We start from the raw sequence: 265,981 nt of genomic DNA, 5'->3' as shown, positions 1-265,981 counted from the left end.
CAGGGTGCAGGGTCAGTGCACCCAAGATCAGACCAACATGCTTAACCCACTCAGAGAAGAAGGCCAACGTCTGGGGTTTGCAAACCTTCCAAGCAACACTCTAGGGCCTGTTGCTGGCAACCTGAGACTTGCTGCTAGACTAAAACTAAAGAGTCAGGGCCAGGATCCTTTCTGCTATCTTACAAAGGGGCCCTGGCCCTGGGCATGTTTGGCAACCTACACAATTAGTGCTACAAATCCCACAACCAAAACTGGAGCCCAGGGGGTTGGGGGTGTGGCTCAGTGGATATTGGTTGCTTGTCTGAAATCCCAGCACTCAGGGAGTGGAGGTGGGAGGATCAGATGTTTAAAGGCACATCCTGGACTATATGAGACCCTCTCTAATAAGTGAGTTAAGTAAAAATCGTAAACAGGCCTTGAAGAACTGGGTGTGTAGCTCAGTGGATAGAATGTTTGCTTTACATACATGAGTCACTAAGTTTGATCTCCAACACCACACACACACACACACACACATCTGGAGCCTTGGATACCTGGTCCAGGACTCACCTCTGAAAAAGCTCACACCATCCTGTCCCTAGAGACCCTGGCTTCTCCAAATGAGCAAATGCACAGGTCATGCATTTTCCATGGATGGGGATGAAGGGCGCTACAATGTGAACAGCTGGGTAGCCCTGGTTCTCTGACGCCAGACCCCTTGGCTGCAGTTGTCCCTCCCTGGGTTGAGGAGGACACCCAAAGGGAGGGAACACCAGCTCCCCTGAGGCCAAAGTCAGTCCCAACCGTGTACCCAGCCCAACAGAGGTACTGGAGCCACCGCACGTACCTGGCACTGAAGTTTTCAGGGCTTGGTTCTGCTGCGTTTGGAGCTGAAGTTAATGAGCTGTGTCCCTCAAGGGAGGCGCTTTGTGAAATCCGCCCTGGGCAGCTCCTGCTGGTGCAGACGGAAAGCAGAGCCATACACTAGGGAGGAGGCATACCCAGTGCCCACAGACCTGGAGATGGGAGCTGACTTGGGGGCCAGGTGTCGGGAAAACCCTCAGGTGGCTGATGAAGGAAACACTTGTTCGATTCCTGTGTCTGTCAGCCTGGTCTCAGTCCTTCATACTTGACTGAAACTACCATCCATGTGGCATTTTTCAAGGCCTCTCTTTTCTTTTGCTTTCTTTTTGGTGGGGAGAGAGAGACAGAGGCAGAGACAGAGAGCGAGCACATAGGAGCAAGTGATCAAGCTAGGAAGACTTCTAGTACCCTCTAGTGGTGGGAATGGCATCACTGTGCCCTCTGTGTATCTAGTTATATATAAGTGCTTATTTAGGTATGTGTACATATGAGGCTGTTAAGTGTTTACATGCATGTTCCAGCACATGCATGTGTATGCACATGGGAGTATATGAACATGTGGTGTGGGTGTGCATGCATATGTGTGTTCTAGTATGTGTGTGTGGCTGTAGACACTCATGTTCATTCATGTTAAGTGCTAGGGGTCAGATCTGGGGATTGAGGGGTCACATGTGAGCACAGTTCCACCATGAATGCCTGGATATCCTCCTAACTGTCTTCCAGAGACCTCAACACTCCATGCTGTGGTAGCCAGCTGTCTCCTGAGCTGAGTGTCCCCCTCAGACCACTGATCTGCCTTCCAGTCAGAAAGCTGGAAGTCAGGAAATGGGGACACAAGGAGAACCTTGATTCCCTTACCCAGAGCTCTACGATCCTAGATGCCCTAATCCACAGACACATGGCGTCATCTGGTCACCCCATAGTTTGCTTGAGTAGAGCAAACAATGTAAGCAGTAGGTCAGCCCCTCTACTCCCCACCCTTTGCCACCCTACCCTACCCCAAAGCCATTCCTCAAAATCCTACTGTAGTAGTTTGGATGGAAATGGCGGCCATAGGCTAATAGGGAGTGACACTATTTGAAAGGATTAGGGTGTGTGACTTTGTTGGAGGAAGTGTGTCACTGGGGATGGGCTTTGAGGTTTCAGAACTTCAAGCCAAGCCCAGTGTCTCTGTCTTCCTGCTACCTGTGGGTCTAGATGTGGAACTCTCAGCTCCTTCTCCAACACCATGTCTGCCTGCATTCTACCGTGCTTCCTGCCATGATGATAATGGACTAGACCACTGAACTGTAAGCCATCCCCAATTACGTGTTTGCCTTTAGAAGAGTAGCTGTGGTCGTGGTCAGTAGAAACCCTAAGTAAGACAAGGGTGGTCTGTGTGGAGGGAAGAGCACTGATAGACCCTGAGCGGTCTCTCAAGATGGACTCTAGAGTCCCTGGCTGCTCCTGATTGATTATACCATGTACATAGTTCCAGTGGGCCTCTGGGTTTCCAGCTGTAAAATGGGCTCAACATTATGAAACTGGATCATAGCACTGCACATTTTACTGTAGTGTGCACATTACAGCAAGTGTGTATCTTCATTAAATGGGGGAAAAATAGCCAACCAAATGTGACTTTCTCCGTCAGCAAGGAAAGAGAAAGTACAGAGGCATGACACATGGGGAGGGGCACCCCCATAACATTTGTCACAATCTATTTTGTTACAAAACTCAAGGGAAAGGGCTGGGGATCTAGCCCATAGGTAAGGACTTGCCACGCAAGCATGAGGACCAGAGTTTTGATCCACATAGCCCACATGAAAGCGAGGCAGGCATGACATAATCCAGCTTTTGGGAGGTGGAGACAGGAAAAGCACCTGAGCAAGGTGGCTAGCAACTATTCAATCAGCAAGCTCTGGGTTTGATTGAGAGTCCCTGCTTCTGTAGATAAAGGAATGTTGGTCACAGAGATGCTCTCAATGTCAGCCTTAGGCCTCTACATGCACACACACACACATGTCCATGTGCACCCACACACATGCAAACACACACACTTACCATTCATATGTGCAGATATATGTGCCGAAGAAGAATCTGCATAGAAAGTATTAGAATTCTATAGAGCTGGAAGCCAGGAACAACACAGGTTTATTCTACACCTCTGCAGGTTTTTGTGTGTTTGAACGGATTCATGCAGAGATGGTCCAGCCAGGTAGGGTGGTGCACACCTATTATCCAAGTATTTTGTGGGCGAGGCAAGGGAACCAGGAGTTCCTGGGCTTAGAGAGCAAGACCATGCTTAAAAATAATAGATAGGTAGATAGATAGGTAGATAGATAGATAGATAGATAGATAGATAGATAGATAGATAGACATAGATACAGACAGAAAGACAGACAGAAAGACAGACAGATAGACAGACATAATAAATAAATGGATAGATAGATAGACAGACAATTGATAGATAGATAGATAGATAGATAGATAGATAGATAGACCTAGATACAGACAGAAAGACAGACAGATAGACAGACATACATAATAAATAAATGGATAGATACATACAGACAGACAGACAGACAGACAGATAGACAGACAGGCATAATAGATAAATAGATACATAGATAGGTACATATATACAGAGAGTAGATAAATAGATAGACAGACAGACAGATGTGACATTAACCTACAGAGGAGACTCAGACTCCTTCTAGGCTGCCTGGAGAGTAGATGTTCTTCTGTCCCTACCCCTGCTGTGATGCCCCCTGTCCATCCTGACCCACTCTCTCCATCAAGCCTTTCCCAATATTCAATGGTTAATTCACTTGAGGGGCTCTGCTCAGACCAGAGATGTGTGCCCTATAACCACAGTCTAGGACCTCAATGGCATCACAGACAGAGTCCAAGGAGCTCCTGATATGCAATGAGGGAGGTGGTTTAGGAGGTAAGGTAGTATATATCCTATAGATGACATGTGTGTGATATATACTATGAGACTACGAAATATATTGATGATCTTGATTTTCTGTTATCATCTATCATTGGCAAGCAATGCAGGTTTCCCATAAGTTCATAAATTATGGTGATGCATACCCCCCTCTCGCTCCCCATTCCCCTCCTTTCTCTCTGAAAAACACAGGTTCTCTGTATGTAATCCAGGCATCCTGGGTCTTCCTGCTTCCACCTCCTGAGTGCCAGGATTTCGGGTGCAGGCTACCACAGTTGACTTATGACGTTTCCTCTTATGATCCAGTTACTGGAATCACCGATGAAAGTGAGGGGACAACGGGCAGATAGTTCCTTCCATGAGTACTGGATGCCCAAGCATGGGGACCTGAGCTCCTTACAATCCATGGGAAAAGTCAAGGAAGATGGCTCACAGCCACCTGGAACTCCAATGCCAGAAACTCTGACACCCTCTTCTGGCATCTGTGAGCACTGCACACAAGTAGTACACAGACTTTGCTGCAGGCGAAACATCTCTACATATAAAAAAAAATAAAAAATAAGTAAACCTTTTGGGAGAAGATGGCTTGGCGGATCAAGGTGCCCTTGCCGCGCACAAGCCTGCTGATCTGAGTTCAAGCCTCAGATCCCATGTAAAGGAGAATGGAGTAAACTGATTTCACCAAGTGAAATGTGCATCCTGTGCTTTATGTGCCCAGACATGTATAGGCTCACACAAAATAAATAAATCTAAAGCTGTATACATGCATGCATACGTACATACATATGTACATGACAGCTCTTGAGGAGTAGCACTAAAAGTTGGGCTCTGGTCTCCACCCACAAACATGTAGAAGTACACGCATGCTATGTACCAAAAAGAGTGATTATACTTTAAGAGGAAGTGTGATAGGGGATGGCAGATGCTGCTGAAGGAAGCGATCTTCCCCAGTCAGGAAACATACATGTGCTGCCCCTGGGACACACTCCAATGCTAACTGGGACACCTGGAATATGGGACATTTTTTTTTCCTATACACCAAGGGACCAGATGTATACTAAATGTGCAGGTAGAACTGGAAGATAGAGAGATGTGGATAACAGGACCTCCAGAATCCTCCAGTGAGAGGCAGTAGTGTGGCTCAGTGGTGGAGCCCCTGCCTAGAATCCCCCAGGGAGGGGCTGGGGTGTGGCTCAGTGGTGGAGCCCCTGCCTAGAATCCCCCAGGTAGGGGCTGGGGTGTGGCTCAGTGGTAGAGCCCCTGCCTAGAATCCCCCAATGAGGGGCTGGGGTGCGGCTCAGTGGTAGAGCCCCTGCCTAGAATCCCCCAGTGAGGGGCTCGGGGCTTGGCTCAGTGGTGGAGCCCCTGCCTAGAATCCCTCAGGATCCTCGTATTTTCTGAAGATGTTTTCAGCACAGTCTGGGACGGTTTGTTCAGTTTTCTCTTCCACGAGCAAGCCCTATGTCTAAGCCATGGTTCCATCTGACCGATCCCAACAGTTCTCACCTGGAGCCTATGGATTTACTCCTTGTTCATCAGCCATGGCCTAGCCCGGTGGTTTTCATCCTTCCTAATGCTGTGGCCCTTTAATACAGCTCCTCAGGCTGTGGTGACCCCCTAACCTTAACATTATTTCTGTTGCTGCTTCCTAACTATGATGTTGCTGCTGTTATGAGTCCTAATGTGAACACCTGTGTTTTCCAGTGGTCTATGGTGACCCCTGTGAAAGAGACCGCCAAAGGAGTTGCAGCCCACAGTTTGAGAACCACCGGCCTGGCCAGATCAACTGACAGGTGAAGGCAGGTGCTGCCCACACACAGCACTCTGGGTAGAATGAGCCCAGATGCCCCAGAGACATAGCTGCACTTAGAGCTAGGAACTCCAGTCATAGGAAGCAGGTGGTCATGGGAAGGGACTCCGGCCCTAGGCTTCAAACCTCTTCTCTTAGAAGCTGAAGCCACTTGTGGAGGGTAGCTCTGGATGGGCCTGTAGGGGTTCCCATAGGTCTACCAGCAGGGGACAGCAAAACACAAGTCCTAGTCATGGCTCCCATGCAGTCCACTTCCTGTCCCATCACCCAACAAGCCCCACCACCACCACCCCACCCCACCACCCCACCACCCCACCACCCCACCACCCCGCTCCCAGGATGCCTGTGCACCTCTCAGCTTCCTCACTGGGCTCTAGAGAAACCATGTCTCCTGGGTGTGGTGGTGCACACCTTTAATCTCAGCCCTAGAGAGGCAGAGGAGAATATATCTCTGAGTTCAAGGCCAGCCTGGTCTACAGAGTGAGTTCTAAGCCAACCAGGGGCTACATAGTGAAGCCCCTGTCCAGAAGAAGAAAAGAAAAGAAACCCTATGTTCCCTTGGTAGTGAAATGGGTTCTGTGGGCACTGCAGAGTGAGGCCCACATGGAATGGAAAACCCCCACAAAGAACTGGACTCTGTCTTTTTGCCTCCCTGGAATCAGGGCTTAGAAACCCACTTGACCTTAGAGGTCCTAAGGTATGCATGCATGTTCTCTAGCACATCAGAGAGGAAGCTGAGGCCCAGAGATCACATGTGACTCCCCCAGCCAAAAACTGCAGCTGGGATTCAGAACTGAATGAATCGCTGGGACCCAGGGAGGCTGACACCACATGGTCTATACAGCCCCTGCCAAGAGGAGGTGGAGCTGTGCAGATGCCCATGGGAAACAGTGCCCAACACATAGCATGCCCTGGGAAAGCCTATGCTAAATAGCCCAGGGAGCAGCAAGGGTTTGGTGTGCTGTGATGTGGTTGGGTTTGGGTATAACATGTCCCACTACATAGCTTAGGCTGGCCTAGAACTGGCTATGTAGCCCAGGCAAGTCCTGAACCAGCTGAAACCCTTGTCTCAATTGAATACTGGGATTACAGACATACACTACTACACCTGGCCACACGGGGGCTCCCATGTGCCATCTTTAGAGACACATGGGAAAGGTGAAGGAGTCAGGGGACTCCCCTGAACCCCAAGAACCATTTTTTATTGCGCCTGAACCTAGAAAACAGTTTCTACAAAGACAAAGATGGGGGGGTCCCTTCATCTGAGCTTCTAGAGTTCTCCAGCAGGGGGAGACAGGAATGAGCTGATTGATGGTGGATGCACCTACCCAGAGCCCACGGCTGGTGGGACATTGAAATTTGGGGATAAAGCTGGGCATGGTAATGTACACCTGCCATCCCAGCACATAGGCAGCAGGGGCATAAGAATTGCAAAGTCGAGGACAACCTGTGCTACATAGCAAATACTAGACCACATCCAAGGCTATGTACTTAGACCATATCAAACCTACCAAAGAGAGGATGGGGAGTTGGCTCAGCCAGTGGGATACTTGTAATAAAGCATAAGGAAGGACCTGAGTTTGTATCCCCATCACCTACATGGGAAGTTGAGTGTGGCAGTACATGCCTGTTATCCTAGCGACAGGGAGGTAGAGATCCCCAGGAACTCCATGCTCAGCCCCCCTAGCCAAAACTGAACTCCTGGTGAGAGTCTGTCCAAAAAAATATAATGTGTAGATGGCCTGGAGAGATGGCTTAGTGAATAAAGTGCTTGCCACCCAAGCATAAAGACCTGAGTTCGAATCACAAGAGCTCAGATTAAAAACTGCACATTAGTGTACTCATCTACAATCCAGGGCTCCTGTGATGAGACTGGAAGTGGAGATAGAATGCTCAGGAGCTCAGAGGCAGCTAGCTTGGCATCCACAGTAGCAAGATTCTTCTCAAACAGGTGATAAGGCATGGCCAACACTCCAGGATGTCCCTTGACCTCTGCACACTCACTGTGGTATATACATACCACACACACACTCACATACACGCACACGCACGCACGCACGCACGCGCATACACAATATACATACACACAAAGAAACTTAAAATAATCAGAAAAAGATCAATTAAGGAAGACATGCAGCATTGATCTCTGGCTTCCACATACATGTGCATATGCGTGAACACACACCAACACATACAGCATGTACGTACACACACACACACACACACACACACACACACACACACACGCAAAAGAATTTAAGGGCGCTGGTGCCCCCAGGATGACCACTCCTCTCTCCTATAGGACTTGACTACAAGCTCTCTTGTCAGAAGAGCACCCCTCCAGGGGGGAAGCCCACCTTTCCGAGGGCCGGCTCTGGCCCCCCACTGTGGGCTAGGATATAAATTAAAATTCAATTTCATTAGAGCCAGTAAGCAATCAATCCCTGGCTGGGCTAACAATGCGGGGCAGGGGGCCTCGCCGCCTCCCAAAGCTGTAATTCACTCGGCCTCTCCCGCTCTTGTTCCCAAACTGCTAGAGCTGCACTTTCCAGCCAAATTTATGGTCCTGGCAGCGTCTGGGGCCTGAGTTACAGCTGCAGGTTTGATCGGGGACTGCATTATTCTGCATCTAATCCTTCCTCCTGACAGCCAGGGAAAGGCCTAGTGTTGTCCCAAGCTAGGCATTGTCCTCTGGCCAGCCTGGCTCAGGCGGAGGCCGAGGGGTCACATACCTGGGCCCCAAGCCATACACAGTCACACAGGACTGCTGTGTTCCCAGAGCTCAGCCCATGCCTGTGCCTAGCAGGGTTGGCTGCGCTGAGTTCTACAAGGGGAAAGAGGAATAGAATCCCATGTCACAGAACCATAAACTGAGGCATGGATGGAGAAGTCGCTTTAAGGTCCAGCAAGTGGTCTCCGAGCCTGGGCATTACAGAAATACTTACCAAGAGTACAAGAGACCGAGTCCTCCGACTCCATCACAGCACTGCCAACAAGAGCCCCAAACAAAACAACTACCCATGGATCACAGAATGAGGGGATACAGGAATCTCTGGTTTTCTGGCCTCTGTCTCCCTCCCTCCCCCGCCCCTCTGTGTGTGTGTGTGTGTGTGTGTGTGTGTATACACAGATGTACATACTAGCTAAAAGAGAACATTGGTACAGTGCTGATAACACTCTGCCTTTATTCCCTTGAGAAAGAGTCGCCCTCTGTAACTCACAGTAGCCTAGAATTCATGTCACTCCTGCTTCCTCAGGCTTACCAATGCTGAGATGACAGAGGGGAACCATCACAGTTAGAAAAGAAAAGCTTGCTTTTTTATTTTTTTTATTATTTTCTAACTTTGTTTATTCATTTACTTCTTCTTATGTATACTGGTGTTTTGCCTGCATGGTGAGGGCGTCAGAGCCCCTGGAGCTAGAATTACAGACAGTTGTAAGCCACCATGTGGATGCTTGGAATTGAACTCTGGTCCTCTGAAGAGCAGCCAGTGTTCTTAACTACTGAGCCATCTCTCCAGCTTCTTGTTTTTATTTTTTGTGGCTAAGATCCTGATTGAACCCAAGGCCTGGCACATGCTAAGGAAATATTCTACCACTGAGCCACAGCCCAGCCCCTCACTGGGGGATTCTAGGCAGGGGCTCTATCACTGAGCCACACCCCAGCCCCTCACTGGGGGATTCTAGGCAGGTGCTCTACTTCTGAGCCACACCCCCATATTTTACCATTAACCCAAAGATTTGCTTTAAGATGCAATGTTCTCCCTGCAGGACATCTGGCTACATCTAAATATTTCTACTTACCCATCAAGGGGATCAGAGGTTGATTACTGGTCCAGAGAATAGGCAGTCTATGATCCTGCATCCATTCACAGAGACTGACCTGCGGGGACCCCGAGCACCTTTCATTAGAACTGGGCCCTGGGCCAGATTTCTTGACCTCTAACCTCTTTGGCTGGCCTTGGGGCTAAGCAGCACATAGAGATTAGACATAAGAAATAGAAAAGCTGATTTAAAGCCTCGGGTAGCATCATGCCACCACCACCCCAAGCCTCTTACAGAGGTTTGTGTAAGATCAGAAGGGGCCACCTAAGTCAGTTTCAGGTCTCGCTGTCTGGGGTGGACCCCCAGATCAACCCAGAGCATCCATGAACTGAGGGTGAGTGTGTGTCATCATGAGAGAGTTCCTTGGATCCCAGCAGAGGATCTGACCCCACCCCCGCCAGTGTTGGGAGTCAGCAAAGGCAGCTTCCTCCTCACTTCCTCCTCTCACAAGGAGAGCAAGGGTTCTCCTTGGGGAAACAGAGTGCAGCTAAGCCTCATTTGTGAACCTGAGAATTACCTGCAGCACCAAAGGCATCCCTGCCTCCCAGGGAGGCTTAAGACTCCATAGAAAAGCTTGTCATAGAGACCATTGTACAGGACTCCCACTGCCATCTTTAGAAGTGCAGCTGGGCCTGCTTGCAAAAGGCCTCCATAGCTGGGCTTGTTGGATATTGATGCTCCCTCACAGGAGAGAGGAGAGCAGGTCCAGCCACCTTTCCAAGCCATTGCATGAAATTCTTCCCTAACTGTGCTTGGCGTTGGGGGTCTCTGGGAATGGCTAGAGGATATGGGTGGAAAAGGATAAGGGGAGGGGACTCCATCTACACAGCCATGTAATGTCATCCTCTGAGCTGTCTAAAGACCTCCCAGTGTGGCTGCTTTAAGATGACCCATGTTTCCTCACAATTGCTCTGTAAGTCTAATTAACTGATTTCAGGGTAAATGTTGGTGCTATTGGACCTTGGCATGTCACTGGGGCCTTAGGAGAAGACGTGATGTTTATGCCTCTCCTGGGAAAGGAATTTCAGGAGCAGAGTGCAAGCATAGCAAAGTGAGACGGGCCAACCTGGGCTGCTGTCCAACTGAGTCTGTCACCTCTTCATCATAGCAGTCATTCTCCAGTCCAGGCCACTGTCACCTCCCATGGGGCACAGCAAAGGTCTCCTCCTGTCTGCAAGGACTCTCTGCAGTCTGCCACCTTCCCTGTAACAAGAATATCAGTGAGTGTGTGTGTGTGTGTGTGTGTGTGTGTGTGTGTGTGTGTGTGTGGTGTGTGTGTAGAGGTCACCACCATGTGAGTCCTGGGAATCAAACTCATATCATCAGGCTTGACAGCAAGTATCTTCTTTACCCATTCACTGAACCATCTAGCCAGTCCCCACCCGCTACCCCTCTACCTATCCCTCTGTCCCCAACTCCCCCATCCCCTGATGGCTTCTTAACTTCCATTTGGAAACAGATTCCTTTGTGCTGTGCTGAGCCTGTGCTGTCCCTGAATGTCTATCCTCCTGCCTCAGCCTCAAAATAGCTGAGATGGCAAACCCCTGCCACGGGGCTCAATTAACATTATTGATTGGATACTGAAAACCAAGCTGGGTTTGTAAGAATGCTGGAGTGGTCAGCTAAGAGGAGAAAGTGAAGAGGCATTCCAGGACAGAGACGCCCATAAACAACAACACTGAGGTAGAAAGGAGCCTGAGAGAGACAAGGAGCCAGCAGAAAGCCCTGGCTGGCTGGGAAGCAGAAAGAGAAAAACCTGGGAGATTCAAAGCAATCCCCTCCATGGTGCAATATAGAGCCATAACTGAGCATCACCCATAGTCCCTTCCCTGCGCCATAATAATCCCAGACACCAGTTCCCAGCCTTCAAATTCATCCTGACAGGACACAAGCAAGACCTGACTCAGCTCCAATGGGAAGCAAGCAGGCAGCCTCTGGCTCCCCAGCCAGGGCATGCCTGACGGTCACCCTTCTGGGCCACGCATGCCTTCTGATGGGAAGAGTAAGGGACCCCATTCATCCTCTGCATACTCACCCCGCCTCTTTCTAAGTTGAAATGTATTTTTTTTCCTTTTCCTAATTAACTCCCTGCCACCCTGCTTGCAGTAAAGGCTGATTTATTTTCGCCTTTTTGCATTCAGGCAACGGGCTATTTAATCTCCACTGTGTGGACTCCAACACCGTCTCAATGAAATGCAGATCCCTCAGCCATGATTGTCTCGCTGGTGCTCCTCCATCTTCCTGCTATCAACAGCTCTGCTGTCCAGACTGTGGCTGTAAATCACGAAGTCTCTCCTTTATCACAACGCCCTTCGACCTTTGGCCACACCTGTCAGCATCCTCGGGACTCTGTTTGCTGAGCCAACATCAGTGGCTCACTCATGCAGGCAAACCCAGCCTTGGATAGATCACGGCCATTTAGTCAACAGGGGAACTGGAATTTGAAACTGTCTACCTCCAGAGTCCTGTGTAGTGGATGTTCTGCCAGTACCCCTCAGCCAAACCCATGCGCAGGTAATCCTCACGTGTTCCTGGGGAATGTCTGCTGGCAGGGAGCACTCTTACCTATCGTCCAGGCAGCCCAGGTACCAAGGAAAGCTAGAGCCTCTAGAGATGATAAATGGGGGGGGGGGGGGGGGAGATACTACGGTTTAGAAAAGGAATCCCAAACTTCCATGTATTGTAGGCCAGGCCACCAGTCCACACTGCTATTGAAAAAATATTGAACTTTTTGAAGGTGAGGCCTATCAAAGAATGTTATATCATTGAGCAAATGTCCTCAGAGGGATCCTAGCAGCCTGGTCTTTCCTGTTCTCTCTCTGCTTGTGGCCACTGTTAGATGAGTAACTTCTTCTGCCAAGCATTCCCACCACAATGTGCTATACTATTACAGACCCATCATAACAGGACCTCAGTGATCGTAAACCAAAGCATACAAGATCCAAACCTTTTTTTCCCTTTTTTAGCTTGATTGGCTCAGGTGTTTTGTGAGTGCCAGAAAACTCACACATACAAAGACAAGGGAATTAAAAAGCCTAATTTATAATATTCACCAATTTTTCTCTAGTATAAGTAGTCCCACCATAGCAATTTTTTGAATGCAAAGCTTGGAAGAGACACCATACAAAGATCTTGACAGCTAATCCAAGATGACTCCAGTACAGCATCACACCAGTAGGATGGATCAAAGCCCCTCCTGGGACAAAAACTAACAAGTTAAGTCCTCAACTGCCAATAGCTGTAACCCCTTGTGTTGTCAGTTACACTGTCTTTGAAAGAGAGAAATCTGAGTCCTATTCACTAGTATCTGTGATCATGTTACAGGAAAAAGGACAGGTGAACTTGCATAACTTTGCAAAAACAAAACCAGCTCTAAAACAAAGTTCATTTGTATTTGTACCAGACACTTGAAGATGGAATGAGAAAGTTAGTGAGTGTAAATGAGAAGAAAGGGACATTTGGCCTAAGTATCAAAGGGTGAACAGGAGCTGTTTGAGCTGGGTATCAAAGGATGAATAGGAGCCACTTGGGCTGGGTATCAAAGGGTAAATAGAAGCATCATAGGCAAAAGAAGAAGGAAACAGAAGGGCATGATCAAGGAGAGCAGGAACAAGACATAAACATGGATAATTTAGGAACCAATTTTAGAAGTTTGGTTTGAGCGTGAGGTATCCGTTCTCCTCAGATTCATTTGTTTGAACTCCGTGAAGCTAATTGGAGATGTTGTGGAACCTTTAGAAAGTAGAACAAAGCAAGAAGTATATCTCATGTTGGAAGGCCTGAGGGTTATATTCTGGGCCCCAGTTCCAACCCAGGTTCTCCTGGTCCACTAAAATCTGAGGAATCCCAGCCAATGCTCCTACTACCATCAACTTCACCACACTTCCCATATCACAATAGACTAAACTCACTCAAACCATGAGCCAAACTTACCCTAAGCTGCTTTGTTAGGCATTTGACACAGTAGTGAGAAAAATAACTACCAGGTATATTTTAGAGAATTCATGCAGGTAAGACCATGTTAATTATAGTACATTGTTACCATGGCACCCAGCACTGCCTCTCAATGGCTAGAACAGCCTCCTCTGGCCACAACAGATGGCTGTATTTCTTTTCCAGAAGAATGAGCCCTAATTCATGATGATGGTTGCCTGGGTGGTTTTGACATACCCTAAATTAAGTCTTCAGATTCCTTCTGTACTAAAAAGCTTTGCCACATGCTTTGCAGCCTAAAGGCCTACTGAGCTATGTCTCTGTATTATTAAGGGCTCTTTATTAATATAATTATTTTTACTTTATTTATATGCATGTGTCTGTGTTTATGTGAGTATGTGCCATGTGGTTACAGGTGTCCTAGGAGGGTAGACGATTGTGTCAGTTCCCCTGAAGTCGGGGGTTACAGATAGTAATAAGTCACCCAAAGTGGGTGCCAAGTACTGAACGTAGGTTCTCTGGAGAACAGAAAAAAACTCTTAACAGCTGGTGCCAGGGTTCCCTGGAAGACCAGAACCAAGAGAATGAATATATATTACAGAGGGAATTTTTTTTTTGGTTTTGTGATTTTTTTTATTAGATATTTTCTTTATTTACATTCCAAATGCTATCCCCTTTCCTAGTTTCCTCTCTGAAAATCCCCTATCCCCCTCCACCCTCCTGCTCCACAACCCACCCACTCCGACTTCCTGGTCCTGGCATTCCCCTATACTGGGGCACAGACTCTTCAAAAGACCAAGGGCTTCTCCACCCATTGATGGCCGACTAGGCCATCCTCTGCTACATATGCAGCTAGAGACACGAGTCTCACCATGTGTTTTCTTTGATTGGTGGTTTAGTCCCAGGCAGCTCCGGGGGAACTGGTTGGTTCATATTATTGTTCCTCCTATGGGGCTGCAGACCCCTTCAGCTCCTTGGGTACTTCAGAGAGAATTTATCAAACTGGCTTTCATGATAGGAGCTGGGTAATCCAACAGTGGTGGTCTGTATGCTGGAGAGTTTGGGAACCTGGTAGCTCCTCAGTGTATGCAACCAGGTGTTTCAGCATTCCCAACCTGATGTTCCGGCCTGCCAGAATACTAAGCTGTGTGTCTTCGGCTCGTGTGGGAAGGCTGAAGAAGCTAGATTCTAGGGTTAGTAAAGGATAGCTGTAGCAACAGCAGAAGCAGCCACAGAGTAGATAGACTCAAAATCAAGGAGGAAAGGCAGATAGGCAAAGCACTGCTTTCTGGGGAAGGTCTTCTCCTATCTGTTAGTCCACTATGGTAACGGCCTAGCCAGTGGCAAGTCTCTTAGTTGGTTCCCTCAACTTAACAATCAAGATTAACCATGGCAGACCCCACTCTTCTATTCTGCTGTGACACTGAGAACAGACCTTGGCTGGAGTCTGACACGTGGGGAATGAGGAGGTCACACATGGCTGATGGATGGTGCTGCTCAGGCTTCCCTGGGAATGAGGACAGAGGGCTAGCCTGGAACCTGCATAGCCTCAGACTCTCCCTCCAGTCTTCTAAATGTGAAGGTGCTGGTGATCCTGGGACTCTGCATTTCTTGGAAATATGGATGTGGGTGGGGTGTGGGGGGGCATGTCATGCAGGTGTGTGGAGATCAAAGACAACATAGGGTATCATTTCTTAGGCACTTCCCACCTTGTTTTATGGAGACAGGGTCTCTCACTGTTCCTGAAACTTGACAATTGAGCTAAACTGGCTGCTCTATCTCTACCTCCCCAATGCCAGGATTAGAAGTGTTCCCCATGATGCCCTGCTTTTTATATGAGGTCTAGAAATCAAACTTAGGTCCTCATGCCTGTGAGGCAATTGCTTTATTGACTGAGCTATCATCTCCCCAGCCCCAGAATCAAGGTCTCTAATAGGCATCTGGGAGGTGCTGCCTATCAATGGAGCTCTGACTACAAGCCTGTCCTGGAACATGAAGCCAGCCAGCCCAAGCAGAAGGGTCAGAGGACCAAAAAAGGCTTGGACAGCACTCTCAAAGCAGTCTTTGGGCCTAGGCCTGCCTGGCTGAGCCAGGCTTTAAACATAAACAATACAGGGCTGGAGAGATGACTCAGAAGTTAAGAACATTGCCTGCTCTTCCAGGGGTCCTGAGTCAGTTCCCAACAACCACATGGTGCATGGTGGCTCACAACCATCTGTAATGGGATCTGATGCTCTCTTCTGGCATGCAGGTGTACACGTAGATAGAGCACTCAGACATGAAAAACATAAATTACAACACACACACACATAGACACACAAGCAGTACAGTCAAGGGAGAGGCCTAATAGTCACAAGAGTACCCAGTTCTCAACCTGGTAACAATAGATACAGTTATGGTGGGCAGTGACCTCTCTCCTCAGGCTCCCAAGCTTCGGTTTTTCCAGCTGCACAGTGAAATGGTTTAGTGAAATTAGCTAGGGGTCTCTAAATTCTGCCAGCTTCACAAGCCATTACAGAGCTTACACAAATGTCCCTCCAGGCCTTCCCAGGCCTCAGAGTCCCACCTATCAGTTCATGGTGGACAGAGACTTGCAAGGGCCAAAGTCACAATCAGTTAGTGGCGTAAAATAAGGATAAGAAGTTAGGTTGTGTCCCTGCCTGGCCTACACTGGGCACAGGCAGGTATGACCCTGTGATGTGCAGGAAAACAGGAGCGTCAGGACATCCCCAGAGAATAGGTGTTGCCTTTATAGCCAAAGAGAGGGCTGGGACATGGACAAAAGGGTTAGTTATAACCACAAATAAAACATTGGTAGACAGATAACTCTGCTTCATTAGGGCAGGGTGTGAGAAAAAGAGGGAGTTCTGGACTTTCCCTGGCTATTGGAATATATTCTTTTTTTAAAATTTTATTTATGTATTTGATATATATGGTGAGTACAATGTAGCTATCTTCAGACACACCAGAAGAGGGCATCAGATCCCATTACAGATGGTTGTGAGCCACCATGTGGTTGCTAGGAATTGAACTCAGGACCTCTGGAAGAACAGTCAGTGCTCTTAACCTCTGAGCCATCTCTCCAACCCTGTTAGAATATATTCTAGAATTAAGTTATATCGGCTCGAGGCTGGATAGGACAACCTAGCCTGAGGAATACCTGGAGGGGGCTCCTGAGACTTGAAGCCTGAATTGTAAGCTAAGCCCTAGCACAAGTAGCTGGATTAGGCCCCTGGAGAGATGGGGGTGGGAGGAGTTTGCTCCCCCAGAGCCAGCTGAGGGCTCCTGTCCAATCTGGGAGGTTTGCTGATGTTGATGAATGGCCCTATGCAGCTGGTCTTTCAGGAGGCCTAGGCCGAATCTGATGGGTGGTGGCTGGATGATGCCAGAGAGTCTCAGCCTCAATGTTCCCCACTTATATATATAGAGAGAGGTGGGGGTAGACTCTGTAGCTTTCTCATCTACAGCTGTCTAGCCCAGTGCTTAAGATGCTGGTCACACCTGTCAGGTTCTAGGGGAGCAAACCTAGGTAGGTGCTAATGAGAACAAACAGCAGGCTGCAAGCAGAACTCAGAAAAGATTTCTCCCAGTGCCCAGGACACAACAGAGCTTTGCAGTTTCTGTATGTGGCGTGAGCGACCTCTGGTGGTCATAAATAGAATTTCAACCAGCGACTCCCCAACTCCTCCTCCAAGGTTCTCTAGGGGAAGGTTGGGCCACCAGTGAGGGGAGCAGGAATTTCGCTGGTGCCTGAGGACCTGGCAAGGATGCATAGGTATGAGACCACATCCTCTACCAGTCAGAAGGCTATTCATTCATTCATTCCAATCGTATCTCCAGCATGAGGGATAGCTGGAAGAACATGCAGAACGTGGACCTAAGAGAGAGTGGGAAATGAGTGTGTGCATAGTAGGTACTTTTTCAGGATGGCAAGATGATCAGTAAGTACAGACTCCTCCTGCCAAGCCTGAAGACCTGAAATTAATCCCTAAGACATACATGGTCAAAGAACAGAACAAACTCCCAAAAGTTGTCCTTTGACAACCACATGAGCTCTGGAGCACGTGTACGCAAATCTACACATGCAGACAGTGTTTTATTGTAAGAAAGATGATATTCTCAAGCCTGGCATGGTGGCAGAACCGTGTAACCTCAGCACTCTGGGGACTGAGGCAGGAGGATCATGAATCAACTAAACCAAAAATGTCCAGGCCTCAGGAAAGGGACAGGAAGCCTGGATTGGAAAGGACGAGGAGACAAGGCTAAAAGACAAGTGAGACACCATCTGAGAAAGGAAAACCATTTGCTATGTGTCCCACAGAGGTCAAAGTGGAAAACACATGGCATATTCATCCCTGGGCCCTGAAACATCTCAGTGCCCGGCCAGCATTGCCAGGAACAGGCCTCCCCCTCTGCCCAGGTCACTTGCAGCCGCAGCATGGGTAGGATCTGCTGGCCTCCATCCCCAGCTCTGCCCAGAGGCCTGGTTCTCAGAATACTCCACTGGTTCATGGAAATAACCCAGTATCAGCTCTGCTGAACAAGAGGACCTGGATTTTCACCGTCTCCCAGTGTACAGCGATGCTTCCGGGCACTGCCTCAAGTGGGTGTCACGTTCTCGACGTCACCAGTTGTCACCATCTCACGGGACTAGGAAAGAGCTCAGAGTACAACCTGTTCCTATGACTAGTTGGTGGCAGAGATCAGGGAGACCAGGGAACCCTTGATTCCCTGTGATGTCACCATGTGTGTGATGTGGCCTTAACCTCAAGGCAGAGATTCATAGTAGACAGATATTCTGCACAGCAGCAAGTTTACTGTGGACTGAAAAAAGAAAAAGTAAAATACAACTTTGCTGTTAGAAAGCCGCACAGAAGCTAAACCTGGAAGTGCAGGCTTAATTACTATTCCAGCTACATCTAAGGTAGGAGGATTACAAACATCTTCCTGGGCTGCAGTGAGTTCAAAGCCAGCCCAGACCACTACATGAGACCCTAACTCAAAGCTTTAAAGCGAAGGTTGGCATGATGCCTTAGTGTGTAAAGGCACGTGCCACCAAGCTGGTGATCTAAATTAGATCCTAGAAGCTACATGGGAGATGGAGAAGACCAACTCCTGAAGGCTGTCTGCTGATGTCCACATGCATGCTGTGAGTGCTCTCCCCACCCCTAAGTAAATATTGAAAACTAAAATGAAGAGTTAGTGAGATGAAAGATGCTTGCTGCTAAGTCTAACAAATTGGATTTGACTCTTGGATCCCAAATGGCAACAGAAAGGATCAACTCTCACAAGCTGTACTCTCACTTTCATAGACATGCCCTCCCTACACACACACACACACACCATTAATTAATTAATAAAGCTAAAAAGTTTAAAGAAAACTGGAAATGTAGCTCAATGATAGAGCCCCTGCCTAGAATCCCCCAGTGAGGGGCTGGGGGCGTGGCTCAGTGGTAGAGCCCCTGCCTAGAATCCCCCAGGGAGGGGCTGGGGGCGTGGCTCAGTGGTAGAGCCCCTGCCTAGAATCCCCCAGGGAGGGGCTGGGGGCGTGGCTCAGTGGTAGAGCCCCTGCCTAGAATCCCCCAGGGAGGGGCTGGGGGCGTGGCTCAGTGGTAGAGCCCCTGCCTAGAATCCCCCAGGGAGGGGCTGGGGGCGTGGCTCAGTGGTAGAGCCCCTGCCTAGAATCCCCCAGGGAGGGGCTGGGGGCGTGGCTCAGTGGTAGAGCCCCTGCCTAGAATCCCCCAGTGAGGGGCTGGGGGCGTGGCTCAGTGGTAGAGCCCCTGCCTAGAATCCCCCAGTGAGGGGCTGGGGGCGTGGCTCAGTGGTAGAGCCCCTGCCTAGAATCCCCCAGTGAGGGGCTTGGGTGTGGCTCAGTGGTAGAGCCCCTGCCTAGAATCCCCCAGGGAGGAGCTGGGGGTGTGGCTCAGTGGTAGAGCCCCTGCCTAGAATCCCCCAGGGAGGGGCTGGGGGCGTGGCTCAGTGGTAGAGCCCCTGCCTAGAATCCCCCAGTGAGGGGCTTGGGTGTGGCTCAGTGGTAGAGCCCCTGCCTAGAATCCCCCAGTGAGGGGCTGGGGGTGTGGCTCAGTGGTAGAGCCCCTGCCTAGAATCCCCCAGTGATGGGCTGGGGTGTGGCTCAGTAGTAAAGTCCTTAGTTAGAAAGTACACAATCCAGCATCACAAAAAGAGACAGACAGACAGAACAAAAGTTTTGGAGTTTTGTTGTGTTTTTTAATTTTTTATTTTTTGTTTGTTTGTTTGTTTGTTTTCTGAACTGTAACTTAATTGGTCCTTGCTGGTGCAAGGTCCTGGAGGCAATGTCCAAGGGTCTGGGTTTGAGGGCCTGGCTGTCTGCATTGGAATTCTGGCTCTACCAACTGCTAGCTGTGGGCTCTCTAGCACATGACCAAACCTTGCTGTTTTCCTGTTTCTCATCTCAAAAGTGGGAACAGTATGACCATAATACAGGAACAACAGTGAGAACAATAAACATGACATACGGAGCTGGAGCGATGGCTCAGTGGGAAAAAGACCTTGCTACACAAGAAAGATGACCTGAATTTGATCCCTAGAACCCACAATAGAAGAAAATTCCACACAGTTGTCCACTGACCACCATGTGCTTGCACACACACACACACACACACACACCTTAAAGCACTAACATATTTTCTTCCTACTACATAAAAACAAAACCAACATTCAACAATGTAGCTTCTCACTCAAAACAAAACACTGTCCATAGAGCAAGAGGATAGTAACCATCCTCTGACCCTAAAACCTCTTGGGATTCCTTCCCAGCACAGCATTCCTCTACACCACAATTTCATCATCCTTTCTGCCTCCACATGAGCCCACCTTCTCCAGTCTTTCAGTCCAGCTCACAACTGGGCCAGTGGTTGCTTTTACCGCTGGCCCTTAACTACTGTTGCTTCCTAGGCCAGAAAACAGCCTGTGATACTTAGTCTTAATTGTCAACGCACCTAGAATGAGGGACTGTCTACAATGGGGTATGTCTGTAGGGAGTTAGCTTAATTGTCTTAATTGATATGGGAAGACCCACCCACTATGGGCAGCACCATTCCCTAGGCCCTGCCCTGTATAAGAATGGAGAAACCAAGCTAGCACAAACCACAAACAAGCAAGCAAGCAAGCACGCCTGCATTCATTTCTCTCTGCTCTCTGGGTGACATCCCTGCCTTGACTTACCCACAATTATGGACTGTGGACTAAGATTGTAAGCTGAAATAAACCCTTTTCTCCACTAAGGTGTTTTTGTCAAGGTATTTTATCATAGAAACATAAATAAAATTAAGACACCACCTCCCTCCAATTCTTTCCTTTCAAACTCAGCCTCTCCAGGGAAGCATTACTTGAGTCCATACCAGCAAACTGGGCCCAACTACCATCATCTTCCATCCAGTTTGTGAGCGAGAGAGAGCAGATGGATAGATAGGTGGATGGGTGGATTGGTGAACTTCCAGGATTCTCATTTTTGGCTCCTTTCCTTTCTTTCTTTTTTTTTTTTTATATTTTTTATTAGGTATTTTCTTCATTTACATTTCAAATGCTATCCCAAAAGTCCCCTATACCCCCCTCCTTTTTCTTTTTAAAGAGACAGATGTCTTTTTTTCCCCCAAAGGTTTTGTTTATTTTATGTATGAGCACACTGCAGCTGTCTTCAGACACACCAAAAAAGGGCATGGGCTCTCATTACAGATGGTTGTGAGCCACCGTGTGGTTGCTGGGAATTGAACTCAAGACCCTTGGGGGAAAAGTCAGTGCTCCTAACCACTGAGCCATCTCTCCAGCCCTCATTCTTGGCTCTTAACAAACTTGAGAGTATACGTATAAACATATTTTGTCTGTCTCTCTGAGTTCATCCGCGCGAGAGAGACTACATCCATCAAGGTGAGGCTGGTGTCCCTGAATTCCAGCACTGCATGGAAGATGGGTGAAGGACAGAGGCTAGAGGAATGAGTGGGTGGACAGAAGAATTAGTGGGTGGGTGGGTGGGTGGGTACAATACGAGGGAGAGTGGAGGGATGGATGTGTTGGAAGAGGGAGGGAGGGAAAGATGGATGGATGGACAGATAGTGGAGGGAATAGTGGATGGATAGTGTTGTGTGACTTTTCCTGGGGACACATGAACTAACGTTCCTTCATCCCAGATAAGAGACTGATGATAAGCCAAAGAAACTGGTCCACCCAAGCCTATCTTGGTAAACCAATGTGTATATTTCGGGCTACTTACAGGAATAGGTAAGGGATTTCTTTATTTACAGAAGTGTGGGTGACTCAGGCAGCTGCATCACTTAAAAGACCATCTCAGCACAGATGAAGTCTCACAAGAGCTACATGCCTAGAGTTCCCTACATGATTTGAAGGCATCCAGACATGTTGCAGTCTCCTCTCCAGGAGTAACTACCATTTGTATAATATTGGGGAGGGGTGTTAGGAATCCTTTAAGTTTCAGGAGTTTCCTGAGAGTGTCCTGCTTCCCTCCAAAGGGAATGTTTCAACTGGGAGGAAATAGCCACACATTGGTTGTTGGTAGGTAGATGGGTGGGTGGGTAGGTAGGTAGGTGAATGAGTGACTGACAACTGAGTGGCTGGATGGATAGATGGATAGGTGGGTCAGTAGATGGGTGGGTGGGCATATGGATATGGATGGATGGATGGATGGATAGGTGAGTGGATGGATAGGTGAATTGATGGATGGATAATTGAGTTGGTAGATGGATAGGTAGATGGGTGGATCAGTAGTGGGGCTGAGTATGTAAAATGATGAGTTGGTAAATGGATGAGTGAATAGGTAGATGGATGGATGGATGGATGGATGGATGGATGGATGGGCAGCAAGTTGAGGCCTTGATAGTACTGATAGAGACCCTCCCTCTGGAATGGGTCTGTATTTTTAGAACTGGACATGAGGACGCTATGGAGCACTGCCAGCACATTTTGGTGAGACAATCACTGCCTTGTTTGTTCTAAAGTCAGCACATTTTTTAAGGAGGCACTGGTCATGAAACCCGGGCCCCATACTCAGAAGCACTTTGCTGTCTGTTTCTGTTCCATTGCTTGGGTGCTGTGGCTTCCTCCACACGAAGCATATGCTCTGGTATGGCCTCCACCCTCAGCCACGCTTCCCTATTTGAATCTAGATTCGAATCACTTGTCCCCCAACTCCAGGAAGAGAATATTTGTAGAAATGAGAGGCAGTTTTGTGGAGCAATTCAGCAGATTTGGACAACTATATGACTTCATCCCAGGCTCTGAGCAAGGCTCAAACATCATAGGCTGCTCTAAGTTACTGTCTTACTGAGGGCAAGTTACTGTGGGTAGAAACTTCCATAGAACATTTAACAGTAGGCTCCATATGGAATTTCTGGTGTCCTTTGGGAATGCTGAAGAAATCTTGTGTCAAGTCTCTGTCTGTCTCTCCCTCTCTGTCTCTGTGTGTGTGTGTGTGTGTGTGTGTGTGTGTGTGTGTGTGTGTGTGTGTGTGTGTGGATGCACATGCACAAACACACTCATTTGTATTAATGTGGACTGCATCCATGCATGGCATGTGTGCAGAGGTCAGAAGACAACTTGCTGATCAACAAGCCGCAAGGACCCATCAGCCTGTCTGCCTCCCCCATCTTGCCAAAAGTGAGAATCTGAGGCACATTGCCACCATAACCAGCCTCTCACGTGGGTTCTGAAGAGTGACTGTCAGCTCTTCACGGTTGGGAGGCAAGTACTCCGCTGACTGAGCCATCTCCCCAACCCAACAAGTCTTCTAACACAGACTCATAGGTCCCATTATATGTGTTGGTTTAGCTGGGTCATGGCACCCCGCTGACGTCACTCTGCATCCAGCCATCTAACCCTGATGCTTCTGTGAGGCTGTGCCTGGGTGAGATGTGCATTTAAATCAGTGGACTTAGAGAAATCAGTGGACTTAGAGAAAGGCACAGTGCCCATCCTGCGGCTGGTTCACATCTGGCCAGCTGAAAGCTTGAACAGAGCAGACTGACTTCCCTGAGAAAGGACAGTTTCTCCAGCAGATGCTTTTGGTCTTGACCTACAACATCTGTTCTTCTGGATCTCCACCCTGCCGGCCCACACTGCAGATGTTGGACCTCACAGCCTCCACAATTCTATAAACCAATGCCTTAAAAAAAATTCCTTTGTGCATGTATACACTCTTCCTCTCTCATACATTCCCTTAGAGAACTCTAAGGCAGGAGTTTATTCCAGACCCCAGAGATTTCTAACTGACCCTGACATCGGATTGTGTGTTAGTTATTTTTGTGTCTCTGTGATCAAAAGACCTGAGAGAACAACTTAAGAGAAGAAAGGTTTATTTGGGCTCATGGATTCAGTAGGTTTGTTGCATTTTTACTAAGCCCGAACCAGCTTGGTTGTTTTTGAACTTTTTGCTTCATGTCCAACAGAAAAAAAAAAGGTATACACAGGAAGCTGATGAGTGGATGGTTATGTGTGGGTTTTTAGTGGGTGGGTGAATGGATAGATGGGTAGGTAGTGGAGTAAAAGGATGGATGGATGGATGGATGGATGGATGGATGGATGGATGGATGGATGGATGGACAGGTGGGTAGGAGGATAGATGGGTGGATGGATGGGTGGGTGGGTGGATGGATGGATGGATGGATGGACAGGTGGATAGTAGGGTGGATGAATGGTTAGGTGAATGATTGGGTCGATGAATAGGTAAATGTCGTGGTAGATGGATGAATGGGTGGGCAGGTAGGTGATAGATGAGTAGATAGAAGGTATATGGTGGGACAATGTTGCAGTAAATCTCCAACCCCAACAAGCCTGTGTAAGGAGCACACAACTTGAGGAAGTGGAATTAACATCAACATACAAACAGCACCAGGGCAATCTACAACGGGATAATTGAAAGGATGGACAGGGAATTGAATGGATAGATGAATATAACAGATGGATGGATGGTTAGATGGGTGATTGGAGGCATTGGGTAGATGGGTGGAGGGATGGAGGAGAAGAAACAGAGAGACAGAGAGAGAAGTGATTGGGTGGGTGGATGGATGGATGGACGGCTGTGTGAATAGATGAGCAGATAGGTCTATATCATTATTGGATGGATGAGCAAGTGGGTAGGTGGGTGGATGTTTAAAGAAGCAAATAGGTAGATGGATGCACAAATGGATGGATGGATGGATGGATGGATGGATGGATGGATGGATGCAAGTGCTCAATGCTCAGAAGAGGGCATTGGATCTCTTGGAGATGGAATTACCCATGGTTTGTTAGCCACCTAATAGGGACACTGAAAAACAAACTCGGCTTCTCCAGAAAAGCAACATGTACTCCTAACAGACGAATCCTCTCTCTAGCCCCACTGTTGTGCTGATATTTGCTATTCTTTAAAAGTTTAATACAGTTAGACAATATGTGTTAACCATGTTCACCCATCCTAGGCAAGTACACCTTAGATGCAGGAAAGTCAGGGGGAGCTTAGACCCTGGTGTTCCCCGCAAAGTTTGTGGTACCATTTCATGCCTGTAAAATAGCGTTGCAGGGTAGGACTACGGATGCGTGATTTGGCTGTGAAGTCTCTGCCTCCATAGATGGGACCAATACCATTTCAAAGAGTGGGTGCTGCTCCCCTTTGCCCTCCCCATCCTTCTACCACGTGAGGACACAGGGGCACTGGGTGTGGAAGCACCTGCCTGTGGTCGCAGCACTGGGGAAGGTGAAACAGGCTACATAGAGAAACCCCATCTCAATAATGAAAAAGAAAGAAAGAGGAAGGGAGGGAAGAACACACTCTTGCAAGGATGGTGTGGTGGTTCGGATGAGATGCCCACCATAGTCTTGGGAATTTTAATGCTTGGTCCCCAGTTGGTAGCACTGTTGGGGCAGTTTAAAGTAGGGAGTATGTTACTGGGGCTGGCTTTGAGGGTTTAACCCTTTATGCCATTGCTAGTTTGCCTTCTCTGTGGTTTGAGGTGTGAGCCCTCAGGAAGCTTCCAGCTCCAGTCGCTATGTCTGCTGCCTGCTATCGCGTGCTGTCCCTGTGGTTACAAGGCCCTAACCCACGGGGACCATAAGCACCCCCACCCCTCAAACAACAACAACAACAACAACAAAACCACCTTCCTTCTATAAACTGCTATGGCCATGATGACTGATCACAACAACAGAAAAGTAACAAAGATAGAAGACATAAGGCTTGGTTCCCTGTTGGTGGGACTGTAAGATGGGGTAGCCACTATTAAAATCAGTATGGCGGCTCCTCAAAAGTTAGGACTACCATGAGCTCAGTTGTACCACATCTAAAGATGGACTCAAAGTACCACAGGGCTATTTGTATATCCATGTTTGCTGCTGCATGGTTCACAGTTTAGGAAAGATACGGAGCCAGTCTAGATGTCTGCTGACAGATGAGTGAAGAAGGACTATGTGGCGCGTGTGCACAGTGAAATTTTACGCACCTGCAAATGAGAATAAAGGCATGATATTTGCAGGAGAATGGATGGAACTGGAGATCATTGTGTTAAGCAAAATAAGCCAGATTCAGAAAAACAAAGGTTGTATTCTCTTATATGTGGAGTCTAGATTTTAAATGGTGAGAGAGAGAGATAGAGACAGAGAGACAGAGAGAGAGAGAGAGAGAGAGAGAGAGAGAGAGAGAGAGAGAGAGAGAGAGAGAGAGAGAGAACCGGAAAAAAGGACTGTAAAAGCAATTAATGAGATCTATCTTAAGGGAGATTGGCAATACAGTAATAGAATACTACAGGAATACAAGGGGTGCAATCTGGGTAGGAGGGAAATGGGGGCGGGGGCACAAGGAGGGAAATTGGGGAAAGAATATAATTAGAACAAAATACAATTACAACATGAGGATGTCACTATAAAACCCATACTTTGTGTGTTATCCTACACACGTGTGTGTGCTTGTGTTTCTGTGTGCCTGTGTCTATGTATGTCTGTGTCTGTGAGTCTATATTGTCAGTGTGTCTTTGTGTATCTGTGTGTCAGTGTGCCTGTGTGTGTGTCTGTCTCTGTGTGTGTTAGTGTGTTTGTGTGTGTTTCTGTGTCTGTGTATTTGTGTCTGTATGTCTGTCAGTGTGTCTGTGTGTCTGTGCCTGTGTGTCAGTGTGTCTATGTATTTCTGTGTATTTGTGTGTCTTTGTATCAGTGTATCTGTCTATGTCTCTGTGTCTGTGTATGTCTGTCTGTAAGTCTGTGTCTATATGTCTCTGTGTGTGTGTCTGTGTGTCTATGTGTGTGTGTCTGACTGTATGTCTGTGTGTGTGTGAATCAGTGTCTGTATATGTGTGCCTGTGTGTTTTTTGTCTGTGTCTGTGTATGTGTGTGTGCCTGTGTTTGTATCTGTGTCTGTGTATGTGTGTCTACCTCTGTCTGTGTGTGCCTGTGTGTTTTTGTCTGTGTATGTGTGTGTACCTCTGCCTGTGTGTGTGTGTGTGTGTGTGTGTGTGTGTGTGTGTGTGTGTGTGAGGGGTAGTAGAAGGGAGTTGTTTAAAAGGAAGAGGATCAGCAGGAGAGGAGAAGAACAGTCTGGGTTCTGTGGGGTGGATGAGAGCAAAGGGCATGAAACCGTGTGCAAATGTCATAGGGATCCTCCTTGATTTCTATGGCAAACCTAAGTTGTTGTTTTTTTTTTTTTAAGATTTATTTATTTATTAGACTGTAGCTGTCCTCAGACACTCCAGAAGAGGGCGCCAGATCTCGTTACGAATGGTTGTGAGCCACCATGTGGTTGCTGGGATTTGAACTCTGGACTTTCGGAAGAGCAGTCGGGTGCTCTTACCCACTGAGCCATCTCACCAGCCCAAGTTGTTTATTTTTGAGACAGGGTCTCACTATGTAGCTCAGAAAGAACAGAGAACTCACTATGTAGATCAAATTATCCTCAAACGCATAGAGTTCTGCCTGCCTCTATCTCTCTAGTGCTAAGGTTCCATGTGCGTGCCAACACACTCAGCCTGAACATAAACTAATTTAAAAAAAAAAAATCTAAAAGAACAGTCTTTCCAACAACAGGAGCAGGGGTATGTCCCTAAGTGGTTCCAGCAGCACCAAGCCTGTTCTGCCCTTGCCAACACCCACATCCTTGTTTCTTGTCTGCTGCTGTGATGAAATATCATGGCAAAAGGCAACTTAAGGGAGAGAGGGCTCAGTTCCAGTGCCAGACAGAGACCATTGTGATCAGGGTCACATGTCATCCAGAGCAGGAAGCTGGCTGATCATACTGCATCCACACTCAGGAAGCAGAGAAGTGGACCCAGGCCATAAAACCTCAGTGCAGGTCTCCAACGAGGGTCCCATACCTCCAAATGGACCCCCAGCTGGGGACCAAATGCTCACACACATGAGCTTATTGGGGGCACTTTGTATTCAAAACCCAGCAGCCTGTGCCTTCCAAGGATGCCAGGGGAGACTCCAGGGGTTTGGATCTCACAGATAAGGACAGTCTCTTTTCTACGTGGGGCTCTGAGAAAACTGACAGGGCACAGAACTCACTTTTTAGGTTTCTTTTTGCTCCTTGGTTTTAGATCTGGCTCTGCAATGAGCCACACAGGCAGCTGCCAAGGTGGTGGAAGCCAAAGCAGCTGCCATACTGATGTAGCAACTGATCTTGGTAAATGGTGGTGTGAGTAAAATGGCCCATAGGCTCCTAGCGGGTGCCACTATTAAGAGGTGTGCCTTTGTTGGGAAAAGAACATCACTACAGGGTGGACTTTGAAGCCTCAGAAGCTCAAACTGTATCTCGTGGCACAGTTTTCTTTTTGCTGCCTATGGATCCAGATGTAGAGCTTTCAGCTCCTTCTCCAACACCATGTCTGCCTGCACACTGCCATACTTCCCGCCATGATGACAATGGACTAAACCTCTGAACTGTAAGCCAGCCTCAGCTAAATGCTTCTGTTTATGAGAGTTGCCTCGGCTTCTGTAGCATGAGCTTTTAGCTACTCTGCTTTATGCTCCTGGCAGGTTGTGCTTCCAGCCACTCACCCATGGAATCTTTGGATCTGGGAATGAAAGACACACACACACACACACACACACACACACACCAACTTATTTTAATGTGCCACCTAGCTCAATAGCTGAGCACTTCTAATCCTCTGCCTGCTACCCGAGGCCCAATTGGGGAAGTGGCCAGTGGCCACTTATCCAAAATCTCACATGGCTCGTTGACTCTCTCTCCTGCAGCTCTAAATCTGATCCATCTCGTACCACATCATGGCAATCCTCTGTCTCACCTTTTTCCCAGTTCCTAACCCACTCAAATTCAAGGATCCCACCCTGTCTCCCATTGCCCAACCATTGGCCACTGGCATCTTTATTGATTGACCAAAACCCAACTGGGAGCAAGGACCTTCAGAATTTAGACATGCAGGTTCCCTATTAAAGCAAACGTTAGAACCAATCCCCAACAGGTTACACAGTGAGTCCTTGTCCCAAACTAGTGTGACCAACAACACAGAGCATCTGTCTCTTTCCTCAGGACTTAATGTGCTGACAAATGGTTGCACCACCACACAATCTTGCTAGTTCATTCTTTTGAGGGTTATATAGTCCTGGCCTCGTGCAGTGGTCTACCAGATGTCCCTGGGCTTCCTTTGTCTTTCAGCTGAGCACAGGAAGGCAGACCTATGAGGCTTCGGCAGGTGTCTGAGGACAGCTGAACAGTTTCCAACTCCGCAGGTTAACTCTCACACTCTCATTTCTCTTTCATTTGGGCCTTTGAGGCTTACTTTGATCAGTGACAATTCAGATTTCTTTGTGCAGCATTTTTAATTTTTGTGGTACCACAATTCACTAATTCTACCTTCATCACCAACATCCTCCTTGTCACCACCACTGTCACCACCACCATCACTGTCATCACTATTGTCACCATCACCATTGTCACCATCATCACTGTCACCATTGTCACCATCACCATCTCCACTGTCACCATCATCACTGTCACCCTCACCACTGTCACTCTCATCACTGTCACCATCACTATCCTCACTGTCACCACCACCATTACCACCACCATCACTGTCATCACTATTGTCACCATCACCACTGTCACCATCATAACTGTCACCATCACTGTCACCACCACCATCATCACTATCACCACTGTTTCCATCAATCACCATCACCACAGGCACCATCATTGCCATCACTGTCACCATCACCATCTTCACAAAAGCCATCACCATTACCACCATCCGCCCTCCACCTTGGACGTGCTAAGATTACAGGTTTGTGCTGCCACTTCTGGCTTTTTGACATGACATGGGCAATAAAATCCACATCCAGGTCCTTGTGCTTGTACTGCAAGCACTTTACTCACTGGACCACCCCAACTCCCAGCTAAACCTTTCTCTCTGCAAACTTGTTTAAAATTTATCAAGGTCCATTTCTTAGATGATTGCTACTTAGTACATGAGTATATGTCTCTCTGTGTGTATATGTGTGTATGTATGTATATATATATATGTATATATATATATGTGTGTGTATATGTGTGTACATGTGTGTATGTGTATACATGTGTATGTATACATGTGTGTACATTTGTGTATGTGTGTATATATATGTATATATGTGTACATGTGTGTATGTGTATGTGTGTACGTGTGTATGTGTATACATGTGTATGTATACATGTGTGTACATATGTGTATATATGTGTGTGTACTCTGTATGTGTATACATGTATATGTATACATGTATGTACGTATGTGTATGTATATATATGTATGTGTACGTGTGTATGTGTATACATGTGTATGTATACATGTGTGTACATATGTGTATGTATATATATGTATGTGTACGTGTGTATGTGTATACATGTGTATGTATACATGTGTGTACATATGTGTATATGTATGTATGTGTGTGCATGTGTGTATGTGTATATGTGTGTGTGTGCGTGTGTGTGTGTGTGTGTGTATACTCACAGACAGGCAGCTGTGAATTTCAGCAATGTGAATGCTAGAAACTGAATTCAGAGTCTCTGCAACAGTAGTACATATTTTTTTTTAATACTTTAGTTTTACATGTACAGGTGTTTTGCCTACATGTATGCCTGTGAGCCATGTACATGCCTGGTGCCTTCTGAGGCATCAGATCCCATAAAACTGGAGTTACAGATAGTTAGAGGCTGCTGTATGGATGCTGAGAATGGAGCCTGGGTCCAGAGAGAAAAACAGCCAGTTTTCTTAATGACTGAGCCATCTCTCCAACCCCAAGGCTCCATTTTTGTCCTCATTGATTTACAGATAAGAAAAGCACATTTGAGAGATGTTAAATGACTCGTTCCAAGTCACACATCCCTAAATGGTAAAGCAAAACCTCCAAACTCTCATGCAGGCCCTGAACCCACAGACTATATGAAGCAGGCAGTAGGTCAGGCTGCCTGTGCAGGTTCTGCTATTAACAAACCATACTTATTTACACCTAAGAATCACTGGTAGTGCTTGGAACTCAGCATTCTTTGGGGGGTGGGTATGGTATGTTTGAGTGTGTGTGTGAATATGTACTTGTAGTGTGTATACGCACACACACATGCAAATGTAGGTATGTGGATGTCTGAGATCAACTTTAAATATCTTTCTTCAATCATTTCCCTTTCTTTCCTTTTGATACAGTTATGGTTAGCTTCAGTTGTCATTTGACAGATTTGGGGGGAAAAGAAATCAGACTGGCCTGTGGGCATCTTCTGTAGACCAATGTAATGTAGGTGGGCCCAGCCCACTGTGGGCAGTGCCAGCCCTGGACAGGTGGCCCTGGGTTTTATAAGAAAGCTAGCTGAGCAGGAGCCAGGCAAACAAGGCAGTGGGCAGTAGTATTCCACAGTCTCTGCTTCAGCCTCTTGCCTTGAGTTGCTGCCGTGGCTTCCAGTGGTAGTAACCTGTAACCTGTAAGCTAAAATAAACCCTTTCCTCTCCACGTTGCTTTTGGTCATGGTCTGTCATCACGACAACAGAATAGCAAATTAGACACAGGAGAACTTGAAACTCATTGATTCAGCTGGCCTGGCTGGCCAGTAAGCTTCCGGAATGATATATTCTCTCTCTCTCTCTCTCTCTCTCTCTCTCTCTCTCTCTCTCTCTCTCTCTCTCTCTCTCTCTCTCTCTTCCTTCCCCTGACCTCCACTAGGGATTGGAGCCACATACTAGCACCCAGGGCATTTTCCATAGGTTCTGGGGATCTGAAGTCAGGGCTCCCCGCTTGCCCTGGCAGGCACTTTACTGAGCCAGCCATCTCTCCAGCCCTCCGATTGTTTTATTAGAGCTACCCTGTAACTTGCCTCTCTCCCAGCGGTGTGGAGAGAACAGATGACATCAGATAATGTATGTAAAGCACTTTAGAAATTACAGAATGCCATATAAATGCCAGGGGTAATTAAGAGACTATTATGGAGTGCATGGATACACGTGTTTATTTCAAGCACTTTAGCCTTTTAGCAAATGTGAAGGATATGGCCAGAACCCTTGTCAAAGTCCCAAATTAGATACTATCAACAGTATATAATTTCTCCCATAAAACACCACAATGTGTCACTAAAAAAAAAAGCTAAATGGTCCTTTAAAATAGTTAATGATTCTATAAACACCAGCATCAAGCTATTTATACAGTTATTTGTAAATGTCTGGAGCATTTGCCGAAAACTGTGAATTAATTTAGGTTTTTAAAACTGAATAAGGTATGAACTCTAGTCCATGGGTTCAGATTCCCCCATTTTCTGTCTTAGAAACATATTCTTAGGTGTCATGGCATGCATTTAGGAAGCAAAGGCGGAAAGATCAGGAGTTTAAAGTCATCCTTGGCTGTAATTTGCCCAGCCTGAGATAAATGAGACCTCTCTTAAAAAACAATAAACCGTGGGCTGGGGTGATACTTCAGTGGGTACAGCATTGGCTTCAAAGGAGTGGGGACCTGTGTTCAGATTCGCTAGAATCCACACACAGCCAGACGCAGTAGCAGGCATCTGTACTCCAAGCAAGATGGGAAGTAGAGATGGGCTGTCTTCAGTTTCTGAGCCAGCTACCCCAGTATATACGATGGCAAACAATAAGAAACCCTGCCTCACACAAGGTGGAAGGCAAGGGCCAACACCAAAGGTTGTCTTCTGTATGTAATAGAAAGTGGGATATGGAACAGGTACACATATTGAAAAAAATATATTTTGAGACAGAGTCAGGCTTTAGTCCAGGCTGGCCTCAAATTCCATATTTTCCTGTCTCGGGCTCTCTCAATACTGGGATTTTATCACACAAGCTTGACCTCCTCTTACAACATCATCTCTAGCCAAGATGGTGAGAGAGTTACTATGTAGCCCTGACTGGCTTCAAACTCATCTCAGTTCTCTTGCTTCTGTAGTGGTTCTCCATGCAGCACCAACACCCTTCAGACACCACACTTATACCACACCAAACTGCCTGAGTGATTATGACAAACACAGATGTGTGTGTGTGTGTGTGTGTGTGTGCCAGTCCACATACATACAAAGGCCAAGAAGTCGCTCAACTGCCTCCCCTCTGTAACGTTTCAAACTGCTTCTCTCACTGAGCCTTAAGCTTATCACTGGGGCTAGGATAGCTGCCCAACAAGTTACTGGGATTCTCCAAAGGTGCGGTTACAGGCACAACTGGAAATTTGAACTCATGTCCTCACGCTTTCACGGTTCTTTCCCACTGAACCATCTCCCCTTAATCACATTTTAAGAAAGTGCCTAGGGAGACCCATACAATAATTTTGTTTGTTTGTTTGTTTGTTTGTTTTCTCCTTATTTGGGGCCCATGTAACACTCAAAGCAGCTTTTGTTTGAAAATGATGACCCACCCTGCTTCAATGTTTTTGGAAGGAAAACGACTGAGCTTTCTCCCTAAACTTAAGAGCAGGAGGACCTCATTTCCCAACTTTGCAGCCACGTCTTGGGCTCACAGCCGGACCAACCTGGGAATCAAGGCAGAGAGTCACTCTGTACACCTGGCACTTTTGGCCACGCCCCATTTTCCACAACTTCCAATCCCAAGCGTAGTTATTGTGACTGACAAACGATCAGAGCACTTCTAATTGGTCGCGAAGGGCTGCAGCTCCTCCTCCTCAATGGCCCCACCTCCCTTTCATTCTGAAAGAAAGAAGTTTGCTCAGCAGTCCAATAAGAAGCTCCCTCACCGAAAAGATCCCGCCTTTTTCGGCACCGGCTCCGCCCCAAGGACCACAGGAGTGCCCGCCTCCTCCAAGGCACGCTTGTCCAATAAAAAAGCGCGCTGCCCAAGATAGAAGACTTCTCAACCAATAAAAGAGTTTCTGCGCGGCGCCGCCCCGCCCTCCGCGCCTTCCCCTCCGCCCCTCAGCCGGCCCGGCGAGTGAGGGCCTCGGGGCGGCGGCGGCGGACGCAGCCTGAGGGAGCGGCGGGCGGGGCGGCGCCTGGCCCGGCAGGGCCGCGCCGGCTGAGGGGCGTCCATGGCGCGCGGGCCCCAGCGGGGCGCGGCCGCGGCCTGAGGGCGGCCATGTCCGGGGTGGTGCGGACCCTCAGCCGCTGCTTGCTGCCGGCCGAGGCCGGAGCCCGCGAGCGCAGGGCGGGCGCGGCGCGCGACGCGGAGCGCGAGGCCCGACGGCGCAGCCGCGACATCGACGCGCTGCTGGCCCGCGAGCGGCGCGCGGTGCGGCGGCTGGTCAAGATCCTGCTGCTGGGCGCCGGCGAGAGCGGCAAGTCCACCTTCCTCAAGCAGATGCGCATCATCCACGGCCGGGAGTTCGACCAGAAGGCGCTGCTGGAGTTCCGCGACACCATCTTCGACAACATCCTTAAGGTGACGCGCGGCCCCGCCCACACACACCTGGTCCAGGTGGCGCGCGGGCCCCGCCCCCTTTGTCCTCCACGGACCCGCGACCCTGCCACCCGGCGCCCCTCCCTTCCAATAGGGACCTCAAGCCATGCCAGTTGGGGTTACTCCCGTGACCTCCCAGGGGCGCGATAGGTTTGCAGAGCCCTGGACGCTTGGGGACCGTGGGAATGCAAGCTGGACCACTCTTAGGGACTTGGGTTACAAATAGAGTGTTAGGGCTGGACACGTGGATTGAGGGTCGCCAACTCTCCCTGGCCCTCCAGCATGCAAAGTTTATAGTGTAGGTTGGAGGACATCAGTCTTCGTTTTTTATTTGTAAATGAGAATTGACCTCCCCCCCCCCCACACACACACACACATTATATCATATAGCCCAGGCTGGCCTTGAACTCACTCTGTAGCTAAGAATGACCTTGAACTCCTGATCCTTTCTCTCCTCAACTTCTCAAATCCTGGAATTACAGAGGAGGAGGGCGCTGTGTCACCATACTTTGTTCGTGTAGTGCTGGGATTGAATCCAGAACTTCACGCGTGCTAGGGAGGACATTACTAACTAGACTAAGTTGCCAGTGTTTGTATTTTTGAGCTAGGGAGTCATGAAGCCCAGGCTGGCCTTGCCATGTAGCCAAGGCTGACCTTAAACTCCTTATCCTTCTGACCCGTCTCCCCAGTGGTAGGATTACAGGTGTGTGCCACCCATACTTTGTTCTTTAAACCTTTTAGTATGATGATTTAACATGTCACACCAAGTTAGGAGAGATGTTAGAAGGAGCTTCGAGACACCCACTACCCAGCTTTGAAACAAGGGCCAATTCTGTGCCAATCTTGTTCGTCCCTAACCACCTCCCTACCTGTACCCCCAGCCTCACCCCGACCCCAGTCTCCAAGTTAATTCAAGATATATAGTTGTATTAGAAAACATCTTGGTATGTGACACTAAACCTGCTTTAAAAGCATATGCACCATTATAGAACTAAAAAAAGGAAGAGAAAAAAAAAAAATCAGACTAGGAACGTGGTTCAGTGGGAAAGCACCAGTCTAGCAAGTACAAGCCCATGGCGTCCAACCTCCACACTGCAAAACACAAAAACAAAGAACCTTCCAGAAGCCTTCTCATGTCATTCAGGGTCCACGTGTCCATTGTTGCATAGTTGTTTTGTCTGTTTGAACCAGATGCAATAATCCTCATGTGCTAATGAACTCAAGGTCCTGTCCCTTGTGCCTTTTATATTCTGTGCCGTATATGTGAAAGAAACAGTCATGTTGACAGAGTCTAGGATCAGTGTCAATACCGTGAGTCTTTGCAGAAGGGTCAAAAAGAAAGTTGTGGAGAACTGGGCCTGTAGCTCTGTTAGTCTCTTCCAAAGTGCATAAGGCCCTGGGTTGAGTGCCGGATAAACTGGTCAAGGTAGCATTCTCCTGCATTTTGAGCACTGTGGAGGTAGAGGCAGGAGGATTTAAGTTCAAGGCTTAGCTGCTTGGAAGGTTTGAGGCTAGCCAAGACTATGTGAGAGCCTGTCTCAACGTTGGAATAAGATGTAGCAAAAGTCTAGACACAGAGTCTATTCTGCACCTAGATTAGCTTCCTCTTCAAGTTTCTCATCTCTCTTTTTCTTCTTGATTCTTTCCAAGCCCCTGGTTTTTTTGCGGGGTGGGGGGACAGGTCTGAGGAACACGGTTTCAAGCAGGTAGAAAGGTTTGTCTTATCAGAAAAGCTACCCTCAAAACTAGATTTTTACAGGGCCTTGGTTTTTTAAGTTAGCAAGGGGACGCAGAAGCCCATCTGGGACACGTCTTTCAGTTCGGCCTTGAGAAACCTTGGTGTAGGGCGGTTGGGCTGGGATCCTGGGAGCCAGACTTCCGGGCCAACACTCCCACACTCAACATGTTTGTTACTAAATGTTTCATTTTAATACAAGTAGCTCCTCTGGGTTCAAGATGGGGAGAAAATCTTATGAAGGAAAAATCACACACTTTTCACCTTTCAGAGAGAGCCTCAGGGAAGCAAGGGGTTCTGTCCAAGTGCTTCATAAACATTAAGGCAAACCTTGAAGGGATGGGTATAGTGTTCAGAATTCCCGGCATCTTCAAGGATTTTGTAAAACTTGACTGTCACTCAAGGCCTGTTTTCCAGCATCTCCTTTAAGGAGCCTGGTTTTATTTTTGCTGCTTTTCTGAACCCCAGAACCAGGTAGGCTTGGAGGGCTCAGTTTCTTTCAGCTTCAGAGGCAGAAAAACTATTTGGGAACATAGATCTCAAGTCTGCTTTGCTCTGTTAAGTGCGTTTTAGAGAAGTCAGTCTCCTTCCTGTGCTCATCAGCATCCCCTTTTACTGTTCCTCTATGATTTTGTTGAAAATATCTTCTAGGTCTTGTAGCTGGAAATCTTCTCCTTCCGTTCTTATTATTCTTAAATTTGGTCTTTTCATCCTGTCCCAGATTTCTTGGGTGTTTTGTGTCATGAACTTTTTAGATTTAGCTTGCTTTTTTTGACACAAAACCTCTTCCTGAGTCCTTCCATCTCCAGGACTCCCTCAGTTTGTGTTGTCTTTATTGCTTCTAGTTCCATTCTCAAGTCTTGGACAGTTTTATTCGTTTCCTTCACCGGTTTGATTGTATTCTCCTTAAGGGATTTATTTATCTCCTCTCTATAGGCCTCTATCATCTTTGTAAGATTGGATTTAAGGTCATCTTGTACTTTGGCTATGTTAGGATATCCAGGGCTTGCTGTAGCAGGGTAACTGGTCTCTGGTGATGCCATGTTGCCTGGCTCTTGTTGATTGTGTTCTTACACTGTCCCTTAGCTATCTGGCTGTCCCTCCTGTTGTCTGGATGTTCTCAATGCCCGCAGGACTCCTGGGGAGGCAGGCAGAGCCTGAGAGTGGATCGGTGGAGCACAGGAAACAGGACACTGCTCGCCTCTGCTGGCTGTGCCCCAGTGGGCCTGGAGGCTGGGGTTAGTGGGGAGGGTCATAAGCTGGATGTTCCTGCCCCTTACTCCCCCCGCAGACCTTGGGGTAGGGAGCAGAACAGCAGGGAAAACCATGGGCCAAACAATCTTTTACTGGCTTCCTTAGCAACAGAAGCAGGACTTGTTAATAAGGAGTCTGCTTGTTTGGTTTGATACAATACCTTTTTTTAAACTGGATTCTTTTTTTTTTTTAGTAATAATTTAAAATTTTTAGTCCTTTACAATTTCAAACATGTATAAGATGTCTTTTGGTTATTTTTAGACCCTATCACTCTCTTCCATTCCCCTCCTAGTCCCACTGAGCCCCTTCTAACAAATCCCCCTTCTACTTCCACACCATCTTTTCTTCCCGACTATTTTACTCATTATTGAACATGTTTTATCTGCTGTAACTAATTAGAATTTAATTTTTCAACTTTAAACCCCTCCCACTCCTCTCTCCATCCTGGCATTATCACTCAGTTCGCCCAATTTTCTCATTTTGTCAGCTCAGGAATATTGGTTCAGTGGGTAAGGGCACTTGTTTTGCAAGCAGGGGTCCTGAATTCAAATCCCAAACCCCATGTAAAAAGCTGGGCAGGGCCTGTAAACCCCAGCATTGAGGCACCAGAAACAAATGTGGCTTGCTTGACAGCCAGACTGGCAGGAATGAGCTTCCAGTATACTGGAGACTCTTTCTTATGGCAATCAGGCAGAAAGTGATAGAGGAAGACACCTGATGTCCTGTTCTGGCCTCTGTGTGCACACCCACACACTCGTGTGTGCACTACACACCACACATAATATTCTATAAATGGAATTTGTGCAGTGTAAGCTTTTGGAGTTGACTTTTATCAGAACATTTCTGTGGCAATCCCTGTGTAAGCAACTGCACATGGCAGTAATTCCAGCCTTATTGCTGAGTAATGGTCCACCTTTCCGTTCACCTGGTGAGAGGTGTCTGGGCTCTTCCCACCTTCTGATTAGTACAAATAGGCCTTCTGAAAGCATTCATGTGCATTCTTTTAGTTTGGTTGGTCGATTGGTTAGTCATGACACAGTCTCTTGTAGCCTAGGCTAGCCTCAAATTTAGCATGTTGCTGAGGCTGGCATTGAACTGACCTTCCTGATTCTCCCTTCCAAGTGCTGGGATGACAAGCGTGGCCTGCCATGTTCCATGTACATTTTTTTGTCCATGTCTATGTTTTCATGTGTCTGGGATGAATATTCAGTAGTGTAGTAACCAGGTCATACTGTAGTGGTGTATTCGTTCTGATAAGAAGCTGCCTAGCTGTTTCCCAAAGGAGCTTGTGCATCCCTTGTCAGTCTCTCTGCATCCCTGATGGCATTAGGCCTTAATCACTGTCTTCCTTCAGCTGTTCTTAGAGGTATATGTTGTGTTTTCTTGCAATGTTAATTTCCATTTCCCTGCTGCTAATGATGCTGAAAATCTTATTTTTGCCTTTCACCCTCTTTGGGGAAAAGTTTGTTTATTTTTGTCCCTCTTCTAATTAGGTTCCTTGTGCTTTGTTGTTGAGTGTGAGGAACTCTTTATATATGCTAGATACTGGTTCTTTTTCCCACATAAGGATGACACATGTGGTCTCTCCTTCCATTTTCTACACTGGGTCTTTTGCGAAGTAAACATTTTAATTTCAGTAAAGTCCACTGTATTCATGTTTATGGATCATTCTTTTGCTTATCATGTCTTAAGAACTTTTTGCTTGGCCCTAGATCTAAAAAGTTTTCTCTAAGTTTTATATTTTTACATCTTACATTTAAGTAAGTAGTACAGATGGAAGTTCATTTTTCTCTGTCTGTGACTGTCCAGTTGCTCCAGAGCTATTTGTTATTTTCCCATTCAACCGTTTTATGTCTTTATAAGAAGGGTAATCAGTTGGTCTGTATATGTACATCTGAGTTTTCAAGTGTGTTCCAGTAGTCTGTATGTCTGTCCATATGCTAGCATCCATCACATGTGTTGGTTACTGTAACTCTGTGTGTGAGCTTCAGTATTTCTCCTGCATTATCTTTTGCCAGGTTTTAGCTATGCTGGGGCCTATGTCTTTTTTCCTTATCTTTGTAAAAACTCATGTGTATCCTCATGCCTGATCGTGGGTATCCTTGGAGCCAAAAGAGGAAGTTGGGCCTCCTGGAGCTGAAGTTAACTGCAGTTGTGAGCCATCCGATGTGGACCTGGGAGCCTAAGGTCCTCTGCAAGAGCAGTCCATGCTCTTATTCCCTGAACATCCTTTCAGTCCCCATGTAACTTTTTCAAATGATCTATGTCTATAAACACCTTGTTGAGAAGTTGATGCAATTGGCTTTAAACCAGAAGATCAACTTGGAAAGAACTGACCTCACGCCTGTGTTGAGTTTTCTAACCCCCGAACAAGAGTACCTTCATTTCAGTCGGATTTTTTTCCACCAGCCAGTTCCACTTCCTATGGAGCCTAAACATGTTTTATGAAGTTTATGCCTCCGAGCAGAGTTTTCCTTCAGGCCGTTATAAATGATGCTGTGCTTTTGCTTCAGGCCCACGTTTACTGCTAATGAGAACAATGTATTTGGTGACTGTGCTTGGGTCCTGTGCCAGTGACTTTGCTGAGCATAGTGGTTATAAAAGAGCTTTCTGGTAAACCACTCGACGTTTTCTACACAGACTGTTGTGTTATCTGCAAGTAGAGATTGTTTTAATTCCTCCTTCCTGTGAGCGTGCCTGTGCACATATGGCAGCACCAATAGACTCAGTATCTAAGAAGCGGGATGTGTGTGTGTGTGTGTGTGTGTGTGTGTCTGGTGAGCAAGAGAGCATGGAGAGGAGAGGAGAGAGTGGCTGTGTCCTATTGCACTGTATTCATGCAGAAACCACTCAAGGAATAGATTTAAATTTTTTTTAAATGGGAGTACTTCTTTTTTTTTTATTAGATATTTTCTTTATTTACATTTCAAATGTTATCCCCTTTCCTAGTTTCCCCTCCGAAAATCCCCTATCCCCTCCTCCCCTCCCCTCCCCAACCCACCCACTCCTGCTTCCTGGCCCTGGCATTCCCCTATACTGGGGTATAGAACCTTCACAGGACCAAGGGCCATCCTCTGCTGCATATGCAGCTAGAGCCATGAGTCCTGGGAGAAGAGAATGCCTTTCATTTCTTTTTCTTTGCCTATTGCAATGGCTACAACTTTCAATGCTGTGTTAAGTGAGGGTGCTGAGAATTCTGATGACCTTTGTATCTTTACTGTTGCTGACAGTGTCTTCTGTTGACTGATTTTGTTTGTCTTTGTGTATGTGTGACTGTGCCTTTGTTCTTGTGGAGGCCAGAGGTCAGCCTTGAGTGTCATCGCTTGCTTGAAGCTTACTGATTCAGCTAGAATGGCTAGCTAAGGAGCCCCAGGGACTGTCTCCTCCCTCCCACAGGTGGGTTTACAAGTAGACCACTACCCAGTCCAACTTTTTTATGCCAGTTCTGGGCATCAAACTCATGTCTCGATGTTTTCATGTACAACTGAACCATCTCCCCAAATGACTGATTTTTTTTTTTTTTAAACACCACACACACACTTTTTTTTCTTTAGTAGTTTATGAGGTGGAGCCCAGAGGTGCTACACATTCTGGACAAGCACTCTACTGCTATGCCTCACTCCCAGATCTCTATTTTTTTTTCCTACCCTTCCTATAGGGTTAGTAGTTTTATTCCTAATTTTTTTCCCTAAGCAAATTGATAAACTTTTTATCTCATTGATTTTCCTTCTTATGGTGTTCCAGTTTTTAAGTTTCATTTATTCCTGCTTATTTGCTTATTTTTGAGAAAAGGAGGGTGGTCCTCTTTGTGTAGCCCAGGCTGACCTTGAACTAACTTGTGGTAATTCTCGGCCTTAGTTTCCTGAGTACTGAGATAAATGTGAGCCAGCACTCCAGGGTTAATTCTGCTTTTTCACTATATTTTTCTTCTTCTGTTTATTGTGGATTCATTTTGTTCTCCCCTGCTCCTGGTTGAGAGAGAGAAAGTCTCCCAAGAGCTGCAATTAAAGGTGTAAGCCACCATGCTCGGCTCCTTCCCTTTTTGTTGCTTGCAGATAGCCTGGAACCAGACTGGTCTCAAACCAGAGAGGCTGGCCTGGAGCTTGTAGTCCTCCTGCCTCTACCTCCCAAGCGCTGGGGTTCTTTGCCTTCCTGCTGTCTCCAGCTCCATCTCACCCTTAGGAGAGCTGGGATTCTGGGTCCACAGGCACACCACCAAGTCTGCATCCGGCTTTGTAGATGGGTTCAGAGGCTTGAACTTGGCTTTCAGGTTGTCAGGCTTCTGAGTCAAGCACCTTAACACTGAGCCATCTCACTGTCCTAGCATCTCTTTCTCTGTCTCAAGTGCTTTAAACCACCCTCAGTGCTGCCTTCGGCTATAGCCACACATCTTGAAATCTCTTCTGTTTTTATTCTGTCTTGTGTTCACTTTATTATAATTTTTTGGCCATCTTTAATTGATAATTCATGTGTGTGATGCACTTTCTGACTGTTGTCTGTCTGTTGTTGAGTACTAAGTGTGTCAATTGTGATTGGAGAACACACTCTATGTGGTTCCCGTTTGTTTCTATTTCTTGAAGCTGTTCTTGCAGCCCAAATCACAGTCCTAGCTATGCTCTGTGGTCCTGTCTGAATATTCTGTAGGCACTTGAGGACATGCGTAGCCTGCTGTTTGCTGGGGTGTTCTGCACATCAGCTGATGTTGGCTGGCGGTGATGAGTGTAGTGTCCTTACTGAGCTGTCCCGTGCTTTCATCAGTTGCCAACAGTGGGTATTTACATCCCCAACAGTAATTGTGGGATCTGTCTTGCCTGTTGCTTTGTCCATGCATTTTGAGGTTCTGTTTTGTGGTGCATAAACATTGACAATTTGAAGCATGTTTCTACTGAATGTATGTGGCCTTTGCATGAAGTCAGGATATGTACGTCATGTCCCGGGCAGTGTGGGAACTGGCTAGTCTCCTTGCCCTGGTACCTTCTTTATTGGCCATTGTCCACCTCTTTCTAAAGCTGATTTCATGATGTCTACTCTCTACATCCTTTCACTTTTCATCTACTCATGCTATGTCTGGTGTGTGTGTGTGCGTGCATGTGCGTCATGGCACAGGGGTAGGTGAAGGTCAAAGAACAGTTTGTAGAAGAGTTTGTTCTCTTCTATATGAAATCCAGGAACTGAACTGAGGTCTTAAAAGGGCTTCCATATGTAGCGCAGACTAGTCTCTTAATTTGTGACCCCTCCTTCCTCTGCCTCCCAAGCACTGGGATTACAGACTTGTACTACCACACCCAGTTGATGTAGTTCTGAGGGTCGATCCCAGGGCTTCATTCATTCTAAGTACTCTACCAACGGAGCCCTATTGCCCTTCATTCCTAAAGGCTCTGCCCTCACTAGCTCTAGAATTCATATTTAACACTGACTTATATGCTTGAGACAGCATCTCCTATAGCCTGGTCTAGCCTTAAACTTGTTATGTAACAAAGGATAACCTTGAATTTGGATCTTCCTGCCTTCATTGCCCTGGTGTTGAGATTACAAGCATGCACTACCCCACCCAGTTTATGTCATTCTGCTGATGGAACCCAGAGAGGTTCTCTATGGAGTGGGACACTTAGTAGCCGTGCTGCCTTCTGCCTCCCATGCTTGGCGTTGGTCGTGTGGGCTGGTGTTCCTCTTCACGGCTTTGTTTTTCTCCAGCTGCTTTTGGGGCTTTTCCTTTGTCTTTAGTATCCAGAAATTTAATTGTGATTTAGATCAGCATAGATTTCTCTGTGTTTATCCTAATTGGGACTTGCTCATCTTCCTAAGTCTGGACATTTATGTCTTTTGCCAGACTTTCGAGGTGAGAGTTCAGGGGATGGGAATGGGGGAAGAAGATACAGCACTGTTGTGTCAAATACTTGTGAGACTCTGGTGACAGAGCTGCCCAGCTCTTTGTGTTGTTCGGTCTTGTTCCATGTTTTCCTGGACTTGGGGTTAAGCCGAACGCCACCCTCTAGCCAGGCAGTCCCCACAACACTTAGCTGTTGGTCCAGCTGCACTTTTGCTCTTGACCTCTGAGTCTTTTCCTTGTCAAATGAGGCTGTAACTTTAGCCCCTGGGTCTGGGTAACAGAGCAACACCAGCCCAGCCCCTCCTGCATCCTTGGTCCTCTATGAGAGCCCTGACTCTACCCAGTGGACAAATGGAAACATCCCTGCCAGGCAGAGGGTGGGAGATTAGATCCCTCCATGGCCCTGCCACATCTCTCTGCTAGGTCACTTGGAACATGCCTGTTTCCTGGTTCCTTGGGGCAGGAATATAGGAAAATTAGCTTCCCTCTCATTCTGCTGAACTAAATATTTGGGCCTACTTGTTGCTTTGATTTATCATAAATAATCCCAGTAAGACTGCCTGGTCCATTCTTTTATCTTGACGATGCTACTCTCTTGATTCCTAGCTGGGCTCCCTTGGAGCCCATGTATTTGGTATTTCGGAAGCCAAATAAGACCACCTTTGGTAATAGAATGGCCTTCACACTGAAGCCCAGCGTGGAGTCATCGGACAGTGTTTCCATCTTTCAAAAATGTTCAATGTTAAAACAATTGTTAATTATTGAACTTCACATACATTTAGAAGCCAATAATCTATTTGGAAGGTCTTTGTTATGTCATCTACATGATCGTATCCGTGTCTCATTTAACTGCTTCAGCTGAGATCCTTCTTACATGTATATGGATTGCTTTAGAAACTTCTGGGGAAATTGTATTATTGGGGGGGGGCATTTTGAAGTAAAATAATTAAATTCAGAATGTTCAGGGCTGAAGAGATGGCTCAGCAGTTTAAAATACTTCCCACTCCTCCGAGGGACAGGAATTAAATTCCCTGCACCCACATCTGGTGGCTCAAGGCCATCTACAACTCCAGCTAAAGTGATCCACTTCTTTTGGTCTCCTTGGGTAACTGCACACACGTAGCGTGCATTCCACACATAAATAAAATTAATTTTTAAAACAATTCGTTTAGGTTCAGAATGTGCAAAGCACTGTACTGGGTGCTTGTGGGGGAGGGGCACTTCATGAATACCAATTATTCCTAGCCTTGGGCATCTGTTGTGCTTGCAGAGATATTACACAAGTAAGTAGAGTATGATTGTATACCACACTAAACGCCACTGTGGAGGCGGAGAGGTGACTCAATGGGAGAAGGGAAAATTAACCCTGGCAGAGGCAGAGGCCATGTCCAGGAAGCCTTTGAAGACTCTGGAAGATTCCAGCAGGCAGAGAAGGAAGATACACAGCAGGAACCATTTGGGCAGATACAACAGGTAGGGCTATGAAGACAGGAGGCATAGGTTGGAGCTGGGCTCTATAATTTAAAGGAGTGCTTTAAATGTGGTGGTTTGCTATGCAGACTACAGTCATAATGGAAAGTCCATACACAAAGCATGTAGTTTCAAGGGTATCCATGAACTACAAATTAAAAACTTTTATTGCAAACTGAAAAGATACTGGGGGTTTTAAGAATAGAAGCATAACTCAATTTTAAAGTGATTGATTGCTTAGCTCCCATCTAAAAAACTGGGCACAGCAATGCGCCCCTATGACCATAGCACTGGTGGAGGTACTTGGGACTTGCTGGACAGCCAGTGTTGTCAGCACAGTGAGTTCCATGTTCAACAAGGAGACCCTGTCTCCAAAACTTAGGTGGAGAACAATAGAAGACAGCCAGTGTCTGCCCTTAGCCTCAACGTATGTACATGCAGGCACATGCACCAGCACACACATGCACACAGGCATGCACCCCCCAACCCAAAAGAATTACTTGGGTTTTGTTATTTAGAACCTGAGGCCAAGGAGTTTGAGACTCTGGAGATGTCCCCATTAGCTATTTTTGTTTTCAATCAGGTTGAAACTGGCCTCTGATAGTCAGTGATTTTTGAGCTCAGAAGCCTTGCTTGGGGTTCAGTGCCTCCCACAGTGGGTGGGCTGGCAGGGGTGCTGAGGAGGAAGTCAGCTTCCTGGGTCTGGAGCACAGTTGGGTTTTTACTGCCTTGTTGGCAAATTGCACTGAGTAAGCAGATTTTCTCTTACACTTGGACACATATGGTTGGTTCTTTTGAAACGCCCAAAAACAAAAGCATCTTTTCCATTAGTGGGGGGGTGGGGGGGTTGAGCCAGCAAGATCTTTGTGGCTAGCTCCAAATGAGAGGTCTTTCCCTCTCAGATTCCCATTTACTTGTGTGAGAGGAGCAGTACTTGACCTTCATCATGTCAGGTGCCATTTGGAACAGGCCTGCACTGGTGCTGGCACATGTTCAGGATCAACTCATAGAGCAATTTTTTTCTTAATGGCAAAGTCAAGAATGAGCCATGGAGCCCATCACTTGTAGATGAAGATACAAAATTTATTAAGAGTTGTAATTACAGGGTGATTGTCAAAGGAGCTAGTGTAATGGGCCTGGTGCTTCTCTCACTACCTGAAGGGTAGCATTATTCCTAACGATAGACGAATTGCATCTGCATCTAGACTAAAGGGTTGGAGCCTGTGAGGCTGAGGTGGTGCCTATCTGAGCTCACCTCTTGGGAGGCAGAAGCAGGAGAGTCACTGCAAGCTTGCAGCCACCTTGGTCTGTGCAGTAAGGACAACATAGGGAAACCTTCTCTAGGGAAACCAAGAGGCTTCACAGCCTGAATTGGATCTCCAGAACCTATGTAAAAGCTAAAAAAGAAAACCAACTTCATAGAGTTGTTCTCTGACTTCCACATGTGCACTGTAGCACTCATGCCTGCATACACATATCAAGTGTATGCACATGTTTATGCTCACACACACAATAAATAAAATCAAGGTTTGAAAACAAAAATCAAAAAAGCTGCAGTGGGCTGTCAACGCTGTCACTCAGTGTCACCTGACCCAATTGTCGAGTAAACAGGAATAATTATAGCTGGCCTGGGTGATGGTCTCTCTGTGTGCTTCATTTGCCAATTTAGTCTATCTTGGGCTGGAGAGATGGCTCAGGAGTAAGAGCACATGCTGCTGTTGCAGAGGACCTGTGTTCAGTTCCCAGCTCTCTGGAAACACTGGCATGTATGTGGTGTGCATACATACATTGAAGCACACATACACAGAAAATTAAATTAAGGCATCTGTTTTGGGGGAGAGGATGTGGTTCAGTAGAAAATATGGGCTTGGTGAGCATGAGGCTCTGTGCTTGATTTCCAGCACCATTCATAGGACAATGTCTGTGTCCGAATAAGTGTTTAACTCTGTCCTGGTGCACGGACACATTTTTTCACTCTGCGTTAGTATATCTTTTGCAGCAGCTGCTCCTGGATGGGTTCCTTGAGCTAATCTCAGACTTGAACTTTGGATACACACGATCCATATGGCAACGGAGCATAGTCCTTCCTCTTGGGAGGGCTTTTGAGGAGCAGTCAGGAGTTACAAATGTCCTGGGTGGATAATGTCCATGTGGCTGGCAGCTTTCCCTGGACTCTGGCACCAGTCTTAGCACCTCATCTGGACACTACTTGACCCTATAGTGTCAGACTACTGCAGCCAAAGCAGTGGTAATGGCCTTCAGTGGTGCTAGCCTGTGCTCTTGCAGGTGACAGAAGACACCTAGCAGCTACTGAAACCTAGTTGAGCAAAATTGTGGGTGGAGGAGTATGCAGGTACAGAGAGCAGATTAATGGGAATTGTGACGGCTGTGTCTGCTAGGGTGGACTTGTCATCAGGGTCTGTTTGGGGCAGTAGATCAGGTGTCTTCCAAGTCTGCAGGAAGACCTGCTCCATCCCTCAGAGCCAGTCCGAACCATGCTCTGAGTCTGGCCTTTGGCCTTATCTTTTAGGTGGCTTATCTCTGGGACTAGAAAGACAAAGGGAGGACAAAGCAGGAGGCAGGATATCAAGAGGCTAGGAGGATGCAAGCCAGGAGACCTTGCCTGACTTGAGGCCACACCTTTCTTCTAATGGGCTTCTGATGAGATTTGGTTGACTAATCCTGCACTGTGCTAGGGCCTATGGTTCAAACAGGTAGGAAATTTTCGTCAGGGCTAGGGTTAAGGTGGGCACACACCTCCACAGCCACCAAGCACCAAGAGACACAAAGATAACAAGAATTTTTAAGGTGAAATTCTGCTCATCTTTGTAGACAAGATGCACAGAGCTCTGAGAGAAAGGCAGGTTAACCCAGAAACAATGTTCCTCTCTCCCTTCCAGCTTCTTTCCCTTCTTTCACACCTATAATCCTAGCACTCAGGAGGCTGAGGCAGGAGATTCACAAATTCAAAGTCAATCTGGCCTACAGAGTGGGGGGGGGGGCACACAGGCACACAAAACAGGGCTGGAGAGATGACTTAGTCAGGAAAATTCTGGAAGACCATAGTTTGAACCCCAGAACCCATGTTAAAAATCCTTGTGTGACAGTGCACGTCTGTGATCCCAGCATGGGGACACAAAACCAACATTCCTAGGGCTCTCTGACTCTTCTGTTGAGCCTACTTGGTAAAACTCTATCGCAAAAAGACAGGAGGGAGCAGCACCTGGGGAGCGGTACCTGAGGATGTCCTCTGACCTCCACATGCACACACATGCCCTCCCTCAGTACTCAGGAACAGATTGCAAAAGATGAGCTTTTCTCTGCCGTAATACGATTTCCACTTTGCACTCAGATTTCTATCTGCAAATCTTGCCTCACACAGATAGCCAGTGACTATATATTTTTCATGGCCACATAGGTTGGTTTTTTGTTTTGTTTTGTTTTTTTGTTTTTTTGAAAAAAAAATCATGCTTTTCCTTGGGAGGAGGGGAGAACAGTGGAAAACTCTATTAATGTTAAGTCTGGGGTATTTAGCGCCAATTATAATTCTAACACTTGTGAAGTGGAAACAGGAGAAATTCAAGGTTATCTTCAGCTACATACCGAATTTGAGGCCAGCCTGGGCTGCTCCAGACACTTAATCCTAGCACTGGGAGGCAGAGGCTGACTCTGGGAGTTCAAGTCCAGGACCCACATAGTGAATATCTGCTCAAAACAAAACAAAAAACGGGGAGTGGCAAGGATCAGGGGGAAACTGTTAACAGTGGTGTGGAGCGTCTAGGCAGAGAACACCCTGGCTGCTTGGTCAGAATAGAGAAGTGGAGACCTGGCCATTTACCTCCTTATCAGTCCACATTCAGTGGGTTGGAAAGTATTGAGACGCATTTTAAGCAAACATACCAGGACTGTCAGCAACTAGTTCGAGCAAGTGTCTCATTAAAAGTAATCATCTGGGGAAGCTGAGTCAGCAAGTCCCTTAATGTCTAACCACGGACCAAACCCTGCCACTGCTCCAAATGGCCAAGGCAGACAGACAGACAGACAGGCAGGCAGACTTTTCGGGTGCCAAAGTCAAAAGCCTAAAAGAGGAAAATAGAAAAGGCAAAAGACTGAGTGGGGGGAAAGGCAAACTGGAACAACGGATTGCTCAGGGCGTTGTTTATTGTGTGAGAGCTCAAGCATACAGTCAAGATAGGATGAAACAATGGCCCAAGATAAAGGGGAGATTGCTGTGCTAATGGGAAGAGCTTGAACTGCAGATAACAGCTGGGAGAGCAACAGGAAGCAGCAAATAGTCACAACTGAGGAATAAATTAACAGTGTTCCCTATGGAACAGACCAGCATCCTTGCCCAGAGAAGCGTGTGACTTTCCTTCCCATTATACCCCAGAGGGAGTGGACCCTGGCATGTTCTAAGACCACCTCTTCCTCCTGCCATGCCTCTGCTGGCCTCTTCTCATGGCCCTCTGTCTTCTTGGTGTCATGGTGGACAGGCCATGGCAATGTGGGCATACCTATAAAAGAAGTGTCTATCTGAGCAGAGAGAATGCTGTTCCTTGGACCACCTGCTGAACTGAGATCTTCAAGAGCAAGATTATTTTGATTCTTTAATCTGCGTGTGTGTACATTCATATGCAAGTATGAGCATATGTGTACATGCATGTGGGGGTCATATGTTGGTCCCTAATTTCCATCTTTTTTTAGAACAGGGTCTTGTTTGCTGACAAGCAACCTGTTGTGTTTTATAAAAAGATAGAGAGGGCCCTTTAATCCCAGCACTTCGGAGAGAAAGGCAGGCGGATTTCTGAGTTCGAAGCCAGCCTGGTCTACAGAGTGAGTTCCAAGATGGTCAGGGCTACAAAGAGAAACCCTGTCAAAAAAAAAAAAAAAAAGAGAGAGAAAGAAGTGTTTGGAGATGCAGTATGGTGTGGGGGAAGGGAGTGTCTGCTGGCCCATGCTGAGGTATCCCTTCCCCCTGAGGGACCAACCACATGCTGATATAGTATAGAATAGAGGTTATTCAGGGCATGGGGAGGGGAGTTGAAAGGCGCAGAGAGAGAGGGAGAGGGCACAGAAGAGTAGAGGACTAGAGACTGGCCATGAGCACATGGAGGGGGGATGGGGACAGAGGGAGAAGAGGGTAAGGAAGGAGCAGGAGCAAGAGGAGAAGAGAAGGGAGCAAAAACTAGAGAGTGAGGAGGGGGCAAGCAGCCTCCTTTATAGTGAGTCAGGCACACCTGGCTATTGCCAGAAAACGGTGGTGTAGAGCCAAACAAAATGCCAACACAGCCCAGGCTTGCTGACCGAGGAGCTTCCTCGTAGCAGAGTTCTGGGATTCAGAGACATGCCCAGTATGTGAGTTCTGCAGATTTGAACTCAGGTCTTCACACTTGCACAGCAAGTACTTTTACCTACTGAGCCATCTCTTCAGCCCTAGGGATCATTTTATCAATTACTGGTTGGTTGGTTTGGTTTTTAATGTGTATTTTTGTGTGTGAGTGTATACTACATGCAGGTGGGTGCTTGCAGAGGCAAAAAAAAAAAAGGGGGGGGGTTGTTGGATCCCTGTAACTAAGTTACAAGTAGTCTTGAGTTATCTTTTGTGGGTGCTGGGAACCTGGAAGAGTAGCAGGCACTCAGGCACTCTGAACCACAGAGCCACCTGCACCAGTGTAGCAGGCCATGCTGGCCTTGGCACTATGAAGGTGTTTGGCTGTACAGTTCTCAACCCTCCTTTCACATAGGTCCCTTAAGAGGGGTAGCTGATTACTGGAGAGAGGCAAGGCAGTGCTTATATTTCATGTTTTGGATAGGAAAACAGAGTCACTAGCCCTTGGTGAAACATGACTGCCTGGTGGGGTGTTGAAAAGGTGGCTTCAATACCGTGAGCTTGTCTAGTAGAAGTGGAAGGCTGGTGTGAGAATTGCTAGCCATGAACATACCACCCCAAGCCTGGTGTGGGAGGGACAAGCTCACACCTCAGTCAAGCTCACCTTCTCACACTACTGCCTTTGCTCACACCCACCTTCTCACTGGCGGATCAGTTCACACTCACCTCACACTAGCACACACCATCTCTCTTAGTGCCCACGTGTAAGTTACACTAGCACTCACATGCTCATCTTGTCACACACATACAGCCCAACACTCAGATATAAGCACAATAGAATAAGGACTAGAATCCTGTTTTTGAAATGCATACATGTTATTTCTGCGATATAATTGTGGACATACTAGCTCTAAAATATATTTTCCACACTAAGTGTTATTTTAGGAACTCCCGTGTGAATCCCTAGGAAGACAGCCTTCTCCTAGCAACTGAAGCCTTTGCTCCTGTCAGCTCCTCTGCAGTTGCCCAGAAACTTTGATTTTCAAACTGTAGGTGTTTTAACTTAATTTCTGGTTAGAATCCTGGGTTAGAATTTTTGTCATCTTGACTATTTTCAGAATGTGTAAATATTTGCCAAGCAGACCACAGCATCTTCAGCATTTTCTTTTTAATTGGAAACTTGTTTTAATTCTTGGTGACTTGCCCGAGTTCCCATCCTCCCCCAGTTTCTCCCGTGACCCGTGTGTTTGTTATGCATGATGGGCCAGTACTGAGGTACCCTTAGGAAGCAAAGTCCACAGTTTACATTAGGGTCCGCTCTCTGTGTCATGTGGTTCTGTGAGTTTTGGCTAATGTATCACAAAATAAAGGTTCACTGGCAAGGTCCCCTCTGTCCTACTTCCTCCCTCCCCCAGCTGCTGGCCACCGGTCTCATTGTCTCCTCTTTCACCTTCTCTAGAATGGCTTACATATGAGTGACGGCCTCTGTAGATTTAGCTTGTCTCACTTGAGAGTGTGGAGCTGAGGTTCTCTGTGAATTTTTTATGTGTCTTGCTTGTTTAAAAAAAAAAAAAAAAAAAAAAAAAAAAACTTGATATTCCCCAAATCTGGCAGTTAAGACCCAAACTGCTACAAACACTTGAGTGAAGGTTTTTATAGTGCACACCAGAGTGGAGTCCATTTTGGTCTTGCGTGGTTTGCACTCCCAGCAGCAGGGACTGACGAGTGCCTGTTGGTCCTCGTTTGTGCTAACGTTTGGCATGGTCAGTGCTTTGCATTTAGGTGTGCTAATAGGTGTATAGTGCTAGCTCGTTTGCTGTGGGGTTCAGGGTTTTGTTTGTTTGGGGGTTGTTGTTGTCAGGGCTGGGATTATATGCATGAAGCAGCACAGTACTTCACTCTTCTCACGGCCGAATAATATCCCATTGTGTGTATCAGTCAGTTGACGGACATTTGGGGTTGTTCCCACCTTTTGATTGGTACAGACAAGGCTTCTCTGAACTTTAATGTGTGGACATATGCCCTGTGTAAACAGGTCTTTATTTACTGGGTGTATATGATGTTAGCTTTTCGTTGCTATAAAAATACCTTAAGTAAATAAACTTGCAAAAGATACAGTTAAATTTGGCCCAGAGCTTTGGAAGTCTCAGTTCATGGCTGGTTGGCCACATTGCCTGTAGGCCTCAGTGAGTCAACCTGTCAGGTAAGGAGTGGGAGGTAGGAGAGCCCACAGCTCACTTTGTGAGCCCACTGTCAGTGTGCTAAAGGTCCCACCAGCCCCTCTGTCTGGGTCTGAGTTTTGGGGGCTCATACCTAAGACTGAGATCATCTGAACAGGTGGTAACCCCGTGGCTGACATTCTGAGCTGCTAGGCTGCTTCCCAAAGCAGGCTAAAGTGGCTCCTCACTTCATGTGTGCTCCAGCCCTGAGAGGCCCCACTGTTCTCCAGTTGGCCAACACTCCAACCCTCGCTATTGCCTGTTTTCTTAGTGCAGCCATTGTGGGTTTGATTTGCATTTCCCTGTGTTATTGAGGTCTTTCCATTTGCTTATTTGCTGTGTTCTGCCTTTAAGAACTTTTTATTGCTTTGTTGGTTCTTTTTGTTGGGCATGGGGATTGAACCTAGAGCCTCCCATATGCTAGTCAGGGGCACTACCACTGAGCTAAATCCATGCCTAGACTCGGTTTTTTGACTTCTTATCATTTGCTTCTTTTTATTTCCTAAGACACTGGCTGGTGACTCATCCTATTTTCCTAATGACTCTCATATTCATATGGAAAGAGAGAGGGAGGGAGGGACCTATAGCAGTTTGGGACAGTCATATATCAAAGAATTAGAAGTATGCAGTGATTTAAAGTGTTATATTGTCATTATTTTGAAGAAAATGTTGGGAATGTACTATTGGAATCAGAATTCCCTAAAGGCGGATCATTTTGAGCTGTTTACATTACCTTCTCCACTCCCACCATTCTGAGGGTGTTTGTCCTCTGTGATTTCCTCCCTGGGTATCTTCTGCACACCTGTCCTCAGAAGTCTTCTCTGATGTTCTTCATAAAGCTGGTTCCAGCTGAAGACATTACAATGGGCCTTAGTCTTCCCCACCTGATTTACTTATTTTCTTTTTCTTTATTTCTTTTCTTTCTTTCGTTTATTTATTTATTTATTTATTTTGCGATAGCATCTCTTATTGTAGCTCAGTTTGGTTTGGAATTCATGCTTCTCCTTTGGCAGCCTCTGGAGTTTGGGATGGGGCGGGGGGGGGGGGGTTGCACACGTGTATAGTGACGAGAGATGCCACTAGGTGCTATCCACCACAAGTCTCTCACTACTCTTGCTGTTCACCTTGGTTACACTGGCTGGCCAGTGAGCCCCTGGGATCTCCTCCTCTGCATCCCCAGTGCTGGGATTTCAGGCACGCAGAGCACAGCTTTTCTTTATTTTTCACATGAGTTCTTGGGGGTCAGATGCAGGTCCTGTGTTTTCAGTGAAAACCCTTTTCTCAGTGAGCCAGCTTCCCAGCCCTGCACCAGTCACTTGTAAGGCAGAAATGGCCACAGAGGCCAACAGTACAAGACACTTCATTGCTAGGCCCCTCCTATGTATAGTCCTGTTGCTATGCCTTTTCCACTTGTAAGCATCATGAAATCAAGTGAAACTACTCGAGTAGTTCTTGTTGTGATACACTGCTGGCTGCATGCACAGCACCTGCTAACTGCCTCTCTCTTGTTCCCTTCACCTCTGCCAGTGCCCTGGACACTGCTGACCTGGTTGATGAGAGCTAGTTTTCCTACTCTGGCTGCTGGGTAGTAGTGGGGAATGCTGGCAAGGGATCAGAGGGAAAAGAAAGGGACTCCTTCTTCCAGTATTGTTTGTTGTGGTTCCCAGGCCTCCCCCTCCAAATTCACCAGCCTGTATATGTTCTTTGCTTTCTCGTGGGGACCAGAGGGAGAGTATAGACTGCTATAAGCTATCTTCTAAGGGCAGCATGGTGATCAGAGATGGTCATGAAGATTCATGTATCACCCAGGGCAGGTTCTAGGCCCAGTCATCTAGGCCTCTGTCCTCAGTCAGGCCTTTGCCAGAGGGGATGGAGCCTCCTTCCTTTCAAAGGCAGTGTTGCTTGAAGGATCTTGTGCTGCTGTGCTATAGTCTCCGGTCAATCTTGTTCACATACAGGTTGTAATTCAGTAAGCAAGAACAGGGTCTGGGAGTCTGAAGTTCTTCAAGCTCACAGCTGGTATTTATGCCACTTAATTCCCTTTGCACAAGGATACTCAGGACTTTAAAAACCTGCAACAAGCTAAATGACAAGATGAAATGACAACAAAATAGAAGCCACCTCCCTGTTCCCAGACTATTTAATCAGCAGGTATTTGCTGACCACTTCCTGTGTCTAGGTACTCAGGACACATCAGCGGGTGGGTGAGAACCAAGCCAGTCAGAGTGGCATGTACCTGTAACCCTGAACTCGGATGGCTGAGGCCAGAAGATTCCAAGTTCAGGCGGCCTGAGCTATATAGTCAGACCCTGTCTCAAAGAGTAGGTAGAGCTAGGGAAGTGCCCTGGGCAAAGGGGATAAAAGAGCCAAGCCAGGTAGTGTGAAGATGGAGATGCTGCTGCTGTGAGACATCTGAGCAGCTGAGGGCAGGGAACTTGCTGTCAATGCAGGCCTGGGACACCGTGGAAAGACATGTAAAGCAGTATGGTCAGCTTAGGGTTCGAACACAGATAGCTGTAATCTCTGTGGGCCTGGTGGGTCATTGGGAACCTGGTCTCAGGAGAGGAGTGCCACTTGAAGCTTGTTCTGACAGCTTACCCTGGAGAAAGGCTTTTGGTGGAGGTATGACAGTGGGAATGGGGATAGGTATCAGGGCCTGGAGTCTGGAAATATTTCCAAAGCATTAGGACTAAGGGCAGTGTTCTGAAATGTGGAAATGCCATTGTGCCAGTTAAACATACTGGGAAAAGAACAAACTGTATGTTGTGTGTGTGTGTCTGCGCGTGTGTGTGCGTGCATGTGTGTGCGTGTGGAAACTGAGTGGGTGTGTATTTGTTGGGGGTGGTATTTATGTGGGGTATTGTGGGTATGGTGGAGTGAGTTTATATGTGTTGTATATAGAAGATAGCAGGTGTCCTGCTTTATCTCTTCGCCTTACTCCTTTGAGGCAGGGTTTCTTACTGAACCTCAGACTAACATGGCTGGGGCCATGCTGGGGATTCGAACTCAGATCCTCATGTTTGTGCTGAGGCTCTTACCCTCTGAACCATCTCCTTAGCTTCATGAGCTCCATTTTTTAATTCTACATTTTGAATATAAATATGGTGGGGGCTGGAGAAATGACTTAATCGTTAAGAGTGCTTGTTGTTCTTGTATAGAACTGGGATTTGGTTCCCATCACCCAGATTGGGCAGCTCATAGCTGCCAAATAGAGACTCATATATACACATCAATAAAAAATGGAATAAATCTCTTTAAAATAATGGTTGATATGTTGGCATTCATCAAAATAATCAACTAATAAAAATGTATCTTTTATTTCTCTTTTCTAGAATATACACAAGCTTCAAACACAAATTAAACTGTTTTGCTCTTTGTATATGTGATTTTTACCCCATGTCTTTTATTCCATTTGGTCACTTATTTGCATTGTATTTTATAGATTTTTTTTTTTTTTTGAGACAAGGTTTCACTCTGTACCTCAAGCCCTGTGAAACTCTCTGTATAGTCAGGTTGGTCTGGAACCCACAATCCCTTGCTTCATACTCCCAAGTCCTGAGGTTACACGTGTGTGACCACACCTGGCACATTTAGTAGCTCAGAGTATATGGCTTTACTTTGTTATGTCTGCAACATGCCTTTTAAATTTCATTCTGTTAATTTTGTTTGTCCAGCCAACTAGAATACAGGATCCTTCCATGCCCAGGGTTGTGATGATTTCCTTGTCCGGGGGAGTGACAGAGCCTTCCTAAATGCTTGTTAAGTGAATTGCTTTAAGTCTATGCGTCATGCCTGCTTCAAGATAGCCTCGTTTTTCTACGTCTGCAGAAGTTTATTATTAGGATGGCTGTGAGCATAAGGGACAACCATCTGATTCTTTAGAAGGCCCACATTAAGCTCTATGCCTTTTACCTGCCCTAGGGACTCTTCCCCGATGCCATCCCAAAGTTCTGCATTTGGGGCTGGAGAGACGGCTCAGTAGTTAAGAGCTTGCTGGTCTTTCAGAGGATCCAAGTTCAGTTCCCAGCACTCATGTCTAGAATTCTAGCTCCAAGATCTCTGAGGGTATCCTCAGACGTGTGCACTCATGTGCATACACACACCTACATACACCTAATCAAAAGTAAGTATTACTGTAGAAGCTGGAACGCCAGAAGCCACTTTTGCCTCATATTGCTGCCCATTCCTCAGTCCAGTCATTAGCTTTTTTCTAGAAATAGTTTCCTCTTATCTCTGCAGTTAGGAAAGTGGTCTCTTGGGCTTGCGTGTGTATTATGTGACATGTAGAGGAATGTTCTGAGGGTCTGGCCACCTTTATGCTGCACCTGACGTGTGCAGAAGGCCCCATGATCAAAGGCTACAGGAAATGTCTCGGGTCCAACCTCTGTTACATACCCCTGAGAATGCTGGCCATCAGAACCACTGTCACCAAAGCCATGGGGGAGGCTGGTGTCTGCCGTGCTCCTAAAGAACTTTCTGTCTCTAATCTCAGGCCAGACTGAATTCCAGCTAATTCACGGTCACTGAGAGTGGCAGAGGATCTCGGTAACAGATCCATGGGGCATCTTTAGGTGGTGCTCTAGGAATTTTCACTGACTGTCTTAGACTTGAGACCTAAGAATGTTGGTTTTGTTTGTCTCTTTTGCAAGTCCCTCTCTTCATTTCTCATAGAGTATGAGATAAGGAAGGAGCGTGCTGCATCCCCTGGTTATTAGACAATCTGCAGATCCTAGTGCCAACAAATAAGTCTTTGAATTCTGAAGAGACTGCTCTTGTGTGCTGGTGCACACCTGTAATCCTAGCACTCAGGAGGTGGAACAAGAGGATAGTCAGAGCCACATGGTAACACCTTATCTCAGACACACAGACACATGTAGAAGGAGAAAGAAAGGGAGAGTGTGCAACTGACCGGAGCAAGCAAACCTAGGAGAAAAAAAAAAAAAAAAAACAGAAAAACCTACAAGGATGCATCTCAAAGAATTCCTTCTGGCAGAAGCTCCAGGATGGCCAGGTTTACTCTGAAGGTTTTGTTTTCTTTTTCCAACATGGGATCCAGGGCCATGTATATTCTAACTGAGCTGTATATCCCAGCCCAGCCAAAAGTTAGGAGATGGTGGTTGGAAATACTGATTCTCAGACTTTGGGGCTCACTTTATCAAGGAAGTCAGTGTCAGTGTTATTGCAGTTGTTTATGTACACATGATGTTGCAAATAGTTCCAGGTAGTAGATCCAGAATATCCTAGGCACCCTGCAGGGACCTGGTTTGATTCACCTGTCTCTCTAGGCCTGGCACACTGCTGACACACAGTAGGTACTGAAATGTTTGTTGAATATATAAATAAATACTTTTGGAGCAAGGAAAGTCTGGGAGAACTTGAAACCCAGATTTCAGTATTGCTGATCTTGTCAACAGACAAGATGTTTCCCAAGTTTCAGGAACAAGAAGATTGAGATCCTGGGAGCAAGAACTTAGTATGGCCGCGTGTTTCCTGACAGCTTGCCCTTGGCTGCCAGACCTAATGTGGAAGAGCAATAGCTCATGGGTTCTAGAGTATGACAGTCTTCTAAAGTGGAGGGGAAGTGAAGCAGAGAGCTCAGAATATAGAATTAGAGGTTTCCATTGTCCTTTGGGAGCCTGGCTCAGGGTGGATTGTTTTGCCTGGGACCACCCAGGGAGTTGGTGGGGATTTGCAAGGCTTCTTTCCTTATATAGAGTCACTGGTAGGATTCATCAGTCTTGTGAGCAGATGGTAAAAGCAGTTCTGTATTCATGCTCTGGAGCTGGTGATACAAGGATGTCACTCTTTGACATCCCCTGGGGACTGTAGTTAATACTGAAGGGAATGCAGGCTTCCTACAAAATACCAAGTTGAACAGCTCATAGCAGGAAGCAGTAGGTTCCCACTGTTGAGAAAAGGACTCCACTTCTCAGTGGCCTTCATAGAACTGGTGTAGTCCACGCTGCTTCAGGATTTCATAAATCTAGAATAGGAAAAAAAATCAAAATTCTTGATTGACCTCTTATGCTTAGTATCTTAACAGAGTGGGAATGGCTCCTATAGAGCATTGTCTGTGTAAATTAGAAGGTGGCATCTGTGTCATCTTTATGACGTGACAAGGCAGAGACCACAGTTTGCTTTCTGACCCACAGATTGTACTGTGCAGATTAACATAGGACCAGGAACCCTGCAGCTGACAGGCCTTGCTTCACCTCACCAGAAGGCTTTATTTTCCCTTTTGAAGTATTGAGAATTGAACCTAGGACCTTGCACATGTTAGGCAAATGCTTCTACCCCAAGTTTGTTACATCTCCAGACATTTTTTTTTCTTTTTCTCTGGCTATTATAGCTCTAGTTGGCCTCAGTCTTATAATTTTGATTTTTGCCTTAGCCTTTCTAGTAGTGGGATTACTAGCATGAACCACTATAACCAGCCAGGATTTGTTTTTCCACCTTAAACAATAGCCAGGTCTGGTGCTGCCTGTGCTCTGCAGAAGCACATCAGACTTAAGCTATAACTCTTAGTGTGATGTTTCCAAGTGGAAGGCTGTATCCGCGGATGGCTGAGTAGTACTCTGTCTGATAGACATGTTATTGAACCATTCTTTAGGCAGTGGACATGGGGTGTGGTGTTGGTATGTATGTATGTGGTATGTATGCATGTGTGTACAGGTTCACGTGCTTGTGCATACACACAGAGATCCAAGGAGGACATAGAGTGGCCTACACCAGCACTCTCCACCTTGTTCTTTGAGACAGGCTCTTGATGATCCTGGACTTTGCCACAAGCAAACCCCAGAGATTCTTTTACACACACACACACACACACACACACGTGCGCACGAGCAGGGGTGGGGGAGGAGGAGGAGGAGGAGAGAGAGAGAGAAAACACACAAACACAAGCAGCTCTGGGGTCACAGGCATGTACTACCAGAGAGAGAGAGAGAGAGAGAGAGAGAGAGAGAGAGAGAGAGAGAGAGAGAGAGAGAGAGAGAGAACACAAACACAAGCAGCTCTGGGGTCACAGGCATGTACTACCATACCCAGCTTTCTACATAGGCTCTAGAGGTATAAACTCAGGTCCTCATGTTCACATAACAGATGCTCTTACCTGCTGAACCATCTCCCCAATCCAATTTCCTTCTTTACAGCTGAGAAAACTCTATTGTGTGCAGGTACCACATTTTCTTTATGCTCTCATCAATTAGTGGGTACCTGGCAGGGTCTGTAACCTCTCACTGTTGGAAACAGTGCAGTCCTTGTGGTAGACCAGCAGGACTGGTGGCTGGATCTGGATTTTATTTCCATGGTGACGGTACCTGCTTACATTTCCACCAACAGTGTATGAGGGCCCCTCTTCACCAGCACTTGTTTTCATAGTAGCTGTTCTGGCTGGGGTGAGATGGAATCTCAATGTCATTTTAACCTTCCCTTGACAGCTGAGGGTGCCGAACATTTTCTCAAGTATATTTGCCATTTGTACTCCATGTCTCAGGGACTGTCTATCCATCTTACTTGCTCATTTGCTAACAGGTTTATTTGTTTGGGGGGACATTTGATTTGTTTTTTACTTGTTCTTTATATAATCTAGATATTAATCCTGTTATCTAGCTATCAAAGATGTTCTCCATACTGTAAAGTGTCTTCACTCAGCTCACTGTTTCCTTTACTGTGCACAAGACTTTGCTCTGTGTCTAATTAGTCCATTAAGGCAATTCCCCAGAAACTTCCAAACCCTATGTGCCTTTCAGCCATTCCATAGTCACTGCCCATTCAATAAACTAACTTTAATGTACTGTACTGAGTGTTAGTGCCATTTGAAATGTTAACAGTAATTTCATGGTATTCTAGTGCCTTTTAAACTAGTGATTAGTGTGTAGCGTCCTCACAGAGACATAAAAATAAAACTGAGAAGAAAGATTTGCAAGTGGGAGAGACCCAGGAAGGGAGGCAGAAAGGGACGAAACATTCCAAGAGTGCATCACTCACGGCTGACAGCGAAGACATCATCGTTCTTATTTTAGATGTGTCTTCCACTTACTCACTTGGAAATATCTTCCATGATGCTGCTTCACCTCCTGGAACTGAAAGCACACTGCTTGGACTGGAGTCCTCAGCAGCTCCATCTCTGTGTCCTGGGATAAGTGTCTCATTCATGCATGCATTCATTCATTCAACCCAGAAACTTCCAAGTGCCGAGGGCTAAACTCATCATTGGGAAGACAGCAGTAGTCAAATAGACACAGCCCTTGCAGCCATGAAATTTACATTCTTGGGGTTGGACAGCCTAGGAATAAGTAAATTAAGAAATACATGATCCAGGCATGGTAGCATGTACTTGTAGTTCCAGAATCCAGAAGTTTGAGGCAGGAGGATTGCAAGCTTTGGGATAGATTGATGCTACATACTGATATCACCTCTCAAAACAAACAAAACCATAAAGTGGGCTGGGAAGATGGTTCTGCAGTGAAGAGCACTGACTGCTCTTCCAGAGGAGCTCGATTCAATTCCCAGGACCTAGAAAGCAGCTCACAACTGTTTGTAACTCCAGTTCCAAAGGATCCAATGCCTGGCCTCTGTGGGCCCCAGACAAATGCCGATGCATGCATACACACATACATGCATACATACATACATGCATACATACATACATACATACATACATACATACATACATGCATACATGCATACATACATACATGCATACATACATGCATATGCAAAATACCCGTACACTAAGATGAGTAACTTTTTTTTTAAGGAGAAAGCGGTGTGATGCCAGTGATGAGAGATGAAGAAGAATAAAGCAGATTGAGGAAGAAACAGTTGCTGATTTGGGAGCTTCCTGGCTCAGGGATGCTTAGAAAAGACTGGCGAAAGAAACAAAGTAGCAGATGTCTGAGGGGACAGGGAATGATACTCAGAAAGCATCATACCTGGGGACTGTAGACAGGCAAGGAAATGAGAATAGGCAGAGCACAGCAGCCAGTAGACATGAGGACAGGGAGAAGGATATGATGGTAAACAGTCCATTTATCATGGTATACATAGCTGTAATTCCAGCATCCAGGAGACTGAGACAGGAGGACCCAGGAGTTTAAGACCAGCCTGGCCTGCATAGGTTCAGGCTAGCCTGGGATGTCTAGCAAGTCTCAAGAAAATTAAGAGCCCGAGATAATGGAAAGAACTAAGGAGATAGCCCAATCAGTAAAGTGCTTACTCGTGCAAACATGAGGACCTGAGTTCAGGTCCCAGTACCCATAAAAACAGGTGAGGTGCTGTCTGACTACAGTCACAGTACTGGGAGGCAGAGATAGGAAATCTCTAGGGCTCACTCATCAGCTAACCTAGCCTAGTCAGTGAGCCCTAGGGTCCATTGAGAGACCCTGTTTCAAAACTAAAGCAAACAACCAAAAACCAAGAGAGATGGCTTCTGAGTTTCAGAGTTTCAGCACCTGAGGTCAGCCCCTGGCCTCCACAGACACACACACACATGAAAGTAAGTGTGGTGGGACATCATTGTTGTGATTGGAAGAGACTTCAGGCTGAGTGTGACCTTGCCCCAAAACAGCAGGTGGGCAGAGGTGCAGGGAGGGTAAGAAGAATGGAGTGGCCACCTGGAGGAGGAAGGAGGTCCATTCAGGGGCCCAGTGTGTGTGCTGTCTTCACTGGAAGGCAGCTCGGATATGATTATTGCTTTCTCATGGTTGCTCTGGGGTAAAAAGGGTTCAGTGCACACCTAACTTGTCTTGACACAGTTAGATGCCATTTTGTTAGCTTCGTATAGGAAGTTATTCTTCCTATAGCTGCTGCCCTTGGCCCAGAGATACAGTCTTATACTTATATTACTGTGTGTGTGTGTGTGTGTGTGTGTGTGTGTGTGTGTGTGTGTTAAAAATGTAAAGAAATTTTGAACACACTGTTTGAAAAATAAAATTTTTCAATCTTCTGTTTGTGTCCCTGCCATGCTGGTATGTAGAGTTTTATCTGTTCCTTCTACCCAGTGTATGGCTTGCCACAGTGGTGATCTGTTTCCCTCCTGATGTGCAGTCAGGTTGTTTACCATTTCCCTTGTGCCCTACAGTGCCGCACTGGATGTCCTTGCCCCTGTCCCTAGTGTGTTGTGGCCAGAACTGCCCTGGAACGTACTTAGATGTGGGTCGAGGGGCGGTTGCAGGCCAGGCTGGCTCCACCAGATGCCGTCAACACTGCTTCTCAAGGGACTTATCCAAGGTCTGGAAAACCACACAGCTTATTTTAGATTAATGAACAATGCACAGTAAATATATCATTGGATCTTACTGAATATGTGTGCTGCAAAAAGAAGGAAAGGCTGATGGAGGGACACCAGGACCTGTCTCCTGCAGGGATGGGAGACATTCAGCTGGTGGCTTAGTGCTCACCGGTCTGGGAAGCAGGAGCTGACATACCATGTTGTGAACCACATTCATTGTGGTTTCTGTGAAAAGAAACAAGCAAAGTCAGATAAGAGATTTAGGATCAGACAATTCAAATCATGTCAGGTGCTACAGAATATTCCCTGCTTGTCTAGTACCTGGCCCTAGGTGACTAGAGCAGAGGAATAAAGAATCAAGAAGGGAAAAGCCAGGGGAACTTCAAAGAGGTGCCTCTGAGTGTGTGTTCTGTGTTGGCTGGTCAGACATGAAGTGTTATCACAGAGGATGTCTTGTCTTGGAAAGGGCCATGTCTCTCCCATCAGCAAGGCTTCAGGCGTCATAACATCAGAGATGCAGAAAATGGATTCACCTCTGAGTCTTGGGTGCCAAGAAATGTGAGATCCACCATCATCCTGTCCTAGTTAGAAGGGCAGCAGCCTGAGGAGCCACAGGACAGGCCCTCAGAAATGCTCAGCCTGGGCTCCAGCCCCCAAGACCTTGAATCAAGAGGTTTGGGATTCAAATTCCTCAGGTGATTCTGAGACTGAGAGAAAGGATTCACTTGCTCCTGGGGAACCACTGACATATGCAGTCACATAGTGAGCAGAAAGAACCAGTGCCCTGGGGTCAGCTGAAAAGGACATGGCAGCCAGAAAGCAATCTATTACCGTGTAATAGAAGCAAACGTCAGTCTGCTATTACGGATGAGATCCACCACACAGTGACAATAGTGAGTTATACCTTTTATGACAGTAGTTTACTAAGGAGGGACTTGAACTTCGGGGGGACATTTTATTTGCAATGCAAAGTCAGTTTCTGACCAGTGGTTTTGCCTACCTGTCTCCTAAGAGACAGCCATGTACAGAAGTATCTGTTTGTCCTGGTGTGAACTCAAGTCACCATAGCTCATTCCCTCCCTTCCGTACAACCCATAGTTCCTGACTGAGGACAGTGTGGAGAGAGACCTTAATTCTATCCTTTGGTTTTGACAGTCTGATGTTGGCCTGCTCCTAAGGCTTTGAGGTTTGGGCTTCCCTGTGGATGCAGACTGAATTACAGGCTTCTTAGCATTGCCCAGCCCTGGAGAAGGCAGTCTCTGATGACCTCAGAGTAAGCAGGCAAACACAGCTTCGTACAGTCCTGGCTTTCCTCTAGACCTGGTGCTGCGGTAAGGGTAAAGCAAGCAGTGCCCTCAGTTTCATTGGCATCTTGACCAGTGGTGACTAAATCTGAGAGTGGCTCTGTTGTCCACACATGGGTAAACCGTGTGACAGAAGTCCAAGCTCCCAAATGGGCAGTCTCCAGCTCTATTTTGGCAAACTGACAAAGAATTTTTCTTTTAGGTGCTAGAGATGCATCCCAGGGCTTCGTGCATGTAAAACAAATACTTTACCACTAAATTATACTGCAGTCCTCAAAGGGGTGTGTGTGTGTGTGTACAACCTTTGATGTTCCTCATGTGCTGGCCACCTTGTGTTTTGAGACAAGGCTGGCTGGCCAGTCAGACCAGTGAAATCCATTTCCAGCCCTGAGATTACAAATATCTTACTATTCCCAGGTTTTGTTTTTAGTGTAGACTCTGGGGATTGAACTCAGGCCCTTAAGCTTGTAGGCAAGCACTATCCTAGCCCTCCTTAAGCAAAAAAGTGGTGTGTGTGTGTGTGTGTGTGTGTGTGTGTATGGAGAGAGAGAGAGAAAGAGAGAGAGAGAGAATGCATTTATGTATGACGGTTGAGGACACACATTTGTGGATACATATGTGTCAGTGTGGAGACTTGAGTTGACAGTGGATGTCTTCCTCCACTTTATTGAGGCAAAGTCTCTCACTGAGCACAGAACTTGCCAAATGGTTAGTCTAGCTCCCAAGCAGGCAGTAGCCATGTCTTCCCAGTTCTGTCCTCATATTTGCATGACATACGATTTTTTCACTAAGCAAACTCTTCAGCCTCCTTAAATTTTTCTTAAATAAAACTACAGAGAGAATCTCTTGTGCACTGTGTAGAAGCTTCATCTGTCAGTTACATAAAACAACAACCTTGACATTAAATTTCTTCTGGTTGCAAATTATTTTACTCACTTTCAAACAGTAGCCAGGGAAAAATCTAAAAGGCCCATGGAAGTGTAGGCCACAGCTTCAGCCCAGTGCCCACCACCACTGTGATACCTGCTCTCCACATAGTCATGGCCTCTCCAATGTTTTGTTTAATTTTGTAAAAATGCAAAGCTTAGGGCCTATGCCCATGAGATTTCTTCAGCCAAGGAAGCTGCCACAGCTTCTTCCATGGCTGGCCTTTCAACTTAGGGTCAGCTTCAGTGCCACTCTCTTTGTGGCCTTCTGGCAGCTTGTTTTTGACAGTTCCTTCCCACAGACAGCTGCCTCCCATGGAGCAGAACACAATGTGGTGCTGCAGGCTACCCTGCCTTTCCGCTGACTTGTCCATGGTCTTCCTCTACAACTCAGCTTCTCAGGGACAGAACCAGGCACACAGCGACTCTAACTAGACTAGGTTCAACGGGCTGCCACAGGACAGAAATAATATCCTTGTCTCTAGAAGAAAAATGTGCATGTGTCCTAGGCCCATGCATAGTGCAGCCTAGCAGGGAGGCCATCCAGCCACTACAGACTCCTGTGGTACACCATACCAAAAGGGAAAGTGTGGGCAGGTAGGGGCTGCTTGTGGGTTTGCAGTGACTTGAGGTGACAGGCACAGGCTGATAAACTCTGCTCTGAAACTCTGTGTTGTGACAAGCAGCTAGGCAGAAAGCAGATCAAGGAGTTGTGGAAGGCCCCAGTGGCAGAACTTCATGGGTACAAGAGAAATCGCCCCAGAGTCTTAGTGTAATGTCTGTAATTGTTTTTGATCCACACTATTGGAGATATGTGTGCATGTGTGTGTGTGTGTGTGTGTGTGTGCGCACTCGTGAGCCTATTGCTGGGTTTACAAGTATGGTGCTAGTGAATCTAACTATTTAAAACACATGTGCTAGGAATTTTTAATAGGAACTGGGAATTCGGGACTTTGTGCTTGCCTATTGTGCTACCCCCACCCCTAATTACTACCACCCTCTCCCCATTTTGAGAGGTTACCACTCTGTAGCCCAGGCTGGCCTCAAGCTTGCAGGCTTATCTCAGCCTCCTGTGTGCTCTGGTTACAGGCATGCACTGCCATGCCAGCCTGACCCAGGTTACTGGAGTTCTACCGTCGTTGTTGCTTGTGCACAGAACAAGTGTAGCTGCAAACTGAAAGTGCTGCTGCTTGGAGTTCTGGGTGAAGGCACAGGCGCAGTGAGTTCAGCTCCTAGAGGCAGTGTTGCTAGTAGCCAGTCAGAGCCTCCTAATCTCTGCCTGGCCAGGGCTCTCCAGGGAAATGGCTGAGAGGATACATAGCTGTGTGAAAGATTTCATGTGAGGAATTGGCTCCACGATTATGGAGACTGAATAGTCAGTGATCTGCCACCTAAAGAGCTGGAACGCCAGGGTAAAATCCAGGCAGAGTCCTAACGCCAGAGAACATGGGAGCTGCCAGTGAGAGCCCCAGTCTGAGAGAACAGGAGACCAGTGAGATGTCCTGGCTCAAGCAGCAAGGCAGGGACAAGAAGGTACTCACCAGCACTGGGAACAGCTAGCTGTGCTCTACTGAGCCTCAGAGCCAAAGTCCTTGGAAATACCCAGGAACAGTGGCTTATCTAGTCACCCCAGGTACATATACTTAGCAGTCTCAGCCTTATACCTCACCAGGGACACTTGCCTCATCTCTGTCTTTCTTCTTCATAGACTCAGTTGTGTTAGTGTTGCCCTGGAATGCCTGTCTTTGTCTTCGGCATCAACCCCAAGTCTAGAGATAGCATCATTCAGTTCCCACATGTCCCTCTGATCCCAAGTCTACTCATGATTCCTTGGTGCCATTAACACTGTCAGCAAACATTGCTGACAGGAAGCCTCCATTTCCTTCCTCCACCAGTTGTACCTGATAGAGTTTGTACCACATGAATGCCCTGGACTTAGAAAATACAAACATTACCTTTGTCTTGTCAAAGCTTACAAATATTTGCAGTTTTGAAACTTGTTTTGTTCTTGAGCTATAAAACATGTACCGTACGTAATCTTAGTATTAGGGGTAAAGTGGGTATATTTCAATTGTAGGATGTTCTTGATGATTTTATATATTTATTTATCCTTAAGAAGTAACCATACTTCCTTTACTTTGAGTTACTAGTAGAGCATTCCACCTTCCCTCACACACTCATGTACTGTCTGTGTGTGGGAGGGTATATGCACAAGTGTGCAGGTGTGTGCACCCATGTGCAAGTGTATAGAGACAGAGGAGGATGTGTCCTGCCTCACTGACTTAAAACAGGTCTCAGTGAACCTGGACCCAGGCTGTTTCTCTACCTTATCTTTATCACAATTAAAAGCTGAGTTATGAGTCTAGGGAGATGGCACAGGGCAGGAAGGGTTTGCTGTGCAAGAATGAACAGCTGAATTCAAATACTCAATGCCCACATGAAAGTACAGTGTCATATATCTGTAGCCCCAGCTCTGGGGGAGACAAGTCTACCTGGGAGCTTGCTCGAAGCCAGTCTAACCAAAACTGTGAGCTCCAGATTCAGTGAGAAACCCTGTCTCAAAAATAAGGGGACTGGCTGGAGAGATGGTTAAGCAGTTAAAGAGTGCTAGATGATCTTGCAGAGGACTTGTTCAGTTTCCAGTGCCCACGTGGTAGTTTACAACCAGGGATCCATCACCCTCTTCATGCACCCATGTGGTGCATGTACACACATGCACACGCAAAACACATACACATAACATAAATCTTTAGAAATTAAGTTGTAGGCCCGGCACTTGAGAGGCAGAAGCACTCTGTACCAAGGCCAGCCTGGTCTTCATAGTGAGTCCCAGGCCAGCTAGAGCCATACAGTGAGACATGAGGACTTTAGGTGGTAGTAATCAGATCACAAGCACAAAATCATGAATGGATTCGGGGGTCTTATAAAAAGAAGGCCCAGAGAGCTTTCACTCCATCCCATGAGGAAACAGCTAGAAGGCCTCTTCTATGAGCCAGAAAGCATCTCTGACCACAGGGCAGCTCAGCTGATGTTTGATCTAAGATTCCCCACTCCCAGAACTGAGATGTCTACCCTTCCTAAGCCATGAGCCTTCTGTATTTTACTGTAGCCTAAACGGAGAAGGCATGCAGCAAACCCTGGAAAAGCATTATTGAGTTGATGCTTCATTAGAGATGCCTCCTCTCCCAGGAAGGCCTCTTGTAAAGCATCAGAATCTTTCTCAGTAGGCTGGCCCCAGGTTCATTAGTACCCATGAAGGAGTGTCAGTATCTGTTAGCAGAAGAGCAACTGTAGGTTTTGAAAGCAAGTGAAACAGAGTGGGAAAACCCTGCCTGCAAACACCACCAGTCCTTTGCAGCTCTGGACTTGTGTCAGTAACTAAGCTGCTCGCCCTTTGACTGAACTCTTCTGCTAGTGGGCACCTTTTTTTTCTTTGTCATATGAAAATTTTTTATGATTTATTTATATGAATACACTGTAGCTGTCTTCAGACACACCAGAAGAGAGCATCAGATCCTGTTACAGATGGTTGTGAGCCACCATGTGGTTGCTGGGAATTGAACTCGGGACCTCTATAAGAGCAGTCAGTGCTCTTAACCACTGAGCCATCCTCCAGCCCCCCAAAATGATATATTTATTTAAAACAATGATCCAGGCAGTGGTGGCGCATGCCTTTAATCCCAGCACTTGGGAGACAGAGGCAGGCAGATTTCTGAGTTCGAGGCCAGCCTGGTCTACAGAGTGAGTTCCAGGACAGCCAGGGCTATACAGAGAAACCCTGTCTTGAAAAAACAAAACAAAAAAGAATGTAAAGATAATTATACAGCTATTTTGCTTTTGGGGGTTTTTTTGTTTGTTTGTTTTTTCAAATACTGGATGAGCCAGTATGCATTTGTTAGCCCACTGATGAGTGCTTAAGTGGTCAATGATATTTTTGGGTGTTATGTGTGTGTATACTGTTGACCAATGTTGGTATATTGCACATCTATTCATATAAATAATGGGGAATAACTGTAGTGTGGTGGTGCACTCCTGTGATCCCAGAACCAGCCTAGGCTACATGATAACTGTCTCAAGAGTGACAGCTTTGGGCATTCCTCTCTGCTGTCTGAGACAAAAGGACGGTTGATATTGTTTCGCAAGTGATAACCCCAAGAACCTTTCATTCTTCCTCTCACAAGGGCATCTGCTGTGTGGTAGGCCAAGGGACATGGGAGGGGACATGGCAAACAATCCTGTCCTCCTGGGGCTGACATCCCAGTAGGTAATAGGGGAGAGATAGTAACTTAGTGAAGATAAATGAGTAAGCTAATGAATGTTAGCTAAAGAGAAAAACAAAGCAAAGGTGTGTGGAAGATGGATGAGGGGTCTTAGCCTAAGGCCGCAGGCAGAAAGAGCAGGCCACCAGGATAAGTAGAAGGAAGTGAGGTCAGAAGCTAGGCTCTGCTGAATCCAATGGGGAACCTGTAGGGATTTAAACAGATGAGTTCTTGCTTCAGTCAGATGCCTGGCTGCTGGCTTTGAGAGCAGAATCATGGGACAAATTAGCTACAAGGCCACCAGTCAGAAGACCTGCAGCCGTCCAGCTGTAGTTTGCTGACAGCTAGACCTGAGACATAACGGAATGTGTTACTCCACCTGAAGCCACTGCAGCCCTAAGTACATGCAGTCTCCTAACCTGAGTGTTAGGAACTCTGCAGCCATGGTTAGCCTGCAAGTGAGGCACAGGCTTTGGGGACTAGCCTTTTGGCAGCTGTTTTTGGCAATCTACAGAGTCTTGGAGTGATTTTCCAAACACATGCTGATGGCAGAGACCTAGATTTTCAGATGGAGCCCAGCCTGAGCCTTCCATGGACTGAGGTGTGTAGAAAATTGGAAATAACTGTAAAGATGGAAGGAGAGGCTGAGTGGAAAGAAAATACATCAGCAGATTCCTGAAACAGATGTTGGAACTGCAGGACCGACCCTGCCCTTCCATAAGTGCTAATTAGGTACAGCTTAAGACTTTCATTCTTAGCTATCTAGGCTGGTACCATCCAGTCCATGGAAGGCAGGTGCCTAGGTTACTACTAAAGTCCTAAACTGCAGGAAATAGCCATAAACATACCAGAGTAGATGAGAGAAAGTAGTATGAGACCGGGCCTTACTATAGCCCAAGCTGGCCTTGAACCCCAGGCTCTGGAGTGCTGAGGTAGAAGTTGGGTGCCAGCAGTCCTGTCCCATCTAATTATGTACAGTAGCTCTGCCATGGCCAAAGTGGTGTTACTCCCCCCCCCCCCCGCCAAGAATTTTCCAAGGAGCCAAGCAGCCACACTCTCCCAAGTCTGTTTATATCTGAAACCTGCCACTTAACTTGAAATGCTGTTCAATGTGACAGTTCAGCAAGAGGCCACTTAGTGCTGATCCTGAATTTACTGACATGCCCAAAGACATTTTTGCTGATGTTTATGTTAGCATTGAGTTTATTTTCTGTTAATCATTTTATCTTCTGTGAGTTTTTCTCTTGTCCATAGGGTCTTATCAGATGCGTTTTGAACTGGACAGTGCTTCACCCACCTTCCCCACTCTGTGCTGTATAGTTCTAGAGGCAAGGAACAAGGACCATGAGCAAGCTAATTTCCCCTTATACCTTATTTAAGTGTCAGGGTTTCACATAGACAGTCATTATTGATGGCTTTCCTGGACTCAGGCTGAATGTTTTTAATTTCACTTTATGCCTTGCCTTGATGGTTCTGTTGAAGTGCTGCCCGGGCCTCCCAGCAGTCGGCATTTTGATTACTAAGTAGAGGCCTTATTACTTTATGATTCACTTTATTACTTAGGAATGGCTACTTACTACCAATATTAAGACTGAATGTGAAAGTCTGTCTGATGGATAGAACCCAAATATCTGTTACTTTTCTGGCTTTTCTGCTTTGTACTGTCAGGATAGAGTTAGTGAGCCTGCTGCACTTTCAGTTCTGTTGGGGGATTTTTGGCCTGTGGTTTGAAGATGGCTTTATAGATATTGCTAAAGGACAATTTCAGTAAAACCGATTGATAAACAACAATTTAGATCCAGACATGGTAGCATATGCCTTTAACTCCAGCACTAGGGAGGCAGAGACCTGGGGACTCTGTGAGTTCCAGGCCAACCTGGTCTGTAAGAGTGAGTTCCAGGATAGGACTGTTATACAGAGAAACCTTGTCTCAAAAAAAAAAAAAAAAAAAAAAAAAATCCAATTTGGGAAAATTAGACAGTGGGAAAAGCTACAAAGTGTCAGTATATAAATTGCTATAATCTTTTTGGAGAATGCTTTAGAGCTACTTATCAAAAGTGTTAAGTAAATGTGTAGATGTTGAATTTTTTAATGTCTTTAAACATTTATTAACTGCCTGTGTGGAGGGGTGTGCACCTGCCGCAGTGCATGTGCAGAAGTCAGAGCCCAGTCAAACTCAGGTGGTCAGGCTTGGCAGGCCGTGCTCTAACTGGCTGAGCCAGCTCTCCATACTATGCACACAGTGTGTGTGTGCGTGTGCGTGTGCGTGTCGGCGCATGCACACACAGAAGAGTAAGATTTCCTGGAACTGGAGTTCCAGGTGGTTGAGCCCCACATATGCGTTTGGAGAACTGAACTGAACTGCAGTTCTCTGTGACATCAGTAAGCACTCTTAACAGCTGAGCCATTTTTCTAGCTTTGTATACATAAATTTCAACCCAGAAATGTCATAATTTAACTAGCTGTAATTTCTCACAAAGAAAGTCAGACAGGTGCCACTATCAAGGGGATTCCTGAACGATTTTTCTACTCGTCTAGTGGAAATGATCCAGGGTTGTTTGATTGATTGTAGCCTCAAATAAACTGTGCCAAGGATAACCCCGAACTACTTATCCTTCTGCATATACCTCCTCACAGCCTGTTATCATTCTCCTAGAACTTGCCCCTAAACCTACTGGGTTGACACTGCATACCAGCAAGGGCCTGCATCTATGGTGCTTACAGAAGAGCATATTATACAGCTCAGCCTGGAGAGAGAACACTTGTACATATTCTCTCAGGTTTGGTGGTCCTGGTTGTATATGGCTGTGTTACTTTGAACAAAAACCCTATGTAAGCAAAGGTGTTTGCCATGAACAGTTTATCCCAGTACTTCTACTATTGCATCGTATTTCCTTCCTTTAAAATACCATGGAGATTATTTCACAAGCTTGAGTCAGAAAGCACGGAATGAGCACTGGGCCTGGAGTGGTCTGGTGTTTGTTTACTCTTGCTTGTCAGTGCTAAGCGCATTAACAGGAAAGCCTCCTTTCCCCTCTGTGTTTGTCTTTATAACATTTGGCGAAATGTTTAGAAGATTCCAGGGTTTCTGGCCTGACACCTGGGAGAACAGGCAAGGAGGACTTGGCTGTGAGCTGCTGCAGGTGGTGGGTTTCGGAAGCCTCTAAAGGATGGGGCTTGAGCTCTCACCCAGCTCCTCACACACTGCTTTGGGAAAACTGAGGGAACCTGAGCGGGCAGCGAATTCCTCTCTTCCCCTTTCTTTAACTTTCAGAAACCCTTTTCTAGGCCATTGAAGATCATGCCCCGTTTCTCTGCGTGTCCTAAATCCTGAAGGTTTTATGTCAGTTTAGGGTTTTGTGCTGGGTTTGAGGCTCTCATGTTTTCAGGCTGGCAGCCACTTTGTTACGTAGCCTGATATTTCTACCTCCACCTCCCCAGTGTGAGGTTCACAGGCATGTGCCACCTCACCCAACAAAAGCCAATTTGGCTAAAAATAATTTTTAAAAAAATCCAGTTTGGCCTCTAGGTCTATCTATTTTCTGAAAACTTTGATTAGAATTTCCCACTGACCCACTAAAACCTCATCTCCCCTCTGCTCCCAGCTTGCTCTGAGTTCTCTTAGTGAGACCCCCCTCTCTTTTGTTTGGCTCCCAGTTGACCACCTTCTGTGTCTGCCCTGCCTTCTGTCCCTCCTTGGAAGGCCCCACCCTCCACAGATCTGGAGGCAGAGCTAGGCCTCATGTCCCTTTTCCAAAACCTTTTGTTTGTTCCCATTTCTTACCAAAGAGGTTCCAGATTTTTTAGCTGGCCCATCATCTGTCTTTAAGCCTCACCTCCCCCCATCAGTGAAATTTCTGGCTATCCCTCCATTGTTAGGAGCTTCCTTTGTAGCTTTATCTCTAGACTTCATCTGAGGGCCCTGCTCTGTCCTGCGCTGAGAATCTTTGAAAGCCCCTGGGAGCGGGAGCCACATTCTAGCCTTTTGGCTCTTTTCCCACTGCCTGGCACTTTTCTTTGCCTTGGGCTGCTGGTAGAACTCTGTGGGTGGCTTTCCTAGCAGAATAATATGCTTGTGTATCCCAGAGACAGGCAGTGGACAGAGCCACCAGGGGTCCCATCCACCTCTTGTTGGAAATGGGTGGCTGGGGTGTCCTGCCTGCCTTCACTTTGCTTTTTGTCACCCTAGCCTTCAAATGGGACCATCCCTGCTGCTGGTTCCAGAGAGAACTGAGAGGCGCTGCCTCTGCCTGCCGGATTCATCAACTTACAGAAACGCATCCTGTTTACATTTCTGGCAGCCTCTCGTTGATTTGGATGGTGGCCAGCAGCTAGCCACTCAGCCCTTGTGGGTTTCTAACCAACAGTTTTCCAAGTGCACATGCGCTGTGAGAGCACATGCAAACCCAGCATGGCCTTTGTGCACCACCATAGCCAGTTCTCCTTGCCAGCCTCCCATGTCCAGCGTAGCTTTAGTGTTTTCTGGAAAGACTTCAGTCAGGACTCGCTACACTAAAACGACTGGGTGACCAGGGGCTAAAAATCCACTGGAAATGAGACCATGATTTTCAAGTTTGTATCCTCATCTTAAAAAAAAAAAAAAAAAAAAAAGGAAAAATAAATCCACATGCCCAGCAGACAGGGGCTCTATTCTCAACCTAACATTTAAATGGCTAGATTTGTAAGTTGTCTTAAAGGTGCCCTTTGAACAGTTTAAAATGCTCCGTTGTTTTAGGGTGAAGTCATCAAACTGCTTACTTATTTATGTTTTCACAACTGACTGAAATGTACATCTGCCAACAGATTAAATCTGCAGTAAGAGTCACTTGGGGCTTTCCTCTGATTGATAGAGATTCTGTCTGTCAGCTTCTGGCTTCTTTCTTTCTTCCTTTCTTTCTTTCTTTCTTTCTTTCTTTCTTTCTTTCTTTCTTTCTTTCTATCTTTAGGTGTATTAGAGGTTTTAGGTTTCCTTTACTTTTCTTATTTAGGTACTTGGCCTCTTTTTTGTCATTTTGGTTTTGTTTTATTTTCTGAGACAGGGTTTCTCTGTGTAGCCCTGGCTGTCCTGCAACTCACTCTGTAGACCAGGCTGACCTCCAATTCAGATATCCGCCTGCCTCTGCTTCCTAAGTGCTGGAATCAAAGGTGTGCACTACCATTCATTGCCCAGCTGGAAATTGGTCTTTTATTTAAAAAGAAGATGGTAGCAGATACTCTCATAGTGTTATACTATGCAGTCCCTCACCTCCACATTGGGCTTTTGGAAGCAACAAAAGCTTGCTTTGGAGCCCAGGTAGGCCTTAACTCACAATCTTTCTGCCTCTGCCTCCCAAATTTTGGAATTACAAACTTGTACCACCACCCACCACACTCAGGCGAGTATCTTAACTTTTAAGACACTGGTACCTCTCCTTGGTTCTTTTTTTTTTTTTCCATCTCTAAGATGTTTTCTTTTGTCTTTTTTTTTTTTTAATTGTGTGTGTATGTTGGTATCCTATCTGAATTGTTTAAATATTTGTCCCATAACATTTACGTGGAGGTCACAGGACAACTTGCAGGAGTCACCTCTCTCCTTCCACCATGTGAATCCCAGGGATTGAACTGGGGTCACCAGGCTTGGTGGCCATCTCCCAGGCCCTGCAAGCACACTTGAAGCCCAGCCAGTATCCCTAGCAGTGCAGAGGAAAGGAAGGCTCCAGGACCTGTGAGTCAGTTCAGGCAAAGCTTTTGTTTCTGCTACAGAAAAAAGTGACTCTTTGTGAGGATCAACCTTCTCTTTTGTGTTTGTGCTTTTGTTTCTTGAGATAAAATTTAACCCTAAATTGCCCAGGCTGTCCTTGAACTTGATCTTCTTGCCTCAGCCTCCCAAGTGCCTAGATAAGAACTCTGACATTACAACCTGACCTGGGTTGTAGATTTTTGTTGAGTGACATCACACCCCTTACTAAGCTAAATTCTCTATTATATGACTATAACACCTGAAAAAATACCTTTGTAGCTGGCCTTGGGGAGTAGAGGCAAGAGGATCTCTGAGAGTTCAAGTCCAACTTGGGCTGTGTCACAAGACTCTGTCTCAGAAAACAAAACAGCAGGGCCAGATGCCACAAAGTAACATAGTAGGGCTGTGCATATCATCTGTTGGGTGGGTTGGCTTCTGTCCCAGCTATTTTGCCAGTCGCAGGCTGCCACTGCCTGGCAGAACAGGGGTCCTCCTCCTGGTTTCAACCAAGGGGCCTCTGTGCATGCTCAGGTTAGGTTTTGTTGTACGTAGTGTGCAAAGTAGGAGTCATCTCTGTTCCTCTGTCAGCCTTCAGGGTTTTGTCCTCTGGGGAAGGTAGAGACATGACAGTGTGATCTGAGAAAGCAGGAGGCAGGAAGGCCCCGGAGGCAGCAGTCAGCTGAGCAGTGAGGCAGAAAGTGGAGGGCTTGCTCAGACACAGTAGCCCCAAGCCACTTCCCCACCACCATACTCACCATCTGCTGAAGACCCAGCTCCCGTTATGGCTTAAGAACTTGAGGAGCCTCACCTTTTCTTGTTCTCTGCTCTCACTCTCTAGTTCCTGTCCCCAGGTCCATCATTGGAGCATAAATTGCTATGGTTGCTGGTGAGCTTTCTAAAGCGTTTTTATTTGAAATAATGATAGGTCTGCAGGAAGTTGCCAAGCTAGTCTGAGCAGTGTCAGCCAGCATTCTCCACTGTTGTGACACACATAATTATAGTACAATAGCAGAGCCAGGAAATGAACATGGGTGCAGTGGCTGCATAACCATCACAGTCAGGATCACAGAGGTCCTGTGCTGTCCTTGTCGTCAGCATCCTTTCCTCCCATCACCAGTCTCCACAGCCACCACACACTGTCTATCCTTACATCATCATTTCAGAGAACATTCTGTAGGGGGCTGGAGAGGGCGAAGAAAATACCATATGAAGTGTTGTGTAATGTGAATATTGTATCTGAGGTCCTTCCAAGTTACCATGGCCATCCATCAGTTCCAGAGTTAAACTCATCGCTTTTTTTTCCTTTAGTACCAAGGATGGAACACAGGGCCTCCTGCATGCTAAGTAAACACTGCACCCCTAAGCCACACCCCACCATTGACCAGTCCTATTTAATTGCTGAGTAATAGTCTATAGCAGGAATGTTCCACCATCCATACCATACGCACCTTCTTGTGAAGGTTTTTGTGAACAGGTTTTGGTTTCTCTGGGGTGGATGATTGAGAGAGAGTTCCCTGGGCTGTGTCCAAGTGTGTTTAGTTTTCTGAGATGCTTCTGAATCTCCCAGCACCTTCACCCTCACCCTCACCCTCACCCAATGCTTCGTCTTCTCTTAGGTAAATGGGTGTGTCTTTAGCCAAAGCCTTGCTCTGCTTTCCCAGGCTGACCATGGTGGGCATCTGCTGACTTGCTGGCTGGGCCTGCGCTTCTGACATCCCTTGATGTCCTTCACCCAGTTTTTTTTGTTGTTGTTGTTGTTTTTTGTTTGGTTGGTTTGGTTTGGTTTTAGTTTTTTGAGACAGGGTTTCTCTGTGTAGCCCTGGCTGACCTGGAACTCACTCTGCAGACCAGGCTGGCCTGGAACTCAGAAATCCACCTGCCTCTGCCTCCCAAGTGCTGGGATTAAAGGTGTGGCCAGGCAGATCCTGTGAGGTCTGTACTGAGTGCCTAAGGCTCACTCAGCTCTCTGAATAGTCAGTACTGTGTAGAGTAGTGGAGTCACCAAGAAGGCAGTGGTAGGAATGACTTTGCCTTGTCTGCCTGCCGGTCTACGAATCACCACCTCCATTTCTGCCCATGTGACATTTTATTGTTTTTTTATTGTTGCATGCGTGTGATGTATATGCACCTCCCAGCCTTCACCCAGTTTCTAACTAGGCTAGAAACTGTTGAGTTTCTGTTTACATTTATTACTGTGCCAGGGAGTGGGGTGTGATGTTTCCTTATGGAGCTTAAAGGACAGCTTGAAGGGGTCAATTCTTTCCTTCATGTGGGTCCAGAGGATTGAACTCAGATTGTCAGGTTTGGCAGTAAACATCTCTACCTCCTGAGCCTTCTCAACACTCCAGTGTTTATAAATTCTTAGCACAACTCCATTGTCAGCTGTGTGCTTGGCAGATATTTTCTCCTATTGCTGAGTGAATGATAATGTGAATATGGTCACCTGACTCCAAGGGGGCGACACCTCCACAAGGCATTCCTGTCAGTTAGGCGTGCAGCAAAGACTGAGGAATCACTACACTGCCTCAGTGGGTCAAGGCAAGTGCGGAAGCTAAAGCATCAGCCCGGGGCTGCAGTTGAGCTATGAAGACACATAGCTGATGAAGGCCTGCCTTGGGGTTAGGGTGAGGTATCTTAGGATAAAGGACAACTAAAACCATGGAGCCATGCACTTTCCGTGGGCAAATCAGGCAGCAGATGCATATAGCCCAATAAAACTGTTACTTAATTTTCTAAAGTGGTAAGTATGTGGAATGGGGTGGTGCATGCCTGTCACCCCAGCACTCAGTACGTAGAGGTAGGAGGTTACAGTTCAAGACAAATAAGTCAGTCAGTCAGTCAGTCAGTCCAGGTGGTTGGCTGGTGGGTAAGAGCTCTTGCTGTACATGTGTGAAGATCTGAGTTTGAATCACCTGCACCCACATGAAAACTGGACCTGTAACCACAGCCCTGTGGTGATGGAGACAAGAGGATTCTGGGGCTTACTGCTGCCAGCCTTCCACCAGGTTCATTGAGATAAAAGGAATAAGGTAGAGAACAGTAGAGCAGGATGCAGGCCCTCACCGGCCTCCACATGAGAGCACAGGCATGTGTGCCCACATGCATATACATCACACGCATGCAACAATAAAAAAACAATAAAATGTCACATGGGCAGAAATGGAGGTGGTGATTCGTAGACCGGCAGGCAGACAAGTACTGACTATTCAGAGAGCTAAGTGAGCCTTAGGCACTCAGTACAGACCTCACAGGATCTGCCTGACCAATCTTGAAGCAGTAGTCTGAGAGGGTGGATGACCAGAAGCCTCCACTGAGATGGAGTTCTTCCAGGCCAGGCGTCCCCTAGCATTGTTTGATTTGGGGACTTGACCCTGTCTGCAAGGGGAGGAAAGGGCAGGGAAGCACTAAGCGTATTTTTAACATGGAGGAAGCAAGTGCAAGGATGGACAGCAGTTTCTGCTGGCAGCACAGAGGGACAGTGTATGGGACATTTGGCGGAGTGGGCTCAGTGCACGGCAGCTCCATCTTTTCCTGTCTCAGGGTTGCTTACTGCTTGTGTGCATGACTTCCTGCCCTGCCTGTTTTGAGTTGGGACAAGCAGTTGTATCTTGTTAGGAATTGACAGCCCTAGGACAGTGTGGCTAAAGGTGCCAGCACTCCCATCCCATGTAGCTACTCCATCCCAGTGCCTTGGCAGGAAGGGAGGGAGACACTGCACAAGAACCTCTGCCTGTAGTTATAGGCTGTTCTAGTTCCTCTCCACTACTGTGATAAAATGCTCTGACCAAAAGCAGTCTGGGGAATAAAGGGTTTATTTCATCCTACACTTGAAGGTCACAGTACATCTTTGAGCAAGTCAGAGCAGGACCTTGAAGCAGAAACTATAAAGGAATATGACTTACTGGCTCACTCTTTGGCTCCTTCTAGTACAGCACAGGACCACCTTACCCAGGGTGGTGCTGCCCACAGTGGGCTGGGCTCTCTTACATTGATTAATAATCAAGACAATCCCCCACAGATTACTTTGAGCTCTGCAGTTCCCAATTGAGGCTTTCCTCTCAGGGGATTCTGGCTAGGGTCCTGGGAATCGAGACACTCATACCAGGACAGACAGGGAGATATGCACTGGCTGCAAACTTGATGGCAGCCAGTTCTAAGGGTCTCCACTGTGGGCTCAGAGCACAAGTAAACCTTCTGTTCTCACTTTCTTCCAGGGTTCGAGGGTGCTTGTGGACGCTCGAGACAAGCTCGGCATTCCCTGGCAGCACTCTGAGAACGAGAAGCACGGGATGTTTCTGATGGCCTTCGAGAACAAGGCAGGGCTGCCTGTGGAGCCTGCCACCTTCCAGCTCTACGTGCCAGCCCTGAGCGCCCTCTGGAGAGACTCGGGGATCAGGGAAGCCTTCAGCCGCAGAAGCGAGTTCCAGCTGGTGAGGGAACCTTTGACTTCCACATGGTGATCCTTTAAAACCCAGTCCTGTCATCCCCATACTCACTCAGGAGGCTGGGGCAATAGGATCCCATGCTCAAGGACAGCCTGGCATTTATAGGGGACCATCAGACAAAGGGAGAAAAATGTATTAACAGGGGTGAGCTATATTTTGCTACAAACCCTAATATTAAACACAACACAGAATGGAGACCTGGCTGTCTCATTGGTTCCAGGAAGAACACGCTTCTTTTGACACGAAGAGCAAAAGGTTCTTATCATAGTCCAGACCAGGGACTCCGGTTGTCTGGGCTACCTTGCCACCCTTAAAGCAGCTTTTCCCTGCAGGAAGGTTGCAGCCATGGGTCACAGTGTTCTCTGATCCTCTCTGCATGCATGCATCTAACCTCTGCAGGGTGGGTCTCTCCACTGAAGGGCCTTTAATCTCAGAAAGGCTAATCATTGTAGCTGTTTCAGATGCTAAGGAGGGCATAGTCTACAGCCAGAAAATGTCGGGTATTTTGCCTGCTTGCTTTGCACATCAGCACTGACAGTGTTCAAAGATGTGTTGATCTGTCCGGTAGCCAGGAGATGGCTAATGCTCATCGTGTGTCAGGGCCTCCATTATTCTTCTTGTGTCTTTGCCCCGGGCAAACAGGGTCCTGTTCCACCTCCTTCGTGCCCGGCCGCCTCCTGTGCTTCTGCTGTAATAGTTCTTATTTTAAACAGTATGGTTTAAAGCTTCCGATAGTTTCCAAGCTTTCTGTCGGTGGGTTCATAGGACATGTCTTCTGTAACTCGCTTGTTTTCATTCGGATCACCCTCCATGGTCTCTTTCCACGGCTTTCTACTGCTCCATTGTGCAAACACACTGTCTGTGGCTTCTCACTGCTGTCTTTCTGTATGTTTCTGTGTTTTGTTTCAGAAACTGCTGTGACCTTCTTATCTGTCTCCAGGTACACATGCTCAAGTCTGACTGCAGGATGCCTACCTCAGAATATAATCAGTGGTGTCCCTATCTCCAGATAGACACTGTGACATCACACTCTTTCCAGAGCGGCAGCTGTACTGATTGTGCTGCTTCTGGCAGTACAGGGGGATTCCACTGTCCACACACAGGTGCTGTCCACTGTTGACAAGCCCGAGGGTTAGCTGATCTCCTTCAGGGTCATTTGAGGTTGCCTCCATCCATCTGTGAGGTCCCTGTGTTTTCTCTTCTTCAAAAGGTCTGCTTCTTTCTTGTGTCATCTCTTTCTCAGTGAGTTGTGCTTTCTCGCTTATCTGAGAGATGCTGCTCACAGTCTACTCTGACTCCTTCCAGCTCAGTCCCCACAGTGACGTCTCCCACAGCCGTGCTACAGTGGTCAGAACCAACATCTTCCTGGGTTTAAAAAAGAGGCTGAGGTGGGTGGCTGGAGAGGTGGCCCTGCAGTTAAGAGTCTTTGCTAAGGAATTTCGAGAACTGGAGTTCAGATCCCAGCATCCTGCAACTGTAACTCCACCTCTGAGCTATCTGCTGCCCTCTTCTGGCCTCCATGCATGCATTGGCACACATACTAGCACACATATATGCATGTGTTCACAGATGCATTCACACACACATAGTAAATGCCATGAATCTTGTTAAAAGAAGAATGTGTTCTTTGGCAGGAAAACCACAGAAGTGGCCTTGTGCCCGGGCACCATGTCCAGGGGCCTGTGATACCAGGGTGCTTAGTTACTTGGTTTCAGCACTAACGGCCTTTTTCTTCTAGAGAGTTATCATTTTCTCTATGTTCTTTCCTCATATCTATCTCAGGAGACACTGAAACTGAACGCTCACACGCACTTGCAGAAGCTAGAACCTGATAAGTCCATCTTCCTAGATTGTTCTTCACCTTAGATATTGAGGCAGAGCCTCTTGCTTGAATCCAGAGCTCACTGGTTTGACTAATGTAGCAAGTCACCTTGTCCTGGGATCCTGTCTCTGACTTTCAGGGGACTGCCATTGGGTTACCACACCTGTGCAGCACTCGTGGGTTCTGGAAATCAGAGCTCCAGTCCTCACAGTTGCTTGGCAAGTACTTCATCCAGTGAGCTGTCTCCCAGCCCTGCCTTCAACCTTTACACACTATTTTAAAGTCCATCTGGAGAGTATACAGATGTCATCTTTCTCCCCCTTGAGGCAGAGACTCACTCTGTAGCTGAAGGCTGGCTGCAAACAAATCCTTGTGCCTCCGCCTCCAGGTCCCGGTGTATGGTAAAGATGATGCTTAACCATGCTTTCTGTCCGCACGTGCTTTCTCACAGAAGATGCCGCACATCGCCTTAAGGGAAAACCTTTTCCCTGGGTAGGAATGTGAGAAAGTGTGAGAAAGGCCTAGGAGTTGAGTAGAAGCCATTCCTCAGTGTCAAACTTACTGCCAGCCTTTACCAGAGAAGTCCTGAGCCTGGGAAAGGAGGCTCAGACCTGAAATTGAAGTGGAAATTAATCCAGTTGTGGAGGGTACACCAGGGAAGGAGGTGTGAACATCAGAGTTCTTATTTCCAGTGGCTGTTTTATAAGTTCCTCATCTGGGAAGTTAGAGGGCAGTTTTCTGATCAGATGTTCCCTGTCTTGTCCCACTGGGTACAGTGCCTTAGAGCTGGGATGGAACCCTGGCCTAGACAGGCAGCATGAAAATAAAGCCGAGAAAGGTGGCAGAGTTGCTAAGGACATTTCTTGTAGTCACTGAGAAACTGGGCTTCATTTTCCTGTCTGCTTACTCTTCCCTGTACACATTTAAACATTCAACATTGACTGTGTACCCATGATGATATGGGCACCCAAGTACAGGGCTAGGGATCAAACCAGGTACTAGGGACCCAGCAGGGAGACCAAAACTATGTCTGTCCATAGCCCTTCCTATGCAGATATAATGTGCTTACAGCCAGGGTAAGGCTGCCCCCTCATGAGGGACATCAGCCATCTCCCTTTCTATCATCTGCTTCAGCTGAAGCTTTAGGTCACCTTGGGATTTCAGTGACAAAGTTAACTACAGACCAGTGAGGCATGGTTAACTTCCTGTTTAGTAGATTGCAGGTACATGGGTGTCTCATCCCTAAACTTGGTACATTCCTTTAGTTTTCTTTTAGGAAAGTAGCTGACTAGTGGTGCTGAGCCACCCTTGTTATAACACAATGATGTGCATAGCGCTTGCAGAGCATAGTCCCAGGCCGTATTCCAGCCATCTGAGTTTGGGCTCTTTCCATCCCTGCTGCTCTGAGAACTCTGCCAAGTGGCAGCTTCCTTGTCCTTTGCCCTCTGAGATGTCTTGCCACTCTGAGGAAGAGAAAAGGCTGCGTCTGGTGACCATCCTGAGACAACTTTTCTCCTCTGAGGAGAGGGAGCTTATGGGATCTTCCCTCTCCACGCGTGTCAGCCTGGCTTTGTCCCATCCCTAGTGCCACAGGCGCACTGGTATCCACTGCTGGGAATGTGCCTGTGCCTCAGTGACAGAGGAAGAGGACCTTTCTAGGCTGCACCTCACATCTTAAAGCACAGGAAGGGGCCTGCAAGACGGCTCGGCCAGAGTTCTGTCCCTGCTCCCACAGGTTGACAGGAGAAAACCAACCTCTGAAAGAGCTTCTCTGACCACATCCAAGCCTGGCATTGTGGGGCAATCACATGTCTGTCATCCCAGGCAACAGAATCTAGTGTCCTGTCCCCATCTCCCCATATAGAATAGACTCAAAGGAGAAGGAAAGTTCCAGACCTTACTACTGCCTATCATAAAGCAGAAAATAACCCACTGGTGATAGAGCTACTGCTGGAGAGCCAGCAAGATGACTCACTTGGCACCCACATGGAAGAAAGAGAACCAGCTCTCATTAAGTTGTCCCCTGACCTCCACATGCATACCATGACATGTACATGCCCACACACATGCACAAAATAATGTTTTTAAACTGATTGTCAGTTAGATTGGTAGATTTTACTCACTTGTAACTCTTTATCACAGAGCTGGGGAAGGCACCCCAGGCTCTGCCCCTGACCACCATCCCCAGCCCTGTAGCGACCTTACGCAATACAACTGAGGGCTGACGGGGTTTGCAGGAAATGTCTACTGTCCTACACAAGTGATAGGCATAGAGAGAAGTGTCATTCTGCTGCTTAGAGTGAAACAGCATGGTCTACCCTGTGCCCATAACGCATCCAAAAGCATTTATCCTAAAGTGATAATTCTAAGGTTTCTGGCTTCCTGTTAAAGTGAGATGATTATCCAAAGACCTGAGAGTAATTTTAAATGCTAGACAGAAGATTGAAACTAATTTTATGAGGGCCACCATGATGGCTCAGTAGGTAAAGGTATTTTCACCAATCCTAGGACCCTGAGTTTGATCCCCTGGGAACCATGTGGTAGAACCACCTCCCAAAAGTTGTCCTCTGACCTCCAGACACACACTGTGGTACTTATACATTAAATAAGTCAGTAACTCATTTTATGAAAGGCTCTAGGTGTTAAGAAATTGGGAGATGAGTGCCTAGGAGGCGGTAGTCCCTGGCAGCTAGCTGTTCTTGAGACATTTAGAGTCTACATCGCCCCCGACAGGGAACAGAGCTAGGAATGGCGGGGCATGCTGCCTGGGACACCAAGGAAGGAAGTTACAAGTTCAAGACCAGGAGGAGCACATGTCTCATAAGAGTATGGAATGGCCAACACTAGAGAATCTCATCAGAGACTCCCCTGTAGTGAGCTGAGACCACCTCACTGAGAAAGGAAGTCCTGGATGCCTGTCCCGGGCATAGTGATTACAGGGAGGACTGATGGCAAATAGCTTCAGGGGACTAAGTGCTTTTTTGTTTGTAGGCAGGATCTCACTACATAGTCCTAACTGTCCTCAAACTCAAGAGATCTGCCTGCCTCTGCCTCCTAAGTGCTGGGACTAAAACAGAGCAATATTGAAAGTGATATTTAAAAAATGTTGGGCAGCTATAACTTGAGGTGGCAGGCTGACACTTGCCCAACGCTTCAGGAAATGATACCTCCGGGTGAGTCTGTGAGAGGAGACTTGCAGCCTGTTCAGTGAAAATGAAGGCAGACTAAAGGTTGTCTCAAACTACATCAGGAGACTGGCCAGTAGCAAACTTCAGGAAAGGCCCTCAGAAAGGATCTGTAGAGGAAAGAAAGAGATACCATATTGAGTCTGGGCCTCAGGAAGAGTAAAAATGGCTTACCTGCTATTTCTTTTGTCCTTCATCTTGGTGACCTTGCCAAATCCAAGGCTCTCTTCTTAGAGCTGGGTTACCCTGTGGTAGGACATTGTGTGTGTAGACTGTGAGTATCCACACAGAGTGTTTACAACCATCTGTGTCTTCCCATTGAAGGACCCTTGTTGAAAGATGCCACCAAAGTTTAGGCTTGTTTTGAGACACTCAGTTCTGGTCCACTGGCCTGTGCGCCCCTCTTTTGCAGGGCCACACTTGGGATCAAGGCTGTGTAGTGAGTTTGGGGTTTTGAAATGTGCATGTGAGTCTCCAGCTTTAGTGTCTTTCTCTCACTATGGCTTCCATTTACTTTCCTCTGAGGACAGTGATGTCAGGGGTTTTGTTGTTGCTGCTGTTCTTGTTTGCTTGTTTATTGTTTTGGAGGGGGTGTTGAAACAGGGTTCACCTGCCTCTGCTTCTTAAGTGCAGGGATTGTGGACATGAACACCACACCTAGCAAGTTATTCATTAAGAAGGCTACTTAATGAATGAGAGGCAGAATTGGGGTGCAGTGATAGTGTACCTCAGTAGTAGAGCCCCTGCCCAGCACCTGGACTCTATCCTTAACATCTGGACCTATTACAGGGATCAGCAAGCTACAGCCTAGAGGATAAATGTCATGTGGGTCATTTTAGAATGCTCCTCAGCCCCAGCTAAGAACAAGGATATACAGTAGAAAAAAACTATTTGTAGCCCACAAAATCTAGAATAACTGGTTCTTTATCAAAGATATTTGTTGACCAGATATAGAGATGTATTTTTGGTTTTTACGAGACAGGGTTTCTCTGTATAGCCCTGGCTGTCCTGGAGCTCACTTTGTAGACCAGGCTGGCCTCGAACTCAGAAATCCGCCTGCCTCTGCCTCCCGAGTGCTGGGATTAAAGGCGTGCGCCACCACGCCCGGCGAGATGTATTTTTAAATATCTTTCCTGATCAAGGCAGCAGGGCTATGAATGGAGATGGAAATAAGCAGAAAACAGTGTGATATCAGTGCACTCACAATATCACCCAGCTCCACACAGACCACAGAGCAACACAGGAAGAAAAGGAGCAGAGGCCCTGCAGGAGGATTTTCCTGAACTCAGGCGCTTATTCTTTTTGTACACAGGGACTCACGCAGGCACATACACGCATGCACACATGCATGCACCCACCTACCACATCTCTCCCCTCTCCCCCGCCTCTCTGCCTCTGCCTCTGCCCTCACTTTAAGATAAGCTCTTGCTCAGTAGCTCAGGCTAGCCTGTAACTCATAGCAGTCTTCTAGGTTCTGGGATCAAAGATGTGTGGCATAACATCTGGACTGAAAGAATTCAAAAGACAAGTCCAGGCAGGTGTAGAATTGCACACTTATAATTCCAGCACTCAGGAGGTAGACATAGCAGGATCAGGAATTAAAGACCAGCCTGACCTGAATGTGAAGTTTGAGACCAGCCTAGGCTATATGAGACCCTGTCTGAAAGCAACAACAAACATGCAAACCCAAGAGGGAAAGATTAGTAAGGTAAGTACCATTAGACCAAGCCTCCTCTGCCTTCAGAGGTACCATAGCCATGGAAGTGAGAATGTCTGCAATTGTAAGCTCAGGTGCCAGTGCCTAGGCCATTCCAGGAACTTCCACACTGTGTCTGCAAGAAACGGGCACAGCTCAGTAGGAAAATGGAGTAAATACACAGCCACATAGGGACCTGCCATCTCAGCAGGCCCCGAGACATCCGAGAATTCTAAAATGCAGCAGGGACGGGCATCCTGCAGCTCTCCACACTCCACACTGTGCTCACAAGAAGGCAAACCTGTGCTCCCAGTCTAGAGGACAGATTGTGTTATTACTGAGGTAAGGGTGTGCACTCCCTGTGGCACAGAGCATGAAAGATTGTGTGAAAAGGCTCACAGTGACATTACTCAATAGTCACAAATAACCCAGATGTTCCTTGGAAGTCAAGTGGGGAGCTAAAGGGTTTTATTCATGGCTGTGAGCTCACTGCACACTGAGTCCCTCAGATGGTTCAGATGATACATACATTCAGGCTGTCATACGAATTTCCCATGGCATCCTTCTTTGTTGTTGTTGTTGTTGTTGTTGTTGTTATTGTTATTGTTGTTGTTGAGACACTCTAATGTGTCCACACTAACCTTGAACTCCTGGTCCTCCTAGCTAAATGCTGGGTTTTCAGGTGTACCCACCACAACAGTTGTGTCTGGTATAGACTCAGGGCTTACCAGGCAGGCACTATGCTCACCTGAGCCCCAGTCTGAATGTCATACGGTACAGCTGGGCTGCACTACAAACGCAACTGTACTGTGCAGCAGTGCATAACGAGGTATGATAAGGGCACATAGAGCCACGTGCAAAGAGAAAAAGCCTGAACAGTAACACATGCCTGCAGTCTTAGCACTGGAGACAGTGTCTCTGGGACTTGCTGGCCAGCCTGTGTGAATGGATGACTGGTGCTATCTAAATAAATAAGTGGAACACCATCAATCTCTGCACGGCCCGCCCACATGCACACGCACGCACGAACGCACGCACGCACGTACGCACACATTGCAGATTGGGACAGAGAAGTAAATAAAATACTAATACACAACTAACTGATACATCAGAACTCACAGGCCAGGTGAGGCGGTGCTCTTCCTGCCTTAGCCCCTAAGGGAGTTGGGAATACACATGTGCACTGCTGTACCCAGCCCTAAATGATTTTTGTTATGTTTATTTATTGTTTGTGTGTATATGGTCATATGCTAAGAAAGACTTGTGGTGGTCAGAAGACAGAAGTAAAAAGAGAAACCCCTAATGTTGGCACAGGTTACCTTTTAAAGATAAAGTGAGGGTTTTATGAGGCTGCATTTGGGGTTCAAGTCATGTCCCACTTTGTACCTTGTTTAGACACGTTCACACTGTGTAGTTCTGGCTGGCCTGGAACTCAGACACCTGCATGCCTGTGCCTCTGGAATGCTGGGATTAAAGGGTGCACCGCCTCACCTGGCCTGTGAGTTCTGATGTATCAGTTAGTTGTGTATTAGTATTTTATTTACTTCTCTGTCCCAATCTGCAATGTTAAGAACTGAAAAGGAAAGCAAGGAGCTGACTATGCAAAGCTGATTTGGAAGGAGGTGAGTTGTGTTGTTTATAGGAGGAAAAGCAAACAGAAAGGAGGCAACCCAAGCACTCCCTAGGAGCTGGGTAGCCACATTAGAGCTCTGGGTGCTGACGCGGCAGGAAGGCCCTGATCCTGCCATGAAGGAAGCAGGCAGGAAGCAGGACACATCTGTCTGTCCTGTCGTTGAGGACAGGCACATGTGCCTTGGGCATAGACGAGTGAAGCCTGTAGTGGCTGGACTACCTCTGCTTCCATAGTGGTCATATATGTCCACAGCCACAAAACCATATGTTCTCTGAGTTGACTGTTGTCATCTCACATGAATATGGAGTTGGCTGGGCTGATCTCCAGGTCTCTGGGGCTCAAATGATCTTCCTGCCTTAGCCCCTAAGGGAGTTGGGAATACACATGTGCACTGCTGTACCCAGCCCTAAATTATTTTTGTTATGTTTATTTATTGTTTGTGTGTATATGGTCATATGCTAAGAAAGACTTGTGGTGGTCAGAAGACAGTTTCTGGAAATCAGTTCTCTCCTGCTGTGTTGGTCTGGGGATTCAAACTCAGGTCATGCGGCTTGACGGCACATACCTTTACTCACTCGGCCTTCTTATCAGTCCCTAGATTATTTCTATTTTTTAATTGTGCTCAAAGCATATTATTTTTATAATCATAAAAGCCATGAGACATTTTAGGGATGGATTGTAAAAGTCAGACCCTGCAGAAACATGTTTTATGAAGTCTGTGTAGCATTTACAAAAGCAGGCTTTGGATTTAGCTCCCTTTGACTAGCTGTAACGTGCTGTGTGCAAGTCCCACCTCCTTTTACCCAGTTCAGCAGGGAGCAGGGGCCTATGCCCTCCAGGTCTGCTGCCTGTCATTGAAGCCACCGTTGCCTGGCTGTGTGGGGCAGCAGTCTCTCTCAGGTAAATTCTGGGAGATATATATATATATAGGCATGTCCAGCACCTCCTCAGAATCCCTCCTTCAGAATTCCCATTGTGCTCCAACCTGGGCGGTGAATTCTGAAAAGAGGGTTCCCAGTGAGTGCAGGAGTTGAGAGAGAGTGGAACCTGCTGCAGCCTATATTCCTCCTGACAGCTCCATGAGAGGGAAACTGTAGGTCAGACCACAGGAGGAACTGGGGCTTTGTCCTTTCAAGGAGGCTAAAGATGATTCTCCAAAGAAGTAGGAGAGGGAACACTGACCTTAATAAAGCCTGGGTAATAGTCACTCCAGAAAAGCAAGGTCTGCCCTGATCTGGCCATCCATCCTTAGACAGGGGGACGCCTGACTTACTGGCTTATAGTGCCTTTTGCCTTCCTTCTGTTTTTAATTGTAGAAGAATGTGCTTTTTTATTTCTGCAGTCCCTTGCCTATAGCTGAACAGCCTTACCAAGTGCAGGTCAAGGTGTGCATACCTGCTGGTGGGGCCTGCTGAGTGCTGGTGGATAGCACCATCTAACACGAAGGTCAGGAGATCAGAAAGGGGAATGCATCATACTAAGACCAACTCAGAACCTTGCCATTGGGCCAGGGAGGAACACATATGCCACTGTGCACTTGTGAAGGACAGAGGACAACTCTGAGGGGTTGGTGCTCTCTTCCCACTGTGAGCTCAGGCAATCAAACTCAGCCCATTAGACCTGAGCCTCAGCACTTGAACCACCAACTCTTCTCTCCACCTTGTTTGTTAAACAAGGTCTCATGTGTGTGGGTTAGACTGTCTAGCTAGCCAGTCCCTAGGATCTGCCTGTCTCTACCCTCTACTGCTGGGCTTACCAATGATGGCTGCCATGACCAACTCTTTACACAGATGTCGGAGATCAGAATCCAGTTCTTTCTGCATAGAAACACTGCCTACTGAGACATCATCCTCCCCACACCAGCACCCTTCCTTTTTTTTAATGGCACCATGAACATGAGTATCCACCCCTGAATGAGCAAGTCCTGTGCAGAGCCAGTGCCCGCGCCTGTGGAGACCCATCTGTACGGTTCAGCTCACACTCCAGCTCATGCTCTCGTGAGGACTGCCACAGCCACGTTTGTCTCTCTTGCTGGCAGAGAGTGTGTTGCTGTGTTAGTTGTCCAAATCTCAGAGTGCAGTCTGGGCCCTTCACCCCTGGATCAACTCCAGGAGACTGAATTAGGACTCAGCATATCTGTAGGATGCTCCTCAGGTATTTCTGATGCCCTCTTGTCCCTACCATGTCTGCCCATTTGGAAATCTACTATAGTTCCTAGGCATTATGGTTCCTGCCCTTCCTAGGAAATCCCAACTCTTAGAACAAGTTGCCTAATCTATCCTGCATTTGGTGCCCAGGCTTCTTCAAATGCACAGAGACCAGGCCCAGGCAGTTCTGTTTCTCTGCTGTGTTTATTGATGGAGCTAGCAGAGGCTTTCAGCTACCAGCTGAGACACCAGGCACAGAGATCCTAGGCTCTCGTGACTCAGAAGGAGGAAAATCAATCCTTTAAGCCGTGTCTCCCATTTCATTTGAGCAGAGTTTCATGGTATTGGCCTTGAGCTCATGATCTTCTTCTTACCTCTGCCTCCAAAGTGCTGGACTTACAGATATGCACCGCCATGGGGGCCCCTCAAGCCTTGATTCTCACATCCACTTCCAACTCTGTTACTCTTTACTCATCTTTATTCAAAATGTCTTCAGGCCCCATCACTTAAATTTCTGTCTCCCAAGGCAGCTCAAGCTGACTCTTATCTCATTTCAGTCCACTCTGTGGTAAGATTTCAGCCAGATTAAGGCTATAAAATAGAAGACAGTTATGCTTTGCATGTCTATAATGCCAGCACTCAAGAGGCCAAGGTTAGGAGGATTGCAAGTTTGAGGCCAGCCTGGGCCAACAGGTGTGTCTATTAGAATAAACTTAGACACCCAAAACACTGATTAGAAGGGAACTTGTCTTCCATGCTTAGAAAGCTAAGTGACAGGCTGGAGGTAGAGACATGGTTCCAATGCTCTTCCGGAAGACTCTGGTTCAATTCTTGGCACCCAGCTATAACTCCAGTCCCAGGAGATCTAACACCTGCTTCTGGCCTCAGCGGGCACCAGGCACACACGTGATAGACAGATAAATGAGGCACAATACCCAAGCATATAAAATAAAACATAGGGAAATTTTTATTTAAAAAAAAAACACACACTAAACTAAATTTGCCTGTGACAGCTACTGCTTTCTGCACCTCAGGTCTTAAGAGTCTGGTTCACTAATCCATCGCGTCCCCGGTGCTTTGATGAGAAAGCCCAAGAACACTGACCAGATCCTCCATGATACCTTAACCTTTAAGAACATAAGGCACGGGCTTTGCTGCGTGGTCTTCTGACCTTCACCTTTAATTGGATGTTTGAGTCAGGAGAGGGTGTCATGTTCACAGAGCACACATTATTCTCTGCCCACTCAGACATTTGGCAGATCTTGTCCTGAGATTTTTGCCATCAGCCTGGGGGAAAAAACAACAACAACAAAACCCAACTTTTATTTTCCTTAAGCTTGAACACAAATGGTTATAGATGTCACAAGCTATGGTTTGAGAGAGTCACTTAGGTTTCTGGGACCCACATGCTTTTTTTTAAGGAAAGGTCTTCATTTGCTTGGTGACACAGTAGATTACTGCTTTCCAGTCCACCTACCTCAGCACTGTGCACCCAGCCTGGATGGGCATTTCACATAATTAATGCTTCCTAAGTCTCCAAGGATTTCACCAACTAAGAGGACAGGGTTGAGGCCAGTCAGGCTGTGATCAGTCTCTGCAGGACTCACTGGCACATGCTTTGAGGAAGGGGAGAGGCCCCACAACTGCCCTCTGAACAGTCAGGGTTCACTCAGAATCTGAGAAAACCCCAAGCACACTCAAGTGGAATCCAACACATGGAGCAGGCCATGGCCTTGACCAGGCCAGCTGACAGTCACTGATTTCCCAAGCTGTGGCAGAGACATGGCAAAACTCTGCTGCCATGGTAGATCAGGGCATGAAGTCAAGGAGAGCCCCAGCACAGCTAATTGTGAAAAGTGTTACTGAAGTGGTGTGGAAGTCATGCTCCTGAGCCAGTAACCTCTGCACAGCATCTCAGCTGGCAGAGGATGAGGATAGGCCCGGAACCTAAGCTCTGCTGGGCAAGAGCAGTGCCGAAGCCTTGAGGAGTCTCTGCAAAGTTCAGGCCAACCTCCTTAGAGTAAAAGTTGTCTTCGGGGGGCTGGAGAGATGGCTCAGCGGTTAAGAGCACTGACTGCTCTTCCGAAGGTCCTGAGTTCAATTCCCAGAAACCACATGGTGGCTAACAACCATCCGTAATAAGATCTGTTACCCTTTTCTGGTGCATCTGAAGACAGCTACAGTGTACTTACATATAATAAATAAATAAATCTTTAAAAAAAAAAAGTTGTCCTCATAGGAGAGCTGGGTCTGTGGCCCCAAGTCAGGTGTTCATCTGTCCATCAGTGGAAGGTGCTAGTGACCTTGTTGCAGCAAGGCCCTGCTGGCTGGGGAGGGAGCCCTGGGTGCCTAGGCTCCTAGAGTGGGCAGAGATGGTGGCCAGAGGTTGGTTGGGAAAGCCACCTTGAAGGCACAGTCCCTGCGTGTCCCCACTTTCTCCTTGTCTGGTTTGGGAGCTCTCAGGTGACTCCTGCTAGAAAGCACTGTCCAGGTTTGTGGTTGTTCTTATGCTGATGTTCACAAAGTCACAGTGTCTCTATTGCCATTTCTTGGTGTTGGTTGATTTTGTTTGAGGGGGTGGCTTTTTACTTTGAGCTAACGTCAGGCCTAGAGAAGAGCTGCAAGAGCTATTCTGAGTGCTCCAGTGTGGTGCACCGCTGTCTGGGCCTATTCTCCTTCTTTCTTCCTGTTCCCCTTCTTCCTCCTCCCCTTCTCTCCCATCTTTCCCCTGTCATGTTTTTTGTGGTGTTTTCTAACCCTTGCAGCAACTGTAAGAATCGAGTTAAGATCTTGATAAACTTTCTAACAGGCAACAAGCTTAATTCTTCCCCATTCCGCTCTCTCGTGAGACATGGTAGAAAACGCCTTTTTTTCTCCCGTCCTCCTCTTTATTTTGTCTCAGAGACTGTCAAACTCCGAAGCCTATGATGGTCTTGAACCCTGGTGACTTTTTTTGGCTGGGCCACTGAGTGCTGATATTACAGGCTGAGCCACCACATTTGGCTCTATCTTCATCTAGGGAAGGATTCTATCTTACATGAGAAAGAATTCTGTGGGGCTGGGGAGATGGCTTGGTGGCTTAAAGCGCCCACTGCTCTTACAGAAGACACCGGTTCTTTATAGAACAGGCTTCATTTCCTCACTGCCTTGAGGAAATGGGGATCCACTTAGGGAATCCCCCGCTCCAGCAGCACAAGCTGCAGCTTTCCCCCACCTTCCTTCCCAGAGGCCCCAGAGGGAAGGACTCTCCTCTGAGGACCTTTGAAGGGAACTTGCTGGAGCTTGTCATTCCATTTAGGGCTCTTACCCAGTTTCCTTTTAATTGACATGCAGGGTCTGTTTAACTTCCTGCTGCTATTTTGTCAAATAGCTGTGGTTTAATAAAGATGCACACGGCCTGTAACAGACTGTATAATTGGAGCGTTCCTACCCTGCAAGCTGAGGCTCTGAAGTAGATCTTAGCCCTGAACCTGCACTGAGCTACTCAGGATTATTAAGCGGAGATGATTAATCCTCCTCCCAAGCAAGGCAGGAGCTGTCTTGAGTAAATAAGCAGGCTCTGTGGAAACTTTGTTCTTTTTCTTCAGTTTTTTAGAAGTGTACAATTCAAGGACTTTTCAGTAAATTTCCCCAAGTCGTGCAAACATCACCCTAAAACCATTTTAAAAACATTTCCATCACACCAGTGAGATCCATCCCACCCATGCACACTGGCCCCAGCTCCCAGCCCAGACAGTCCTTCAGCCATCTTCTGCCTGTAGACTCCCTGGGTGTTTCCTGGGTGTTTCATACAATAGCTGCCTTCTTTTTGTTGTCTTATTGTGCTGCTGTGGGGCAGGCGGAGAAGGAGACTCACCGTGCCCATGTACATGAAGAGGCCAGAGATTAATGTCACTATCCTGTCAACCCTTCATCTCTGCTTTGTGTTGTCTTGAGACAGGGTTTTGTGTAGCCCTGGCTGGTCAGGAATTCACTAAGTAGACCAAGCTGGCCTTGAACTCACAGAGATGCACCATGAGTGCTGACATTAAAGGAATGTACACCACATCTGATTCCTCCAGCTTTTTTTTTTTTTTTAAGCATTTTTCATTTTATTTATTTGGGGTGGGGGGTTGCTCTCATGTGTATCTGTGCACCATGTGTATACCTGGTACCCAAAAGATTCTAAGGGAGACCCTTGGACCCCCAGGAACTGGAGTTACAGGGAGAGGGTTGTGAGGCACCTCATAAGTGCTAGGAATGAACCCTGAGTCCTGTGTAAGAGCTGCCAGTGCTCTGAAAGCTGAGTCAACTTACTAGCCATCACTACTCCCAGCGCTGGAGTTTCAGACACACACTTCCATGCCCTGGTTTTTCCATGGGCTCTGAGGATACTTCACCTGCTGAGCCATCCCCCCAGCCGGCCCATAGATGACTGCTTTAATTTACCATTAACATGTTTGAGTTCCCTCAAGTTCTCTGTGCGTGCAATATCAGGAGGCCATGCACTTTAGTTGCTGTGTTGCATTGTGTGGATGAACGGTGTTTTCTCCACTAAGGACAGTGCTGCTGTGAACAGCTCTGTCTGGAGTTTGGACCTGGGTAATTGTGCATGCTGGGCAGGATCACCACTGAGTCCCATCCTAGCCCTCTTCTCGATGTGTATTTTGGGACAGTCTTACTCAGGTGCCCAGGCTGGCCATGAACTTGAGATCTCCCTGTCTCAGCCTTCCTAGTGACTAGGATTGCAGGCCTGAACCACGAGACCATACTGTAAGGAAGCTTTTAAATGAAGGATAAATATGGACAGTGCTCACTAAGGGCTTTATTCTTTCAGGGTGTGGTTTCTCCCTTATGTCCAGCATTATCCTGTTTTCTGTGAGAACTGGGGCCCCTTGGTAATGGTAACTTTGCTGATTGTTGTAGTGGGGTCATTCCCTGGGGAGGAGTCTGTCTAGGTAAGCATTTAGAGAGCTGTGAATGATGAACAGCAAACAAGCCTGCTATGATGTCCCCTTTCTATCCTTGCTAGTACAGACAACTGAACCTGAGAGAGAGTGCTTTGCGCATGTGCATATGGGCATGCACATTAGCATGCACACTTGCTTGTGGCTGTCCTCAGAGGCCAGAGAGGGTGTTGGATTCCCTGGAGCTAGAGTTATAGGCAGTTGTAAGTCATCTGATGTGGGCACTGTCAACCAAACTCTGGTCCTCTGGAAGAGCAGCAAGTGCTCTGGCCCCCATTCCCACCTCCTAATTTCTCAATGAGCATTCTCTTCTAAGTAAGAACCCACTGGCTATAGGGTAGAATATGACAAAAATAGTGTATCTTCCCCAGCCAGCTTCAAGAAGCCAAACTCTGATGTACCTCTATTTACCAAGCTTTGAAATTTTTCCAAAAAAACAAATCAAGTTAAATTCTCCAAAATGTGGAAAACATGTTGCTTTGAGAGACAAGTCATTGACACCTTTCAAATGTCCTCTTTGTCCAAAAAGTCCCTGCTGCTCAGGCTATGGGAAGATGACACTTCACCTGGCGCTATTCCTGCATAAACGCCTAATGTTGCTCCAAGGAGGTACCCCGAGGTGGCCTGGCAGTGGCTTCTGAGCATTCCAGACTGTGCTGTGAAGAGCCCTCTTAGTGGCCCTGCTGTCAGAGGAGCCCTAAGTCTCCATTCTTGAACAGCTGGCACATTGGTTCGGATTGGTTTGAGACAGACTCTTCCCTACATCACTCAGGAGCTCCCTGCCTTAGCCCCCCAAGAGCTGGGATTACACACACGTACCACCACTCCTGGCCCGACACCACTTCTAGAAGATGAAAAGCTAGGCCGGGCGTTTACTTCACATCCATAAAGGGGAAAAGTGGGATGTTAGCTAGGGTTTACACTCTGCTTGGTTGGCAAGTTGGTTTCATGTAAGCAGTTTCATTCATTTATTGAGTTCTTCCTGCCTGGGCCTGTGCGCTCCCCCTCCACAGGGACCTGTGTGGAAGCTGTCTGCTGGTGAAAAGCGGGCAGAACTTTGTTTATTTTGTGGGAGGGTAGTGCTAGGCGTCAGATCCAGACCTCATACATGCTGGGCAAGTGCTCCACCAAGAGCTCCATCCCAGCCCTCAGTTTGCTTTGTATTTTGACAGGAGCTTGCCATGTAGCCCAGGCTGGCTTTGAGTTTAGGGTCCTCTTGCCTCAGTCAGCTGCTGCTTCCTTCCTTCCTTCCTTCCTTCCTTCCTTCCTTCCTTCCTTCCTTCCTTCCTTCCTTCCTTCCTTCCTTCATCTTTCCTCCTGCTCTTTCATCCTAACCCCTTCTCTTCCTCCTCCTCTTCCTCTTCCTCCTCTTCCTCTTCTTCCTCCTCTTCTGCTCTGAACCAGCCTTAGACTGTGGGCCTCTTGGTGTCACCCTCCTGGTGCACATGAGTCTGGTCTGTGAGTGGCAGGTGTGTCACAGTGTTAGCCTCAGACAGTAGCCGGAGTGGATGTTTACTGTGTCAGACAAGGCCTTGACTCATCATGAGCCAAACAAGAGAAGCATCCCTCAGAGGACCATTTGTGCTGGAGCTGAGCATCTGCCATGTGAAGCTGTCACACTGGCAAGTTGGCAAGTGTGTGCTGCCATTCATGGTCAGATGAGGTCATTCTGTGTCTACATCTCCAGAGGGACATGGGAACAGCAATTCTGCTATTCACACCACTGTGCACACCACCGTGTGCAGGTGTGTGTGTGTGTGTGTGTGTGTGTGTGTGTGTGAGTGAGTGAGTTGGGGCGGGGTCTCCTAAAATCCTGATAACCTCTCATCAACAGAACATTGAAGAAGGGAGAGCCTCTGAGAAGAGGAGAAGGCAACTTCTGTTTGTTATCTCTGGTCAGGAGCCAGGAAGGAGATCTCAGCCCCTTGTCCAAGTCCAACTTGAGAGTGCTAGTTGAAGGGATGGCTTGCTGAGTCAGTGGTCCTGGGGCCACAGGCTCAGGAGCCAGAGCATCAGGCAAGAGGCAGCACAAGGGCTCTTTATGAGGAGCAGGAGGCCTGGACAGGCCCTACAGGGGAGTCTGGGCCTCCCTGCCCTCAGCCTGGCCTCCCAGCTGGCCGCAGCGCCGGGGCTGCATGGCAGAGCTTGCCTCGCCTTGCTTCAGAGAGCCCACTGCCCCCACAGCAGGAATGACTCAGTGTCTGGCAGGCAGAAGCTGCTTTGAGCCTTTTTCTTTCCCTTTTGTTCAGCCTGGAGTGGGGGAGGTCAAGGCCTTGTCATATCCAGCAGGAAGATGCTGTGACCCCTTCCCTTTGGCAAGCCTCCACCAGCTAATGGGAGGGACCGTCATAGGCCTGGCCCCTCATTGTCTTTCAACTCTGTGCCCCTGTTCTTCTCGAGAGGAGCTACTGCCCTTATTTAGATGGCCTAGTGTAGTCTGTGGGAGACACAGTTGCACTTCACTGCTGGCAGAGTCTGATCTGTAACCTTTTGTAGTCCACACATCTGTTCTCTCAGGCCATGTATGTAGTGAGGTGAAGAGTTCAGATGTGTGTGTGTGTGTTGTATGTGTTACAGAGTATATTTGTGCACGTGTGTACACATACATGTAGAAGCCAGAATGTTAACATTGGGAATTTTATTCTCTCTCTCCATCTTAGCTTTTGAGCTTAGCTTTTAAGACAAGGTCTCTCTCTCCCTCTCTCTCCCTCTCTCTCCCTCTTTCTCTCTCTCTCTCTCTCTCTCTCTCTCTCTCTCTCTCTCTCTCTCTCTCTCTTAGCTTTTAAGACAAGGTCTCCCCCTCTCTTTCTCTCTCTCTCCCTCTCTCTCTCTCTCTCTCTCTCTCTCTCTCTCTCTCTCTCTCACACACACACACACACACACACACACACACACGAGTGGGAAACTATGTGACTAAAACATCTTTCTACTCTTAACTTGCTTTTTGACTATGGCCAAATTAACATCTAAACTTTGGCTTCTTCAAATGAGAAAAAAAAGGAGATTTTACTGAACCCTGTGTGTATATGTGTGTGTATGGTGTGGTACTAGGGGTAGGGTCAGGACTTGGCATACTAGACAAGTATTCTCACACCAACCTGAATTTTCAGCCATGGCTTTGGAGACAGAGTCTCACTTGTAGTTCAAGGTAGTCTTGCACTCTTGATTCTCCTGCCTCAGTCTCCCTAGTGTTGTGACCACAGACCTGTTGTCACCACTTTTGTTAGCAGCTCCAGCTTTTCATTTGTTTGTTTGGGTTGTTGCTGGCCCAGGTTTGTTCATGTGTTCTACCTACCCCAGCCTCCTGCTTTTAATTTTACCAGCATTAAGTTTTTCTTTTCCAGTAGCCCATTCCAATAGCAAATGCTTGTTGTTAGACTAAAACAAACAAACAAACAAAAAAAAAAAACTGAAGAGCTGGGGAGCTGATAAGTACACTCGCTGTGCAAGTGCAAGGAACTGGGTTCAAATCCCTGGCACCCACATAAAAGGCCAGGTGCACCTGTGCACACAGCTGTAACCCCAGCACTACCGAGGCCAAGGCAGGCAGCTTGCTGGGGCTTGTTGGCTGCCAGCTCAATAGGAGACTCTGTCCCAGAAGAATAAGGCAGAGAGTGGTAGAGCAGGACACCTGATAGCCTCCTTGTGCATGGCATCAGAAGTTCAAGGTCAGCTTAGGCTTCAGAGCTGTTTGAGGCCAACTGGGGCTGCATGTGACTCCGTTTGTAAATTAAAAAACAGTAGCCAAAAGTTGTAAATCAAGTAACATTTAGTTGGAACTTGAGGCTGAAAGGCTGGTGTGAAAGTGTGCTTGCACACTTGCTGCTCTTGCAGAGGACTCAGGTGTAATGACCAGCACCTACAGGGTGGCTTACCACCTTCCCTAAGTCCAGTTCCAGAGGATCTGGCACCTCTTCTGGCCTCCACCGGCACCAGGCACACACACAGAGCACATACATACATACATACATACATACATACATACATACATACAGGCAAAATACTCATACACATAATCAAAGCATGTCATTTGTGAAATGGGCTGCCCGATAGATTAATGTCTGCTGATAAGTGAATTAGACTAGATGGCAGTCGTCCTGGCTGGCCTGCCTCTCAGCTTTCTCTTCCTATGGACCTCAGTGGCATAAGATAAAATAAAGAAACTTGCATAGAGTTTTCCTGCTTTTCTTCTACAATGTCACAAACCCTACCCTCACGTCAGCAGCCATCCCCAAATAAACATCCATCCTTGTCAACCTGGAGTCAGCAATAGGTTCTGGGGAGAAACTGAGGTCTGGAGAGGCAGCAGAGCCAGGCTGTCATGGAGCCTGCAGCCACAGGGTATCTGCAGAGGACTGGGGACCTGTGCGGGCCAGGCCAGAATGTGCTGGAGTGGGAAGGCTCCACAGGAGAGCACTGTGTTCTGAGGAAACTCAGGCTGCCCAGCAGCAGCGAGCAGAGCTGGGCCAGCTGCTGCATCCCTGAGGGAGAAACTAAGCTTCCCGTATAACCTGCCTGGGGAAGGAAGTGAGGATGGACTTAGGGGAGGGGCCTGAGGAGACTCCGGTCAGAGGACAGGCAGACTGTCCTGGTTTAGAGTGTGCTTGTGACTGCACCTTCACAAGTGTGCACCTCCATAGGGCTCATCAGAGATGTCTTCACATCATAAGCAGAAAGAGGTAGCACCAGTGCTGTCTGGAGGCTGGACGGGCATCTGTAGCTCTCCACTGCTGCCCACTGGGATTGGTCACTCTGAACTCTGGAACCAGTTGTGAACCAGGTCATACCCTCCATGTTGCAGGTCAACTCATAAAGTATTTGGACTTACTCAGGCTCAAGAGGAAGGGAATGGTGTGGGAATGCCAAAAAAAAAAAAAAAAAAAAAAAAAAATCTCAGAGTAGACCTGAGTAGTTTGATTTTGGTAAAAAAACAACCTCAACTAAACATGGTGGCACATGCACCCAGAAAATTGAGAGAGGGGGATCACAAGACCCAGACCAACTTGAGCTATATAGTAAAGCCCTGTGTCAAAAAAAGCCTAATAAGAACATGGGTTTGTGGGGTGGCTCTGTGGGTAAAGTGCTTGCTGCACAAGTGTGGGGACCTGAGTTCAGATCCCAGCACTGGCAGGATTAGGCAGTGCTGTTAGAGGAGGAAGGGAGCCTCCTCTTGCTGGCCAGTCTAGCCCAGTTGGTGAGCTCTAGGTTCAGTTGAGAGACTTTGTCTTAAAAAAGACAGTGGAACAAAAAAGGAAAGAAAAGGAAAAAGTAAGGTCAGAAACAATGGAAGATAGCCAAAGTTGACCTCTGGCCTCTACACAATGTTCACATCTGCACACATATGTACATACAGTGAGTCGTGATCAACTGAGTTTGTTCCAGGAAAGTAAATTGACCTAATATCAAAAACTTAACACAGGGAGGGGCTAGAGAGCTAAGTGGGTTAAAAGTGCTCGCCCTGCAAGCTACATGATCTGAGTTTGACCCTAGAACTCACAGGAGAGAGAGAGAACAAACCCATCTAACCTACACACACCTGCATATGCATGAACACACAACAACAATAATAAGCTAAAAATAATGAAATGTATAAGTAATTCTCACACCCTGGACAACAAGATTTGGCCTGAAAGCATGTATACATTTTAGAAGTAGCCACGTAGCTCTGTACCATACCTGATATTAAAAACACTAGTGAAGACTTGGAGTAAATCTCATAAATACTGCAACCTCCAGCCAGCAGAGCCACTGTCCTGACAAAGTACTTAATTCCTTTATCTTTCTTGTGTCTATCGCCTAAGTATTGCTAACTGGCAAACTGCTTGCGCCTGGGCCAGCTCCTTAGCATCCACCTTCTTTGGCATCTGTAGCTGTCGGACAGTGGCACCTGCGTCTCCTGTTGCAGCAAGTTGTTAACAGCCGAAGGCCTCAGCTGCTGTGTGGCTCGTAGGAAGCAAGCTGTGAGTGTTAGGGAGGTTTGGATTTGCTTATTCTATTTTTTTTTTTGGGGGGGGGGGTTGCTTATTCTTATCTTTGCAGCTGGACCTCTCTGTGTATCCCAGGCTGGGTTGGAATGCCCCTGTCTCAGTGTCTTAGTCTTCCCAAGAGCTGGCATTGTTGATGTGTGCCTCTATGCCTGGCTTATCTATTAATTTTTATAGCTAGTGTTGAGTGTAGCTTTGCCTGTGTTTTAACTTTATGTGTATGAATACTTGTAAGGCCCTGGTAAGTACATGGTGGCACATGTTGTAATCCCAGCACTCTGAGAACTGGAGGCCACCCTGGGCTACATGTGATCCTGAAAAAGACAGAGGTGGGGAGAGAAATGTTACTAGCTGGGTGTGGTCACGTGTTTTTGTGAGTTTGAAGCCAGCCTGCCACCACCACCCTTCCCCAAAAAGAAGTTCTTACCCTGACTTGTTAGGCAAATGTTACAGTTTTGCTTTTTTTTTTTTTTTTTTTTTCTGAGATGTGTTATGTTAATGGTAGGACTGTCCACTGAACTTAGAGTGGATGTGGTTACTTTTACACTGGGCACCAGGCTCTTCAGGTAGGCTCCAGTCTCTGAGACTTGCTCAGGGTCCAAATTATCTTCCTACCAATAACAAGTCAGCCACCGCTTGCTCATCACCTCTCACTTGTGAAGAGTGTCAGGGTGTTATTGCTCTGATGGCCGCACTAGGTAGGTAGGTAGGTAGGTAGGTAGGTAGGTAGGTAGGTAGGTGAGAGGGGGAGGAGGGGGGGAGAGAGAGAGAGAGAATTGGAGGCTGACCTTGAATTCAGAGATCTCTTTGCCTCTGCCTCCTGAAGACTGGATTAAAGGTGTGTGTCGCAATACCTGGCTTTCTTTTAAAAATGTTTTTGAAAGTTTATTTAAGTGTGTGTGTCTGAGAGAGAGAGATTACCTATATTATATACATATATGTGTGTATATACATAGATATGTATATGTATATTATTATTGGCTTTGAAAATGTTCTCTGAGCTAAGCCTGGTAGCACAGGCCTGTCATCCCAGCTACTCTGGAAGCTGAGACAGGACGCTTGCAAGATCTAGGCTAGCCTGAGCAATTTGCCTGGAGCCTGTTCAAAATGAAAACTATAGAGGGCTGGGACTGGGCCTTTGCAGTAGATTCTTGGGTAGCATTCGAAGATGAGGCTCTAGATCCAATCCGAGGCTGTGGCTGGGGGTAGGGAGTTTACTCGGTGTTTGTTTGTTTGTTTGTTTGTTTGTTTGTTTGTTTGTTTGTTTGAAACAGGGTCTTTCTATGTAGCTCTGACCATCCTGGAACTCACTCTGTAACCAGGCTGGCCTCAAATTCAGAGATCCACCTGCCTCTGCCTCCTAAGTTGCTGGGATTACAGGTGTGTGAGTCACCACTGCCCAGCTCCGGGTTTTCATATCTTAACACAAGGATTGTTGGAGGCTTGAACTACTGAGTGTTTTGGTTTCCAAGTCTTTGCTTTATTTGGGAATGGGGTAAAAATCCAGGGGCTTTCCAGACAGAGCTGAAGAAACAGGTGCTGACTCACAGCTAGAACTTCCCAGCAGACGATTGGGTTTGCTGATTGTTTATTAGGAGCTAAATAAGCCAGTGGGTGTGTGTAGGTCCTTCTCTCTGCTTGGGGGTGTCTACACAGGTACTAGACAGTGGACAGTTTGGGGTCATTAAACTAGGAAAGGGGAAATGTCTAGCATAATCAGCCTTGGAAAGTACACATTGAACTGACAAAATGGCTCAGTAGGTAAAGGTGCCACTCAGGCCCTGGAGCCAACTCCTGATTGTTGTTTATCTTTCTTTCTTTCTCTCTCTCTCTCTCTCTCTCTCTCTCTCTCTCTCTCTCTCTCACACACACACACACACACACACACACATACACACGCGCGACGCACGCGCGCGCGCGTTAAGAAAGCCAGACATTGTAACACACACCTTTAATCCAGCTTTCAGGAGGCAGAGGCAAAGAGATCTCTGAATTCAAGGTCAGCCTGGTCTACATAGTGAATTACAGAAGCCAGAGCTATATGGTGAGACACTGACTCAAAAAACAACAACAAAAAAGAGTCTCTAAAGTGTTTTAAAGAGGTAAAGACGTGTGTCTTTATGCAGTAACCAGGACCTCTGAGGCTCGAGGCACAACTCCTTCCCATGCATGGCTGGATAACTACAGCCACAGTGTAGCAACTGAGAGCCACAGATGCCTTTCCTCAGGTAATGTAGCACCGAGTCCAGGTGTCATCTGTGCCCTCATCTAGGTGTGTGACTGACATTGCCATGTTCTTTTAGCTGCCAGTAAAAGACCTTTCTCAGCTGTTCCTCGGTACCCAACACCCTTGATGAAGGCCTCCAAAGCCCTTGTACACACCACTGTGCTGTCTCACCAACCCTGAGTCACTACTGCACTGAGTAGGGACTCTCCTTCCTCCTGCTGATGCTACCACCTAAGCTAGGGAACGGAAATGTCTAACACTCGTCAGCCTTGAAAACATACACACTGCTCCCAACCATGAGACACCCTGGTCAGAGGAGGGCACAGTGTTCCTGAGGATGACACCCAAGACTGTCGTTCAGCCTTTGCCTTCATGCACACTCACACACACACATGTACACACACACACACACTCACGCACCTAAAACCCCATATAAGGACTCCTCCTTCCTTCTGCTTATGCTACTGTCTGAGTAGAACTAACAGGGAGTGGCCTAGGCTGTGAGCTGTCACCCCTGCCCAGCCTGCTGGGATGACATGGTGGAGCCACTGTGATCCAGTAGCTTCCTGCCTTTGTGTTGAGGGAGGAGACGGGACCAGGAGAGGGAAACTCAGCACAGGGGCTTGACCCTCTTGGTCTCTTGAAACGCCGTCCTTGCAAGCCGGGTGGGACAGCTCTGTGAGGGGCACAGGTTGCCTGGAGAGGTGAGAACTCATTTCTGAGCCTTGGGTGCCTCTTCCCACCTCAGAGCTTGGCTGCCAACCACCAGGGCTGCCTTTGCTGCTTATTGTGGGGGCTGATGCAGGGAAACTTGAGTGCTGCTGTCCCTAGAACAGAATCCTCTCCTTTGAATCATCCCTGTGACCTTCCCTCCACTGCAGGAAGGAAGTGACTGTTCACCTCTTCCTCTGGGCCATCTGGGACAAGGGACAGAGAAACAGACAAACAAGAGCTGGGCTCTGTGTGTACATCTGCTGTCTCAGCACAGAGAAGGCTGAGGCAAGAGGATCACGAGTTGAGGCTAGCCTAGGCTGCATCATAAGACCTATCTCAGAGGTTTTAAAACTAGAACAACAAAAAATAAACCACACTTAGAGGCTGATGGCCCCTGTTCTCAACCTTTTGTCAGAAAGTCATAAGCTATAATGGGTGCCCTGTCATGGCCTGAAGACCCACTTGTGATATGGCCTGGGTGGCAGTGTATTTGCCTCACAAGCATGCAGACCTGAGTTTGAGCCCCAGAACCCACATAGGAAGCCATGTGGTGGCACATGTTTGTAATCCCAGCATCTGTAGGCAAAGACAGGAGGAACTCTGGGGTGCATTGCCAGTTAGCCTAGTTGGTTATCTCTAGACCACTGAGGAGCCCTGTGTCAGAGAATGACTCCCGAGACTGTCTTTTGCGCCACACACACACACACACACACACGCAGGAAGGGGGCATACAGGCATGTGCATGCATGCACATCATACACGCATCAGACAAAAGAAAAATTTTTGTTTCAGTGCCATCTTGTTGCACGTGTGTGTGACCTTGCTTTTGTACACTTCTGTGAGACTGTACAAAGTGAAGGCAGCAGGTGAGCCCAGGCCTACTGTCACCTGTCAGAGGAAGGCTCTTGTGGAATTTAGAGAGCTATACTCTTTGTGATTCATGGAGGAATTGTTTTCCAGCCTTCAGCTTTCTTTCCCCTTCCCCTTTCCCTTCCTCCATTTATTTTGTGTGTGCATGCACATAGGAACATGCATGCTATGACACACATGTAGAGTTAGAGGACAACCTTGTGGAGTCAGTTCTCAGTTTCTGCCTACATAGGACTCAGGTATCAAACTCAGGTTGTCAGCCTTTGCAGCAAGTGTGCTTACCACTGGGCCATCTGGCCAGCCTAGCCTTTGATTTCTAACGGAAGCCTCGTGTGCTGTTTTCATCGCACTCCTTTCATCACACTCCATGTTGCTCCCTCTCTCTAGGTTGTTGGTGACCTAGAAGCCTGACTCCTCTCTGGCCCTGTGAGTGCCACTGCATTCAGTTACCCAGCATGCCTAGAGGGCAGGGCCATGAGTGCTGCACACAGGGATGGGCACTGGCCCTTCAGTGGCTCAGTTTGTGTCCAGCAGGAGATTCATCTCAGAGATTCTCCTCGTTCTGTATCATGAATCATACAGAGGCGTCTAGAAGCTAGATTGCCCGTCTTTCCTTGTCCCCTCTCCTCAGGACTTAGTGTCTTTACAGACAGCACCTGAAGCCCTTGGGCCATGTGTGTCAGAGGCAAAACTGTGCCCGGGCCAGGATTTTACTTCTCGCCCCAGCCCTTGCTGCTGGTGTGGCCTGGAGACAGGATCCACCATCTGCTCCAGAGGGCTGCAGGAAGGAAGCACATGAAAAAGTCTTTAGCTCTGGGCTACAGTGTGGGCATGATGGCCTTGGGCTTTGCTTGTTCTAAGTCAGGGTCTTTCCTATCTCAGGCCAGCCTCACACTGGCACTGCAGCTAAGAGAGCCCTGGAACTCCTGATCCTCCTGCCTCCCCTTCCCAGGTGATAGGACTGCTGGTGTACACAGCAGCCAGTTTGTGTAGTGCTCTGGGGGCCTCAGCCTGCATCCTCTACAAACACTCTAGCAACCGAGCCGCAGCTCCAGCCTCAAACCCGGTGCTTGGTTGGTTTGTCTGTTTCTCTTCCTTTTTTTAAGTTGTGGAGTTTGGGAGTTATTTTTGCTTGATTGTTTTGTTTTTCTGAAACAGGGTGTTGCTCTATAAGCCTACCTAGATTGGTATTCCCTCTGTAGCCCAAGTTGGCCCAGAACTTGTGATAATCCTCCTGTCTCAGCTTCCTAAGAGCTGGGATTATAGATGTGTATCACCGCACCTGGGTTATTCTTTAAATCACATGTGCTTTCCATTGCTGTGGCCTAGAGCGGCTTGGGGAAGGAAAGGGTTTTTCTGGCTTACATTTCACATCACAGTCCATCACTGAGAGACAGCAAGGCAGGAACTCAGGCAGAGGCCATGGAGGAGCGCTGCCCACTGCCTCACTTCTTGTTTGCTCGTCGACCTTTTTTGTACAACCGAAGGACCACCTTCCCGGGGTGGTGTCAGCCACAGTGAGCCCAGTGCCCCCACAGCAATCATGAATTAAGAAAATGCCTGTAGGCCAACCTCACGCAGAAACTCCCCAGTTGATAACCTCTCTTCCTATGTGATGAGTTAACAAGAACAACAAGAACAAAGCAGTACCCAGCCAGTCTCGCCTTCTTAGACTTTGCTTTCCTGTTTGCACAGCAGAATGGCCCTGCCCACTCTGCCCCCTAGTCCTGCCCTTTCATCTGTTACTCGGGCTTCCTCCATCAAACCTGAGCTGTGACTGTCTTTCTTTACAACAGGGTGAATCAGTGAAGTACTTCCTGGATAACTTGGACCGGATTGGCCAGCTGGTGAGTAGCCCACCTCTTCCTGCTACCGCAGTCCACTATCCAGGGTTAGAAAACCGGATGTGGAGACCAAAGCAGACAAGGGGCTCCAGTGGGCCAGCTGTCACATAGTTCCTATGAATTGTGCCATCTGCCACGTCCCTGCTCGATTCTACACACCTGCGCTTAGGAGAGAAATTACCCTGACAGAATGGCTTCCCCCCAGTCCCTGTGAGAAACACAGGAGCCCTGGCTAGAGCCAGAGGAGGCATTCCTGCCCCTTGTTGTGGTAGAGAAGTTCTAGCATATGCCAAGGCCCACAGTATGATGACGCGGCCATCATTCACAAGCTGCCTGCCTGCCAGAAGTGCCTACCTCTGTTGTCACTGTCTCCTTAGTTTCAGGTCTAGATGTGCTGGAAGGCCAGCACTCAGCAGGCCTGTGCAGGAGCATCGAGGCTTAGAGGCTAGCCTGGGAGACCTGTCTCAGTAAAACGTAAAAATACAGTGAGTGCACTACCATTCATCGTGCTCCTTCCTGAAAGACTAGCAGAGCCCTCCCCCAACACACACACACTGCCACCAGCACCCAGGCACTGTGGAGACTTCCCCCATCACCTGGTGAATTTGCCTTGGTGATTGTTGCTTTTGTAACATTTTGGACTGACATCCTAATGAGCCCAGTCATCACTGGGTAGGGTCACTGAAATGTCCGTCAGTCTGCAGATTGTTTCCTCCCTGCTGTTTCCCCCTTTGATTTACTGATTGGGGTAGACATCCATCTGAGTGTCTCCCTGGATCTCACTGTTCTAGCCTCATAGAGTGATGGACAGATACCTTCTGCCCCTGTGACATGAGTGGACAGGTATACTGGTCCCCAAGGCCTTCAAAATGCATGATTAAAGGGCTTTGAGAATTGCCACAGCTAGGACCTGATGGAGTGGCTCCGTGGGAGAGCACCTGCCTGGACCTCCCCAGTGGGAAGTTGGGGTGTGGCTCAGTGTAAAGCATGCAAGAGGCTCTGTGTTTTGTCTTCAGTACCAAAAAAAGTAAAGTTTCCAAGGCACACACACTAAATATCTCATAGGCTTCGCTTAGATCAGATTACACAACCTCAGTTAGTCAGTGGGAAGGTTTTAGAATATACATGCTCTGGAAGCAAGAAAAACAAACGATATGTATAATATAGAAACAAATGAAGAGGATTTTTAATTTCTTCTAGTGAAGAAGACTGGATGAGATTTTACATGAGACCCAACTGAAGGTTCTGACCATCCTGTCTCAAGCTTGTATTCATTAAGAAATGAGGTGTTCAGTCCTGTTATTTTGTTGCAAGATGGATTTAAAGTTCTGTCAGTGAGACTTGCTTTTTACTTTTGGTTAAATGTTCTTGCACAGGTCCCTGTGTCTTTGCCCTGCAGTCTGTCTCTCTGCCAGCTTCCCTGTGCTCATCCTTCCTGGCTTCCTTCCTTCTCAAATGTCTCCCTTCCTCATGTTTTCCAGAACTACTTCCCCAGTAAGCAAGACATCCTGCTGGCTAGAAAGGCCACCAAGGGAATCGTGGAACATGACTTCGTTATAAAGAAAATCCCATTTAAGATGGTGGATGTGGGCGGCCAGAGGTCACAGCGCCAGAAGTGGTTCCAGTGCTTCGACGGGATCACCTCTATCCTGTTCATGGTGTCCTCGAGCGAGTACGACCAGGTCCTCATGGAGGACAGGCGCACCAACCGCCTGGTGGAGTCCATGAACATCTTCGAGACCATTGTCAACAACAAGCTCTTCTTCAACGTCTCCATCATCCTCTTCCTCAACAAGATGGACCTCCTGGTGGAGAAGGTGAAGTCTGTGAGCATTAAGAAGCACTTCCCAGATTTCAAGGGTGACCCTCACCGGCTGGAGGACGTCCAGCGCTACCTGGTGCAGTGCTTCGACAGGAAGCGCAGGAACCGCAGCAAGCCCCTGTTCCACCACTTCACCACCGCCATAGACACCGAGAACATCCGCTTCGTGTTTCATGCTGTGAAGGACACGATCCTGCAGGAGAACCTGAAGGACATCATGCTGCAGTGAGAGACAGCCCCTCTGCTGGCCTCTCGGCCTCTGGGGCTGTGGCCGCCCACGTGGCTCTGGTGGACCTGCAGTGGGCATCTGGAATCCACACCATCTAATACCTGGCTCAAGAGTGCTGGACTACCAGCCACACCAGCGAGCTCTGGGCAAGAGGACGCGGGAGTGTCAGTGATAGCTACTGAATCGGGGACTGTGAGACTACTGAATCCACACCATCGCTCTGCTGTTGATCTGTAAAACCTGGGGACACAGCTTTCTCCTCTCTACAGAAACTCTTTCTTGTTGACACAGTTAACCAAGGTTCAGGTGTGCGCAGACACACACGTGCTCTCATTAATGACAGAAACCCAACCCCAGCTGGCCTTGCAGCCGGCTCTCCCCTCTGCCGTGCAGGTTCTCACTGAGACACACTAACTCGGGAGCTTGGCCTCACATTAGGCTGTAGAAGAGCATGTGATGCTGCTAAGCTCACAGTGTCCAAGCTCAGGCCTCAGTGCCACCTCCCAGAGTGAACACACCACCTTTAGCATTGTGCCAACACCCTCCGAGTCTCTGTGCTAAGGCACATCAGGATGAGCAAAGGCGCAGACGGGCTCAGGTGTCCACACTCCCCACTGTAGAGAAAGAACCTGCTTTAGTGCCCAGGAGACACTCACCATGTCTCCATGCCCATCGGGCCACAGTGTACAAAGGTGGCCCCTGTGCAGCTCTGGCTAGCCTGTGCACACATAGTGGTGCTCTCTACTCCTTCACCTGTCCCTCCACAGCCCATGGCAGAGACACATAACCAAGTGGCCTTGTAGGTTGCCTTACTTGACAGTTGGTGGCATGTAGCATCCCCTGTGCTGGGCTCTGAAGGTGGACCAGAGATGCTCTGCAACTCTAGAGCATCTTCTTGCCTCGGCTGCTTGGTGGGCCCCAGCCAGCAGCCTTCAGGAGCAGCCCTGGGCTCTGCACACCACCCTCACCATTGCCTTCACACAGTGCGCTCTGATCTCAGGGTGGCTGGCAGGCCACATGGTCGCTGTGCACACAAAGCCAGCCGGCACCCTGCTGGCCCTGGTCCATGAGGGTGCAGAAGGCCGGTACATCAGCACAACCTGCTAAGCCCTGGCCTGGCCTGGCCAGCCTCCTGGCAGGTGTCGCACTGTTTTACAGTATATTGCATTCCAGACCTGCCCCTCTGTACATTAGTGACTTTCTGGGAGCTGGGGTGTGGCTCATAACTTTCCCCCAAGTGTTCTTTGGCTCACTAACACCTCTAAGGGCCCTGTCTGCAACCAAACTGCTCCTGACACTTGATCCCTGTTACATCCTGGTCTTGGCTCATTTCAGCCACCAGACATGTAGGATTTGTGGAGTAGATGCTAGGCCAGGAGACAGGCTGGGACCGCTTCTTAGAGCCCTCGTTATTGCAGTGCTCTGACTGGGAAATAGCCGTCAGTCTCTCGCTCACTTGTTCTTGCTCTCTGTGCTCAATGGTGTGTATCAGTGCTTGCTGGGCTTCTGGCTCTTTCCTGTGGAGAGAGAGCAGCCGTTCTGCCTGCCTCACCAAGTCTTCACAAGCCGAGGGGATGTGGCCAGGTTAGGACCAGCAGCCAGCAACCTTTCAGGGCTCCCTCACCAGGTGCCCTGTGGATCTGTCAGTGCTGAAACCCCAAACAGACCTGTTCCCAGCAGCTGCTGGGGGCCACTGTGACCGAGGTGAGTGTGGGGTTGCCAGGAGAGCGCTGTCCCTCTGACAGACTGACCGTTTGTACCAGTCACTTTGAAAGCCAGAAGGCAGCATGTGAGTAGCAAGATGTGAACTTGAGCTAGCTGAGCAGAACGCAGGTGGATGGGCAGAGGCCCACCACCCTGGCGAGCTGAGGCTGGCTGTGTCCTTTCTGCTGGGACACCCCTCCTCTGTGGTCTGTGAAGTGGTGCAATCGGAAGACCAGGCTGGAGTCATTTACAAGTTTCTCCACGTAGATTGTAGTCAGGTTTCTCCCAGACCTTAGGCGTTTGTAATTTTTTTTTTTTTAATTTTAATTTCACTGTTACCCTTGACTATTGTCCTTTCTGTTGCAGTGATGGAGAAGCAGGAGGTGTTTGTGCCTCATCTATTACTGCAAAAAAAATTAAATAAATGTAACAATAAACGTGATAAAAACCAGTCCGCTGCCTGCCTGGCATGTTAGAGAGTGGGCACGGGGTGGGGCATTGTGAAACGCACTCTTTATCTCTGTTCAGAGATTATTTCAAAGTTCCTGACTCACTCTGTGATGTATACAGGTCACTAGGATTTCTAGTCCTGTGATTCCCCTACTTTGAGAAGATAAAAAAAATAATAACAAAAAAAAAAATCTGAGGCGATCCCTCGGTCAGAAACATGCTTTGCATACAAGCATGAGGCCCAGGGTTTGACTCCCAGGCAGGACCCACATCAAAATCCATAAAAATCCAAGTGTGGTGCATGCAGAGGGCAGGCCCCCAAGGAAACCTTCACATACACACACACACAGAAATAGCACTGTCCAGCCAAGCTGATGGGTTGTGACTGGCCAGCTCAGGGCTCTGGAACCACTTCGGTTTGTTAGGGTTTCACCAGAGCAGTAGCCCAGGGCCACCTGCTCCCCACTTAACACCATGTGGACACTGACTGGGTGGGTCTGGCTTGAAGATTTGAGCTTTACACCTCTAGGTGTTGGTGTGAGTTCTTGGTTTTCCTTTGCTTAATATAAAACTCAGGAGCTGGAGAGGTGGCTCAGCAGTTAACAGTACGGACTGCTCTTCCAAAGAGCCTGAGTTCAATTCCCAGCAACCTCGTGGTAGCTCACAGCCATCTGTAAAGGGATGTGATGCCCTCTTCTGGTGTGTCTGAAGACAGCTGCTGGTACTCACATACATAAATCTTTAAAAAAACAAAACAAAATTCAGGTTTACCACTCAATGCCAACATTCACTTGCTCATTTTCCATCCCCAAAGCACAGCCTCCTTCAATTTGAAGATTCACCTGTTCATTGCAAATTTTAACTCCACATACCTGAGCCTGGCAGGTCAGAGAGCCATCACAAATGTCTTTTTTTCAATGAAAGTCTCCAAATCACATGATCTGTATACATACATTAAAATGCAGCCTTACCCAGGCACAGTGGTCTTAGGAGGTAGAAGCAGAAGGAGCATTCAAAGCCAGCCTGGGATGCACAGGACTCGGTCTCAGCAATAAGCACACACAAGGGGCCAGGGACATGGGATATGTAACAACAGCCCTTACTGCACAAACATTAGGACTCAAGTTCAAATCTCTGGCACCCACATAAAATGTCAAGTTGCATAGCCTTGTAAGTAGCACTGTGGAGGACAGAGAGGAGAGTCACTCGTGCTTGCTGACCACCTGTGTCACTCCTAGTGAGAAACCCTGCCACAAAAAAATGGGCAAAGCGTGATCAGGCAGGATGCTACGTCCATCCTCTGGCCTCTGCTTAGGCACATAGATACACACACACACCCACGCTAAATAACATAGGAGTTACTTGCTTCACAGAGACACCAGGAACCAGCCAAGTGCTGCATGAGTTGATTGTAGTGGAGGCTTTTGCCACACCGTGTGGTTTGTTGGGGGAAAAAAAAATACAGGCTCCAGCCTGTGCCAGCAGCACCATGAGCAATGCCAAGCAGTGTGGTGGTTAGGGGCTTCCTTTTCTAGCCCTGGTGCTGGTGGGCATAGTAAAGGGTGTTGTTCCCGCCTGCCACCTTGGCACCTTCTCACCAGCAATAGATTTGCTTTATTTCTTTGATGAATATGATTCTAGCCATTCGCCATCTTTACAGAGCTGTGCCACAGGACTGGGGGGGGGGGAGGGTGTCTCAGTAACTGACTTTTTTATTTAGTCGTTAGTGTGGTGGTTAGTTTTAATTCTCAACTGCCTGAATCTAGAGTCACTTGGGAAGAGTCTCAAGGGACTGTCCGGATACAGTTGGCCTGTGGGCAATCTATTAGGTGACAGGGTCTCTACTGAAGATGGGGTTGAACTGGCAGCCCGCAAATCTCAGAAATCCTCCTGTCTTCCCTCCCCATCCACAGCGCTGAGCTTACATGTATAACTGACCATATGTGGATTTTTATGTGGGTGCTCAGGATTTAAACTCAGGTCTTCATGCTTGAATAGACAGTCTCATGAATCCCGCGGTGGCCTCTAATTATCGGTTACTGGGCAGCTGAGGGTGGCCTTGAGTTTATGTTGGTCCTCTTGCCTCAATCTCCTTGGTGCTGGGATTATTGAGGGCCTCCTGCAGGCTAGGCAAGCACTCTGACGACCGAGCCACATCCCCAGCCCAAGAGCCCACCTTCTGAAACCTGCTACCAGAAATGCAGAGGACCAGTGCACGGTGGCTGCAGCCCTTCCCCAGCTCAGCCCTCCCCAGCATCACCTCTCATTGCCGGCTGGAGCCCAAAATAACTCAGGTTTATTTTTGAGCTCAGCTTCTTGGGTAAGAGGCAAATGAAAACAAGCTTTAAGTCAAGAGGCTTGTTTTAAAAGGCAATTTCCAAGAAACGTCTAGGGGTCACTGTGGGTTCAGCCCCACCCAGCATGCCGTGTTCCCTGTGATAGTTGGCAGGTTACAAGCTCCCTGCTTCAGGCTGCGGAGGAATTGATTCCTCTGGGTGGGGGGGTGTCTTTGTTTTGTTAGTTTTACTTTATTATTGCCTGTGTGTGTGCAAATGTGCCACAGCCTATGTGGAGGTCAGAGGGTAACTTTGGTTCTTAGAGGATCAAGCTCAGGTGGTCAGGTTCACATAGAAAAAAAGCACTTTTACCCATTGAGCCCTCTCATTGGCCTGGCTTTGTTCTACCTATGTGTTTGCACCTGAGTGTACCTCCAGCTTCCCACCCTGGGGAGAGGTAAGTGTGTGGAAGCTTCCAGAAGCTTCAACAGGGCTGACTGGGGGCTGCCTAAGAGTGAGGGTGCAACAGAGCTGACTGGGGGCTGCCCAAGAGTGAGGGTGCAACAGAGCTGACTGGGGGCTGCCCAAGAGTGAAGGTGCAGGTCCCCACCGTCTGTGCATCATCCCCTTATTCTGCCTATTTTCCTGCAAAGTTCAGAGAACACGGTGAGCAAAGGTGGGGGTCCTGGTGTGTGGCTGGCAAGATGGCTGAACCAATAAACGTGCTTGCCATGCAAGCCTGATGACCTGAGTTCAATCCCCAGAACCCACAGGTGAAAAGTTCTCTTCTGAAATCCACGCACATGCCACAACACACGTGTACTTCCCTAGCCTGCATCTCACACACACTAAGATTTTAATAAGAAGTGAGCTAGCAGACACGACACATTCCCCTGCACTTAAAGCCTTAAGTTTAGCAGGGCATGGTAAGGGACAGCTGTAGTCTCGGCTCATGGGAGGCTGATCAAGATGTCCAGCAAGAAGATAAGAGCGGTACCTCCTCAGCCAGTAAAGCTGTTTGGGACCTGAGTTTGATCTCCAAATCCAAGTTAAAAAGCTGTGTATAGGGACTGGAAAGATGGCTCAGTGACTAAGAGCATTGACTGCTCCGCTAGAGGGCCCAGGTTTAATTCCCAGTACCTACATGGCAGCTCACGACTCCAGTGCCAGGGGATTCGTGGCACAGGCCTGTGCTGCACATATCTGTGTACTTAGCAAAATACACATAAAATAAGTAAATCTTGTTCAGGTGGTAGTAGAGCATGCCTTTAATCCCAGCATTCAGGAGGCAGAGGCAAGGGGATCTCTGTGAGTTCAAAGCCAGACTAGTGTACAAAGTGACTTCCGGGACAGCCAGGGATACACAGAGAAACCCATCTTGAAAAAAAAAAATTACTAGACACAGTAACACATGCCCATAACCCCAGCTTTGGAGAGGTGAAGACAGGCAACTCCCTAAGAAGGCAAAGGCTCACCAGCCACCCAGTCAGTCAAGCCTACGTGGCAAGCTCCAAGCTAGTAAGAGACTCTGTCTCAAAAAGCAAGATGGACATACTCAAAAACCCAATAAAAATATTTTTAGGGGCTGGAGAGATGACTCAGCAGTTAAGAGCACTGGCCGCTCTTCCAGAGGTCCCAGGTTCAAGTCCCAGCACCCACATGGTGGTTCACAACCATCTGTAGTGGGATCCGATGCCCTCTTCTGGTGTGTCTGAAGACAGCCACAGTGTACTCATATAAATAATTATTTTTTTAAGTTTTTAAAAATAGTTGATGAAGCCAGGCATGGTGACACACACCTTAATTTCAGCAATGGGGAGACAGAGGCAGGTGGATCTCTGAGTTCAAGATCAAACTAGTCTACTAGTGAGTTCTGGGAGAGCTAGGGCTATGTAGAGAGACCTGATCTCACCGAAACAAACAAAAAATCAAACATCTAAGGGGGGCCTCAGACCTGTACATGTGGGCACACACAGGTACACACACACCACACACACACACACACACACACACACACACACACACGTTGCTTTTCAATCCTTTCTTGTCCTTCCTGGCAGGCTTGGGCACAGCTGTCTGTCCCTCTACAACCTGGCTGTCTCTGCCTGTTGGATCCAGAGTGGCTCACCTTAGCACTGCTCACAGAGCTTCTGTATGTGGACACATCCCTAGAATGTTCTAGCATCCCCTTCAACCTCAGCGAGATCGAAGTTTGAACTTTAGCTTTACCCCCAGCTCCCCAGCTAAACCACTGCATGTCTGTGCTTTTAACTTTGGAGGGTCTTTCTATCCACAAAGGTCTCTGTCCCAGGAGATAGTATTCAAACGAGAGCATCTCCTTCCTGGTCATGAGGTGAAACTCAAATCTTCTGTCCCCAACAGTTTGTGTCACAAAAGGCTGACCTGCCTTCTCCTCTGACAGGAGTCTGGGCTCTGGGGAGAGGAGGGGACATCAGGGCACCTGAAGAGGCATGGCCCAGGCTCTGCTGCCCTGCCAATAAAGCCAGAAAAGGTAAGGAAACACATGCTGGCCGTCCTAGCAACACAGGGGGCACAGGAGACTCAACAGCACGAAGCTAAGCAGACAAGACACTCCAAGGTCGTCTTTGGCTACACAAGAGACCAACTTCAGCTACTGACAGTTTAGCTCAAAAGGAAAACAGAAATAAAAAAATAATAATAAATAAAAAATAAAAAGCGAGGATGTGGGATAGAACCAGGAGGGGAGCCTAACTGGAAGGAAGCAGTGGGAATTTTCCCTTACAGGATAGATAGTTCACTGGCCCCTCCCACTTTGCTTCACGGCCTCTGTGAGGTGAGTGTCTCTGCTCCACAGGCACCATTCCTACCATGATGCTCTACCTCATCCTTACCACAGCCTAAAAGCCATGGACCCTGACCACAGTGAAACCCTGGAAGCCTGAGCCAAAACTACTCTTCCCTCCTTGAAGTTGATTTGCTTGGGTGTTTTTCACAGCATTGAAAAGGGAACACAGTCACTCATCTAATGATGCACATGCCTCTGTCCCTTCCTGCCTCTGTCCCTTCCTGCCTCTGTCCACAATGGAGAGAGCCCACAGCCTGCCCTCCTCCTGCCTCAGGACCAGGAGACTGGCGTTGCTGGCGTTTGAGAACAATGAGAGTCACTTCAGGAAAACAATCTGTGTGTGTGTGTGTGTGTGTGTGTGTGTGTGTGTGTGTGTGTGCGTGTGTAAGAGCTTCAACAATACATGACACAGAAACAAAGGTAGAACACAGCACAGCTGTGGATGGATAATTTTAACATCCTATGTCAGGAATTTATATAGCCAGAGACAGGAAAAATGTCATCAAAGACAAAAGAGCTGAGCCCCAACCACCACACTGGCCTAACTGGTGGCAGCAGCAGCCCCAGGGTTAGAGAAGTGGCCTCTGTCTTCCAGAGCCAGCCCCATCACCCCCACTTCTGCCAGCTTCACAGGGCACAAATGTCCTCAGGAGCTTCTCCATGACACCTGTGCCAGCCCTGGTGAGCAGAAAGGCATTCTAGCCATGGAGAAGAACCCCATGTTAGCAACACAGGTCAACATCAAATGTTGGTGCCGGAGAGATGGCTCAGACATTAAAGATGTGGGCTGCACTTGCAGAGGACCTGAGTTCAATTGCAAACAAGCCACATGTAAGGTGGCTTACAACTTCCTGTAATGGCATCTGATGCCCTCTTCTGGCCTCTGTGGGCAACTGCACTCACGTGCACAGACACACAGAGATAGAAACATACATACACAGCCACATAGCCCATGCTGCAGGGTGGCTCAGAGGCCACTCCTGCAGGGTACAAGTAAACATGTAACAACCTCCTGCCTCTCAGCGTCCTCTGCAGGCCACACAACATGGGGACCCTGTGGGCAAGCACCCAAAGAGCATTTCTTTAGCTTCTGGGGAACCTTTGTTTTAACCCTGCAGATACCAGAGGCCCCTCAGTCATTGGGCACCCCTGGTTGATACGTATCCTCAGAGAAAAAAATAATGCCAGGAGCTGACTTCTTGGCATTGGCTGGTCCATCTTGCCAGGTTAATTCTCTGCCCCCCAGCGGCAGTGGGAAGAACTGGCCTTGGCAAATCTTCGTGAGCTCAGCCGGCGCCTCAGGGAAGAGAACTTATCTCCCAGGACCCTGCGCAGTCCCACATTATCCTTGCCACAGGGCACGTGCTGCTTGGTCACCGGGAGCTGCCCTGTGAACATCTCCCACCGGCTCAGGGCATCCACGGCCGCATCCACCTGGAGCAACTCCTCTTCAGCTCCCTCCCTCTCCAGGGTCTGGATGCACGCAGTCAGCCACTGTCCATACTCCTCCATGGCATCCACAGGCCCCCCGAGGGTCAGCGACACTTCTGAGGCCATGAGAGAGCTCAGCCCATCCTCAGACACTGGTTCAGGTCCGTCAGGGAAGGTATGACTCCACCCATCAGGAGTGACAGGCTCTGACGGGCTGGTGACAGGCTCTGTGTCACTCTCACAGCCCATGCCTGAGTCAGCACTGAAGGGTAAGGTGTCCTCTGACACAGATGGCTCCCCAGCCTCTTGACCAGACCATATCTCCACCATCACCCGAGTCCAAGCATGGAGTCTCTGTGGGAAGAAATATAGGCTAAGGTTGGTGATGGAGTCACTGAGGACCACCCCAGGAGCCGGCATGGAGCTGGAGCCATGAGGTCCCTGGAGGTGGAGTCCAGGCTACAGCCGAGCTGGACCTCCCAACTCCCAGAAGCCTGCCTTTCACACGTACTTGGCAAGATGGCTGTTAACCCAGCCACTGCTCAGAGTTAAAGTACATGACCTTTACAGTTAATCTGAACTTTTATGTGTTTGTGTGTGTGCATGTACACATACACACATATGTGTAGGGTGCACACATGTGCATGTGGAGGCCAGAGATCAACACCACGCATCCTCATTTCACGCCTTGTTTTCTGAGACAGTCTCTCACTGAGCGGAGAGCTCACCATGGTTAGACTGACTGGCTAGAGAGCTTCTTAGACCCTACTGTCCCCAGCACGAGGGTGGCTTATGCTTGCCCCACACCCAACTTTTTATTAGCTGTCAGGGAACCAAATTCACATCCCCATACCCACTAAGGTATCTTCCCAGGCCCTAGAGTTCAAACTTTGTTTCCACTGGGTAGTGGTGGTGCACATTTTTAGTCCCAGCACTTGGGAGGCAGAGGCAGGCAGATCTCTGAGTTCAAGGCCAGTCTGGTCTACAGAGTGAGTTCCAGGACAGCCAGGACTACATAGAGAAACCCTGTCCAAAAAAAAAAAAAAAAAAGTTTATTTTCCTCCTATTTATTTAGTTGTTTGTTGTTTTCCTTCTTTTTAAAAAATATTTAGCCTGGCATTATGGTGTATGCCTTTAATTCCAGCAACTGAGAGGGAGAGGCAAGCAGATCTCTGTAAGTTCAAGGCCAACCTGGTCTACAGAGCAAGTTCCAGGACAGCCAGAGCTATTTAATGAAACACTGTCTTTTAAAAAAAAAAAGATTTATTTATTTTATGTGTAAGTATTCTATGTGCCTAAATGTGTGTGTGTGTGTGTGTGTGTGTGTGTGTGTGTGTGTATCCTGTGCATGTAGTACCCACAATGGCCAGAAGAGGGCGTCAGATCCTAACTGGCAGTTGTGAGCTACCAGACATGGGTACTGAAACCAAACTACTCTTAAGCCATCCCTCCAACTCTGAGGTAAAATGTTTTTAAATCAAAAGGAGGAATCAACACATTTTCTGCCCCTAAATGCCACCTACCATCAGCTGTGCTGTGACATTAGCTTCCCAAAGCACATCCCCAGATGGATGCCCTTGTGTGACAAAGCACATGCCCAGATGTGCTATATACTGTGTGACAAGATATAGCTTTGAGGCTAGGTCTCACTTAGCTCTGTGCCCCCTGTCAGATCCTCAGGGACTGTCCTAGTGACAATGAGCTGACCCCACCTCCTGCAGCAGCTAGAGCCCTGCTCATTCCCATGCCCTATCCCCAGAAGGACCTGGCCACCCCAGAGTGCCAACCTAACTCCTGTGACTTACATCCTCTCAGCCCCATATGCACACCATGGCACCCGCACACACACACAGATGAATGAATAACAAACCTTATAAAACTGAGAGGAAACAGGAGAGATGGTTCCTCAGTTAAGAGCACTGTCTGCTCTTCCAGAGGATGCAGGTTCAATTCCCAGCAATCACATGGTAGCTGACAACCATCTGTGACTCCAGTCTCAAGGGACCTGACCCTCTTCTGACCTCCATGGACACCAGACACACACATGGTCCACATACATGTAGGCAAACACTCTTACAAATAAAAAATAAAAAGCTTTGCTGTTTTTCTTTCTGGTTTGTTGATTTTGTTTTGGTTTTGTTTGTTTGTTTCAAGACAGGGTCTTCCTATGTAGTTCTGGCTGTCCTGGAATTCACTATGTAGACTGTGCTGGCCTCAAACTCACTGAGATACCTGGCTCTGCCACTGGAGTGCTGGGATTAAAGGTTTAACCAACACCACAAAATTAAAGAAGAAAATGCCTGCGGGGAGAGAGGCTTCCCACAAGTAAGTTGAGCCTAGGCACTGGAAACAGCAGATTTTTACACACACAGGGATATGCCCTCCATGCACTGAAACCTTTAGCTTGATTTCAACCTAAGGTGGATTTCAAGAAAAATAAGCAACATTTGTATCTGGCCTCAAACCCTGAGCCTATGTCATGGTTTGCAAAGGAGCCTTCCTACAGAGATAAAGGCTGGAGGCTACTTGCAGCAATATTTCATGCTGACAGCAGAGGGCAGCACCTCCTCGTCAGCTCAGCCTAGAGAGGCTCTGTGGCTGGCTGCCCCTCTGGACACCAACTTCCCCTTTGTCCTAGGAGCTGCACTACCTCTGGGTACAGGATCTCCCATGTCCACCACGGAGCCGAGGGGAGGAAAGAGGACACGGACATGTAGAGAAGGAGCCTCACCAATGCTCTATAAATATAGCACTTATGGAGGGGAGGGGTGCTCTCCTGTACTATTCCACACAGAGCAGCCTGATGCCACTGCTACTGCCACCAGCCTGAGTGTTCCATCTGCCAGAAAGACCTGGAGCCCACCCTACCCTCTGGAATGATGGTGCATGCATGTCATTTGGTGTTCTCTCTGTCTCTATCTCTATCTCTCTGTCTCTCTCTACACACACACTCTGTCCCCTCTCACTTCCTCTGTGTGGCTTCCCCACCTCACCTTGTACCTCTCCAGGAGCCTGAAGCCCAGGAGGTGATGCAACTTCCTCAAGCAGATGGGACAGAGGTCCAGGGGCCGCCGGAGCACCTCATCCAGGCTAAGCGCCCCCTGCAGGAGGCAGCGGAGCCAGCGACAGCTCCCCAGGCCCAGGAGGTGGCAGAGCTCATGGCAGGTGACCTAAGGGGGACAAGGTACCAAGCCTCGCCTCAGTCTCAGCATCCTGGAACTCCCACCTAGGGATCCCCAAGCCACTGGGCAACCCTGGAAGAAGTCCAACCCCCTTGGGTAACGACGGATCCCTGGGCAGTGATCCAAGCATCCCCCCTCACTATGTCCTCCGTAGTGGCTCTAAGAGGCCACACAGCACGAGGAGGCTTAGAAGCCAGCCAGACCCAGGGCCAGATCCCAGAACCCTTTGGGTCATCTCTTTGTGTTCTTGAGCCGTGGGGTCTTTTCGTCTTGGATCGCTCGCTCTTTAAAGTTAGGGACCCCCTTCCTTTTGGCACTGACTACACAAGGGGTCTCTGAGCCTTCCTGTCTCCTGTGCTCACCTTGCAGCACTGAACCATGCCCAGGGCGCTGAAGCACAGGGTCCGTCCTCGCTCACGAGGCAGCGTCTCAGGGCCACCTGCTGCTGCTGCTGCTGCCTCCAGCAGAGCTGAATCAGGAACACTGGACCCGGCCTGCAAGAACTCTCCAGAGAAGCGAGCGAAGCTACACACACCCACTTCTGGGGAGAAGCCAGAAGAAGTAGTCCAAAGGACAGCCATGGCTCAGGAATCTACGGTGAAACCACCCCAGCACTTCCTGCAGCCCAGGACAGCCAGAAGAGGAAGTGGTCCCCTGGCCCTGCCATTGCCCAGGGCCCGTGAGAACATAGCCTCAAGCTTGTGCACACACCCCCACCCCACACCCCCAGGAGAGAACATATATACATGTCCTGCACTGGTGTGCTGGGACCACATCATTCTACCTCTTAGGCAACAGTTGCTAGGACCTCAGCTCACCGTGCCCCGGAAGAAATCTGCCAAAGGTGAAGGTCCAGGCATCATGGGGGTACAGGTCGGCCAGCGTGAGGCCCAGCACGCACAAGGCATCCCCTGGCTTGTTGTTCTTCAAGAAAGACAAGATGCCATCTGCAGGAAGAAGGTAGGGCAAGCAGATGAGCCTCCCAGTCGGTCCCTTGGTCTGGGACCAGCCCCTCTCAAAGCTGGATGCAGCAAGCCACATCTGTGGTGAGACTGGGAACCCAGAGCAGCTAAAGAGGAGGAGATGATCAAGGAGCATGGACCTGGCCTGAGAGTGAGGCCATGGATCCCTAGGGCCAGTCATGTCCTGGGTCTCAGTCTCCTGAGCCATGAGAGCCGATCTGGCTATAACAAGGCCCTCACCTTCCATATGGGGAGGCCGAAGGGGCAGTCGAGGGCTGAGGTGAGTGTAGTGTTTGCCATACAGACATCGAGCCCGAGTCTAATCCCCAGGACCCAGGAAAGAAAGCCAGTCCCAGGGGCTTGTAATTCCAGCACTGGGAAGGCAGAAACCACTAGATCCCTGGAGCTCACTGGTCAGTCAGGGCAGGTTAGTGAGTCCCATAGCAGTGAGGGACCTGCTTCAAGAAAACCAAAAGGGATATCAGCGGAATGAGGAAGACCTGACCTCTGATCTCCTCCCTGCCCCCTCACACACACACACACACACACGTACTCTCTCACACACAAACATATACACACTCACACATACACTCTCTCATACACACATATTCTCACACACTCATGTACTCTCTCACACACATACACACACTCTCACACACACATATTCATGCACACTGATACACTCTCAAATTCACACATTCGCACACACACATTCACATAGTCTCACACACATTCACACACATGTTAACACAGTCATACACTCTCATGCATACTCACACACATTCACACACACACATACTCTCTCACACTGGAAGACACACACACACACATACACGTACTCTCTCACACACATACACTCTCATACACACATATTCTCACACACTCATGTACTCTCTCACACACATACACACACTCTCTCACACACACATATTCACGCACACTCATACACTCTCAAATTCACACATTCACACACACACATTCACATAGTCTCACACACATTCACACACATGTTAACACAGTCATACACTCTCATGCATACTCACACACATTCACACACACACATACTCTCTCACACTGGAAGACACACACACACACACATGCACACACAAACACACACACACACACACGGCAAAAAGAGCCCAGGAAAGAACCTGAATAGTTACCCCAAAAATACACCCAGACCCCTCTAGGCCCACTGAGAGGTCCCTCAGCTGTGACTGTGGGTGAAGAGGAGCATGGCTCTGCATTGCCCAGAGAGTCAAGGTCAGAACATGGAACCTGAGCCACTCAGGGCAGAAGGAGGGAGAAGAGGGAGACCTGGGTGGCCAGTGGGGCCCTGGAAAGCCAGAGGAGTGACCACAGAGGAGGAAAGGACATGAGACAAAAGAGCTGCCCAAGGAAGTCTGCTGTGGGCAGAGGCAGAGAAGGAAGGCCATGGGACTAGGAGCTCCTTGGTGAAGATCAAGATGGAGAACAGCACAAGAGAGGGAAGCAGCTGCATCTGGGCCTGCTAGGCACTGCTAACAAAGCATGGAGTGGAGCCTCTCGGCGGTTGTGACACAGTACAGAGGGGAAAGAGTACACTGGAGCAGAGGCAGGCCAGTGAAGGAGAGGGAGGCCAAGGACTTGCGGGTACCGCTAAGGGCAGGCATCTCTGGGGAGAATGTCCCAGTTGCATCCCACTGAGAGGATGGGACCTGCAGGGAATGATACAGGGAGTGGTGGGTAAGGGAGAGCTGTCAAGTGTGGGAGAGGACTGAGACACAGGGAGACAGAGAAGGTAAGAGCTCAGGGCTATGTGACCAGCTTGAGACCATCCTAGTTGGGAGGACAGAGGCAGAGTGAGGGACGGAGGGGTTATCAGGAGGACGTGTTCACAGTCCAAAGTGCAGGTGATGTGGTTGCTGGTTACAGAAGTGTGGGGTGTACCACTGTCCCTACGTTTTAGAAAGGGCTGGTGAGATGGCTCAGTCCTAAAGAGCACTGGCTGCTCTTCCAGAGGTCCTGAATTCAATGCCTACATAATGGCTCACAACTATCTACAAAGGGATCTGATGCCCTCTTCTGGTGTGCAGGTGTACTTGCGACAGAGCATCCATACATAGAAAGAAAGAAAGAAAGAAAGAAAGAAAGAAAGAAAGAAAGAAAGAAAGAAGGGAGGGAGGGAGGGAGGGAGGGAGGGAAGGAAGGAAGGAAGGAAGGAAGGAAGGAAGGAAGGAAGGAAGGAAGGAAGGAAGGAAGGAAGGAAGGAAGGAAGGAAGGGCACATATATAAAAGTCCAAAAACTTTTTAATAAAATAATATAAAAATTAGCCAGGCAGTGGTGGCGCACGCCTTTAATCCCAGCACTCGGGAGGCAGAGGCAGGCGGATTCCTGAGTTCGAGACCAGCCTGGTCTACAGAGTGAGTTCCAGGACAGTCAGAGCTACACAGAGAAACCCTGTCTCCAAAAAAAAAAAAAAAAAAAGAACCATAAATAAAAAATGGCCAGTCTGGTGGCATAGGCCTTCTTCTCAACTTTTCCTTCTGGAAGGGTCTTCTGCTGCACAGCGGAGCCCCAGGCTGCCCCACAGCCCGCCTCGCTTACCTGTGTGAAGCTGAAGCCCATCAGTATCCCGACTGGGTCTTGAGCAGCAGTTAATGGAGGCGGCAGCCACTGAGGGCAGGCATTTAACACGAAGGCCCAGGAAGAAAGCCTCGGCGCAGCTCCGAAGGTGGTCCAGCAGGGGGCATCCCGCCAGCCCCTCGCTCAGATCTAGCAACACAAGAGCCCATCAGCCTGATGTGGCCTCCTGCCCAGTGGGCCCGCCCATGCTGGCCCCTTGGGTGAAACAAGCCAGTTTCCTTACAGGGCAGGCAGCCCCGTGTGGTAACTCCAGGTAGGCAAAGGCATGTAAGCTGGCCAGAAGAGGGCAGCTGGCATAGGCAGAAGCTAGCCAGCACTATACCAAGAGAAACACAGCTGGGCTAGGACAGAGGCATCGGTTGACAGTGATAAGTCAGGAAATCTGTGACAGGGAACAGCCACCAGAGGGAGGAGCACAGCTTATCCTATGCTACTTGGACAGGGCACAGATCTAGGATGGAAACAAAGGGTCTGTGGTTGCAGGGTCTCCAAAGCTGTTAGAAATCCAGGCTTGGGGGCTGGGGATGCGGCTGCGTTGGTAGAATGTTTACAGAGCATGCACATGGCCAGGATCTACCCACTCGCTGTAAACCTGGGCATGGTGGTGCACACCTATCATCCCAGGACCCAGGAGGTGGAAGCAGGAGGATCAGGAGGGGCGGGAGTTTAAGGTCATCTTTGGCTAAATAATGAGTTCAGGGCCAGCCCAGACTGAATGAAATCCCCCATATCAAAAAAAAAAAAATACTAAGACAGCTGGAGAGATGTGCAACAGTTCTGAGCACAGACCAGCCACTCGTGTGGGACAGAACACAAGTTCAAGTCCCAGCACCCATGTTGGGCAGCTTACAACTGCGTGTGACTCCAGCTCCAAGGGGAGAAGACATCTCTCGTCTCCAAGGGCGTAGGCACTCACATGCACAAGAGCACACACAGATACAAATGCACATATTAAAAATAAAGGATGGAAAGAAGAGGGGAAGGGAGGGATGGAAAGAGGGAGGGGAGAAGACAGATTCTAGGTCCAGCCTGGTCCTCCTACCAAGGCCCAGCCGATGACATGGATAGAGTGACTGACTCTAAAGCAAAGCACACATGAGCAAGCTGCAGGCTGTGGGGTGCTGGACAGCAGGAGGCACAGTAGCACCCTGATCCTAACAGCAGTAAGTAGCTGCTGCAGAAAACCCAGGCTGGGCTGACGAGATGGCTTAGCGGTTAAAAGCACTGGGGTCTTGAGTTCGATTCCCAGCAACCACAGGGTGGCTCACAACCATCTGTAATGGGATCTAATGCTCTCCTCTGGTGTCTCTGAAGAGAACAACAGTGGACTCAAATACATAAAATAAATAAAAAAAGAAGGAGGCGGAGGAGGAGGAAGAGGAGGAGGAGGAGGAGAAGGAGAAGGAGAAGGAGAAGGAGAAGGAGAAGGAGAAGGAGAAGGAGAAGGAGAAGGAGAAGGAGAAGGAGAAGGAGAAGGAGAAGGAGAAGGAGAAGGAGAAGGAGAAGAAGAAGAAGAAGAAGAAGAAGAAGAAGAAGAAGAAGAAGAAGAAGAAGAAGAAGAAGAAGAAGAAGAAAGAAAGAAAGAAAGAAAGAAAGAAAGAAAGAAAGAAAGAAAGAAAGAAAGAAGAGAAGAGAAGAGAAGAGAAGAGAAGAGAAGAGAAGAGAAGAGAAGAGAAGAGAAGAGAAGAGAAGAGAAGAGAAGAGAAGAGAAGAGAAGACCCCAGACTGGCCACTGAGGTATACCATTCAAAGGGCCAGGAAAAGCAGGGTATGTCACTGTCTCAGGAGCCATACCCTCCACCCACCATTCTGAAGCTAACAGCCATAAGTGTGGCCCTCTGCCAGGTATGGCCCTCTTAACTGTGGTATACTGAGAACACAGGGACCAGATTCTCCCTCCTCCCTCCCTAGCATCTCTGGGTAAGCCATTTTCTAAGCCCTTGTTGCTCCAACTCTGCCAGTCTCTTCCTGATGTAGAGACCTGGAGAGACTCACTGCGAATCCCCAAGTCCCCTCAATGCCCAGCCCAGTGTCTTCCAAGAGAGCAGGAGGCCAGTTAAGATTTGCCTTCAAACCTCCTCCAGAATCATTCTCTACCACCAGGCAAGCCCTAGACACCTCCAACCTCAGCTTTCCAGCCTGTAAAATGAGTATTCCTCTGAGCATCAAGCACAGGTCTAGGGCAGTGTGTGTTATAACTAGGTCATGGCCAGGAATGTGAGCACACACTATATAACCAGTATAGACCAGTAGAGGGCAGGATGCTAAAAAGACAAGTCACTGCCAATCTGAGCTGACCCAGACCATCTCCTTCAAACCAAATCTGCCTGGGGCTGTTTCTTACTAGGGGGATCTGGACAGGTGCTCTACCACTGAGTCACACCCCAGCCCCTCACTGGGGGATTCTAGGCAGGGGCTCTACCTCTAAGCCACGCCCCAGCCCCTCACTGGGGGATTCTAGGCAGGAGTTCTACCACTGAGCCACACCCCAGCCCATCACTGGGGGATTCTAGGCAGGGGCTCTACCTCTAAGCCACGCCCCAGCCCCTCACTGGGTAATTCTAGGCAGGGGCTCTACCACTGAGCCACACCCCCAGGGGTCCAGATGACTCCAGCCCATCTCTCCTACCTATGGGCTGCAGGTAAATGTGTTTCCGGGCCAGGCTCTGCTTCCGGAGCTGCAGAGAAGCATGGAAGGTCTCGAAATCCTCAGGGGCTTCAGGGCGGCTCAGGAGCCAGTCATAGGCTGAGTGAATGAGCAGTGTGCTGAAGAGAGTCCGGTTAGGGTTGTAGGCCTCAGACAGAAAGAATCTCTCCGACGGGGAGAAGGCTGAGGTATACAGCTGCTTCAGGGCCAGGTCGCAGGAGATCAGGGCATCCTTCAGGGCCCGGGGCCCGAAGCTGAACTCCTGGGGTGGTTTGCACTGCACCATGCCGTGTGTTTGGCCACTGGCCACTCCTTTGATTTCCTTTTCCGGGCCATGAATCTCCCAGGGGACAGCCACGGTCTCTTGTAGAACCTTCTCTCAGGCTTAGAGAGTACCCGTTCAGGGCTCCCAGAAGATGGAGGCTGTACTGAGATACCGCGAGGCTTACTTCTGCCTCTTCTGAAACTTCTCAGCAAGGTGAGCAGAAAAAAGCCTGCTGATCCCCTGCAGAGGACACATGGGGCCCAGTCACTGCTCTGAGCACACATGACTGTCTCTCAGACAAGACACAGTTTTCCTATGAACTGGAGTCAGAATGATCTCATCTACACACACTACAACCCAAATCAGGTATAAAGGGGTGTGGACATACATGCATTTGTGCGTGTGCGTGTGCGTGTGTATGTGTGTGTTGTGGGGGCGGGAGAGCAGAGGCGGATGTCAAGTCTATTGCTGTCCACCTGACTTTTGGATAAATAGTCTCTCACTGAACCCGGAGCTTAAAAGTCCAACCAGCCTTGCTGGTCAACAGGCCCACAGAGCTGCCACCTCAGTCTTCCATATGGGTGTTCGGGATTCAAACTTATGAATCCCTTACCCATGCTTATGTAGTAAGCGTTCTACCCACTGAGCCATCTCCCCATTCCAGAACTGAGTATGGATGTGCATTTCCATAGGACTCCACCCCTGCTCTGAGCCCAGAGAAGCAAGGCATACATAAGGAGGTATCTACCCTTCAAGGCTAGGGAGGTTCCTTCACTGAAGGCAGAGGCTGCTCCTCCTGCCTTTTACGATCACAAGACCCACCCTGCCCCTCACAGAGCCACCCAGACCCTCCTCCCAAACCATAGGGTTCCTTGCAGGAGCATCATGTGCACCCAGGGGCTGTCTTCTGGGGAAGAAGATGCCTCAGTGTCTCCCAGACCCTGGTTTCTAGAGTGTGAACATGGCCTAAGACACAGTTCTAACAGTCAGGAGCCAGCATGCTGACCACAGCAACCTGGAACAGTAGGCAGGCAACCAGGTAGACAGGCAGAGGGACTGCCCGCTGTGGTACTCTACTTAGACTTACTGCCTACCAGTGTCCTCCCTCCTAGGAGTGTTATTTTCAGGTCATGCTTGGCTCCAGCAACAGGCTGCTTGGAGCTTCCTTTTGCATCTCAGTGCAGGGAAGTCAACCGAGACAGGAACACATAACACAGACCACGGGAGGCAAGGTGCCGCTTGCCTCCTCTCCCCTCGCCTCCTCTGCCCTCGCACGCACAGCCAGCTCCTGCAGAGGAGGAAGTGCGGAGCCATGGAGGTCCTGCAGGCGGCTGAGCACCTGACTCCTCACACATCCCACCAGCCTATTTTTGTTTCTGGAAGCCAATCACACCACCTACTTAGACTCCACGCTTTGCCCCAGGCCTGCACACAAACACAGCATCCCAAGCTGAAGCCCAGGGGCTGTGCTGTCTTACAGTGACCTCTGAATTGTGTTTCAGGGTTGTAGCTACGTCAACTTCTCTCTCTCTTTGAGTGCTAGGGATAGAACCTGTGGCCTGGCTTAAGTTGAGTAAAGCCTATCCCTGAGCCACGCCCCCCAGCCCCTCACTGGGGGATTCTAGGAAGGGGCTCTACCACTGAGCCACGCCCCAAGCCCCTCACTGGGGGATTCTAGGCAGGGGCTCTACCACTGAGCCACGCCCCCCAGCCCCTCACTGGGGGACTCTAGGCAGGGGCTCTACCACTGACCCACGCCCCAAGCCCCTCACTGGGGGATTCTAGGCAGGGGCTCTACCACTGAGCCACACCCCCAGCCCCTCCCTGGGGGATTCTAGGCAGGGGCTCTACCACTGAGCCACGCCCCAAGCCCCTCACTGGGGGATTCTAGGAAGGGGCTCTACCACTGAGCCACACCCCAGCCCCTCACTGGGGGATTCTAGGAAGGGGCTCTACCACTGAGCCACACAACTACCCGCAGAATTACCTCTCTGTAACTGGAATTGTGTCATTTCTTTGCAGTAGCCCAGGAGGGTCTACTTCACAGCTTCTTCAAAAGGAGAAAAAAAGGGAGGCCCTGATACAGCAGACATCCAGAACCCCTCTGATGTTAATCTTGCCCACCACATTGGCCACTCTGAAAATCCCTTAGAAGCTGGAAAGTGGTGGCACACACCTGTAATCCCAGCCTCAGGAGGCAGAGGCATCTCTGGGAACCAGGCCAGCCTTGTTACAAAGTGAGTTCAGAACAAGGACAGTCAGGGCTACACAGAGAAACCCTGTCTCAAAACACTGGGGAAAAGAGAAAGGAAGAAAATTCTCAAGATCACTTTGTGAGTCAGATAGGTGTGTGTGTGTGTGTGTGTGTGTTTCTGTATGTGTGTGTGTTTCTGTGTGTGTGTGTGTGTGTCTATGTACATCTGTACATGTGTCTGTGTGTGTCTGTGCGTATGTCTGTGTATGTGTTTCTGTGTATGTCTAAGTATATGTGTGTGTCTCTGTGTGTCTGAGTGTATGCCTGTGTGTAACTGTGTGTGTGTGTCTGTGTCTGAGTGTATGTTTGTGGGTGTCTCTGTGTGTGCGCGCCTGTGTGTATGTGTATGTGTGTGTCTGTCTGTGTGTCTCTGTGTGACTATGTGTCTCTGTGTGTCTGTGTGTATCTGTATGTGTCTGAGTGTATGTGTGTCTCTGTGTGTGTGCCTGTGTGTGTGTCTGTGTCTGTGTGTGCCTGTGTGTCTGTGTAACACACATGCAGAAGCCAGAGGTCAATGTCGGGCAGTCTCCTCAGTCACATGCCACATTATTTTTTGAGACAGGATGTCTGGTTGAACCTGAAGTTCACTAATTCAGCTAGACTGGCTGTGCAGTGAGTTCCGAGGAGCCTCCCATCTCCATCTCCCCACAACAGCGCTGCAGTTACAGATGTGGACCACTACTCCTGCCCACTGAGTTGTATAATAGCCACTGAGCTATCTCTCCAGCCCAAGACTGTCTCCATTCAACACTTTATTCATCCTCTAGAACAATCTTAAAGTGTGGTTGTCGTATTTACCCATCTTAATTGCTAAATAAACTGAGGCTCAGAAGGGCAAAGCCATATTTGAAAGGTTGCACAGCTAGTTTGGATCCCGACTACTGATTTAGTTCCCTCCCTCTAATCCCGACTTGTGGAACCTCTGCTACCCATAGGGTCTTCCCCATGGGCATTCAATTCCCTTTTACCGCCACACATAGTGGTCAGGGTCTCCACTGCTGCTAAACACCCCTGCTCAGGCAAAGCCATGAGAAATGTTTATAGTCCGTGAGACAGGGTCTCACTCTGAAGCCCAGGCCTGGACCAAGAGCCTCCTCCATGCTGTTCCATGAATGTTGCATACACCCAGCTAACCCAGGGCTTAGAGGAACTGGACACAGCAGCTCCAGAAGACACTGGATGCTACATGTCATGCCTGCAAATCCAATACTTGGGTGGCTGAGGCAGGAGGATCACCATGAGTTCGAGGCCAGCCTGTACCCTTCCCCCCTTCTCTCTCTCTCTCTCTCTCTCTCACACACACACACACACACACACACACACACACACACACACAAAAGCAAGCCAAACAAGTAGGAAAACAAATGGCAACAGAGCATGATGGGATATGGGGGGAGGGGTAGTGATGACCAAAGGACTCACCTTCCAACATGGACCTTAGCTTGGTCTGACAAGGTCTGAGTTTGGGCACCAGAGTAAGCAAGCCCCTCTGTCCCTCCTCAAGTCCTTGACTGAGGTCTGGTAACCCGGATGTCTACACAGACAGCATTTCCTCTCAAGCAGCCCTTGTGGCCATATTCACCCTCGGGGGATCTTTAGGACGCTCCTAACCCCCGCGCTCTCTGCTACTAGCTCAGAGTTTCCACCCTGCATGGCAAGTCTTCACAAGACCACACTTCATGCAGAGGCTGAAGCTGGAGGAGGAAGTGGTCCTGACAGCCACCCGCCCGGAGAAACTGCAGGGACTGTGAGGGCCTCCCCACCACTCCCCCCCATCCTCTCGGACATGCCAGATCCTCCGAGATGGCCCCTAGCTGTCCCCTGTGTGTGTCCTGGCTGCCGCCACCGTGCTAATGATCATGACAGTAGCTGTCCAGTAACCTGCCGTCATCCCACAGACCTTGAGACGTCACAGAGCTAGAGATACTACTGTTTCACATCGGGAAACTGAGGCACAAAAGCACTAATGATTGGTCATGGATCACAGGGAGAGTCAGGAACTCCTGGCATGATTCTAGACCCGTGGTTCTCAACCTGTGGGGTGCAACCCCTTTGGGGGTAGCATATCAGGCCGCCTGCATATCAAATATTTGCGTTAAAATTCATGAGAGTAGCAGAATTATAGTTGTGAAGTAGAAACAAATATAACTTTTCCGTTGGGGGTTTCACCACAGCACGAGGGACTGTAGTAAAGGGCTGAGGCATCAGGAAGCTTGAGAACGGCTGTTCTAGACCAAGGCCGTGTAGTGATGAGGAGACACGTATCAACAAAGAAATCTTCATCTCCTCTGCTCGGCTACCTAGACTCCCTTTCTTTGTGCTGCCTCCCCTCAGCCCCTTTTGCTCAGAGCCTGGGACAGCACACATGCCCTTACTTGGGCTCCAGTTCTCCAGAGAAGCTCTGTCACCCAGTGTAGAGACACCCTGACTAAGGTGACCAAGGTCAGGTTCCCCAGCTCCCAGAGTACTTGTTCCTATCTCTTATTCATGTTTTTATTATGACGCAGGGATTTATCATGTAGTTCGGGGCTGCCTTCAAACTTGCAGCAATCCTCCCGCCTCAGCCTCCCAGTTGCTGGGATTCCAGGCCTACATCTGCACATCCAGCAGACGCCTGGCTGTGGAGGACAGGAATCGCGCTCTGTTTCTCATTATTCTGGAGACTGCACAAAAAGCGCAGCAGCTGCCCTCAGTTTACTGAGGGCTGAAGCTTGAGGGCGGTTTGAGCAGCCCCAGGGAGAAGGAAATGCAAGATGCAAAGGGATTGGGGAGGAGAACCGGCTCAGACCGTGTGGGGAGGAAGCCACTCCCTCCCCCACCCCCGTGCAGACCCCATCCTCCCTTATGAACCCCAAATTCCAACCCAATTTCCCTCCAATCAGTGAAGCAGCTATGCTTGGGCCAAGTTCGGAGTCTACCTGAACCAGCTGTTTGCATTGACAGGTGGCTTTACCTTCCTGGAGCTGTGACATCACCTGACGGTCACTCACTCCCCTCCCTGATACAGGCTAGGGAGGAGCGGGGTAGCCAGAGACTTTGCCTGCCTCTGCCCGGACATCCCACAACAATCCACCGGTCCTTGCTGGGAAATGTCTTCCTTCAAGCGCTTTCCCAAAGCCTGATCACCCCCATCTGAAGATGACAAGGCTGTTGCCTGGACCTGGGTAGCTGCTACCCGGGAGTGCCCCTTGGGACCCAGCTCCGAGCCGACTGGAATCTGACCACCAGCGTAACATGTATGAAATCCCAGTCGTTGAGACTCACCTAAACCTCTACCCAAGTACACCGAGCACATCTCGTGGTCCCGTGGCACAGGAGCACGCCGCCGCCACCACCCAGACGTCCCCCTGGCTTGCGCTGGCTAGAACCCCCACTCCGCAGCACCACCCGCACCCACCCCGGCCATCAGCTCCCCGCGCCGGTGGTGGCTCTCCGCGCGGCCCCTACCTCGCAGCCCCAGCCCTCCGGAACTGCCCCAGAGAAGCTTGGTGTGTGGGTCACGGGGACCAAACCGGTCCTGGTGTGACGTCAGCACGCGAAACAGGGACTGAAGCGGGATCCGGTGGAAAGTGCGAGAGGAGGGCGGTAGGAAACGGTGCCACACCCTCCCCAGTGACTCTGAGACTTCTGATGCCTGTCTGCTCAGGAGCACGTGGGACACTGACACTCCCAGCAACGCGTGCTTCAGAGCTCATCTCATAGCTCGAGGAGAGAGAGGAAGCTGGAACATCCCAGGCCTGCCTGGGACACCAGAGGAAAAGTCAAACGGGATGGGGGTGGGGGTGGAGGTGGATGCGGGCGGGGCATTCCTGTAATCCTACAACTGATGCTGAGGCAGGAAGATTGAGGGCTCCAAGCTAATCTGGGCTGTATATAGTGAGAATCTGTCTCAAACAACCAAAGCCAAAACCAGCTAAACAAACGCACAAGCAAAAAACAAAACAAAACAAAAACCAAAAGGAAAAAAAGGAAAACAAAATAAACCAGGCAAGAAGTCCTACATTGGAAACGCAGCTCATCAGAAACCAGGGTGGTAGTGCATACCTGTAACTGGAGGCCTCCAACTTGCTACATAATCAAGGGCGACCTCGGACTTCTGACTCTACCTCCTGAGTGCGTCAGAGGGGTGCACCACCACGCCCACTTGTGCAGTGCTGGGGATTGAACCTACAACATGGTTGCACGCTAGGCAAGTACTCTACCAACTGAGCCACATCTCTAGCCTCAGACAGTATTCCGAATGCTTCCAGAACATTCTTGCCACAGCTACCTACAAGGTTGTTTGTTCCCATTTTGCTTATAGAAAAACTGAGGGCTGGGCTGGATTGTTCTTCCAGAGGCTCTGAGTTCAATTCCCAGCAAGCATATGGTGGCTCACAACCATCTATAATAGGATCGATGCCCTCTTCTGGTGTGTCTGAAGACAGCTACAATGTACTCATATAAATAAAATTTTACAAAAATCTTAGAAACAAAAAACCTGAGGAACAAGCAGGTAAAAATGATGGAGTCACAGACTAGAAGCCCAGCTAAGGGCCTCCCAACCTCATCAAGTTCTTATGTTCATCCTACTCCTTTTCTAGAACATTCTTTCCCCCCAAATACATTGCTGATAGGGACCTCAGGAGGCTCCCCCAACCTCCTGTGACACCTGTTATTCCTGGAGGATGCTACATCAGGGGTTTGCCTATCCCTCGTATTGTATCTAAAGTCCATGCTCTGAACCCAAAAACAGGTCCTGGTAGAGAACAGGCATTCAATATACATTGGCCAAGTGCAAAGGCTGATAACTGCCAAATTATCTCAAATTAAATTGATTAAAATAAATTATCTTAAGCTGGTATGGACCATTCACTGAGTGTCACATGGTCCTGTTCAATGGCTTAACAAAGTTTCACTGAGGTCTAGACAGGAAGAGAGAGAGAGAGAGAGAGAACCATGTGCCACCCCAGAGACCAACCAACCATTTTGGGGTCACACTGCTCCTGGACTCATCTCTGAAACCAGCCATCTGGGTTGTCCCTGGAGGTGTCCTCAAGCTGCTGGCTAGGGTTCCCCAAAGGCCACCCATAGGGACTTTAGCACCTGCTAGCAGTGAATCTCTTGTTCTCCTCCCATGGCCCTTCAGCAGGTCACTGAAATCTGAGCTCTCATGCCTGGCCTAGGTCTCAGCTGGGCTATAGGCAGGACCAGGACCCCCACTCCCTATCCAGGGCCAGACCTGGGGTCTGGGAGAGCTAGCTTTGTCAACTTCTCACCCCCTAAGATCACCTAAGTTGAGTCTCAGTGAGAGACTGTCTACGTTGAGTTGGCCTGTGTGGTCATATAAATTGAATGATGCCGAAAACCCAGCCCAGTGTGGGTGGTACTATTCCTTAGGCAGGGGTCCAGAGCTGTGTAAGAGTAGAGAAGTTTAAGCATAAGCAAGCACGTATGTAATGGTTCCTGCTCCTGGCCGTGGCTATGATGCAACCAGCCATTTTCAGTTCCTACCTTGACTTCCCTACTGTAATGATCTGTAACCTAGAACTGTCAGCTAAGAAATACTTTCCTGCTATGCTGTTGTTCTTGTCAAGGCATTGTATCACAGCAACAGAAACAAAGCTACCACAGAGCACTGGGGGTGGGGGGTGGGGGGTGGGGGGTGGTTCCTGTTTGCTTCCAGGGCTGGGAACTCTGATTTAAAAGTGGTGGCAGGGAAGGGAGACTGCTACTTTGTTTCTTTTTATTTGTTTCCAAACAGGGTTTTCCTGTGTAGCCCTGGCTATCTTGGAATTCACTCTATAGACCAGGCTGGCCTGGAACTCAGAGATCCACCTGCCTCTGTATATCTCTCAGATTAAAGGCGTTGCCACCACCACCTGCCTGGGAGGCTGCTAATGAACTGATAGGTTTTGTGTGGAACTCAGGCAGAGTGGGTCAAAGAGGGACTAGCAAGACGGTTCAGTGGACAAAGGTGCTCGCCACTAAAACCAGGCAAGCTGAGTTCAATCCTTAGAAGCCATGTAAAGGTGGAAAGAGAGAGCTGTTGCCCACAAAATTGTCCCCTGAGCTGAATATACTTTAACTGACTCCACCCCCACCCCCACCTCCACCCCACAAATATGTTAAAAGAAAGAAAGAAAGAAAAGAAAAGAAAGAGAGAAATACTTCAGACACTCACACCATGGGTTACAAGGCCAATTAGCCACCTGGGAGGGGACAATGAACGGAGAAGGGATGCTGACCACAGTGCCGGGAGCCCAGGGCCTCTGTTCCACTCAACCCAGGTGTGGGCTCAGGAGCCAACTGCTTAAATGCTCTCACAGGGATCACAGGACAAAGAGGCCACCTGGAAGCAGTAGGTCTCCCACTACATCCCCCTGTTCTGGGCCCCTGGGAGCTGCTGGCATACCACAAACTGTCAGTCCTGCAGTGGACTCTCTCACCCAGTGACCCCCGGGAAATACTCCCGTAGGACAGAGCCACCCTAAGGTCAAGGGATGTCACATGACTTCTGAGCCTCCACAGGCCTCGGGCAGACTGGGTATCAGCTCTGCCTCTCCTATAAACAGCAGATAAGCAAGCAGACCCCAACTCAGGCAAACTGGGCCTGGAGAGACGGCTCAGCAGTCAAGAGCAGAGGGCTTTGCAGAAGAGCATGGTTTAGTTCCCAGCACCCAGGACTCACTGCCTGTAAGTCCAGCTCCAGGGGAAACAAAATTACCCACGCCCCCTTCTGGCCTCTGTGGGTACTGCACATACATGCCCTGGGAGGCAGAGACAGGCCCATTTCTGAGTTCGAGGCCAGCCTGGTCTACAAAGTGAGTTCTAGGACAGCCAGGGATATATAGAGAAACCCTGTCTCAAAAAATAATAATAATAAAAATAAAAAAATTCATAAAAAACATCAGGGGTCACACTGCTCCTGGACTCTTTGCATGCCTTTAGTCTCACTCAGGATGTAGGAAGTAGAGGCAAGCAGATCTCTGTGAGTTCAAGGCCAGCTGGGTTTATGCCGTGAATCCCAGGAGAGACAGGGCTACATAGTGAGATCCTGTCTCAGCAGTCCCCAGGTCAGAGAGAGACGGAGATAGGGAGAAGGAGAGGGGGAGGGGAGGGGGAGAGGAAAGGAAGGGGGAGGGAGAGAGGGAGAGGGGGAGAGGAAGAGGGGGAGGGGAAGGGAGGGGGAGGGGGAAGAGAGGGGGAAGGAGGGGGGAGGGAAGGGGAACAGGGAGAGGGAGAGAGAGAGAGATGTTTCTTCCCCAGAGCCTGAGAGCTCACTAACCCACAGGCAACACAGTGGGGAGAGGGGCATCCATGCCCATCACAACTACCAATGATGAGCAGGTAGGACAGGCTTGAATGCCATCTAGACTGAGAAATTGACACACAAGTATCAGAGCAATGGAGACTCCATATCTACCATTACCAAACCATAAGCCCAGGTTTGATTTTCTCACCTAGTAGGGGCAACAAACCCTACTGTGTACTAGAAGCCAGTGTTAGGTGGAGACATCATCCCTAAAGTCACCTGGGTGGCCAGAAAGAACCTGAGGGGACCTGTCCTGGCCCAGTTCACAGAGGAGCTTCCCCAATGTGCCAAGCTTGTGGAAGTGGAAGGGCCTCTGTGTTGACCTGACTAACCCTGCAAAGAACTGCCACCTAAACAGGGGTCCCTGAGCCAGGCCGTGGTGGCGCACACCTTTGATCCCACACTCTCAGGAGGCAGAGGCAGGCGGATCTCTGTGAGTTCAAGGCAGTCTGGTCTATAAAGTGAGTTCCAGGGCAACCAGGGCTCTACAAAGAAACCTTGTCTCAAAAAAGGGAAGTCCCTGTTTCCCCTTCCCACACCATCAAGGGTTAGACAGGCTGGTGATACCATCTAGAATAGAGGAACTCGATCTCGAGACACGGAATGGGGAATCCTGCCTTCCCTAGCCTCAGATTCATGTCTGGTTCCCACAGGTGGTCAATGGCCTCTTATTGGTGCCCACAGTCCCCTGAAAGCCACCAGAGGAAGAATGGCTCAGAGTGCAGGGCCAAGCTGTGCTAGCCTCAGCCATGCAGGTTGCTACCATTGATGTATTTTTGGTTATCCCTTGGTAGGGTTTGCATGTGTAGCACAGGCTGGCCTTTAACTCCATCCTCCTGCTTCAGCCTCCACAGAGTTGGGAAGAATGGCTTGTACTACCTCACCCAAGCACTGCTGTCCTGGTTAAACCTCTAAACTGCACTTTCTCCTTGGGCGTCTTTAGAATAACAGGTTCCTTCCTGATTGGAAATCACCAGCCTCTTGGGACCTCTGCAGATAGCCCGCCCCCCCTCAGCAATGCCCCCCCTCTCCGTGAGTGGCAGAGCCATGTATCCTCATCATTTCCAGGGGCAAGGGAATTTTCCTTTAAAAAAAAAAACGATTAAGAAATAATGATTCAACTGTAAACATTCAATGTAGAGAAATGTGGGAGATTTAAAAAAAAAAAAAAAAAAAAAGCAAAGGGCGATGGGTGACTGACCCAGTATCCCAGCTCTTTCCTAACCTCTGTTATTTTTTTCCTTCACATTTAAAACCATCTCTCCCAACCCTGCTTTGGTCTTTCTTTCTTTCTTTCTTTTTTTTTTTTTTTTTTTTTTTTTTTTTGGTTTTTTGAGACAGGGTTTCTCTGTATAGCCCTGGCTGTCCTGGAACTCACTTTGTAGACCAGGCTGGCCTCGAACTCAGAAATCCGCCTGTCTCTGCCTCCCGAGTGCTGGGATTAAAGGCGTGCGCCACCACGCCAGGCTGAATTATTTCTTTTAGCAGGGCGGTGGTGGCGCACACCTTTGATCCCAGCACTCAGGAGGCAGAGGCAGGTGGATTTCTGAGTTTGAGGCCAGCCTGCTCTACAAAGTGAGTTCCAGGACAGCCAGGGCTACATAGAGAAACCCTGTCTCGAAAAAAACAAAAACCAAAACAAACAAACAAAAAAAAATTACTTCTTTTATGTATATGAGTACAGTGTAGTTGTCTTCAGACACACCAGAAGAGGGCATCAGATCCCATTACAGATGGTTATGAGCCACCATGTGGTTGCTGGGAATTGAACTCAGGAAGAGCAGTCAGTGCTCTTAACCTCTGAGCCATCTCTCCAGCCCCTCCTTTGGTTTTTCAAGACACGGTTTCTTTGTGTAGCCCTGCCTGTCCTGGAAGTTACTGTAGATCAGGCTGGCCTCGAACTCACAGGGACTGACCTGCCTCTGATTCCCAAGTGCTAGGATTAAAAGCATGCACCACCAACTGCCCAACTAAAACCATCTTAAAGGGATTGTCCACATACTCTCTGTTAGAGGCTATTTCCTTCCTTCGTCTTCCACCCTTCCTCCCTCCTTCCCTCCTGCCAAAGATTTAGGTCTTGCTATATAGTCCAAGCTGACCTCAAACTCGCAAAGTTTCTGTGCCTTTTTTCCAAGTGCTGATATCACAGGCATGCAGTGAACACTGGCTAGAATGCCACACACTTCTGACAAGTGTTTTCTGGTGCACTTTGTTAGGGCAAGAACAAGGCTGTGGGGAAAAGATCCATGTTCTATTATGAAGAAGCTTTAAGGAACTGGGAAGATGGCTCAGTGGGTGAAGTGCCTGTCCTGCAAACTGACTATCTGAGCCCCAGCAGCCAAGAAGAAGCCAGGCACAGAGGCACAGGCCTGTGATCTCAGTCTCACCACTGGGAGCCTAAGCCACCGGTTCAGTGTGAGATCCAGCCTCAAACAAACAAACAAACAAACAAACTAACTAACTAACCAGGGTAGATGCTAGATATGTGTGTACATCTTTAATTCCAGTGTTCAGGAAACAGAGGCAGGAGGATCTCTGTGAGTTCCAGGCCAGCCAGGGATACATCGTGAGAACCTTTCTCAAAAAGCCATAAAAACCTAGCAGAGCGGGGCAGTGGTGGCACATGCCTTTAATCAGGAGGCAGAGGCAGGCTGATTTCTGAGTTCAAGGCCAGCCTGGTCTACAGAGTGAGTTCCAGGTCAGCCAGGGCTATACAGAGAAACCCTATTGCAAAAAACCAAAAGCAAACAAAACCTAGCAGGGAGAGCAATTGAGACCAATGCCTGAGATTCACCGCCGGCATGAACATACATAAATGTCGTTGTAGACTGCCCATTCTTGTCACCGCTAGGAGGTACCAAAGCCACAAAAGCCAGGCCTCATAACTTGAACTTGGAAATCTATTTGAACAAGTCCACAGTGGGGCCTTGATGAACTGGAAGGAACCTCCTGATCCCTGAGGCAAGTGGTCCCCAGGCCAGGACTTCCTGAAGCCACATCCAGCCTAGGCCATTGCCTGCCAGTCTCTCACCCCATGCAATGAGACACACTGCCCTCTACCCAAGCAGGTCTCCAGACTTCTAGCATACTCTAGAAATGGGATGGATCCCTGTCCTCTGAGCCAGGCACACCTAGGGCTCACTGCCATAAGACGGTGCCGTATTTCCTGTGCCTCCGCTTCTCCAGAGTCAGTTAAACAGTCCCCTTAAAGATGGGTTCACCCACACCCTCAGCACAGGGGTCTTATTTGGAACGAGGGCCTCTACAAGTAAAAGTTGCAGAGATGAGAACACCCTACCTGAGATACAATGAGGCATTTTTGTTTTGTTTTAATGTTTTTTGGTTTCTCAAGACAGGGTTTTCTGTGTAGTGCTGGGTGTCCTGGAACTTGCTCTGTAGACCAGGCTGGCCTCGAACTCAGAGGTCTGTCTGCCTCTGCCTCCTAGATTTTGGGATTAAAGGCATGAGTCACCACTGCCCAGCTCAGTGAAGCCTATTTTTTTTTTTGTTGTTTTGGTTTTTTTTTTCGAGATAGGGTTTCTCTGTGTAGCCCTGGCTGTCCTGGAACTCACTTTGTAGACCAGGCTGGCCTCGAACTCAGAAATCCGCCTGCCTCTGCCTCCCAAGTGCTGGGATTAAAGGTGTGTGCCACCACGCCCGGCTAAGTGAAGCCTATTTTATGAAAAGGGGAATGAGGCCTCCTGGAGTCTGGGGTGATTCTGAACTTACTACATAGCTGAAGAGGCCCTTGAGATTTTTATTAGTGTGGCTCGCAGGGCGGCAGAAGCATGCCATGGTGCATCTTTACAAGGGAGGGGACAGCTTGCAGGAATCAGTTCTTTCCTTCCAGTCCCGGGGATTGAACTCAGGTCCTCAGGTTTGGTGGCAAGCACCTTTAATTGCTGGGACATTTCACTGGCCCAAATCTTGATCCTCCTGCCTCCACCTTCTGAGTGCAGACCTCTGAGTTCAAAGCCAGCCTGATCTACATAGTGAGTCCAGGCCAGCCAGGACTACACAGCTGAACCCTGCAGGGCAGAGAAGGAACAACATGGCCATAGGTGGCCTATGGGTCGCAACCCCCTGGGGATCACATATCAGTCATCTGCATATCAGATATTTACATTACAACTCATAACAGTAGCAAAATTACAGTTATGAAGTAGCAATGGAATATTTTTGTGGTTGGGGGGTCACAGCGTTCAAAGGTTGAGAACCACTGCAGGGGGAACACAGTGTACCCCACACTTGAGTCTTGGACTTCAGGCTGCAGAAGTGACAATACATGTGTGCTGCTGTAAGCTAACTAGTGACAGGAGCTCATTCCATCTGGCTAAGAGGAAACTGCCTCACAGCAAGTGTTGGAAGGATTAGAGGAGAGGAGCCATGTTCTTGGCACAGTAGTAGTCCCCAGTCGGGCAGCCCTTTGAGCAGCAGACGTAGTATGTGCCAGGTGCTGCTCTGCGGTGGGGCAGGCTGCCCTAGAGACAGCGCCAGCAGAGAAGAGGGTGCAGAGGAAGACGGGATCCAGGGACAGCATTTGAGGCCAGTGCCACACAGACGGGCAAGCAGGATGAGCCAGAACCAAGGGTAGGGAAGGGTCCGGCCTCGGGGGAGGAATTAGTGTGAGCAAAAGACAGAGTGTGTTGGGGCTTTGGGTAGACGGATCCAGACGAGGTGTGGGAGTAGAGCGTGGATGAAGCCACATGATAAGCTGGGCTGTGCGGAGTCAGCCATGACCCCAAGGGGCTCCCACTGCCTTGCACCAAGGCCATCTGACAGCGACAGAGGTTGGTGAGGCGAGTGACATGGAGAAGGTGGCAATGGGATCCAGCCGTGGACAGGAGGGAAGTAGCACAAGCTCTGGATTCTGTCCCCAGAGCTGTAAACCAGCCATAGCATCGTAAACCCAGCACTCAGAAGATGGAGGCAGGAGAATCAGGAGTTCAAGGCCATCCTTAGCTACACAGAGAATTGGAGGCCAGCCTGGGTTACATGTGACCCTATCTCGGGGGTCAGGGGAGGGGACTGACTTAAGGTGTGCTCAAATTGGGTAGAAGACTAGAGTCCTTTAAGCTCCTTGAAGTCCTTTAAACTCCTTTAAGCCAAGAGATATCCTTATCTATCCCTCAGTTTCACACACACACCCCTATCCACCATCTTGAGAAGAGCCCTCCCTCCCCTCTGTCTGATGAGGGCAGCCATATTTCCGGAAGCATTTTATAGAAGGCCCAGCCATGATCAGCTGGGACTGGGTACCCTCTGAGTCTCCAGTCCTTACCCCATCTTGGAGTGACTAAAGCCCCTTCTCAGGGTCAGTTGGGACTGGGTACCAGGGACCCCAGCTCTCTGGGTCTCCAGTCTTCACCCCATCCTGGAACAGCTGAGGACCCTTCCCAAGCCTGAGAGAGGAACAGAAGTCCCCAGGCATTAGAAGCATCTTGATTCAATGGTGGGGGTGCACAGGGCTCCAAAGCAGGCCCAGCCGGCCCTGGCCAGGGTCCAGTCATCTACGATCAGCCTGTGAAGCCGCCCTGTGAGCAGTCCAATTAGTATTCACACCAGGTCCCCCCAGTTCTGAGATCCCTTGTTCCCCCCAGACAGCAGCCAGGGTGACTAAGACTGGGAGGCGGGGTGAGTGTCTCAATGGAAAGTTATCCTCAACAAATAGTGAAGGCCTTACAGGATAGGGACAGGATAGGGGGCTGCCAACTATGAAGACAGGCTCCTAGGGATTCCCAAGGCTAGACCAAATCTTGGGTGCAGGATGGCGGGGGGATTAAGACTAGGCTGTCTAGCCTCTCGTCTCTGTCTTATCTCTGCCCAGGTCTGGCCTCCACCCTCCTCCCCTCCCCTCCTCCATTTTATGTGCTTAAGGGTGGGGAGAGAGCCCACCTGTTGTTTCCTAGCTAGAAAGCATCCATCGCAGGCAAGCACAGAGGAGGGTTTGAGACATGATCCTCATGCCACCACATGCCCAGTGACATCTGTCCCTGTCACAGTTCCCCTTGATTTAGAACTGCCTGAAAATGTCCCCAAAGCCCTTGCACTGAGACATCAACAACATAAAAAGGCAAAGTCATCTCAGGGTGCCCCAGAGTAGGCTGCAGAAAGAGGGGTGTCCCACGCACCAGCCCCCTCATTCATTGCACCTTATCTTACCTCCTCCTGGCAGGGAGGGGCGGTGCTGGTTGACAAGGGGCTTCAGAGTCTTAGCTGTGCCCTGTCATGGAGAAAGCCTTTTTAAATCCTTTTGTAGGTGGGAAGCGTCACCCAGGGGAGACACGGAGTATAGTAGGAGTGGGTGCTAGTGGGAGAAGGAACCCCTAGAAGACAGGGTTGTCCTGGACAGGCTTGTAAGGAACCAAGGCGCAGCCTGGCAGCACCAGATCCCTGCAGCGGCGTCCAGGTAGCCCCCAGTGTGGGAAGACACCTGAGAGGGGGATCTGAGCAAGATCCCCCAAATGGAGGTTTGTTCCTCGTGCCCACCACATGCCCAGTGACATCTGTCTCTGTCACCTTGGCAGTCCACGCACCCTAAGGGGGGCAGGATGAGGCACAGGCATTCCCTTCTGGGAACCCAGGGAAACTCATTCAGGAGAGCACGGGCCTGGGAGCCGGGGAACAGCCCACCCTGGGGTTTCTGGTGGCTCTAGGCACCTGGAGGGTAGGGTCACCAAAGTAGCTTCATACCCCACATAGATAAAAGAGCTGGGGTGGGGGCTACACGAATAGAGAATGAGTAGCACCTGAAGAGCATGGTACTGTCCTCAGATCCTGGGGACAAGACCCTGGGGACCCAGACTTCTCCTTATATGCTCTCACACTGCAGAAGTTACATGCCTCCCAGACACTCCTCTACTCTACCCACAGGCCTGCGCTCACTTTGAAACATCTGGTCAACCTTCAGATATTTTTTTTTCTCCTGACTGCCCAGCACAGCTGGCTCCACCTGACCTCTCTCTGTTCAAGCCCTGTCCTCCTGCACAGCGAGATCCTCAGGTGTCCCTTAGTCTCACGAGAAAGCCCCATCTTGTCCCTGGAGCATCAAAGCTTCCTAGCCACCTGGCTCTGTCGGTCCCAGTCGTTTGTCCTCTCATCCCATGTGCCACCTCTGTGGGTGCCTTTTCTGGCACTCCCATTCTAGGAAGATGGCCTTTTTAAATTGGAGTGCAAACCAACCTTATTCAGCCCTGCTGGCTGTCTCTCCTTTTTTCCAGTCTCTCCTCATCACTCCCAGACTCCAGGCTGTACTCTCCACCTAGATAACTGCTCTTCTCCCCTTTGCCTGCCTGACTCTCATCCAATATGTAAGTCTCGGTCCTAGTAGCTGCCGCCTCCCAGAAGCCCTCCAGTCATGCACTCCTTCTGACGGATAATTACCTGAGCCGTCTTTGGCTAGGAGGTCCACTTCGAGGGTGGGGACAGCAACCCCAGGGCACCTTGGTCTGGTCCTTCACCTAGTGACGCCCAGCCTGTAGTGCACACATCCCTGTCAGTCCTCTATTTCCCATCACTGTGCGCACCCAGCAGCCATCACACCCAGAACGCATGCATACGGCCACAGTTCGCCCTGTTGACACACATGCACATGTATGCACACACAAGAGCACACACTCCCAGACCACCTCTGACACACATCACACAAACACTTATGTGCCTACCCAAGCCCCAACTTACCACACACATGCCACACACCACCAGGCACGCTCGTGTCACTTCAACGGGTGCCGCCGGGAGCTGGGTAGTGTGAGCGGCTGCTGGCCGCCTCTGCCTGCCAGCCTTTGCCAAGCAGTTTCCATGGCGACACATCTTGGCTCTGACAGGAACTGATGTGTGTGGGGAAGAGGGTCCCACAGAGGGGGCGAGATGGGAGGTCTCTGTGTCCTCCGCTCCTGGCACAAACAGGGGAGTGTCCCACGAGTGGCCTAGGCTTGCACCTCATGAAGGGGGTTCTGAGCTGCCTGGCACAGGAGCAGACTTAGGTCATTCAGTCATTCAACAAACCTCCTGGCATAATCACTCCGTGCTGATGATGGCTGGGACTACAGTGTTGTCTATAATGTAGGTTTACCGAGGATGAGGTCTGGGGCTGACTCAGTTTCCCCAAATCCCCTCAGAAGACCCTGTCCCAGGGAGGTCAGTTAACAGTCTTCTGAGCATCAAGGCCCTCCATCCATCTTCTTTGAGACTTGAGACCAGGAGGGGATGCTGGGTACCCCTTAGACAACCACTCGCTCAGCACCCTGCTCATCTCCCCTCCCTGACTCCACGCATCCTGCACTGTTCCTTGCCTGGCTCCTATCAGAAGTCTTTTCCCACCCTTCTGCCCAGGCCTCTCTCCTGGCTCATTTTGGACAATAAAAGATGACAGATCTACGGTTCTGTCTGTAAAGTGATTTCCACATAGGCACAAGGACTCAAATCCAGACCCCTAGCACCTACATAAAAGGCAGATGCAGGAGTATCCAGAGCCGGGGGAAGCAGGGGAGGAGAAATCCCTGGGGCTTACAAGCCAGTCAACCTAGCCTGGGAGCTCCAGGTTCAGTTGAGAGCCTGTCTCAAAAGACAGTGTGGAGAAGCAGGAGAGAGAGCTCAGAGCTGAGTGTCCGCTGTTCCTCCAGACCTAAATACACGTGGTGCATGCACACACACGGACACTAATTTATAAACTAAAGAGATGGACAGTTACACAGGGAGGGATATTTGCAGAATGAGGTCGGTCAGTGGGAAGCCCGGAGCAAGGTGGGGGGCAAAGTCACTGAACGTCACTGACTCTGGGGACTCTAGGCTGATGATGCTACATCATATTGTGGATTGAATGGAGTCTAGCTTGTTCCCCTCCCCCCGCCCCCCAAAGGCTAGGGTGCTGTAAGCTTGGTCCCCATGTGATCCCAGTACAGAGTCCAACAGAGCTCACTGGTGGTCAGTCTAACCAACCCGGTGAAAACAGAGTTGATAAGAGAGACCTTGTCTCAAAAACCAAGGTGGGAAAGCTCGATCGGTGGTTAAGGGGACCGGCTGCTCTTCCCAACAACTTATCAGGAGGATCACAACCACCTGGGCCCCGGGTTCCATGGGATCCAGCACTGTCTTTTGGCTTCTGCGGGCACTCACCCAAAGGTGCAAGAGGAAGGAGAAGAAAGAAAGGGAGAAAGATACCTGATGTCAACCTACAGCCTACACACACACACACACACACACACACACAGGGTTGGGTGGAGGGACTGGAGCAGATGGTGCAAATCTGGCCTTTTGAGCATGCTCCTGAATGAACCCAGTTCCTCCTCTTTTGAGAGCCAGGTGATCCAAGGCTTCCTCAGAGGTCCATGTCCTTGCCCAGGGCCAGCTCAGCAAGGACCAGTCTGAGGCTGGAGCCTGGCTTTGAAGGAGTTAAGGGTTCAGTTCCTGGAAACTTGGCTTTACCCTCTAGTTTCTCCATCTTGAAGCTTCTGTGTGCTTGTCCCTGACACCCGTGAGATAATCTTGCTTGCCTTGTGCAACACTGCTTCATTAGCCTTCTGCTGACATCATCCATTGTAGGATGGTTTTCCCTGACCCCGCCCTCTCTTGTCCTTCCACTAATAGTATATAAGATGCTGTACTTCTTCATAAACAGGCTTGGCAGAAGCCTTGACCTCCTGAGACCACCTGCTCTATCTTGATCTCTGATCCCTGGTCCTTTGTCCTCAGGACCCTGTCACTGAAGAGTGACCCGCTGGTCCAGATCTCTCCTCTACATTCCCGCTAAGTGACAGAGCTAAGGTACCCTCAGGCAGGCCCCGAGGCTATGCTGTTTCCACTTTCCAACCCCCAGAAATGCTAAGGAAGCCATTTGACTTTATAAACTGTCTAGACTTGGGCTTTCTGCTGCAGAACAAGAATGGAGACCTGTGGGTCATGGAAGCGGAAGTGCAGGTTCAGACCTCCAGTTCTGGCCTGGTGTCTCACAGTGAAATTTGCTCACTGGGTCTCAGTCAGGCCTCTCTCTCTCTCCAGGATTGGTGTTGAGCCAGTTATTTTAAAAGAGAGAACCTGAATTGAGAAAAATGCCCCTACCAGGTTGGCCCGTGGTTCACTCTTCTTGATACACCTGGGGGGCCCCGGCTCACTGTGGACAGTGCCACCCCTGGCCTGATGGCCCTGGGTTATTGCGAGCTTTTGTGTCCCCCTGGTAAGAACACACTCAGGGCAACCGGAATCTTCTGCGGCACAAGCTTTATTGCTTACCCCTTCAGGAGCCAGTGGAGAAGAGAGCGCCAGAGAGAGAGAGATAGAGAGATCCCCTGAATGGCGAAAACCCGTCCCTTTTATGGAGGACTGTCCTCCGCCTCGGACGTGTCGCTCCCTGATCGGCTGCAGCCCATTGGCCGGAGTTGTCGTCACGGGGAAGGCAGAGCACATGGGGTGGGAAACTACCCCAGCGCATGTGCAGATGGTTTGTTTACACAGGTGCCAGTGCCATCAGCGCCATCTTGTAATGGCCAATGTGAGGGTGGCTCCTTACACTGGGTTCTATAAGGAAGTGTTCCAAGCAAACCATGGAGAGCAGGCCAGTGAGCAGTGCCCTTTTGTGGGCTCCGCCCTGCTTGATTCGATACCCTGACTTCCTCCAAGAATGGACTTTAATTCGGAAGCATAACCCAAGTAAATCCATTCCTCCTCCACTTGCTATGGTCATGGTAGTTTACACAGCAATGCCAACCCTAAGACATCTGGTGAGGGCACCCCACTTTGCAGACAAGGGAAGTGAGGCTCTGCCAGGCTGAGGGCGCAGCCTGACGGGCAGGTAGCAAATTGGGCCGTGGGGCTGGGCTTCTCCCTCACAATCAGCACTCTACACAACAGAGGACTGTATCTGCAGGACTTGAATTGCTGGTCAGAAGAATGGGTTGAAGTCATATCTCTCGACCTGGTGTGACACCCTGAACTGCCCAGAGGACTGTTAACAGATAACGATATGACTTCCAGAAGCTCAGATCTGCCTAAGAGGACTGTATTGCATGCACAAAGCTTTCTGACTAAGAGTAAAGATGTCTCATTCCTCCTTCCAGTAAGTGCAAAGAGGTCTGATGTGACTGCTAACACTGTCACCAGGACAGGCACTACAGTCCCCTCTGGGCAAGCCTGTGAAGAGGTTCCTATATTGCATAACTGGGGTGGGGAGATACACACGAAATGAGTGACACCATCTCCCAGGCTGTATTTAATAAAAAGGAGGAAGTAAGCCAAGCCCCAGCATCCTTCGGTCGTCACGCTTGCTTCCTGACTGAGGATGCCGTGTGAGCTGCCTCCTCCTGCTGCTGCCATGTCTCCCTCTCTGCGATGAGAGTACCCTTGAACTGTGAGTCAAAAATAAACAGTTCCTTCTTTGGTTCACCCTGTTCCCATCCCTGATCATGGTAGACCTGACCTTCCTTTCAGAGCATCTCTACCCATGAGCTCTACAAAGAAGGTATATCTGTACTGCAAGTGACGCCATAATGCTCTAAACATTGGGTCTGTTTTGTTTTAGTCCCCAAATGGTTGGTCAGTTTGTCTTATCAGAGTCCTTTGAAGGTCCCTTTACTTCATCAGCACATGTGAGAGAGAGAGAGAGCCCCAGTATCTCCGTTTTCGATGTAACTAGAACAACCTGACTGCAGTTTCAACAATGTTTAGCTGTAAAGGGGCATCCTGGCTGTCAGGAGGTACCGCTGCCAAGATACAGCTCTTCCCTCAGTCTCCTCCTAATTCCTTGCCTACTTGGCATCATGGTGGGGAACTGTGGCGGTTTAAATGAAGACAGTCCCCACAGGGTCATAGGGAGTGGCACAATTAGGAGGTGTGCCCTTGCTGGAGGACATGTATTACTAGGGTGTGGGCTTTTTTGAGTGCTCAGGCTAGGCCGTGTCACTCTCTTCCTGCTGTCTGCCGATCCCGATGTAGACATGGACCATGACTGCCTGCACCATGCAAGCCAGCCCCAATTTAATGTTTTCCACTGTAAGAATTGCTATGGTCTCTTCACAGCTATAGAAACTAACAAGACAACCATGTTCATCACAGCAATAGACAAAAGTAGGACAAACTTGGTACCAGGAGTGGGGTATTGTTGACAGACCCGAGCATGATGTTTTGAGGATTGTACAAGTGTTTGGAACTTAGAACTGCAAATGCCATTGACTGCTCAAAGCCTAATGGGCTATTATGTGGGAGCTGAAGGTAGTGTTCAGAGAAATGCAGATAATAGAGGCCTGGCTTGTGAAGTTTTAGGAGGACAGTAAGACTATCAGGACCATTCATGTGATATATTTAAAATCAGAATCTTTCTAGTCAGCTGGGGCTGAAGAATCAGTTGTGATTAATAGAGACCAGCACCACTGAGGTAAATCTTCTGGGAAGGCACTCTTCAGGATCAACACACCCCTCTGTGTCCAGAGGGGACCAAGGCTGCATCTCAAGCTGCCAAATAAACTTAATTAAAAAAAAAATCTCACGTGGTTCTGATCAGTCACATAAAAGCTACAGGATTAAAGCTATCATGGAAAGGACTCAGGAGAGGCCACTGAAGGTGCAGTTTCAGTTGTAGTGGAGACCCCAGGACTGTGGGATAACCAGCAGTGTGCGCTGTGGATGGCGGAGCCGGGAAGTGGGGGAAGAAGCCCAAACCCTCTGGAGCTCAGGAGCTTAGAGTGAGCCCTAAATGTCAGACACTGAGATTTTTACACTGCTGGATGTTGGGTTTGCTTTGATTGTAACTGTGCTGTGGTTCTACCCTCAAAGAGAAGACAGAACTTAAAAAAAAATTTTTTTTTTATTTTACAGGACCCACAGTTGTGACTTTGAACTTTTAATGTATCTGAATTCTTTAAAGATTATGGGACTTTCAAACGTTGGTTGACAGAGCAGAGAGCTGAAGGCCATATGCAGATCACAGTGGGGCTTTGTTAAACCACATACACAACTGAAGGTTATATAGACGTCAGTGCTACCTGTTCTGAGCAGGAAACAAGCCACCTCTTTAATAACACATGGAAAGTAGGATTCTGTGGGACCTGGGGAGACGGTTCAGTGGGTAAAGTGCTTGCCATGCAAGCATGAGGACCTGAGTTCAAATCCCAGCACCCATGTATGTAGAGCCAGGCACAGGGATGCAGTATTATGATCCCGGTGCTGAGGAGGTGGTGGCGGGATCCCTGGAGCTCACTGGCAAGCCTCATCAGGGAGTACCAAGTCCTAGTGAGAGACCTTTTCTCAAAAACCAAGGTGGACAGCACCTGAGGAACAACACTGGAGGCTGGCCTCCGGTCTGCATGCACAGCACACAAAGGGTGGAGATTTTGTTTTGATTTGATTTCTTGGGTTTTCTTGAGACAGGGTTGCTATCTAGTCCAGGCTGGCCAGGAACTCTGCATTCTCCTCCCTTGGTCTTTTAAACACTGTGATCATAGGTGTGTTATCATACCCGGCTTAAAACGTAGGACATGTGATCCACCCCCTGCAGGGTCTCTTGAGCTGCTGACCTCGACTAGGGTCCTCCTGCTGTCACAGGATGGAAACAGGGACAGGACGTGGACACACCTTAGTAGCAGTCAGCTTCGTTCTCCTCCAACACACCCACCGTGGCCAGCATGTCCTGCAGCAGGGACTGTGGACTCTTCTCCACATGGTCGCTGCTCTTGGCCAGCCTGCCCTGCAGGCCCTCCAGGTCTAAGGCCCTGAGGATGGCTAGCATGGCCTCAGGATCCAGGTCCCCTAGGGGCTGGGCCTGCTCTCCTTCCCGCCACCTCTGCAGGGCAGCCTCCACTGAGGCTGAGTTGGGGCTGTCCCCTGCCTCCCGAGGGCTACTGCAGAGAACTGTCTTGTCCCTCAAGAAGAGGAGCAGGTCACAGGCCTTTTGGGCCACCGGTCGGTCACAGTCAAGCAAGGCACAAAAGGCAAACTCAAAGAGGGGCAGACGGCAGAGAGTCTGCAAGAATTCCAGGTGTGGGCGGGGAGAGGAGGCCCTGGGCAGGCCCACTGTATAGGGACAGTGGAGGCTGGGCTGGCCCAGTGCCTGGGTGAGGAACACCCGTGCCAGCTCCAAACCCTGCACTCGGACCTCCCAGTCCAGATCCCGGCTCACTGCCTGGAGAACAGTGGCCACGAACCACTCCGTGTCTCGAACCACGTCAGTGTGGCCATCCCTCAGCCAGTCCGTGAAGACCCGTAACACAGCCCTTCGAGGGAAGCCCTCTGAGTCAGCGGACAGGATATGCATAAGGTCCATGAGTAGTCCCTGCAGGTTGGAGAATTCCAAAAAAGTCGGTCTGACCCTGATAACTTGTCAAGGATCCAACGCAGCTATGAGACCGCCCTCTGAGTGACCATGATGGAGCATCTAGGGAGGCTAAGGCACAGAATGGCTGGGGTCTCACACTGAATAAAAAGGAGAACGTGAGCCAGGTGCCAGCATCCATCACTCTCTGCTTCCTGACTACAGCTGCCTCAAGCTCCTACCACCACGGCTCACCCAACCAGGAGGACTGCACCCTCAAACTATGAGCCCCAACGCACTCACTTCCTTAAACTGCTTTCTTCGGGTATTCTGATCAGCAGCAAGAAATCCAACTAATACAGTGACGAGCCAAGGATGGAACCCAGGAGACCTAAGGCCTCAGCCACAGCATGGGCCATGTGCTGCTCTGGTCCCTCAACATGATGTGTTCTGTGTTCCTTCAGCCCTGCCCTTGCTTATCAGAGTGGGGTGTCAGAAAGAGCACAGGCACTGTGCCTGACTGCTCACCACTCCTTGGTGGTCCCCCTCTCAGAAGCAGTTGCTACAGATTTGGCTGCTCACCAACTCCCTGGGTCTACCTGCTGGGCCTGCGGGCTCTCGGGGCTGGCGGGAGCGGCCTGCAGACCCTGGCTGGAGAGCTGTCCAGCGGCACCCACGGCACTTGCTCGGACGTAACTCTCTGGGTCTTGGAGAAGCTGGAGGGCAAGTGTGGGTACTTCTGAGGAACGCAGTGCCTCTCTGAAGTCAGCCTGCCCTGGGGGGGGGGTGTCAGATGCCACAAAGATGTAATCAAAGGCCACTCAGGTAGTGAGAGCCCCAAAGCCAGCAGGACACATAGACACAACATACACACTCCTGTCCCCAGGGTGCTCACCTCCCCAGTGTCGGATCAGATGCGTCAGGAACTCCAAGGTGGAGTCCCTCACCTCCCAACATGGGCTGCACAGGCGCTTCTGTAGTATGGGGAATAGCTCTGTACCAGGAAGGGGAGGTCAGTGGCCTCTAGAGTCACACTCTGCCTTCCCTGAGGGACACCCTGCCCAGCTCCCAGCTGCCCCCTGCCCCACAGCTCCAACTTGATACAGCTCTGCAAGGAGCTAGGGTTACCTCCGAGAAACAGCAGGGCATCGGAGCTGAGATCAGAGCTGCTGGGGGTCTTGTGTGGGTTCTGGAGCCATCTGAGTGTGGCCTGGAAGGCCTTCTTTAGGACCTAGAACGGGACAGGCTAGAGGGTAGGAGTAGCATGCTACCATGTCCCCGTCCCTGCACCATGCCACTCGTGGGCACAGAAACACAAGTTGAGTGCAGTCTAGCCTCTCAGACACTGAGACTGAAGAGGATGGGATGCCCCTCTCAGAAGCCCTGCCTGGGGTGATGGGACCTCTTCCTGTGGATATGACATCAACCCCCACCCCCACCCCAAGCCTCTCCTTCTTTGGTCCATTCTGCCTGCAGCACCTGGCATTAAGTCTACACCCAGGAGCAGGGGAGTGCATGAGAACCTATCTTCCCCTAATCCCCTTCCCTCCCTCCTAAGAATTCTGTGAATGGTAGGGCATGTGGCAGACAGCAGGAATGCCAACTAGAGGCCAGCTCGGGCAACAGAGTAACATCCTGTCTCAAAAATATAAAAACAAAAGCCATTGAGAGGAAAGAATTCCCTAGGACACTGGGCTATATGTCTGTCATGCCCCTCCTCCAGCTCCATCCCTGGCTCCTCGATAGCTTCAGAAGTCTGCTGTGGGTCGGACCAATGCTGCTTATACTCAATGCTAATTTGGGTCCCCAAAACTGCCCCAAAGGCAGTGTAAGACACCAGAAAACCCTGCCCCCAGTTAATTCTGATTGGTAAAGAAAGATGCCAGCAGCCAATGGCTGGGAAGAAGAGACATAGGTGGGGTTTAGGGTTCCTGGGCTTGGGACTACAAGGAAGAGGAAGAAAAAGGAGAAAGGTGCGGTATTGGGATAGCTGAGCCTTTAAAACGTGGCACATGGGCTCGCCGACTGGAGTCAAAAGCAGCCCAAACAGAACACAGACATTGGCAAGTAGTAACTTGGAGTTATCAGTAGGAAAGTGGATTCTAACAGCGTGGCAGGTAGGCAGCTGCCCAGCTATTGTGCTGCCTAGGGCATATTTAACAATACATTAAGACTGTGTGTCTTTCATCTGGGAAAATAAATAGCCGAGGGTGGGAAGAAACTTCCCCTTCCCCTGCACTGGGATTTTTAAAAAAAATATGTATATTAGAGAAGCCTTTAGCTGTAAGCCTCACCCAGATGGATCCAATCCTGGGTCCCATGCAGCCATTGCTACCAGTGTTGACTCTTGGGTCAAGGGTCTCTGTCCCCTCTTGGTTTCACTATGTGACCTTGGCTGTACTAGAAATCCTTTTGTAGACCAAGCTGGCCAAACTCTAGAGATGTGCCTGCCTCTGCCTCCCACATACTGAAACTAAAGGCGTGTACGACCATACCCAGCTTGTCAGGGTCTCTTTGTAGCCCAGACTGGTCTTGAACTCATGAACCTCCAGTCTGTACCACATCTGTGGGGGGGAAATCACAGGTGTGAACCACTACACCCGAAAAGGTCACCCTGGGCAGTGGCTTGGTAGCCTCTAGTGGAAGCATTCTTAAGTGAGAAGGTCACCAGCTGTATGGCCTTCCCAGAACCCATTTACAGTACCATGGGGCTGGATTCCGGGCTCTCCAGGGTCTTCAGGAGAACAGCAAATACCTCCAGAACCAACTCCAGGGGGCCTGAAACAGATATGAGTAGAAACATCAAACCAACATCTATCTACCCAGAGCCCACTGCCAGGCCGAGAGCATGGTTCCAAACTCTATGGAAGCAGGTGTCAGAAGCTACCCGAGGGCTACCTGAGAGCCCAATGGACACCCCCAGAAGAAAGAAGAGAAAGTGGAACTTAGGACCAAGAGAAAACAGCACTCACTTGTCCCCTGAGACAGGGTCCCCAAGAAGTCAAGGGCTGCTCGCTGGACACGAACACAGCCACCCAGAGTCCCACAGAGACGGCCTCCCGCACTGGAGCTGGGGTCCGCTGAGCCATCACAGAGATGCAATATAGTCACAGCAGCTTGCAGCAGATGCACCTGTGGCCAGGGTGAGGGGCACTGGGGCTGCAGTGGGGAGCAAAGTCAGCAGAGGCCCGGGGTCATGTGGCTCAATGACACAAGGCATAGCTATACTCACCAGCATCTGCAGCTCCTCCAGGTGAGCCAGAGTCTGGCAAAGGAGTCCCACACAGGCTGACTTTGAAGACAAGAGTGTATCCACAGTCAGCAAGCTACCCACAGTCCCGTCCAGCAAGCCTAAGGCAAAGACAACAGCATCCCTTTAGTGACCACCATCCAAGCAAGGGCTCTCAAGCTCAGGGCCGGGCCTGGTCAGGGATGCTGTCTGCCTGTATCATTAGTTGGGGGAGGTCTGCATGGGACCAGGGTAGCTCACTCTTCTTTGCCTAAGAATGGAGGGTTCCACCCTCCCTGCATACCTGGAGGTCCAGGGGCCTGAGTGGTAGCTTTCAGGATACAGGCCAGTGGCTGTAGGAGGACTCCAAAGGCCTGGGTCCTCAGTTCCTGGGGACTGGGGACACAGTACAGGATGAGGGTTATACTCTGGCCACAATCTGAACATCCTAGAGAGTCTATGGTGGCTCAGTGCAAGCGAGGGTGGAGGCTCCTCTGAAACAGCTCCTCTGTAAGCTGCTAGTTAGGAACCAGGTAGGAGGAGAGACCTGACCAAGGCTTGGCCCTGCTATCCTCGGGGCCCCAGAAAGGCTAGCTACACTCCCTGATCAGATTGACTGGGAATTTCCTGGCTCCTAGGGCAGTGCCCAAGTGTGCTCATGTTGTGTTCAATGACCTGAGGTGTCCCTTTTCATGTTACGCGATGGCCCACTCTGATGAACTGAGCATGCTTCCTCCCTGCATCCCACATTCGGCAGCCCACACCTCTGCACACCCCATGGGGTACAGATGAGAGAGCTCCAGGAGCCTGGCTCAGCCTTATCGGAGGTAAGAGGACAGCTACAGACAGCACAGAAGTTAGCTTTAGCTCTGGGGTACCACAAACTTCTATTTGATATAGCTCTGTCTCTTGCTCAGTGTGGTATGGCCCATGCTGCTTAGGAGGTGGAGGTGGAATTATAAAGTTCAAGGCCAGCTTGACCTGAAGAGTGGGTTCAGGTCAGCCTGGGCAATTCAGTGAAGACTGTCTCAAAATAAGAAGAAAAAGAGAACTGTGGGTATGGCTCTATGACAGAACACCTGCCTAGAATCCCCCAGTGAGGAAATGGAGGATGTGGCTCAGTGGTAGAGCATTTGATTAGCATGTATAAAAAACGCTAACTTCCATACCAAGTACTGAGGAAGAGAAAGAGAGACAAAGGGGAAGAAAATGGAGGGAGAAAGGGACAGAAAGAGGCAGCCAGTGCTTTAATACCTGTCCATTCCACCTGGCTGCCCATCCCACCTGGCTGCCCATCCCACCTGGCTGCCCATCCCACCTGGCTGCCCATCCCACCTGGCTGCCCATCCCACCTGGCTGCCCATCCCACCTGGCTGCCCATCCCACCTGGCTGCCCATCCCACCTGGCTACTCTCCAACCTGGCTACTCTCCCACCTGGCCCATTCTCACATTTGGCTCCCGGTTTCCAAAGTTCCCCAACCATTATTGTGACACTCTCAGCTCCCCCAATCATACCAGTGCTGAAGTTTCAGGGTCCCCAGGGCTAGAGGCCCAGCTTGCGTGGGACTCAGGCGGCTCAGAGTCTGGGCCAGCATCTCCCACAGGCCACAGGCTGCAAAATTCAACACAGGCGACCTGGAGAAAGAAAAAGCCAGGCCTCCATCAGAGTCTAACTGGACAGCTGCAATTATGTCCAGTCCTGCAGATGCCCTGTCCCCTGAGGCATCCTCGGGGTCCTCCCCATGAAGCATCAGCTGCTCTGACACTTCACAGACAACAGTCACTCATCCCAAGTCCCCGCAGCCCCCTGACCTGGCCACACGAAGAAGAAGGTCCATGAGCGCGTGCACGGCTGGAATGGGGTCTCTCTCAAACAGGCGGGCAACAGGGGGACTTAGCCGCTCCCAGAGGACCCCTGTCCAGGGGTTATGGCAGCGCCCGAAGGTCGTAGTCAGGACATTCAAGGCCTGTGTGACCTGGGGGGTGGCTTTGGCATGCAGGGACTCATCCACATGGTTCACAATCTTCTGGGCACACATAGGCCAAGCAGCAGCTTCAGGGACGGGGGACCCTGGGGCTCCACCTTGCATGGACAGAGCTAGGATGTGTACTAGGAGCTGGCTGGCTGCTGAGGCGACGAACAGGCTGGGGTCTCCCTGCAAGGAGAAGAGCGTGTCCACAGCACCTGGAGCGGGCAGCAAAAGGTCACACTGGGTGAGGAGACACACAGAGGACACCTATCCATCATACCCTTCAGGCCTTGGAAAGCACCCTCTGCTCACAAGGAAACCCAGCATGAGCCCTCCAGCATGCTGGCTTTAAAGTCAAAGCTTTCTTCTTCTTTTCTTTTCTTTTCTTTCTTTCCTTTTTTTTTTTTTTTTTGAGACAGGGTTTCACTGTGTAGCCCTGGTTGTCCTAGAATTCCCTCCATAAACCAGGTTAGCCTTGAACTTATATATGTATGTTTGTGTGTGTGTGTGTGTGTTGTGTGTGTGTGTGTTGTGTATCTATCTGCCTCTGCCTCCTAGGTTGCACCAACACCAAGAAACTAAAATTAAAAAAAGAAAAATGCCTGCTGCAGGGAGAGAGGCTTCCCACACCAAGTAAGTTAAATCTAGGCACTGGAAACAGCTGATTTTTACACACACAGGGATATCCCCTCCCTGCACTGATCAACCTAACTTTATTTCAACCTAAACTGGATTTGGAGAAAAAAATAAGCAATATTTGCCTTTGATCCCAGAACCCTGCCTACCCCTGCCTCCCAGGTGTTGAGATTAAAGGCATGTGCCAGCACCGCCTGGGGCCAATGGAGCTTCTAACCGGTTCTACTATGTTACAGCACAAACTCAAGACTATTTGACAGGACGTAATTGCAGGAGCCACCCCAGACTCTAGGAATCAAAGATACATTTCCCTACAGTCGCTGTGTGCTTATACTGACAAGCCTGGACCACCACCACTTCCCCAGCTGAGAAGATTGGATTCAGAGAGGTTCATGGGCTTAAGAGATCCCACAGCACAGGCAGAGAGGCAGGAGGCCCTGTCGGTGAGCTGGGACAGGGTATGGGCAATACTCACCACTGTCAGCCAGGAAGTACAGGGCGCTGGGGTGGTGTGCCAGGGAGCACAGGCCCTGGATCCAGCCGCTGCGCACACTTGGGATGCTCCAGGCTGCCCAGCTGGGGGCACCTGACTCCCCAAAGAGCCCCAGCAACAACTCTCCCTGCTAGGAAGCAAAGAAAGCATGAGAAATGCGGAGGGAGCAGGGTTTATTGTTGGCCGTTTTCAGGACGGGAGAGTCATGCTTGGTAGTGCATTCTTTAATCCTGGCATTCAGAGGCAGAAGCAGGTGAGTCTCCTTGAATTCTAGATGAGCCAAGAATACATGGTGAGATCTCATCTCAAAAAAGAACACATGGGGCTGGAGCGATGGCTCAGGGCTTAGGAGCACTGACTGCTCCAGTAAAGAAACCTGGCTCAGGTCCCAACACCCACACGGTGGCTCACAACTGTATAAATCCCAGTTCCAGGGGATGTGACGCCCTCTTCCGATCTCCACAAGAACTGCACGGATGTGGTCCAGAGACATACACATAGGCAAAACATCCACAGACATAAAATAAAAATAAATATGGGGGGTGGGGGAAAGCACCAGATGTGGTGGTGCACATCTTTAATTCCAGCATCTGGGAGGCAGAGGCAGGCGGATCTATGTGAGTTAGGCCAGCCTGGTCTATATAGCAAGCTCCAGGACAGCCAGGACTACAGAGAGACACTGTGTCAAAGTAATAATAATAATTATTAATAATAATAAATGAAAGACAACAACAAAACAAAAAACCAAGAGGATCGGTGGAAGTGCCAGTTGGTTTCACACAACTGCTCCCAGACTCCATACCACCGCTCTGCCCTCCTGAGCTGGGAAAGAGGTCAGAGGAAGAACAACACATTTCTTTCCCTCCTTCTTCCTTTATAAGATTTTTGTTATTTTAAAGTTCTCTAGTTACACATCTGTGGGTCTATGCCCATGAATGTGGAAGCCAGAGGAGGGCGACAGATGCCCGAGACCTGGAGCTCCCTGACTGTGGCAAGCAGTTGCTTCACCTAGAACACTGTGTTCTTTCCCCAACGCGATCCATGACCGTGCTACAGACAAAGCATCAGGAGTGTCCTAGGGGCCTCACACTGCCCCATCAGAGAGAGATACTCAGATCGTGGTCAAGGGTCACACAGTGGGTGACAACAGGAAGTCAGCCAGCAACGTCCCTGGCAAATGTTTCTAAGTAGGAGCAATGTGGGATGACAGTGGACTTAAGAATCCTGGTGTGCTGGCCAGCCACAGGAGCAGGGCCAGCCACTGAGCTCCAGGCACTGGGATGGCTCCTACTCCAGAGGAGAGGATGGCCGCCCTTCTGGGGACAAGCACGTGGGAGACAAAGGCTCACCTGAAGGTACTCGAAACAGTCTTCCTGGGCTGCGAAGACCCCAACAAGGCGCAGAGCAAAGGAGAGGACCCTAGGGCTCACGTCCTGTGGCTTCAGCACATGGGACAGGAGCTCCATTAAGCAGGGATGGTCCTGTAGTACCTGGAGGCTGGACTCTGTGGAGAAAAGACATCCCAGGAGAACAGTGACCATGGGCAGCCTCTCTAGAAATGGCTCCAACATCCTTTTCCCTTAGGATTAAGGAGTCCAAGAAAGAGGGGTATGGACAACAATGGCTCCTAACCTGAACTCATTGAAGAGACCCCAAAGGCATGGTGCCACATGCCTATAATCCCAGCATTTAGAAGGTGGAAGCAGATGGCTCATGAATTCAAGGTTCTCCTCAGCCACCTACAAATTCACGGATAACTTGGGTTTCAGGTAAGTCTGCCTCAAAAAAAAAAAAAACAACAACAACAATAAAGATGGGGCTGGAGAGATGGCTCAGCGGTTAAGAGCACTGACTGCTCTTCCAGAGGTCCTGAGTTCAATTCCCTGCAACCACATGGTGACTCACAACCATCTAAATGGGATCTGATGCCCTCTTCTGGTGTGTCTGAAGAGAGATATATGTTCTCTTTTGTTATATGTACTCATATACATTAAATAAGTAAGTCTTTAAAAAAAAAAAGTGCTGCCCATGCCGGAAGGAACAGTTTTCACTCGTGCCCATTAGATTGGCTTTCACTGCTTACATCTGCTGTGTTCTTGGCGACCTATCCATGTGTTTCTCAGTGGTGTGTAAAAACCTTGCCCTGAGACTGCAAATTCAACTTTACAGTAGATAAAAGATAACAGCTCATAAAGATAAGAACCAGCAAAGAATTAGGGCTGTAACTCCACACAGAGCCCCTGCCTAGAGTCCCCCAGTGAGGGGCTGGGGTGTGACTCAGTGGTAGAGCCCCTGCCTAGAATCCCCCAGTGAGGGGCTGGGGCGTGGCTCAGTGGTAGAGCCCCTGCCTAGAGTCCCCCAGTGAGGGGCTGGGGCGTGGCTCAGTGGTAGAGCCCCTGCCTAGAGTTCCCCAGTGAGGGGCTGGGGTGTGACTCAGTGGTAGAGCCCCTGCCTAGAATCCCCCAGGGAGGGACTGGGGTGTGGGGCGTGGCTCAGCAATAAAATAAAATTGTCTACCTTTAGCATCACCAAAGGAAAGAAGGAAAAAAGAAAGACAGAAAAGAAAAGTAATAAATAAGGAGCCATTTAAAGACTACACTGCCAAAAAAAAGTTGAATTTGCAGTCTCAGGGTTAGATATTTACACACCTCTGAGAACCACTTACATGGATAGATCGCCAAGAACACAGCAGACATGAACAGTGGAAGCCAATCTAACGGGCAAGTGTAAAAACTGTTCCCTTCAGCATGAGCAACATTTTGCGGTTTTGAAGCAGGCTAAAGTGTAACCCAAGTTATCCTTGAATTTGTTAGGTAGCTGAGGACGGCCTTGAACTGCTGAGCCTCCTGCCTCTACCTTCTAAATGCAGTGATTAGGGGCATGTAGCACCATGTCTAGCTTTTTCTTTTCTTTCCTTTTTTGTTTTTTGAGACAGGGTTTCTCTATGTAGCCCTAGCCTAGGACTCAACTTTGTAGACCAGGCTAGCCCTGAACTCACAGAGATCAGCCTGCCTCTGCCTCCTGAATGATGAAATTAAAGACATGTGCCACCAGGCCTGGCCCTGGCTTTTTCCTTTTGTTGGGAAAGAAAGGGACAGTTGCTAGGGACTGAACCCAAGGCTTTGTGACTGGTAGGCAAGAGCTCACCCAGTGAGCTACATCCCATCGCTTCTTTTTTATTATTGATTTTGCATTTGTGTTTGTTTGTTTGTTTTGGAACAAATTCTTCTAATCCAGGCTAGCCTTGAATTTTCCGTGTAGCTAAGGCTAGCCATGAACTCCTAATCCTCCCACCTTTGCTTCCCAAGTGCTCTGCCATATCTGGCTGCCAGCCCCACCTCCCCTTCTCTTGCTTTCAAAAGGATCAAGGTTGCCTTGAACTCACTGTGTAGCCGAGACCATAAACGCACAATCCTCCTGCCTCAGTCCCAAGTACCTGGGCTAATAAGCCTGCATCAATAGGCTCAGTTCTATTACGTTGGACATCTTAAAAATTGCAGGAAACTGGGAGAGAGGTGGGAACTGCCTGCCAACGGATACCTAGCTATGCTGGGAACAAAAAGGTTACATAATGAGACCATTCACCCCCTAACTTGACTAAAGCCCACTCAACTGGCACACTTCATTTTCTATCCATTCATTTTCTATGCATTTTCAAGATAGGATGTCCTTCTGTAACCCAAGTTGACCCTGAACTATGCAGCCCAGGCTGGCCTCAAATTTGTAGCAACCCACCTGTCCTGGCCTCCCAAGTGTTGAGATTGCAGACCTGAGTCACTATGCCCCGCTGAACTGGTAAACTTTTAATGGGTGGACTCTGTGCATGTAAATCATATCTCAATAAAGCCGTTTAAGAATACTTGCAGGACAGATGTAGTGGTACACACACTTAAACATGGCAGATGGAGGCAAAGCCAGGTAGACCTCTGAGTTCAAAGCCAGCCAGTAAGTCCAGGCCAGCCAGGGCTACACAGCTGAACCAAAAATCAAGCTGCCTCCAAAAAACAAGATGGTTCAGTGGGTAACAGTGCCTGCTCTTCAATCATGAGGACCTGAGTTCAAATCCCCAGCATTCATATAAAAGACTGGGCATAGCTGCGCAAGCCTCCTCTAATCCTAGAGAATCCCAAGAGCTTCCTGGGTAGCCCAGTCTCCTGTAACATCAGTCAGGTCCAATAACAGACCTTGCCTTGAGGCAATAAGGTGGATGGAGACGAATGGCAGAAGATAGCTAATGTCCTCCTGCCCTGCTCTGACCTTCCGAAGTATGTCTGGGTGTGCATGCAACACACACACACACACACACACACACATGCAAGCACACAGACATGTATCACACATATATAAAAACACTAGGCCAGGTATACTAGCACACTCTTTTAATCACAGCACTCAGGAGGCAAAGGCAGGAGGATCTCTGAGTTCAATGGTTCGAGGCCAGTGTGGTCTATAAAGAGAGGACAGCCAAGGATACACAGAGAAACCATGTCTCAAAAGGCAAAATACACAAACTCAAAACCTAATTACAAAAGTACAAGGCAATAAACCTTGTAGGATTCAACTAACACGTTACCTTTTAATCATCTTAAATTCCATAACTTAGAAAACAGGTGAGACAAAACACAAAATAAAAGGTAAGGGCTGGGGTTGAAGCTCGGTTGATCAAGGGCTTGCCTGCTATGTAGGAAGCCCTGGCTCTATCCTCAGCATCTAATACAAACAGGGTGTGATGGTACATACGCACCATCCCAGCATCCAGATCTACACAAGGGAGGACCAGAGGTTCAAGGTCATCCTTGGTTACGGAATGTTTAAGGACAGCCTGGGCTACGTTAGAATATGCTTCAAAAGAAAAGAAAAGGAACAGAATAAGCCAAAGAAGAAATGAAGGCAGGAATTAACGACTAGACAAGGCTAACAGAACCTGATCTGTTAACTATGATCAACCAATCAAACAGGAGAGGTAAAACTTTCATTTGCCCAGGTACTCTCACGCCCAAGGAAAGCCAGTACAGCACTTTAAAAAAAAAAAAGTCAGGCGTGATGGCACACTCCTTTAATCCCAGCACTCAGGAGGCAAACACTGGCAGATCTCTGAGTTCCAGGTCAGCCTGGTCTACAAAGTGAGTTCCAGGACAGCCAGAGCTACACAGAGAAACCCTGTTTCAGGAGGAAAAAAAAAATGGAAACACATACAACAATGCCAGTGATTAAATTAAGGTCCACCCACACAGAAAGGAGGTAACTCTAGCTGGCCTTGAACCCAAATGTAGCGCTGTTAATGTCCTCTTTTCTTGGCTTTTAGATGACAGGTCCCACCACACCCACTCAGAGATCTGACTTCTTCAAGACAAGCCAGAGACATAGAAGACAGCAAAACAAGGTAGGTGCGTGCTCTGCAAACTCCTAGTGTGAACTGTGGCCGGAGCCAATGGGACTGTCACTACATGACTCCACAGTTCAGGTCAGTCCCTAGTACTCCATCTCCACTCTCCCTGATCAGCCACAGCCACAGGGCCTCAAGGAGATGAAGTAAGACACCACATGGATGGACAATTCTATAAGCCGTGTCCTCACCTGCCTCTGTCACTGTTTTAAACCAGTCCAGCAGTTTCTCCAAGCAGGTGTCATCTGCCACCAGCTGTCTGGGATCTGCCAAAACAGCACAGAGAGCCGGGAGGAGCCTGGAGCATTCTGGGTCCATGATCAGGCAGGCAGTTCCTACAGAGGAAGGGAGAGGTCAGCCACAGATTTGATACCAACTATCCTAGTTACAGGCAGCCTAACTGGGGCATGGGCCCAGACAACTTCACGTGGACCAGAACTCTTTTTTTTTTTTTTTTTTTTTCCTGAGACAGGGTTTCTTTGTGTAGCCTTGGCTGTCTTGGAACTCACTCTGTAGACCAGGCTGGCCTCGAACTCAGGAATCCACCTGCCTCTGCCTCCCAAGTGCTGGGATTAAAGGTAAGCCACCACTACCCGGTGGACCAGAACTCTTAAGTCCACAAAGATGCTAAGCTCAGTCCAGGGGAACCTGGACAAGAGGACTGAGTCCTAGAAGCTGCCCTGTGGGTGAGGACAGGTTAGTCAGAGCCACAAGGCCTTTGCTGTCAAAGCCTGTTAACTTGGGGGTTTGGTGCTGTGGGGTGGGGGTGTAGCTGCCTATTAACCTAGCTGCGAGGAGAACAGTCAGGGGATCAGCTAGGTGCGCAGGAGACTGTTCACCCAGGCACCTGATCCCCAAATCCGTTCCTAACGGTCAAGAGAAACCTGGATGAGACAATCCTCCAGGCCACGGAGGAGTGCGCAGGAAGGTGGGTGTCACAGCCCAAGTAGGTAGAGGCTGCAAGTGACAACCCCACGGCCTTCAACTAAGTGTCTCTTCAAGGCAGAAATATGCATCTTGGAGGGTAATGATTTCTGTATCTGTCGGCCCTGCAAGGCTCTGTCTGGACCCTGACATGCGTCGTCCGTACCTCCCAAATCCGGGTAAGAGGTGCGCTCTCCGCGACTGCGAGTTAGCCTGGGGGTTCTAATCCCGCCCCCGCATCCCTCCGCTAAGGGAATTAGGCCCGAGAGTGCAAAATGCACCATTAGACTGCCCGGCCGAAGCTCGAACTCCGCCTTACCAGGAGGATCTCCACCCCGGCCTGCGTGCGCCTCGCCCGCGGAGGTTCCGGTGTCTAAAGCAGGCCCCGCCCTCCCCTCCGCAAATTCCGCTTTACGCTGGCCGAGGCCCCGCCCTCCCCAGGTCCTGCCCCATCTCAGAGTTCGCTTCACGCAATCGCTAGCCTGGCCCCTCATCAGCACAGACCCCGCCCCTCCTCGGGAATTGGCTCCACCCCGCCAGCTTCAAGTCTCACTCCGCCTTCAATGAGGCCCCGCCCCTCAGACAGCGCCCCCGACGGAAGTTCCTCTCCACGTTGCCATAGGCTCCGCCCCTCAGTGCTGCTCGGGTTTCCGTCTCCACAGGCCCCGCCCTAAGCCAGTACCACGTGACGGACATGGGGAGGGGTGCAAAAGAGCGGGGCTGACGCGCTTGGAGACCAGTGATGACCCTGCCGTTCCGATCACCCCTAAGGTTCAAACCCTGTAAACCCACTCCAGCTGTGTGCAGTTTGGCATTTTCACACTGTACCAATCTCTCAGAATTATCACGTCCCCGCCAGGGCGCTCTATGGTACGTGCCCACGCAGGCAGTGGGCGGAGCGTCCCCAGGCGGGCTCAGTGTGGGCGTGGCTATCCGCTGGGAGGCGCGGTTTCGCTGGCCTCAGGCCACGTGTCTAGGCTTTTAAGGTCTCCGAATTCTACTGGGTCTTCTAGCCCTTGCTTTCAGCTTTAGCGTTAGATGTGGGCAGCAGTAGATGGGTCGGCACAGCCGGTGCTGAAACCCTCGGTTCCCACAGCGGGTAGCGCTAAACTCCAGGGTCTAGAGTGTCAGGACCCTCCAGTCACCAAAGCCTTTTTTTCTGTAGCTCTTCACAGCCCCAGTCCTCTATCCCCGCTTGCCTTCTCTCTGCCATCCATTGTAACCAACTCTTCACAACTTCAGCCTGCTCTTCTAATGATAAAGATTAAAAGTAGGCCATCGGGAACTAGAGAGATGGGTCAGTGGTAAAGAATACCTTTTACTCTTCCAGAGTTTGGTTCCCAGCCCCGAGGTCTCACACACACACACACATCTCTTTTAGGGCATGGTTCCGGAATGCCTAGAACCATGCTCATCTACTCTAGAAATCAGACCTGTGAGCTTGGTTGTCTCTATCTTGGTAATGGGAGACCCCAGCATGTTGGGCTTCTGCAGAAAAAAAAACACTGCAGGCTGGAGAGATGGCTCATCTGTTGAGAGCACTGACTGTTCTTCCTAGAAGTCCTGAGTTCAATTCCCAGCAACCACATGGTGGCTCACAGCCATCTGTAACGGATTCTAGTGTATCTGAAGACAGCTACTGTGTAGTCATACACATTAAATAAACACGGTTTCTCTGTGTGGCTCTGACTGTCCTGGAACTCACTCTGTAAACCAGGCTGGCCTCAAACTCAGAAATCCACCTGCCTCTGCCTCCCAAGTGCTAGAATTAAAGGCATGTGCCACCACTGCCAGACTAATAAATAAAATCTTAAAAAAACAAAAAACAAAACAAAAAACCTACTGTGTGTTTACATACTATCTGAGTCTGGGCTGTTATTCTTTGGCAAATCATGGGTCCTTAGACAAGCAAGAAAAAACCTCTCAGGAGAATCCTTGTATTAAGCTTAATGTTGCAATGCCACCCAGTTGCAGAGAGCTGTTTACTCAAAAAAATGAATGTGTGCTGGGGAATAGTCCCTTTGCAAGCCTAAGAACCTGAGTCGCCAGAATCCATGAAGGAGATGGGATGGGGCGGGAGGGGGACAAAATAAGAAAAGCAGGGCAGAGCGGTATACATTTGTAACCCCAGCATTGAGGAGGCAGACAGGATCACACACACACAGAGGCAAATGACATACTGTTTTCATCTATCACTGGCCTGCTGGGCCACCAGGGAAGTGCTCCCTATCTGGCCTGGGATGGAAAGCCACGGGATCCTGGAGAGTTCAGAGAGGCTTATGATAGCAAACTATCAGCTAAGGGTTTAAAGCAGTTGGTGCTGGCCCATGGGCAGTCTTATCCTCAAGGCGCCAGACCCCAGGTTTAATAACTAGGGAGTCAGTCACCTTGGCCCCCAACATCTCAGCTTCTTTACAGAAAAAATAAACATGTAAATAGGCTGATGTCCCCAATCTCAAATCTTGCGTATCGTTAAGGATGGTGCTTTATGCTCTCTGTTTAACTCAACATAGCGACCCTCGGAACCTCTACCCACTGGACTACATAGTTGCAGCCAGTGTTTGCCGAAATCCAACCCGGGCTCCTGAAGTTGGATCTGAGAGCATGGCTTCCAGGTAGAAAGTTAGCCTTGCCTGCGGGAGGCCAATCAATTCATGCATCCCAAGACAAGAAACAAAACAAAACAGCTAACCAAAAAAAAAAAAAAAAAAGCCCACAAGAACCGATTGCGCAGTACAACCCCGGGAGAGTGCTTGGTTGGCCCCTTGCTCGCGCACACTTTGCGCGTGCACAAGATTCATCGGGCTCGGGAGGAAGGACCACATCCGGGGCCCTGTGGCCGCGGCACGGTTGCCATGGTACCAGGGCGGCTGGCAGGCCTCCCAAGCCGAGGGCAGAGCTCGCAGGACCCGGAGGCCGCGCAGCGCTGCCGCTATGAGCCTGGGCACCACAGATCTAGCCTCGGAGACGGTAAGGAGCCCTGGGGCGGAGGGAGGAAGGGCGCACGGTGGCAGCCAGCTCCGGCAGCCCGATTGTTACCGCACAAGAGCCATCTCCGGGCGTCGGCCGCCACTGTGCCCGCGCCCCAGCAGCCTCTAGCTCCCGCCTGCGCTCGCGGAGGCCACTACTTCCAGGAAGCCCCCGGGACTGCGCCCCTCCCGCACGCGCTGCGGGTCTGAGGCTGCAGCCGGCCGACGATAAGCTCCTCTCGTAAGTGTTGCTGTAGGCTGTGGTCTCGCGACTCCCCGGAGCGATCCAGGGCAAGGGGGAAGTCCTGCCCCCAACCTCCCCCATGGCTAGTTCTGCACAGGTCCGGGAGTCATCTCTGGAAGAGGTGTGCCTCTCTCTCTCTCTCTCACTCTCTGCGTGTCGGTATCAAGTGAACTTTGTGCATTCCGGGGGGCGGTGGGAGAGGGGTGGTGGCTATAGGACAGGGCAATAGGCTGATGTCCCCAATCTCAAAGAGAAGTAGGGAGCAGTTTGGTACAGGTTTAGAGCCAGTAGGAGCATTAAATGTAAAGGCCGCAAGGCCGGGGAAAGTAGCACACCGGAAAGCAAGCTCTTGGGATTGAGATTTAGAAGGGCACTGAGGGAGGTAGGCAGGGACCTGGCCATGGTGAAATATGACTTTCAAGGGTCCAGGGGACGCCTGTGAGAGGCTCCACAACAGACTGAACGACTAAGCCTTTGGTCAGCCGAGATCAGCTGGGATTCCCTACTTGTTCCTGCACTCGAAGCTTTCCAAGATTTGCCTAGTTTTGGAGGTCGCTCTCTCAACACTGCCTTCACTAGCTGCCCCCAGTAACTGCTCCCTCATCTCTGTTTTTTTGGGTGCTACTGGGGACTGAAACCCTCATGCCAGACTAGAGCGCTACAAATGAACCTCCCCAGCTGGGTCACTGGGGGATTCTAGGCAAGCACTTAATTTCTGACTCAGTTTCCCAGTCCAAGCAAGTGCTCTACCACTGAGCGCCACCCCCCACCCGCACCCCTCACCGGGGCTCTCCCTCTGAACTGCATCTCCAGACCTTTCAGAAGTTAAAACCATCCCCACTAAGGGTGGGACTTGGTGGGGGAAGACTTTGAACCGGATGTAAATTAATAAATTAATGAAAAAAGAAGAAAAAAGTTTAGTTTCTTGTGTTGAGATTACAAAGATAGTTCATTACTCTTTCAATACATATGGCAAATTATCCATAACCTAGCCATCCACAGAAATCCAATTAATATAAATTGTGTTTCTCATATGCATCTCTCCCCCCATACGTTTTTTAAAAAGAGATCATATTTCTACAGTTGTATAACTCTTACCATTAATTTTGTTGCTAGCATTTTCGGTATTTTTTTTTTAAACGCTCTTTGTATGTAGCCCAGGCTGGCCTCAAATTCAGCCTCCTGCCTCAGCTTGCCAGATCCTAGGATTACAGGCTTGCACCTCCAGGAGGTTGGTGTTCCAAAATGTAACCAAGGACTGGGGAGACTGGGCTCAGTGGATAAGATGCTTGCCTGCACTCCCGAACCCACATCCAAGACCCACGGGTATGGCTGCTGCCTGTAATTCCAAATGTTCAGGCGTTGAAGACAGGGGAACTCCCTGGGCAAGCTGGCTAGCTAGACTAGCTACAACTGGGTTTAGCAAGAAAGCCTAGGTCAAAGTGGAAAGGCGTGAAAGCAGTCACAGGGTCTGTTTCAGACCTCCCTCCACAAGCATGCACACACAGACACACAAACACAAATGAGCAGCCAGATAGAGCTCCATTCCGAGCAGTTCACAATTGCTTAGAAGTCCACCTCCAGGGTACCCCGCAACCTCTTCTGGCACCTGGCACCTGCATACGTGCACACATGTACACACACACACACACACAAATAGAGTTTACTTATCTTTAAATAGAAAGCATGACATTAAAAGGTGTGTATGCAAAACTTCTGCCAGAAGATGGGCAGAGACTCCTCCTTCTTTGAATAGTAGCAGAGTACCCCGGGGGCGCTGAAACAGCGGGGGTTGTGGGGGGATGGCTTGCTTCTCTTGACTTGAGAACTCTTACTAAAGGCACACTGTTGGCCTGAGAACCCACCACACCCCTGTGAGTATGTGAGTATGGACACCCCTACCCCCAACCCCCATCCCGGTCAGGCACTCCTCTTCCTGTGTGTGTGTGTGCGCGCGTGCGCGTGAATGGAGGGCAGAGGAATGTCATGTGACATGTTAGGCTGGCTGGTCAGTGAGCCCTAGAGAGTCACCTTTGTCCCCCGCCAGCACTGGATCTGGATGGGATCTAGGTCCTCTTAACTGACTAGAAATCCCCTTCCTCCCACCTCCTCCTCTCTGACCATCACGGTACACGGTTGTTGCAGGATGGAGATGTCCCAAGCTTCCCTTGTGCTGGCCCACTGGGGTGTGTTGCCGCAGCTCGGACAGGCAGTGTGCTTCTGGGACTGCTGCACCTGAGCAGCTGCCTCCCAGTGACCTTGTGTGCATTTCTTCCAGGGAGATGACAGTCTGTCTGCTATTACCTTTGAATCTGACATTGAATCGGTGAGTACAGGCAGGAGTGCCAGCCCCTGTGTCTGTGTCCTTGGATGGTGTGTGTAAAGCAGTGTCCCCTAGACCCAGGGCACGGGTGTCCAGAGCTGCTTATGGTGTCGAAGTATCACCCTGTTAGCTGAATCTAAATAGTTGAGATTCCATTTTAAAACTTTATTTATGTATGTATTTATTTATTCGAAATCTATTTCAAGCTGGGCAGTGGTGGCGCACGCCTTTAATTCCAGCCCTTGGGAGGCAGAGGCAGGCGGATCAGTTTAAGACCATCTTCTGCTTATATAGTGTAGCTGGGCTACATAAGACCCTGTCTCGAACAATAGTAGCAGCAGCAACAAGATAATAAATATCACTTTAAAGCTAGTTCTAGAAATTAATTGTGAAGGTCTAGAGAGATGGCTGAGTGACACTTGGTGCTTTAGCAAAGTACACACAGACATAATTCCCTGTATCCACATAGCAACTCACATGGGATCCCCAGACCGCAGGGAACTAGGGTGCGCTGTTGAGCCATGCCCTGTCCCCTCCCTGGGGGATTCTAGGCAGATGCTCTACCACTGAGCCACGCCCCCAGCCCCTCACTGGAGGATTCTAGGCAGGGGCTCTACCACTGAGCCACGCCCCCAGCCCCTCCCTGGGGGATCCTAGGCAGGTGCTCTACCACTGAGCCACGCCCCCAGCCCCTCCCTGGGGGATCCTAGGCAGGTGCTCTACCACTGAGCCACGCCCCCAGCCCCTCACTGGGGGATTCTAGGCAGGGGCTCTACCACTGAGCCACGCCCCCAGCCCCTCACTGGGGGATTCCAGGCAGGGGCTCTACCACTGAGCCACGCCCCCAGCCCCTCCCTGGGGGATTCTAGGCAGGGGCTCTACCACTGAGCCACGCCCCCAGCCCCTCCCTGGGGGATTCTAGGCAGGGGCTCTACCACTGAGTCACACCCCCATCCCCTCACTGGGGGATTCTAGGCAGGGGCTCTACCACTGAGCCACACCCCCAGCCCCTCACTGGGAGATTCTAGGCAGGGGCTCTACCACTGAGCCACACCCCCAGCCCCTCACTGGGAGGTTCTAGGCAGAGTCACACCCCAGCCCCTCCCTGGGGATTCTAGGCAGGCACTTTACATTGGAAAAACACTCACTGTGCCCCTGGAAATTAGCTAGAGTCCCAGGTTCTTTGTGAATTGTGCTGAGCGGCAAAGAGAAGCGTGCTGAATGCTCAGTTAGTGGCTAGCCCAAGAAGTTCCTTGATTCTATCTCTACATGAGCTCTGAAGGGCCCCAACATGGGAAGCCTCAGCTACACTTAGGAGGCTTAGCATGCCCACCGTCCCCGAGGAGGGACCACGGTTATGGTTATTGTATGATAAAACTTTTTCTGAGGAGATGAAACAGCTCACCCCAGATTGAGATCCCATGACAGACTGACAGTGCCGCTCGGTGAAGGAGCTGCCTAGAGGGGTATTGGCAAGGGGGTTACTTTAGGACCAGAGTGACTCAAAGACAGCTGCATGGCCAAGGCACACCCAAGCGTGGGTGACAGCTCACAGAGCTGGGACCCTGGAGCACAGTACACAGTCCTCAGGAGCTCGAGGATGGAGAGTGGCCTTTCCGAATGACTCCAGTCTAGATCTTTCCCGGGCAGATGGTCTAGTCCCAGAGTCTGGGAGTCTTGCTTGAAGCTTGTCTTGTCTGAGAGTAACTTTAGGTTTTCGTTGCTTTCTTAGACAGGGAGACGCCTAATGAGTCTGGTCAGTTTGAGGGACTTCCTAGGGCCAGTTTGAGTCGTTTGCCTTCATGCTTGAGGAGCAACCCTGCAGGACTGAATCTTTCAATCTGGAAGGAAACTGTTTTGTGACATGTGTCCCACAGCCAGGAGCACTCCTCTTTATAGCATAGGGACATGAGCCCCAAGATATTCACCACAGACGTGATCCTGATGCCATGGTCTGGGGAAGGAGCCACCTAGCAAGCCCCACGCAGTGTCCAGATCTCTCTGGGGGCATAGAGGACAGTGTTTCCACCAGAGGGGAGCAAGGACTTGCCTTGGGCTGTGGCCCTCACGCCTAGCCTTGTGCTGCTTGGAAAGGCAGGTCACTCTCCATAGCCCGCCCTAGAAGCTGCAGGACCTTGTTGCCATGACTGCATGGGCATCTGTTTGCTATAGAGACTGTTTTTCATACAGGGTCCTCCTCTTTGCTGGGTTTCTCTTCCTTAGTGAGGATTGGCCGTGGACTTACATACAAGGGATTCCTCTTCGCCTCTGCTGTGAACACACAGGTGCTGGCTGGCAGGCAGAGCAAAGCCTCGGGACAGCACAGGAGACTTTTTTGGTTGTTCTTTCAAGAAGAGGTTTCTCTGTGTAACCTGGACTGTCCTGGAACTCTCTCTCTGAAGAGTAAGCCGGACTTGAACTCAGAGATCTGCCTGCCTCTGTCTTCTGAGTGCTCACAGCTAGGGAGAGTGACCTTCCTGACTCCCAACCCCATGCATAGGAGCCTCTACACTATGGAGTGCCTCAAGGCCTGACAGGTCTCCTGGCCAGGGTCTCTCTCTCTCTGGCCACTTGAGAATGGTGAGGTTTTCCAACAGAGCTCTTAGGAAGCCTAACATGCGTCATTTTTCTTTCTTTCTTTCAGAAAACTAAAAGGAAAAGTTTCCACAAACCTCCTTCCACATCACCAAGTAAGTATGGCTGGACGTAACCTCGGTCCAACTCATCCCCACCTCGACTTGCAGTGTGGCAGGAATGGCCCTTCCCTGCATCCTGGAGAAAGCGAAGGATGTTTCTTTTCAGATGCAGCGGAAGTGGGGGACTCAGTGGCGTCAGGGTTGGCTGTATTTGTTTGGGGACCACTGTCCCCGAGTACTGTGCAGGCCACCATCCCACTGGGCTTCCCATCAGACAGAACAGAGCAGAGATGGCCTTTCCTTCCTCTTGATTTCTCAAAGCTGAGTAGAGCGGCAATGAAAGGCAACCTGTGTTCCGTGCTTACACACCCATACGTGTGTGCACGTGGAAGCCCCTAAGCCGTGTTGTCATGCCTCAGGTGTGGTCTGTCCTGTTTGTGACACACGTTCTAGAGCTTGTGCCCAGCACTCACCGATTAGGTTAGGCTGGCTGTCCAGTGAGTCCCCAGAGTCTGCCGCTGACTTCGCTCCCCCAGTAGCGAGATTGTAAACATGTGTCACTGCACCTGCCTTTTGTCTGGGCTGGAGCAAACTCAGGTCTTTGTACTCGTGGGACAAGTACTTTACAGACTGAGCCATCTCCCAAGCCCCATAAAAGGATGTTTCTGAAGTGAGATTTGCTCTTCCAGCAGCACATGGGCCCTTGCTGGGGGAGGGGTGTGTGTCCCCAGATGGAGCAGATGGGCGTGTGCCTTTTGACCCTATAGGATCTCTGAGCTCATTCTGCTACGGAGGCCTTTTTCTTCCTCCTCCTCAGAAGGACGAAGACTGCTTTGTCTCTGTCCCTAGCTGTGGCTGGAGGCAGCATGTATTTATTAGGGCAACAGCTTTTAAATAGGGTTGGTCCCAGTACCTGCAAGGCCGACTGATGTTGTCTGTCAGTGTCACCGTACTCTAGGGCCCAGTGGCTGGTGTCAGCCTGTGCAGGAGTCTCTGTGACAAATAAATGTCAAGTCCTACAATTGTTGCCCTCAAACATGTAGGGACCTGACCTGTTCTTGTGTGCATGTGCATGCATGAGTGTGTATGTGTGTGTGTGTGTGTGTGTGTGTGTGTGTGTGTGCGCGCGTGATCTCTTTTTTTATTGTTGAGACAGTCTCATAGCCCAGGCTAGGCTGTGGATGACTGAACTGATCTTCCTGCCTTAGCCAGACAAGACCCTTAGCTGAACGGACAGGCATATACCATCAGGCCTGATTCAGTATTCCTTTCATGGGTAAATGTTACAATGTTACATGAATAATTTATCTTTTGCATGAATTTGTCTTTTCTTACATAACTAAAGATGTGAGAGTCTCAATAAAAAAATAATTTCAGAGCCGGGCGTGGTGGCGCACACCTTTAATCCCAGCACCCAGGAGGCAGAGGCAGGTGGATTTCTGAGTTCGAGGCCAGCCTGGTCTACAAAGTGGGTTCCAGCACAGCCAGGGCTACACAGAGAAACCCTGTCTCGAAAAACCAAAATAAATAAATAATAATAATTTCAGGCCCTGGAGAGATGGCTCAGAAGGCAAGATTACTGTCTGCTCTTCCAGAGGAACCAAGTTCTGTTCCTGTCACCCACAGGAGAGCTCACAGCTGTCTCTAACCCCATTTCCAGGAGGTCCAGCGCCCTCCCACAAACATGCGTCCAAGCAGAATGCCGTGCACATAAAACAGCAGAACGTTGCCTTCATAATGACAAATGCCCTAGGAATTTTTCTCTTACTTCTTCTCTATAAAGATTAAAATGTTGAGGTAAAGAAATGTCTCAAGCATGAAAAGCTAGACTCACAACCAAAAATACGATATTATGTATATATTTTTAATTTATTTTGGTTTTTCCTCTTTCTCTTTCTCTCTTTTCTTTTTCTTTCTTTGTTTTGTTTTGTTTTGTTTTGTTTTTCAAGACAGGGTTTCTCTGTGTAGCCCTGGCTGTCCTGGAACTCACTTTGTAGACCAGGTTGGTCTCAAACTCAGAAATCCACCTGCCTCTGCCTCTACCTCCCAAGTGCTGGGGTTAAAGGTGTGCGCCGCCACCGCCCGGCTGCTCTTTTTCTTTTTTAAAGATTTATTTATTTATTATATCTAAGTATACTGTAGTATATACTGTATATACTGTAACTGTCTTCAGACATCCCAGACGAGGGCATCAGATCTCATTATGGATGGTTGTGAGCCACCATGTGATTGCTGGGATTTGAACTCAGGACCTTTGGAAGAGCAGTCAATGGTCTTAACTGCTGAACCATCTCTCCAGCCCCTATTTTGGCTTTTCAAGACAGGATTTCTCTGTGTAATTCTGGCTATCCTTGAACTCACTTTTGTAGACCAGGCTGGCCTCAAACTCAAAGAAATCCACCTACTTCTGCCTCCCCAGTTCTGGGATTAAAGAAATGCACAACCACTGTCTGACAAATACTAACTTATTTCTGGCTAGGCATGCTGGCACACACCTTTAATTCCAACACTTTAGAAGCAGAGGCAGGAGGATCTCTGTGAGTTTAAGACCAGAGTGGTCTAGAGATTGAGTTCTGAGATAGCCAGTGTGGCTACACAGAGAAACCATGTCTTGAAGAAAAGCAAAAGAAAAAAAATAAAAATATTATTTCTGTGGTCATCGTGTAGCAACATGAGAAACTCAATTCTTAAGGAGTAAAAGCGTGTACCCACTATGATCAAAATCATGTTTCTGAAGAAAACTTAACTGGGCAGTACGCGTCAGAGCATGGCAGAATTACATCTTCAGTATAAAGTTTCACATTTTCAAATTCCCCTTTCTTCAAAAACAAAACCAAGCTATGTTTTACATTTACTCATTTGTGATGGACTTCTTTATGGTGACTTAGACTCAATATACCAGGCCAAGCCACAAATACTGCTCCGTGGTAGAGCTCCTGCCTAGACTCCTTCGGTGAGGGGTTGGGGATGAAGCTCATTGCTTAACATACATAAGGCCCTGGGCTCCATCTCTGAGTTTAAAAAATGAACTGTTTCAAGACATTCAGACAAGAAAATCAACTGAGGTGGTGGATAGATAGCCCGGTGATTAAAGGCAGTGCTGTTCTTCCTTAGAACCTGTTGTTTGGTTCCTGGTACCCGCCAATTCCAGGGGAGCTGACGCCTCTGCCCCCGTGGCTACCTGCACTCACCCCTACATAGACACACACCCATGCATAATTTAAAATAACAAAAATTAAATCTTAAAAACACACACGGGCTGGTGAGATGGCTCAGTGGGTAAGAGCACCCGACTGCTCTTCCGAAGGTCCAGAGTTCAAATCCCAGCAACCACATGGTGGCTCACAACCATCCGTAACGAGATCTGGTGCCCTCTTCTGGAGTGTCTGAAGACAGCTGCAGTGTACTTACATATAATAAATAAATAAATCTTTAAAAAAAAAAAACACACACACACACACAAAAAGGTGGTGTCTTAAGCTCTAGGGTTTCTAGCCAAGGCTGGGCTAGCAATATGTAGAAGAGCTCCTCTCTAAGTAAGCCAGCCAGTCAGTCAGAGCTTCTCCATGTCTGCTTGCCAGAGCGTGTGCCTTCTGGGCCCACACAGCCGGGAATGCTGTATTTCACTGAGCCTTGTCTTTGCAGGGTAAGGGTGGTGATGTACAGTGATCCTGCAGCTCTAAACCATACGTTGCCTTTCTAGAGTCGCCCTACTACTCCAAACCCAGAAAAGTGACCTCCTGGCGATCTCTGAAGACGGCAGGGAGCATGCCTCTGAGTAGCCGAATGTCCTTGACCCCACAGAAGCTGTGGCTGGGATCCTCGAAACAGGGTATGTGGCTCTCCTGTGGAGGAGGGTGCTTTGGCTTGAGACCACTGTATGGGAGATGGCGCATCCAATACAGCTGGTTTTAGTTAGCTTGCCTGTGATCCTCTCATGCTGAACTTGTCCCTGATGGGTGTGGCTTTCCCAGCCCCTCCTGAGGATACCCAAGTGCCGCCCTGTGGCAGAGGTGTGATGGAGCCAGTTGCCACCAGTTTCCAGGAGACATCTATTAATGTTTCTGTGAGCTGGTCCTTGTCATACTGGAAACCTGAAGTGTTTACACCAGGGAAAAAGGCACACAGGCCCCCCTGAGTTGACCTCTGCAAGGTGCTTGCTAGGCATTTAGCAGTGCACCCCTATCCCACCACCACTGGCCCCACCGCTACCCAGTCTTGCTGGCATCCTGAAAGCCCTGGAGCTGGATGAGAAACAGGACTTGCCAGACCTTATTCTTGTACCCATCCTGTTAAACCCATGCACATTCACACCAGGTAGTGTGGCCCAACCCCCGAGCCCCACGCTTACCTCGGAGCACGCGTGGACCCACCCCCCCAGCTGCACTCCCGACTACCTGACAGAAGCTGTGAGAGTGAAGAGGGCAGACCTCAGGCGTTCTGGCAGCCATGGTGAGCATGCTCCCCGGGGACAAGGCCAGGAGAGCAGAAAGGAAAGCCTCTAGCAAGTGAGGGGTGAGAGGTTTGGTTTTGGTTTGTTTTGTTCTTTTGGTTTGGCTTTATGCACAAGATCCATCATTAGGACATTCTAGAATGTTCTGAGGGACACTGATTCATAAAGACCGTCTCATAGACAAGGCATTGTGTCACACACCCCTCCCCCCTTAAATAGAATTATCATTTAAAGTCCTGATGTATGGGTAGGTTATGCATGTCCTGTGGGACGCATGTGGAGGTCAGAGGGCAACTTGAGATGTCACCTCCTTCCTGCCACCTTGTGGGTCCTTGGGATTGAAGTCGGGCTCTTGAGGCTGGCTGACCAGAGTTTTTAACCTGCCAAACCACCTTGCTGGTTCTTTCTTGGTTCCTTACTACTCTCTGCCCATGGGACCTGTTGGTATCTCTGGGGCTTAGCAAAGACACATGGTGGCAGCCAGCTTCATGTCCCTCACTGACCCTGAGACCTAAATCTGCTCATTAGGGTTATGGTTTAGGCCTATTTGCTTATTTTGGACTTATAACCTGTTAAATGTCATTAAGTGGAGAGATAGCTTAGCCGGTAAGAGCATTTGCTGTGCAAACAAAGACCTGAGTTCAGCTCTCAGCACCCATGCTGAAAGCCAGGTATGATCCCAGGAACCCCAGCACTGTGGTAGGCAGACAGGAAGATAACCAGGGCTTGCTACCTGCCAGCCTGGCTTTAGGTTCAGTGAATGACCTGGTCTCAAGAGATAAGGCAGAGAAAGTAGGATTCCCGATGTCCTCTTTGGCCTCTGCATGAACACAAGCTCACAACACACACACACACACACACACACACACACACACACACACACACACACACGTGCACGCCCTCAGTAAACCAGAATAAAGAGTACTCCCTCGTCTCCCCAGTACTCAGAAGGCCACAGCATCTTGAACTCCAGGCGATCGGGCTGCATACAAAGTGAGATTCACCCATCTTAGAGAACAAGCAAGCAAGCAAATAAGTAGAGTTTTACTAACTCACAGGGTTCCCTTCAGGCATAACCAGAGTCCTTTCTACTGTCCCACGATGTGGTCCTAAGAGGCATTCGTATCTCCCTCCAGGTCACGTCTCTGGGACTTCCGTCTACAGAGAGAAGGAGGACATGTACGACGAGATCATCGAGTTGAAGAAGGTAGGCGCTCTGCTGCCTTCTGATCAGCAGTGAGAGCTTTGCTCTAACGTGACTGAAAGTAGGTGTCTTGCTGGGAATTGTCAGACACCCGGAGTCCACGCCCTGGTACCTTACTGTAGGAGCTGGCCATCCTGGCTGACAGGAAAGCCTGGGCAGCTGCAGGAGAGGTAGTGGACTTTCCAGACATGGTGGTACATGCCGATCATCCCAGCACTGAGGAGATAGAGGCAGGGGAACAGGGAGTTCAAGGCCGCACTGGGCAACATGGTCTTATAGCCAGGGAGGCATGAGACCCTGTGTCTGAAACACAAACGAGCCAGCTATGCAGTAGCAAAAGACCCACTGAAGAGGAGTGCAGCCCAGTCATTGGCTTCACTCAGTACTGCTGAGGCCAAGGTGCCTTTGAAGGATTCCTACTCAGTCTCAGAGACTCCTAAGTAGATGCGGAGAGCCCCCAGCAACGAGTCACTATTATAAGTGGAACCTAGGAGCCATATTTTGGGGGGCTTAGAAATAGGCCTTTGTGAAAATGACCTTGACTGTTTAAACTCATCATTGTAAGTTTTTGGGAGATCTGCCTGAGGGGCAGACAGTTTTCTAGAATGTGTATGGCCCTGTGTTCCATCATAGAACAGCAGAGTGTTGTGTAGAATCAGTCATCCAGTGAGGGGCTGGGGGGTGTGGCTCAGTGGTAGAGCCCCTGCCTAGAATCCCCCAGTGAGGGACTGGGGGCGTGGCTCAGTGGTAGAGCCCCTGCCTAGAATCCCCCAGTGAGAGGCTGGGGTGTGGCTTAGTGCCTAGAGGCTCTCAGTGAAGGGTTTGGGGGCATGGCTCAGTGATGCTGGGAATTGAACTCAGGACCTCTGGAAGACCAGCCAGTGCTCTTACCCACCTAGCCATCTCCCCAGCTCACATGACATGTGGGGCTTTAAAAACCTCTCTTAAAGCCAAGTATGGCTGTAATCCCACCAGTTGGGAAGCTGAGGCAGGAGAGTTGCTGACAGATCTAGGCTGTCCTGGATTGCAGAGTAAGGTGGGGAGAGAGGAGAGCCTCCCCTACTCAGGGATTCACTGTACACAGACCTTCCTTAGGTTTCTGTTTTCAGTTGGTCAGTTGGGTTTTGGTTTTACATTTATTTATTTTGTGTGTACATAAAGGTCAGAGGACAACTTGAGGGAGATGGTTCTCTCATTCGTGTGTGTGTGTGTGTGTGTCCTGGGAATTGAACTTACATCATCAGGCCTGGTGGCAAGCCCCTTTACGTGCTGAGCCATCTTGCCGACCACCCCCCTCCTCCCTAGTCCTTACACATGCAGAAAAGTGATGTGGATCTGATGAGAACAAAACTTCGGCGCTTGGAAGAGGAGAACAGCAGAAAGGATCGGCAGATAGAACAGCTTCTGGATCCAAGTCGAGTAAGTCTGGGGCCCAGAGAGGCCTCCTGGGGTTGTGGGGAGCAGAGGGAGGAAGCCACCAGGGGCTTTACTGTCTCTGGCTGTTTCCCACAGGGCCCAGACTTCGTGCGAACCTTGGCAGAGAAGAAGCCTGACACGGGCTGGGTAAGTGGAACCTCCTGCTCCAAGGAGAGCCTTCATGGAACTGTGGGAAGGGCATGGGCTCAGAATTTTCTAGAACTGTTGTGCATAGAGCCATAGGGATCACAAGAGAGTATTTCCAGGGGGCAGCAGGCCTAGCAGAGGCTAAAAAATAGGTAAACCTCTGTCAGGTAGTCACAGTGAAGTCTAGGGGTGAGAGAGTGTGTATGGAACGCTGGTTTCAATGTGCAGAAGAGGGCTAGGAAGGGAACACAAGTTTATAATAAATAGGTAAGTACATACATACATACATACATACAGTCACTTGGGAGTTCAAGACCAGCCTCTGCCACAGCCTGGGTTAATGAGACCCTGTCTCAGAATACCAAAACAAACAAAACCAAAAACAACAACAACAAAAACCCTAACACACAAAAAGACAATCTCAGTGTACAACTTGGGGGTTCCATCCAAACCACAGATCTACTTTAAAATGGGGGTGAGATGGGAGTATGGAATATGCCATTGCCACCCATGAGTCAAGGAATACGGCAACAAAGGGTTAATGGGCTTGGTGGCATGGAGACAGGTATAGCAAAGCCTTAAGACTAAAGGGGACCGGAAAGAATGCCTCAGAAGAAGAGACTTAGGTTAGGTTACATCCGTCAGGAATATACAGAATATCTGTGGTGGTCACTAAAGATTTTGCAGATCTAAGATCCGTAAGGTAGGACCAGTAAGAATGGTGTAGGTGCATGTGCAAGTTTGCATGTGCATGCATGTGTGTGTGTTTGCATGTGCACGCTCTTTCTCTCTCTCACATGTGTGTGTGTCCACGTGCGTGTGTGCTTGTGTTCAGTGTATGTGTGTGAGTATACTTGTGCGTGCATGTGTGTGTGTGTGTTTGTGTGGGTGATGCCTGAGTGCTCCGGTCTCCATCTCCCCTGGGCTGAGATTACAGGCATTCAGTGACACAGCTGGGTCTTATGTGGGTGCCAAAGATCCAAATTGAGGTTCTCATGCTTGTGCAACAAGCACTTGAGCTGCTGAGACATCTCCCCAACACCCCAGCCCCCTGCCTGCCCTCAGTTGTAAAAGCAAGACAGTGAGTCTGGCTCCTCCCTGCTGCTCCTCCCGGCTCACAAGAGGCAGGGGTGGCGGTTGTAGCTGACTTGGCTTCTCATCTCACCAGCACTACATACTGGCAGGAAAGGAAATTATTTTAAGTTACTCTGAGTAAAACCTTACACCACCAAGCAACATGATTAGCAAGGATGGTGCAGACCAGATTTGGCAAGACCCAGATAAAAGCCGGAGCACTCAGAACCTACTCACTGTGGGTTAATACTGGCAAGCCCTGCCCAGCAGGAGCCACACATCTGCTATGTCACACTCGCTCTCCTGCCCACCCGATTATAGAGCTGCCCAGGCATTTTTGAGAGCCGGGCATGGTGGTGCACGCCTTTAATCTAGGCAGAGGCAGGCGGATTTCTGAGTTCGAGGCCAGCCTGGTCTACAAAGTGAGTTCCAGCACAGCCAGGGCTACACAGAGAAACCCTGTCTCGAAAAACCAAAAAAAAAAAAAAAAAAAAAAAAAAGTGGCATTTTTTGTATTTACCTATTTACGGGAGGGGGACTCCGTTCCCAGGGTGCACATGCGAAGGTCAGAGGACAGCTTGTGGGAGTCCGTTCTCTCCTTCCACCATGTGGATTCCAGGAAGCTGCTGCTGTCTTGCTCTCCTGGTCACATGCTCAGCACTTCTCAGTGAGGAACAGGTTAGGGATGCTCAGTCATCACTAGGGTGTGCTAAGGAAGAAAGGAGGGAGTGTATGTGGGAGAACCCTGGCAGAGAGAAGCTCAGAGTCTGTAGGGTCACCTAGGAGGGAAGGCTGAGCCCTGAGCTGGAGATGGTGCTAAGGTGGTGGCCCTCTGCTGGCAGGTCATCACCGGGCTCAAACAAAGGATCTTCAGGCTGGAGCAGCAATGCAAGGAGAAGGACAACACTATCAAGTACGACCCGAGGGGGCTGCTGGGAGGTCTGCTGGGCGCTGGGCTAGCATCTCATCTCCCATCTCCATCTGCCATCGCCACGTTGGCTGTGTGTCCTTCCTTCTCCCATGTATCTGTTCCAACTTAAAACTATGAGAAATGTTACTCCTCCCTCCCCTGTGTGTCATGGGGAGAGGGCAAGCAGTCTACCCCTAGTAGGGCTCTACCACTGAGCTACGCCCCCAGTCCTTCACTGGGGGATTCTAGGCAGAGGTTCTACCAGTGAGCCACGCCCCCAGCCCCTCACTGGGGGATTCTAGGCAGGAGCTCTACCACTGAGTCACACCTCAGACCTGTTTTCTCTATTTTGAGACAGCATCTCCTCATTGAGCAGGCAGACAGGCCTTGAGCCTGTGTGATAGGGCAGCATCTTGGGGCTCAGCTTTCTCTTTAGTTTGAGTTCCCTCCACATTTCATTAGGAATCCGCATCTCTCTTTAATGTCTTACTCCTGCCCAAACACCATCAGTTTGCAGGTTACACACACACACACACACACACACACACACACACACACACACACAGAGTCCTGCTGCTGCTTTCTGGTCTCAGTGTAAGGTAAGGGATAATCTTAGATATAGTTGATTTCAGGAAAACTAAAGCAGCCTTCTGCACCTGAGACCTGGTTCCTATGGCATTGCCACCTTTAACTTGTTTCTTGATGAAGTTTGGCAGCATGAGTCTGGGTGCATGCTGATTTCCTGTTTGGTACCCTGAGCTCCGCTTTCTTCTGTGCCTTCTTTTTGAAACCTGTGACACATTAAGGGCAAGGTGACAGTGCTGATGGCAGGGGGAGCAAAGGGTTTGCTTTATTTTTTCTTTGTCTTGTTTCGAGAGAATGATGTGCTATTGTAGCCCAGGCTGAGCTGAGTTAACAGCCCTTCTGCATCAGGCTTCTGAATGCTGGGATGACATTCCCATGTCACCCTACCCAGCGCGATTCTCTATAAAGCTGGCTGCTCTGCTCTGAAGGAGATCCTTTGGTACTGTCCGCCCAGTCTCCAGGGCAGCCTTTCTTAGAGAAAAACCATCTGTGGCCTCCCTCCCTAGAGGAGCGGCTGCTGCCACTCAGAAGGACTCTGTCAGGTGCATTTGCTCTTCAAAAATATGAATTCCTGTGGTCAAGGTCAACGCCATCCCCTCTCTGACTTCCGGGGGTCCCTCCTCCTCTTCCACCATGCTAATTCTGAACTTGGGTTTCCAGCAAACTGCAGACGGACATGAAGACCACCAACCTGGAGGAGATGCGCATTGCCATGGAAACATACTACGAAGAGGTGTGTGCACCCTGGAGCATGTGGCTGGGTGGAGGCTGGTGCTGACCCCGAAACCTGCACACTGTGGATGCTCTCAGGTTCAGTGCAGCCGTTGTGCAGAGGTTGCAGCGGCATAGCCACAGTGTAGATTTCTCTCCCTGCACAAAGCCAGAACTGAGAAGCTGGCTAGGTGCAGTGAACACTGTCTTCCCCTTCTGTCGTGTTTCTGACACCTTCTCTTTGGATCCTCACAGATCCATCGTCTGCAGACCCTCCTGGCGAGTTCTGAAGCCACAGGAAAGAAGTATGCTTTCATGTGGGGCCTGTCTCCTGTGTCCTTGTGGCGACTCTGAAAAGCTGGTGGTCCTTACCAGCCACTGTCTGGCTCTCCCTTTTTGGGGAAGTTGTGCAATGCTTATTATGGGCAGTGCGGGCGATGTTACTGATAGGTTATTTCTCCACCAGCAAAATGAGATTAGAATATATTAAAGGCAGGTTTACCGGGAAACTGCTCTTGGGCAGGTGAGTTCACTGGTCCCAAGAAAGGTCAGGGAAGTCGCTATGGGTCAGGAAAGGGGAAGAGAAAGATAGAGTGCCCTTGCAGAGAGAGAAGAGGAGAAGAGAGATGGGGAGAAACAGAATGTCTGGATTATATAGGAATGAGCCTCTGGGGGATGGGCATCCCAGCCCCTGGGCTGGAAAGTTTAGGGTTCAGGGCAGAGTAAGCCAGGTATGGACTGAGAGATGCTGGGAGAACCTGGAGGGCAGGTCTGCTTTGATATGTAAAATATGCACCTCAGTCCTTTGTCCCAGGGTCTGAAACCAAACAGTTAAGTCCATATGTACATATTTGTGTGTGTATGAACATGTGTGCATATATGGAGACCACCAGTTGACACTGTTCCTCTACTGATAGCTCTTCCACCTTATTTTCTGAAGTAGAGTCTCTCACTGAACCTGGAGCCCCTGGTATCCTCCTGTCGGTATCTCCCCAGTGCTTACATATAACATGTTTTATTTATAAAAGACCTGCCCATAACACAGGCCTCTGTGTAAACTCCCAGCACCAGCTGCACTGTCCCTTTTATCCTTTGCTTGCAGTCACTCCAGACAGTAGTTGGAAAACATTCTCTTAAAGAGCCAGATAGGGCTGAGGAGGTCCCTTCATGGTAAAACACTAGTCAGTCTTGCTAAACTAAGCCAGGCATGGCTGCTTAGGGCTGGGCAGGGCAGGGCATCTAGGGGCAGGCGGGCGGCACAGAGGATTACACAGTAGAAAGATCCATGAGACTTTGTGGGCTGCCAGCTTAGGTCCAGGTTCAGTGAGAGACCCTGTCCCCAGGGAGTAAGGAGGTAGAACAGGACACGTGGCATCCTCCTCCAGCCCCAGACCCCTGCACATATGGACATACACACTACCTACCTGCGCACATATGTACATGCACCCTACCCACCTGTGCACACAGAGATCAGAGAAGTAGGGTCGCTTCTGTTGTTGTCACAGAGTAAATACCCTGTGACATTCCAGGGACACTGAATTAGTCAATGCTGACCCCACAGCTCCTGGGCCAGTGGATGCAGGCTGAGGCTCTTGCGTTCACTTGTCAGTATAAGGAATAGTGTGATTCTCTAACGTAGAGGCCAACAGAGTGGCAACACAGCCTTGCGCACACTAGGGGGCGCTTGGCACCGTGTTTAGGACCACTTTTTAAATATTTAATTGATGTTTGATTTTTCATTCCAATGTCAGCCCCCCTCCTCCCACTATCCCCTCAGGAGGCCGTCCCCCCATTCCTGCTCCCTCATCCCCTCACACTGCACCTCTCCACTCCAGCACATCGAATCACTGCAGGAGCAGATGCATCCTCCCCCACCGAAGCCAGACAGGGTGGCCCAGGCAGGGGACCCGCAGGCAGGCAGGCAACAGGTTCAGGGACAACCCCAACTCCAGTTGTTGAGAGGACCTGCATGAAGACCAAGCTGCACATCTGTTACATATGTGCAGGGGGCCTAGGTCCAGCCTGGGCTCGCGTTTTAGTTGGTAATTCAGTCTCTGGTGTCCCCCAAGGATCCAGGTTAGTTGTAGGACCAGTTTTATTTTAGTGCCTTATCTATTTATGTGTGTATTTAAATAAATTCGTGGTGCTCCTGGGAAAGGAACCTAGGACCTCCCAAGTGATAGGTAAGAATTCTACCCACTGAGCTATATCCCCACCCATTCCAGGGCCACATTTACACACCAGATTAAAATATAAAAAAAATAAAAGTAGAGGTGGTCCTGGTAACACCCATACCAATCCAACGTGCAGGAAGTGGGGGCAGGGGGATCCCGGGTCCCAGGACCACCTGGGATACATGTGGAGACCCAGTCTCAGAAGTGGGGGAAACTGGGGAGGTTGACAGTTGGTAGAGCACTTGCCTGCCATTCAGGAAACCCTGGGTTCTGTCCCAGCACTATATAAACTGGTTATGGTGGTGCACACCTACAATCCCAGCACTCGGGAGGCAGAGGCAGGCGGATTTCTGAGTTCGAGGCCAGCCTGGTCTACAAAGTGAGTGCCAGGACAGCCAGGGCTACACAGAGAAACTCTGTCTCGAAAAACCAAAAAAAAAAAAAAAAGAAGTATCAGAGGCAGGCTCAGGGTTATTCTCTGCTGTATCGTGAGTTCAAGGCTAACCTTAGATGAAATCCCAGAGTCAAAAAAAAAAAAAAAATAGAGGGAAATAAAAAGAGTGGAGTTGTTTCTGTCGCTGGAGTTAGACTAATTTCACCCCTCTGGGGATCAGGGTTAGTTTTCTCTCGGATTGGTAATGCTCGTGTGTGTGTGTGTGTGTGTGTGTGTGTGTGTGTGTGTGTGTGCGTGTGTGTGTGTGTGTGCGCGCGTGTGCGTGCGTGTGCGTGTGTGAGCCACTCTGACCTCAGAACACGGTAAAGAGCCATGTTCCTGGGTAAGATGCTGCCAAGCCCGTCTGGAAGCATGGTCCTCAGCCTGGCCCTTGCTTTCCCCCAGGCCCATGGTGGAGAAGAAACTGGGTGTGAAGAGGCAGAAGAAGATGAGCAGTGCCCTGCTGAACCTAACACGGAGTGTGCAGGAGCTGACCGAGGAGAACCAGAGCCTGAAGGAGGACCTGGACCGCATGCTGAGCAATTCACCCACCATCTCCAAAATAAAGGGTATCTACCTGTGGGCCACTCACAGAGGGAGGCCTGAGGAGACAGGCGAAAGAAAAGGGTCTCAGGAGTGGAGAGTGAGATTAGAGTTTGGAGTTTATCAATGGGAAAAATCATCCGGCTGCAGATGTGGCTCACCTGGGAGAGTGCTCACCTAGCGTGCATGGAGCCCCGAGTTCGAGCCCCATCACTACATGACCCTGGCACTATAGTGCACACATCTCAGTACACAGGAGATGGAGACAGAGATCTCAGAAGCTCAGGGATCTGCCCAGTTAGGTCCCTCAGTAAGGTCCAAGCTGGCCTGGCCTGCATGAGATAAGGAACCCTCAGGGGGCAAGCACCTGCCCCACTGGGGTCTGTGGCTTGTCTGGCAGCCTGGAGAGGCTGTGAGTCCATGCCTGAGAGGAGTGATCCTACTACAGTAGCCCATGGACACTGTCTTGTAAATCCTACTGCTCTTAGGTTACGTGGACTGGAGCAAGCCCCGGCTGCTGAGACGCATCGCAGAGCTAGAAAAGGTAAGTGCAGGTCTAATGTCTGATCACTCAGGGTCTACCCAGGCCAGGGAGCAGCTACTGTCTGGTTCAGTGGGAGACAGCTGCAGCGTGAGACAAGTCACTCAACACAGACGTATGGGTGCTCTGCAGACCTTACCAAGTACACACAGGAAAGACTACACTCTTTACAGGTCTGGGCAAGATGCAGGATTGTGTCATGCACAGCCCTCATTTTATAGAGGGCCAGGCCCAGGAACCCATTACTGGGCTTTTTTTTTTTTTTTTTTGAGACAGGATTTCTCTGTGTAGATTACTGGGCTTCTTATAGCAACAAGTGAACATGTATGACCATGAAGTGCCTGTGGTCTAGCCTGGTGAGTGCATATGTCTGCAAAGCCCAGACTTTTATATAATACTCACACTCTTAGCAATCTCTTCAGCTACATGGCTGACCAGGAGACCTGGGAGGCTAGCGAGCATTTCCTCATCTCCCACCCCCACACCAACCCCACAGAGCTGACTGATTCTGGGAAACTTGTCCATCCAGTTAAGATCTTGGGATTGTATGACAGGGTTGTAACCTAAAGATACCGCTCCTACCTAGACTGTAGGTAAGGGGAAGACTGCGGCTCAGTGGTAGAGCTCCTGCCTAGAGTCCCCCAGTGAGGGGCTGGAGGCGTGGCTCAATGGTAGACCCCTGCCTAGAGTCCCCAGTGAGGGGCTGGGGTGTGGCTCAGTGGTAGAGCCCCTGCCTAGAATCCTCCAGTGAGGGGCTGGGGTGTGGCTCAGTGGTAGAGTATCTGCCTAGAATGAATCTGCTGTTGAAGGACTGCGTGTGTGACTTGGTACAGGGGCTTGCCTAGGATGGGTTCTATCCCAAGTATTGAAAGAAAAAGTTGTGAGCCAGAGTCCCCCAGTTGTGTGGCAAAGCTGTGCAAAGGCCTAAGGGAGAATGTGTTAAATACAGTCGCATACTGACAAAGTAGGAAGCAAAAGAAGTGCATGTTGTGGAAATACTTTATACGCAAAGCACGCTGGGAAATTCAGAAAACCCAGGTACATCCATAGACCCATTAGACAAGGCCTGGGGAGACAGGCGTTACTTTCAGACAGAATTAGATTGGCTGAAGGTCCATCTCCAGGGTTGGAAATCTCCCACATTCCAATGTCTGTATCCTCCTTGCCTGCCTACCTCCCTGGTAGCCTTTGTGGTAGTGTGGTAGCTCTGACTCATGGCCTGCCTCTGGGCCTGGCCAGCCCTTTCCCACTTTGGGCTTTGACTGCTAGGAAGGGGATCTTTCCAGAGCAGCGGCCCTGCTGGCTCAGCCCCCACAGTGAAGCTTCTCCCATACACCAAAGATTGGCTGCCCCTGTGCCTCACAAACAGAGGTAATGTTAACAAACGCTTCCATTGCCTCCAGAAAGTGAGTTCCTCAGAAAGCCCAAAGCAATCTACTTCAGAGCTGGTGAATCCGAATCCCCTGGTCCGCTCCCCATCCAACATCTCAGTGCAAAAGCAGCCGAAAGGGGACCAATCCCCAGAGGACCTGCCCAAGGTGCCCCCGTGTGAGGAACAAGAGCATCTCCAAGGAACCGTGAAGAGCCTGAGAGAGGAGCTGGGTGCACTGCAGGAGCAGCTGCTGGAGAAAGAGTGAGTGCCTGGACCCACGCCATCCAGGGCTGAAGTGCTGGGCCCATCTGTGTGAGTTAGAGGGAGAACCTGCCTGTTATCTCAGCACTTGGAGGGGTTTGGACAGGAAGATCGTAAGTTCAAGGCCAGCCTGTGTGTCTTAGGCTTTTAAATTGTGATAAAGCCATGATCAAGGCTGCCAGCCCTGCCCACCCTGAAACCTGTTGCAGAGAAAGGGTGTCAGGCCCCACCCCCATAGGTGCTGTTTGGGAACACTAGGCCTTGTGCCTGCCCCTCCCCCATAGCCCTTCTCCCAAATATCCCCCACCCTACCCCACCCGGACACCCTTCCTCCTACCTTACCCTGGCCCTGTCCATTTGAGAACTGGTCAGGTGACGCAGGGCCTCAGGCTCTGCCCACTCATAAGCTGGTGAGGGTTGCTAAACTGGTCCCACTTGGGAGCTAACTGGCAAGGAGGGCCCCAGGTCCTGCCCACACCAGAGCTAGCTAGGGTTGCAGGGTTTGAAGCTCAGCTGGAGAGGTTAGGAATAGAGGATCCAAGGCCCCACCCACTGGGACGTGAGGTTGAGAAGCAGATCCCCACCAGGTCTGGCATGTGCCAGCGTTCCCAGCACTTGGGAGGCTGAGGCAGGATTAACTGGCAGGAGCTAGTTAAGCCTGGCTACATAGAGAAACTCAAAAATCCAAGATCCGGGGATGTTATTCAGTGGTGCGGTACTTGTCAAGTGTGCCGGCAGTAGTTCAATGGTGCAGTTCTCGATCAGCATGTGGGCCGTCCTTCAGTAAGACAGTACTTGCCCAGCATGTGGGTACCTTAAATTCAAGCCCTAGAAACATGGGATGGGGGAAGGCCAGTGTAAAAGTTCAGACCTGCCAGACCCTACAAACTCTCCCTGGTTGCCTCCCGGCCTACTTTCATATGCACCGCTGAGAGTTGATGGTGGGTTCCTTGTAAAAATTAGCATTTCATGGAAAGACACTTAAGTTACGATGGTGGGCCTGAGAAATGGATCATGAGATAAAGGCACCTGCCACCAAGTCTGATGGGCCTGCCTTAGATCCTGGGACCTACCTGGTGGGAGGAGAGCCAGCTCCCACAGGGTTTCCTCTGACCTCCACATACGTGCCATGGCACATGTGCAAGTGTGCATGCACATACACACAGTTCACATAAAAATAAGTCACATCGGACACTCTGAAGTAGGTAACGCCTGCATTTTCTGTCACGCTGTTATCCATGCACAGTAAGACAAGACAAAACAAAAAACAGTTGTTACCTCAAAGGGGTTAGCAGTTTCTTCTGTAGCCAGATATGAGTGGCCACAGTTACCTCAAATACTGTGTTCCACCGTGGTAACAGTTTCATGAGGTTGTTTAAAACGGCAGAACAGAGAAAACCCTAAGTCCAGGCAACTTACATACATGGTTGGAAACCACAGGGAGGTGGATTTCGGAGAGCAGGGGAAATCTCAGCTTCAGCTGCTGTCTGAGGACTTTCTTAGCCTTTGGGTGGGAGGCCAGAGGACCATCTGTACCTTCTGAAAGGATTTGCCTAAAGGTCCCATGGATGTTCGGTCACACACAGAGATAGACATTGATGGCTGTTAGGACAAATGAAAGGAAGTTCATGGTAATTTGACTCTGAACCTGTAACATTGCAACCCTACACACTGACACACAAGGTTCTAGTTGTTCAAATGTCTAGCACTGGGGACTGGAGCAGTGGCTCAGCAGTTAAGAACATTTGTTGCTCTTGCAGAGGGCCTGGGTTCGATTCCCAGCACCCACATGGCAGCTCACAGCCATCCATGACTCCAGTTCCAGGGCATCTGACACCTGCTTCTGACCTTGTATGTGGTGCCCATACATGCACCAGGCAAACATTCATACACACAAAACAAAAGTCAATCTTTTTAAAGTTTTAACACAGATGTGGGAACTGCAGGTGTGTCACAGTTGCTACCTCTTTCAAAGCCCTCGCTATGTGACAGTCACCCCGTTAAACACTCAAGGAGAAGCTCGTTTAATGTGGAGATTAGCAAGGATCTGGAGAAGTAGGGTCACCAACGTGAAGTGGCAGATCTGGGTTTCAAACAGAGCCTTCGGGGCTGAGTTCATGGCCCCAGTGCCACCCATATCTTGGTGCAGCATCAGCCCGGAGCTCAGGGTAAGCAGTGTCCCAGTTTAGGCCAGAGAGAAGCAGACACTTCCTGGGCTCAGACACTGCTGAGGAAGGCACTGTGTCACTTAAGTGTCCTCAAGGGCTCTGTCTCAGGGTAGGATTTTGTTCCTGTTGACCCTATCCTGTGACAGTCCCTCTACACAGTGTTGTCTGCAGCACAGTCAGAGATGCCACGCACTGTCATTAGAACCAAAGGCATGTCAAGGTGCCGTCTAGATCCACCTCCCAAGGAAGGAAGTGGGTCATGGGTCCAAGAAGCATCATCCTCCAGCACGTGGTAGCCTTGGGTCTCGTGACCATGGAAATGTCTCTGCTTGTGTCTCTCAGCCTGGAGATGAAGCAGCTGCTACAGTCCAAGAACGACCTGGAGAAGGAGTTGGAGACAGCCAGGGAAGGCGAGAAGGAGAGACAGGAGCAGGAGCAGACTTTGAGGTAAAGTTCACTGAGTGCCAAGTAGCATTTCGACCTTTTGTTTTGGTCTCATTTTGACTGACTCAGGATCTGCCTGTGTCGTGCAAGCTGGCCTCAGTTTACAGTTTTCCACCTACAGCCTCTCGGTTGCCAGAACCACATTGTTAGGGTCACAAGTGTGTGTCCCTACCCCAGATATCTTGGGTTTGTCTGTGACAGGTTTCATGCACCCGACTCTGGCTTTGAACTTATTCTGGAACCAAAATGACCTTGAACTTTGTAGCCTCCTACCTCCACCTCCAAAGTGCTATGCTTGCTTGGGGTGCTAGCATGCTGTTTTATGTAGTACTGCAGATGGACCTCAGGCCTTCCTGCATGTTAGGCAAGCACTCGACCACAGACCCGCATCCTGTCCCCTCTGCCAACTCCGATGACATTTTAGGAATGATGCGGGGCCCAGCATCCTCAAGTCTCAGAGCGAGCACAGGCGACAACTCAGCCCCTAGAGCGGCTCTCCTGGTGGTCTGTAGTTCCTATAGTCTCCCTACACAGCACTGCCTGTACCACTGTGTGACCAGGTCATGTCTAAGGTGACATTTCCCTTTGCACTTTAGGGAGGAAATTGAAGCACTCACCAAAAAGTGTCAAGAACTGGAAGAAGCTAAGAGAGAAGAGAGAAACTCCTTCATAGCAATGACTGATGAGGTACCATGTGGCAGGGATGTCCCCTCGACTACACATGGCAGGGCTTGTAACCATTTCTTCACATTCAACTCTCCATGATCACCCACGCCTGTCACCTGCCCTAATGATCTCGGTAACTCGGGTGACGTGTGCAGAAGCCTCAGGCTGGCCCTGGGTCTCAGGAGGTTTAGATGCAGTGGTGCAGCTCTGAGGAGGAAAGAAGCCCAGAAAGGAGAGGAGGAAGAGAAGGAATAGCTGACTCCTAACATACATAGACGAGAGTTCCAGAACAGTCTGTGGGCAGGTGTTCTACTGCACCCTCATTGTCCCTCCCCACACCCCACATTTGTTTTGTTGGTTTTGCAGGGTTGGTCAGAACCCAGCCCCTCTCTGGGGGATTCTGGGCAGAGGCTCTACCACCAAACTATACTCCTAGCCTTCTTATTATGTTTTATATTGAGACAGGGTCTCACCTAGTTACCTAAGCTAATCTTGAACTTATGATCCTCCTGCCTCTGCTTCTTGGGTGCTGGCATTACAGGCCTATGCCCTTCAGGCTTCTCTTTTGTTTTTCTATGGAAGTCTCAGGACTTGCTGTCAGGCGAGACTTGTGGCTGTAAAGGTCACTTGGGTATTGTCTACTTCCAAAGGTCAGAGAGAGGCCCTCTGGTCCCTGTTCTCTAATCTACTGACACCTGCGTATCCAGGAGATAGATGCACCCCCTTGCCAATGTATCCCATGTGTGGGCACCTGACATAAGCACGAGTGGAAACTATTTCCTTAGGGACTAAACTCCCGTGGCCTCCCTTTGCTCCGGAGGGACCTGATATATATATGCATAATATATAAACCTTCTTGGGCCATACATGGTTGTGAAGGACCACAATCCCAACACTCAAGAGGCAGAGGCAAGAGGACAGAGAGTTCAAGGCCAGCCTGGGGGGCTGGGAAACTAACTCTGTAGGTAAAAGCACTCTTGCTACACATGCATGAAGACATGCTAGGGACAGAGACAGGAGGATACCTGGGGCTTGCTTGCTACCAGCCTAGGAACAGATCCACTGAGGAAGTTTTTTGTCCTTGAAAGAATAAAGCAGAGAGTAACAGAGCAGGGCAGCTGGTGTCCTCCTCTGATCTCCACAAGCAAAAAGGCCTTCACCATAATTGGGGACAAGATGTGAAGAACACATGGCTCACCATGAGGTTGGCTGGTTTAAACAGGTGTGACCTCTGAGCCACAGAGCATCCTGGTTGCTGGCTACCAGGGCCTGGGTGATTGTCTTGGGATATGAGGATTGCACAAAGGACCATGCTTCCTGTCCTGGGGTCTGTCCCATCTACCCAGGAGCAGCCAGGGCACACATGTCAAAACTCTTTAAAGTAGAGCAAATACAAATCTGGCCTTTGGTGCTGACTGGCACCGCTGTGTCGTCAGCCACCTACTGGGTGTGCACACTCTCACGTGGCTGGGAAGGCTGCCTGCTGCAGCACACTTCTCCATTGGGCCTGCCTTTAATGTATGTGTGGTGGCATACACGTGCGCAAGTAGGCGAGGCTGGCTTGTGAGAGAGCCCAGGGGTTTTCTCGTTTCTGCCTCCCTGCTGCTGGGGTCACAAGCATACGCTGGCACACCTGGCTTTTGCATGGATGCTAAGGATCAAACTCAGGTCCTCGTGCGTATGCAGCAAGCACTTGACTGACTTAGCATTTCCCTGGCATTGAACCTGCCTTTTGATGGAAGGAAAATAATTCTCCTAGTAATTTTAACTTTATTGAAAAGAGCCCTGGTAGGTGGCAGATTTCAGAGACTACCTAGAAGTCAGCTGTGTTTCAGCGGTACAGTCCCCGCCTCTTCCTACCAAAAATACATCAGCAGTGTCTCCACTTCAATTTCCCAAACCCCACTCTTATACCACATTAATCTTTAAAGAGAACCCCCAGAAAGACCGCCACTGCGCCAGGCTCAGACTTTGTTTTATTAAGTCTGCTGTCTGATGAGCCAGGCCTGCTGCCCCGCGGGGTAATATCCTGGTTAATATCCTGTCCGCTGCCTGCTGCTGGCATCTCCATCGCAGCTGGCCACTTTCATTTCCTGCAGGCTCACCCAGAGCTCCATGCCCCATCGCCCTGCAGCAGGCACTCTGAGCCAGACTCTGACAATAGTGCTGGTGAGGTGGGTGGCTCCCAACCCCCTGCCCCATGCTCTGAAGAGAGGAGAGAGGCTGCCATCAGGACCCTGCAGGCGCAGTGGAAGGCCCACAGGCGCAAGGTGAGCTTCCTGGCCCACGTCCAGCTGTAGAAAGCATTGGGTGTTTGTGTGCTCCATTACCCAGTGTGTTTCAGAGTGGAATGGCTCGCAGAAGGCGAGGCTGCTAACTGGCCTCTCGAAAGGTGGGGTGGTGTACACCTGTAATCCCAGTGCCAAAGAGTATCAGGAATTCAGGGGCATCCTAAACCACAAGAGACCATTTAGCAAGTCAGGGACCTGATGGTGGCCATCTTGGATAGCCACAGGACCTCACTTCTAGTTCCATCTCTATCAGTCAGTCTCCCTGGTGGACACAGCATTGGCTCAGCAGTGAACTTGTGTCCAGAGGCTCCTGAAGAGACAGGGCAAGCCTTTTCTTCTAGGTAGATGACAGTTTCAAAGCAAGGAAAGGTTGGATTATCCCGTCTAGCAGAGCACAGGAGCTGGCCCCACCCTCCTCGTCTCTATCCCTCATGGGAAGACAGTTAATACGGGCTCAGATTCTTTTATTATTTGAATCTTTTAAAAATTTAGTTGCAACCATTATTCTCTTTAATATTCAAGCTGCCCCAGATATGGTCCCAAGAGCCCCCTTTCCCTGGCCTCAGTGGCTGTGGTCTTACTGAGCATGTCATTGATTTTTGGTGAAAGAGGATTCACACACACACACACACACACACACACACACACACACATGAGAACAGTGAACCATCAGGTCCCTGACTTGCTAAATGGTATCTTCTAAGGAAGGGGGTGCACGGGATCCGCCAGGGACCCCATGATTTGCTCACACTAACTCATTTCTCCATTCTTTATTTCAGAAAAGAGAAGCAGCTCTGGATGAGGTGAGCCCGGTCGGTTCCGCCCATCTTGAAACCCCTCCTTTGACCGAGGAGAGTGGAGGCATGGAGAGGGTGTGGGCGGGTGGTACACACGCACTCGTGTGGGGGATGCCCATGCCTATGTGCATGGGGGTTAGAGGAAGAAGGCAGAGCCTGCTCTGTCGCTTTTGGGGTACTCCCCTGAGACTGGGCCCATCACTGAACTTGCTGGCCGCAGCTGTATCTGCCCCTAGTGTACTGGGGATTCAAATTCAGGTCTTTTGCTTGCAAAGAAAATGCTCATAACCTCTGAGCCATCTCTCCAGCCCAGCCAAGGGCTATGCAAAGGCTTTGATTCTTTCTTTTTATATCAGTACACTGTCGCTGTCTTCAGACACACCAGAAGAGGGCATCAGATCCCATTACAGATGGTTGTGAGCCACCATGTGGCTGCTGCGAGTTGAACTCAGGACCTCTGGAAGAGCAGTCGGTTCTCTTAACCACTGAGACATCTCTCCAGCCCCTTAACGGCATTTAAGTCCTGACTTTTCAGGAAATTAATTCAAACTCCAACACAAAGTTTAAAATATACCAGTAACAGAAGCATAAAATGGAACACCTGAATAACTTCACATTTTAAAAATTCTTTTACACAGCCTTTCCTCCATTCCCACGTTCAGTTCTGAGTTGAGCAATCCCACATGGCCAGCCACAGGCGCCAGGACGCATGTGCTGTGAAGCAGGGAGCACCGAGGTGTCCTGAGCACTAGGGCTGCTGTCCTACAGCCTAAGTGTCCCCACAGGATAGACAGGAAAGGACAGTAGAGTAATCCCCATAGGAGAAATGGCAGGAAGTTCTCACAGTGACAGTGAGATTGGAGTAAGACACTGGTACTTGTTACTGGGATCTCCTACATTCTAGGTGTGCCACTACCACTGAGCCATGCCCCAGCCCCTCACTGGGAGATTCTAGACAGGGGCCCACTACCATTGAGCCACGCCCCAGCCCCTCACTGGGGGATTCTAGGCAGGTGCTCTACCACTGAGCCACACCCCAGCCCTTCAGTCATGCCCCTAGCCCCTAGCCACGTCCCTAACCCTAGCCATGCTCCAGCCCGAGCCACGCCCCCAACCCTAGCCACACCCCCATCCCCTCACTGCAGGATTCTAGTCAGGTACTACACTGCTAAACCACCCTTGCAGCCTTCCCTGTACTTTTATTTTGAGAGGAGTTTTTACCACGTTGTCCAGGATGGCCCATGAATTTGTTTGTGATTCTCCACTCTTCAACTTCGGTCCTAAGTATCTGAGACAGCTCAGGCCTGTACTGTCAAGCCCTCTTCCTTGTGGTTCTTCCTGCCCAGATGTCCATCCTTGCTCTGTAGCTTTCCAGTTAGATGAGCTCACTTGGGGCTAGGCTTCAACCCAGACACTGTCCAGCTGTTAGGTGTTCTAACATAAGCCAGGCCCAGAGCTCAGCCAACATCTGGGACTGGATGTCTCAGGCCTCAGTTACTGCCCTTTACTTTGGCTCATTGGTCATTGTGTACAGGGGTCATCCATTCACTCCAAGAGCTAAGAGCAGGCATGGCTGGCAACTTCATGGCATCAAATCTGCACAAGGGCTGGGGTGTAGCTCAGTGGTAGAGCCCCTGCCTAGACTCCCCCAGTAAGGGGCTGGGGTGTGGCTCAGTGGTAGAGCCCCTGCCTAGAATCCCCCAGTGAGGGGCTGGAGTGTGGCTCAGTGGTAGAGCCCCTGCCTAGACTCCCCCAGTAAGGGGCTGGAGTGTGGCTCAGTGGTAGAACCCCTGCCTAGAATCCCCCAGTGAGGGGCTGGGGGCGTGGCTAAGTGGTAGAGCCCCTGCCTAGAATCCCCCAGTGAGGGGCTGGGGTGGTGGCTCAGTGGTAGAGCCCCTGCCTAGAATCCCCCAGTGAGGGGCTGGGGTGTGGCTCAGTGGTAGAGCCCCTGCCTAGACTCCCCCCAGTAAGGGGCTGGAGTGTGGCTCAGTGGTAGAACCCCTGCCTAGAATCCCCCAGGGAGGGGCTGGGGTGTGGCTCAGTGGTAGATCCCCTGCCTAGAATCCCCCAGTGAGGACTGGAGGGGTAGCTAAGTAGTAAAGTGCTTATCCAGAATACAGGAGACCCCGGATTCAGACACCAACACTTAAAAAGCAGAAAAATATCTTACTGTAGCTTTTTTGTGACTGCGAAGTATGTATGTGAAAAAAAGTCTATAGAACAGATCAACTCTGCTGTAGAGACATACCAGGACATGACGTCTCTAGCAGACACCGGTGGTACACATCTGCAATCCCAGCACTCGGGGGGGGGGGGGGGCAGAAAAGCATGAGGTTCAGCACATGCTTGAGGTCTTCCAGAGCTGTGCATCGAGACCCTGACTAGAAAAGCCAAAGTAAAGTGTAAAGTCTGAACTATTATTAGCAGCTAATGTAACTGTGCTTAGCAACTGGTTCCACTGTTCAGGATTTGTTTGGGGGGTGGGGGAGGCAACAGCCAGCCTGTGCCTTTCTCTCCCTGAGGGATCTGCACATGCACCAGCATTGGGGGTTCAGAGGAGGCAGAGGGAGACACAGGGACATGCCCCTGAGGTTACACAGTGGTGAGAGGAGTTTTCTCCATCACTCTTTAGTCTTCACCCAGTACCATCTTCTACTAACCGAGTCCTTCCCTCTTTCCTGCCAGGCAGCGACTGTGCTCCAGGCAGCCTTCAGGGGACACCTAGCTCGTTCGAAGCTTGTACGCAGCAAAGTCCCAGACTCCAGGTCTCCCAGCCTGCCGGGCCTCCTCAGCCCTCTTAAGCAGGTAACCATCTGAATGGATGGACCCTGGCTGCTCAGGCCCTCCTCAGCCCCTTTTGCACTTCTTCAACAGAGTAATCTCAAGCCCCTTACGGCCTGCCAGCCTTCCTGGCTGAGCAGATGTGCCTGGTGCTCCATCCATTCCGTGCTGGGATAGCCCAGCGTGTCCCCTTTGATACATCTCCAGCAAGTTTAGCATTGAAGTCCAAACCAGCACACCTCATAGTGAACGCAGTGCGGGGCATGAGGGAGAGTAGTTAGGGGTCAGCTGGGAAGCCCCCCTCCCGGGAGATATTTGCATGGGAGACCACAAACAGGCCTCTCTCCCCTTGTCCTTGACTGCAGAGTTCTCCTGCACCCCGTGTCCTAAGCCCCATCTCCCCGGCTGAAGAGAACCCAACACAAGAGGAGGCCGTCATCGTCATCCAGTCCATCCTCCGTGGATACCTGGCCCAGGCCAGGTTCATGTGAGTGGGCCACAGGCACCTGGGGCTGTGTTATTTCAGGCTGACAGATACCCATTTGAGGGCCAGTCGGGACTCCAGTAGGACATGGCATGTTGTCGTGGCACTCTCTGTGTGAGCCACGGTCTGGCAGCTCACCATGGCAACTTGTAGGCCTTTGGGACATCCATGCTTCCCTGCAGGTATTGTGTAGGCCATAGGCTCTTGCCCTCTGGAGAAGACCTTTCTAGACTGCATCTCTGTGGTGGGTTAGAGGCAAGCAAGTAGATGTGGGGACACCCCATGGAACAGGGCCCATAAGTGTGTGGGTGCTGAGGGCTTGAGCTCACATAGTGTCCCTTTTTAAAGAAAAATGTAGCTTGGCACTGTGGGAACCCACCTGTAATCCTAGCCCTAGGGAGGCTGAGGCAGCAGGATCATGAGTCTGAGATCAACCTGGGCTACATAAATAGTTCTGATTTAGCCTGAGCTATATGGTGAGTTCCAAGCTAGCCTGGGCTACAGAGTGAGTTTGCGGCCAGCCTAGGTTATTAGCAAGAGGATCTCACAAAGACAAACAAATATGACTGAACATCCTGAGCTCAATGGTGGGTGGGGATGGGGGTGGGGGGACGAGCCTTGAGGACCTGAACCCAAAGGGCACAGACTCGGGACCAGCTGGGGCAGGGCCCTAGGCTCACGTCCATGGTGTCTCACCTGTGGAAGAGGCTGCCCCATGGAGCCAAATGCTGAGGCAGGCAGGCCAGGGTGATCTGTGTTCTCAGCCAGAGCTTTCTGTCTTCCAGTGCCAGCTGCTGTCGAGAGATTGCCGCGTCCTCTCAGAGGGAAACTGTTTCAGTGACACCCTCAGGATCCGCCTCCCCACCCTCCCTCGAAGCTTCTCCTGGTAATTCCATTCACTTGGTTCTGTCACAAGGGGGAGGTGGCCCTCCGAGGGTTAAGCCAAAAGAAGGCTGAGTCCCCAGTGGCTTGTCCCCAGTGTCAGCTGCCTTGACCTAAGTTCATTTTATGCGAGAGACCCGAGACTCACTCTCCTCCACTGCTGCTGGGACCACAGCTGGGGCCGGGGGTCCAGGCAGTAGGTGGCAGTGGCATGGGTCCTGTGCCCACGTGTCCCCACAAAGCTGTGCACTCAAAGCTTACCTGGCTTTGCCTCTTCAGGGCTCCTTAGCCCAGGGCTTCCTTCTCCTGACTGCTTGTTTAGGGAAACACTGCTTTTATTCCCTTTTCTACTTCATTAAAGCTCCAAAGCTGGGTGAAGATCTAGCTTAGTGATAGAACACTTCGTAGTATGTGTGAGGCTCTGGTCCCATTGAAAACAACAAGTCAAACACTGGTGGCTTGCGCCCTTAATCCCAGCACTTGGGAGGCAGAGGCAGGCAGATCTATGAGTTGGTCTATAGAGCAAGTTCCAGGACAGCCAGGGCTATACAGAGAAACCCTGTCTCAGGGGGAAAAAAAACATTGGGTAAAGAAGCCCAGGGCTGGCAGGAGGACCACTCAGCTGGTAAAGTTGTCTTTAAGGCAAGTAGAAGGATCCAAGTTCAGTTCCTAGGTCCCACATCTCAAACCCCCCTGGCATGGTGACTTGTGCTTGTAATGTCATTATTGAAGAGGAAGAGCCAGGAAGATCCTTGGGGCTCAGCCAGCTTAGCCAGATGAGCAAGTTCCTGGCCAGTGAGACACTCTGTCCCCCAAAAATAAATGACAGCATCTGAGAGATGATATGTAAGGTAAAACCACATATGAAAGCGCACAACCACACACACACACACACACACACACACACACACACACACACACACGCACACGCATGTACAGATATATAAAAAGCAAGCCCAGGGCACAGGCAGACTCTGTTACCAGCTATAAGATCTGACCCACACTGAGGTATAGTCCCTGTAAGCCCCCTACCTGTGGGGCATCTCTCCTCAGGAGCAGAGACCTGACAGATACCCAATGCAGTCTACTAGCCTGGGGTTCCACTGTCGTGTGGATGGGTTACAGCAGTGGCTCCCTGTGACTGGCATGAACGAGGATGCACAAGGAGACTGCTAGGGGCTTAGGATCGTGTTAGCTGTAGAAGTTCAGCCGACGCTCTGCCCATGCGAGTGATGGCCCTTGGGTGTCAGGGGTAGGACTAAGAAGGCTGGCTGTTGGGGACAGGATGATGGGTGGCTGCTGGGAACAATTGGATAGGTTAGCTGGTCCTGCCCAAGACTGACATGCCTTATACAGAATGGGGTCCATCAGGAAAGAACAGCGAGGCGAGAAGTGGGGAGGCTGCTGAGGACGAAGATGAGGCAGAGGAACCGCCAGACCTGCAGCCCTACTCAGGTAAAAGTGACAGTGGCAGTCAGGGCGGCACCTTCCCGAGCAAGCCCCCAATTCTGATGGCAGAGGAGCACACAATAAGACCAGGTCCTAAAGCTGACTCCCACCTCACCCAGGGACTGTGGCTAGCTGGCCTTCAGCCTGACTAGTGCTCACCCTACTGTTTTTGTTTTCTCTGAAGTGCTTGCCATAGAACTCAGGGCCTTGCACATGCTAAAGGAGTGTGGTTGAGGGGCTGGAGAGATGGCTCAGTGGTTAAGAGGTCCAACCTCTCTTCCAGAGGTCCTCAATTCAAATTCCAGCAACCACATGGTGGCTCACAACCATCTGTAATTAAATCAGATGCCCTCTTCTGGGACATCTGAAGACAGTTACAGTGTACTTACATATAATAAATAAATAAATTTAAAAAAAAAGAAAAGAAGTGTGGTTGAGCCACACTCAGGCACTCAATGGGGGATTCTAAACAGGGGCTCTACCACTGAGCCACACTTCAGCCCCTCCCTGGGGGATTCTAGGCAGGGGCTCTACCACCGAGCCACACCCAGCCCCTCCCTGGGGGATTCTAGGCAGGGGCTCTACCACTGAGCCACACCCCAGCCCCTCACTGGGGGATTCTAGGCAGGGGCTCTACCACTGAGCCACGCCCCCAGCCCCTCACTGGGGCATTCTAGGCAGGGGCTCTACCACTGAGCCACACCCCAGCCCCTCACTGGGGGATTATAGGCAGGGGCTCTACCACTGAGCCACACTTCAGCCCCTCACTGGGGGATTATAGGCAGGGGCTCTACCAGTGAGCCACACTAGCCCCTCCCTGGGGGATTCTAAGCAGGGGCTCTACCATTGAGCCACACTAGCCCCTCCCTGGGGGATTCTAGGCAGGGGCTCTACCACTGAGCCACACCCCAGCCCCTCACTGGGGGATTCTAGGCAGGGCTCTACCACTGAGCCACGCCCCCAGCCCCTCACTGGGGGATTCTAGGCAGGGGCTCTACCACTGAGCCACGCCCCCAGCCTCTCACTGGGGGATTCTAGGCAGGGGCTCTACCACTGAGCCACACCCCAGCCCCTCACTGGGGGATTCTAGGCAGGAGCTCTACCACTGAGCCACACCCCCAGCCCCTCACTGGGGGATTCTAGGCAGGGCTCTACCACTGAGCCACGCCCCCAGCCCCTCACTGGGGATTCTAGGCAGGGGCTCTACCAACGAGCCACACCCAGCCCCTCACTGGGGGATTCTAGGCAGGGGCTCTACCACTGAGCCACACTAGCCCCTCCCTGGGGGATTCTAAGCAGGGGCTCTACCACTGAGCCACACAAGCCCCTCCCTGGGGGATTCTAGGCAGGGGCTCTACCACTGAGCCACGCCCCCAGCCCCTCACTGGGGGATTCTAGGCAGGGCTCTACCACTGAGCCACGCCCCCAGCCCCTCACTGGGGGATTCTAGGCAGGGGCTCTACCACTGAGCCACGCCCCCAGCCCCTCACTGGGGGATTCTAGGCAGGGGCTCTACCACTGAGCCACAGTAAAGGATGCTTTATCACTGACATCTCAGTCCTTCATGGGGCAGAGTTGGAGGTTGTTAGATGTGTACCATAGAGCTGAGTCATACTCCCAACCCTTAGCTAGTTATAACTGGATCAGTTATTCCCCTTTAATTCCCAGGGGCCCCTTAGCAGCCTGTTTAGGAGAACCCCTGCCACAGCATGCTTAACCTGTCACACACTTGAACCTCGCATCTGCTTCAGCAGCCACTTCCCAAGCTGTGTCACAGCTTTACTGTTCTCTCCAAACCCTTGTCTGCAAAGCACAGTGAGCCCTGGGATTTCAGAGAAGGCAGGCACACAGACACCAGAACCCCAAAGCCACCGCCAGCCTTCAATCCCCAGGCTCCCGGAGGCTTTAGCCTGTTCTCCAAAAGGCCGCCTGTGCTGATCTCACTGGTCCTGTGTCTGCTGACCTTTAAATTATTTGGTTGGGGCTGAGATATTTGTTTATGCTGCCCTTTCCTCTTCTTGTCAAATGAAAATTTAAAATTTGTCACTTGTGTAGACTGGCCCAGAAGCATCCATTGCTGAGCAGGTCCTGACCCTGGCCAGGATCATGTCCGTGTGAGAAAAGTGAATGACCAGTTCCTCTGAGCTGATTGTGTTGGGGCTGTGCATTGGTTGGTTGTTACAACAGGCTCTTGCTCCATGGCCCAGGGTGACCTTTACCTGACATCTTCCGGCCTGCTCCTCCCAAGGCATCCCAGGCAGTGCAGCCATGGGAGCTACACCCAGCCCTTGGTTGTGTTTTAGAAGAAAATGGAATGGAGTGGTGCCTGCCTTCAGCCTGGGGAAAGGCAAGAGGGCCAAGTGTTCAGAGCAGATAAGAGTGACTGAGGCTAGCCTCAAGTTATGAGGCTGTCTCATAAAAGAAAGGAAGGGGCTGCTCTTCCCAGCACCCACATGGTCGCTCACAACTCTGTAACTACAATGGACATGTGGTGGTGAATAGGCATATATGCAGGCAAAACACTTAAGCACATAAAGTAAACTTATTTCTTCTTTTTTGGTTTTTCGAGACAGGGTTTCTCTGTGTAGCCCTGGCTGTCCTGGAACTCACTCTGTAGACCAAGCTGGCCTCGAACTCAGAGATCCACCTACCTCTGCCTCTTGAGTGCTGGGATCAAAAGCATGTGCTATCTACCACCACATGGAATCAAAACGAGCCCCCCCCCCTTTTTTTAAGAGAAAGGGAAAGAGGAAAGGTGAGAGAGCACAGAAGGAATGAGGAAGAAAAGGAAAATAAAAATAAAGACTAATGCCACGGGCCAAAATCCCAGGAAACTAGAAGCTGAGGCAGGAGAATTGTAAGTTAAGGCTAATCAGGGCTACATAGCAAGACCCTATCTCAAAAACACCCCCCCCAAAAATGACTAAGGAGAAAAAAAGATTCAGGGAAGTGTGTCTGGGAGGACCTGTCCAGGTGCAGGTAAGCCAGGCACAGTCAGTTTTACGCTAATCCTAGAACTCCCTTGAGAAAGACGGAGAAGGGAAGAGACCAGCATCAAACAACAGAGGGACCCTGAGGCAGACAGGGCGGAAGGTGAGGACCCCACGCCAGTTGTCCTTGGCTCTTCTCATCCGCACCATGGTACACAGATGCCTACACACAGAGATTATGAAATACAATAAGAGAAGACTGGTGACAGCCATTAAGCGTCTCTGGAGGCTGCAGTTTACATGAACCGTGTGGGCGCGGTTGAGGAAGAGGTGGACAGCCATGTCATCTGCTTCATGATTGGCTTGGAATCTTCATGTTCTTTTTTAAATCTCAAGTCGGTAACCAATCATTTCCCCTCCTTCGTCATTAGGAGCGATCCGCAGGGAGCTCTGTGCCTCGGAGGAGCTGAGGGAGACCTCTGCATCTGAACCTGCCCCCTCCGTCCCCTACTCCGCCCAAGGTGGCCACGGGCACTGCCCATCCTCATCCAGTCTGGAGGCTGTGCCCAGTATGAAGGATGCCATGTGTGAGGAAAGGAGCAGCAGCCCTGGAAGCGCAGGGCCATCCTTGGGTACATCCCCTCTGTCCCCTCTGCCTTGTCTCCACTCCACACCAGACAGGGCAGGCTGCGGGTGGGAGCTGTGCAGCCAGGACCTGCTATATACAGTGGCCACTCGGTTCTGAACCCCTTTGCATGGTCTTGGTTTCTGAGCTAATCTTACTCTGTAGGATTACTCTAGTCCAGCCTGGCCTCAAACTCACTGTATGACCCAGGGTAGCCCCAAATGTATGATCCTCTTCCTCCTCCTTTTCCTCCTCTCCCTCCTCCTCTAGCTTTCCGAGTGCTTGAGATTACAGGTGTGCATCACACACCAGGCTTGCAAGTATTTTAATATCAGCAGCTGCCAGACTATCTCAAGGGCAGGAGCTGTAGTGTCATGCATGGGGGCTCTGAAGGTGGGCCCTTGGCTGTGTGGGTGAGCCTTCAGTCTTGGGTACCAGGAACTGCAGATGGCTGTGTATGTGGCACCCTGTGGCTGACTCCCCCTCTGCTTCCTTTCAGCTGAGCCCTCTCCCCCAGGACTGCAGCCCTTGTCACCACCACCTGTGGAGGACATCTGCTCGGATGACTCAGATGACATTATCTTTTCACCATTTCTGCCCAGGAAGAAAAGCCCCTCCCCGTTCTAAGACCCCAGCCATTGCCTCCAGGTGAGGTGGCTGGGGACAAGTCAGAGGACTCTAAAATTTGCGAAGATGACTATCTTGCTAGGGAAGAGCCCTGCCTCGCTCCGGAACACCTCAGCCATCCATTTTCTTATGTGTCGTGCCTGTGCCTTTGAGGGGTGCTGGTGGCTCTGTACTCTCTGGGGACAGAGGGAGGGAGGGTGGGCACCTCCCACTTCCATTTCCCACTTTAGTCTGTGTGTTTCTAGTGCCCACAGATAACGTCCACCCCAAGGCCAGGGCAGCAGGGAGTCCTGCAAAGAGGAGAACTCTTACAGAGTCTACTACTTGCTCTTAACATGGCACTGTTAGCTGTCATGTTGGCCTAGCCTTCCTGGTCTGCTGCTGCCCAGTGCCTTAACAGGTGCTACAGCTAAGCCTCCTGAGCCCACAGCAGGATGCAGTCATAGGAGAGCCAGCAAGAACCTATGACCATCAGGGTCCCTAACTGAGTCCTTGTCCCATGGGCTCCTTGTTCCTCCTGTTTTTCTCCCTCACCGCCTCCATCCCCCACCCCAGGAGGATGAACTCTGGGAAGAGCACCAGGCAGCGTCAACACAGAGTGGTCCAGCCACTAATGAGAAGCAGCCCGAGGATGGCTCAGGTCACCCAGACACAAGGCAAGGCAGCAGGGCCAGGAGGCAGGCAGCCCATTGTCCCAGAGGAGATTTGTCTCAGGGAAGGACAAATTCCAGTATGGCCCTGTAACTGGGTGTGCAGAGGTACCTGCAGGCGACCTGTGCCATCTGGCGCCCTCAGCGTCCAGCAGCTTGAGGTGTTGGTCCCTTGTCTGTGGAATTAGCTCCTGGCAGTGGATGAGAATGAGGGACTCTGGGCTTAGACAGGGTTTAAGGAGCATCCAGGCTCCATGTAGCTTAGGCCTGCTGCCCAAGTGTCCCCTCCAGAGTGCCCGTTAGACTGGCTGCTGGTGGTCTCCATAGGTCACTGGAGACGGAACTTCCTGGTCCCATAGAACTGAGATTTGTCTCAGGGAAAACCTAAGAAGGTTCTCTCTTGGACTAGACCAGTGGGGATACCCAAGAGGTTTGCCTTTGGGGACCATTTAGTTCCTGGCATCCTTCTCCACAAAACGCTTGCCTGATAGGGCACACAGCAGGCTGTGCCCGGGACGTTCAGGAAGTGAGCTGGGCTTGCCAGTTAGAGACCAGGAAGAGGGAGGGCCCGGCTTTGTCTACCTGCTCCTGGAAGGTTTAAGCACCCCTAATACTCTGATGGGACCAGGGACAGCTGCCTCCCATTTTTCTCCACCAGGGGGCAAAACACAACACGGCCAGGACCCTGGCCGTCTGGTGTGGCCTGGAGGCTGCCTGCCAAGGTAGTTTCTCAGTGACGTGGTGGTAACTTTACTCACATAGCAGCCACCTGGAGCCCTCTGTTGATCTGCTTCCTTGTCAGAGCTTGGCTGTGTTCCCTGTGATTGCTGCCACCCCTTAAAGCCTCGGACACCACCCACTAAGACACAAGACGGCGGCTACAGGTGGCCCTCATGTGCCTGTACCTTCCCCGGGGCCAGGGGTGTCCATGTGCCACTGCTCTGCCCCCTCCCTTATTTAACGGCAGCCATCTGTGCATTGAGTGTTCCGAGTGAGCAAGCAGTTGGGCTGGGGTGTCTTCACCCCCTTCACCTGGGGGGCGGGGGCGGGGCTCCACCTCGGGAATGGGTTATGCAAGATGGCGCTCCAGCTGCAGGGCCAACCTGTGCACCCAGCCTGGCCAGTGGGCAATGAGGTCTGATCAGCCCCCGCACTTGGGTCTTCCAAGAACCTGCCTCTGAAACACAGGAAAGCTGTAGCCTTCCCGTCCTTTGGTGTAGCAGCTCATCTATTAAAGGCAAAGCCTGTCTTGAAGCTGCCCCAGTAAATGAGGGTGAAGCCTGAAGCCTCTGCCTTTGTCAAGTGTCCGTCCTGTGTTCTGTGCTCTCCACCCACGCGCCATTGCCCGAGCAGACTGCCCCTGGCTGTCTGCATCAGAGAAAGTGCCCTGGGGGGAGGGGGCGTGGTAGCCTATCTGGGGTGCAGGGGCAGTACAGTGAGCTCCCGCTGACTTCTTCAGGAGAACTGGAAGTCCTGCCGGCCTGAACGTCACCTGATCTGTAAGACACGAGTCCTTGTGCTTGGCTTGGTTGTGTAGGTACAAGTTCCCCAAGCCTGACTGGCCAGCTAGGGCCATTGGCAAAACAAAAACTACTGAGGGGTGAGGTATATGCCAGTTGCCAGGGACTGTGGTAGGGTGGGGGGTGGGGCGAGGAAAGAGGAAGAAGAGTGGAGGCTGTGGGTTGGGCCAAGCCCTCTGGGAGTGTACTGGTCTTGGACGTAGCCAGCTGTGGACTGGTAGTGGGGCCTTAGGAAGCAGCAAAATTCATCCCTGGGGGTGAGTAGGAATGGAGACCTTTCTAAGGACCTCTGACCTCAGCATTCAGAACCAAAGCAGGCCCAGGTATGTGTAGAGATGGGTCAGTGACATCACTGTGCCCTGAATTCCACAGCAACAGCTCCACATCACCTTGTGCTTAAAGAACAGGAGTGAGCCTTCTGTGTAGGCTGGTAGGTAGTTCATCTCTAAAAGAGCCTGTGCTCGCTTTGTGACCCCGCCCCAGGGGTGGCTGTCAGTCTGCTGACCGAGGCCTCACTGCTGTAGCTGACCTGTGCAGAGAGCTGAAAAAGTGAAAGACTACGCACACCGCTCATGTTTACGCGCTTGCCTGAGGCTCTGAGCCTCTCCGGAGAGTGCACAGGAAGCCAGCTGGGCTTGGGGCAGGGACCTCAAAAGCCAGGAACAGACTGAAGCCACCCTCCTTGAAGACACTGCCCCTGTGAAAAAAAAAAAGCAAGATCCGGGAAACACTGCACCCCTCTGCTCCCCTTGTTTCACCTCCACCCACCAGATGCAGCTGAGGAGGAAGCACAGAGAGGGGGCTGATACAAACCAGGCTTCCCAAAACTAGCAAAACAGACATCAGTGAGCTGCGTGTGGGTGGGAGCAAACCTGCGGAGATCAGAATCAGACTCTGTAGTGAGCTTTTTATATGGCGCCTGGGATGGGGCCCAGGTCCTTTTGTTAGGCAAGTACTCTACCACTGAGCCACACCTCCAGCCCCAACGGTGCAGTCTTAATGCAGTATGACCGCGTGGTCATGCCGCATTCAGAGGGGCTTAGAAGCCACCAAGACCACAGTCCCTGTAGGCCGCCTGATGGGTGACCAGAACTAATTTCCCAGGGCCCCGTGCCTGGCGTTTGTGTAAAGCCCCACAGCACATCGGGAGCTTTTTGTAGGTCCACTCATTTCAGTTTCAAGGAGCGACTGTGCCTGAATGACCCTGACTGCAGGTGCCGGCTGGATTCTGTCTGATAAATGTCTATTTTTGTCTCCCGAGGAGGGGAGAGAGGACTGTGCCTTCAGTCTCACAGAGACAGAGCCCTCTCTGTGAAGAGACCAATCATTAGAAAAAGAGGGAAGATTGGAGGAGAACAGATGTCTTTAAACCTATAAATACCTTCCCGGGAAAGCACTCTCAACTTTGAGATCTAAATAAAAATTCCAGTATATCCTGGTCAAACGAATTGCAAATTCCTCCTTGGGGAGGGGGAAGCCATACGTTCCTGTGTGGCTCAGAAGCTCTGAGGGCCAGAGACGGCTGACTGACATGGAGCCTGTGACCCTCTCTTGAGGTTCTTACCTACTCGGGGTTCATGGGGATCTGCATACAGCAGCCATACTGCAATCTCGACTAACCTGTCCAGTGCAGGCCGCAGCTGGGCAGGCACCTGTCAGAGCGCCTGCATATGCACAAGCTGGGAAATGAAACTCAGAACAGCTCAGGCCAGTGGGGACTGGGTCCCCTGGCCTTTTTTTTTTTTTAATGGGGTTTAACTAGATAGTACTTACTGGAATGAGGTTAAAAGCATGCACCACCACACCCAGCTAAAAAAATATTGTAATTTATAGCCAGCATGATGGCTTAGTAGATAAAGGCACTTCTTGGTACCATGCCTGAAACCCTGAGTTCAGTCTTCACCCACAGGGTAGAAGAGAGAACCACAAGTTGTCCTCGGACGTGTGCATACATGTGTATGCATGTCAGGGTGTGTGTGTCACAAATAATGAGAACTCTTACATTTTTGTGTATATATATGTGTGTGTGTGTGTATTATATATTCATGTTTGTGTGGATATTCAAGTGAGTGTGTATGTTGCTTGCACATAATAGAACCCTCAGGTCATAAGGGAGCATCGAATCCCCCGGAACTTGGAGTTAACAGACAATTGTGAACCACCATGTGGGTGCTGGGTATTGAGCCTCAGTCCTCTACCAAAACAAGAAGTGCTCTTAGTCGCTGAGCTATCTGTCCAGGCTCCACGGGGTCTTTCATGGACCTGGACCTCATTGATGCAGTTACGAGGGCTGGCTAACATCCAGGGATCAGCCTCTCTGCCTTCCCACCCGGGGTTTCATGCGTGTGCTGCCTCACGCAACTGATGCTGGCGATCTGAACTCTGGTCCTCAGGCTTTCATGGCAAGTTCTTTATCTACCTAGCCATGTCCCAGGCCTTTGGTAAAAATATAATGTTGTGGATGTATGTGTGCACACATGTGCGCGTGTGTGTGTGTGTGTGTGTGTGTGCGCGCGCGCACCATAACATCCTGTGGAGATCAGAAGAAAGCTTGTGGGAACCAGTTCTTTCCTTCTGCTGTGTTGATACCGGGGAATTGAACTTGGGTCATTAGACTTGGCAGCACTGAGTCTTCTTACTAACCCACTGAGTCTTCTTACTGTCACTCCCTGGCTCCTTAATGGGGAAAAAAACAAAAACAAAAACAAAAAAACCCACAATCTTAACAAGTCACCCAGGCTGGTCTTGAACCCAGCCTGTAGCCTAGACATGCCTTAAATGAGGGATCCTTTGGCCTCAGCTTCCCAAGGAGCTAGGAATATAGCCTGCCCCACCCTGCCTGGCTCACACACATCTTCTTCAGGTCTGGGGAGAGTGATTCCATGCCTGACCAGGATGCTTTTAAATGTGCCATCTCCCCAAGTCCTCAGGGAACACAGAATAAAGATTTTTGAATCCCTGGCTCCCTTTGGCAGCGCTGTCAGGTTCAGAATAGGAATGATGAGGAAGGGAACAGGCTGGCCTGTCCGCACAGGCACCCACTAATGGCCTTTGGCTAGCATGCCTTCCCATGGGCTCCCTCAAGTTGGCCTCCGTTACAGCTGGGGGGACGGCCCTATTAGTCGGTGCCTGCCTGAGGACCCTGGAAAAGGTTTCCATGGTGCTGGGGCTCTCTGAATAAGGAGAAAAGGGGTGCCCCTGAGCTACTCGTTAATTAAGCCCAGAACAGCCAGGATTCAAAGAACAGTCCAGTGTGTGCCAGGGCTCCTGGGGGCCATTCATGGGATCCAGCCTGCGGCTTTCTTCCTCTCAGCTCCTCTCTTCCCAGGCCCGGCTTCTAAGAGATGAAAGCAGAGAGGCTGTGGCGTAGGCGGGGAGGGGGCACTGCTGACATAATACATGAGAAAGGCCGTTCCCTGCCAGTGCCGCTGCCATCCGCCCCCTCCCTTGGCACATGTGATGCTCCCCTCGGACAGGGCTGGCTGCTGAGCCAGGGCTGACCTACCTGAAGTCCCGCCTCCTCCTGCTTCTACCACTCTACTAGGCTTCTTCCTGTTAAGTGAGGTGTTTTCAGGTACTGTCCCTAGCATCTGCCCCTCTGGATACCTGGGGGCTTTCAGCATGTACAGTACCCAAATTTGGCTTGACCTAGACTCCAAGCCTGCTGCTCCTGATCCTGTGAATGGCATAGCATAGCAAGCCACATGTGCACACAAACGAATGTGTGCATACAGATGGGCACATGGTCACAAAACTGTAGTGTGCTCACAAGTATACACATGCAGGAATACAAGCATAAACATGGTAGCATGTATATATACAAAAGTACATGCAAGGGACTGGCGAGATGGTTCAGTAGGTTAAGTGTTTGCCAAGCAAGCAGGAGGACCTGAGTTTAATTCCTAGAATGTTCATTAAAATACAACAACAATGGGCTGGGGAGATGGCTCAGAGGTTAAGAACACTGACTACTCTTCCAGAGGTCCTGTGTTCAATTCCCAGCAACCACATGTTGGCTCACAATCATCCTTAAAGAGATCTGATGCCCTCTTCTGGTGTGTCTGAAGAAGACATCTACAGTGTACTCATATAAATAAAAACAACAACAACAAAACTAGCCAGGCATGGTGGATCGTGCCTTTAATTCCAGCCCTTGGAAGACAGAGGGAAGCAGACATCTGTGATTTTGAGAACAGCCTGGTGTACATAGTTCCAGACCAGCCAAGGCTACATAGTGAGACACTGTCTCCAAAAATAAAACAACAGCAAAAAATCTGAGCAGCACTGGCCAGCCAGCCTCGCCCATTTGGCCAACTTGAGGCTAGTAAGAGACCCTGTCTAAAAAAAACAAAACGAAACAAAACAAACCAAGGTGAATGGTGAAGTTGACCTCTGGCTTCCATATGTGCACACACATGCACACATGCATGCACACACACCTGTACGCAAATACTCAGATGCAAATACATCTATAGTTCCTTTGGTTTGGAGGGAAAAAAGACCTGAGTGGCTGCACACGCCTTTAATCCCAGCACTTGGGAGGCAGAGGCAGGTGGATCTCTGAGTTTGAGGCCAGCCTGGTCAATGGAGGGAGTTCCAGGACAGCCAGGTCTAACTTTTGTCTTTAAGCTAGATATGGCTGCCCATAACTTAGATATGGCTGCCCATGACCCCAGCACCTAGGAGGCTAAGGCAGGAGGATCGCGAAATACAGAACCTGGCTGCCTGAGGAGAGAGTTTTCTTTGAGGATGTGCCCCCCACTCCCCGTAGACTGGCCTTACTCCAGCTGATGGCTTCACCCCCCGTGTATACATGGGCAGTAATACCTGGATGCGCTGGGTTAGAACAGCGTTCCTCTTTTTGAGGAAAAGGACATGAAACTGGGAGAGCAACCTGTTGAGGGGATCGGTGAGTTAGAAGTAGGGAATGGAGTAGATATGATCAAACTCCGTGCCATACAATTATCACGTTCTCAAGGAATAAATATAGTAGAAAAAAAGTCCAACCTGACCTACAGAATGAGACCTATCCCCACCCCCACCCCCAGAAACAACAACAAAGCAAAGGCCTCTGATGGGGTATGCTGTCATCAGGACCTTTTTTCCTTCGAGGCCCAAGCCAAAGATTGCCTGTGGAGATGGTCGGGGCTTCTGTTCACAACCCACAACATAACTGCTGGCTGCAAGCTTCAAGCGGCTTTTAAAGTGATATCCAGTCCTGGCAAAGGAGAGGCTCTGCCCCCAGAACTGTCCGGGTTCCATTCCGTATTCACCTGCTGTTAGCTGATCCTGCTGACACGCCGCTGTCTGGAAGCACAATTTCCAGTCTCTGTTCCCCCACCTTTCCAAGATGTTGTGTGTGTGACTGAGAGAAGCAACTAGCCAGCCATTGCATGCTCCGGGATCCCTTGGAAGGGCCCAAGCTCAGTGGTTAAGAGGACCACCCACATGGTGCCTCACAAACAGTCTGTAACTTCAATTGTCTCTCTCTAGCAGGCACCAGGCATGTGTGTAGCACATGGACATACATGCAGATGAAACACACATAAAAACACTATTGCATATGCCAGCAAGATTTTGCTGTCAGGACCCTGATATAGCTATCTTTTTTTTTTTTAAGATTTATTTATTGTTTTATGTAAGTACACTGTAGTACTTACATAAAACTTCAGATATACCAGAAGAGGGCGTTAGATCTCATTATGGGTGAGCCATCTTGCCAGACCTTGATATATCTATCTCTTGTGAGGCTATGCCAGTGCCTGGCAAATACAGAAGTGGATGTCACAGTCATCTATTGGATGGAACACAGGGCCCCCAATGAAGGAGCTAGAGAAAGTACCCAAAGAGCTAAAGGGGTCTGAACAACAGTACCCCCCCAGAGCTGTGTCTCTAGCTGCATATGTAGCAGAAGATGGCCTAGTCGGCCATCAGTGGGAGGAGAGGCCCTTGGTCTTGTGAAGATTATATACCCCAGTACAGGAGAATGCCAGAGCCAGATAGCATTTGAAATGTAAATGAAGAAAATATCTAATAAAAATTAATTAATTAATTAAAAAACCAAAATTGGGGCAAGCTTGGCAAATTAAAAAAAAATTAAAAATCGAAATGATTAGTTACTATTTCCTGCAGCCTTTGTTACCTAACGAAGGTATGCATGGGTGCATGGAAGGAGAGGGATGGAAGTATGGATGGGTGGGTGGATGTAAAGATGCCTGCGGGGGGCGGGGCGTGGATGGATGCATGTATGGACAAGATGGATGAAGGCTGGGCATAGGGTAGACAGATGAATGAGCGGATGTGTGGCTCTATGATAGATGGTAAGCAGATAGAAAGATGAGTGGGCAGAGGATGATGGTTGGAGATATGGATAAAAGGATGGATGGATGGATGGATGGATGGATGGATGGATGGATGGACGATGACAGGTTGGCTAATGGACAGGATAGATGGGTGGGTGGATACATGTAGAGATGGATGGATAGGCCTATGGTGGGATGGATGGACTGAGAAAGGAGTGGGTGGCAGCTGGCTGGCTAGACAATGAATGCATGTGTAACTGGAAGCAAACGAATCGAGTGGAATAGGGTGACAGGGGAACACAGAAAGAAATACACATATAGATGGCTGATGGACACAGTGTGACCCTGGAGCTCAGAAAGGAGGCCAGGGCTTGTGTGGGGAGTCCTTGTGTATGGGGAATCCTCCTGGGGAGCTTGGATCAGACCCCGAGAGATGTGGGAACAGAGCACCGGCAGAATGATGGAGTCCACTGTTTAGAGAGAGTGAATGAGCAAGGTGGGGGACTGTGAATGATGACCACCCCCGGTGCCCACTGGAGCCGACTAGGACTCCCCAGCATGGGAGACAGGGTGCAGCCAAGCTGCTGGCTAAGATGGGGAGAGGCCTAACCTTGAGGAAGCAGCTTCAGATGAGAGAACATTTTCTTTCATTTTGTTTTTTAAGACTAAGTTTCTTTGTGTAGTTCTGAATGTCCTGGAACTATCTCTTTAGACCAGGCTGGCCTTGAACTCACAGAGATCCACCTGTTTCCCACGTGCTGGGATTAAAGGCATATGCCACCACTCCCAGGCTGAGAACTTTTTGTTTGTTTGTTTGTTTCTCGAGACAGGATTTCTCTGTATAGCCCTGGCTGGCCTACTCATATATCTCAGTATGTAGACCAGGCTAGCCTTAAACTAAGATTATCCTACCTCTGTCTCCTGGGTGCTGGGATTAAAGATATACATCACAACGCCCCGATCCAAATGGATGGATTTTCTGTGCAGTTCTCTTCTGTGATTTCTTCTAGAGCCATCTCACCAGTGGCCCACAGAGACCTGGAGAAGAAGAAAGGCTATGGCAAGATCTACAGAGGCTGGAGTGGAACCTCAGAGCACGCCTCCACTCTAGCTGTTTGTACAGGCTCTCCCTCAGCCCAAACTTCTGATCCTCCCAAATGCTGGCATGACGGTGGCGTGCATCAACATGCCTGTCTTAGTTACAGTTGCTGTGATAAAACACTGTAACCAAAAGCAACTTGAGGAGGAAGGGGCTGTTCAGAGTTCCACATGACGGTTCATCATCAAAATCAGTGAGAGCAGGAACTCAAGCAGGGCCGGAACCTGGAGGCAGGAGCTGAGGCAGAGGCCATGGAGGGGTGCTGCTTACTGGCTTGCTCCTCATGGCTTGCTCAGCCTGCTTTCTTAAAGAGCCCTGGGGCTGGAGGGATGGCTCAGTGGTTAAGAGCACTAATTGCTCTTCCAAAGGTCCTGAGTTCAATTCCCAGCAACCACATGGCGGCTCACAAACATCTACAATGAGTTCTAATATCCTCTTCTGGTATGGCTGAAGAGAGTGACAGTGTACTCAAATACATTAAATAAATAAATACCCAGGACCACCAGCCCAGGGATGGCACCGCCCACAATGGAATGGACCCTCCCCCACCAATCACTAGTTAAGAAAATGCCCTACGGTTGGATCGTATGGAGGCATTTTCTCAATTGGGGTTCCTCCTTTCAGATGACTCTACCTTGTGTCAAGTTGACATAAAAATAGCCAGCGCCGTGCCCAACTTCACCCTAGAAATCTGAAAGAACCCTGACTTCATAGCCAGCTCACTCTGGGAGAAAGGGCCCACATGCAATAGAGTCCAGGTGAGGATCCACCTGGCCAGGGCAGCCAGAGCAGGTGAATTACTGGAGCCTCAGTTTCTCCATCTGTAAATTAGGTAGCATGCCCTGCTGTGTGTCTGGATGCTTGTGAGCAAGCAGCTAGGCCACCTGTGCGGCCCTCGGTATTCTAGAAACTTTCACACCTGGCCTTTCTCATCAATCACTGCCTGCCCTGCCTGGGGAAAGGCAGAGCCTGTCAGAGATGAGACTGGTTCTGGGGACTTTGGACTTGGTTATGAGGCCCTGCAAGGTCATAGAAAGACCATCAAGGGAGGGGCGGAGAAAGAAGGGAGTAGCATGGCCTTCACTGCCCGGGTTCCGGAGTCGGACCTTGACCCTGACCTTGAATGAGGCCTTCCTTTTTCAGAGTGCAGGCATGAGGCCACGAGGCTGAGGCCAGACTCGCATGGCTCTGGAAGCCGCTCCTTCACCGTGGCTGATGCTGGGCGTACAGAGAAGAAAGCCCAGGGGTAGATGGCACTAAGGGTTCTCTCGTAAAGCCCAAAGGCCCCCAAATGATCAATAAAGGGATCCACCTCCTTGCCCCACAGTTCATTCTGAATAAGATGAGTAAGCGTGCTACCCTCAAGGCAACTTCCAGAACCTTCCTCACTAGTGCTTACAGGAAGGAGGAGGGGTTCCTGGGAGCCCTGTCTCCATCTGTCTCAGGGGTGGCACCCTCTAGGTTCAAAGCCAGGCCAGATAAATCATGCCCTCACTCATGGGCAAGGACAGCTTAAGTGGGCAAGGACAGCTTAAGTGGGCAAGGACAGCTTAAGTGCAGTGTTTTGTTCGGTTGGGTTGGTTTATTGTTGTCGGGTGGAGTCCAGGGACCCAGGGACCCCCTGTTTTGGCCAGGCTGCCTCAGCTAAAACCCCCTAGAACTTACTTCCCTCAGATTCACAGAGGGTGAGGTTCCATTTTCTAATATATTGACGTGGGAAGCAAGGCCTGTGAGAATTCCTGACTCCCAAAGAACCTCCAAGACACCAGGAAAGCCTATCTTTGCCTTTCGGAGTCCCTCTCTTTGTGTGTGTGTGTGTGTGTGTGTGTACATGTCTCTGTGTGTGTTGTCGAAATGGGAATTGAAATCAGGGCCTTGTATGTTCTAAGTAAGGGCTTTGAGCCATGCTCCAAACCTAGGTAGGCGTTTTACTACTGAGTTATAATGCTAGCTATTTTACTTTTCTCTTCTTTTTTTTTCTTTTCTCTCTCTCTCTCTCTCTTTTTGATAGGGTTTCTCTGTGTAGTCCTGGCTGTCCTGGAACTCACTCTGTAGACCATGCTGGCCTCAAACTCAGAGATCCGCCTGCCTCTGCCTTCTGAGTGCTGGGATTAAAGGCGTGTGCCACCAACCGGCTTCTCTTTTTTCTTTTTGATTTTAAGAAGGGTCTTTCTGGGGCTGGTGAGATGGCTCAGTGGGTAAGAGCACCCGACGGCTCTTCCAAAGGTCCAGAGTTCAAATCCCAGCAACCACATGGTGGCTCACAACCATCCGTAACGAGATCTGGTGCCCTCTTCTGGAGTGTCTGAAGACAGCTACAGTGTACTTACATATAATAAATAAATAAATCTTTAAAAAAAAAAAAAAAAAAAAAAAAGAAGGGTCTTTCTGAGGTGCCCAAGTTGCCTTTGAACTTACTCTAAAGTCCAGGCATCTCTTGAACAAAGCTGTGATCTTCCTGCCTCAGCCTCTTGAGTGGCTATGATGACAGGTGTGTGTCCTCAGGGACAGCACCAGGTTGTGTCTACCTTTGTCTGAGGGGTCTGCTGCTGGGCCCATAGGACTTGAGTCAGTGCTCTGTGGGGCTGAGGCCTTCGGCTGACTTACTGGTTCCCACTGACTTTCTGAAGGTTAGATGAGGCTGTCACCTGTCATTGCTGGCTCAGGTTGTGTTTTGATGGCTCCACAGGCCTCTGAAGACAGTGTTGGCTGGCTGGCGTCTCTCCAAACTCCAGAGACACCAGCCCTCATGGCCAGATTAAAAGGAAATGTCCCTGTGGCTATTCTGTGGTCAGGATGCATTAGCTATCCTGGAGTGTTTCAAGGAGGCTAGGTACTCCTGACGGTTGTGTGACCCGAGTGTCACCCTGCTACATGTCAGCACGCACAGGGGGCAATCTGGGCCTCCAGCCCTCTCCTCGTCCCTCCTAGTGCTGGTGCGAGCTGATTCCAGAATTGTGAACCTCACTGGATGGGATCCAAACACAGGGAATTCCATTGTTCTGGCTGCGGCCCCACATCTGGGGGCTGGGCCAGGCTGGACATATACAACTGGCTTCTGGCTTTCTCCCACTGGTTGCAGGTCTTGAGACTTCTCAGGAGCCTCAGACCAACCACCTCCCTTCCTAGAGGAATAGCCCCGGAGGACTCCTTACCTCAGTCCCTCGGTCCTCTGTTTGAAATGTTTCTGCAAAGGCGCTCCCTCTGGGTACTCTGTCTTCAGTGTTGGCTCCACACAGACTCTTTTTTTTTTTTCAAGACAGGGTTTCTCTGTGTAGCCCAGGCTCTCCTGCAACTTGCTCTGTAGATCAGGTTGGCCTTGAACTTAGAAATCCACCTACCTCTGCCTCTCAAGTATGGCCACCAAGCCTGGCTTATGTAGACTTTTTTTTTTTTATTCCTGCTTTTAAAAAGATTGTACAAGTGGAATTTATAGAGATGTATATTTGTGTGCATGTGCATTCACCCATGTATATGGGTGTAGAGGCCAGAGGTCAACATCATGTAACTTGCTCTATCATTTCCATGTTACTTTTGACATGAGGATCTCTCACCAATTGGCTAGACTGGCTGGCTAGCAGGTCCCCAGGAGCCACCATCTTTGCCTCCTCCCTCTTGGCCTTTGCATGAATGTTAATGGTGTCACACTTATGCTTGCACAACCAAGCCCTCTACCTACTGAGTGTCTTCGGCTCACAAACCCTACTGGAGTCAAATGAAGGGAGAAAGGGAGAAAGGAGGGAAGAGGCAGGTAGATCTCTGCCTCCTTTTCTAGATAAGGTCCTACAACTTATCCCAGGCTGACTTCAAATTTGCAATGTGTGTGTGTGTCAGGCTTCAAACTTGTGATCAGCTGCCCAGGTGTGTGACTTCACACCTGGCTTTTGCACATGTCTTTTGGGGAACACAGTTTGTCCATCATTGTGAGTTATTATGTAGTGCGCAGGCATTGTGGCCTGATCATAAGAAAATCTCCAATCTGATGAAGCTTCAGAGGTGAAGAACTGGTGAGGGAAGGGTTGGTGGCCTGACACCAATCCATGCTGGTTCCTGACTGGCGGTTGGTTCTCTGGATTTCCTGGACAATGGTGGGACCTGGGCCTCAGTTCCTCTTCCTAGAGAGTGGTCAAAAGTCCAGCTTCCAGCCATCGTTGTACTTCGATGGGCAGGAAGAATAACCACAGCTCTGGCCAGACAGAGCTAGCCAAAGTGGGCAGGGTGGAGGGCCTTCCTTCCTGCCCTGTGCCCACAGCCACTACTTGGCATTCTCTTTTAACTCCCGTTCTCCCGGGAGACAGGCTACCAATTTCCTGAGGTTCCTCTCGACAGTAACTCATGGAGCAGCATTAGGGTGGGGACTCAGCTCCACCAGGGATGTGCTATCTGTCCTGTTCGACGCTGTGTATTAGGGAATCTTTTCTCTGTTACATTAAAAACATTTTTACTGTGTGCATTGGTGTTTTGCCTGCAAGGATGCTGGTGTGAGGGTGTCAGATTTCACGGAACTGAGCTATAGACAGTTGTGAGCTGACATGTGTGTTCTGGGAATTGAAACCGAATCCTCTGGAAGGAGAGTCAGTGTTTACAACTGCTGAGCCATCTCTCCAGCCCTTACAATTAATTTTTTACTCTGTGCACAGCGCACACTTGGTGGTCAGAGGAACAATGTGTGGAGTCTCTGGTGGACCATGTGGAGGGTGGGCTTGAACTCATCAAGCTTGGCTGCAAGACCTTTACCTGCTCAGCCACCCTCCTTGCTTCTTCTACTTCAGACCCCTGTAACTTTTCCTTCAGGAGCTGTCCCCAGGAAAGGGTTTCACTGACCAAACACACGACTAATGAATCAAAATTAGCACATTTCCTGTGTCCCCTTCCTCCTCCACCTCCCTTTTTAGATAAAGTCTTAAAACTTAGCCCAGGCTGACTTCAGATTTGCAATGTCATGTACCAGGCTTCAAACTTGTGATCAGCTGCCCAGGTGTGTGACTTCATACCTGGCTTTTGCACATTTTTGGGGGGTTTGAAATTTGTCCATCATAGTGAGTATGTAATGCACAGGTATTGTAGCCTGATCACAAGAAAATCTCCAAATTGGTGAGACTTCTGGTGATGGGAGAGGTAACTCCCAGATCTCACATTTATGTGTATGAACCTTAGGCCACCAGTTACTGTTGTTGGGACTAAGCAAGGCTACAGGGCTCTCTATGGAAGGTGCTGAAGCAGAGGCCAGAAACTTTCCCAGCCTGTGATGACCATCTCTGATGTTATTGTTCATCTTTGGAACTACAGACTCCTAAAGGCAGAGCTGGGGGCAGAGCTACTCTTGACTACAGGAAATCTAGCCAGGTTTGGGCATCTCACCTGCTGCACTGACTCTGTCTGGCAAGTGTTCATTTGACACCGGGAGGAAAGCTCAGCCTGGGGGTGGGGCAAGGGAGAACAGCCATTGCTGTGTGGCCCTGGAGTAAGAAGCCTAAGAACTTCTCACCTATCGCTCCAGGCTGATTCCCAGCTAGGTAGCTTCCTCCAGCCATCCAGAGCATTGAAACCCAGAGCTCTGTAAAGGGCCTCTGCCCTCCGGCCAGAGTGCAAGGAAGGAGATGCCTCAGGCAGTTGCATGAACTGAAAGACAGGTCTGTCAGGAAGCCACTGTCCAGCTGAGGAGTGAGGCTACCTAGCCGATGGAGAAGCTGCATATGTCTAGTTTCTAAGAACATAAGGCCACAGGGTTGTGAGTGGACAGAGACAAGTGGATATGTTTGCTCCACCCCGGGGAGAACAGCAAGAACTCCCCCCCTGCCCCCATGACCTTTCTACAGGCTGTGTCCTGACCAGTAGCCTAGTTTCCAAGATGGGAAACAGGGAACTTTCTTCACATCTTCCTTTTGCATCTTTAGAATGATGCAAGCAAGTGAGGTGCGGCGGTTCAGGCCTGTTATCCCAGTACCTGGGAGGCTGAAGCAAGAGGATTGCCAAGTTTGAGGCTAGGCTGAGCAATTTACAGAGATCCCGCGACAGAAAAAGTAAAACAGAGGATTGGGGATTTAGGTCGGTGGTAGAGTGCCTGGTTTGCATGCATAAAGCCCTGGTCCCATAACTAAAATTAAAGCAGGTGGGTAGTCAACCTATCTGCCCATTATCGCCTTACACGCGGCTTTATGGCTTATGCGCCAGGCTTTGTTCTGAGCACTTCACACTCGGTTTATCTCCGCAACGCCTTTTCTCAGACTACAACACTGATACCGAGAGGCTAAGTCATTTGCCCAAGAGCACACAGCTGCAGCTCCCGAATGCAGATCATGTCCATCCTAGAGACAGGTCACTGGTTCCCTGGCAGGTCCTTATGAGGGCTGCGTGGAAACCAGATCAAACCAGAGAGCAAAGGCATGGGTCGGAGAGGAAGCTACACGTGAGCTTCGGATTCCAGACTTCGTGGTCTACAGGGAAGAAATGGCTGAAGAGGTTGAGGGTCCTGCCTAAGCCGAGAGGTGTAGGCAAAAAGACCAATGGCAACGCAGGGGGCAAGGCCTATGGGAGAAATGCCAATGGCAGTCCGGAGGCAGAGACTGCCCTGGTATGGGCGGGGTCTGCGTGGTGCCGGCCAATAGCAGCGTGTGGGGCGGGGCCTAAGGTCGGGGAGGATGGCTGGGGTGGGGCCTGAGGGCGGTGGACCTATGGCGGTGTGGGGGTGGAGCCTGAAGGCGAGCGGGCGGGTGCGCGGAGGGGGCGGCGGCAGCGGCGGTGAACAAAGAGGCGGCGGGCGCGGGCGGCCGAGCGGAGCCGAGCGCAGCCGAGCCGGGCCGAGCCGGGCCGAGCCGGGCCGGGCCAGGGCCCCTGGAAGCGGGCACGATGAGGGCAGCTGAGCAGGGGTCGGCGGGTCCCTGAGCCCCGTGCATCCGGCAGCGAGGAAAGCCCGGCGCAGCGCCCGTGGCCGCCCGCCCGTCATGGCCGGGGTCAGCTACGCGGCGCCCTGGTGGGTGAGCCTCCTGCACCGGCTGCCGCACTTCGACCTGCGGTGGGAGGCCACCAGCAGCCAATTCCGGCCCGAGGACGCCGACTACCAGCAGGTGACGCGCGCCCCCGGGTGCCGGGTCAGGGGCCCCGGGTCATGGCCCCTCCCAAGGAGCTGGAGCTTTCCCATCCCCTTTCATTCTAGGAGTCGCCTCCCGTTCACTGATAACCTTTCCAGGGATTAACGTCGAACACCCCCTGGAAGGTGTTCAGCTCCTCTGTGTCACCAGGGCCTCCGATCCGGATTGACGGAGCTGCCTCCCTCCCCTGATAGACCCCCCTCTGATCCTATGGGTTCCTGGCAGGCCCGTCTTCATCCTTTGGGCAGTCAGCTTCTCCCCAGCAGAGCCCCCCGCTAGCCAAGGCTGGATCCCTGGGTTCAGGCAGGAGGGTATTCCTCATTCTCTTTCCCCAGCTAGGGAATCCCTTTGCCAGACTGTTGGTGGGTGAGGAGCCTGGGCCATCGCCAGCCTTCTGTGGCTACTAATGACCCCTTGCTTCACGGTCAGGCTGTGGGATGTACACAGGGTGTCATGTGGTTGTGGGAAACCAGGGTGCCAGCAGTCTCTCTACCCAGCGTGGAAAATGAGGCCTGGCTGAAGTGGGGTGAGTGGGCCTCCGTCTGGGCTGGGGGCCATGGGGCACTTGGCAGCCCTCTCCCCGCGAAGCCCTAAGTCTGGCGTCCTGCCAAGTCCCAGCACCACCCCCACTACTGAACCACTGTCATTTGAGTGCAGAGCAGGGGGACCAGGGCTGTGGGCTTTTCCTTCCTGCTCCAGATTCCAGAAGAAAAAAAAAAAAAGAATGATCAGCCCACTTGGTCACTGAGCACCTCACAGTTTCTCTCCGGGGGCTCCTGGGACAGTAGCCTGGGGAACAAATACTCCTGGGGCTGTGCCAAATATCTCTGCCGCCATCCTCATCTTACCGAAGTTGAGGGTGAGAGAACACAGGACTGTCCCTGCTCCCACTCTCTGCCTACCTGACCCAGCTTCAGCAGCTAATGGTGTTCCTGAGCAGATTAGAACAGGTGTGAGGGGTAGAGCAAAACCTGAGTCCTGAGAGACAGCAAGGAGGTGCACCCGGGACCGGGACTTCACCTGGGGATTCTGTGGGGAAGACCAGGCCCGGGTGAGGTGGGGGGACACGTGTGGTTTTCTTACTGTGTGATGGTATTGTTATGCTCTTTCCTGGAAGAACTCTATGAGCTATTCTTGGAAAGTTGCCTACCTAGGGTTTGCCCGATGGTCAGTTTTGATGGTCCACTGGCACACAGGGCAGCCAGGTAGCATTTCCTGAGGTCAGTGGGCTGCCACCTGCTTCTGCTGCAGGAGGAACATGCTGGTGACAGGGAGAGGGTGAGGATTCAGTCCCTGCAGCTCTTGGGAATCTGAAGGTAGTGAGTGGTTCAGGCCCGGCTCTGTAGGTCTTTAGATCTATGGGCCCCGCAGCTCTGTGGCCCCAGTTGAGCCTGGTCCTGCCTGCTTTTGCTGCTCCACTGTGGGAGGCCTCTGACTCACGCTCCCTCCTGCCTCCTCTCCCAGGAGCAGAATTAGCCACTGAATAATTCACGGTGTGGAACCCAGCCTGGCTCCATCCCCCGCCGCCTCCGCTCCCAAAGCCAGGGCTATGGATGTGCATGGTGCCCCTGCCCTCTGAGCTGATGCTGTAGGCAACCGCTCAGTGTCTCTGAGCTTCGTCACTTCATCTTGAAATTGGGACTGATGGTTTTGCAGGGTCGCCTGTGGGGAGAAAGTCAGGAGCTCCCATTCTGGGTGGGCGGGTGGATAATAGTTTCTCACAGGCTCCATCCCATCTTCCCTGGTGAGGTATTGCTAACTCCATGTGTGGTTGTGTATACATGCATGTCGGGATGGCTGTCCTGTCCTAGGGTACCCTCTCTGTAGCCCACCATACCTGAACTGTGTCCCTCAGGGAAGAAAGCTGCTGTGTCTCCCAGCCTGGGGATACCAGGCTTGTCTTTTGCACTCATGGCCCAATGTCTGGAGCCTGATGGAACCCACAATTAGACTCCCAGTCAGGCCCTGTGTGGAGCTGCCTGTTCTTGCCTCCTTTCACGCAGGGCTGTGCAGCTGTCTGTGTTGTACATCCTAAGGCTTAGCCTCAGTCAGGAAGCATTGGGGGAGACCTTTTACCCATACCTCCTGGACCCCACAGCAGGGGTGGACTGGCTGTTGCAAAGGTATCTCAGACCCTGCTGCTACCTGGACTGGTGAGAAACCAGTCCAGAACCAGTGTATATATGTAAAACCAGTATGAAGCATCAGCACGCCGTGCAGCTTTTACCCAGGAGATGGTGGGAGGTTGCACACTGTAGTGTTAGAACTGAGTGTCTCCGAGCATGGTCCGTCCCCTCTTAGAAGCCTGTGACAGTGCTGAGTGGAAGGACCACCCGGAGTCACTCACCTGGTGGAAGCTCTTGGCATCTTCATGATGGGAGGGGCTCTTCAGTCTGGTCTGGTTCTATGCTGGTTTCTTACCAGGCAGTCCCCAGGAGCTGCTGGTTAGGCTCCTCCAGAGTTGGGCCATCCCCAGCAGGCATCTGTGTGTCCTAGCAGTAGACACAACGGGACCCAGAGGCTCTGGGACCTGACATGGCCCACAGCCAGCTTGTCCTGACTGGTGTTTTGATTTTCATTTGGTCCTGTTCTGGCTGTCTGTAGTCCCTAGGCTTGGGCATCAGACCCCTCTCAGAGTAGAGTATTGACACCTTCTGACCTCATTCTGGTGTGGGTAACTATCTCCTTACTTATCCTCCATAAGCCCCTGGGAACCTGCTTCTATCCAATTCATGTTCTTTGCTTCCAGTTTCTCTATGTCTAGTTCATGGTCTCTATCAGTTCAAGGCAGGCCCAGAGATGTTTGCTGAAGGAGAGCTGTTATTGCTAATGATGGGGTCAAGAGCAGGGGCTGTGGGGCTTGGCAGTCTGAGAAGGCTTCCTGGAGGAGATACTACCAGCCTAGGTTTGGGGCTCCCCAGCTTTCTCTCTGACTCACTGTGCACCAGCCCAGCCCTGGTATACAGAGGGCCAGCAGCACACTAGCCATCCAGATAGCTGGTAGCATTTGCCTGCTATTTAGCCAGCCTGTGGGACCATTTCCCATCAGTCCTGAGGCTCAGATGCCCGATAAGACTTACGGGAAGCCAGGCATGGCGATGCAAACCTGTCATCCCAGCTACTCAGTAGTCAAGTTCAAAGCCATTCAGGCCTGCAGAATGAGTTCAAACCCAGCAATTTAGCAGATCCTATCTTGTAAAAAGGGTATGTAGGGTGGGGGTAGAGAATGCAGCTTAGCACTTGCCTAGCTCTGGGTTTGATCTGCTGCAACATCAATTAAAAGGGAGGGAGGGACCTAGGTGGTGTAGTCAGGGCTTGAGAAAGAGCCCTAAATAACGGGAACAAAGTAGGCAAAGGCGTGAGGTGGAGAAGCCCAGGTGTGTCATTCCAGAGACCCTCTGTCCGAATGGCACAGGGGGCCATGCTGCCTAGGAGGCACTGGGCACCCTGTGTCACAGGCCACTATTTAAGCTCTAATTGAATAGCCCTTGGGACCAGAGATCTGCTCCCAGAGCTTGCAGCTGGCTCAAAAGAGCTGAGCCCCTCAGTGCACAAGGTTAGCAGCATGGCAAGCAGGTTGGCAGCCTGGCTGTGTCCTCTGGGCAGGGCTGGCTTCATTGTCATCCTCCCGACTACTCAGGAAATGAGCTCTGTCTGAAAAAGCAGCCTTATCGCCTGCTTCCAGCTTACACGGGCAGTGCGCATCTGTGGGACACTGGGGGGGGGGGGCGCGGGGGGGAGCGACCATGCAAAGATAAAGGAGCCGCCCAGCTGGAGTCCGTCCATGCGCTTGCATTTTTTGGGATGACGCCACTTGAAACCCGACTTGTATTGCATACTGCCATGTTTCTTTCGTCTTTTCCTTCCTCCCCAACCCCCACCCCAATCCTGGAGATCAAACCCAGAGCCTGGTGTATGCTAGGCACGTGGTCTGCCACTGAGGCACACCCCAAGCGTTGTCTTGTTTTAAAAAATTGTTTGTTTTGTTTTTGAATTGTATGTGTGTGTGTGTGTTGTGTGGTATGTGTATGATATGTAAGTGTGCATGTTCCTGTCCTTGCGCCTTGTTTGAGGTAGGAGTCTCTTGTCCGTTGCCCATGCATGTGTCAGGCTAGCTGGCTGGCAAGCTTCCGGGGATTCTCCTGCCTCTGCCTCCCATCTCACTCTCCACAGGAGTGCTGGGATTTCAGATGCACACCACCAAATTCAACTTTACTCCAGACACACCAGAAGAGGGCGCCAGATCCCATTACACATGGTTGTGAGCCACCATGTGGTTGCTGGGATTTGAACTCAGGACCTCTGGAAGAGCAGTTGGTGCTCTTAACCGCTGAGCCATCTCTCCAGCCCTGGATACCTGAACTCAAGTTGTTATTCAGGAGCCTTGTACCCACTGAGCCATCTCATGTAAGGGCCATCCTTAAACCCAGGACGTTAAGGACGAGCTGTCTCCTCCACTGCTCACTACCCCATGAAACTCGACCCTCTCTGGAGCTAAGTGGAGTCTTCTAGAGCACCCTCTGGGTGGAGCAGTGGCTCTGTAGATGGAACCCAGAGCTTCGTGCAGTCCAGGCAAGTGTTCTACCAACAGAGCTACATCTCTGGCCTTTGTTCAGACTCAGTACTTCTGGGTGCTTCCCAGCGTCTCATAGTGCCGACCAGAGAGCTCTGAAGTTGCAAGAGAGAAAAGGCCCCATTCAGACCCCTTCTACACCGCCACTCTGCTCTCCCCCCAAGACTAGAGCTGGGTGGAAGCTTCTAGAGCAAACCCTGGGTGGAAGATGATGGTACAAGGAACAGGGACAAGTCCCCTACCAGACCCACTTGGCTGTGCATGCTTGTGCATTGGGGCCGATTACTGAGTCCCAGGCGAGTATCATGAACCAAGTCTGAATCAGTAGTTACTTATGGCCAGGGATGGTGGAACTGTGACCCTGAACCATAGCACCCTCTCTATTCAGGGTGGGTGGCCAGGGCCACACTGCCTAGATCAGGAAAATGCTGTGCTGTCTGTTCAGGCCATGTGTTCAGCTCTACCATGGCTGCAGCTATAGGAGCCTCTGACAGAACCATGATCAGCACAGCAGCCATCTCTGGCCATGCAGTCTTGGGCCCCCCAGAAGTCCCTAGAAGAAGCTTTAAGAAGGCTTCTAGCCAGGCAGTGGTGGCACACGCCTTTAATCCCAGAGGCAGGTGGATCTCTGAGTTCAAGGCTAGCCTGGTTGAGTTCAGGACAACCAGGGTTACACAGAGAAATCCTGTCTCGGAAGAGTACATGAAGAAGGCCTCTGCTAGGGAGGTGTAGGTGGCAGGTGCCGATAGTCCTAGCACTTGGGAGGCTGAGGCAGAGATTTCATGAGTTTGAGGCCAGCATGGCTGCCTATCCTGTCACAAAAGCAAGCAAAGGGACCGTTGAGATGGCTCAATGAAACACTTGGTGTACAGCCTGAAGACTTGAATTCAGACCCCAGGTCCCTCATAAAGGGGAAGGAAAGGCCAGCCTCACAAGGTTGCCCTCCAACTGCCACAGTGTACAGTGGCATCCATGGCTACACACACCCACACAATGAATTTAAATATAGTGATAACACTAAAACAACAAATCGTGTTTTGTAGCTTATTGACTTGGTAGCGCATTTGCCTAGCCCGTAACAAAGTTCAATCAAAACCAGGGCAGTGGTGCACACCTGTAATCCGGGCACTTAGAGGTAGAGGCAGTGGGTTGGGAAGCCGAGGCTACCCTCCCCTACATAGGAAGTTTGAGGCTAACCGGGGCTATGTGTGACCCTGTCTACCGACAAACACAAAAATCAAATCCAAAGGTTCCTGGGTAGAGGTTGGGGTCAGACTTCCCCAAAGCCATTCTGAGCTTTCTCCAGAGTTGCTGCTCCCCCTGGCTTCCCCCTAGGCTCAAACTCTTTTCTGCCCCCCTGCCCCCCGTTTCCCAAGTAGTATTGGAGTTGGACATTCTTGTCTTCTCGAGGCAGAGGCCCTTGGGATGGACACATGGATTGGGGCTCCTGGCCTCTCTCTGTGGACTCAGCTTTGGAGCCACTGTGGGTTCCCCTGCCTGCCTGCACCCCTCCCCTCCCCCACAGGCAATTCCAGGAAGGCCTAAAAGAGGAACCTTGCCATGGGGCCAGGGCCTTGGGGTCGGGGAGATGGGAAGTACCTTACATGGTCACTGAGGGATTGGACATGTGACCATGTAGGCCAGACCATACTGAATTTGAAGTCCCTTGTATAGCTCTGTCAAACTGGGGTGCACATATCTATTAGTGGTTTCTGATGTCCTTGGTCCAGGTTGGGTGGCTGCTGTAGCCCAGAACAGAGAAGCTCTGATGGGCATCTTGAGAACTGTGTCACAGGGCTGGGAGCCACTTGCCCTGCTGGAGATGGGGGCACAGGAACACTTTCCTGAGGGTTCCCTGAGCTGAGGTTCAGGGAGAGGCCTGTCAGCATATCTGACAGTGGATGCTTCTAGAATGAGGCCCAAGGGACACTAGTGTATGACTGCATAGCTCTGGGTACTTCAACTTAAAATCTCAGGGTGAGAGAACAGCGGTAGTAAGTTGGGCGCCCATTCCCCCCTCCCCCCTGCTCCACATAGCAGCCATCAACTGACTCCGCTCTCTCGGCCCTGCCACGAACTCACTGTCATGGAATTTGTGAAACCCAAGCCTGGCCCGATGGAAAATCTGTTTTTAATTTCTGGCCAGCATCGCTGGTTCCTCAGCCCAGTGTGTTGGGGGTGGGGGGCCCATGGTCATGCAGCCAGCTCAGCACCCTGGCAGCCCATCAGGGACAGTGGGTGGAGGACCCTGGGCCCCCACCATGGGGTTGAGAGTGGGCTTCTTGGCCAGCACTGGATGTCTGAGGCACAGATGGGTTGACTCCACTTAGTAGTCTGGGACCCCCAAACCTCAGCCTCAGGGAGTCTGGTCTGTGGCTCATACATGCTGAGCCAGCTGTATGCATGCCCTGCTACTTGTGTGTCCCTCGTGATCCCTGGGCATGGGCTCAGCCTGGTGGGCCCTCCCCTTTCCTCACTCTAGTCCAAGATGGAAAGGGAGTCTTAGCCTGACCCAGCCAGCCTTCTGGATAATAACCCCCTCCCCCCAACTTCATATTTTATCTCTTTCCTCTGGCAGATATAGGGTTACCATTGAAGCTTTCTGTACATAGAAGAGGTTACCATTTCCCTGCCTTCTGTCCATGTCCATTCCTGTTCCCTGACCCCTTCCTGGGCTCTATGTCACAGGGCCGTCCGTCGTTGAGCCCTGGCTCTCCTAGGGTACCCAGCCAGGAGCCCATGACCTCACAGTGGTAGTGTACATGGCCCACTTCTACTTCCTGTTTCCCATGGCCACTGAACTGTGCTGTTGGGGTCTTTAGAGCCCTCTGGTGGCCCAGGAGGAATGCACTCTGGGCCTACCTACATCCTTAGTCCACTCTGGTGACTTATCCCTACTCCAGGCAGACAGATGGGACCCTGGGGGCTCATCTCTATCCGGGAAGGATATGGCTTTATGCCCCCTCTAGATGACTGTCCAGTTGCTTCCACAGTGGTGGGCTCCGAGCCTCAACAGTGCTGTGTTAGCAGTCGTATGCCAACTTGACACACAAACTAGAGGTATCTGAAAGGAGGGGACCTAGATTGAGGAAATGCCTCCCTAAGCTCTGCCTCCCTAAGCTCTGTTTTTTTAATTATTGATAGGGGAGGGCCCAATCCATTGTGGGCAGTTCCATCCCTAGGCTGGTGGTCCTGGGTTCTCTAGGAAAGCAGGCTGAGCAAGCCATGGGAAGCAAGACAGTAAGCATGGCCTCTGCATCGGCTCCTGCCCCCCAGGTTCCGGCCCTGCTTGAGCTCCTGTCCTGACTTCCTCCAAAGAAGGTCTATGATCTGGAAATATTCACTGAATAAACCCTTTCCTCCCCAGCTTGCTTTTTAGTCATGGGTGTCTCGTCACTGCGATAGAAGCCCTAACTTGAGATGGATCCCACCCGGAGGTTTGCTCCTGGCCTTTTACATGTATGAGAGGTGCATATGTAACAGGTCTCAGGAGTATTGCATCTGAGGGTGCTGAGAGAGTCACAGTAGGGGACTACTGGGAGCTGGGGACGGTGCTGCCTCCTGCCCACCTTTGCTGGGAGCCTGGTTCCTGCAGCCCACACTGAGGCCAGTAGCCCAGGACAGGGATGGGTGCCCGCCCCACCCAACTGAGCTTCTGGATCACGTTTACCGAAGACGGAAAGTTCCATGTGGTCAGAGCCGAGCTGCTGAGTGGCTTTTCCTAGTCTCATTCTAGGTGGCCTGTGGGCGGTGGTGACTGCCCTGTCAGTGAGTCCATTGGCCTAGTGCCCCCATGGACGCGTGTCCTCTGGGCTCTGGCCTCAAGGACTCGGGAAGAATGTCAGGCTGTCTCAGCCAGCCGTCCCACAGGGCCTCCGAGTGTCTAAGCTGATCAGCTTCCCCTAAGTGTAAACCGGAGGGTGCCATCTCGTCCATTCCTGGGGCTCAGTTTCAGCTGGCTGTCCCTGGCCTCGGGGACTGACTGAGCTTTATGACAGCTGGCCCCATCTGGAGGGAATAAGGTCGTGCTGGAAAGTTCCCCCAGGCTTCTTGTGATTTGAGGGAGGGGTTCTCAGTTCATTCCTGCTGTGGTTGAGCACATTCTCTGGGCCCAGGTCCTGGGTAGATTAGAGGATAGTCTCTCCAGAGCTTGCAGTACAAAGGCAGCAGCATCCCGTCCGTCCCCTGCGTGAGCCTGGCATCATGTCCTAGTATCCCACTGGTAATAGCAAGCTGACCCCTAGACACAGGGGTGGAAATGTGCTCAGAAGGAGTTTCCTAGAATCGGCCAGACCAGGATGGGAGAGGAGAGCAGGTGTGGACACTTGGCTGCCCTGAGAGTAAGGAGGATAGAGAATGCCAGGCACCTGGTGTGACTGTCACTACCTTTTTTTGACTAGCTTTGAGATTTTTAGGTGACACTCTTTCTTTGAGCCCCAGGGTACTAGTTTTTTTTTCCTTGGGGGGGGGGGTGGCCATAGGATTTTTTTTTTTTTTGAGACAGGGTTTCTCTGTGTAGCCCTAGCTGTCCTGGAACTCACTTTGTAGACCAGGCTGGCCTCGAACTCAGAAATCCACCTGCCTCTGCCTCCCGAGTGCTGGGATTAAAGGAGTGTGCCACCACTGCCCTCTACCATGGGGTTTCTTAAGGCCTCTCTCCTCTCTCTTCCCTACCCCCCCCTCAACATTTTCCTTAGACATGATCTCACTGTGTAGGACAGCCTCGAACTCAGAGATCTGCCCACCTCTGCTTCCCCCACCGCCCCCAGTGCTGGGGTTAAAGGTGTGTGCCACCATCCCATAAGAGCATAGGCGCCCTGGGACCCACAATGCCACACCTATTGATACTTAGTATGTGTGGGTACAACTGTGAGCAGATGTATGAACACAGACTTGAATGTAGACAAGGGTACGTGCTTCCCCTGACTGTAAACCCCAGTTATTCGACATCCCCACACCCCTCTGAAGGCAGGTAGCTTTCCTAGGGCTCTCCACAAAGGTAGCCGTCAAAGCCCGTGTATCCGCCAGCTTGTGTATTTTCCCAGGGCCCCTCCCCCAGCGATGCTGACTCCGGTTCAGACATTGACCTTGTCTGTTCTTTTTTTTTTTTTTTAATGTTTAGTACAGTTTTTTAATCATAAGAAGCTTCTTTTTTTTAAAGATTTATTTATTTTTATTATATATAAGTACACTGTAGCTGTCTTCAGACACTCCAGAAGAGGGAGTCAGATCTCATTACGGATGGTTGTGAGCCACCATGTGGTTGCTGGGATTTGAACTTCGGACCTTCGGAAGAGCAGTCGGGTGCTCTTACCCACTGAGCCATCTCACCAGCCCCGACCTTGTCTGTTCTTTGCCTGCAGATTGGCTAACATCTCTGCCCATCTTTTCTACTTATGTGTGTGCACGTGCGTATGTGTGTGTGCACTCACGTACATGCCATAGAGTGCATGTGGAGGTCAGAGATCAACATGCAGGAGTTGGTTCCTTCCACAGTGTGGGTCCCGGGGATTGAACTCAGGTCTTCAGACTTGATGGCGAGAGCCTGTAGCTGCTGGGCCATCTCACAGACCAGTGTGTTCATCTATCCAGGGCCCCTCTCACTCCCTTCTGTAAATACCAATATCACCTCCCTGCGCAAAGGCTGTCATCTGCTGGGGCCCAGTAAGTCCCTGTCATCTTGTGGCATTTTGTAAGCATCCCTCTGCAACACAGTAGTACCATTTGTGAACAGGATTCTCACCCCCTACTCCCAGATCCTGTCGTGGGACATACCTTACAAAACATGTCTTCTCTTCTAACAAATGGGAGGATGTGGTCCAAGCCTGGTGCCTGCTGTGTTTCTAGGATTTATCTATCCCCAGTTCCCTTCCTGTGAAGAGGTGTACGTTCTAGAACTAGGGCCAAAATGGGGCTTGTTAACACGGGGAGTCCTAGAGTGGCACCCAGGGAGAGAGTGGTCAGTTGCTCTCACAGGTCTATACAGCCCTCTGCCTCTAACGTGTGAGGAGACCTACATAGGATTGGTACCTGTTCTCCATGTCTAGGCATGAGCAGGCTGACAGCAGATCCAGAGGGAATCTAGGGGATGGGGTAGTTCAAGCATGCTGGTGCTTACTGATGGCCACTGTGCAGGGCCTTGTCTATGTCCAGGCCCTATGACTGGAAGGTCCTAGATTCTGTCTCCATTGCCTGCTTCAAGCTGGCCTGCTCCTGTCCCCACCTGTCTGTGTACTCCTGGGTCAGCTCTCCTGGGCTTTGGAGGACTTTCTGATGTAAGCAGTCAGGCTCACAAGATGGCTCTGGCACACCCCCACTGTACTGTTTCCCCTCTGTGCAAGGATAGTGGACCTTTATATTATACCCTGCAAACATAGCAAGATACCTAGCTCCAGTGTCTTGCTGCATCCAAACTGTAGGTAGTTACAGGGTACAGTGTAGAGGGACAAGGTGAAGCTGGTGGGGGATGGGGTTATGCATGGCATCCTGGTAGAGCTCTGGCCTTCGCTTGAGGGTTTTTTTTTCTGCACTGTGCCACAAGCCCCTTAGCCTTCAGGGCAGCATCGTGGCTTTAGATCCCAGAACCCTGGTTCTTGGTCCACATTAACTGAACGTGCAGGAAGCACCTTCATATCCAGATGGAAAGCGCGGAGGCCTGTCTCCAGGTGTAGGAGCCAGCTGGCTTCTGGGAGGGCAGGGAGCGCCATCCTTTCGCTGCCTGGCAACTGTCTCCTGGGAAATGGCCCGTGGGGTTGCCAGGGCTGTTGATGGAACAGCCTGTGGTCCCCAGGGAGCTGGGCAGAGTGGTTGTGCCTCCATAGCTCCTCTGACTGGCTCCAAGGAGGGCACACTTGTCCAAGGGCCATCAGCAATCCCTCTCTGACTGGGGAGGATGAGGAGAGGGGGGTGAGTCCAGGAGAGGCTCAGAGTCACGGAGCCTGGGGACAGTCTGGGTAGGGTCAGAAAAAGTAACCATTTAGCATCTCTTGGCTGCCCCAGTTGCCCTGTACTTGATGTTCAACACCACTGTTTCCGAACCCTGCACAGGAAGTGAGCTGAGAGCACACTTCCTGTTTACTGGCCTGTCCTTCCTGTCGACTTCTCTAACGTGTGTGTGTGTGTGTGTGTGTGTGTGTGTGTGTGTGTGTGTGTAGGGGAGGAAACATTGCATGATGCACATCTGGAGGTGAGAGTACTTCCCGACTCAGGGGTGCTCTCTCCTTCCACCACGAGGGTCCCGGGATTGAACTCAGGGTGTCTTGGAACAAGCACCTTTATCTATTAAGCTGTCTCACAGACCCAGATTTTTTGTTGTTGTTGTTTTTAAAATAAGATTTATTTTTATGTTATATGCATGGGTGTTTGTCTGCATGTCTGTGTACCATATGCATGCTTCATATCCCCAGAGGCCAGTAGAGGGTGTCAGATTGCCTCCTGAGTGTTGTCTCAGACAGTTGTTAGCTGCCACGTGGTTGCTTTGTTGAACCCTTGTCCCTTGGAAGAGCATCTAGTGCTCTTAACCATTGAGCCATCTCTGCAGTCCTAGCTTTCTTTTTTTGTTTGTTTGGTTGGTTTTGGAAGAGTTCCGCTCCTTATTCCATAACTTTGAACTTACTATGTAGCTCAGACTGAATATCAACTCAAAGGAACTCTCCTGCTTCAGCCTCCGGGGTGCCGGGATTACAGCCATGTGCCACCTGACACGACACAGGGCTTCTGAAGTTTCTTTATTGGGGAAAGTGTCTGACTATGCAGACTAAAATGTGCAGAGCCACTGGGAAGAGGGGCTGACATGGGACTGTGTGTGCCCCAGCCCCATACATACTCCAGCATGCCTTTTGCATCTACCTGCCCGCTCTCAGGCGTTGCTGCTGCTGGGGGCCGCTGCCCTGGCCTGCCTGGCCCTAGACCTCCTCTTCCTGCTCTTCTATTCCTTCTGGCTGTGCTGCCGGCGGAGGAAGACAGACGAGCACCTTGACGCAGACTGCTGCTGCACCGCCTGGTGCGTCATCATCGCCACACTGGTCTGCAGGTAAGCTGGAGAGGGCTGGATCAGGCCTGAGATTTGTTCCAGAGGGAGGGGGCTGGAGAGCCCTACGAAAGGGGGGGAGGCTGGAGGGCCTACATGGAGGCAGGGTGGAGGCGTGGTTAGAGAGACTAGAGGATGAGGGGGTCTGAGCAGGGTGAGAAGATAGGTGGGACCTAGGGCTTGGAGGACAGGATAGGGCCAGAAAAGAAGCAGAGCCAATAAAACTGTAAGGGTAGGACGTGGGGTAGGGGTAAGGAGATTGGGGGCCATCAACACCAGGCCTGCTTGACTACAAGCTCTGCATCCAATGGTTCTGCCTTCCCTAGCGCGGGCATCGCAGTGGGATTCTACGGCAACGGCGAGACCAGCGATGGCGTTCATCGAGCCACCTACTCACTACGCCATGCTAACCGCACAGTGGCAGGGGTCCAGGACCGCGTGAGTAGCTGGCTGGGGAGAGTCCTGTGTGTTCTAGAACCTTCTGTGTGCATCTGGTAGTGCAGGTGACCGCTCTGCACCTGGCTCTGACTTATATTGCTCTTCTTAAAGGTGTGGGACACGGCTGCAGCCCTGAACCGCACAGCGGAGCCCAACCTGCAGAGCCTGGAGAGGCAGCTGGCTGGGCGGCAGGAGCCACTGAGGGCTGTGCAGCGGCTGCAGACCCTGCTGGGGACCCTGCTGGGCTACACCGCTGCCATCCCCTTTTGGAGGAACCCTGGAGTGTCGCTGGAGGCGCTAGCTGAACAGGTTGACCTCTATGACTGGTACAGGTGCGCCAAGCTTCTCTCCCACCTTCCTGCCAGGGTCCACCCTACCTGGAGAGCATCGTCCTTCTGGGGCTACTTTCTGCCTAGTCTCTGAGGCCTTATAAGTTGCCAGTCATAGCAAGAATCTTCCTGGGAGGAGGTGCTGTCTTCTTCAAGGACTGACATTAAGTCCGTCTTGGTCGTATACACCTGTAATCCAAACACTGGGGAGGCTGAGGCGAAGGGGTTGGGAGTACCAGGCCAGCCTGGGCTAAATAGCAAGACCCTGCCAAAAAAGTCCCAGGCTATTTACCCCACTCACCTGTATTTGTGCCTGACTTAGGCCTGTGTGTGTCTACAGGTGGCTGGGGTACCTGGGCCTGCTCTTGCTTGATGTTATCATCTGCCTCCTGGTGCTGGTGGGCCTCATCCGAAGCTCCAAGGGTATCTTGGTTGGGTGAGTCAGAGTGGGGGTGGGCTCCTGTGGGTCCAGGGATAGAGGGATGGGGTGATGGGATGAGGTAACGTAGCCTGTCTCCTCCCCGACAGTGAGACTCATGGGGCTCAGGCCACGAGCATCTCCCTAAGCGCAGCCTTCCCCTCCCTGAAATGAGCCACTTTCCAGTTTATGGTCATGAGCCAGATGTGCGCCTCCCTGTGAGTCTACACAGGGCAACTTATAAGCCACCTGGCCAGGTCTCAGCTGGGTTCCAGCCCAGCTCTGCTATTTACCATGTCAGCCACCTTGAACAAGTGACCCACTGGCGCCAAACCCATCACCTCTGAAAGAAGGATAACAGCTTACCAATGGGAAGGCTGCAAGGTGATGTCACGGTTCCACCTGAACAGTCAGTCACCTCTCAGTCACTATGTGGATCTGGCACTGCTGAGCCCCCGAGAATCCTCCAGCCCCTGCCAGTGGCACCTACCTGCTTCACAACGATAGTGGCGCTGAAGCTGAGGGTCAGGCTGATAACGCTTAGGCAGAAAGCAAACTCAGGGTCAGGCCATTCTTCAATGTGTGATGCACTCACAGTGCTCCAGGAGAGGGGACAGAGGCCCACAGAGTAAAGGATGCTTTGACACTAGAGAAGGAAGTGCGTGTGAGCTTGCAGGCCTGCAGTTGGGGGGTATGGAGAAGAGCAGAGAGGCCCATGGAGGCTGGAGCAGGCCTGACGGAGGGAGGGAGGGAGGGAGGGAGGACGCAGCCGTGCAGACTAACTGGTGCTGTTGGCGTAGCTGTGGGGCTTGCTGTGATCATGGTTTCTTATAAATAGGATGTACCTGTGGTGTCCCTGGGTCTTCTAGCCAAGCCCAGGCTGCTCATTTGTCCCCAGGTATGGGTTGAGTCCCATCTCAGCCAGGAGGAACATTTGTCCTGGTCCTGGGCCTTGAGTGGCTCCGAGGCCAGGCCATAGGAGAGCTTACTGGCGTCCTGTGTGACAGACCTCTCAGGCCCAGGCTCTGGGGGCCTGGCACTCTCTACTGCAGCTGTGTGTGTGTGTGGCATGTCTCCTATTCCCAGCCTGACAGGCCTTCTTTGTCCCAAGGGTCTGCTTGCTGGGTGTCTTGGCCCTGGTGATCAGCTGGGGTGCGCTCGGCTTGGAACTGGCTGTGTCTGTGGTGAGTGGCAGGGGCCCAGGAACTGCCATCTGATAGGCTTTAGTGGGGAGGAGGAAGCCATACATGTAGAAGTGCTCATCTCGCCCTGGTCACACAAATCCATGTTTCCTGCATTGCACTCTGTCCCCTGAACAAAGGTCACACCCTGGGGAGTGGACTGTCCCTGAGAACTCTAGGTGGCCCACCTTGGTCACCAGCCCCTTCTTGCCTTACTCGCCTCAGGGCTCCAGCGACTTCTGCGTAGACCCTGACACCTTTGTGACCAAGATGGTGGAGGAGCACTCAGTACTGAGTGGGGGTGAGTCTGTGGCTGTGCGTGGGACTGAAATGACCCGGGACAGACAATGAGGTGGAAAAGGCTGAGCAGCTCTTGCCCTCACAGGCCTTTGACCTCAGGGAGGCAAGGTGCAGACCTTGTAGGCAGCCAAGGGGAGACACACTTGCTAAACAGGAGGCTGCATCTCTAGTGGATGGCTGAGACAGAAGCCCCTGCTGTGTTTGTGAAGCAGCTAATTGGGAACAGAGAGGGTGGGAAGCCGGAAGGTTGAGCCATAGTTGGGAGTATGGGCTTTCTTGTAGTGGGGAAGAAAGGGATGGGCCCAAGATGTGATACGGTATCCTTGTAAGCGCATCCTGAGATTGGACCCAGCACACACTGGAACCCCAGTATTCAGGAGGTGATAGCAGTAGGATCTTGGGTTCTAAGTTCAACCTTGATGTGACTGTCTCAAAAAACACAAAAGTATAAAATAAACAAACACTTGGCGAGGCTGCTGGCTGACCCGAAGGGTGAAGGAAGGAAGAAGCTGTTGGAGAACCACAGGCCCCAGACAGTGGAGGCTTGAGCAGGTGGAAGTGGGCAGGGATGTCCCCTCAAGGTGGAACCAACAGGACTTCTGACACCCAGCTGCAGGGTCAAGTGAGGAGCCATGGCCCTCCTGCAGCCCCTGCAGCCCTAGAAACCTAATGGGATGCAGACCCTAAGGCTAAGTGCGGCTACTGGGACCCCCCGTTCCACCCAGTGCTTCAGAGCAAGAAGATCCCCCCTCCTCCGAGTGTCCTGCACACTTCAGGGGCCCCGTTCTGAGGACAGGGTCTTGGCTTAGCCTCACGCACATGCAAACACACATGTCTGTGTGTGTGAATGCATGTACATACAAGTATGTGGGAGCACATGCATGCAGACAGGCACCATTGGCAAGCATTGGCACGTGTAGATACCCAGACACAGGCAGGCAGGCTTGAGGACAGCAGGGATGCACGTCGTTGCTTGCAGACACAGACGGGACCTGCGCTCAGCCCCCTCCCTCTCTTCACAGACATTTTGCAATACTACTTGGCTTGCTCGCCCCGTGCCACCAACCCCTTCCAGCAGGTGAGAGCTAGGCTGGTCCTAAGTGTGGGGAGAGGCCCAGCCTCCAAGCCCAATCTGAAGCTGCTAGCCCCTTAGGCTCCATGCAAACCCAGCTTGGGGATGCTAATCCTGTTGCCCCATGCTTGGGACAACCTGTATGATGGGGGATCCTTGGGATGCCTTTCATTCTTTGGGGATTCCCTCAGCAGCCCTGCAGGACAGCGGCTGGCTGACTGGTGAATGTGAACAGATATGGGAGGAGCCCTGGGGGACACTTGTAGAATGTCATCTCTTCAGGGGTCCTAGTGGTGGCATTTGAAGAGTTTGGCAGTCCCAGTTAGCCATATCCTGCACCCCTGTTAACGCTAGTGGGGTGAGGGTACCCTGGCATCTGAAGATACATTTCCAAATGCGTTGGTTTGCTCTCTGAAGTGAACGCAGGCTTTTGTTACCACCTCAGGGGTGTGTATTTTGTCCCTTGTGTGGGTACTTTCAGGGAGAAGGGGTGGAGTCAGACATACCTGGCCCACTTGGGGCCTTGAGGGCTGCCCATGTTGGGAGGGCTCGGGTGTGAGGAGTAGTAGCTGGCAGCCACTGGATTCCACCCTTCTCTGTGGAGCAGAAGCTGTCGGGCAGCCACAAGGCTCTGGTGGAAATGCAAGATGTTGTCGCGGAGCTGCTGAGGAACGTCCCCCGGGAGTACCCCGCCACCAAGGTGAGGGGCTGTGGGCAAGGGTGGCCCTGACTGCTGGGAACCCGAGGGTCTTGCTTGCTCCCCTTCTTTTCACCCTCCCTCTTTTTCCCTGGACATTTCCCACAGATTTATAAAATATTTGAGAGGCTGATAAGTGGCTCAGAATGGAAAGGGTCTCTGCAACCAAGCCTGACAACCTGGGTTCAATCCCAGAGACCCACATGATGGACAGAAAGAAGTGACTCCTACATGCTGTCCTCTGACATTCATACGACTACTGTGGTGTGCTTATACACACCACACACACACACACACACACACACACACACACACCACACATAAGATGTTAATAAGTGTTTTTGTTTTTTTATACCAAAAAGTAATACAAGCTTGGCATCGTGGCATGGCTATAATTATAGGATGCAGGAGGCTGAGACGAGATCTTGAATTCTAGGCTAACCTGGGCTACATGGCCAAACCCCATCTCAAAAAACAAGGCCTGGCTGGGTATTGTGGCACACACCTGACTCTTGGTAAACACTAGGGAAGGATCTGGTCTTCTAGGTCAGTCTCAGCTACATAGAGAGTGACAGTCTAGCCTGGGCTCCAGTGAGATCCTGTTTCTCACTAGCTTGGTGGTAAAGTGCTTGTCAGGCCCTGGATTCCATCCCAGCCCTGCAAAAAGGAAAGGTTTCCTTCCAAACTGTGACCCTGTGAGGTTCTGGGCTGGGCCTTTAGCCCACGGTTTGTGGACACAGCTCAGTCTGTCACACCAGGGCCTTTCTGTTTTCCTAGCACGGAATCCCAGATCATAGGGAGCCTTTACTAATGTTCTGCAGCCGGGTGAGGTAGCACGTTCCTTTAGTGCCAGCACTTCAGAGGCAGGATCAGGTGGATCTTTGTGAGTTCGAGAACAGCCAGGTGGGCCACATAGTGAGACCCTATCTTTAACAACAACACAAAGGAAGGAAAAGCCATGCTGTGCAGCAACCCTCCTGCCTGTGCTTCAGGAGTGCTGGGCTTGCAGGGTTGTCCTCCACAACCAGCCTAAAATAGGACTTTTGTAAAATTGATTTTTAATTTTATTTTATGTGCATGGGTGTTTTGCCTGTGTGTGTGTGTGTGTGTGTGTGTGTGTACACCATTTGTGTACTTGGTTCCTGTACAGGCCAAAGGACATCAGATTCCCTGGAACTAGAATCACAGACAGTTATGAGGTACCATGTAGGTGCTGGAAATCCAACCTGAGCCCTCCAAAGGGCAGCCAGTGCTCTTAACTATTGAGCCATTTCTTCTGCCTCCTAAAATAAGATTTTTAAGAGAATGGCCCAGTCAGTGACACATAGTGAGTGAGTTTCTCCCGTGTCAATGAGGGAAATCTAGCCAGGTCTGTAGTATGCACCTCTAATCCCGGCACTGAAGAGGCTGAGGCAGGAGGATAATGAGTTTGAAACCATTTATAGTAGAGCAAGACTCTTGATAAAATTAATTAAATCTGTCTTCTTAGCAGTGACCACATTGGACAGCTATCTGTAGGTTTCCTGGTCCCTCTGTTTCCAAGGCTCAGAACCCAGACTTGCATTTCTGAAAGCCCTACTGAGGCTGTACAGGGACAGGTTCAGGAGGCGGGTTCCTAGTCCTGAGATGGAAGGACACAGGAGGTCCCATGGCTCCTTGGGGGTCTCAGTCACTATGCTAACACCAAGCAAGTGCTCTATGAATTCTCTGCCCCAGGATCCCTTGCTCCGAGTCCAGGAGGTGCTAAATGGCACGGAAGTGAATCTCCAGCACCTCACTGCCCTGGTGGACTGCCGCAGCTTGCACCTGGTAAAGCCACTGGGCAGCTGGGGGCGGGGCAGAGGGGAGCCCCCAGAAAGAGATGGGTGGTCCTTGGGATGCTGGGGGGGTCTTTTACCCCGCCTCATGTAAGGGACATCCAGTGTGGCCTAGCAAGTTGGTCTCACTGCCTGTCCCCATTTCTCTCCCTGTCCCCTCTTTTGTGTCTCTTCTTCCTGCTCAGGACTACGTGCAGGCTCTGACAGGCTTCTGTTATGATGGTGTGGAGGGCCTCATCTACCTGGCCCTCTTCTCCTTTGTCACAGCCCTCATGTTCAGCTCCATCGTCTGCAGCATCCCACACACCTGGCAGCAGAAGAGGTAAGGTTTATCCCGGGGCCTGGGGCCTGGAGGTGAGAGGCATGAACTTCCTCACCTCCGAATACTTTCCAGGCCTCTGAAGCGCGTTGGGGGCCGCCTGCAGTTAGGTGACCCTGTGGTGATGGTAGCAATGATGGAGGCAGGTGTCCATCCAGTGAAGGCAAGGATGGAGCCAGCCTCTCCTGCCCCCTGGTGTTTATGCCCTACACCCTGAAGGCCGCGTCTTCTACAATCCCAGGGACAGATGTGCACAGCTGTGGTGACAAGGGCTTGGCTTTTGCCGTAGGAAGTTCAGGTGGCCGTATCCTGCTGGTGACCCAGATGGGGAGCCTGTGTCTTTAAAGTCAGGAGTCCTCATGACCCCCGGCCTCCTTCTCCTCAGTGCAGGACTAGGTTGAGGAGACATGGAGAGCCAGGCTTCCTTCCTTGACACATCTCCCAGACCTCTCCTCTCCCTCCACTGGGGCCATGGTGCTGTTTGTGGTCCAGCTCAGGTAACAGATATGACAGCTCAGACTTGTCCCCTGTGCCCGTGTTGTTGTTCTGTTCCTTTCCTTTGATGGTGGTAGAATTAGTGATGGCGCGGAGGGTTGTGATGGCCAGATGTGGTGGTGCACAACTTTAATCCCAGCACTCGGGAGGCAGAGGCAGGCGGATTTCTGAGTTCGAGGCCAGCCTGGTCTACAGAGTGAGTTCCAGGACAGCCAGGGCTACACAGAGAAACCCTGTCTCAAAAAAAACAAGCAAACAAACAAACAACCCAAATGGAAGAACAAAATAGAGGGTGGTGATGGTGGTGAGGAGGGGGTGGATGCTCGCGGTAGCGATTACGAGGATGATCTTTGAGGTGGGGCTGGGGATGAATGCAGAAGTCATGATGACAGCGCCACTGCTGCTCATGAAATGTGGGTGGTCTCCATCAGGGCAGTAACGGCAGTAATGATTCGGATGGAGGCAGAGGGGACGTGCTGGTGATTGTGCTATGGCCATGGTAGCAGTATTGATAACAGCCTGATGACGGTGGTGGTGGTGGTGGTGATGAAGAAAGTGGTGGTCATAGTGACAACGGGGATAGTGAGTGGTGATTCTGGTGGTAGTAATGGTTGCAGTTGTTGTGATGCGACTCTAGTTATGGTGGAGATGCTGGGGACTGTGGCGCACATCATGGTAACTGATAGTGAGGATGGGGGTGGTTGTGACAGTGATGACCATGGTGATTCAGGGGACGGTGGAGGAGATGGTGGTGCTGATGGTACAAGTCATGATGCTGGCGATGGTGGGGATTAGTGATTCTAGCAGTAGTGATGGTGGCAGTCATGTGACAGTGTTAGGTAGCAGTGATGACGATGATGGCAATGGTGAAGTACATGGAGCCTGTAGGAGAGTGGCTGAGAGCCTCAGAATTCCATGTTTGTGTTCAGGTCCTGACTCTACCCTTGCTTACTGTGTGGCTGAACAGGTTACCGTATTGCTCTTGTAAAAGCAACCTATAAGAGCACACATGGTATGGAGCTGGAGTGATGACTCAGGGTGAAGAATGCAGGCTGCCTCTTGCAGAGAACCCATGTTTAGTTCTAAGCACCCATGCTGGTCAGCTAACAATTACTTGAACTCTGGCTCCAGGAGAGCCAACGCCCTCTACTGGTCTCCACAAGCACCTGCACTCATTTGCACAGACTCCCTCCCCATACAAGTGCACAGAATTAAAAGTAAAAAGTTACTCTCTTTTTAAAGGGGGGCCAGGTGAGATCTGTGTGAGGGTCGTGCCTGGCACGGCTGTGATCATGCCAGCAGCTCGTCTGTCCCACCTCTTGAGTGCTTCCCACCCAGTGGCTCAGCCTTGCATGCCCTGTGGATCAGCAAAGCACAGCAGTTCACCAGAAAAACATGAGTCTAGCCCATAGCCATGAACAAGGAGCAGAGGGTGGAAAGCCATAGGGGAGCAGAGCAAGTCACCTCAGGCCACCAAAGGTTGAGGACAGGCGCTGCAAAACCAAGAGACCATCCTAGCCCAAGCTAAGGTGCCATGCTGGCTGCGATCTCAGAGGACAAAGATGACCATCCCATAACCGTACCTGCCGTGAGTCAGTGCCGCAGACCAAGGACACTGAGCCTGTCTGTCGCCCCCTGCAGAGGTCCAGATGACGATGGGGAAGAAGAGACTGCGCCAGGGCCGCGGCAGGCGCATGACAGCCTTTACCGAGTGCACATGCCCAGTTTGTACAGCTGCGGAAGCAGCTACGGCAGCGAAGCCAGCATCCCAGCCGCTGCCCACACCGTCAGCAATGCCCCGGTCACCGAGTACATGTGAGTTGTTCAGGTCGGGGACCGTGCACAGACTCGGCTGGGGAGCCTGCAGACTGTCAGGCCTAGGGGATGGGGAGGCAGGCATGGGGCTGTATAGTTGCATGAAGGTGCTGGGGGGGTTGTGGGAGGGTGGGGCTTTCATCAAGGCTGGGCAGCCAGGGCTTCAGGTGGATCCAGTCAAAAGCCATGGGGGTGGGACATGGCCAGGTGGAGGGTGTTTTGTCTGCCTTTGTGGTAGGCTAGTAACCTGGTGGGAGGTAGGCTCTGACCGTGCCAGGGAGGCGGGCATGCCCTGAGCACTGTTCTGAGCTTGATACTGTAAAGTTGGCAGAGGGCAGAGCTGGCCAGGCATGGGGCCTGTGTGGCCCCACAGTATTCACACCCGTGATCCCATCACTCAGTAGGTAGAGGCAGGAGGCTCGGGAGGTTAAGGTCGTCCTTGGTAACATAGCAAGTTCAAGGCCAGCCTGGGCTACACGAGACCCTACGTAAACCAAACCCAGTAACAAAAGTAACGCGTACCCACAAAACAGCAACAGAAAGACGGGCCCTTCCCCCGAGTGAGGACCATGTACGCGGCCCTGACTGTTCACGTCTCTCTCTCCGCTTCCACTCAGGAGCCAGAATGCTAATTTCCAGAACCCCCGCTGTGAGAACACCCCCCTCATTGGGCGCGAGTCCCCACCGCCCTCAGTAAGTCTCAGGGCAGGAGGGTGGATGGGGAGGCTTGGGCTTGAGGGCTCTGCCTACCTGCCGCCATAGTACCCTGGTCTGGCTCTCACAGGCTGCCTGAGCTCTTGAGAAAGCTGTGGGCCTGCAATGCCAGGGCCTAAATAAATGGGGCTGGGTGGGTCCTGCCAGCTTTGGCATCCCTAAGGAGGCTGGGGTCAGTGTGGACCTCTGGGTCCTGCTACCCAGCAGGTCAGCAGTTCTTTCTTGAGATGAACAGGCAGCCAGCAGGGCCCCAGCACTCTCTTCCCACCTTTCCCCTGGACTTCAAAAATGCCTTGATTTGGCAGCTTCACCATTAAAGCCAGCCTTGCCTCCTCCCTTTCTCCCTCCCTCCTCCTCTTTTCCCCCTCCTCTTCTTCCTTCCCCCTCCTCTTCTTCCCTCATCCTCTCACATTCTTCTTCTCTCCTCTTTTTCTCACCCCCCTCCTCTCCCCCTTCTTTTATACTCCTCCCTTCTCCTCCTCTCACCCTCCTCCTCCCTCCTCCTCTCACCCCCCTCCTCCCTCCTCCTCTCACCCTCCTCCCTCCTGCTCTTCTCAACCACCTCCTCCTTCCTCTCCCTCCCTTCTCCTCCTCTCACCCTCCTCCTTTCTTCTCCCTCTCCCTCCTCCCCTCACCCTCCTCCTGTCTCTGGTCTGCCTTTCCCTTCCTTGCATTGTTCTCCTTCCTCCTGCATTTTCTCTTTCCCTTCCTCCTTCCTTCCTTCTTCCCCTTTTCCCCACCTACCTTCCTTTCTCCCCCTAATCCACCCATGTCTCAGCCCCAGGCTGTTGTAGCCCAGGCCTGATGTCCTTTCCAAGCCCCCGGAGTGAGATGTAGATAGAAGGATCAGGGTGGATTTGGTGCCAAAATAGAAGGTGCTGTTGGAAAGGTGGGGCGCCCCTGAAGGCTGGGCTGTGAGGACGGGACCTCAGAAGCTAAAGGCCGCCTTGCTTTAGGAACACCCACCGTGTGTCAGTCACATCGCCCAATGTCCCCTAGCACAGGGCGGGGCTGGGATGCCCAGGACTTGGACCAGGGACTGTCAGGCCTCTGTGTCACATTCGACTGCCCTCACCCCTGGCCCCCTGGTCTCATGGTCCACTTGGGGCCGGCCACGCCTGGCGTTGAGGACACCCCTCTCTCTCTCTCTCTCCTGCATCCCTCCCACCCTGGGCCCTCCTAGCGCTACCTGGCTGCCTTGGACTCTGGCAGCCATGCAGGCTGGCAATTTAAGCCCATGGACAGCGCCCGAACACTGTGGTAGCTGTACCGTCAGAGTGACAGGTACTGACCCGCCCAGCCCCCATCCCGCACGGCTGTCCGCCTGTACCTCCATGCCTTGCACCCTCTGCTCACCACCGTCCTCCACCCACTCTATGGGGGTCTGGAGGCCTCTGAAGTGGTCCTGAGCCCACTGATGTCACAGGGTACCCCCATTCCAGGCCTGACTCTGTCATCAGCTGCAGGTGGCCCCAGCCCATCTTGTCACTTCCATCCAGGCCACTGTGGGCATCTGACTTTGGATGCAGAGCTGGGTCCCTGGGTATGTGGTCCTGCATGTTGACCCATGCACAGGGTACACACAGGCGTGCTCATACGGGTGTGAACATCTGTCCCCTGTCCCCGTGCCTGCTTGGGCTCCTCCAGGCCTCTCTGGGCTTCCACCTCCCGTCCCATCCCACCAGTTGTCCCATCCCAACCCCCTGTTCCTTATCACCTCTGCATGTCCATGGAATGACATGGCTCTGGGCCCCTGCTCTTCCCACCTCTGCACCATGGCCGCCTCATAGGCCGCTTGCAACCTTAACTTAGAATGTCTCAGGAAAGCACTCAGGACCCTGGGAGGAAGCATTGTCTCTCATCGGGGAGCAGCCTGTGCTCCCTGGGGTGGGGTGGGTGGGGATCCACCTGCCTGGTCTTCCAAGTGCTGGTGACCTTTGTCCCTACCTCAGGCATGCAAACTCTTGCACACTAACTACCTGGCCTTGGTACATGATTGGAGGCGAGTTCCTCTGCAGACAGACAGACAGACAGACACACACACACACACACACACACACACGTATGTGTGCATATGCGTGCACGCGGACACACTGCCCAAACCTTCGAGCCTGTGGTGATGTTAAGGCGGCCAAGATGTATAGGCCACCTACAGAATCAGGCAGTCACCTCTCTCCCGAGTCACATATCCTTTAGTTAGTTTTCCCATCCAAGGGCTGGGGCAGAGTCACTCTAGCCTGAAGGGCCCCCATTTCCTGGGGGTGATGGAGTCGAATGGCAGGGGAGGAGGCTCCAGTGGACTCAGCAGCTGTGGTCTGTGGCCTAGCTTCCTGTGGGCCTGCCCTGGGAGCCCTTGCCCTGACCCCAGCACAGCTCTGAGGCAGAGGTGTAGAGATGGGGTCCATGTGGTCTTCCTGTGCTCAGCGTGTGTGATGCATTCAGAGCCTTTGAGCTGAATTACTGGAGGTGGCAAAGATCTGACTGGAACTCTGAAAGTGGCTTAGCGACAGAAGGGGACTGGGTGTCCTTCACTGGGAAGGGAGCTTGCCTCTGTGGTCCAGCCTCGGCTACAGAGGCTGACCTTTGTACTCTAGGTATCATCACGTCCCTAACCTGTACTCAGTCCTTGGTCCAGCCCTAGGCCAGTGGCCTCTTACCTTAGGATTCCGCCAACCATGCTCTCCCAAGTGTCGGCTGTGGCTCACCCTACCAAGGACCACATCAAAGAGGCTGCTGGCTGCTCAGCCCCCGCCTAGGAACCCACCTGATCCTGCTCCCTCCTTCCCTCTCTCCTCTAGTACACCTCCAGCATGAGAGCCAAATACCTCGCCACGAGCCAGCCTCGCCCCGACTCCAGCGGCAGCGGGCACTAGACCGCGCACCGGCCAGCCATCTGCCCCCACGTGCCAATGCCCCACCCTTCCTATGCCAGCACTGCTGCTTCCGCCCTGCTGGACCTTCCACAAGCCACACCGGGCCAGCCCTAGGCACACCTGAAGGCCCCCCCCCCGCTATACCCACCCCGCAGGAGGCATGGAGGTGCCCAGCATGAGCTCCGGGCCAGCCTGAGAAGTGAGGCTTCTGGGGTGCTCACCTGGACAGATGCTGCCACCAGCAACCTGACCCTGCCTGCCTCCGTCTCCCTTGCCCTTCTGTCCTCTTGGGCTCCCTGAGCCCTGCTCTGTGCCGGGTGCTTCCACCCTGCCTGCGTTCCTTCTACAGGTGACCCTTCATGCTGCCCCTTGCACTCTGGGCGTCCCCCTCCCCCCCAGCTGCAGCAAGCCTTTCCTGGTACTGCCCTAGCCGCCACACTCCTGAGAACCCCATCTCCGTTCACAGGCAGGGGACCCTGTGCCTGGCGCCCACCTGCTCATCACTGAACGGCCCCTTCATACTCTCTGGTCTTTGCAACGTCCGGCGCCTGCCTTCCCTTAGCCACCCGGCTTCCTTGGCTCTTCCTGTTAGTTCTGAGCTGCCTCTAGGGTGGGGCTCTTCCTACACCTCCTCCCCACATGACTCTTCCCTCAGCGCCCAGACAGCCCTCCCCAGACAGCAGGTGCCATGCAGAGCCCAGGTCACTCCCTGGCCTCTCAGTGCTGGCCACCTTCTTGGTGCCAAACCCTCTTTCCCATTCATTCCTGAAGAGTGGCAGCTTCGTCGTCCCCTTTGTTTTTGCACTGACCACACTTGTCATCTCCAGGGCAGTCTGGGACCTAGGCGACGCAGGACACTGCCCACTTTCCTCTCGGTTTCATTCTCACCCAGGCCAAGCGGCAGTGCCCTCTGGAGCCCAGCCTTGGGGGCTGGACCTGTGACGGCTGTGAATGTGCCCCCAGCCTCAGAAGGCGCCCCCTGCTGGGACTAGCCACTAACCTCATTCTCAGCTGCCATGGGCACTCCTGGCTGACCCTGAGCCAGCAAGCGTGACCCTAAGTCTAGCCTGGAGCCAGGGCTAGAGTGGTCATTTCTTTGTGGGGTGCTGCCAGGGAGGGGCCAGACCCACAGGCTACTCAAAGGGCCTAGAGACCCCTCCCCAGGCAGGTGCTGCCCCAGGAGGAGCATGTCCTGGGGACCGGGGACTGAAGTCCGTGTGGTCTCAGCCCCCCCACACACCCAGAACATCGCTTGCCTAAGGTGCTTTTGGCTTTAGTGTGTGATGTTTGCTGTGCTTCTGGGCTGAATTAGCTTCCAAATCAGGACCTGGAGCCTCTACCCTGGCCCAGCCAGCCAGTGTGAGCTCTGGTCTGTGAGATGGGCCTCTACGGGCCAGTGGAGCAGCATGTGGTGGGAGGGGCAAGGCTGGGACCCAGTGGTTTACAGACCTGTGGCCCTCCTGGAGCAACCTGGCAGCTACGGATCCCAGAACCCCTTGGGCTTCAGCTCCTCCAGAGGGGAGAGGCTCCACATTGCTTTCCTTCCCAAAAACCCCTTTCTTTGTGCTGGTGTCTGGGACCAAAAGGAGTGGGCAGAGGACTCGGAGGGCCTAGGGGTCCCAGTCGGGGCATCTGTAGCTCCTAAGCATGACAACATCAGTGCAAGGGACCCTGGCCTTGGCTCCAACTGGCCTGGTGCCAGGAACCTCCAGGGCCAGAGCAGCCCGGCTGCAGCTAGCCTGCCCGCTATGGGTATGTTCCTGGTCTAAGGTCCGGAGGGAGGTTTGGGATCCCCCTGCCTGGGTGCCTGGGTGTGCCCTGGGGCCTCTCAGAAGCACAAATGCTGCCCCCTGGCCGTGAGCAGGCCACAAGGTGAATGTATATAGCATGAGAGGCGGGCACTGCCCGGACGTGGCTGTGAACTTGTGCTGTCTCGGGAGTCCTGACCTTCGTGTGCGTGAGTGCCCCCATCTGTGACATTTCACTCACCGAGGCTGAAGAAAGGAAGCAGGGGACATGAAAAGGGGGTTCTCACCCTGACCCCTGCGGAGGAGACGGCTCCTACCACTGCGGTTGGCTTCATTTCGTTTTCCTGATTTCTGGGGTGCCACTTACCTACTCAATCCCAGTGGTCCACCCCCACATCCCCAGGGAGTGAGCAGTCCAGTGCCAGCTGCCTGTGATTGGTCCCCAGTCCCTATTACCCAAGGGGACCCTACAACTCTGGTGGGTAACAAGGAGGGCTGAGCCACCAAACCAGAGCCCGATCCCTCACCGAGCCAGGAGGAAGGATCTGGCTGCGAAAACTGATAGGACTGGAGGCCCCCACCCCAACCAACACGCTCTGGTTTATGTGAGTAGCAGAAGATCCCGGCCTGGAGCATCCTTCAAGCCCTTCTCCCCGTGCCCACCCCGCCCCCCATATCACTATGCAATTCTTGACCCCAGCTCCAAAGCTTGCCCTACCCGGTCCCAGCTCTGTCCGGCCCAGAAGGTGGCTAGCTGGTGGGCCACAGGTGACCAGGGTCTCTTTGTTTTTTATCACAGCGGTGGTGTGCCGCACCCTTCCTCCTGTATGTGATTTTGTGAGATTTGCCTCCCAGTTCCGGTCCCTCTGCCTGCATCTGCCCCCAGTGGACAATGTCATCTGAATCGAGCCAGCCCCAAGTTCCCCTCCAGCCTCTGTAGGGCCATGGCTGTGTGTTACTGTTGCTGTGCTTTCATTTTTTAAACTGGGTTTGGGGTTTGATTTTTATTTCTGTGGGGAACTTTATTTTTCTTGGCAAAATAACTAAAGTTCTTGTCCATGTAATTTCTGTGGTCTCTATTCAGCTTGGGTTTCATGTTTTAAAATAAACAATTTTAAGAAACAGCTCTCTCTCTCTCATCATGAACACTGTACACGGAGTAGCTCAGGCTAGGGACACAGGGTTGCTGAATGAGATCTGTGGGAGCAGTTGGCTGGGAAGGAACCGTAGAGTGACACTAGTATTCATTTCAACTGAATTGCTCTAGCTGCTGAGTCAGGAAGGGATGAAGGGAGTATAGAAGCCGGGGACCAATCAGAAAGTTCTGTACTAAAGCATGGCTCCAGGGAGGGGCTGGGGGCGTGGCTACGTGGTAGAGCTCCTGCCTAGAATCCCCCAGTGAGGGGCTGGGGGCGTGGCTCAGTGGTAGAGACCCTGCCTAGAATCCCCCAGTGAAGGGCTGGGGTGTGGCTCAGTGGTAGAGCCCCTGCCTAGAATCCTCCAGTGAGGGGCTGGGGGCGTGGCTCAGTGGTAGAGCCCCTGCCTAGAATCCCCCAGTGAGGGACTAGAGTGTGGCTCAGTGGTCCTACCTAGAGGCCCCCCGTGAGGAAGGTGTATGTGAAAGCTGGAACAAGGTTCATGGGAGGCGACGGTCCAGCAGGAGGCACTAGTCGGTCCCCCATCAGGTGAGTACTTGCCGGTCTGTACCCACAATGCCCAGAGGTTTGTGTTGAGGAGGAGAGAGGGTGGTAGTTCTGCTGAGAACGCTTGTGCTGGCACCTGCGGCTTGAGCCACACTGATAGGCAGCCCAAGACAGCACATGAGCCTTCTACTTGACTCCCTTATTGCATAAATCAGACATTAGAAGGCCAGGGATGCATTAAGGACTTTGAGCATTCACCTAGCATATGCAAGAACCATGGCTCTATTTTCAGCACTACCAAGGGAGAAAGACCAATAAATCAGAAGGGAATATATTTAGTATTACATGGAACTTGCGCCAAATCAAAGGCGCAAAAGTTCTTTCTTCCTGGTTGTAGCCCTAGATCTGAGGGAGGGTCTCTGGAAAGCTGGCACTCACACTGGGAGTCCCAGGGTGGGAAGTTATCAATTGTGGCCACCAGGCGGCAGCCAAGGACCATGGTGGGTTGTGGTGGAAGTGAATGCCTTGACAGGACCTCTAAGCAACCTCCAGGGTTCAATATGGGGTGCCTCTTGGTTCTGGGGTTCCTTCCAGGGATTTACATATGTAATTGCACAGAAAGCAAGGCTGGTTAGTTTTAATACATTCCCCCCTCTCTTATTTTACTTATTTTAATATTTTATATGTATAAGTGCTTTGCCTGCATGTATGTCTTTGCATCAAATGCATGCAATACCGGCAGAGGCCAGAAGAGGGCATCGGGCCAGTTCTAAGCCACTGAGATTCGAACCCCAGATCCTCAGGAAGAACAGCTAGTGCTCTTAACCACTGAAGCTATCTCTCCAGTCTTACTTATTTTTCAAGATGGAGTCCAGACTGGCCTTGGATTCTATGTATCCAAAGATGTTCATGTGATGCTCATTTGAACCAAGGACTTAGTTCATGCTTAGTAAGCACACTACTGACTGAGCCATATTGTCAGTTCTCATGGGTGTGTGTGTGTGTGTGTGTGTGTGTGATGAAAGTACACGTGGACTATCTCAGAAAGACGACTATCCTAGAGGGGACAGAGGTAGAGGGGATGAATAGGTCAAAGCATGTGACAAATGGAGCTATCTTAATGAAATTACTGTGTACAGTGGAAATACACCCATAAAAAAAATTGCCAAAAGACCACTGAGATGATGCAGATGGCTAATGGTGGCTCACAACCACCTGTAATGGGATCTGATGCCCTCTTCTGGTGTGTCTGAAGACAGCTATGGTGTACTTATATATCTTTTTAAAAAATGTTTACAAATGCCAACCCCCAATATTTTTAACCTTTTTAAAAAAATTTACATGTATAGGCATTTGTCTGTATGTACACCATTCATGCTTGGTGTCTGTAGAGGCCAGAAGATACTGTTACATCCTCTAGGATTGGAGACAGTTATGGGCAGCCATGTGGGTGCTGAGAATCGAACCTGGGTCCTTGCTGTGCAAGAGCAACAACCATGGAACCATCTCTCCAGCCCCAACTTAAAAAAAAAAATTAAAAACATTAAATGCCGAGCATGAATAGGAAAAGATATAATTTTTTGTTGTTTTGGTGGGGGAGAGGTCAAAGCTGGGGTCAGGTGGCCCTAGGAGAATGTGCCACAGGCTAGGCCAATGGGTCTGATAAATTGCTATCTGCCCAGGGCCTTCTGCTTCCTCTTGAGACCTCTTGAGGCCCAGAACACAGAGGCTGAAGCCACCCAGCGGGCTCTGACTTCTGCCATCAGAGGTCCAGCCTCAGGGAGAAACGGAATGGCTTTGCTCACTGCCCTTCCCAGTCTTCTCCTTACCAGGTCCCTCCAAACCCCACCCTGGGGTGCCTTTGTCTGGGCTGTGCCAAGCTTGAACACCCACAAACACATGCTGACTTTTGCTCACACGCTGTGGTTTTGGCCTTCCGGCTCCAGCAGTGAGGCACCTCTTCCAGGAAGTCAGCCCTGCTGACCCCAGAGGGGAGGGAAGTTCAGAGAGGGAAGTTGAAAGCTTCAACCCTACCCTGCCACCCTCTCCCAGACCCAGCTGATCTCGAGAGAGGAAGCTGGGTACCTTCCTGCTTCTTCACCCTCCCTGACACCCTAGAGCTTGCATGTGCAGTGTTACTTTTATTGAGAGCTGGGAGGGGAAGAGCATCATTCAGTAGGTAGCCTAGGCTGGCCTTGAACTCTTGTCGATCCTCCTGCCTCTGCCTCCCCATCCCTGGGATTTACAGGTACAAGGCATCAGTGTACCTGGCATTTTATAAACTTTTGGAAGCCCCAGGACAGGATACCTGACTGAGTAACTGACCAGAGAGGACGGCTCCTTGCTAAGACCCTCACTGAGGCTGCCAGGCAGCCAGTCATTGGTGGCGCACGCCTTTAATCCCAGCACTTGGGAGGCAGAGGCAGGTGAATCTGAGTTCCAGACCAACCAGGACAGCCAAGCAGGCCTACACAGAGACATTCTGTCTTGAAAAAAAAATCAAATCAGTCAGTCAGTCAGTCAGTCAGTCAGTCAGTCAGTCAGTCAGCTTGCTTCCCTTCTCAGGAGAAACTCTCCCGCCTGCTCTACCTGGGAGTTGTTAAAGCCGCTGGCTAGACCCTTCCTGGGCCCTCCCTACTTGGCTTTTGTTTCTTAGATGATTTTTTTGACCTCACTTGGTAACCCATGCTGGCTCTGATCTCACGACCCTCACAATCCTCCTACCTCAACAGCCTCATGAATAAAACTAGGTTAGAGACCTATGCCACCTCACTGGGTTCCCCTCCTGCTCTGTGCTGAGGTTCTGCCCTCCAGGCTCAGGACCACCCTCTGGCTCCAATCACAATGGGAAGCCCACCCTGGCTGGGGCCCCCAACTCCATGCCGGCGGCGAGGTTGGTGCCGCTGTACCACACCTCTGTGGCTGCCAGCTCTGTGGGGAGGCTGCTGCCAGGGGCTTTTGGCGATCAGAGCAGAGGGTAGCAGGCCTCTGACTCATCCAGGCAGGAAGGAGGCTCATGGCCTGTGTGCAGACTGTTCCACTATGACCTTTCCACCCTTACAAATGTCAGCTTCCTCATCTAGAAGTAGGGCCCCAAGCCACCGCCACCAGGCTCTGTATGCCGAGGACCATGGCCACCACTGAGGATCCCCTACTCTGAAAATCCCAGGCAGCTGCCCCAGGCCTTAAAAAGCCAAACTACAAAGCCAAGGTGGGGTCAGGCTCTGTCTGGCCAGTCGCCCCACAAGGCAAGAGCAGTTACCAGCAAGAGCCATGCCCAGCCCACTTGGGGGTGAACCCATGGTTGTGAGCAATGCTGGTGGAGTGCAGATCTCTAATCGAATGGTGTGGGGAAGTAGGCAAAGGACACAGGGGTGGCAGGTAATGAGGACCTGGCCCCAGGTGAGTCCAGGGTCAGGTCAGAGCAGGCAGCCACCTACAGAAGGGCAGCAGGTGGGCAGCACTAGCCTGCTTCTCTGTAAAGGAGAGAAAACAAGGAGACCACAGGAAAGGAGTATGGTGGGGATCTCCCTGATCAGCCAGCCTCTGTGGCTGGATTTGAGGAAGATCCCTGAAGATCGTCAGAAAGATCCGAGTCCTCGCCAGCTCTACCCAGGAGTGAGCAGCCTGGGTACTGCCCATCCTCAGAGGATACATGACAGATGCATCTCATGACAGATGAGAGGCCAGGCAGTGTCAGCGGAGTTGACAGGGAACCAAGATCTAGGGGAGTCATCAACTCAGCAGCCTGGCTGCCTGACTTAGGTCATCCTCATTTAGCCTGCTTTGAGCCTCAGTTTTCCTGTCTGGAAAATGGGTCTCTGGCCAGCCCCCAGTAGCCACTGCACCTCCTCCAGAAAGGTCTGGACACAGTGATGTTGACACAGGGCATAACCTGATCAAGCAGCTAACACCATGAGCCCTGTCCAACCCCCACCTCCCAACATGGTATCAACCCATCAGAGGCACATCTACACCAAGCTGGCCATACTTCATCTATTTTAACACTAGTTTCCCTCCCAAGTTGTAAACTTGTTGAATTCTTCTTCTTCCTCTTTTTTTTTTTTTTTTTTTTTTTGGTTTTTCGAGACAGGGTTTCTCTGTATAGCTCGGGCTGTCCTGGAACTCACTCTGTAGACCAGGCTGGCCTCGAACTCAGAAATCCGCCTGCCTCTGCCTCCCGAGTGCTGGGATTCAAGACGTGCGCCACCATGCCCGGCTAACTTGTTGAATTCTTACCAATTGCCTTCTTCTCTATGTCATGGCTGGGTCTCCCCTGCCCTCATCTGAAAGTCCCCTCCAGATACCTTGATGGACAGGTGGCTTAGCCCCAACTCCCAAGCAAGACTAGGGCCCCTTGGGTTGCTGCAAAGAGCACCTTTATTCAGAGGAAGGACGTCACCATAGCAACAACACATCAATTCCCTGAGAGCTTTTTCCCTTATCATCGTTAGCTGGCCTAGTTAAGGTCTTTGCAAAAAGAACACAGAATACAGCCCATGGGGTAGGGGAGTGAGGAGTTGAGGGTGGTGGGGGTGAGGTGAGTCTTGGGGTGCTGGGGAGGATTGGGGGAGGGGGAGAGGGGTTCCAGATACTGGAAGGCATAAATACAGTACCAAGGCACTCATTGTCCAGCTTTCCAAAGACCAAGCCTGTCCGGCTTCCACTTTTTTCTGATCCACAGAAAAGATAAAATACGACCCTCTCCAGCCCACCCCAGAAAACAACCACCCCCCACCTCCTTTCACACCCACCCCTCCCCCTTTCAAGAAAGAGCACAGTAAAAAAATACTGTCACAATATGTACAGGCACACCCACTATGGGCGACTTTCTCTCTACTTTGGAGAGGAGATAAAATTCATAGCTCTGAACCCCACTGGTGTGGGAGACAAAGATAGGGCATCAGAGGGTGGGGCCTGAAGACTTCGCCTCCACCCTGGAGGGCAGGGGGTGGGGGTGCATTGTTCACCAGAATGGCCACAGGTAGCACCCGGGCCAAATCAGCTTCCCTGGGACTGGGCACAGCTCAGCTGACAGGGAAGGTTCCAGGTAGGTGCTAGCACCCCAACATAAGAGACCGGACCCCTGAGGGGAGCCCCGAGGCCTCACCCACCCCCCACTGCAGAGATCCAAACACAGATCCCACACAACTGCCCTCGGAGTGGCGCTCAGAGTGTAGTTAGGGACAGACCTGCCACTCCCTGAAGAACACGACTGCCCAGCAGTCTGCAACACGGGTGGGCACGCCACACAAACACACAAATATAGACATACACACACATACACATAGCCCTGAAGAGCCTCGGACACCAAGGCCAGGGCATACAACAAAGGTCCCTGGGCCCTTTGGATACCAGGGGCACCCAGGGACAGAGTCTCAACCTAGACTGCTAGAAGATGGCGGAGCGAGGACACCAGGGTGTGTCTGGGTACAGGTGGCAATGGACAGAGCGGAACCTGTTGGGACAGAGTAAAGACTGGTCTGCGTGGGCTGGGGGTGCCATGGGCCCTCTGGCAGTCCCAACCATGGGGTTCCTGCCCCACCCACCCCGGGGGTACTTGGTGACCCTCTACGCATTCTTACCTGGATGGATCAGCCTCCACAGAGAACGGCCCCTTGATGTGCACTGCATTCCGCTTGTTCTCAAACATGCCATAGCTCAGGGTCACCTGCATTGGGAGCAACAGGACAATGCTGGAGAGGTGGCAGTCCTGCCTGGCTATTCCTGCTGCTGCTGTCCCTTGAACCAAGGACATTGGCTCGGCCCACCTGGGGATGAAGCCCATGGTGGGGCCTACGACCATAAGCGAGACAGAGCAGGAGTGTTCCCTCCAAGGGCAGGATCAGCAACTTAGAAGAATCTACTTGACTTTCATTTTTTGGAGGAGCTAGAGAGTGAAACTGGGGTACCTCATGTGGACCAGCAGACTGTGACACCTGAGAATGAGGAGTGTCTGATATCCCTATTTAAAACAGTGACCCTAGGCTAGCCCAACTTAACTGCATAAACTGGGTGTGGTAGTACACTCCTGCAACCCTAGCCCAGGAAGGTGGAGTCAGGAGGATCAGGAATTCAAGGTCATTCTCAACTACATATCAACTTCAGGGCTAGCCTGGGCTATAAGAGACCCATCTCTAAGTAAATAAAAAAAATAAATAAATGAAAATATACATCCACCCCACCCCTAAATGACTCTGAATCAGGTGTGGTGACACACAGCTGATTTCTAGCATATGGGGGGCTACAGCAAGAGGATCAAGGCTAGCCTGGGCTACATAGTGAAGCCCTGTCTCAATATGCCTTTAATCCAGCTCTCAGAGGCAGAGGCAGGTTGATCCCTGAGTTCGAGGCCAGCCTGGTCTACAGAGGTCGTTCTGGACAACCAGGGCTACTCAGAGAAACCCTGTTCTCAGAAAACCAAAATCAATCAATCAATAAATAAGTAGATAAAAATTGTCCCTTCCTTGGAGGCACCCTCTCCCTTCTGTCCCTCAACTGTTGAGTTCTCTGCTTGGCCACCCAGGCCTGGGGGCCACACGCGCACCTGCTCATGAAGCTCGGTGGTGGGCACCTGCTGCAGGTTCTCCAGGTGGGAGTGGAAGAGGCCGCTCCGGATGAGGGGTACACCCAGCAGAGCCTCTACAATGTAGCCAATGGTGCAGTCATCGGGGAGCCGGATGCGCTCTGCCGTGCTCATGAAGTGTCCTCCACTGCAAGGGAAGGGCCCGGGGAAGAGTAAGCAGAGGCTGAAGCCAGCAGCTGGGCTGTGAGTAGACAAGACTTTGCCAAACTGGCCTCAAAAAGAGGGAGTCCACTATGCCCCGCCCTGCCATGAGCCACAGTCCTTCCATGCCGAAGGCTTTATCAGAGGTAGAGAGTGGCAGAAAACACAGCTGCCTAAGGCAGGGAAAGAACAGCCCAAGCCAGAAGCCTGCTGCGGCAGGGAACCCAGGACCACGAGCGAGCGAGCGAGCGAGCACCAGAAACAGATGTCAGGAACAGTCTGCTGTCGGGGGTAGTGGCAGCTATGCAGGGGACACTCACCTGGCCCATGGGCCCATCTTTAGGGCCAGCCCTCGGCTGATGCAGAAGCCAGCTCCTCCGGTGGCAAACCAAAAGTGGACGGGTCTCTGGGTGAAGTGAAACAAAGGCTGTCAGGAGACTCCTGGTTGCAAAGGTGGCTCAGCCCCTCCCTACCTCCTCAGGGTGTGTGCAACCCTGGGAGACACTCACCACTTTGTGCTCGCTGATCCGCTCTGTGGCCTGGATGGGCCTGTCCAGGCTGGGCTTGCCGATGTACACGTCTTGGGTGTGGGGATAGCTGGCCAGAAGCCTCAGCAGCGCCCGGAGGTTGACGTAGTTGTCATCATCCACGTGGCAGAACCACCTGAACACAAGGTGGGAGGGAGGCTGTCAGGGGCTGCAGATAGGGGTCGAGGGCTGCAGGGCTGCCAGGGAAGGGGCAAGGATGGGGCACAGCGGGAAAGGTAGGAACTCACTTCTTCCCAGACTCAATGAATCGGTCATACTCCACAGCCATCTTGCAGGACAGAGCCTGGCGGCTGTGAGCCGAGGAGCAGTTGGTGAGCACCACATTGCCTGTAGACGGAGAGGGCCGTAAGCAGGCCTGGTCCGCACAGCGGCAGGCATTTCTCATTGCCTTGGACCTTAGCCCCAGCCCTGCCCAGCCTAGCCCCCTCCCCAGGGTAGCCACCGCTGCCCATTCATTCAGCCAGTTTTTTCCCCCAGTACCCGCCACCTGTTGCTGCTAAGCGGGACTCAAAGAGTCCCCAGAGGACTGAAAGGGTCTCCTCTGCATAAGAATCGGGCCCGGGGAGTGGTGGGGCGGGGCATGAAGCAAACAAGCCGAGTGAACTGGCCTCTTAGCCCCGAGGCGGCAGCTAGTGACCTCACAGCCTCAGGGGAAGAAGTTGCTTGGGACCAGCGACTCCCACCCTCATCCCCACCCCCAAGCCTGGGACCAACCAACCTGTGAGCTTGGCCAGAGCTTCGTCCTCCCCATCTGTGAAGATGAACGTCTGGAAGAAGAGAGAGGATCTTGAGCCTTCCAGCTCCCAAGTCCCCTACGAGGTCCACAGCCAAGGCACCCAATCTAGACTCCTCCCCCACCCTGCACTGAACTGCCTGAATTCTCCACTGCACACAGAATGTGTGCTCAAGTGCCCAGGGGGAGTGGCAGCTGGGCTGGCGGGCTGGCTGGCTGGGGGAGGTGGGCTCACTCTCCGACTTCAGACAGGTGGGCCCAAGGTCACCACAGGCAGCTGGGAGGCACGAGCCAGGTGGGATGCCCCACCCACCAGCCAGGTAAACGGGCTTCAACTAACCCTCCCGCCAACCTGTGCACCTGGCGGGGCACACACCCTTATTGACACAGCCTGCCAGCCCGCCCAGCCTGCAGGCTTTCCAAGCTGTGGGAGGGGGCGGGGGACAGGAGGAGGAGGTCGGCTTTGGGAAGCTGAGCCTCACTCACTCGGGTCGGGGACAAAGGCCTCTGCTGGGCCGCTGCCAAGCCCTGGCAGACAAAGGGACCCGAAGGGAGGATGAATCACCAGCCATTGTCCGCCAGCTTTGTCCTGGGCTGGGCCAGCCTTAACTCTGCCGAGTTAAGCAGGAGTGGCCGGGCTGTCATTTCCATACAGCTGGCCTGGTTAACTGGGCCGGCTGGGCGAGAGGTCCTGTGCGCGGGAGTATGGGTAAGGCCATTGGTCGCTCGTGACTCTGGCCTGGACTTCCTCCTGTGCCCCATAGAGCAGGTTTCCCCCGCCATAGCACCCAGTCAGGTTCTGGGAGGTCACGGCGGTCAACATGGTAGTAGCAGAAAAGGATTCATGTCTCCAGGCCCACTGGGGTATCTGAGCAGCCGGGTGAGGCTTCGGAGAGGAAAACTGTTTCCCGCTTACAGAAGGCTTTGCCCAGGGCCACAGCCAAGACTCCACCTGGCCGGGCGCTGGGCCACCCCCTGCCAGGATTGCACTGCGGAAGAGGAGGGGGGCGCCGGGGCGGGGCCAGGAGCTGCCGGCGCCCGCCTGGGCCCGTCGGCACACGGGAAGGAATGTTCCTTCCTCCGCCGGCCCGCCCAGCGCGTGCCGACTGCCGCACCCTGGCATTGCAGAGTGCAACCCTAGGGCGGGTGGGGGCTGCTCACAGCAGAGGCAGCAGGCTCCCCAACAACCACCAGCCTTCGCTCTGCTTTTGTGCACAAAAGGGTCCCAAGGAAAGCTGGGTGTGAGCATGCAAACCCGGAGGTCAGCATGTACCCAGCCAGCCACCCAAGAAACCCCAGGTCTACAAGGGTGGCACACCATGCCTCGAGCAGCCCTATTCCTTTACCCAGGCTGATCCCATACCCAGATGCTCACTCCAGTGAAGCCCACGTTAGGAGTGCAAATGTGGGATCTACATCATCTGCAAGTATGCACCCCCCCTCCTTCCAGGTCTCTGCAGACACCCGGGGCAGCCCACACGCACAGACTCGCTTGCATACAGCACCCCCCCCCCCCCGCACCCTAGCATCTCAGCCCAGGAATGCCGTGGGAGGTACAGAGGGCCGGCTTGTGCAGACGCTGCTGCTGGATTAAAAGGAAAATGCTTTCTTAATGAGATCAAGAGAGAGGCCTGTTCTCCCGCGCTTCGATGGTGTCCTAAAAACCCAGCCCAAGGCTACAGAGATTAAAGTCACCTTTGTTCAGTTGTGGGGGGGGGGGAGGCCCAGAGAACAGTCTTTGAGAGACTGAGTGTGGGGTGTGCGGGTATTCTGCCTGGTGTATCTCCAATACGAGGCAATCAGGAGAGGAGGGGGCCAGGGGTACCTGTGGGTATCACTCAGTCCACCGGAAACTCTGTAAAATGGGCACAACACAGCTTGCCTGTGCAGAGCCAAGTGCTAGGGATGGACTCTCCTCTCCCAAGTGTCCCTGGGAAGTGAGTACCACCTTCTTTTCTCCTTGGCATATAGTTAAGAGACCAGAGAGGACACTGGCCTGTGGCCACACTCAGGAAGAAGTAATGGGAGACCCTGATCTCCCAGTCTGTCCCCATCCCACCAACTTCCCCTAAGGAGGACGGACAGGGCAGAGGGGGGCAGCAGAGCTGGTGAGGGCAAGCAAGGGGTGGGGGAGAGACACACAGGAAGCAGCATTGTTCCTGGAAGCGAGATTCAAAGAAACACAGGATGCCAAGTTCTGCCCCAGCCATTGTGGCTGTGGCGGTGGCAGCCTGCAGCCTGGCGCGCTCCTTAGTGGTGGGGGAGGAGCAGCGGGCCAGAGGCCAGGCGCTCTGAATGTCCCCCCTGACCAGCCTCTCCACCTCACGGAGCCTGCCTGGTTTTTTTGTACAGCCTCACAGTCATGCCTGGTGCCAAGATTGCCCTTCCTGGACCCTAGGACTCTGATGCAGATGGAGCCTCCTCCTCCAGGAAGCCTTCCTTCCATTCATCCCCAATCCAGGTTAATGGAACCTCTCTCACCTTCCATCAGACTGCAGCTGCCCTGGACAGACAGGAGAGCAGGCCCTTTGCTACAGGTTCCAAGAGCTCCTGATCATAGCACACAAGAGGGGGGCTTTGCCTGTCATGTGCACAGGAGGTGAGCATGGGCAGTAAATGCAGCATTTTCTGGGTGGGGGGGGGGGCTTATTCAGAATGACTGCTGGGATCACCAAGAGCCTCCAAAGTTATACAGCCCGCTTTATAATACCTCACTAGAAAGTATTTCCCTTTTCTGAGAGCAAGAGAGGATCAGAGAGACCCTAGGCTTCTCACCAGACCACACAGTCCAACTGTGAGTTTTGTTTTTGAGTCCTCTGTGCCGGACAAAGCTCCCAAAGCCCTGAATAAGAGTTTCTCAGAACCGATAGCGGCCCAGAGTGGGATAGATGCTATCCAATATCACACAGCAGGAAGGCTGAATGAAGGGGTGGGGGAATGCCCTGGCTCAGGGATCGTGCCCCACGAGGGCTGTCATTCAGGGCTGGGGGGAGGACACAGAGGCCCCCTCATCACCAGGCAACCTGAGTGGCCAGCACGCCAGCCAACGGTTCCCATGGAGCGCATAGCTGTACACAAGAGGCCGACGCCTTTCTCGGCTGGAGAAAGGGGCTTTGTTGCCTTGCCCAAGGGGCCGGCTGAGAGCAGCCTAGCGCTGGGAATCCTAACGGCACCACAGCCAAACAAAACCCATGGCCCCCCACTGCCCCCCCCAAGGCCTGCTGAGCCCCTGGGAAAGGGACGCCTCATTCTCAGGAGGCTACGGGTGGGGTTCTCAGGGCCCCTCTTTGACCAAGACTAGATAGGAGCCTGTCCTCTTAACCTCCACTGTCCTAAAGCGATAGTCTAGCCAAGCTGGATGGCCCCGGCTCACTGGGGCTGGATCAGGAAGGAAAGTGTGTCTTCGTCTTCACACCAAATATCCACCCCCCCCACCCCTCCACACGCGCGCGCGCTCACACACACACACACACACACACACACACACACACACACGCAGTGCACTCCGCTCTCCTGCCCCAACGGTCCTGTTGTAGCCTCCAGGGAGATTTTCAAAGTGGGGTGTGTCTTTTTATTATGTGTATGAAGTTGGTCTAACAGGAGGTGGGGGAGCTGAGCTACTGAAGACAGGGTTCTGAGCAAGCCTGGAGAACTAGCACCCATTTCTTTCACTCTGCCTGGTCCAGGGGTGTGCTATGCCTTTTCCTCTCTCACTTTCAAGGGGGCGTACCTTCCACCCAGGAAGAAGGAAGGGGAGTGAAGGGGACCCAGGATGGAGCTGAGCCAACTTGCTCGAAAAAGTTTAGGAATAAATATGGCCATTCACTCCAGTGTTTAGGAGAAGCGTTACAGGGCCAGCCCTAAGCTGGAGGCGACTCATCCAGACACAGAGCATGTGGCTGGGGCGACCCTGGGCAACACGGAAGGAAGCTTCCAGGGTAGTAAGGCAAAGTGAACCCCAGCAGCCACACGGGGCTGTAATGGGATTTATCAGTGTCATCATTTCCCAGATAGACCCAAAGCAATTAACGCATCGGGAACCGCTATCGTCAGTCACCAGTTGGACCAGAGGGTGATCCCCCACTTCATCCTCCTGCCCAGGCCTCGCGGGGTCTCACCATCTCCTTGTGGCGCGAGATCCAGGTCTCGAACAGCAGGTCGAGCCGCGCGCGGTGAAACTTTCTGGTGGTCTTGACTGCGATGAAGACGTCGCGAGGGGACAGAACCTCAGCGGGGGGACGCGGATGGCCGTCGCCCTGGCGAGAAGCGACCCCGGGCGGTGGATCCGCGTCTCTGCGTGCGCGGGTGAGTAGACTGAAGTACTCGGAGAGGCTATGCACCTCGCGGGCGAGGACTCCGGGATCCACAGCCGCTCTGGACCCTGAAGCCGGAGCTGCCCCAGAGGAGCCCGCCAGGCTCCGCAGCGCGCGCCGTCCGCGCTCAGCGGGCATCGGAGTCGGTGGCGGGTCGGCCGTGAGCACCAGGAGACAAGCCAACAGCGCGCCCACCAGCGCCAGCAGCAGGCGCCGGCCACACCGCTGGAGCATGGTGGCCCGCGGCCGCACGTAATATCTATCCCAGTGCCAACCGGTCCGGCTGCCCGAGGCTCCCGGTCCAGCTGCGCGCCTCTCGCTTCGGGAACTCTTAAACCTCCCCTGCCCGCCACGCCCCCGCGCGCTAATTGGTTGCTAGCCTTGGGGCGTAACCTTTAGGGAGATCTCTCCTTCCCACGTGGGATACGGACAAGGGGCTGGGAACCACCCAGCTGGGGCACCCACGGCACCCGCCCCCTTTGTGCACGAGCCTGTCCCGCCTGCGCGAGTTACCCTCCGGAACTGCTCTGGGAGACACCCAGCCTGACCAACGCCCGCCACCGCTGCACGTGGAGGACGCGCCCCCGAAGCTGGGACCTGGGTGATAGGGCCAGTGCTCCTCCGCGGGCGACATCCTTGGCTTCTCGCTGTGCATTTCCTGTCCCCGAGAGGGTTTCCTTCCCTGGGGAACGGTGCTGACTGAGCCAAAGTGGTAGCCTGCAGTGTGTCCTGAGCGATTAATTTTGGGCTGCCCTTACTGATACTTATGTCTTAGGAGTGGACCTGAAGTTCAGGCAAAAAGGTAACAATGACAAAATTCTATGTCCCTCCGTCGATCCATCCTTCCCTCCTCCCCCAGGCAGGCCTGTCTTGGCATCATGTTCCTAAATGGGGAGGGTTGGTCCCCAAAAACCTCAGACACCCTGTAGCGAGGAGACACTCAAGCAGCTTCTTCCCTCGAGGGATGAAAGGCTACCTTCTGTTCCATTTGGTTCCTCCGCACTCCTACCAGATGTGACCCAGCTGTGCGCCATCCCAGACCCGCCTCCCCGGCACACGGCCCCCTTCCCACGGGCGGGGGCCTTGCCTGCGCCTAGCACGAGCGGGGGCGGCAGGAATGTGCGCCTGATGGTAGGGTGAGAGGCTGCGGGTCCGGAAATGGCCAAGGGTCCCCTGGAGTGGGAGCAGGGTCCGAGCCCGAGCCTGCCGCATCTTCCGGGAGCGCAGCTGGGGGCGGCTCTCCGCCTGGCTGCCCCTGGGTCTGGTTGGCTTCAGTTTCCGCGTCCCCCTTCAAAGGAAGTCTGAGCCCACCCTGCCACCACGGATAAACTGCTGTTCCTTCTGTCGCCGACTCCCTAGCGTTTATATTTTAGACTGGAGTAACATTTCTAATTATTTCTCTACTACACTCTTTTTTTTTTTTTTAAGTTTCTTTTTTTTTTAAAGATTTATTTATTTATTATATGTAAGTACACTGTAGCTGTCTTCAGACACACCAGAAGAGGGAGTCAGATCTTGTTACAGATGGTTGTGAGCCACCATGTGGTTGCTGGGATTTGAACTAAGGACCTTTGGAAGAGCAGTCGGGTGCTCTTACCTGCTGAGCCATCTCACCAGCCCACTACACTCTTCTTAATGTCCGTCCCTCTCTTGGAAGTTAAAAGAAGGCATCAGGCTGGATCAGGTAAAGACTTACTGTAGGGGCTGGCCAGATGGTTCAGTGGGCAAACGCAACTGTCACCTAGGCAGATTTGAGTTTATTTCCCAGGACCCACATGGTCAGAAAGAACCAACTGATGTTGTCCTCTGACCTCCACACGTGCAACTTGGCCTGAGCAACACACATTTATACACACGCACGCACGCGCACACATACACATATGCACGCCTGCTTTCAACAAAATTCTTTTCAAAATGAAGACAGACATGATAGCCCATGTAGCAGGCTTGGACGATTGCTGAACATTTAAAGGCAGCCTGAGTTACAGAGTGAATATCGGGTCAGCCCCTGCTGCCGTGTAAAAGAGCACCTGAAATGTAGTTCATCTGGCAAAGTTGGTAAAGTGTTTGCCTAGCATGTATGACGCCTCGGTTCCATCTCCGCACCAAATATTCCTTGGCAAATAGTGAGTTTGAGTCCAGCCTGAGCTACATGAGACCCTATCACAAATATAAAATAAAATGACTTTGAATTGATGTGTAGCCAGGCTCCTCCCACCACCCCCCCAACCTCCCACCCCACCCCAGGAGTGGATCTCTGGTCCATTTGCTCTGAGGGCCCTGTGGGACACCACAAACCCCTCTGTGGTGGGAGGGAGTGGGATATGGTGGTTCCCAGGCTTCTTCCTGACCCCTCCCCCCAGGTAATTAGGAGGCACCACCTCTGTTAGGCAGATGCCTAAGCAGATGGTGCTGGCTGTGCCCGAGTGACAAGACTCCCATGGCGTCACCTCCTGCTATAAACCCCTCCCCCTCCTGCCAGAGCCCGGGCCCTCAAGGACAAGGAAAAAGTCCTACCTGCTATCTGCTGGACTGCTCTCCAAACAAACTCACCCCAGTTCCAGCCTCAGCCTCAGGGCTAATCCATTCCCAACAACAACTATCTGTGTCTTCCGAGTGTTTTAGGTCTAAGGCTCCTCCTTGAGTCCCCTCTCCTGGACCACTTGGCAGCCTCCATTCTACTTTCTCTGTCTCTGTCTCTGTCTCTGTCTCTGTCTCTGTCTCTGTCTCTCTCTCTCTCTCACACACACACACACACACACACACACACACACACACACACAGAATAGACTATAGCATGGCTCTCTGCTGTCACCTATGAATTCAAGACTCTCCTGGTATCCACATGTCTTGTGGTGGTCCTACCCCATCCCCCTTCCCAACCTCCCCCCCCCCCCCCGCACATACAATGTCTTCATTTCCCAATAGCTCAAGTCCCCTAATCACCCTAACTTTCTGCATGGTTAAATGCATGGCTTCCATTTAAACCAAAGGGAAAATACCTTCGTGGGCACTCATCAAGTCTCTGAGGGCAGGAGAGGAAACGAACTACCTATGCCTTCCTTCCAGACCCACCTGACCAAGTTGTAGCTGGTTGTCAGTCTTAGTGCGCCTTCATCCCAAGCCTGGGACCATGTCAAGCCGCTACCACCTAGTCCTCATTTTCCCCATTGTAAAGATAGCAACCTGATACCCTGAGAGGGGCTGGTGCAGTGTCCATGCCTGCCATAGAGGAGCCATGCAGGGGAGACCGGGTCGGCCATGGAGTAAGGAACCAGCTCTGGCTGTGGTGGCTGAACAGGGAACAGCAGGTCAAAGCCTTACCGCATTCTTGTGGGGGCTGCAGGCTCTGGCAAGAGTGATTCAGTTTCTTCGCTGTCAGAAGATTGGAATTTCGTGGTTCCTCCTTGAGGTCTGAAAACCAGAGGGAGACATGACCAGCTCGCCTCTCCCTATTGCTTCCTGCACTGAGTTCATGGGGTACTCCCTTCCCCTGGACCCATGGACTCCCTGCAGGGACCCACTGGGCATGGAAGGGTAGGGCACTCATCCCAGGACAGGAAATGAGGAGCTAGAGAGGGAAGACCAAGGATATTTGGGAAGCCCCTAGGGTCCTCAGAAAAAGTTCTGGGAGGGGAAATACTAGGGTCCAGGCAGTGACCACTCTAAACTGAGCCATGCCCCCAGGCCCTCAGGTGTTCTACCACTGAGCCATGCCCCCAGCCCCTCCCTGGGGGATTCTAGGCAGGGGCTCTACCACTGAGCCACGCCCCCAGCCCCTCACTGGGGGATTCTAGGCAGGGGCTCTACCACTGAGCCATGCCCCCAGCCCCTCACTGAGGGATTCTATGCAGGGGCTCTACTGCTAAGCCAAACCCTCTCTGAGGCTGTGAGTTCTTGGGCCTCAGTTTCATTCCTTTTCCTTACAGTCCTGGGATTTTACTGACCTTGAAGCTGGAGAGAAGGCTAGTGGGCCATGGATGATGTTAAAGGGAGAGCATCAGGCCTAGTGTGGTCATGTACACCTTTATTCCAAGCAATTGGGAGGCAAAGGCAGGCAGATCTCTGTGAGTTCAAGGCCAGCCTGGTCTATATAGAAGCTTCCAGGTCAGGTGGCTCACAACCATCTGTAATGGGATCCAGTGTATCTGAACCTACACAGTGTGTACTTATATACATAAGATAAAATTAAAAAAACAAAAACAAAAACAAAGATGGGAGAGACATAGAGAACAAGAAACTATCCAGGATGTGACCATCATATTATAGATTCCAGAGAAACTATTTATTTATTTACCTGTCATGCCATATTGAGACATTCACAGTTGTTTTTCTGACTCTACTGGGTACCTGTCACCTTGGTCCCTTTATTTTCCATGTCATTTCCCTCTCTATAATCAGAACCCATATACAATCTTCCCCCCCCTCACTGAGCAGGATTTGAATCGTGTATGTTTGATGTCCCCTAATGTGACTTGAGTCACAGCTTTAATTTCAAGTCACTAAAATTAACTTTTCCTTATTTACTGACATCAGGGACATCGTTGGGTCCCCTGGCATTTTGTGGCAGAGCAGGTAAGGGTGCCAGCCCTCAGACTCAAGGTGTAGCTTTTGCATTCTGATTCACTATGCCAGTCCCTGGTTGGTAGATGCCCAAGTGACTGTTGAAACTGAGTACCCCTGTAGAATGAGCCAGGGCTCTCCAGCTGATGTCAAACTCACGAAGTCCTGAGGACACAGGTTCTTCCCTTGCTTAGTCTTCTAGTCTCCTGGGAATTGTTGGAACTGGCCATCTGCCTACCACCCTCCTCCTGGTGTCTTGAGGCCCCGACAGTAGCCTTCCCTCCCATGCAGGGTCCTGGGAAGATCTATGGAGATCAAATACGTGAACCATTAACTCAGCAGGAAGCCATCCAAAGCAGCCCACACCCACCACTGCTTGGAGCTGGCAGTCTGGGAACCAGCCTCCCTTAGCAGGGCAGTGGAAGCCAGGGAGGTTGGGCATGGCGGTGCACACCTGTAATCCCAACACTTAAAAGGCAGAGGCAGGAGAATCAGAAATACATGGCCAGCCTCAGTTACATGAAATCCTTTTTCAAAAAAACCAAAAGTAGGGGGCAGCAGACATAGCTCAGTTGGCAAAGTGTTTACTGTGCAATGACCAGCCGCGACATAAAAGGCCAGGCATGATGGTGTGTGCTTATAATCCTAGCACTGAGGAGTTAGAGACAAGCAGCTTCCCGGGGCTCACTGGCAGCTACCCTTGCTTACCTGTTGAATTGATTCAGGCCAGTGAGAGGCCCTGTCTCAAAACCAAACCAAACCAAACAAAAACAAAATCTGAGGTTGAGACCTTTGGTCTCTACTGGCACACATGTGTACCTGTGTGCCATACATACATGCATACACACATACACACATACATACACATACACACATGCCCAAGGATAAATGTATCCCTGAAGCCACTGCAAGGCAGTACAATGAGGTAGGGCTGGTTTTTTTTTTTTAAATCTGGTTCACATACAGCAGAGATGGGGCTCAATCAAAATGGCCCGGTGAGGCTCAGTGC

The 265,981-nt window shown here is 50.5% G+C and overlaps 6 protein-coding genes across 19 annotated transcripts; 3 read left to right on the top strand and 3 right to left on the bottom strand.

Moving 5' to 3' along the window:
- Nucleotides 1-33,712: 33,712 nt before the first annotated feature.
- On the top strand, nucleotides 33,713-110,184 carry Gna12 (G protein subunit alpha 12). Its single transcript, XM_021163564.3, has 4 exons — nucleotides 33,713-34,168; nucleotides 78,680-78,895; nucleotides 105,931-105,981; nucleotides 107,460-110,184. The coding sequence occupies exons 1-4, from the start codon at nucleotides 33,866-33,868 to the stop codon at nucleotides 108,027-108,029; spliced, it is 1,140 nt and encodes a 379-aa protein (XP_021019223.1). The 5' UTR covers nucleotides 33,713-33,865; the 3' UTR covers nucleotides 108,030-110,184.
- A 3,504-nt stretch (nucleotides 110,185-113,688) lies between these two features.
- Nucleotides 113,689-143,714, bottom strand: Amz1 (archaelysin family metallopeptidase 1). Of its 3 annotated transcripts, XM_021163725.3 has the most exons (8): nucleotides 143,628-143,714; nucleotides 143,331-143,422; nucleotides 126,117-126,639; nucleotides 123,449-123,616; nucleotides 120,718-120,846; nucleotides 120,262-120,440; nucleotides 119,711-119,887; nucleotides 113,689-117,071 (listed from the first exon to the last, which is right to left on the bottom strand). In XM_021163725.3, the coding sequence occupies exons 3-8, from the start codon at nucleotides 126,418-126,420 to the stop codon at nucleotides 116,514-116,516; spliced, it is 1,515 nt and encodes a 504-aa protein (XP_021019384.1). In that variant the 5' UTR covers nucleotides 126,421-126,639; nucleotides 143,331-143,422; nucleotides 143,628-143,714; the 3' UTR covers nucleotides 113,689-116,513. The 3 variants fall into 3 exon arrangements, with proteins under 3 accessions (XP_021019384.1, XP_029332876.1, XP_029332874.1); XM_029477016.2 differs by lacking the exon at nucleotides 123,449-123,616; XM_029477014.2 differs by lacking the exon at nucleotides 143,331-143,422 and having other exon boundaries at nucleotides 143,628-143,672.
- A 5,010-nt stretch (nucleotides 143,715-148,724) lies between these two features.
- Nucleotides 148,725-163,249, bottom strand: Brat1 (BRCA1 associated ATM activator 1). 3 transcript variants are annotated; one of them, XM_021162436.3, is made up of 14 exons: nucleotides 163,145-163,249; nucleotides 162,093-162,236; nucleotides 157,865-158,019; nucleotides 156,498-156,645; nucleotides 155,229-155,601; nucleotides 154,932-155,051; nucleotides 153,720-153,811; nucleotides 153,419-153,537; nucleotides 153,159-153,345; nucleotides 152,891-152,964; nucleotides 151,315-151,417; nucleotides 151,082-151,180; nucleotides 150,786-150,961; nucleotides 148,725-150,207 (listed from the first exon to the last, which is right to left on the bottom strand). In XM_021162436.3, exons 2-14 carry the CDS (start codon nucleotides 162,217-162,219, stop codon nucleotides 149,512-149,514), a joined length of 2,469 nt encoding a protein of 822 aa, XP_021018095.1. In that variant the 5' UTR covers nucleotides 162,220-162,236; nucleotides 163,145-163,249; the 3' UTR covers nucleotides 148,725-149,511. The 3 variants fall into 3 exon arrangements, with proteins under 3 accessions (XP_021018095.1, XP_021018094.1, XP_085693522.1); XM_021162435.3 differs by lacking the exon at nucleotides 163,145-163,249 and adding an exon at nucleotides 162,992-163,135; XM_085837396.1 differs by lacking the exon at nucleotides 163,145-163,249 and adding an exon at nucleotides 162,992-163,135 and having other exon boundaries at nucleotides 156,498-156,642.
- A 2,398-nt stretch (nucleotides 163,250-165,647) lies between these two features.
- Iqce (IQ motif containing E) lies at nucleotides 165,648-204,905 on the top strand. 9 transcript variants are annotated; one of them, XM_085837391.1, is made up of 25 exons: nucleotides 165,649-165,795; nucleotides 168,317-168,364; nucleotides 171,006-171,051; nucleotides 174,701-174,829; nucleotides 175,315-175,449; nucleotides 176,587-176,657; nucleotides 177,960-178,073; nucleotides 178,167-178,217; nucleotides 180,134-180,204; nucleotides 181,447-181,519; nucleotides 181,753-181,802; nucleotides 184,510-184,673; nucleotides 185,136-185,191; nucleotides 186,592-186,821; nucleotides 189,332-189,436; nucleotides 190,030-190,120; nucleotides 192,199-192,369; nucleotides 193,170-193,193; nucleotides 195,873-195,992; nucleotides 196,334-196,455; nucleotides 197,238-197,338; nucleotides 198,691-198,789; nucleotides 202,145-202,345; nucleotides 202,838-202,986; nucleotides 203,521-204,905. In XM_085837391.1, the coding sequence occupies exons 1-24, from the start codon at nucleotides 165,760-165,762 to the stop codon at nucleotides 202,963-202,965; spliced, it is 2,436 nt and encodes an 811-aa protein (XP_085693517.1). In that variant the 5' UTR covers nucleotides 165,649-165,759; the 3' UTR covers nucleotides 202,966-202,986; nucleotides 203,521-204,905. The 9 variants fall into 9 exon arrangements, with proteins under 9 accessions (XP_021018824.1, XP_085693517.1, XP_085693518.1 ...); XM_021163165.3 differs by having other exon boundaries at nucleotides 165,648-165,795; nucleotides 202,838-204,905; XM_085837392.1 differs by having other exon boundaries at nucleotides 198,706-198,789; nucleotides 202,838-204,905.
- Nucleotides 204,906-219,277: 14,372 nt separating this feature from the next.
- Nucleotides 219,278-247,564, top strand: Ttyh3 (tweety family member 3). 2 transcript variants are annotated; one of them, XM_029477769.2, is made up of 15 exons: nucleotides 219,278-219,603; nucleotides 232,063-232,232; nucleotides 232,556-232,667; nucleotides 232,779-232,999; nucleotides 233,337-233,432; nucleotides 234,526-234,598; nucleotides 234,821-234,896; nucleotides 235,918-235,973; nucleotides 236,575-236,667; nucleotides 238,381-238,473; nucleotides 238,667-238,803; nucleotides 240,937-241,110; nucleotides 241,728-241,803; nucleotides 243,008-243,108; nucleotides 244,623-247,564. In XM_029477769.2, exons 1-14 carry the CDS (start codon nucleotides 219,481-219,483, stop codon nucleotides 243,086-243,088), a joined length of 1,581 nt encoding a protein of 526 aa, XP_029333629.1. In that variant the 5' UTR covers nucleotides 219,278-219,480; the 3' UTR covers nucleotides 243,089-243,108; nucleotides 244,623-247,564. The 2 variants fall into 2 exon arrangements, with proteins under 2 accessions (XP_029333629.1, XP_021019269.1); XM_021163610.2 differs by lacking the exon at nucleotides 243,008-243,108.
- A 5,254-nt stretch (nucleotides 247,565-252,818) lies between these two features.
- On the bottom strand, nucleotides 252,819-260,727 carry Lfng (LFNG O-fucosylpeptide 3-beta-N-acetylglucosaminyltransferase). The gene is made up of 8 exons (XM_021163127.2): nucleotides 260,215-260,727; nucleotides 256,082-256,130; nucleotides 255,591-255,690; nucleotides 255,325-255,478; nucleotides 255,136-255,221; nucleotides 254,636-254,801; nucleotides 253,674-253,759; nucleotides 252,819-253,546 (listed from the first exon to the last, which is right to left on the bottom strand). The coding sequence occupies exons 1-8, from the start codon at nucleotides 260,641-260,643 to the stop codon at nucleotides 253,480-253,482; spliced, it is 1,137 nt and encodes a 378-aa protein (XP_021018786.1). The 5' UTR covers nucleotides 260,644-260,727; the 3' UTR covers nucleotides 252,819-253,479.
- Nucleotides 260,728-265,981: the final 5,254 nt, after the last annotated feature.

The sequence above is a fragment of the Mus caroli genome, unplaced genomic scaffold, assembly GCF_978045245.1.
Source record: "Mus caroli unplaced genomic scaffold, Mus_caroli_1 scaffold_4, whole genome shotgun sequence".
Lineage (NCBI taxonomy): Eukaryota > Metazoa > Chordata > Mammalia > Rodentia > Muridae > Mus > Mus caroli.
The sequence above is the reverse complement of the archived record's forward strand: the minus strand, read 5'-3'. Positions and strand labels throughout refer to the sequence as shown.

Bases quoted from the DNA above. Each gene is read 5' to 3' on its own strand.
- Gna12 (XM_021163564.3), top strand. From the start codon at position 33,866: ATGTCCGGGGTGGTGCGGACCCTCAGCCGCTGCTTGCTGCCGGCCGAG. The intron at 34,169-78,679 runs GTGACGCGCGGC...ACTTTCTTCCAG, and splicing joins TCTTCGACAACATCCTTAAG to GGTTCGAGGGTGCTTGTGGA. The intron at 78,896-105,930 runs GTGAGGGAACCT...TCTTTACAACAG, and splicing joins GCAGAAGCGAGTTCCAGCTG to GGTGAATCAGTGAAGTACTT.
- Amz1 (XM_021163725.3), bottom strand. From the start codon at position 126,420: ATGGTGCAGTGCAAACCACCCCAGGAGTTCAGCTTCGGGCCCCGGGCC. The intron at 119,888-120,261 runs GTGAGCACAGGA...TGTCCCCCTTAG, and splicing joins GCATGGTTCAGTGCTGCAAG to GTCACCTGCCATGAGCTCTG. The intron at 117,072-119,710 runs GTGAGGTGGGGA...TTCTTCCCACAG, and splicing joins GGCTCCTGGAGAGGTACAAG to AGACTCCATGCTTGGACTCG.
- Brat1 (XM_021162435.3), bottom strand. From the start codon at position 163,109: ATGGTGCATTTTGCACTCTCGGGCCTAATTCCCTTAGCGGAGGGATGC. The intron at 158,020-162,092 runs GTGAGGACACGG...TTTTCTCCACAG, and splicing joins TAAAACAGTGACAGAGGCAG to AGTCCAGCCTCCAGGTACTA. The intron at 151,418-152,890 runs GTACTGTAAATG...GTCCCGTTCTAG, and splicing joins GCCCGGAATCCAGCCCCATG to GTCCTAAAGAAGGCCTTCCA.
- Iqce (XM_021163165.3), top strand. From the start codon at position 165,760: ATGAGCCTGGGCACCACAGATCTAGCCTCGGAGACG. The intron at 174,830-175,314 runs GTATGTGGCTCT...CATTCACACCAG, and splicing joins GCTGGGATCCTCGAAACAGG to GTAGTGTGGCCCAACCCCCG. The intron at 195,993-196,333 runs GTAACCATCTGA...CCTTGACTGCAG, and splicing joins TCCTCAGCCCTCTTAAGCAG to AGTTCTCCTGCACCCCGTGT.
- Ttyh3 (XM_029477769.2), top strand. From the start codon at position 219,481: ATGGCCGGGGTCAGCTACGCGGCGCCCTGGTGGGTGAGCCTCCTGCAC. The intron at 238,474-238,666 runs GTAAAGCCACTG...CTTCCTGCTCAG, and splicing joins ACTGCCGCAGCTTGCACCTG to GACTACGTGCAGGCTCTGAC. The intron at 238,804-240,936 runs GTAAGGTTTATC...CGCCCCCTGCAG, and splicing joins CACACCTGGCAGCAGAAGAG to AGGTCCAGATGACGATGGGG.
- Lfng (XM_021163127.2), bottom strand. From the start codon at position 260,643: ATGCTCCAGCGGTGTGGCCGGCGCCTGCTGCTGGCGCTGGTGGGCGCG. The intron at 255,691-256,081 runs GTTGGTTGGTCC...CTCCGTCTACAG, and splicing joins AGCTCTGGCCAAGCTCACAG to GCAATGTGGTGCTCACCAAC. The intron at 255,479-255,590 runs GTGAGTTCCTAC...CCTTGTGTTCAG, and splicing joins TTCATTGAGTCTGGGAAGAA to GTGGTTCTGCCACGTGGATG.